This window comes from Pogona vitticeps, chromosome 5 (assembly GCF_051106095.1).
Source record: "Pogona vitticeps strain Pit_001003342236 chromosome 5, PviZW2.1, whole genome shotgun sequence".
Classification (NCBI taxonomy): Eukaryota; Metazoa; Chordata; class Lepidosauria; order Squamata; family Agamidae; genus Pogona; species Pogona vitticeps.
The window spans coordinates 30,353,170-30,641,527 of NC_135787.1; the positions used below are offsets into that span (position 1 = coordinate 30,353,170).

At 39.6% G+C, this 288,358-nt stretch overlaps 2 protein-coding genes, 1 long non-coding RNA gene and 1 pseudogene across 8 annotated transcripts; 1 reads left to right on the forward strand and 3 right to left on the reverse strand.

The window, feature by feature from the left end:
• The first annotated feature begins 37,791 nt into the window (after positions 1 to 37,791).
• Positions 37,792 to 81,646, forward strand: LOC144583208 (uncharacterized). The gene is made up of 2 exons (XR_013536875.1): positions 37,792 to 37,912; positions 73,754 to 81,646. It is a non-coding gene; the product is annotated as an uncharacterized LOC144583208 (long non-coding RNA).
• Positions 81,098 to 187,331, reverse strand: PRDM5 (PR/SET domain 5). 4 transcript variants are annotated; one of them, XM_020781540.3, is made up of 16 exons: positions 187,045 to 187,331; positions 186,043 to 186,126; positions 166,299 to 166,421; positions 154,603 to 154,795; positions 153,543 to 153,717; positions 149,644 to 149,736; positions 149,210 to 149,331; positions 148,183 to 148,262; positions 143,829 to 143,913; positions 135,908 to 136,002; positions 132,024 to 132,117; positions 129,635 to 129,795; positions 122,085 to 122,178; positions 104,374 to 104,459; positions 91,070 to 91,174; positions 81,098 to 82,656 (listed from the first exon to the last, which is right to left on the reverse strand). In XM_020781540.3, exons 1-16 carry the CDS (start codon positions 187,135 to 187,137, stop codon positions 82,492 to 82,494), a joined length of 1,848 nt encoding a protein of 615 aa, XP_020637199.2. In that variant the 5' UTR covers positions 187,138 to 187,331; the 3' UTR covers positions 81,098 to 82,491. The 4 variants fall into 4 exon arrangements, 3 of the variants coding, with proteins under 3 accessions (XP_020637199.2, XP_020637198.2, XP_072857809.2); XM_020781539.3 differs by lacking the exon at positions 135,908 to 136,002 and adding an exon at positions 142,210 to 142,367; XR_012087759.2 differs by lacking the exons at positions 104,374 to 104,459; positions 135,908 to 136,002 and adding an exon at positions 142,210 to 142,367 and having other exon boundaries at positions 82,519 to 82,656.
• A 30,222-nt stretch (positions 187,332 to 217,553) lies between these two features.
• NDNF (neuron derived neurotrophic factor) lies at positions 217,554 to 257,406 on the reverse strand. 3 transcript variants are annotated; one of them, XM_078376636.1, is made up of 5 exons: positions 257,277 to 257,393; positions 226,127 to 226,206; positions 222,087 to 222,281; positions 220,858 to 220,982; positions 217,554 to 219,600 (listed from the first exon to the last, which is right to left on the reverse strand). In XM_078376636.1, exons 3-5 carry the CDS (start codon positions 222,278 to 222,280, stop codon positions 218,207 to 218,209), a joined length of 1,713 nt encoding a protein of 570 aa, XP_078232762.1. In that variant the 5' UTR covers position 222,281; positions 226,127 to 226,206; positions 257,277 to 257,393; the 3' UTR covers positions 217,554 to 218,206. The 3 variants fall into 3 exon arrangements, with proteins under 3 accessions (XP_078232762.1, XP_020637113.3, XP_020637112.3); XM_020781454.3 differs by lacking the exon at positions 257,277 to 257,393 and adding an exon at positions 255,962 to 256,311; XM_020781453.3 differs by lacking the exon at positions 226,127 to 226,206 and having other exon boundaries at positions 257,277 to 257,406.
• LOC140707881 (U1 spliceosomal RNA) lies at positions 248,594 to 248,748 on the reverse strand (annotated as a pseudogene).
• Positions 257,407 to 288,358: the final 30,952 nt, after the last annotated feature.

Sequence of the window (288,358 nt, forward strand, 5' to 3'; positions counted from 1 at the left end):
AATGATTCCCTTGAGTAGAGTGCAACCCATCTGCAACTGGAATTTCAACTAATTCCTGAAATCAAGAATCACATGCTCACTGTGCCTCCTTGTCCCATCTACAACCCGCACTCATCTGTACCTATTTAGATCTCACAGAGCTTCTCCATATTGAGGTGTAATGAAGAAACAGAGCCAAGTACGTCAAGCATACTGGTGCCATCTTGTTCCAGATCCCCTAGTGACAGTGCCCAGAGACGTCATAAAGATATTAAATAGCACTGGAGACAAGACAGTACCTTGGCACATCCCATAGCAAAACTGCCACGGTGCTGACATTAAATTATACCCTTGACCAGAGCTTTAAAATAGTACTTTCTGGTTACTGGCCATGTTGCCTGGAAGATTCTAGGAGTTGTATCACCCCCAAAGACTGCATTTCCCTCTATGAGCCTGCCCGGGCATTAAGATCATCAGGGGAGGTCTTTCTCTTGATCTCATCACATTCATAGCCAGGTTTGGTGAGGATACAGGGAAGGCCTTTCTCCATCACTGCTACCAGACTCTGGAACTCCCTGCTACAGGAGGCTAGACTGACCTCATCTTTGTTGTCCTTTTGCATGCAGGGGAAATGCCTTTCTCTTCAGGTAGGCTTTTCCTTAGTAACTGGCTGTCTGAGAGGGGATTTTGAACCGATTGCTGTGCTCTGTTGCTTTTAAATGTGTTTTTAGTATTGATTTTATGTACAGATGTTAATATAATACTTGTTTAATTCTTTTAAAATATTTGTATACTTACTGTATTTAGCTTTTAAATATTGTATTTTAAAGAATAAACAATAATAGTAAATAAAGTTAATTTTGCAAGCAGTATCTATGACATACTGTTCTATTCTCTGGAGCTTGACCTATGCCTAGGAACATGACCACCGTGAGATAGTCCTTCCAAACTCAAGTGCACATTGACACAGGAGTATACATAGTGACTGGTATCAAAAGCAAGAATGCCCAGATGTGGCACAAAGATTTTCTAATGCCAAAAAATGTTAAACGCACATGTATATGCTTTCATCAACCAGATCTGATTTCTGAGATTTTTAAAAATGTGATATAAAATGTGCATATTTTAATAGCAGCCACAGGGTCCTTCAGATGTAGGTCCCTGGGTGACTGTCCTTTGCCAGCGATTCCTTGAAGTGCATTTCTATTTGAGTTGAAAACTTGATACAAACGAGTTGCAGATTTACTGGCCTGCAGGAATAGCGGTACTCTGAAATGCCAAAAGGATGTCGTTGTTCCTGACATACTTTAAAAGCCCATCTGATATTGGGTGTCATCAAAATATTACTCTCAGCTGAAACTATTTTGGAATTGGGCAAGAGATGGTGAGGTTTTAAAAAATGGAGCAAGTTTATTAAAATATTTCAGCCTTTCTAGAACACAGCAAAAAAAATGACAGCAGATAAGTCTTCAAAGAGATAGATTATTGCTCCTAGCTGCTGGGTGTCTGTGGCTTGCTGTTCAGGGAGGAATCCTGGAAACTTTTGTGATTGCTCTAAGTGTAACTATCTGATGACCCTGGCCATGATAGTGAAATCGGAGCATTTTGATTTTGACTCATTTTAGACTTCTTTCAAAGAGAATACGTAGCCTGCCTGAAATGCAGTTGTGCTACATAATTCTTCCATTCGTAGAATCATAGACTAATGAAGTTGGGTCTATAAGGCCACCAAGTCCAACCCCCCCCCCCTGCTTAATACAGGAATACAATTAAAGGATATCTGCCAGGTGGTTGTCTAAATTTCTCTTGAATGCCTCCATATACATAGTCTTGGGGCACTCACCGCCTCTCAAGGTAATTGGTTCCATTGCTGTACTGTTCTAACAGTTAAGAAGTTTTTCCTAATATTCAACTGAAATCTGGTCCCTATAACTTGAGCTCATTGTTGCATATCCTGTGCTCTGAGATGATTGACAATCGATTCTGTCCCCCTTACCCCATATTTCAAACATTTAAAAAGTGTTGCCATATATCTCCTCAGTCTTCCTTGTTGCACCATCCTATCAGAAGATGAGCAATTCCATCTGTAGGAGCAAATGGGACTCCAAATATTAGGAATTGTTACAGATATTTGGGACCATCAAATTCTGATTCAAGTACTATCTGAATACAACATTATTTGGTGACTTCTGTCTATTTTCGAATCCAAATACACATCCCTATTACTTAGGATTGTAGCCATAGGTGATATAAATATTTTGCATTTTCATTTAAGTTTACATATATTAATAACATCAATAACATTCTTTGAGGTGGAAAACTGAACAAAATAAAGCAAGAGGCTTTCTACCTTCACAACAGTTTTTTTTAAAAATCCCTCAGCCTGTCTGAAGTGTGGTATAATTATTGGTGTGTTGGATGAGGAGATTTAGTTCCAAGTCCACAAGCAAGAAGAATAATTTTGCAATTCCTTGCCCTCACCTACAAAACTTACCTGCATGCCTGTTTCTGATGTAGAATTGCCAGAATCTTCCACGTGTAGAATTGCCAGAATCTTCATCCTCATCCTCATCACTGGCCTTCAACTGCCTTCCACTTAATCACTTGTATTGGTCTAAATACCAGACATAGAATTAATAGCTAGTACAGTATCCCAGTTCAGCATTTTCATGCAAGGAACTCTAACTGAAGAAGCTATCATGGCACCCTGACAAAATTGGTGATATGCCTGCTCATGAAAGACTAGCACCTTGACAGACTACCACAACAGCTTGTGCATTCAGACTTCCATGTGCACATACATACTGAATAGGATCCTGGCCAATATGCATGATATTTTAAATTATGTGCTATGGTTTGCTTGCTCTTTCCATGGACAACTGCTAGCAGCAAAGAAACCTGGCAGTCATTTGCTATAGGCTATTTCCTTCCATCATCTTCCAAAAGGGATTTGCACCCATATACATAGGAAGTGTAGTAATACATTGTCAAGCTAACATGATGAGGTGATAATGTGCCATTTCCTCAACAATCAGGGTAGGGGGAAGCAGAAATTTGGGGGAACAAAGAAAGAAGTATAACAACTGAAAGAGCAGACGAAGCAGTGAAAGTTGAAGAAATCAATACTCTTGTCTTCCACCTCACACTCTTCAGGTGACCTAGTTTTAGAGAGGCTTTTGGCTTAGCATCCATCTCTGCCTTGAGAATGCACTGTCCTTTTTTAAATATCTTGGATCAAATTACTCCTTTTCTCAAAAGATAAATCACCTTTCAGCTTTAGGCAAGCTCATTAATCTATTTGACATATAAGTCGGCATGGATTTGATCCTTATGTGTTTATTAGGATTGTTCAATATATATGTATTCCTAGCCAAAGAAAGTGAAACACTATAATGTCTTAAGTCAGGGTGTTTCAGGTAGAGATGTGCATGGCAAAAATGTTTGTTTTTCTTTCATTTCAAGTTCTTGGGAGGCACCCCTTTCATTTTCATGTTTGTTTGTGCACTGGTTGTTCCATTTTATACAAAAGGGACTCTCTCTTTTGGGTCATTTCATTTCATTTTTCCCCATTTGTGATATCAGGCACTCGTGCGCGCACACACACATGCGCGCACGCACTCACACAAAAGAACTCATCAACTACTAAAACCAACCAGAGGCAAGCCAATACACTAAATGCAGAGCAAATTAACCACATACAATTAAAAAGAAAAACCAAAACAGTCAGACAGGTAAAACACCTCTCCTCACACACAAGGAAAAAAGTAGCAAAATAAAAAACAGACACAGGGCCCCATCTCCCAAAAACCATAATCCAAAGAAATGGGAGGGTGAAATCCCTCTCAAATCAAGAGGAAAGTTAAAGGATCCAAGCTAGAGGCACAAAGGCCGGAACCCAGACAAACAAGAAGCACAATCCAAGAGGGAGGGTTCCAGGACCTCATACACCCACAAAGAATGACTGAAACAAAGAAAAAACACTTTTCAATGGATTCCAAGTCCTTTTACAAATTCAGATTTTCTGCTTTCCCTAACAGTCTGACTGGCTGCTGACAGCAGCTTCTGCAGTGCTATAGGATGAAATATCTGAAAGGTGAGTCAGGGCAACTAGAATTCTTTCTTATTAGGTGGAAATTTGGTAACTGGAGTCTACTATCGCCCGCCCAATCAAACAGAGGAAGTGGATGAAACTTTTGAAAAACAAACTACAGGGTTTTCAAAGAGACATAACATAGTAGTGATGGGAGATTTCAATTATCCAGATATATGTTGGGAGGCAAATTCTGCCAAGTATGGCCCTTCCAAGAAATTCCTGGCCTATGTGGCTAATAATTTCCCCCTACAAAAATTGGAGAAAGAAACTAGAGGATTTGCTATCCTTGACTTGATTCTGACCAACAAAGATGACTTGGTGAGGGAAGCAGCAGTAAGTGGAACTCTAGGCGAGAGTGACCATGTCCTTCTAGAATTCTTGATTTCAAAGGAAATGAAAGCAGAGTGTAGCCACACAGGCCTGCTGGATTTTAAAAGAAACAATTTTAATAATCTCAGAACAAGGATAAGTAAGGTCCTATGGCAGGAGATCCTAACAAGAAAAGGAGTCCAAGAAGGTTGGGAGCGTCTTAAAAAATAAATTTTAAAGGCACCACTGCTAACAATTCCAACAAGAAAACAGCCCGGGGGGGTGGGGGAGGCAGCAAAAAAGGCCAGTGTGGCTTCACAAAAAGTTCAGGGAGGACCTAAAAATAAAAAAAGAGAAGTACAGGAAATGGAAAGAATGCCAGGACACCAAGGAAGAGTACAAAAGCTTAGAATGAGCTGAAGTTAGCTAGGGACACTAAAAGTAATAAAAAAGCATTCTTCGGGTATGTGAGTAGAAAAAGACAAGCAAAAGACATAGTGGCACAGCTCTGCAATGGAGATGGAAAAGTGATAACAGAGGACAAAGAAAAGGCACAGGTGCTCAATTCCTATTTTAGTTCAGTCTTTTGAACTAAAAAAGAAGGGGTTTTTTTTAGTTTAAAAAGACTATGAACTTCCAAACAAATTGAAAGTGCAAGTGGTGAGGACAGGATTGCAGCTGGAGATTGCTAAACAAATAGTCAAGGAATACCTTGAACGAGTTCAAATCTCCAGGGCCCGATGAAGTGCATCCGAGAGTACTGAAGGAACTGGCTGAAGAACTCTCAGAACTCTCTCTATCCATTATTTCTTGAAATCATGGGAAACGGGGAAGGTGCCAGAGGATTGGAGGGGGGCTAACGTTGTCCCTATCTTCAAAAAGGGCAAAAAAGAGGAACATGGGAACTACAGACCAGTCAGTCTGATGCCAATCCCAGGCAAACTTCTGGAACAGATCATAAAGTGGTCATTGTGCAAACACCTAGAAAATAAGGCACTAATAACTAGAAGCCAACATGGATTTGTCAAGAACAAATCCTGCCAAACTAATTTGATCTCACATTTTGATCAAGTCATCTTCCAGAGAGACAGAGAGAATGCTGTAGACGTAGTATATCTTGACTTCAGCAAAGCTTTTGACAAAATGCCCATGATCTCCTGATTAGCAAGCTAACTAGGTGTGGGCTGGATAGATCAAGTGAGGTGGATGCACAATTGGCTACACAATCATACTCGGAGGGTGATGATTAATGGGTCCTTCTCTACTAGGAGGACGTAACAAGTGGAGTACCCCAAGGCTCAGTCCTGGGCCTGGTGCTCTTCAATATCTTTATGAATGATCTGGATGAGGGAATGTAGCGAATGCTTGTCAGATTTGCAGATGATACCAAATTGGGTGGAATAGCTAATACCCTAGAAGACAGAAACAAAATTTAAAATGACCTTGATAGGATGGAGCACCGGGCCAAAACCAACAGACTGAAATTCAACAGGGATAAGTGCAAAGTACTGCACCTCAGAAACAGAAACCGATTGCACAGTTACAAGATAGGGGATACCTGTCTCAGCAAAACTGTGAGCAAGAAGGATCTTGGAATTGTCGTATATCACAAGCTAAATATGAGTTAACGGTGTGATGTGGCTACAAAAAAGGCTAATGCTATTTTAGGGTGCATACATTTTTTGTGAAGTATAGAAATATACTTTCCAAATCCTGCAAGGTGCTAGTCCCCCTCTATTCAGCATTGGTTATGCCTGACCTCAAGTATTGTGTCCAGTTCTGGACACCACGCTTCAAGAAGGAGACTAACAAATTGGAAGAAGTTCAGAGGAGGGGCAACAAAGATGATCAGGGTGCTGGAAACCAAGCCTTATGAGGAAAGACTGAAAGAACTGGGCATGTTTAGCCTTGAGAAAAGAAGGCTGAGGGGTGATATGATAGCACTTTTCATACAGTGGAGGGGCAAGATCTGTTCTTGATCATCCCAGAGTGCAGGACACGCAACAATGGGCTCAAGTTAAAGGAAACCAGATTTCGGTTGAATATCAGGGAATACCTCCTAACTGTTAGAGCAGTACAACAGTGGAGCCAGTTATCTCGGGAGTCGGTGAGTGCTCCAATATTGGGGGCATTCAAGAAAAACTTAGATAATCACCTGGCAGATATGCTATGATTATATTCCTGCATTGAGCGGGGGATTAGACTTCATGGCCTTGTAGGCCCCTTCCAACTTCACTTTTCTATGATTCTATGAAACATTTTGCTATTCATCCAAGTACCTTCTTCAGTCTGAGGAGAGTTGGTAGGAGACCCCTGAAATATCCTCCACGTTGATTTCATTTCCACCTGGTCACCCACCGAGAAGATAGGTGGTTTGAGAGCGGGGTCAGGGAGGCCATACATGTGCATATAGAAAACCACTCACTCAACAGGGACGGAGGCCTTAGATACAATCTGTCTCCTATTTATCATGCTGCCCTTTCATCCATCCCCAGAAAGATCAGGACCACACCCTCCAGAAAAACTACAGTTAATGACTCTTAAAGACCCATGACAATGGGTGGAGACGGACTACTCACACACACCGTCCTTTGTCCATTTAAGAAATCTAAGTGAAACCAACTTGGAGGATATATCAGGGATCTCCTACCAACTCTCCTCAGACTGAAGAAGCTACTTGGATGAGTTGCGAAACATTTCAACCTAATAAGGAAGAAGTCCAGTTGTCATGACTCAACTTCCAGATAACTTCACCTGGGTGACTGAGAATCTTCATAGATATAGGGTGAAATGTTTCTTAGAATCATAGAATAATAGAAAAGTGAAGTTGAAAGGGGCCTGCAATGCCATTGAGTTCAACCCCCTGCTCAGTGCAAGAATACAATCAAAGCATATCTGCCAGGTGATTAAGTTTTTTTTAATGCCTCCAGTGTTGGAGCACTCACCAACTCTTACGCAATTTGACAGACACATAATGAAAGGAAGGTTAAATGAAAAAGGGAATCACACATAAAATGAAATTTTCAGGAACCATATTTTCATATTATTAACCGTATTAATAAGAATAATTCAGATTCAGAGTCTCTCGGTAATTGATGAAAGAATATGAAAATTAAATACGTTTGTATCTTTTGTTAAAACACAAAAATCCCATTGCTAAGTGACACAACTTTTCTGGTTTTATTATAACATTATAACAACAATACCAGCTGCTCAGTATTTCATGAAAGGAATACTGTTGTGCTCTCATTGCTATAAAAAGGAATGCAATATAGCATTTGTAGTTATAACACATTGGATGGATGAAAATCTGTTGTCTACTGCAGTAACTTATGCTACAGTGGGCCAACTGACTCAGTGGGGACTTGGTGAGTCAGTGTTTCTGTACATTTCATTGATTCAAATGGGCTTACTCTAGTTGCAACATACTTTAGCATACTAAGTCACTAGAATAGGCCCATTTGAATCAATAGAACTTATGAAAGAGCTGACTCAATGGGTTTAATACAATTTACTGTAATAGGCAACATGAACCCAATCAATGTATCCAGGATCTGCTAGCAATAAGCCTGACAGAAAACACCAGACTTATTTCCAAATCTGAATGCATAGATCTGTTAACATAACCACACGCATGCATGCAGCTATTTTACTTTTTTGTTACTGTGAATTTGACATGCATTTTAAGCATTTATGACGTGCGAGGTTTTCCAGCGGTGAGGCAGGCCTGCTGAGAACAATTTAATGGCCTTCCCTAACTTGGGCTCACCTGGTGGCAAGGCTGCCATCTTAAACTTCCTACTGTGGCTCAAAGTACCCAACATAGAATTGATCAAGAGTACTACACGAAACCTCTATGTGCTGAGAATGATCTAACCATGCAGGAACATTCATGAAGATTTGTTTTGCCTGGGTTAATAATGCAGAAAAGAGTGGAGTGGTGTGGGGAAGAAGCTGTGCAATCTGTAACTTCTGCCTCCCAAAAGAGTTCACGCTGTTCGTAGTGCAAGGCACATATTTCAGAAGGGCTGAAAAAGACATCTGCATCTCATGCAGCAGTTTGCACCTTAACTGAAGTAACATCAGTATTGAAATAATCTTAGATTGCCTGACACCTGCATCCTATTAGAAGTGACATATGGAACCACCTTCAACATGCTGAATTTAGTTCTGTGTCAACAGCTGAAAAGTAATAGGAGGAAAAGTAGTATATTCCTTGCTTCCCTGAGGGTATCTGCAGATTATTGTAACTGCAGTAATAGGAAGAACAGATTGATTGTTTCTGAGTTCCCGTGGGGATTTCTGTAAGGTGTTTTGGATCACCTGCTATTATTGTACAGTACAGATGAGACTTAGAATGTCCCATCAGGGATGAGAGAAGGTAGCACCTACAGGACAAATGTGGTCCTATAAATACATGGGCCACTCCTCCTCCTCCCTATGCATCTCTATTTTTGAAATAGAGGTATGCTGCTAATTTACAAATGTTAATCAGATAGGAAAACATATAACTGGTCTTCCTGCATGGACAACATAATGAATTTGATCTCCACTGCACCAGTTCTCCCATTATGTTTCTTTAAGGCATAACTGGACCACTACACATTTAGACCATCTGTGCAGTCCATTGCATGGTCCCAAATGGCTGCTAGGACTCGTGTCCCTCCTGCCAATTTTCCCACCCAATATTGATGTCACCATTGTATAAGGGACACATAATGCAAAAAGGGCCATACTAAGGCAATATATTCATCGATGGGCTGGTGGGAATGTGGTTGGATTAGAAAGACAGCACATGAGAATGGTTCTTCCTGGTTGTTGTCTTCCACAGCTAGGTGCCTGCCCAAAAGGCAAAAGCCCACACTCCATAGGTCATACTATTCAGGGTTTTCTTCCCTTGTCCACACATAATTTAGTGGACTGCAACTGATAAAGCTGCATTGATTCATTGATTAGTTAGTTAGTTTGTTTGTCTGTCTGTCTGTGTGTTTGTTTCGTGTCATTTATAGGCCACCTTTATCCCCATGAAGGGACTCATTTTTTTAAATGTCTCTTTTGCTTCGTTTCCTTTGTAGTGGAATATTTATAACTAATTGTTTCTAATATCTGCGCTGGTTATCTGATGATTCACTACAGTCTAAGCTTGAGTGTTTGTGGAAAGTTTATAGTAACTTTTCCCTGCAGTGGTTGAGATTAGGTGATTGCAGGTTATAGTTAATTTACTATAGTATATAATGTTCTGCATTCTAGCGAGGATTTTCTTAAGTGTTGTTATCTACCCAAAGTAATCAGAATAGGCATAGTTGACATATATTTTTTTAAAAAAAAAAACCTTAAAACCAGTAAATAAATATTTACTGAAGTAAATAAATATATCACCAGCACTTCCAATTTACAAGAAATGTCTGAGTTGATAAAAATCAAAATACAGATATTTTTTAACATTTTCAACAAGTAGAGCAGATTTTTTAAAAAAAATTATCTCCATCACTATCTTTTTACTAAGCTATTTTTGATGAAAAGTAACATTTATTCCAATTTTGTATATGATATCCACAAAATATTTCACATATTTCCAGACATCTGGCCTTTGTGACTCTGGTTTGAGACAGGTATGGACTGCTAATAATAAGAATAATAAAAACCCGAACAGACAGCCTAGTAAGACAAAAAGATGTTATTTTGATTTATAAACCATAAAGGACACTAAGCAGACAGTGTGTGCTTGCTTCCATTTCATTCTCCATTTCCTTGAGATACTTGAGAGAAAGGTCAGCCCTAACCCTCCATGGTAACAGGCTAATATAAACATGTATAAACCAGCCCATTAAATCATTGACCATGAGCCTTGTAGACACTCTTTTTCAGATAAATGCCTGGCAATTTTGTTACAACTGGAGACATTGGCTTCATGGGTCAGTATCCTATTGAACTTCCAATGACTGGAACATCTTGCCACTGTAGCAAAGGGGTGATAATATTGCTCAAGCAAGCACTGTCATTGTCCAAGCAGTGGTTTCCACAAGGAAAAAACAAAAACAAAACAAAACTGGTTCTATTTGTACAAGAGCAACACTGGCACACACTTTGATTTTTAGAGAAATGGGTCTTTTCTACTGAAACAGCCCCGTCTACATTGGCTTGGGCATGTTGTGAGAATGGCTGATGGTGGGATTCCAAAAGATCTCCTGTATGGAGAATTAGTGCAGGGAAATTGCCCCAGAGGGAGACCACAGCTGCGATACAAGGATATCTGCAAGCGGAATCTGAAGGCCTTAGGAATGAACCTCAACAAATGGGAAGCTCTGACATGTGAGCGTTCAGCCTGGAGGCAGGCGTTGCATCATGGCCTCTCCCAATTTGAAGAGACCCTTGTCCAGCAGGCTGAGGCAAAAAAAGCAATCACAAAAGCAGCAAAATCAGGGAGCTGGACAGGGGACAGATTGTATTTGTCTTCAGTGTGGAAGGGATTGTCACTCTTGAATTGGCCTTCTCAGCCACACTAGATGCTGTTCCAAGTCCTCCATACAGAGCATGTTACCATAGTCTCTTGAGACTGAAGGACGCCTAGTCTAGTCTAGGGGCTTTTCTACTCAGCATAAACCTAGCAGCATAGTGGCTTCAAAGATTAGATATTAACAAGTGTTTGTGGAATGCTACACAAGGAAATGCATGTAAGACTCTGTTTCTTAGGTAAAGACAGGTCATGGCAAACAAAATGGGGGTGGAAAATGAGAGCATATGCCCTTGTTCAAGTTTTTGTAACAGGTCAGAGTTTTGTAGATTAATACCAAGGAAATAGTTCATGATAACAGAATAGTTACTAATAACTATTGTTATAATTATGAAATAAAAATTGCAACTTCTGGTTATTACAAGATGAAGAAAGGCGGTGCGGACCACTGACGCCACCTGAGTTTCCATGGTGAGCGTTGGGTCCAGATGGATTCCCAAGCTGCGAACTTCACTCTTTGCGGTAAGAGTCACACACACACACACTCAAATGAGAGAGAGTTTCCCAGACCGCTGATGATGGGGCCACCCATCCTCAGGACCTCCATCTTGTCCGGGTTCAGCCTCAGCCCATTTTCTGCATCCACTGCAGTACAGACTCCAAACATTGCTGAAGGGACAGAACGGCATCCACTGCAGTTGGTGAAAAGGAGATGTAGAGCGGAGTGTCATCCCTTCCCATTCAGTTGGCCTCTTCCCAGACATGGACTTTTGTGACAGGAGCAGGCTTATCTCTCCCTACCCCCATGTTGGCATGGTGAGTCCCTCTGCTCCCAGGTATAGGCCCACCATTTCATAGACACAAAAATGTTTTCTAAAACTCTCTGTGCTTATGTCGTGTATGTATTTCTGCCAGACAGCCAGATGGGCTGGGGAACCACCTTATAATGACAGAAGGGCACTGTCAGTTCTGCCGTGAGCAATACTCCAATTCATCCATGGAATATTATGTTTCTGTATTCAGGATTCAAACACAAGTGAATGTCCCAATATTGCTGCACAATATCATGTTGGCGTTGCCAGCAGGAAAAAGGATGCTAAGCTTTATGTAACAAAGGGCAACCTGAATGTTGACAAAACCAGTTACAGCAGTCAACATGGTCTACCGAATACCCTCTTGTGCTCACTACTATCTACAAAGTGACACAAAGCAAGAGAAAATTCCAGGAGCTGGCTCTTTTCCCCCCATCAGTTAACCACTTCTCACCCAAACACAAAACAATTATCAGGGCTGCTTTTCAACAAGTGTATCAATGTTATATGTTCTATTTGGAAAATTATAGAATTCACTTATAGAACATTAAATTTCTAAATCATAATTTGAAAATCATAATTGCACTCCCATACAGAAATAATTTAGCATAGCGTTTGAATGTTAGGTGAAATTATGCATATGTATAATGCAATTATGCAGATATCTACTACTTTTAGGGGCAGTAGCAAAAGTAGCTGAGGGTGCAACTTCAAACAGAAATGGGCCCTCAGCAGCTGTCTGATGTCCATTATTTAGAGCTTAAGGACCTATGACAAATAACAGTTCACAGGCTTCTGTCTGGTGAGTTTAGTGCCTTCAACAGCAGGCCTCAGCTTTTTGTATTATACCACAAATAACAGATTTATTTTAAAATAAGTGATGATGATTCTAACCAATTATAAAAGGATGGTTTTTTTCTCTGAAGGAAAATTGGTACTTAACCAAGAAGACAGAAAATCAGGTGTCTTTGCTGTTGTTAGGTTGTGTTATACAGTACAGTAATGGGGTACAACAAATCTAAAATATGTTGCCTAGGTCAGGTATATTTTTACCATTAACAAACAATAAAATTTAACTCCTCATTTATACATTTTGGAAGATATATATATGGGTTAAGGTCAAAGTTGTTTAAAACAACATTAAAATCCAGTATTGATCTATGTCTCTCTTCAATCATCTTAACAACATCATACATCAAAATCATCATTTAATAGCATCCCCAGATGTCTTCTAATGTATTTTTGAACTTGGACATTCTGCCAGAAAGGGAGAGAACTATGATCATTTTGCATGGAGATAATCAAACTTAACAATTGCATTATTGGGAAGATAGAATACAAAAATGAAAATAAGTAAATACAGATACATGAATACATCTACCCACTTTGACAGCTTTACAGATTAACTGTAAACTAATCATGTGAAGCATGATAAATTCTAGTTACTTAGACTATGATCTACAAATGTCTTAAAATTACTTTTTTCACTTCAATCGCTCTTAAACTTAAGTGAAAACATGCAGCTTTAATCCACATCTACTATTTGGGGGGAAAAATCCAAACTAAGCTCGTATTGGGTAAGTTCTTTGGAAATCCAATGTATTTATCACACAAGAATTCCACTGTATTGATGGCTAGGTTACTGCAGACCCAGTGAGATAACTCTGGATGCCTTCCCACCACCACCACCTGCCCCCAGAAGGACACATACGCATTATTAACTTTCAAATTTTTATTTGGAAAAATGAATTTCAGAATGGATATTAAAAAGCCACTGTTTGTGTTGGCTGAAGCAGAATAGAATTGGCACAACATAAGGAGCAGATCCCTACACTGGATGATCTGCCTGCGATCCGATACCTCCCATCTCAGCACGTTGCTTGCTAACCATGGGAATTGGTAACCAAAATGGGTAGGAATCCTGTCTCAGTTTGAATCCATTAGGGTGGAGAGAAACCCCTGGCTCCAACTGTGGGGAACGGTGGCAGTCCTCCTGTGCTTGGCACACTGCAATCAGTTCCCCATCCTGTTATATCTATGCAGAGATGATCTATTGCCTGAAATAGGGCCAAATGCCCATCTCCCTAATCAAATATCTGCTCCTATACATCAAATCACTACCAAACATGCCCTGTTACCCCACCTGCTTTTCACCAAACTGTTGCCCTGCAACCACTTCAAGCTATTGCCCTGCAACCATTCTCCTAACATTCTGCTACCACACCTTAAGAAAGATGCACCCTCTCATCCCAAAATTTGAGTGAGCCATTTCCCAATGATTACCCCCTGGTTGCCACCCTTCTTCATAATGCAGACAGCCACCTGGACCACCTTCTGCCATGCCAAATCTACTTTCCCACGGTTCACTGCCTGGACCACCAAACCCACCTCTCCAACAGGTCAGACTGTATCAATGTGGGGTTGGGCAACCACAGCCAAAGCAGCACCAGGTCCTCCTCCATAGATAACATCAAATCAAGGTCTTTTATGTGCTGGAAGATCGTTCTTGCCTAGCTGAATGACCTGGAGATTCCCAGAGGCTAGCCCAGAGTTTCCCTTATATCCCAGCTAGGCAGATCAGATTGAAAAGTTTGTCAGTCGGGCCCACCTGACCATCTCAGTTCTGCTTGGCGGAGTCATGATTTGGTGGGAAATGGTATGGGGCATTTTTTGTTACTTTCATTGACTGAGACTAAATCAATCAATCAGTCAGTCAGTCAGTCAGTCAGTCAGTCAGTCAGTCAGTCAGTCAGTCAGTCAATAGCAAAAAGAAATTGATTTGCTAGGACAACAGATTTTGACAAATGACTGAAACTGGCAGATAAATGGCTGAAAATCTGTGAGAAGATCACAGGGTGGGGAACTGATAGGGGTGTGGCCAGCTTGAGATGACAGTTCCCCAGAGTTGCAGCCCAGGGTCTCTCCCCATCCTATTAGATTCGTGCTTCAGGAGGTTCCAACTCCCTTTGGTTACCAACTTCTCTGTGCATTCTGCAACAATGTCAGATTCTTTGGAACTAAAATTTTCTATCCTAATATATGAAGGCTGCAATGTAAAATCCTATGAATAGAGTGTGTAGGCATCCTTCAGTCTCGAGAGACTATGGTATCGTGCTCTGTATGGAGGCCTTGGAACAGTGTCTCGTGTGGCTGAGAAGGCCAATTCGAGAGTGACAATCTCTTCCACATTGAAGACAAACACAATCTGTCCCCTGTCCAGCTCCCTGGTTTTGTTTGTTTCGGGACTGCCTCTGTGCCTCGGTCTGCTGTACAAGTGTCTCTTCAAATTGGGAGAGGCCATGATGCACCGCCTGCCTCCAGGCTGAACGCTCAGACATCAAGGTTTCCCATCTGTTCAGATGGGAATAGAGAGTGAAATCTAATTTAATCCACTAGATAGGCTTTAGAGTAAACATTGCTTGGATATACATGCTTTTCTTGCACTCTGAAAAGGCTTATACAGTAATAATAATTGTTTCTTTAAATGCAAGGCCTGTAAGGTCTTCATTCATTCTTTTAAAAGAATTGTAAGGAGTGATAGTAAGCATTTTTTTTCATTTCTGAGTGATAGTTGAGCATACTGCTTGGGGAAACACAGTAGATTTGAAATATTTGAATGCATATTAGTAGAAAATATTTTCTTGCCCCTGTTAATTGCAACAGCCCTTCCTTTTAACAGCTTGAAGACAATTTCTAAGTATAAGCAGTTAAATCTTGGTTCCAGAATGATCACTTTTTCTGTCGGCTTGTCAGACCTCATGGTGAGATAATGGATTGACACCATTAATGTTCCTGCCTACAAATTCATGATAGAGTGTTCAAGGTTATCATGACTTGCTCTGGTGACTGGGAGATGACAGACAGTAATGTGCATTTGTACTGATGAGTGCATTGTTCTTACAAGGCAGTGACCAGTACTAAACAGCTGAATGTGAACCTCTTTCATCTTGATGTATAACAATGGTCTGATAGACAAATAGTGCCTCCAAGCAAATTTATTGGTAAATATAGGGAAAGGGAGGGGAATACTACTGGGCTGCTTTGACGGCAGCTTCAACACCAGTTGAAGAAGCAACATAGCTCCTTCTGTAACAATTTTAGACAGAAAAAAGGAGGAAGCCTTCTATCACCTAACACTACTTTCTGTCTTCCTGACACAGTATCTTCTGCAGTGTCATTTCTTGTTCAGCTTCCATCACTCCGTAAATCATATGGGGTTGGCCCATTGGACTGTCCCCTTCATGCTTAGATTTCATGTGGTACACAAATATTCCCTAGTAACAAGATTTAGACTACATATAATACTTACTGCACTGTGCGCAACTACTCATCGGCTTTTGGGAAACAAACTTATTACACATATTTGCAATTTACCTTTCACCACCGACAGCCTTCTTATGAACTCCCACAACTGTTTCCCTCTGTGGAAAGACAGAACTGTGTATGCTACACAACCTACCCTTGGTCATTAAAATAGCATGCTGTAGTGTGGGAAGGACAGTATCCATTACCAACGCTCATATCAACTGGCAGTCCAATCAGCTTCTACAGTTTTCTGTAGCCCAATCCACTCTCAGTTAAACTGAGGGGGATCAGAGAAGATAAAGGGTTTTTTTACATCTACTAGATCATTGCTAATGCAATGAATGACTTTGTTTAACTTTAACCGCCCCCCCCCAAAAAAAAACCACCGTCTGGCTATTCTTGTGTTGCTGATTGAGAAACTGCCCACAGCCACAGTTCAATTGGCAATACACAGACAGGCAAAGAAAATTTAGAAAATAAATAAACAAAGTGATTTATTGCTTCAACAATGATTTATCAGATATATTTTTGAATTACTTTCTCTGACCCTCCACAGATGATCAGGGGAAGTTTTCAATTTCCAGTAACCTGAAGCAGCTCTAAGCCTCCTCAGAATACTGGAAACTGACACTAGAAGATGATGCAAAGCTCTAGTTGAGTGTAGATTAGTCCACTCCAGGTGAGCAAAGTTGCTGGGAACAGATTAAACTGGAGCTCTTCAACCCATACCAGAATAGTAGATCACTCTGTCATGAGTTCAAAAAGGTGCTGGTTGGAACAAATTAGTCTGCTCTAGCAATCTTCATGTGTGGAATCCATCAACACTCCAAACAGTGAGATGAATGTCTGTGTGGATTTCCTCTTAGTAGACTTGCGTCACTATGTCTAACCCTAATCTCATAAAATCTGTATTTTGTAATATTTGATGTATTTGAATGAAATACTGCCTTAACATTTTAGTACTATCATGGAACCTTTAGAGATTGGGTCTGTTAGAAGGGAAATAGTTTTTAAAAATATCATACAAAAAATATTACTGTAAAAGACAACTTTTTGAAACACACTAGAATTTCTGTGTCTGATGTGCCTGTCTGCCTGCCTGCCTTGGTGTGCAGCACTCATTCTGTTTTACCATGATTATGAGAACAGCCTGGGTGTAATTTAAGCAGATCTTTTAAGCAAACAGAGACCATTCTAACTTGGTTAGGAACCTTCATTAACAAGATGTTGACCTCCCAACCTCACCAGTATTGTACAACAACAGTATCCTTGAAGAGAAAGAAAGCTTCACCTCTTTAACTTGGTTTTTTTTTTTAATATAACAGTCATGGACTCTTTGGATTTTGCACCTCAGATGACTTTAAAATGTACAGGTGGGGATTATGCACAGTTTTACTGGCTGAAAATAGTGCTACTGCTTACTGAAGACCTGTAGGTGAACGTGAAAGGACAATACAGATCAAAAGCTCTATCTTCTGTACTGTACTTTGTCTAGAAGTTATATTAAAATTTAATATCAGGACTTTTAGTATGTATTAGATAAAAAGAAACACAGATAATGCCTATGGAGATTTCTTAACTTGCAACAATTTGCCTCCAAATGATAAACCTTCTGAGTAGCAGTGCAACATAATTTTCGCCCACAACTTCTGTATTGGCTCATTTGTGCATGTTCAGTCCAATTATTTGAAAATCTTTATACAAAAATGCTGTGAGATTTTAAAAAATGGTCATTTTCACTAATTCTTCCAAATTTTTAGAACATTCATGTTAGTACTTACATAACTGCAAAATATTTTATGTAAATTGGCCAATGTTATGATTTGGTCCATAAACAAGGGAGGACTACAGAACATGTCCCCAGTTCTAAATTCTAGTAAACAACTTCAAGAGCCCTTTCCATATTTTACACATGTTTAGGATAGCAGACAAATTTAAAAAGAACGCTATGCCAAATCAGATCAAAGGCCTGTCTGGACCAGCTTATAGCTCCTTTTATGACCAAAGGGATGCCCACAGTCTATGCGTTAAGTGAACATTTCCTGTTTGCAGGGAGATGGACACTAAACTTGGGCACGTGGACATCTCCTGATTGCAGTCAGGAGCTTTTGTCAAATATTTGAAAAACAGTTCTGCAAAAGTACTTTTTAGAGGAAATGAACAAACATCATATGAAAAGAATTAGTTATATAATATTTGTTTGGGTAAAGTTTTTTGGGCTGCTCATATTTCATCTAGTATTTATTGCTAATCAATAAAATATCTTTCTTTTCTTTTGCATTAAGAGACTATATAGAAACGTGGGTGGTTGTTTGTGTGAGGAAACAAATTGAGAAATGTTAAAGAAATGCATCTTGTTCAGAGAGTCCAAAGGTGTGACTACAACTGTAGTTTACCCCACAGTTTGTGTCAGAGTTGGCATGGTTAAATGTGGTGTATTTTTTTGTCAACTACATGATGTATAGCTAAGCATGACTAAGCTCAGCCCTTTTTTTGTGTCATTTGCTTTTTAATCAGCCATGAGGGGCTAGTGTTTTTGTTTATTTGTTTTTATGAATTCAGCTGGCATAATTCTTTTTGTTTGTTTGTTTTTGTTTCTGGCATGTGTGATTGTCTACATTGTCCAAAGGCGCAGTGACAGATGTGTTCTACAGTGATATTGATGATGGGACATCATTAAAAATAACTGGCAAGTGACAGCATTGAATTATAACAGCATATGAAACTGCAGTGGTTACTTGACATAGTGCTAAATTTTACAGGCATAATAAAAATATTTGGAGGAGAGACAAAGGGTGCTCACTTGAGAGGAATGTTCCTAATTACTGGTACACCCTTCAGTGGAACATACAGCATTAGTAAGTGTGAACATCCCCTTCAATTGGGCATCTTTTATCTCTCCTCCAAAGAATTTTTTTATTATGAATGTCAGATTTAGCACCGTGTTGGATAACCGCTGCAATTATACCAGTTCAGAGCTATGTCGCTTGCCTTTTAAAAAAAAAGAGGCAGTGAAAAGGACATTATTAATTATAGAGTATGGTGGGAGACCTGTGATTCTGGTGAGAGTTGTAGTAATTTGAGGTACAGTGTAGACTCTTGCCCCCAGAATTGCCTGGAATCATTTAACATTTGGTGTGAATGACAATAATGATTTTAGCTGCCATAGGAAATACTGAATGAATCCAAACAAAGTTAGGACACCCTACTTGTCTAGTCACATCCTAAATGAACCATCCAATTCTACACTAAAAATATCTCCATTCTATATTAGATAGAGAAAGTTTTTCATCCATCTTAAAATTACAGAAAAACAAAGAGAGGGAAATAAGCAATATGGAACCCAGTTTGATGAAAGAGTCCTGAAAGTTGTGCTGACTTATTTTCCTATCAGTCCATCTGTGACTAAGCAACAACTATGTTATAAGAACTGCAGATGGTAAATTCATGAACACAGCTGGCCACCTCTGGTGTTCAGGTGTTCGCTCTACATCATTGGGTCAAGCAGCAAAACTTAGATGTTTAAAAGATGGGGAGGGAATACATAACGGCTGTTTGTTACCAAGTGACACAAAGATTAGATAAATGTCAGTAACCTTTGCTGTTTCTAGTTTCTTGTTTCCTAACTACAGCTGGTGCCAACATTTCCCCCAAAAATCATTACAAACAGTCAATAATATTTATTTAGATTTAGATGAGCCAACATGGTGCTTATCACAAGTTTTTCTTTGCTTCACATCCCTCAGAAATGCAATTTTTGTTTTTGCTGACCTAGGGATTTCTACTGCCATTAAGACACATAATACTTTGCATGAGGGGAATCTAGCTAAATAGGCCCAGAATTTGACTAATCAATCTGACTAATTAGATAATAAATAATAAAGCAATATCTGACAAAAATTCTATGATGGCAAAAAAAGGGAAGCAAAATGTGCACAACATACACAGGAATTGCTACCACTCCTCTCATCTTGTGTGGCCTTACCTACAGGACACAGGAAGAGTTTTTCCAGGTTCTTTGCTTCTCCTGGAGCTTGTGAAATGCTCAGCCCCAGTCCATGAGTTTGAACAGTAAGAAGGCTGATGGGTCATGAAGTGCACACGCCACTCCCTGCCTTGCTCCGAATGCTACAATAGACCCGAGTATATGCCCTCACTGGCTGTCTCTACAGTGCCCTGCCCTCACTTCTCATTTTTGATGCACCTAAGCGTCATACATTGGGCACAAAATAAATTACAAACCACCACACACACACACACCCCACACAAACCAGACCGGTTCATGTTTCATTTTGTGGGCAGTTCAGGGCTTTTTATTCCTTTCATTTAGAGATGGGCACAAATCGAATGAACTGCAAACTGGTTCATTTTTTAAAAAAATCAGCAGGTTTGTGGTTTGTTAACAGTGACAAACCACATGCCATCAAGAACCACCATTGTGCTGGTCCGTGCCCATCTCTTGTGAATAGCTTCATGTTGACCCACTAAGTGCCAGCTGGGAGTGGGTGGATATGGGTGTTCAGGTTTTAAAGCCACTTCATGCACACCAAAAGCAAAATTTCCTCTTCTCTAGCACCACTGGAGCCTCAGGAAAGCATAGTCCTGAGGTTTCAGCAGGTGCCTAGAGATGTAGTGACTCTAACTCTATACAAATTTCCTGTACTTGATGGCAGTGTTGATTAACACATATTTCCCTATCTAATAAACCAAAGTATTTCTTTAAGAATCCCATGCACTTCAGATTTCAAATCAGAGTCAGCCAAACTTACCAAATATGTTACTAGGCAGGGCAGAGGTGAAATTAATGCTAAACCCCCTAATCACATCATAAAGTCATGTAAGTGGAATTTATAAAGAGTTTTGACAATGCTTATGAACACTTAAGCAAAATTAAGACCCAGCACCAGACTCTTGGACTGAAGTAATATGGCAAAGTGGTACAAAATTAAAACATACATTATTAGATTACTGAATTTGTCATCTGTGCTCAAATATAGATATAATATCAGTCCCTAGAAGGATAGTAAATATGTCTTAAGTTTTAAAATGATCATTTATGGGCAAGTAACATGCTTTTTATATTTAATATAGTCAGATCTTTGAAAAGTTTCTTTTTCTTTTCTATTCTTTCTTTCTTTTTTGAACTACAAATCTCAGACCCCCTATCCAGCATGCCTATGTACCAGTAGCCATGAGGACTAGATTTTTTGTTGTCCAAAGAAGTTACTTTCCCTGTCTGTGGGGAGAGTGAAAGGATAGTCAATTTTGGTTCATTTAAATCCCTGTGTAATGTGTGTCCTGTAGTTTCTTGGAAAACAGGGACTAACCAAGATGGAAATCAAAGAAGTTACCAGACTGATTTTTCCTGTAGCTGTTTCATGACATTAGGAAAGAACTAGCTTATTTTATCTAGTTACTTTCTGGAAAACTTTAAAAATGAATCATTTACATGATGAGTTAGCTTAATTTTTTAAAAAGTCTAGTATGGCATCACCACAGTCATCACAACCTAACATGGTCATCTCAATACACTGAGAGCATTTCAGCAATTTAAAAAAATCAACACTGAAAGGGCATGTTCCTTAGAGACCTAGCTAACAAGCCTACATGTTTTACAGGAAGGCAACATAACTCCTCCATTGAGTGACACTGAAGCTGAAGTATTTTCTTCAATTTAAACTAAATTGGAACTGAGACTGTATAAAAGAATATGCGGTTGTATTGCTAATAAAAGCTATATTCTTGGCAGCTGGGCCTCAAATTTGGCTCATGTTCTCCTTTCACCAGCATTGCCCATGTGCTTCCAACTCCTGCCAAAAATCACAAGTCTTTTCTTCAAAGAGAACCACCCAGTGAGTCAGAGGGGGCCTAAAGCTTCCATTTATTTGTAGTGCAGAAGCTAAAGCTCATAGCTGTACAGCCTTCTCAGTCTATGAAACTAACACTGCATACCAAAGAGGAGTCCTTTCCATCCTCATCATCACAGCTGGTTTATGTCCTAAACTGAATACATATATATTTCACATGTTTAAAAAGAGGAAGATGATTCCCCCCACAGTGGTAATAGTCAGAGGTAATGCAAAGGAGTGAATGAAATATTATTGTGATTTTCTGCACTTTTAACTTCAAAGGTCAATAGCTTGGTTTTTTGTTCTGCTGGCCAGCAGTGGCCTGTGTTGTCATACATAACCAGCCATTAATGTTTGACAAAACATATCTGTGTATTCTTTTCTGAATGTACAGCTGTGTATGAATTGTTTCAGCAATGCACAGATACATGCTCCATTTTTCCATATACTTGAGAGTCAGCAGATTGTGTGTAATGAAAGGAGAGAAAATTGTTAGGAAATTGTTACATTTTTATAATGGCATTCTGTCTTAAAGACAGAGAGGGGTGTTGTTGTTAGTATTGTTGTTGTTGTTTAGTTGTTAAGTCGTGTCTGATTCTTCGTGACCCCATGGACCAGAGCACGACAGGCCCTCCTGTCTTCCACTGCCTCCCGGAGTTGGGTCAAATTAATGCTGGTTGCTTCGATGACACTGTCCAACCATCTCATCCTCTGTTGTGCCCTTCTCCTCTTACCTTCACTCTTTCCCAACATCAGGGTCTTTTCCAGGGAGTCTTCTCTTCTCATGAGTTGACCAAAGTATTGGATCCTCAGCTTCAGGATCTGTCCTTCCAGTGAACACTCAAGGTTGATTTCCTTCAGAACAGATAGGTTTGATCTCCTTGCAGTCCAGGGGGCTCTCAATAGTCTCCTCCAACACCACAACTCAAAAGCATCAATTCTTCCACGGTCAGCCTTTTTTATGGTCCAGTTCTCACTTCCATACATCACTACTGGAAAAACCATAGGTTTGACTATGTGGACCTTTGTCGGCAAGGTGATGTCTCTGCTTTTTAAGATGCCGTCTAGATTTGTCATTGCTTTCCTCCCAAGAAGCAGGCGTCTTTTAATTTCATGGCTGCTGGTACCGTCTGCAGTGATCATGGAGCCCAAGAAAGTAAAATCTGTCACTGCCTCCATATCTTCCCCTTCTATTTGCCAGGAGGTGATGGGACCAGTGGCCATGATCTTAGTTTTTTTGATGTTGAGTTTCAGACCATTTTTTGCACTCTCCTCTTTCACCCTCATTAAGAGGTTTTTTAATTCCTCCTCACTTTCTGCCATCAGAGTGGTAAAGGTAAAGGTAAAGGTTCCCCTTGACAATTTTTGTCCAGTCGTGTTCGACTCTAGGGGACGGTGCTCATCCCCGTTTCCAACCCATAGAGCCAGCGTTTGGTCCGAAGACAATCTTCTGTGGTCACATGGCCAGTGCGACTTAGACACGGAACACTGTTACCTTCCCACCGAGGTGGTCCCTATTTATCTACTTGCATTTGCATGCTTTCGAACCGCTAGGTTGGCAGGAGCTGGGACAAGCGATGGGCACTCACTCCGTCGCGTGGATTCGATCTTACGACTGCTTGGTCTTCTGACCTGCAGCACAGGCTTCTGCGGTTTAGCCCACAGCGCCACCACGTCACTCAGGTTGGTAAAATGAGTACCCAGCTTGCTGGGGGGGCAATGTGTAGCCTGTATAATTAAAATTGTAAACCGCCCGGAGAGTGCTTGTAGCGCTATGGGGCGGTATATAAGTCCAAAAATAAATAAATAAAATAAATATTTGAAGTTGTTGATATTTCTTACGCCAATCTTAATTCCAGTTTGGGATTCATCCAGTCCAGTCTTTTGTATGACAGAGAGGGGTACTTGAGAGCTTTTCCTTCTCCTGCACCCATATAGTGGGGACACCTTTTGCTATCCTTTCTCATGTTGCAAAATGTCTTGGGCCAGCTCTACCATTCATGCGCATTTTGATGACACATTCTATGACTGTAATTTCCACCTTCTGACTTAATCCATTGGCCATTGATCTGGTGTTTTGCTGCTGTTGTTATGTATTTTTAAAATGCCTTCTATTGGTTTTAGATTAGCTGAAACCATTTTCATTGGGTGTCTGTTTTACTCTAATCACTGAATACTGTTTTAGTCTTTCATTTACTCTATTCTTCAGCTTGATAGTTTTTTAAACTTTTATTATAAACCTTCTTAGGTTCCCACAAGACAGAAAGGCAGGATACAAATAAATAAATAAGCAAATACCCATGTTTTGAAGGTTTGCCACAAAATCATGATTCTGCCATTCAAGCTTCTTCCCATACAAGCCACAGTACATTCCTGCCTGATCAACAAAGTAGCAAGTAAAATAATTTGCTACCCAGGAAGATAATTTGCTACCTTAATCCATGCTGCACATTTTAAAGATGTAGCTTGGTGGCAGAGTAAGTTCTTTAAATCCAGAAGATCTCAAATTCAGGCCTAGGCACGTCCAGTTAAAGGGTTCAGGTAGCAATCAGACAGATCATTTCTGAAGAACCATTTTCAGGTTAGAATAGACAAGCTTGTAATGTTCTATGTATAGATGTTCAGTTACCATCCTATACATGCTTCCTTTGGAGTAAGTCCAACTGGAAACTTGCTTCTGAATAGGCATGGATAGACCTGTGCTGCATATGAATGGAGTTCCTTCAATTCTGGCTGAATTATTCAAACAGCATATATTTTATTCAACACATTAGGATGGAGTGCAACTAGTTCTCCAGGGATGGGAGGTAAGCCATGAATAGTAAGAAATTAATGCCACCTCTCAAAGTGTTTGCCTGGGCAAAGTGGAACCCTAGGGAGCCTCAGAAAACGAAATGAAGGGGATAAGAAGCTTTCAGTTCATTTAAATTAAATTTTACTGGTGCCAGATTATGACATCATTAGCTTTCACTGGTGTAAATTTACACCAACAGGATTTTGGCCAAGGTTTCAACTAACAACCAATTATAGTTGTACATTCAAAAAACCAACAAATTGTAGGATGCATACTTGGCACTAAATGTAGCTCAAGTGACTAGTTTAAATCAACCAATGTACACCTGAGCAGATGGAAACAAGTGGTGCTACATTTACATCAGGAAAATAAAACCTCTGAATTTCTCAAAATGAGCTACAGTATTTTAGGTGTAATCTATACCCTGTGCCCTTCATTATGTAAAATTTTTATATACAGTGCCCTTTACAATGCAAGTATGTGTGTGTTACATTACCATTTGCTCAACAGTAATGTCAACATTGCATCAAGTATCAAATGTCGACCAAGTGTCACATTTGGTCAAGTTGGAGAGAACAATATGTTTCTTTTCAGTATCCCAGGAGAAATGTAAAAGGAATAGCAATCTGATCCAAGAAAAGTCAACCAATCAACCTTGTTTCTTTTCAAAGCACAGTGAAACTTCATCAGCTCTCCACATTTGTTAGTCATAGGTAGAGCTGGCAGTCCAAAAACCGACTGAGTGTAACATAACATATTTGTCCGCAGTCCACAAGAAGTATCCAGACGAATCTTCTGGTTCATCCTCTTGCCTTAAATCTATTTATATAAAATATTTATATCATTCCCTTTCTCCTCAAGAGGACCCAAAATGGCTTATAATATTAAAAAGAAATAGCATTAAAAGCTTAAAAAAGGAGATTGTTGCTGCTTTGTTGTTATGTGCCATCAAGTTGCCTCCAACTTATGGCAGCCCTATGAACATGTGATCTCCAAAATGTCCTTTTATCAATAGTCCTGCTCAGTTCTTGCAAAATCAAGCTTGTAGCTCCTTTATGGAGTCAATCCATAAAGGATGCATACTTGGCACTAAATGTAGCTCAAGTGACTAGTTTAAATCCTGCTGCCTTCAATGCTTTCCAGCATTTGTCTTTTCCAGAGAATCCTGTCTTCTCATGATGTACCCAAAATAGGACAACCTCAATTTCATCATTTTTACCTCCAGATATAGTTCAGTCTTGATTGGCTCTAGGGATACTTGTTTGTCTTTCTGGCAGTCCAGGATATTTGCAAAGCTCTCCTCCAACACCATATTTCGAACAAATCATTTTTTTCCTCCCACATTTATTCAATGTCCAACTCTCACAGCCGTACATAGTGATCAAGAGTACAATAGTTCAGATAAGCTTGGTATTGGTCTCCAGTGACACATCCTTATACTTGATCTTTTCTAATTCCTTTTTTGCTGCCTTTCTGAGTCTCAGTCTTCTTCTGATTTCTTGGCTGTAGTCTCCATTTCGATTGATGATTGAACAAAGGTGTACAAAATCTTTAGCAATTTCAATTCATAGTCATCATTCAAGTTGTGTAGTTCTTCTGCAGTCAAGATGTTGGTCTTCTTAATGTTCAACGGCAGTCCTGCTTTGGCACAATCTTCTTTTGCCTTCACTAAAAACTGTTTCAAGTCATTGTTGCTTCCTGCAAGCAAGATGGTGTCATCTGCATTTCTTAAATTATTGATGTTTTTTCCCATGAATTTTCATTCATCTTTCACTTGGATCTTGTGAGTGATCATGGAACAAAAGAATGCTAATTGCCTTAGAGAGAGAACAAAGGAGTTGACATCGAATGTCCGAGCCAGCGGAGCCTACTGGCAATGCCCTGATGGCTCTTTTTACTGACTTAGCATGATTCCATAGTATGTTATGAGAGAAACAGATAGGATACTAGTTACCTAATCGTAACTAGGATTGACTAAAATAGCCTTTTAATCTTATGCTCTATCTCTAAGCGAAAGGGCAGAATAAGGGGCTACCCCGCCTGCTGGCAGTTGCCACATCCTGCCAGGAGTCTTTCCACATCACTGGAACAAAATGCAGCTACAACCTTTAAGCAGATGTTTCTCACAGGATCTAGTCCACCTTATTAAAAGCATTCAAAGACTAAAATAGTTCTAAAAACAGAACAAAAATACAACAGCTCTATTAACAGGACACTGTATGATCCCTGTAACCAATCCAGGTTAACAATCGGGCTGTGGCATTTTGGATCTTCTGAAGTTTCCAAACACTTTCCAAAGGCAGCTCCATGTACAGCATGTTAACAGTAATCCAAATAGGATGTATCATCATGTTTCTGATATATATTAATATTTACAAAAGTGTTCCTACTGTTTCCACTCCCCCTGAGAAAGTATATTAAGGAAGGATATGGGACAGCTTCTCTAAATAGTTCATTCACTGCTGAGCTCATCTGGTTAAGATTTTTTCTGAAAGTTTAACTAAATCTAACTTCCTGTCAGCTCCATGTACCATCTTGTCCCATCATCTTATTTTCACGAGATGTTTTTTCTTCTTCTTTGAAATCAACTGCACATTTGAAAATGATTAAAAAACCTATTCTTAATCTAAATTGCTCTAAATTAATGACAGTCTTTCATTGTATTATCTTGTTTGCACTTGACAAATGGGAATGGGCTACTGAGGTGTGATATTATTTAAGGATGGGATTTTTGGAATTAATGAACTCACAGTCCTATAATTCGGCAGGAATTCTCCAGAACAAATTACAGGACTGAGAGCCCTCAAAAGTGCCCCATTGCACCATGAGACTTACAAACGTTCACAGAGGAATGAATTCCAACTGAGGTTGCTTCCATACACTCTATTTTGAGGCAGTCTCTGATGGAACTCATTCTGCCATGCACCTTTGCTAGTTGCAGAGAATCCTTTTGATTTTCATTATGCCTCAGGGCACATTCCTAACGGTTTCAAGAAGCAGCACAGGAACAGCATGAAGATAAGAAGGCTGCTCTGTTTCCTGTCAGGTGGAGACCAATAATTTGATCTGGGAATTCATGAATTCCAAAAATTGCATCCTTAGTAATATATAATGAGACACTCTGAGTCATGTTTCACATGTGTAGAAGTGGTCTCTGAAGATGTCTGTTTCTCAGTACATGCTATTCCTCATCTCCATATCTTGCATTTAACATATTTTGTTTTGTGATTGGGTATTGCAATATAATCACAGACTTAATTTGCAAAGACTTAATTTACAAGAGGTACAAATCTCTGAAGAAATTATATTTTGGGAAGAAAATAGGCTAAACATAGGGGATCCACAAACATCTAATATGAACCTATGTAATCTTGAACTAAAGCAAAATCAAGAGCAGTTACAGAAAATATTCAGTGTCAAGCCATGTCAGCTTTTTGTCACAGTAAACACTGAGATGTCTAGTACCTTCCAAAAGATTTTTTTTAAAAAAACCATTCTCTGGAAACATCATGAAATCAGTTTAAAAGAACTTGATCTTCAATCAAAACTCAATAAATAATGTCATACTTATTTATTTATGCTATTGTTATTTTCTAGGAGAAAATCTTGAAGGGGTTGTATTTATTTTATTCTTAGCAAAACAGCAACAATGATGGGATCTTAACCTTTCAGTCACATTAGTATTCTTCCTTTGGAGTCAAACATTGTATGCTTTATCTGTAACATGATTATGTTAAGGCTAAATGAAACTTCTAGAGAAATAATACAAACTGGTGCATTGTACTGGAGATCCTGAATATTAAAAGTACTATTGAAATTATGCACAGGGGCTGGTAAAGGATGAAACTGGGCTGAAATGTCAGGCCAATGTCATCTTTTTCTTTTAAGGAATATATTTACAAAACTTTCACATCCATGGCAGCTAACTCAGGCTTCAGTATGATACAGAAAACGGAGGACAAGCTGCTTATTATTAGCTGTTTAACTGTCAGTTTTCTAACCTATGTTAAAACTCCATTCTCAGTTACTTAGAATACGAAATAACTCAGACTGGATTTTCTTCTGGCTGACACATCATAGGCCTATAGTATTATTCTACATGAGGATAAGGACAGCAGGAACACTTGGATGCTAGTATTTTAATCAACTGCCTTTCTTCTATATTCTGTCCTATTAACATTACCATTTGCCTGTTGCTTCACTTTCAGCATGGAGAGCATTAAACATTAAAAACAATTCAGAATTACAAAACATTTGGTGTTTCTATTTTAAAATTGCCCAGTATAGGTATTTTAAGTATGCTTTTAAGTATTGTGAACAAATATTTTGTAACTCTGATTTGATTTGCTTCTAATTTTTTTTTATTTCAAAAGCCCCTGGAGAAGGAATCTGTGCTCTGATACACACTGGGTTTAATAAAATATCACAAGCACTGGGGGTTGGTCTCTTCTTGGTTTCAGTTCCTTTTTCGACCCTAAGTAATACCAGATGCTTGTGCAAATACTCTCAAGGATCAAATGGAATATCCAGTCAGTGATTTTAAATGGAGATATGTGAGTATCCATGTGTTGTAGAATGACATGTGCCAGGAATTTCCAAAGGAGTGGCCATATTTGCTGCAGCAAAATCAACCATGCAATCATGTGGTTCCATAAAGACTAGAAAATGTATTCTAACTTCAGTTTTTAAAGACTACCAAATATGGGATTGCTGAAAATAAATGATTCTGTAACAAGTTTTTTGTTTACCCATTCTTTCTGCATCACAATCTGTTTTCATGAGCTGTTAGCCACATTGGCCCATAGTTTCTTCACTCACTTAAAAATGTTACGAAAATGAGGAAAATTTTCATCAAGGCAGACTGCAACCCTTTCCCAGGAAGTCTTGCCTCTAGTGTGAGACTGAGATACTGGGCACTTTCCCCCACCACATGTTGTGTTTTTCACATTTTGTTCAAAATGCCTCCAAGGTAAACAACTGCCTTTTCTATTTGTGAAGCTAAGCACAACATGTAGAGCTATAAATACAAAAGGACAGAGCTGATTGATCATAAAGATGCTTTTCTGCCTCAAACAGAACAACAGTATTTGGATGCCTGTAGTTAACTACCACATCCACCCCAAGTCCTGGTGGATGATAACCAAACCAGCCAATATATATACAGTATTAAACAATATAAAGAATGAAAATCTGCCATCAGATCAGATCAGATTGAGGAAAGCTATTTTTAAAATTACAATTCCCAGAATACTGCAACCAGCATGAGGGAATTGTGAGATACAGCATATTACTTTTTTCCCTTTCCCCCTTCTTCTCTTCTCTTCTCTTCTCTTCTCTTCTCTTCTCTTCTCTTCTCTTCTCTTCTCTTCTCTTCTCTTCTCTTCTCTTCTCTTCTCTTCTCTTCTCTTCTCTTCTCTTTCCTTGTCTTTTTGGCTACTGATCTTAGCCTTAATTTGGGCCAAAAAGTTAAGCTTGGCACAGTTTTTCATAGATGGCTGGACATTAGAAAGAACAGATAATTTATTTTCCTTGCCTTGATTTGCATGTATTCCTTTTGGCAAGGCAAACATATTTATTATAAGCTAAATGAAGAGACCAAGAGGCAGCCCTCTGACATTGCAGTACATCCAACTAGATATTCATAACACTCAGAAATGATTTCAATATTCCTGCCAACAGTCATGTAATGCAACTGATGCATACGAAACCCAGCATTCCCTCAGATTTGGAGGAGGTAGTCTATTATTTCTAGTTATGAAAAATAATGCTTTCATTATATTCCCTGTTACCAAATACCAAAGCAGTTGAGGCTTGAGTGGTGAAACTCAGTCACAAAAATAAGATCAGTGAAGTTGAACACTACACATCTTTCATTTATTTGAGAAATTGGATTTGGCTTGCAGTATGGAACTTAATTCCGGACTACTTTCTACAAACTTGGTCAGCACTTTCCTGGAATAAACCATCCATGGATTAGAGGTCATACATCATAGATAGTAATTCTTTTTTTAAGAACCCTAGGGGTCAAAATTTACTGGTAAGCACACACTAATCCTAGGAGCATAGAAATGTTCTCCTTCTGCAGAGTAATTGTAATTGTTCAAGTTACTTTCATATTTAGAAGTGCTGTGGCCTTACTTATATGTGTTTTACACCACTGGCCAGTGTCTCATACCATTCTGATATATTTTTAAGAACAATAACTAAAAGTAACTATTTGAATATCTTTGATTAAGAGCAAATAAAATTGACTTTTGAAGATATATGGCGGCAAATGTTTGAGACTTTGGAACGGTAATGGTAACTCATTACTTTAAAATAGACTTTCTATGCTACTCGTGTAAGAATTTCTTCCCAGGTTCCAGTGCTGATCGTCTTAGCTTAAGCTAATTTAATAGGCTGAAACTCAGTCCAACCAAGAGCTATCTTTAGGTGAGATTTATTCCTTCAGTAGAGTGGATTGAAATGTTTGTTAAGGTGATGCATTTGTCCAAGTAGGTCTTAATAGTTCAATGAGATTAATACTTATAGCTATTGTGTGTCTAATGGCAATTTAATTAGTTAAATGGACATGGCACCTTCTCACTAGCAAAAGGGAGAAAGGATCCAGCTGTGCATTATTTACTTTAGTGGTGGATTAAAAAATTGTTTAGTTCATTTATAGATAACAACTAGGTATCCAAATTTTTGTAAATCTCACCATACATTTTATGAAAAGTACATGATAACTGAACATTTGAATATAGAAGAAACTGACGTTGAGAAACGTTGAAGAGCAGATGTGTCTGATAACTGACTGGAATCCATATAAATTCAACCATGTTTTGAATGCTGAATTAGGGTTCTCATCTATTCTATTGTGACACAGGTTGAAACTACACACTTCAGAAATTCTGGGTGGAATCTGAAGAGATTTCTATCTCTGCACATGGCAGTAAGCCCAACTGTGCTTTAAATCAGTGGTCCCCAACCTTGGGCCTCCAGATGTTCTTGGACTACAACTCCCAGAAACCTTCAGCACCCCCTCTGCCCTATACCATCTTAGGCCATTGGCCGGTCTAGCCCAATATCATTAGTCCTGAGCAGCAGTGGCTTGTTAGGACTTCAAGAAGGAGAGTTTCCAGCCCCATCAAGAAATCCCTAGTATATCCTGGTGAATCTCCTATTTGGGTACTAATTAGGCCCGATTCTGCTTAGCTTCTAAAATCAGACAAAATTGGATGCATTCTGGGTGAAATATTTCCATTCCTGTATTCCGTGTTCTTTTATCTGGCACTATTTGTTTTCTCCTTCTGCCACACAGCCTCCATTTATCTCAATGGGAATGACACAGCCATTAAGTTCTGAAGGTTGCACACCATATTATTAAAAGGTACTAATACCGAATGCCACACATACAGTGCATTGAAAGATTTATGGCTTGTTGACTTTTTATTTTATTATGAAAAGGTCATTTTTTCCAAAGAGCACTGGAAGGGTTTTATACTATGTATAAAATGAGTTTATTGCCATTTTGCTAAGACTGTGCTACCCTATTAATTAGCATAGGTCACAATGAACTATGGTGGGAACACAACTACAAAACCTTTCACATCAACCACTTGTATAATATCCATTTCTCCAGTGTTGGTTTTAAGCAGCAGATTTCCATACACTAACTCCTTTATTTTTCCTCCCTTCCAGTATTTTATAGTATTGAGAATGAAATTCCATACACCATTTTACCAGTTACTTCTTCCAGAATCAGTGGCATAATCCACCTGTTTCAAGTAAGCAGCTAATGTCAACGACGGGTCTAACACCATATGTCAAACTGGTGAAGGATTTACAAGTTTGCTCCTTCATTAAAATGAGGCTTGTTAGATAATATCATAATTTCTCAACGGAAATGGTTATATAACTAGCCAAATTTATAACACAGAGCATATTGTGTTAATGAAAATCACACACACACACACACTCAAAGATGGTCATCGCTGGATAATTATTTCCTATCTTGCTTGCAAAAGCTTTGGGTCCTGTGTGCTCTGATTGTGCCTGGCACACTGGAGTTTTGTTACCGTCGTTTCAAAGCAAAGTGGCAAAGATGAGTTTCCTTTAGATTCAAGCTTTGCAAGTTCATACAAGTATCCAAATCCTGTGTCTCCAAATGTACATTAGGAAGGACTTCAGAATGCCCACAGAAATTGGGGAGCAGCCATAGCACTACCATCTATAATAATGGACTGTCACTAGACCCTCTAGGATGGCCTAGACATCCTGGCTGGGCAGCAATGCTGTTCTTGCTTCAAGGACAACTCCAGTAGCTCTGCTTTTGCCAGTGATGAGCTCCAACCCCACACCACCGGTTACCGTGAAACCTCCCTGCATTGGCCAACTAGAATGGAAGCCCTGGTGTAGTTTTAAAATGGTGCCAATGTGCCCTTCTAAAAACTGCACCAGGGCTTGTCTTATGTGGAACAACCAATTCAAAACCAACACAATTCAAAGTGCTGGTTTCAACCTATAAAGCCCTGAATGACTTGGTTCCAAGCTATCTCAAGAACCACATCTCCTTGTATGAAACTCCTCAGATGTTAAGATCATCAGGTGAGGCCACCACCTTCACAGGTGTGCTTGGTGGGGACAAGGGAGAGGGCCTTCTCTGCCTCTGCTCCCAGACTCTGGAACTCCCTCCAACAAGAGGCTAGGCTGGTCCCCATCTTTGCTGTCCTTCCGCAAGCAGGCAAAGACCATTCTCTTCAAGCAAGCTTTCCCTTAGCAACAGGCTGAGATGTTTTTCTTTTAAAATGTATTGTTGTGCCTTGTTGATTTGAATGTGTTTTTGGTATAGATTTTGTTTACCAATTTATTATGGCATTTGTTTGATCCTTTAAAAATATTTGTATACTTACTGTTTTTAGCTTTCAAATATTGTCTTTTGGGTCCTCTTTGAGGAGAAAGGTGGGGTTAAAATATTTTACATAGATAAAATAAATACAAAATGAAGTAACTTCAAAGCAACTTGAGTAATTTCTGTAAGTGTAATTGCAGTCACTGCAAGCTTCAGTTTGGGGCTATGATACACCACTGCATGCAAAGATTTTTGCATCGTATATTTTTTTCTGAATTCAGAGAAGCAATGAGAAGGAAATGGATTCCTATGCTGTATTAGACACTGGATTTGATGCAATTCCATGGAATTAAACATCTTCCCTGAATGTAAAAGCAATCTCCCATATTTTGGTGTCTCCTGTATTTCTAATAAGAATTATGTAGTAAACAGCTGTGCAGGCGATATTCTTAAGTTTATCCTTTTGGGCTGACCACACATTATGGGCTTTTTGATAGAGAGGTCCCAAGCCCTCCCTTAAACTCAAGAACCACACAAAGTGACTCAGTTCTTCTCTTAATAGAGAATGTACTGTAGGCTATTTGAAATCTAAAGGGTTCCTATGTATCCATGAATGGCTTTATGACCCTAACCGTGTAGCCTGCCGTCTCCTATATAACATGAGCAATTTCTTTTAGGAGTCCCGGGCTCTCTGTGAATTTTCTCAGTGGATTGGCATGAAGCTATTTAACCCAGATGTTTCTGTAATTTGTGTGCATTAGGAGATTCATGGTGCCTTGGCCAAGTGTTAACATTGTGAGCTTTAATGTAAAACATGTTAGGACTGGAGACTGGTTAGAAAATCTTATATTAACTACATGTCCAGACAGATTTCTGTAGGACCTGCATTTATATTGCAACCCTGCTCATGTTGTATAACTATGTGCTATTGAATGCTTTTGGACACTCAAAGTATGCTATACAGAAGGTGGAACAATGGGAAACGGCTCCTTGAACATCAAAACTGGCCTTCAGTTGGATGACCTTGTAAAGCAGTGCCAGCAAGCTACAGGTGGATGCCACATGAGTAGGTGAAAAATGTGCTTGTGAAAAGTTTGCTGACAATTTTGTGTGCATAATATAGTTCTTTAAGCAGTGGGGCTAATCTGGGCATCTGTTATGTATTTTACCGTTTTAATGGTAGTTTTAAGGATATTCAAGCAGGTGCGATATCTTACATTTTAAAGTTCTAATAAAAGTAAAAGATAGGTTAAGCACCACAAGACCAAGATGTTTTTCAAAGCATTTACTTTAACTTTTGAAACATAACAACATCAATAAATTTTCTTTTGCTAGTTTCTCCCTCTTTTTTTCTGCCAATTGTCTTTCTTTCTCAAGTGTATTGACAATACATGGGCCAACCTTTTTGTCGACAATGCTGGTAACAATGAGAAATTTATTTTGGTGTCATTTACTAAAACTTCATATTTTCACCTTTTACTGAATATTACAATTTATTATTTGGAATGTCAAATATATTTTCCATTTCTATAAAGAATATTCCACATGCCTTTGTACCCTTTCTATATTTTCATATTTTTATGCCTTACATCTCGTCTATGCAATTATTCAAACCAGTAAACTATGCTATGTTATAAATTTTGTAAACAGCCTTTATCTTTCTAAAATATGTTATCTCCTCTTAACAAATCCACATTCTTTGAGTATGTTGATAATTTATACAAAAGCACCATATATCTCCTTCTTTATGCTATAATTCCCATTAAAAATGTTTTTGATGAGGAAAAGAAAGTCCAATATCAAGGTCTCAACATATCAGAAAGCAAAAATTGCTGACCTCCATGTGACATCTCATATCCACTGCAAGAAGATGAAAAGTACATTTTAACCATCTTTTAATTTGTGCAAAATGTTTCTATGCAAAACCTTGTGTCTTGTCCCTTAGATACATACAGACGATTGGCTGATGGATCAAAAAGATGCAAACAACCCATCCAATGCTGATTGAATTTTTTAAAAAGATACAACCACCCATTCAATGCTTCTTAAAAGTACTTGCTACAAAGCAGCAGATATAGTTTTGTGCAATTGCACCTTGAGAAATATTTATGGAAGTATGAAAACTTTGTCAACAAAGGTAAAAAAGATCTTCCTATCTCATGAGTGAGGAAAATATTTGGTGATTTCTTGTTTTCACATACAGGAATGTGATCATCAAGAATTTCTATCCCCATATACTACACAGAGAGCCTGCTAAATGGAATACTGTAGTCTAATTCAATGTAACATTTTCAGGGAGCTAGAGGAGCTGCTAGAGGGAAGAGATAATGAGGAAATCAGCTTCCACTACCCAGTTCTTATGTATTTGAATCTGGATCATATCCAGTATTTTATTGAGGACCGAGAAAACTATTTTGCTGACTCCCAAGTTAGCAAATGCTCCTGGAATACCATCAACATAGTCAATAAAAATGGGTATGCATGTGTTTATTTTAACCACTGAATATTTTTCTGGCAACTCATATCCACCTCACAAAAAGTAGCATGTTCTTCTGTAATTTCATTGCAGAGTTTCATAATTTCTCCACATTTGGACTGACATTTCTGAATATCAGGATAAGATTTAGGTGAGCGACCGGAGGAGATTGTTTTGCACAAAATTTAAAGTCTTGGCAGGTAGCAAACATTTCCCACAATGTGATGTCTTAACGTGAAACCCACACATTATTCATTCATAATTTAAAACACTTCATGCCTTTCTAGATACAGTCCTCAGTAACTGTTAGCCAAAAGCCAATGACATTTTTAACTGGCGTAAATCCTATTTGTCTTTCTAAAGTTACTCAGTACCAAAAGAAAATGCCTGTTTCTCAACACACCACCAAATTGGCTCCAAATTTTCCATCTCAGATTACATCTTCCTTTGTTTCATACATTTTTTCCTTGTTCGATTGGGCAGCAGTAACATTAAGCAAAGATCAAATTTCTAATTAGATTTTGGTGCTGTAAAGAGGACCATCCTCACGCTTTTTGCCACTTGAGGTAGAACAACAAATGCCACCTTCATTCTGACCTAAGTGCAAAGTAACCAAAGATAGCTGAGGAAGGAAACCCAACAAGCATCTTTTTCCTCTTACCTGCAGTAAAAATACAACAATAAACTAGATGACTAACACTTTGCTGTCTTTTCATGCAACCCCAAGTCTCCTGCATTTACCAACAATGCTCGACCTAGTAGGAAGCTGCCTGATACTTAATCAGACTTTTAGTCCATCTAACACAGTACAAAAGCAAAGTGTGCTGCTAAAATACCGCCCCATAGTGCTTCAGGCACTCTCTGGGCAGTTTACAAGTTAATTATGCAGGTTACACATTGCTCCCCCCCAGCGAGCTGGGTACCGACCTCGGAAGGATAGAAGGCCGAGTCAACCTTGAGCTGGCTACCTGGGATTGAACCCCAGGTCGTGAGCACAGTTTTGGCTGCTGTACAGCGGTTTAACCACTGCGCCACGAGGCTCTCAGTACAGTATTGTGATTTCACAGTGGCCGCTCAGGTTCTCAGGAAGGTTTCTTTTCTACCTTTTTGTAGAGCCCTGGTCTTCCCTGGTGGCCTCCCATCCAACTAGTAATCAAACCTTAACCTGGTCAGATTCTGAAGTCAGATGCGACTGGATGTATCATGGGATGGCGTAGCCATGACCATCTGTGCAAGCATAACAGGTAAAATCCAGAGACAAAACAAAACAAAAACAAACCCCAAAAAAGGCAAAAAGAGAAAAATATGTGGCACCAAAGAAGTAGACATAATCCACGAAAGCTCACATTAAAATATAATAGTTAGTCTTTTAGGTGTCACATTTTTTGTTTTTATTATATATTTTATTTACATAATATGACACCCTTCTCCCTGCACCCTCGGACTATTAAAACTGTACAGTTATCACAGATTTTTAAATGCCATAATGATTTATGCATAAAGAAGCTTCTGCTCTTCATCACCTACTACTTGTCCTCCTTAAATGCGTTATAACAGGGACGAAACCTGGGACTATCAAGGCCCTGTTTCCCACTGCTGCATTAATGCAAATCTCTTGGACACTTTGAATGGCAAGGCCTTCCATTCAGTTATAAATATGACCATACTACACTTAGTAAAATGCTATACGAGACAGGCTCCTTCTCCACATGTCAGGTTCCCTTTCCCAACAGGTTTCAGTTCTGGATCCCAACAGGTTTCAGTTCTGGATCCCAAGCCTGTCTAGTTCCTTCACTTATGATACACTGAAGTCACCTGCGTATAATAGAAGTAAGGAGGCTCCTCTAACACAAGAATGCCCTAAGTCACTGGTTCTTAACCTTTGTTACTCGGATGCTTTTGAACTGCAACTCCCAGAAACCCCAGCCAGCACAGTTGGTGGTGAAGGCTTCTGGGAGTTGCAGTCCAAAACTCCTGAGTAACCCAAGGTTAAGAACCAGTGCCCTAAGTAATAATATGGTCTCAAGTGTTACCTTCTCAATGGCTGTATTTTCTAAAATCCCAACCTTGCAGCTGGCCATTAATTGTCTGTGCAGTTACTCCATAAAGATACATTATGGGTTTCAAGCGTCAAAGTAGACCTTTATTCTGTTGTATGTCTTTCTGTACTTCTTCAAGGGGCGTTCTTTTTCTCCTACTACAAGAGAAAGGAAACAACATGTCTCCAGCAGGAGCTACAGTAGATTCGGATCCCAGACAGTGTGGTCAATGGTAATGGAAACAGAAGAGACCAAAGTTTCCTAAACTTGCCCTACAAGCCTGACCTATGAATAGCTGGAATGATGGGGGCATGCTTGTGTTACATGCTATCTCTTTAAGGCAATCCCAGAATGCATCTGTGTGAGTAGTTCATGTGAATAAACCAGAGGATCAGTGTCACCTTTACAACTGATGAGTGGTTGTGATTGCATTCTGTGCTAAATACACCAGTAACTAGGGACAGTTCTTCAGTTACTTTCCATTTATCATGCCCTCCACCACCACGTTCCTTGTCTTCTGCTTCATGCTTTCCTAGTGTGTAACAGTAAAGAGCTTATCTTTCAGAAGAAGTCCAGCAGGTACTGCTTTTCTTAAATGTATTACAGATGAAGCCTAAAGGAGAATGCTCTTGCTGAAGATTGTTACCAGTTGGTAGTCTAGGACAAAACTTGACCTTCTGCAGCAATGAGAAGTTCTACCCATAAAGTTCTCTGTGTCCTCCACAGTAATTCCTTACTGAGGAAAGGAATAAATGCTGACTGAACCTATGAAGGACCTTCACATTTGTAATGGTCCTGGAGGTAGAGGGACACGTTTTAGCAATTGATTTTTATGAATCATGATACTGAAAACATTAGCATGCTATAGGACAGCTGAATTGGTAGGTACGAGACAGAGAGCTGGACTCAGGTGAATATTACATAAATTATAAATAAAGGGATGCTTGAAATATATTTCCATTAATCACGGCCATGTCCTGACTGTTTTTGAAAAAGATTTGGTCCAGATTGAACATGGGTATTGCTATTGATTCACCATATTAAATTAACAATGTGAAAAATGGCCTAAAACAAACAAACAACAGAAAAATAAGGCAAGGCTCGCAAAAGCTGATGGCAATTTTGTCCTCTAAACTTTTCTATCATTTCTAAAATAACCTCCTTTTTTTCTACCTTTGAGAAGCAATTCAGCCTGGCACTTCTGAGTATTTCTACTGCCACCAGCCATTTTTTTACAGAAAGGCCAAGATTATTTTTTGATGGATTAGCTGTAATATTAAATTATCACTGGAATAAGTACAGTTTACAAAACCACTATTCCACTGTGGATCCATGACAGAGTTTTTACAATTACTGCTTTCAATTCCACTTGGGAGCTAAGATTATGATATACTACTGATTAGAAATGGGAATAAATGTCTGAATGCCAGCATCTGACCAATTTATTTTTCCCAGATGCACTTGCTGACAGAGCAAATGTAATAAAGTAACTTGTTTTTCTTTAACAAATCTATAATTTGTTTTCAGAAAGGTCTGAATGTGAAATATGATGCTCTGCATTAAATATGAACCGATGTGTGAAATACCTGAAAGTTCTCCTGCTCTCTGTTCTACTCTTTCCTCTACAGAAGTAAGTGAATTCTGGAAGAATCTATTAGAAAAGGTTCTTCTATGCTCATGAGACATATAAGAAGCATCTTACTTGGCCACAAAAAAAATCCAGCCTTCTCTTTCCCCAGCAGCCAGCCACAGATTTCTGGGACATCCACAAGGGTCATTGTTGTTGAGCAACTAATTTTTGAAGACGTTTAAAGATGCTTTTAAAAGACTGCTTTATATCTTGTTTTTCCTGATGTTATTCCAGTTGTTCATGGAACTATACCAAGAAAACACCACCTGCAAGCTTCACTCACCAAAATGCATAAATAAATGATGTAAAAACATATTTACTTGCAGAAAATAGCTCAATTCTCCTTATGTTACAGTGCACTCCCCTTCCTTTTGGGGGTACTTTCCCAAACGGAGGCTGCCCCAGAGTGTGAGAGTGAAAGCAGGAGGCAGAGAGAAGAAAGAATAAGGAATAGGCAAGGAAAAATCAGCAGAAGTTCACATAGTTGTGGAAACAATACAAACACAAGAACACGTGGTGCCTTTAATCACCCATTAAGAATACAAAACAAAACAAAAAAGCAGAAAACAAAACAACAACAAACTTTTGATGATAAAACAATTTCTTCAAGGCTATGCATGAAGTTCTTGTTGATAGTTCAAGTAGAATAGGCAAGAAGATCTTGGGGTCAAGATATTGATAGAACTTGAACTTTTGACAAGCAATTCAGCCTGCCACTTGTGAATACTTCTGCCACCAGCCATTTTTTTTATAGAGAGGCCAAGATTATTTTTGATGAATTAGCTGTAATATTAAATGATCACTGGAATAAGTACAGTTTACAAAATCACTATTCCACTGTGGGTCCATGACAGAGTTTTTACAATTATTGTGTTTGGTTCCACTCGGGAGGTAAGATTATGATATACAACTGATTAGAAGTGGGAATGTCTTAATGCCAGCATGGATGCAGCTGAATGCATGGTGTGCCCAGTAGCAAAGTGCCCTTTCAAATGTAGAGATGGGACAAACCTTGGTTTGGAGGTTCATGCCAGTTTGCGCCCATGGTGCCTCAGGTGCTGCGTGTTCCCTTCCCCAGCTAGATCCCCTATTCACGAGCTGGCATGCACTCCTCTCCTCCTCTTCTTTGGTTGTTTGACCAGTCTTCAGCAGGCGCATGGGCATCCCTGCCTTGCCTCCTTGGCGATTTGTCCATTCAGACAAGGAGGCAGGACAGGCAAACCCATGCTCCTACCAAGGATTGGTTGAGCAGTTGAAGAAGAAGAAGAAGAAGATAGGAGCATCCTCCAGCTTGTACGTAGGTAATTGGCCACTGAGGTGGTGCCACACCTACAAACTGGCATGGAACTCCGAATCGAGGTTCGTGCCCATCTCTAATTCCATTGATATCTATGAAACTGACTTTTTCAGAGGTTTGCCCACTAGTACTTCACTTATTTAATGTCATTTCATTATTTTCCTCTCATGAACATGCATGCCATTGTGCCACCTTGTCGCATTATTAAAACTCATCTTTTCATTTTATGAAGAGACGCTCACCTTTCTGAATGGCTATCTGGTTTCTAAAATGGTGATAACAACAGTTGAAGTTGCAGTGCTGTGCTTGTAAAACAGGTAGCTTTCCTTTACTTTGGATCCTCTACTGGCACACAGTACTTCAGATGAGAATTTCTTAGATTTTTTTTAAAAATAGGAAAAACAGAGAAGATAAAGTAAACCATCTTCAGAAATTCTGTCCTCAAATTTGATAAACTATCCCTGCTGGGGATAATTTACCTTTGTAAATTACTAGTGTTCAGCATCTGTCTCTATAAAGCTGTGTGTTGTGTTTACGGTAGATTGAATTTTCAAATGCTAATGGTATAAAGCAAATCCTATTTCAATAACTAAAACACTGGGTGCCTGTGGGTATGCTGAGGAATATAGACAAGAGGCCAAATGATCAAATCAACGATGCATAATCTCCATGTAGCACTTCTTAAAATGAATATTCAGGATTGTTCTATTTAAACAAAGCCAGCCTCTGTTGTAGGTGGAGCAATGAGATGTGTGCCACTTTCAGAAAATGACAACAAGGCCCTTGTTTGTATATGTGGTCTGCATTAGCCTAAGGCGCTTTCATTTCTTTATAGCTTATTATTTTTTCAACCTCAATGGCAATTTCCAATAAACTTGCTAAACTGATTGCCCACATATTCCTGCAATGCATGGCAAAAGTGCAAACAATGGTTTATTAATGCTAGTTGCAATGTAATTCCATTAGCTTTTTCCGAGCCCTGGAAGTTTATTGTGAAAGGTTTACTGAGCTTGAAAATGTCACAATCATTTCATGACCTTTAAAGGTAACTCCTTTTCGATAAGGTAACCTAGTTATGGGTTACTGAAATATGTTGTGTCAGGACAAACTCAGGCTTCCATGTCTGACCTATGTGGTGTATAAGCCATGAAAATGCTACAGCATCCACTTTTTGTTACACCATCGTATTTCATAAACTAAAGCTAAAATCCTATTCACTGTTATGTGGGAACAATTTTAGACCTGATTGAGTGCTTCTCAGCTTGCAGTAAAGATGCTTATCTTTGCATAGGAAGGAGTAAGGGGAGGGAGACTCCCTGGGTTTCCATGACTACCCTTTACCCACTCTGACCTGTGGTGATCTTTTTTCAGCAGAGACTAACACACTTAAGTTGCTGGTGTCACTTCCTTCCTTTGACCCTTCCCTAAAGAGGAGACATCTTGGCATTGTTTTCAGGACACATGTGGCACCCAGAATCTCCACCTTAGAGTGACTGCCATCTTTCCCCTCTTAATATGTTACTCTGATAAATACTAGCTGTCTTGTTTTCATAGAATAGGAAGACTGAATTTGATTTCTTTCCAAGGACAGTGTGTGATCTGCTCATCACTCTGGTTTTCAGTGGGCTGAATCCACTAGTTAACTCAGCTGCTCCTCACTGTGCTCACAAGTAAGATCAACTGAATACAGGAGATCTATTGGTGTGAAAATGAGAGATTGTTTCCTAGGTTGGGTACTCCAGGTTTTGGAATCCTGGCTAATGGAGGCTGAGCTAGATCCATCTCCACTGATATTCTACCAGCCATCATGTACATTATGATTTATCCATCCTCTTTGCTTCTAAACTGATGAGTTGTTGAAGCATGTTTTAATCTAATGGGTGCTATTTTATACTTTTTACTGATCTGTTTTCATTTTTCATCTATTTTTTTATTGGATCAGTTTTAATGTTTTACATTTTGGTTTCTTTTACAGTGGTGCCTTTGGTATGTGAAAACATCGCTGTACGGATCAAAAAAAGCCATTGGAATGCATTAAACATCATTTAATGCGTTCCAAATCGGCAGAAAACTCACCGTACAGCGATGTTTTCCAGTCCGGCAGCCATTTCCGGATCAGCTGTTCGGCGGGTCCAAAATGGCTGCCGGAACACCCAAAATGGCCGCGCGCAGCGTTTTTGCGCCCTCCCCTTGCTTACCAAGGGCACGAAAACGCTGCCTGTGGCCATTTCGGGTGTTCCGGTGGCCATTTTGGACCCGCCGAACAGCTGATTCGCGGGTCGCAAGGCGAAGGTCGGTAAGCGAAGTGCTTACCGATCTTCACTATGCGAATTTTGCCCATTGGGGCCGATGCAATGCCTTCGCATTAGCGATCCCGGAAAAGGGATCGCTATGCGAATTCATTGCTGTACGGGACACTCGTTAAGTGAGGCACCACTGTATTTGTATTTGTTAGTCCACATGGAGAACTAATGTTAGTAAAAAGACAAGTAATGAATTTAACAAATATATAACTACTGTACTTAATATTTGGAGCCAATGGAGATTACAATCACCACACACACAAAAAAGGTGAACAAAGAATCATTCAAGGGCCAGGTGCCTACAAATCCTACAATTAATCTATCCACTGAGTGACCTGTCACTCATTCTGTCACTGAATGGGCTGAATGGGATATTCATATAATTCTAACAAGTCATGGAGAATGTTGCTGAATATTTAGTAATTTGTTTATTTCATATTACATTTCATTGCCTGAAACTCAGTAGTAAATTGCAACTAAACAAGGTCCACTGAATTAGTAGGGATTGGGTGAAGCAACACCTATGTAATTCGTGAAGGCTTTCGTGGCCGGGATCTAATGGCTGTTGTGGGTTTTTCGGGCTCTTTGGCTGTGATCATTGCACAAAAAAGGCCAGCTAACGGCAACCATCGATCACAGTGACAGATAATCTCTCCCCCCCCTTCATCACAACAAAAACATGCTGATCATCCTGAAAAAAGACAAAAGCTGTTCCCACAGCTATAAATACTCAACTATCCAACAAACAGCAAAAGAGCATGGACAGAGTTCCTACTCCAGTCCTCTGAAGATGCCGGCCACAGAGACTAGCGAAACATCAGGAAGAACAACCTTCAGAACACAGCCAAGGAGCCCGAAAAACCCACAATAGCCAACACCTATGTAAGTTCCATTGACTAAAATGCCCTATTCTAGTTGTAACCTACTCCTAGAGAAGGTTCATCTCACTTCCTAAAGGCAACAGCCCAGATACTGCTGCTCCCCTCCCCACCTCCTCTGACTCAAACAGCCACTCGCCAGGCCCACCTTGATTGCTTTTCGCACCTCCTTGGCTAATCTCCCAGTCACAAGCAAGAACACAGACTCCACCCCTTTTCCTGAGTGGGAGATCAGCCAAGAGGGTGGAGCAGAAAAGCCTGAGCTGTTTCTGAGACTCGAAAATCAGTTGAGGAGATGGGTTAGTAAGCTGGGCTCAGTGAGTTATTTGAGTCAGAAAAGGCAGGAGAGGAGAGCAGCTGCACCTGTGGTGCTGCCTTTACAAACTGGGATGAACCAGAACAAACCGGTTCATGTCCATCTCTACTTACTACTGGTTTTCAGCCATTGTGTTTTAAACCGTGTTTAGTATATTGTTTAAATTGATTGTGAGCCTCCTTGAATCCATTTTTGGAAGCAAGGCAGCAGATAAAAAGGAAGGAAGGCAGACAGACAGATGGAATACTACTTGCCGTACTGCCAGAATGAAATCCTTTAAAATCCACCATATACCGAGTTTTAGGTCAGTTGGAGTTGGAGGTAAGCAAGAAAGAGTGGCCTTTCTCTTTATATTCCCTCCCTCCTAAAACTGCTAAGATCAAACTTCCTGCCTCTTTCTTTATTCCTTATTCGTGTATTACATGAGTCTTCCTCATAAAGGACTTGTACTCCCCAAGCATATGCCTTCACATCCATAAACTATTAAAGTAGATTGAAGTTCTTGGCATGGATTTCTCCAGACAGACATTCTTTAAATAATTGATGGCTGTAATGTTATTACCCCATAGATCTTTGTCTAGGGACCCTCATGTTGCAACAATAAAGGATGCTGCACAAGTTGCAAACCGACAAAGCTCAGGTAACTTTTGCACATTGTCTTTTATTAATGAACTCTATTTGTTGGATTCTCCTGTGGCAAATATCTTTCCAATATGATCTTTTCTATGTTGTTTGTCAGTAAGAACTATGTGAATGTAAACAATCTCAGCCAACTTCCTAGATGTTACTTTTTTTCAGTAGGTTGTTAACATCGTAGAGCTCAATAAAAAATTTAATATATCTTAAATGCATTACAGGAATAGCATGATCATGAAGCTGTCAAATTACAGACAAATTCATACGGAGGCTATCCAAATTGTGCCCCAGCTGTACATAATATAATGAAAAATGTAATAAAATATATTTTTGAGAGAAGAAGTGGCTCTAAAATTTTAAATGAAGTGAAAAAGAATTACAAATCAAAAAGTAATTAGCTGCCTTGAACTTTACCAAAAAAATGTGACAGTTTATTGTGTTACACATTACTTTTTCATTATCAATTTTTGGGTTAGGAACCCCTTAGGATTGATAAGAGAATGGCATAAACATTGAATAATCCCATGAATAATGCTTATAAATGCCCTCTAATTTTTTTTAACTTTAAAATTAATGGAAAATGCTGCTCATGAAATCAATAATCCCCAATGCCCTCTTTATGTTACTTTTGAAATATAAAGACATCATGCCCATGTTGCCATATCCAACTGGTTACCAATGAGTAACATTATTTGTTATTAGTTACTTCCAGCCTCTTCAAAGGTATGCTTCCTTGGAGAGAACAGAAGGTTCTTTATTTCTTTTGTGGAGGAACTAAAGGGATTGGGGGGGGGGGAATTGCAAGCGATTCTAGTATGCATACTCACGTTAGAAGAATCTTGCATTGACAGAATCTTGCACTGTTATGTTAACAATATTAGTTCACAGAGAATGACATTACTTTTGGAAGCTCAGACCACTGAACTTTGTGGATGACTTTAAAAAGAAAACCCTCTCACTCAGTTCCGCAACTTGAGGTTCAAATATGTGGATGATTTTATAAGCTTACTTTTCAAGATTGTTGTACTATGATAACCACCCAGAGTAGACCAACTGCCCAAAGTAGACCTTTGGTCTAGATGGGCGAGATAGAAATCCAATCAATCAATCAATCAATCAATCAATCAATCAATCAATCAATCAATCAATCAATCAATCAATCAATCAATCAATCAATCAATCAATCAAATAAAGCATTTAAATTGCTTTGATAATTTAGAAGATAAACTATCTAAAGTTGAAGTGTTGATATTTAGTAGAGTTCACCAATACATTACTGCTTTAACTATCCTGAATTCTACCCCATCCCTTAAATGTATATCCATGTCTCATAATATGGAGCTTAAACAATACAGTACTCCATTTACAGCGAGGGAAATGTTCAGTATTATCTTCCAACCTTTAATTTATTTATTTTATTTGCAAGATTTTTTAGCCACACCATTACCAGTGGTCTTTAATGCGACTAAGGGCAATCCTGGCATTCTAGAAAAACAACAAACTAATTCCACATGGCCTTAAAAATCTTAATTAAAGCACTGCTGAAGAAATTGTATAATTAACATCAATATATTATGGTGATTTTTAAAAACAAAATTATATATAAATCTCAAGAAGGCATTAACATGCAAACATCATAAAATACCTTTTTTGAAACTGATTTTGAACAACCTTTTTGACCCTATTGCACTCATTCTTGATCTATTTTAATCAAGAATATTTTAAAAATACAGTATATTATCCCAGCTGACTAAAAGAGTATCATCACTCTAGAATCTCCCATTTCAATAATTGTTGCCTATTAGGAGAATGATCATGTGGTATTAGGGGACAGCAATGAGATCATTACAAGCCTTCTCCTACAAATGAAAATACCTTTAAAAATGTATGGTTATATTTCTAGGTTTTTGTCAAATCCCAGAAGACTTCAAAAGCAGAACTTCAGAAGAACCGTGTGAAGTACAGGGATTCTTTTACTACTTAATCTAATATTTGTGAAAATTTCAGTAATGCTGTAAATGGACAATAGTTCCCTCCAGTAAGTATCAAAAGAGAGATCCATAAGCCAAAAATAAAATAAATAAATAAAAGGTAGTCCAGCTGGACATTTCGACCTAGTTAGACTGTAAACCCAGGTGGATGATTGTCACCTTCCACTCCTGATTCCTGCATCTGATTCTTGTTCAGGATGCACCAGGGAGTTTAAGAGCTTGAAAAAGTTATTCATTGAATTCAGCTTCAAGAAACCACCAACTAGTATGGGCAAAGTAATCACATTGGCTGGAAGATTCTGGGAATAGTAGCTAAAAAAAAAAAAAGTAAACTTACTATGCAATTGCAGAAGCACAGAAAGTAATACAGCTTTTCCTATCCAAAAAGCAAAACCCAGTAGTGGTTCCCAATCCTAGGCAACCCAGGTATTCTTGACAGCAATTCCCAGAACTCTTTGTTCCTAACTGTGCTGGCTGGGGTTCCTGGGAGTTGTAGTCCAAGAACGCTTGGGTTAACCAAGGTTTGGAACCACTGCAGTAGAAGATTTTGAGAATTTCAGTCCAAAAAGTTTTGTTTCCTCATTATTTCATTCGTTGACCCAGGGTTAGGGGTTAGAACAGATGCAGTTTAGTTTTAATTGCTTGTTAATTGGAGGACTCATATCAAACCTTCAGATTGTCTCTTACACGGTCTCCAAATCTTCAAACTCACAACTACAGTTCTAATAGAAGTGGGATTTCAAGAAGATTATCACATCTGTATGTGAAAAAGAGAACGTTGTCATCCTCTTTAGTCTGAGGTTCTACTCACCTGCTGACCGGATAGCTCACAGAGTTAGGTAGAGGTTGGGAGTTCAGTTCCCTACTGTGCATTCCAAAAGACCCAGCTGTTGTGACCTTGAGCACACCATACAGTCCCAGGATGACCCCAGTAGAAGGGAATGGTAAACCACTTCTGAGTACTCTCTATATAGGAATGCCTGAAAATGATTGCCAGAAGTCAGAACTGATCTGACTACATACAATTATTATTATTTCTATCCCTCCCCAGTCATTAAATTCCAAAAAAGGGGGAAAAGCTCCTTAGCAGTCACTGAACACTGCCATCTAAACCTAGTGATAGTTTCATGCTAATGGCATAAACAGAGATGTTTCAACTTATTGACTTCACAGCAGTAACAGCCACTTTTGACTAGAAACACAGAAGCCCAACGTCAAAGCCATGCAAAAAGGTTTGAGCTTATGTATCTGGAAGAAGAGTGTGCCTTGTCAATGAGAAAATGAGATATAAAAATACGATATAACATAAAAAGTCTATCTAAACAGTAACACTAGTCTTTTTATTTACTTTATTGTGGGAAACCTCCGCTTAAAGGTTGTAACTGCATTCTGTTCCAGTGACATGAATACATTCCTGGCAGGATGCAGCAGCTGCCAGCAGGCAGGGTAACCCCTTATTCTGCCCTTTCGCTTAGAGGTAGAGCATAAGATCAAAGGGTTATTTTACCCAATCCTAGTTACGATTAGGTAACTAGTATCCTATCTGTCTGTCTCATAACATACTATCTAATCATGCTAAGTAAACAAAAGAGCTCTCAGGGCGTTGCCGGTAGGCTCTGCTGGCTCGGACATCCGCTGTTGCCTTCCTTGGTTCCGTGATCACCCAAACCTTATAGCTTTGTGAAGTGGCTAGTTGGTGACTGCAAAGACATATAAATACTGTGTGGTGACATCAGGCTGAGCTTTCCTTAGCAGCTCCACGGTTGGACTGTCCATGGGTGATCTTGGGCTTTATTTTGGAGGATTGAGCTGTCATTCCCCTTTTCCTTTGACACCCACCATTCCATTTACTGTATTGATTTCAATTTCCCCTTTCCTCAGTTCAAAATGCTTACCGTGTTTCCACCCGAATAAGACAGGGTCTTATATTAATTTTTGCTCCAAAAAACAAACAAACAAACAAAAAACGCATTAGGGCTTATTTTCAGGGGATGTTTTATTTTTTTCAAGTACAAGAATCTATGTTGATTCAAATACAGTCATGTCATCTTATGGTTGCTGCACGATGGTGGAGGTGGGGGTTTCACTTAAATAGGGCTTATTTTGGGGGTAGGGCTTATATTACAAGCATCCTGAAAAATCATACTAGGGCTTATTTTCAGGTTGGGTCTTATTTTTAGGGAAACAGGGTATCTGCTTAACTGTTTGGATGTTAATGGGATGCAGAGGAAGGATCTTTTGTGGTGGTGCTGTGCCAAAGCTGAATGTCTTCCTCTGCCTTGGAATTGCTACAAATCACACATACATTCCTGATTTGCTCTGGTTTTGCCCCTTTGCTCAAAGCCATTGCACATGTCTAATTTACTGTGTGTTGTTCCCAAACATCTATACATCAGATGCTGTGGCTCTTGCAGTGCAATAACATGCACCGTTGCATGTGCAGCTCAGAGGTATGACTGCTGAATTCAATAGAACTTGTTCCCAGGAAACTGGGACCAAGATTGAAGCTGCAATAAGCCATTGGGGAACCTGAATTGGACTGGAAATGCAATTTGCGCTTGCTTACCTAGGAGGAAGCACTACAGCATAGGACTTTAATGTTTGTAAAAGTTACTTTTCTGGCCTACAGCCCTCAGATTTACCCCAACTAGCATGGCTACTATGCACATACATACACCCAAGTTGTTCATGTATGTATTTATAGCCTTTTCAGGTGTGAAATACTTTGCACCTATAAATGTCAGCTATCACAGAGGGGGAAAAGGAAAACACATATTACATAAAGATGGCCAAAGAATGGCATAAATACTATTTACGCCAACTGTTTCTGGTTAATGGAAATCCACACTTTATATACAATCTTTTTAAATGTTTGGTACTTCAGTTTTACTCGAACCAGGGGAAGGATAATTGATGCCTCATGCTCTTTTATTGTCTCCCACATGGCAAAATCAAGCTATTCAGTGGATCATTGAAGTGTGCTCAGGCATCGGGCCAGATCCTCAGGAAGCAAGGTCATATGTGATGAACACGCAGCGTTTGAAATAGGAAGAGAGTGTATCAGGTCTTTGAAAGGGGCTTTCATTCCAGCACCATTAGATTAAATCCAGAAACTGGATTTTTAGAGTGAGAGAGAAAGAGGAGAAAGGATTAGCTGAACCTTCAAAATACATACAAATCTCTCCAACTTTGCAAATAACTCAAATGAGATTTATGAATATGCATCAGTAGATAACATGATTACAGGCTGGTATCATTTCAAAGAGCTTCACAGTCTTGTAGAAACCAAAGATTATCATGAGCACCAGCTCAGCTATTTGATTCCTTCCCTGTGGTGCACCAATACCATTAGATATGTCAGATTCCAGTGAGCACGATAGAAAGAAACCATATCTTTTGCACCTTAACTACAACTACTTTGCTCTATCATTTTCTGGTCAGTAAATCCTATCTATTAGGATATTAATCAGATTTTTACGAACATGTGCTTTACAAACACAGCGTTGAAAGAAAGTTTTAAGAAGGGAGGCATGCAAGAGCCTAAGCGCAGAGAATGGTGTTTCCGTGTTTCTTGGAATACCTCTGCACCAGACTGAAAATCTGAAACCATTTATTAGACTCTGACATGTGTGTGTTAAAGTAAACAATACAAGACACATTGGTCCCTAAGTAAGAAGATCCACTTAAAGCCAATAAATGCAGAGAATAAATTTCCTAAAACTGCAGTATTGCTTTTTGTATTGTTCTTGAAAATTTTTTAACATTTAGTCCAAGAGTGGCAATGTATCAGTTCAAATGTCTGTCTACCCACCTATCTGTGGCACATGTGTGGCTAATTTCTTCAATATCACTTGGGGTCATGGATGCACTGAAGATTTCCAGCAAAATAATGTGATGAATCCCATTTTTACAGGTCCTAATACTGTCTTTCTAGCTAGATTGAGACTCCCAGATAGTCCAATGAGAATTCTGTCCTATATTCACTATCCAGCTTACCTGGACAGAAGGCCAACATTGAATTTAGTACATTAAGGGCTCACCAAACCATAGCACTTCCATCTTCAATGTCAATTGGGGCTCCTTCATGTCAAATGAATGCAGGTCTTACCATGGATTCTGTTCACACTTCTTCCTAAAACCCTTCTTTTTCTTCTCATATTTTCACTTCACTTCTCTTTGAAATCAGTACAGTACCTTCTTAAGAAGTGGACAAGAGGTTTTTCAAAAAAAAACTTTAAAAACTTTATTTTGTATGTACCTAGTGATTTTTCCTTTTAAAGGAGATTAGTGATAATGTTAAAAGGAGGAATGTGCTTCAGGTTAGGAAATTATTCAGAACCTAAGCAGAGGTATTTCTTATTGGTTTATTTATTAGTGGATTAGTGCTAAATCATATTGCAGTCAAATGTTCAGTGTAGTTGCACCCTTAGTCTCTCCATCTCTCACTCTTTCTCTGAGCCAATTTTTTTTTGCTGTCCCTCTGAAAAAGCCTCTCTCTCTGGCTACTGATAATATATTAATGATTTTTATGTTATTGGCATTTCTGTTTTCCCGTCATTGTAGCTGACGGGTTCTTCTCCATTTTTGCTAAAGCTGTAGCAAATATTCAGAGCACATCTTGAATCTACTCAGTTTTCATTGTTGAAAAGCACTAAGCACATGGACACAGGATATTTATACAGGTGCAGGTTTTACAAATGGGTGGCTTCCTTACGCAGAAGGAAATCATTAGGCTGCAGACTCAAAAAGAGGCCAATCCACCAACTAACTCCTGCAAACATATGTGTTTTTTTCTTTTAAGATGACAAGCAAAGTGAGGAGGAAGACAGTGAGAAATTTATTTGTTGGACTATGGTTCTGAGTTTGTGGAAACTGTAATCTCAAATGGTAACTTCCCTAAAATCTGGTCACAATACTAAAGAAAAAAGGGACACATTTAATCCCCACTGATTTTTGTAGGGGATCATGCTTAGCTATCTCCCACTGAAATAAGTAGGTCTACTTTGCTGAACCATGCTCAGTACTTTTAGGGTTGGTTAAAAAAATTGTAACAAATTAGATTTTTTTTTTCTCTTTCTCTCTCTGTGGAAATTAAAATAGCTTTGGACCTCATACCAGTAGTAGCAGCAGCAGAAGCAGCAACATTAACAAAACATTTTTGTAAACTATTTCTAAATAAAAAGCAGTCATTATTTTCTGTCTCATTATGTCTTCTTTTGCATAACAGATAAACATGTCAAGAATACTGCCTAGACTCTATTAGTTGCATCAGTCTAAGTGCAATAAGGTAAACTGAACTGTTAATTTGCTGCAAGTTAATGAGCTGTTTCTCTTATTCCTCACCACTTTTTTGAGCTTATAGCTGGCATTTTTTTTTCAGCATTGTTTCTCCCCCCTCCCCCCTCCTGCTCTGTGTGTCTGTGCTCAAGATGGCATGAGTATCAAATGTGCGATCCGATACTCAACCCACTGGGGCAGGAAGCTACTAACTAAGGGCTATTACTTCCCCCTTCAACAAATATGTATGTTGAATAAACAGTAGAGATGGAGGTATTCGTATACGAATATGAATATCCCCACACAGGTGGCGTTAATGAGGGTCCAGCCCCATGGGGCCGGACGGTCCACTCACTGATCCACCACGGACGCGGATGGCACAGTTTTACAAATGGTGCTGCAGCGCACGATCCGTTTGCCACTCTTCAACCTTGCAAAGAGTTTGTCCTCCTGCCTCCTGCCAGGAGTATTGAGCGGATCGTGCGCTGCAGCGCCATTCATAGAATTGCACCATCCGCTTCCGTGGTGGATTGATGAACGGACCATCCAGCCTGTTAACGCCACACGTGCGGGGATATTCGTATACGAATACCCCCATCTCTAGTAAACAGTAAATTGTATTTCTCCTGGTGAAGTTGGGAATAGGAGAGGAAGGAAGGAAATAAAGAAGGAAGGAACTAATAGGAGATTAGCTGGAGGTTGAGCAATGGTTTTGAGTACGGTATTTTATCCCATCACATCCCAGGTCACTGCTCTTTTTTCCCTTCATCTTCATGTTTTTCCCTATTTGGAAAAATGCAAACATTTTTAGATATTTGGGTACAAACTGTATTGGAAGGGTTACAGATTGGCTTGAAGTGAATCACTTGTGATTTGTAAAACATGTAGCCTGGAATGAATCAAAGTGGATAGTATTTGCACACCTCTGCGTAAGGGCCTTTTGTTTTCATTCAGGCATCAAGGTTACAGTGGTTGCAATGGTTGAGAACAAAACCCTTAAAAATATGTGTCAAGATAGTATGATACATAAGATTACATCTACACAATTTGAACGCTGAATGGTGGATCCAGATCGCAGATATGTATATTTGAAATGGTGGTGTATACAAATAAATTATCATTGTCATGTACCATCAAATTGCAAGCAAGTTATAGTGACTCTAATAGGGCTTTTCAAGGTAAGCGAGATATTTACAAAGTGGTTTTACCAGTTCCACGCCCCCAGCGAGTTTCCATGCCTGAGCTGGGATTCGAACCCAGGTCTCCTTAATCCATCACTCTATCCAAAGATGGGGGTAGGTTGGCCCAATTTTCACTGTCCTTCCACAAGCAGACAAAGACCTTTCTCTGCAGGCAAGCTTTCCCTGCATGACTGGCTGCCTGAGTGGGGTCTTTTAATGGATTGTTGTACCTTATGGCTTTGAATGTGTTTTGGTGTTGCTTATGTTTTTCGTATGGTATTTTGTTTTATACTTTTTAGTATTTGTATACTCACTGTTGTTAGCTTTTATATTGTCTTTTAATGATGTAAGCCACCTTGGGTCCTTTTTAAGGAGAAAGGCGGGGCAAAAATATTTTATACATACATACATACATACATACATACATACATACATACATACATACATACATACATACATACATACATACATACATACATACATACATACATACATACATACATACCCCAACCCTAACACAGGGCCACAGCTATAGATTTTATAATTCAACTCTGTAATTCTGCTAGTACAAATGGCATTGTACTTATGTAGATTTATTGCTACGCTTGGGGGAATATAATTCATCTTTCAGTTCTGCAGCCAGTTGCACAATCAATATGCACAAGTAGTTGTACAACTGGCTCTCTGCCTAGGGAGTGGTTTCTTCCTTTGACATTGTGTTAGCCCTAGGCCACTCTGTGTGTTCAGTAGGATTTTTTTTTTCCTGTCAAAGCTTCTGGGGGCTTCTCATAGCTTTGGGATACAGAATCTTTAAACTTTCAGATATGTAGTTTGATCACCATGTTTGTTTTCATGATTTATTTCTGTTTTCTAGTTTTGTCTTTTTTCCTAATGAATCTGGGGTGCTGGAACTATGAATTAAGCAGTGCAAGGGAATTGGAAAGCAAAAAGCAAGGCATCGTGCAAATGGGTTTGTAAGCAATCTGAAATGGTTAAGCCCATTTAAATTCAATTCCATGATGTGATTAGCAGCTGCTTACAGTCAGTCATCCAGTTATATCCATCCTTTCTGGTGGTATTGTCATGCATGGTAAATGCCATGAAAAATACACTGCACTCATCCTAGATATGTAAAACTATTAAAGGAAACTGGTTCTTACATCGTTTAGTGTATGCACAAAACTTGCTTAGACACTTTATTTAATTTTCAGAAATCAACGTGATAACATTAATGATATTACCTTTAAGCACATTTTTTTATTTTTGAAAAAAGAAACATGGGACCACTGCTGATGAGCAATATTGGTATGGAAAAACGCCCCAAACATGTGCAGCATATAGATATAAAAGCATGGACGTTACAAAATCCCCTCCAGGAAGCTTGTGGAGCCAACATATCAAGGATTTCTTTTGAAGCCAAGAATGTTCAATAATACCTTTTGTTTGGGGCTTCCAGCTCCAAATAGCTGAGATTTAACTAAAGAAGAAGATGATCCAAGCTAAAGAACCCTTGTCTTATTGGGAATGTACTGGTGCCTGTTGTTTTGTCTGTTATCACTTAAGAAAAGGTTGGATGGAAGCGCTGTGTTAGACATTAAATATGGGACTGGTAGAACTACTAAACAGATGTAATTTATTTCCCTTTTTGCACCTTATTAGATATGATGTCCAGCAGAATCTTCTTTAAGGGTCAGACTTAGACAACATCATAACTTGTGTTACTAGAAAAGGTGCTCCATTAAGTGATGAAGGACATACGTTGACAATAGCACATGATTTTCCTAACCATTTAGAGGGGTTGGTTTTGTGATTGATCACTGAAATATAAACATAGATTTATTTTGCAAGGCTGGTTGCTCAGTCACATATATCTGAAGAAATCACATTATGGGAGTTAAAATGGGTTAATCACATGAAATGCACATTTCTTTCAGAGCAGAAGGAGTTATCTAGCCCCACTCTGTTCTTCCACATTTCCGTCATTTTCTACATATTGAGGGTGGTATCTGAAGGGACGTGGTGGCGCTGTGGGCTAAACCGCAGAAGCCTGTGCTGCAGGGTCAGAAGATCCGGCAGTCGTAAGATCGAATCCACGCAACGGAATGAGCACCCGTCGCTTGTCCCAGCTCCTGCCAACCTAGCGGTTCGAAAGCATGCAAATGTGAGTAGATAAATAGGGACCACCTCGGTGGGAAGGTAAACAGCGTTCCGTGTCTAAATCACACTGGCCATGTGACCACGGAAAGATTGTCTTCGGACAAAAACGCTGGCTCTATGGCTTGAAGAGCGGGATGAGCGCCGCCCCCTAGAGTCGGACACGACTGGACAAAAAATTGTCAAGGGGAACCTTTACCTTTACCTTTATCTGAAGAGAGGGGCCTTTGTCTGAGAAGGATGTCCGTCTGATCCATAACACTACATTCTGGATTGCACGGAGTGTTGAGATTTTGATATGAAAATGTATTAAATATTAATGTTGTATAGTTAAATGTGAAGATGCTGATTTTACCTGAGTCACTGTACTGATTGTATTCAGGTGTGTGTATCAAGGATTAAGACTTAATATTGTACAGCTGTGTACATGATGAAACTTTGTGTAACAAATGAAGTAATATATTTTCTGATTGGTCACAGAACTGTACATAAGTCATGTGTAAAATGAACGTCTTTATCTGCTGTAAGTCAGATCACTTTTTCCTATGCTGTGTGTTGCTTCATGTCATGATATGCTGCAGGAATGTCTGTTCTCTATGTGTATATGTAAATAGACTGTTGGTTTTACTCTCTCATTGTCATAGTGTCATAAGTATCTTTTCTAACCAATATCTCCTTATTCTGCTGATGTTATGAGAACACACATTATAATCAAAATTCTCAACACGGGGAGCCAAACAGACTGTAGATATGTGTATTCTGTATTTATGTACTCTGCTTTTTGTTATACCCGCTTACTTGGGGGAGGCAGTAAGGACAAAAAAAGTTCAGTCAGGAGATATGTTTCTTATTCTAATTTCATTTTATAATGTTATCACATAGCAAGACCTAATTGAGTACATGGCAAAATTAAGAAATCTATTTAAAATAGATGAAATGTATCATGCCATTTCATTTTGCAGTGTCTTCACACAATCAAATCCGAATGGTTGAAAGATAATATAATAGGACTGCTTTTTAGAAATACCATCCATATTATAGCTTGTTGTATCCTGATTATATGTTGGCCTTATGGGAGACCCCGAAGGAATTGCAGGTAGGGCTAGGAAAGAACATGGTCTGAAATGTTGGCAAGACCATTGAGCATACTGTACAAGATGGTCCAATAGTCTGATCAAGTTCATATGTGTCTGTATTCCATCTTGCTCTCCTCTATTTTCTATGTGAATGTTGAAGAAAGAAGTGTATTTGGCTACTACATTGCTGTTCTTTTGCTTTTCTCTTTATTTAATGATAGGACATTTTCTAAACACTTTGTGCACCCCAAACCATGTATGTATCCAAGTGTCTTCAGGAGCCTGCCCTGCCTGTTTGGGAGTTGGAGGATTAGGTACATGTGCTCTGCATTTCTTTGAACTTTGTCTTAATAAAGGATGGGCTGCTAAACAGAAGCTAGTATTCCAGGAAAAAAATAATCAAAAAGGTGGGTAAGGGATTTGCCAAAAGTATGTGGAACCAGGTGGCAGCCTTCTGTTGCAACAGAAAATTACTTTTGATAATGGCCAGGACTTGAATTGTTTTGATACACTTTGTTCAATGCATTCATTCTGATTTGCCTTATTCATTTCCTGTGGCCAAAGTTCCTTCAAATTCAATTATTGTTGCCTCACTCTGATAGATCCCAGCATGAAGCAGCTCTGCTATTGTATGTTGTTCCTAAAAGACACAAAAGCATATAGATTTTAACTAGAGTTTAATCTTGGACCTCAATGGGTAGGATAACACATCCACATTTAATCAATTGATAAACTTTGCCCAATAAAATGAATGTTTTTTCATTTTAAGACATTATGTTTTATTGTAAGTAAACATTTCTAGTACTTGAAATAGCATTGGACTGTGATAAATCCGCAATCCTTCAAAAAGCAGGACTTTGTTAGTAAACTTACAGCAAGTCAGACTGTTGATTTATCTAGGTCAGTACTGTCTACATTATCAATGCTGCCATGTAATTAGTAGGTGTAACCCCTATGAAATATTGGTTCAGCCCAAAGGGGTGGGACTAAGAAAGAGTAGTGCTGTGAGTGAGATTTGAATCAGAAAGAGCAGGAGAACTGAACAAGCTAGAGCTTGTATTGCTACTTAAATTGCAAAGCCCCTTTCCAATTTTTAATTCATTTTTCATTGGGTCAGGGAAGATAGTAGGAAAGGGGGCTTGAAACAAGGTATTTTAATTTAAGGTTTTGAAGATTCTATACGTGGGGCAGATTCTTCTATGCGCTGGACACCCAGTCCAGTTGAGGAAGACATCAGGACTTTGTATCTGAATTTAAATTCAAAGGGACACTTGAACTTTGCAATTCTGCAAGCAGCTTCTGTATCGCCTAGGACTTGAGTGCACAAATTGTATTATTTTATTGTTGTTGTCATTGCTCATGTTGTCTGTTATACAACTGTGAGTAAGGATTCATTTTGTTAAATTGTTTTTGCAAGGTTCATAAAGAGATATCTAAATAAGCATACAGCTCCATAGAACTTAAAAGTATTACATAGGCACTGATAGCTTTATTCTCCATCAATCTGCCTAAGCTCCTTCTCAAGCCACACAAGCCAGTGGCCATCACTGTGTCTCCTGGTAGCAAATCCCATGGTTTAACCTCCACTTTCTTTATACGTCCTGTAAGGTCTCCTACAATTTAGCTTCATTGCAGAATTCTGGGTTCCATCATTATGAGGCAGGGAGAAAAAAAGTCTCCTACCCATATTTTCCACACCAAACATACTTATTTTTATGATTGCCTCTCTTGTCCACTCCCCAGCTATTTAGAAACCAAACTCCTCTCAAGCATGTGCTGAATAGTAATGCACATACTTCAGTTTATTGTACTTATATGTTGTCAGTCACCCTAACCTTTTTCAAAATACATGTTCTGATTTATGGAATTTTGTCACTTGGAAGACCAGCAAATTAATGGATGATGGTGTGAGAGAGAGAGAGAGGGATGAGGGAGGGAATGATTGTCATCACCAATAAAAAATAACAATAATTGCCATTATCAACAACAATGACAACAACAAACAACATGTAAATAGTTGAAACTTGGAAAAAATGGTGACTTTTGGACTATAGTCTTCAAGTCACTGGTTGCCACTCCTAGAAGCTGCTCCCAACCTTGGCCTGATCACTGCATACAAGCTATCCAGTGCTCTGCAATAAGTAGTTCATTGGTTTGTATGACAAGAAAGCAAGTGGTATGAGCCAAGGAGACATAGTTAATTTAGCAAGAAGCTTTTCACTGACACCACACTCTTAATACAGTATAGCTGGGAATCAATTAAGCAAGGCTAACACTGCCACGAATAACTCTTCCCTAGGTGCAATAGTTCCAGATTGCATCTCAAGAGGCATATCAATTATTGTCACTTGTTTGTCAGCAGTCTCACATGATAAATTGGTGAGACCTACATTTCTGTACGCCTTGCATCACACAAGGCCCTGTTTCTCCCATCTGTTTTTATTGGGGCTACAGATCAGACTGTTCCACTTCATGTACCTTGACAGGGGGCTATATTAATGTCTCACAATGAGCTCCAGTTAGAACAACACTAAGCCCCTTCCGGCGACCTAAATGTGATGAAAATGAAGATGTAAAAAAAAAAAAAGAAAAAAGAAAAGAAAAAGGAGCAGCTGAAAGAATGATTTAGTGGAAGTGCAATATGAGACACATGGGGAGGTTGGTGAAGTGAACTAAGCTGCAATTACAGAAGACTTGTTACTTTAATGACTCATCTTCTGAGAAGTCTACCATGCTGTCACACACAGTAAACACGTTGCCTCCTCAGTGGACTAGGCTGCAAAATGAGACCGAGGAACCATGGGGATTGTCCAGGACTTTTACCTCTTTTAAGGCATTTTGACATCCATGGAATACTTATCACAATTAAGTTTAAGCAGCAGACGAATGTGTAAAATGAACAACATATTCATTTCTCATTATTTTATGCTAACACTGCCGACCAGGTACAGACATTCAGTAATCAGCTTGAAACTGCATACCACCTTGTCTCCCACACTGTTTTTGATCCAGCTGTTGATATTCCTGACCAAATTCCTTTGCTCGGTTTAACAGAAGAGGAAATGAATATACTCCATCTTCTAGTTGGTTTCATAGAATTACAGAATCATTGAGTTGGAAGGGGCCTAGAAAGCCACTGAGCCCAACCTCCCTTTCAAAGAAGGAATCCAAGTCAAGGTAGATCTGACAGATGGTTGTCTAATTTTCTCTTGAATGCCTCCAGCTTCCTTTTGCCTTCATTCAACTTGCAATCCTAAACACACTTTACTGGGAATAAGCACCACTAAGCACTGTTGGAGTTCACTCTCCTAACAATTCCATACATGAAGTAGTAGAGTTGTGCTCCACAATGTGGCCCATGACTATAACAGGGAGGATTAACGGGTCCCTTTTCTATCAGGCATCTCTGAACTGGAAAGACTAAGGGAGATCTAGGCCAAAATCCTGTTAGATACACCTGCTGTCCTAATGCAAAATTGTTACAAGTATACAAATCAGCACTGGCATTTGCTGTTGTGGGCAGTGCAGCCCAGCAAGTGGTTGTGCTCTTGGTTGCACAAGTGCTTTTGTACTTACTTGCACAACAGCTTGGGCAACCCCTTGTCCAAATGACTGTGCAATGATTTTATTCAGAGCAACTACCCTAGTGAGGATTAATATTCCAGCAATATTACACTGGATTTAGACTGCGGTGAAATGGCCATTCTCCTATCTCCAACCCCACTTTGATTGGCTGGAGTGGATTTTTGTATTCCTAGAAGAGTCAGGAAATGCTACAAACAGTGGATGTTTGGAATTCTCCCAGGAGGGTAGCAATAGACAAGGAATAATACGCAGTTTGACTGTGTACCTTACACCAACGATCGCCAACCTTTTTGGGACTGCAGACTGGCTGAGCCTCTGAGGAAGGCGGGGCACCCCCTGTGTGAGCTCTCTCGGGCACATGCGCGAAGCAGTGGGGCAGTGTGCGCTCGCCAGTGCTTGCACGAGCACTCCCCCACACCTTTGCCCATGTGCAGGAGTGCCTGCATGCCCACGCAGGTGCTCGGGTGCATTTGTGAAGGGGTAGGGGAGCGCTCACGCTGGCGCTGGCACACACGTGTGTGCAAAGCGGCTGTGGGGAGGGGAGTGTGTGCAGGGGCGGAGGCGGGAAGTCTGTCCCCGCAGTCCAGTCTGGCTGAGGCCACGGACTAGCACTGGGCCACGGACCTGGGTTGATGACCTCTGCCTTACACCATGCAGGGCTGACACTCTGACTCAGATAGAAAGGTGTGAAACACATGAATATAATAAAGACAGGTGTCAACAAAAGATTGAAGGAACAACTGGATTCATATTCAGGGGTCACCAAATGATAGATCAATATTTATCCTGGCATTATAAGGATGAACTTCTGGGGAATACTTCAGGGAACCAAAGTTACCACAGTAATGGAATTTTCACTTTCTAACTAGGGAAATGAAGAGGAATATGATTTATATCTACAAAGGAGCTGAGCAGAAGAACACAAAAGAGAACTAAACTATTCTATTTATCCCATAGAAAACGCACTGTGAAATATTAAATAGTTTAGTGAGGAGGGGGAGAAAAAAGCACTGGAGCTATCTATATGCGGATACTGTATATTCGTCTGGCTTTTTGAGCGGAGTTTGAGCTCTGCTTATCAATTTAGCCACAAAATCAATAGCAGCTGTGGATTCACCTACAGCAAATCGGAAAAGGAGACCATACAAATCAGTGGAGGCCATCTGTGATCCATTTTGTTTGGCTTCAGGAAAGAAAGAAAACGGTTTATCTTTTTTTGGTTCTGTTTTTTCTCAAAAATGGTATCAACATGAGATACTGGGTAGAAAAAGAGCAGCGAAGGCCAGTTGTACTATCTAGTAGAAAACCCAGCTTTGCTTTTGGCAATGAGCAATGTCTGTTACTGCCGCCACCTGGAGCGAGTGCAAGAGCCGTCAAGAGTCCTGACTGGCCGTGTTCCGAAATTGGTTGGGAAGCCATTCCTGACGCTAGTCAACTCTGCTTTTGCTTAAAGTTTTTGAAGAAATGGGGCAGGAGAGATGAATGGCAGTCTTAATAATAGCCCTCATCCTGATAATCACTTAATAAGTCAGTGAATAAATATTGCAGGCCTTGGCCTTGAGTTTCATGAGAAGGACTACCAAATCACTGACAGTATGGAATGATTCAGCCGCTGGAGGGTCCTTGGACCTAGAACAGCGAAGCTGGCCTTGACTTCCACCCGGGATATCGCGAGACTGATTAGTCTCATGTAATTCCTAGGTGGGAGAAGAAAGCCAGGGTAGTTAAAGAGGCTTTCCTCTCTGGAACACCCTCTTCTTTTCGGGCACCCACCTGCCCTCCCTATTTCTAGTGTGAGTTATTCTGGTCGCCGTTATGGGGCCGGATAGGAATTTTGGCCTTCATCCTGATTGGCCTGTGGATGGGGGAGTTTTTGCCTATCCCAGACTAGAAGAGGTTTGTGGCAAGTTGGTGGAATAAACTTCGGTCACAATGGCAGGTAGTGAGGAAAAAACAGGTATTTACGGTGGGTCCTGCTGCAATTTCAAGTAAGCCAACAGTACATCTGACCACCTGGCACTGCGGATCGTGCGATTACAGTGCCTGTGGCAGGAAGATGCACTGGGCCACTTCCAGACTAACAACCCTCGAATAAAGGGGGATTGAGGTCTGGGGATGTTTGTTAGTGGCCGGCCAGGTTCCTGCTATCCTTAAGGTCGCTGGAGCCTGGGGCCGGGGACTCGCCCTTTCATTGATCTACGTAGGAGTATTTAGATACGTCATTTAACTGTTTCCGCACTACAGCAGGCCCCCCTCCTTCTGAATGACAAATTTTGAATATGAATGCATATTAATAAAGTGTGGCCCATATTTAACCCATATCACTGTCTCGTGTTTTATTCCGGGGTTGGGAGGGTAATGGGAATATGTTATTGGCCTTGTATTCTAAATACAAATGCTACGTGTCTGTACCCTTTCAAAAGATCCTGGCTAGTCGTGTTGCCAAAATGCAGAGTGGAAGGGGACCTGTGCAGCAGACGTCTTTTCACTTGCCTGTTCTTGCACTGTTTGAGAGACTGGTCAAACAACTGTAACACAGTGAGGAGCTTGCCAGAGCAGACAGAAGAATGTGTATGTGGTTTCCCTTCAACTCTGTATTTAGGCAACATTTTCTTTTCTGAAATTTTAAACTATCAAATAATATTCATCATAGGCATCCTTCAGTCTCGAGAGACTATGGTAACATGCTCTGAATCGAGGAGTGTCCTCTCCAGAGCATGAAGCCCGGGTAAGGTAATATGGAGGATAGGCTGTTACCCAAGCAGCAAATCCCCCCTCTGCACGTTGCTGAAATGGTCCAATGGAAAGGCAAGAGCCAATACGACTGGTTCCAGCAACGTCGCAGGAGTTGGCAGAACGACACGAGCTGCCTTCGGGACTCCAGCTCCGGATTTTGCCTCAAGGTTAACTCCTGAAGCCTTTTCCATCGGTGGATATAGCCACAAGGCAGTGGAGGTTTGAAATCGGAGTTTTCCTTCTCCGAGATGGGCTGCCTTCCAATATTATTCAATATAAATACACAGCAACATTCACACTTCAGAAGTGTGTGCTTGATCCCAAAGCACAAATTGTACTCTGAAGTCCCAGTATGAAAGTCAGTATTTTGCATGCAGACATCCGCTTGCTTCTAACTTTCCTCTTTTTCTTCTTTTTTCACAAAGTTGACATCCTTTCTTTCTTTAGCACTTTTTTCGGTCCCACCACTCTTTCCAACCTCAGAGTCCACCTGCAGTGCACATTTTGAAACAGGTCCATTGGCCAGGACTCCATAAAACATGGTATCTCCTGCTCTATAAATATGAAAATGCAAGAACATACACCTCGCTGTCTTCCATTCTACCTCTGAAGAGATTGTTGGTGGGAACCAGGGAAGAGTAGTCCTATTCAGTTCTTTAGGAGTTATGTGGAGTCTAGAACCAGATCAGCTTTCTGGTTCAAATGGAGAGAGGAGTCAGAGAGATCAGCATCCCTCTGTTCAGATATGAGTTTACATGTTCAGCACATCTTGGGGGTGGATGCAATGGAATTAGCCTGCTCGCCTCAATGCATGTGGACTCCGCATATTTCCTAAATTATTGAATATATATATTTCTATATATTCTATGAGTTATGTACTATGGGCCCCTCTTGCTTTCAAAGTCAACTGATCACTTTAAATACCATAAAACCTTATACCTGACTTTGGCATAATGTATATTGGTATATATGTAACAACTTCTTATGTTCTTATATGTCTAGATCAGCAGATAGTCTGCCAGGGCTAAATGTAAGGGATGCTTGGGAGAGTTACCTTTTTTGACTACAACTCCCAGAAGCTCTGCTGATGCTGATTGGAGAATATTGGGAGTAACTGCTCAAGGAAGTAGGTTTTCAAAGTTATTCTTCCTCTCACAATAGTGTCTTATGTCAACTGAAAGTACTACCCATCATATCTACAATATTGATCATTGGTAGACTAAAAATTGAATTTTAGTTGTTATAAGCCGCCCAGAGACCTTTGGGTAGAGTGGGCGGCATATAAGTTAAGCAAGCAAGCAAGCAAACAAACAAACAGTGGCTTGCATGTATCATACCTAACAAGGGTAAATCAATTTCCAAACTTGCAATTTTTTACACCATAACAAATCATTTAAAATAAATAAAAGTTTCAAATTCCCTGTTTCCCAAGCAAAGAAGCTTCCAAAAGTGAGGCTCAAAAGAGACATATCCAGCTTCTTGCAAAAAATGCTACTGTGAGAGTTGTAAGTAATTGAAATACACAGAAATCTGGCAATCGTGTTAACATGCAGTAAAGAGACATGCATTGCTTATGCTGCTACAGAACCTGCCTCAACTTTCTCTCCGTTCCTGTTTGAACAGCTGTTTAAACTGGAACCAATATTGTGAAAGCACACAGCCTCCTTCCTCAGAGAAGCAAGCCTTCTTTGTGAAATGTTCACAGAAACTGTGTCCCCCAGTTTAACTACCTAGTCAAATATTTCTACTGTTTAGTGTGTAATATTGATATTTATTTTTATCTTGTTTGTTAGTCACATTTAGATTAGATCTTTTTTTACCAATGAGTTTAAGGAGATGTCTTCCTCTCCAATTTATTTTCCCAAAAATCCTGTGAGATAGATTAAGGTTTATTGAAAATCATTGGTTCAAAACCACCCAGTAAATTTTATGGCTTGGTGGGGATTAGAAGGTGGATCTTCTAACCCAAATCCAACAGTATGGTGAGAATATCTGAAAGAACTGGACACTGTTGTTTTCAAAGTTCTTTATATGGGGGCTCCCCCCCACATTTTCTGAGTGAAATCAGGAGTTGGAAGGGGATTATAATCCTTGATTACTGATGAATGGATATAAGAAATTTTGTTACCTGCAGTAGAACAGTTTGCTGCCTCACAGCAAAGTAAAGAAAAAGTCTGTTCTTGGATCATGTGTGTACTTTATGTGTTAGGTACTGGCTGAAGAGCCAGAATTTGGGAGTCCGATTCCTTACTGTGCCTTCCATGAGAAAATCCACCCTGTGTGGCAACCTGCAGAGTCCTAGAGTGGTCCCAGAAGAAGGGAACAGGAAGCCACTTCTGACATCTCCATATCTAGAAACCCCTGGGAAGAGACACCATAAGTCAGAGTCAACTTGGCCGTGCATAATTGTCTTCACACTATTGCTTTCATAGAATCATAGAATAAGGGAGTTGGAAGGGGATTATAAAACCATCAAGTCCAACCATCTCACAGATGGTTGTCCAATTTTCTACTGAGTGCCTCCAACATTGGAGTACTCAGATGGTATGGCTTTCTTTTGTGCAGCAAATGTCTTAACATCATTTGTTGTTTGTTGTTGTTGTTGTTGTATCTTGCTTCTCAAACTCTCTTCCCAGGGCTTTTATAACTGACACTCCCTCTTCTACCTTTGTGGTATACAACATGGACTATTTTATACCCTTGGCCACTTTACTGTTTACTGCTGTAGTATTTCATCTTTTTTAAAAAAAAATGCTAAACTTAGCTGCTTTTATGCTGTTATGTATTGCTTTTGATTTTAGACTACTAATTGTTCAATTCTTTTAGAATTTCATCTTAGCCTCTGTAAAAGTAGTATTGAAAAGAAAAGGAAGAATTTTTAAAAATGGATACATAACATTTCACATTACTGATGATCCCACTAACAGTGCTAGTTTGATGCAAAAGGAACAATTTAAAAGGGGGAATTTGACTTCTATCAAATTATTCTCTCACATACCTTGCATACACATAAATGATTCCATTTTGGTACTAGATAGTTTGTACAAGAGGCTGACATTCATTTATTTAAATCTTTTACCTCACCTTTCACTTTAAAAAGGACTCAAAGTAGCTTACATCATTAAAAAACACTTACAAGCTAAAAACACTTAAAAGCTAAAAACAGGAAGTATACTAATATTAAAAAGAATCAAACAAATACCACACTAACAATGGGAAAAAATCAACATAAAAACATTCAAATTGGATGAGAGATGAGAACATGATGTTGACCATTTTGGTTAAACATGTATTCTCATAACATTAGCAGAGTAAGGAGCTATTATTTTACATAGACACTATGACACAGAGAGTAAAATATCAACTTAGTCTATTGTCATATATACAGAGAGAATAGACATTCATCTGGCAGCATAACATGACATGATACAACACATAGCATAGGAAAAAAGTGATCTGACTTACAGCAGATAAAATGTCCCCTTTACACATGACTTATGTACAGTTCTGGGACCAATCAGAAAATACATTACTTCATTTTCCAGTTACATGAAGTTTCATCATGTACCACAGCTGTACAACATTAAGTCTCAGACCTTGGTAACTACACCTGAACACAATCAGTAGAATGACTCAGGTAAAATCAGCCATTTTACTTTCAACTATACAACATTTATATTTAAAATATATTCACATCAAAATCTCAACACATTAATGGGTTAAAATTATGGGAAAGAAAATATAAGATATAATTTTAGAATTTAAAGACAGAAAAAAATGATAATTGTGTAGGCTTAGTAAGAAACATGTCGACAAACATAATAATGATATACTGTATACTGTTCTCTATCACATTATGTATTTTTATTTACCCAATAGCCTGATCCAAATCCCCTTCCCTATGATTGGAAATCAATTTAAAACATAGACACACATTCAAAGCAACAAGGCATAAAAATCACTCTCAGACAATCAATTACTACGGGAAAGCCTGCCAGAAGAAGTCTTTTTCTGCTTGCAGAATGACAACAAAGATGGGGCCAGCTGCCCCCCTGTGGGAGAGAGTTCCAGAGTCTGAGTACAGTGACAGAGAAGGGACTCCCCCATGTCCGCATCAGACACACTTGGGAAGCTGATGGGACCAAGAGAAAGGTCTCCTTTGATTATCTTAATAACTGGGTAGACAAATAACAGAAGATGCAGTCCTTGAGACAGCTTTGACCTAAGCTGTTTAGGGCTTTATAGGTTAAAACCATCCATGGTTTTAACCTATAACATGTTTTAACATGCCGTGCATGTGCATTGAACCAAAAACTACCCTGAACACACCTGATCATGTCTGATTTCAGCAGCTCAGTGGAGTCAAGGCTGGGTGGTTCTAGGATCGGAGGTCACCAGACAGTACCAGAGAATTCTAGGTATAGCTAAGAAAGGATTCTGCCAGAAACTCTTGTTGGCCACTGCCAGACAGTGTTGTTAATACTGGGCTAGGTGGACCAATGGTCTGACTTGGATCTTTTTAAGGAGAAAGGTAAGGTAAAATATTTGAAAGAAAGAAAGAAAGAAAGAAAGAAAGAAAGAAAGAAAGAAAGAAAGAAAGAAAGAAAGAAAGAAAGAAAGAAAGAAAGAAAGAAAGAAAGAAAGAAAGAAAGAAAGAAAGAAAGAAAGAAAGAAAGAAAGATGTTCCCCCTATGTAGGCATGTTTACAACCATGATTATGGTTTGACCATACTGGCTGTTGCTGCATTCTGGTAGAGATTTGAATTATCACAGTGGCACATTTTTGTAAGACTTCCCTCATATGGTATATTGTTGAGAGGCAATTCTTCCTCTATGAAACTGCATCTTTGGTTTTGCATTTGATGATTCTGCAGCAGCATGCAAACCAACCTCCAGAGAGACAAATGTTTGCAAAACAGTAAATGTTCCGTGTCCCATTGGGATTTGGGGGGGGGGGGGGAGAATCCACAGATGCTCTCTTTCACTTTAGGCACATCTAGCTTTCTGCTTAGCTTCTATCTCTGAGCTGAAATCTCTTGTGTGGCCTCGGTAATTCACACTCTATAAATCTCTTTGAACACACATATACATCAAAACAGTTCACTCACTTGTCCCTTCAATTGGCAAACATTAAATGCCTCCAGATTTTTGCTTTGCCTTTGCATTCCCCCATCCTGCTTGCTTGCTGATCATCGCTTAGCTAATCTCATGCCATACCCAGATCATGAGACCCAGGAATGCATTCTCACCTCTTTCAGATAGAATACTCAAGGGAGAGGGAGAAACAGGGCATCTGGCCCCCCTCTCTATCTCTGCCATTCTGGGTAACTGTTTCTTCCTGGCTTCTTTTGTCACTGGAGGGTGATGAGAGAGTGCATGTCAAACAAAGCCTCTGATCTCACTGCTTGGAAACCTGAGAAGCAACCAAGGGTTAACCATCACCTCAATTGCCTGAAAGATGGATGTCACATGAGCAGAACTAACAAGACACAGGGAAAGTGACACTTAATGTGTCAGTTAACACTCAGTTCTGCATTAACTGCTGAGTTGTTAAGGGGGGAGAGAGAGAAAAGAAAGAACTGTGTCTTCGTTTTGCTTCTTTTGCATACAAAATCGTATGATTTTCCTCTCAATAAATAAATTCTCACATTTGAAGGTGACCTTCACACTTCCTGGTAGAAAATAGGGTAAAACTGTGATGATGATGATGGTGGTGGTGGTGGTGGTGACGACGACGACGACAACAACAACAACAACAACAACAACAACAACAACCTTAGAACTACTGAGGTGGAAGGAACCCTATGGATCATCTAGTCCAGCCCTTATTAGGGAGGCACAGTGGGGAATCGAACTCCCAATAACAAGGTTTTTTTCAGAGGAAGCCTGGCAAGGCACAACATTTTCATTTCCCAGTATTGTTTACAACATCGAATGAGACAGACTCTTGGAGGAGGGCTCAGAAAACCAGGGTTCAGAACTGTGCTTGGCCATGGAACCTCACAGAGGAATGGCATTGGAAAACTGCTCCTTAAATATCTTCCATACCATGGACAGTCAAAAGTAACTTGATGGCACAAAACAAGTATTGTTTAATGCAAGGGTGGCAACTATTGGACTGTGCCAGTCATCTGCCCTATGATTGCACCTCCTAATCAGCCTGCTTGGCTTTACCAAAGGTGAGGGACGATGGGAGTGGTACTCTAAATCTGGAGGGCCACATATTGTCATTCATAATGAAACAGATCATCAACAAAGTATAACTAATTAAACAGAGCAACAGTTCAAACAAAAAGAACTTAAAACTTAATGAAATTAGAGGATCATCCTGACAGGGCCCGGCCACCTCCAGCACACCTATCTAGGGGTTCAGCTTAAGCCAAAATGTTTATATACTACCCTCTGAGTATCTTCAAGGCTTCAAATGTATAATGAAGCAAAATCTCTCATTCAGTTGGTCAAAATGTAGTATTCCCTTCTGGGATGTACTGAAGTGGTGCCAACCCTGTGGTAGACCTTTAAAAGGCATGGCAATGCTTCAGGATGTCAACATGGTCTGAAGTACCCACTATTCAAGTGCTGTCTATGCAGATAGGAGGTTAGCTATGCAGTGATTGGTGAATGCATTCCCTGATGCCCATATTGCTTCTTTACACTTCTACATATGAATGGCTTTCAAAAAAGGTGCCAATGCTGCCTCTATTTTTCAAACAGCACAGGAATATTTGTAGATGGGACCTTGGCCAGAACCTGTTACATTACCATCTTATGTCCTTGGGTTATCTACATAATATCCATTTGGTAAACTCTGCCTAGAGATGGCTGCTTAAAAAAAAACGCATGCAAACGGATTCAGATTTGCTAACCTTGGGCCAAATCAAGAAAAGACTTCTGGGGCCATCAAATTTAGACCAGTCCTCTAGAAGAGCAAGGAGTTTGGAAGAGAGTCAAGAAGAGATAGATAGAATAAACTCTGGAGTGCAATGAAACAATATAACTTGCAATGAAACAATATAACCTGTGAGTAACATCCTCAATCCGGCAATTTCCCTGACTTTAACATCAACTCTAACAACCCCTGGAAATATATTAACAACATCAAGAATAGCAAGTCCAGCAAAACTAAAAAAGACAGGGTTCCGAGGCAGTGGAGGATGGACGTAGTTAGATGGGGGGGGGGAATGTTTTTTTGTTATTTTTTGTTAAATTAAAATTTATTATGTTTGTATTGGGTTTATAATTTTGTATTGCTATGTATTTTTTGTATTTGTTAAGTGGTGATATTTAGTGTTTGCTTTCTCATTATTATTATTATTATTTTATTTCTTCTCTCTTTTCTTTTCGTCTGGCATGGAGTGGGAGGCCTGCTTGCCCAGCGAGGGGCCTTTTAACATCCCGGTGGTTATGGGTAGAGGGCGATATGGCGTTGACGCAGTCCCTGCTCGTGTTAGTAGAACAGTGAACAGATGTCTGAAGGCTGTTCACTGTTCTGAGGCTGCAGCCAACCCCCAGTATCGAGGCAGCCAGTTCAGCCAGCCTTCCACTCTAACCCTGGTGCTGTTGAATGCCAGGTCTGTATCGAATAAGCCCCAGGTGATTCATGACCTTATCCTGGAGGAGAATGCAGACCTGGCATGCATAACCGAGACGTGGCTCAATGGGGAGGGTGGTCCCCCCCTGGCTCTCATCTGCCCGCCCGGTTATGATGTCCAGCACCAGGGTAGACTGGAAGGACGGGGAGGGGGAGTAGCCATTGTCTATAAATCCAACTTGGAGGTTACCAGGCGCTCCTCGGTGGTAAGGCCGGGTCTAGAGGCACTCCACGTGTCGATAGGGGCCAGGGATGGAATTGGGATTTTGCTGGGCTACCGTGCTCCCTGCAGCCCAGCCACTTCCCTTCTGGAGCTGGATGACTTTGTCTCCGCGGCATTGTTGGGATCCCCGAGGCTTCTGGTCTTGGGTGACTTCAACGTGCATGCGGAGGCAGAGGTTACTGGGCCAGCTCTTGAGTTCTTGGAAACCATGGCTTCCTTGAACATGTCCCAACATGTCAACGGCCCCACCCACGTGGGTGGCCACACGCTAGACCTGGTTTTTTCCTCCAATTGGGGCGAGAGTGGTCTGATGGTGACGGACCTTGTGTCTATCCCCTTGTCATGGTCAGATCACCACCTGATAAAATCTAACCTCACAGTGGCTCTCTCCCCCCGCAGGGAGCAGGGGCCTATTTCCATGGTCCGCCCTCGAAGACTACTGGATCCGATCGGTTTCCAGGAGGCCATGAGAGGGATTACGGCTGACCTGGCTAGCGCTCCTGTTGACGTCCTGGTGGACAGCTGGTCCACCGCTGCCACCCGGGCAGTCGACACGATCGCGCCCAAATGCCCTCTCCGGCGCAGAACTCGTCCGGCGCCCTGGTTCAACCTGGAGCTCCGGGCGATGAAGCGAATTAGGAGAAGGCTAGAGCGTAGATGGAGGAAGAACCCGACGGACAAAAACTGGATAGCTGTCAAGGTCGCAACTAACCTTTACCTGAATAAGGTGAAGGCTGCATGTAGATCATTCTTCGCTAACCGGATAAGCGAAGCGTCCAACCAGCAGGCGGAGCTTTTCCGTATAGTGCGCGACCTATCCGGAGTTGGTCCGGGTGATGGGCCTCCCCCTAGTTTTTCACCTGACCAATTTGCGGCATTTTTTAAATCTAAAGTGGAGGCCATCCGCCGGGAGCTCTCTCCTTTTTTAAATGCAGTGAATCGAGCTGAGATGTCCAGCGCTCCGTCTTGCCCGGTTATTCTCGACTCTTTCCAGCCAGTAACGCCTGACTCTGTGGCCAGGGTGCTTGACCGCTGTCGGGCCACCACCTCCTCCTTGGACCCTTGCCCGGCCTGGCTAATCAAAGCAGCCAGGCCGAAAACAACTGAATGGGCCACAGCAATAATAAATGGGTCTTTCCTGGAGGGCAGGTTCCCGCCTGCTCTCAAGGAGACACTCATTAGGCCCATACAAAAGAAACCTAGTTTGGCGGCGGACGAAATTGGCAACTATAGGCCCGTCGCCAATATTTCTTTCATGAGCAAAGTGGTGGAGAGGGTGGTGGCAGACCAGCTTCAGGCACTCCTGGATGAAACAGATGGCCTGGATCCATTCCAGTCGGGCTTCAGGCCGCGTCACGGTACAGAGACGGCATTGGTCGCCCTGTATGATGACCTGCTGAGGGAGGCCGACAGGGGCAAAACGTCTCTGCTGGTCCTCCTCGATATTTCGGCGGCCTTTGATACCGTCGACCACGGTATCCTCCTGGGGAGGCTCTCCGAGTTGGGAATCGGTGGCCTGGCGTTAGCCTGGCTCCGTTCCTTCTTGGAGGACCGCCCCCAGAGAGTTCAGCTTGGGGAGAGTGTCTCGGCCCCGTGGAACTCCAACTGTGGGGTTCCACAGGGGTCGATTATCTCCCCAATGCTATTTAACATCTATATGAGGCCGCTAGCGGGGGTCATCAGGGGGTGTGGAGCGCTGTATCATCAGTATGCTGATGACACCCAGCTCTACATCTCCTTTTTACCAACTGCAGGTGATGCCGTCCTGTCCCTTCAGCGCTGCCTGGGGACTGTACTGGAATGGATGCAGGAAAATGGCCTGCGGCTGAACCCGGACAAGACGGAAGTCCTGAGGGTGGGCCCCCCCGTGGTTGGTGGCTTGGTTGGCTCTCTCTCGTTTGGGGGGGCCACCCTGGCTCCGGTGAGTGGGGTCCGCAGCTTGGGCATACATTTGGACCCGACGCTCACCATGGAAACACAGGTGGCGTCGGTTGTCCGCTCCGCCTTTTTCCACCTTTGGCGGATTGCCCGGCTGCGGCCCTATCTCGACTCGGGGGCGCTCACCACCTTAGTACACGCGCTCGTAATCTCAAGATTAGATCACTGCAACGCGCTCTACGTGGGGCTACCTTTGAGGCTGATACGGAAACTCCAGATGGTGCAGAATGCAGCAGCCAGACTCCTTACCGGAGGGAGAAAATTCCATCACATTTCTCCTATCCTGGCTAGACTGCATTGGCTGCCCATTCGTTTCCGTATTGACTTCAAAGTTTTAATGCTCACTTATAAGGCCCTAAACGGTTTGGGACCTCGATACTTGGCGGAACGCCTTCACCCACCAAGTTCTACCCGGACCACCCGCGCGACCCAGGAGGTGAGGCTGAGGAGCCTGACGCCGAGGGAGGCCCGGAGGGAGAAGACACGAAACCGGGCCTTCTCGGCGGTGGCTCCTCGCCTTTGGAACAATCTCCCTCCTGAGATTCGCGCTGCCCCTACGCTGGGTACATTCAAAACTCAACTAAAAACATGGCTCTATGTCAAGGCCTTCCCTCCTGCCAGCACCTAATCTAACTTAATTTATTTTTCTCTTCTTTATTTATTTATTATTTGCGATTATTTATGATTTTTGTCATTTTCTGTTAATTGATTTTTAATTTATTTTATTATAATTGTATATATGTTCCTGTTAGCCGCTCAGAGTGGTATAGATTTACCAGATGAGCGGGATATAAATCAAATAAATAAATAAATAAAATAAATACTGTTGACACAAGAGCACCCGGTAATTCGCCATGAAATGTGGCAAACCTTTATGAGCACTCTAAACAAACAAACCAGAATCTAATTGGGATAGTGCAACATACAGTAAATCCAGAAATCTGTAACTGGTGAGCACATTCACTCTGTCTGTCTTTGGTGTCCTCTGAAACAGCTAGATCAGTGGTTCTTAACGTGGGCGATAATGCCCCCCAGGGGGCGATTTCATTTTTCAGGGGGGCGGTAGAACGAAAAGGGGCGGCGTGGGAGCGCTGGAGCAGAAGGGGGCGGTAGGGGGGCGCTGGAGCAAGCCAAACCTGTGAAGATGGCTGCAGCCTTTTTACAGTGTGCATGAATATATATTTTCCTCCAATTTTATTTTAGTTTCAGACTTTTTGTCTTGAAATTTTTAGTTCCTGCATTTGTTTTTATGCCCTTTTTATATTTCTTTTTGTGTCTTAAAATTCACTTGCAACTAAATCATTAAATGTTACTTTTTGGGGGGCATTTCATTTTCTTGGAATTTAATTTTGTTTTCAGGGGTCATTGGATTTAAGTGTCTTAAACAAACAAACAAACAAACAAATAAATAAATAAATAAGATATCATCACCGCGGGGAGGGGGGCGATGATAACTTCCTCAATGGCTCAAGGGGGCGTTTCTTTCAAAAAGGTTAAGAACCACTGAGCTAGATCATGCACACAGTTGCATCCCTAAGCATGTGACAGACAAACAGTAAACTTGGAAAAATGAATGCATAATTTCCCATATATATGTGATATTTCACAACAGGATTCTCACATACAACCAAAGGACATTCACTATAAATTAGAACTGGACTAAAATATCCACCACGTCCCTAGAAAGGGATGTGGTGGCACTGCGGGCTAAACCGCAGAAGCCTTTGTGTGCTGCAGGGTCAGAAGACCAGCAGTCGTAAGATCGAATCCACACGATGGAGTGAGCTCCCGTCGCTTTGTCCCAGCTCCTTGCCAGCCTAGCAGTTCGAAAGCATGTAAATGCAAGTAGATAAATAGGTACCACCACAGTGGGAAGGTAAACAGCATTCCGCGTATAGCCACGCTGGCCACGTGGCAACGGAAACTGTCTTCGAACAAACGCTGGCTCTACGGCTTGGAAACAGGGATGAGCACCGCCCCCTAGAGTCGAACACGACTGACTAAAATGTCAAGGGGAACCTTTACCTTTACCTAAAATATCTAGTCTATCTATTCTCGTTGTGACTAGGTGATAGAAGCAACACAAACAGTAGTAAAGTCAGTTCCAATTCACATTGACCCTTTCCTGAGTTTTCTACATTTAAAGTACACAGAAGTGGTTTCCCATTTCCTTCTTCTGAGGGTATTGTGGGACCATGCAATTTGCCCATGGCTGTAGGGGCTGGCTCTTCTCATGAGAGACAAACCAGTAAATTGAACTCCCAACCATTGGCTCTGCAGTCAGGTGCTCAACTCATTGAGCTCAGGGTAAAAATGCTCCTTTAATTAGTTGGAGGCTGAATTTTAAGGAGTTGCATCTTCAAATACAAAGCAGCAGTGTGCATTTTTCTTTTTCTTTTAAAGCAATGAAATGCTGTGCTGTTATTTCAAGTGACAGCTAATACACTCAAGCTAGGTCCTGGGATACCATGACTCTAGGAATGATGGTACATCATCACAAAAGCATCATTCCCTGGGGCTCTCATTGGCCAGTTTTTTGAGTGTACAGATTTGTCTGATTTGCATGTGAGCTTTATTTTAGAGATATGCACTGATCAACAGATTCTGTTTTGGAGCCTACATAATTCAGTGCACTGGAAAATGCTTCAGCTTGAACTGATTTGGAATCAATTGGCTTTGACTTGGGATAGGTTCCAAATCGAGCTGAGATTCAAAGAGTCATGAAAACAAACAACTTTCTTTTTTGTCGGCTATATTTGTTCCTTACCAGTGGATATTTCCTTCAGAATTTCTGACAAACAGGAGAACGTTAGCAGTTCTACAAAGTTTGAGTTTTCTATTTAATTTTCATATCAAAAGTGGTTTATCCGCTCAAAGAAACGGAAGATCCTTCAGAGAGGTGGGCGTGAGATCAAGGCTATCAGGTTTTAAATGAATAGCTACAGAAATGTTTATGCAATAGCAGGCCTTATGAAGGTTACCCAGAAACATGAGTTGTTTGCCCACCCAGTCCTTGTAGACCATTCTGAAAATGAAAAGTGTAGAAATTATCCAAAGTAACAGACCAGTAAAAAATCAGAAGGATCGGTACAGAGATTCTGATAGATGGGAAACATTTCGGGGAGTGAGTGGGTGTGGTTTCCATCCCCCACATACTTTTGCAGAAGCATGTATGAAAATGACAACATCAAGATGATGTTCCTAGACATAAAATCTATAGTTTTTAGATAAGAAAGATGACATGATTTCTTTCAAAAATCAAGGTACTTTTGTTTTAACAGAACAGAATGACTGAAATTCGAGGTACTAAATAATTTTATTTTATTTTTACTCTAATTTTATTTTTTAGCTATAACATAAACATAAACTACACAAACCAAAATACAATTTAACGGTGCTCCCCACCACCATAGACGGGGCCTCTTGGTGTAATCTTCCTCCATCTATCATCTTCATCTTCATCTTCATCTTCATCTTCATCTTCATCTTCTTCTTCTTCTTCTTCTTCTATTGTCCTCTTCTCCAGAACTGCATTGATTCTTGATTTGGAGCTTTCCCTTTTCCTCTTGTTAACACATATTCCAAAAATCTGCCCCATATTTCATAAAAATTATTCTTTTTCAACTCTCCTTTATTAACCTTTAAATTAAAAGTTTATAGCTATATTCCATATTTCTTTATACCATTCACCGATTTGAAATTCAGATTTTGATTTCCATTGCCTAGCTATTATCAGTCTAGCCGCTGTTAATAAATTGGTTATCAATTCTTTAGTCATTTTATTATATTCCACATTCTGAAATATTGATAACAAAGCAATCTCAAAATTAAATTCTATATCTTTTTCACATATGTTGTTTAATTCTTTAAAAAATTGTTTCCAAAATCTTTGTACTTAATAATTTTATTTCAATATCTTTGAGATCAGGCAATTTAGCTCATCCTTATATTGTTTTTACTTTGGCTTTTTTTCACCCCAGATTATTTTTAATGGCATTCCTTGTTTGACTTTATTCCTCCATGTATATTTCCCAAAAGGCAGTCTTATCATGAGAGACTTAACAAGCTCTGTTGCTTATTTCTTTTCTGGATGAAGTTTCCAGAAGGAAAAGGCAAGCAAAATTATAGCATCTTTTGGCAAAGGGGAGTTGAATGATGAACGGACCATTATTCTACCTGGAGCAGAAATGCAACCATGTAAACATTTCTCTGTCCTGATGGCCCCCATCTTGTGACAGATCACCCAGCAGGTGGCATAACTGAGATTACAACCAGAGCGAGACCAGGCAGGCAAAGGAAAACCTGCTGGAGCTGGGTAAATGGATCCATAACTGTCTTCCAAAACGTGCATAACTCAACAGGATGCTGATCACAGTGACAAATAAGGTAATGAAGTAGTGCAGTGGTGATAATTAATAAAACTCCTATCACCCACATCCTAGAAGAATTTGTGAGCCACCTTTGGAACTCACAAAGTTACACTTGGAGAATGATGCCATCGAATTGCTGGAGAGCTCAGTGGTTTAGGTCTCTGGCTGCAGAACCAGAGAGTAGGGAGTTCAATTCCCCACTGTGTCTCCTTGATAGGGGCTGGACTCAATGATCCACAGGGTCCCTTCCAGCTCTGCAGTTCAGAGGTTGTTGTTGTTAAAACAAACAAATACATTCAAGTAACTATTTTCTTTTTCTTAACTTGGAGAACTAAAGGCAGATTCACTGTCTAAATTCTGTACAACACAAATGCTCAGTGGGAGAGCCTATGAAGTCAAACATAATACTTTGATCATGATTAAAAGGAAAATGATGCACTGCAGGAAAAAAAATCTGAAATGATTTGGGGAGAAAGGATTTGAACAGAGTTTGAAACTACCACCTACACACTCCACTTGAACCCTAAAAATAAAATGTAAAGCATTTTCTGCTTGCAAGAGTAAATGGCAACTTAATGGAAAGCAGCTACATGTTTTTGTAACTCAGTTTCTCTCTCCCCAGGCAAAATGTAAACTGTGCTCAGGGATTAGAAATGGACCTATCAGTCACTCAAATCATTCCCTGTCCTCTTCTTCACACTGGGCAATTTTACAGGACAAGAAATATGTCTTTTTTAAATTTCTTGTCTTCTTGAAGGTGATATCCAGTATGAAGCTTCATCCAGACTTTGGTTCAGGTAGCTTTGTAGCAAGGCCTGCTTCCTCTTGGAAAGTGCTAACCCTTATCCAAAAAGTACAAATTCACATGGAAATTTATCTGGATCTAATGCACATCACTATTGGTATGTGTGCATATTGGATGAGACAGTATTCTATTAGTGACTTTTTTTAAAAAAATAAACAACAGTTGGATATGCTTTCTTGTAGGGGCCATTTTATAGAGTACAATATAGACTATTTCTCTTTGATTTATACATAAATGGTCAGAATGACTTTGGTCACTGCAAAGCTGTTAGGCTTCTGTCTAACTCTATGGTTTTACATTGAGCAAAGCTGATTAGACTGTTTGTCACACAGTAATGTGCTTGAGTGAATTATAACCACTAAACAGAAGTGACATGATTCAATAAAGTCAGTTACTATAAGCCTTTTAAACTAGAAATCCCATGTGTGCCTGTCAGCGCAACTGACAGCTGAAAGTTCATTTATGAATATCTGAGAGAAGATTTGACAGAACAATGGTTCTCAAATTACACCTCTACAGAAGCAGCAGCTTGTAAAGTATCTCTGAACCTCCTTATTCCACTTACAGAAACGATTCAAACTTATTGAGTGAGTGCATACTAATGGTAGTTACCTTGATAATACACTTTGCTGCTCACAGTGGAGAGTAACAAATAGTACCCTTGTGCATGGATCTTTAATTTGATGAGGATGAGATAGAATTCTTCTGAAGACACATTGCCTCAAATGCCACATAGTAATGGCTGTATAAGGTAGTGCTGGCTATAGAACTTCATCACACTATGAATTAGGAATTGCGCAAAAATCTCTATATAACTCCTGTTGTTGCTGTTGCTGCACAAGCCACTAGAAGCATGTGCATGGTGCATGTTCTGTGCAAGTCCCCTTCCCTGTTGTTTGCAACATCATTCCCTGACCTCTCCAAATAGACCTAGGAAAGATTTGAGATTGCTAGTCAGCAGCAATGTACTGGTTGACCAATACTTTGGCACTCAATTCAGAGAAGAGGGAGGTATTTGGGGCTAGGTGTTCAGATTAGTAATGTGTCACCTGCATAATTAACTTGTAAACCGCCCAGAGACTGCTTGAAGTGCTACAGGGTGGTATATAAGCAGCACGCTTTGCTTAATGCCACCCTGGGTTCCATTCCCATTGAAGAACAAAATAGCACTCTAGTTTGGCTAACTGGCTCACCTTTGTGCTGAAGGCAGAGGATGCCTGTGTGGTAAGAAATGCCTTCTACTAGCTTAGGCTGCTGTGTTACCTGAAATATGAACAGCTCTAAATGACCTACGCTGTGCCAAAGTTCCGATAAGACCACTGTAGGAAGCAGCTTCCTAAAGCCCTTCAGGACTCATTCATTACTATATAGCAGGAATAACCACTTCTCACAGGTCCTTTAATTGTTGCTTGGCTTACCATTGTTTAATAATGATAGTTTTAAAATCTAAAACATGATTTTTTTGTGAGAAATCCGGGATAGAAATGCCCGATAAAACAGTAAAAGTGTGCTGAGTAATATTTAATATATATATTTTAACAAAGTCCTCATTCTTATTTGTCTTGCTACTGTTTAATTTTTGCTTAGCTCTCCTATTGCCTGAAATATTTTCCCGTAACAGTCAAGAGGAGAACCCAGTATCCACTTATACAGAAGAAACACTGTGTGTGAAACTAGTCTTTCTCTTGGTGCATTTGAGGATGAATTCATTCTGCAGACTAAACATTGTAACTGACTCCTTTTCCATGGAGCTTATGATTAGAACAGGAAGCAAAACACAAAAGGGATTGTGTGTGAGAGAAAGAGATACACACCAGGATTTGTGTTCAGAACACATACCAGGTTTACCAGATCTGCAGTATTGCAGATTAGAGTCTGATGAAATTTGTTAAGAAGTGACTTAAATACAGATTTCTGAAAAAGAGTTCCAGACCTAAGAGCCACTCTGGAATAATGGCAGATGAGTGCATTGTGGGAGAAGAGACAAAAGGGGGAATGTATGTTAGAACAAGTGAAGGAAGTCCACATTGCACCTAATTAAGACTGAGTTGTAGACCATGCTTGAACTTTACATTCAGGATTACTATCTGGATAGGCCTTACATATGTAATAAGAGCGAAGGTTTGCGAAAAGCCAATCAGAAGCTGTATTCGGGTAGAACAAAGCATTATAAAATGTGAGTTATGGATCTAGGCCAGGGATAAGTAACTTTAGCCTCTATCTCCTTACCCAAAATCCCATCACAGCCAACAGTGAGGGATTATGGGAGCTTTAGTCCAAAAGAAAAATCTGGAGGGCCATTATTGCCCATCTATGCCAATAGTTGGTAGGGCAGAATTAATGTTTTTAGGTTTCAGGGTGTTGGGTACAGTCTCAGGGAATTACTATGCTTCTTTAATTCTCCAAGCAGGGAGATAAGCCTCAGGACAAACAGCACTAGAAGACGAGAATGTTAATGCCACAGGTTACTGGTTCAGTGAAGCTTTGTACACTTTTGCCCCAAATGGCATGATGGCCCATGTACCTGCATTCACCAGCTCTCTCCCCACTCCCTCCTCTTCAGTCCTGATTTTTTGGCAGGCTGACATTGGACCCACTTTTACAATACTTGACTAGCTGAAAAACATTCACTTGCAAACATGTGTGTCCTAAAACAACCTTGTACCCTTCAAAGATGGCATGCTACTGCTTTCTTTACTTCCTTTTAGCCATGCCTTGACTTCAGTTATTTAAGCATAAAATTTAGAGACAATCCATAAATAACAGGGAAACCGCTTGCTGAAAAAGTCGTGCTGTAAGCAAATTATTCTTAACTCAGTCTTGATCTTTATAAAAAAAATATGAATATGAATGACAGATTTGTTTCAAATTGTGCAACACTCTGATATGAATAAAGAAAGATTGCCCAGTCTCTTTCTCAACTGTGCAAAACCGCACTAGGGGGAAGAAGTTCTTCGAAGCAACTTAATTACATGTTCGTTGCCTTAACAGGATGTTGGATACCATTCTAAGATTTGGTTTCCTCTTCCCTTGGCATTAGCACATATTACATTAGTGCTAACATACCATTTCAACACAAATCACTCAGTGTTTATTTCTAGTTTGCCTTGCACTATGGCAATCCAATGTAATACCAACCATGCTGAAGCCACTACCACCAAGCGGGGTTTGAAAAACATTTTTTTATTTCAGTAATTGAAATAACTGTAAACCAGAATAAACTTTGCTGGAATAATTAGGCTGGTGAACAGAATAGAAGTCAGTTCACTGGTAGATGAAAACCGAGCCAATATTATAATGTACATCGTAAGAAACTGTTGCACGACATCCATCTGCCATCTGCAAACAGATGCTACAGTACAGTCTATATAGTATTGTATGCTGAGGTCCTGGATCTCAGTTTGTGCAACTACAAAGTCAATTAAGGTCACTGAGAAACCTGGCTACTATACCCAGGATATAAAACGTCAAGCTTGAAAGTGAAAAGTTCTGGAGTTAAAGGCACTAACTTTATGGGGTTATTTTGGATGGGAAAATGCCACACACCTAGATACCACCAAAGGGGGTGAGGGACATGGGTCCCTCCAAACATTGTTGGACTGCAACTCCCAACATCCCTAACCAGTAGCAAGTGATGGAGGATAATGGGAGCAGCCCAGTAGCATCTTTGTTGTTGTTTAGTTGTTAAGTCGTGTCCGTCTCTTTGTGACCCCATGGACAAGAGCACGCCAGACCCTCCTGTCTTCTACTGCCTCCCGGAGTTTGGTCAAATTCATGTTGGTAGCTTGAATTTGACCAAAATCCAGGAGCAGCAGCTAGAGGGCTTTATATTGCCGACAAATATATTCCTACAATAATCGGATGTTTACTCACATCCAGAAATGGTATTTACATTGTTTCCAGGATAAATAGTGGACTTCTAAGGAGTCATACTTGGAAGTAGCTCCCAGTGAGCTCCATGGTACTTAAACCTCAGTGAAAACAAAACAGGTGGTCTTTCAATAAACACCATGTAGCAATGTATTCACTTTTGCTTTACTAAGGTAGAGGGGAGAATCCTCATCAAAAACAATGGATGAGGTAGGGGAGAGATATGTACTTATTCCCCAGAATGACTGGAGTCTGAAGTTTCTCTGGAATAAGTGACTGGAACAGGGTGTCTGTTGGATTCCTACTGAAATATATAGGTGCATGTTACATGTGATGACAGATTCTGAAAATGATTTATCCACGTAAAATGATCTCTTACCTTCCAGAAAGGTTAGTTTCTTGAACTATAACTCCCACAATCTCCCAGCCAGCATGTAGTCCAAAAATTGCACTGTTTCCAGCCTCTGGAATATTCATTCCTTACTTACTTGTTTCTGTTCTAACCTTGTGCAACTTAGAACACTTTTTTTTAAAAAAATTGAACTTAAATGCAAAGGCAACAATGAAATAAAAGCAATTATGTGAACAAATTCAAGTTCTCTCTCCCCTCCCCCCCCCCCAGTCTTGTGTTCACTCATCAGGTGATAATTCTGAAGAGAACACTGGACACCCTCTCTCATGGAAGCCCAAATCAGCTGTCTGTTTCTCCATGGACATTTTCCATGTGTACTTTGAGGTAGTCATTTCTTGTGAACTTTTTGTGGCACAGCTGGCATTCAGCCATGGGGCGGTTGGGGTTGTGAGTCAACTTGTGCCGGATCAGCATTTTCTTCAGGCTGAACGACAAGTCGCAAACCTAAATCACAGATAAAAGGCCAAAACAAGCAAACAATCAACGTATTGAAAGAATATTTTTTTAAAAAAAGTCATAGATATTTCAACAGTCAACATTATACATAATTTCAGATAAGCCAGAACACAACTTCCCAATTTTTTGATGGAAAATGATTGAGCTGGCACCACACCGGGGAAAGCAGCCTCCTCAAGAGTATTACCAGGTTCCCCAAGAGTATTAGACATGGAGAGAGGGAGAGAAAGGAGAGCAGAGTGGTTCAGTTTCACAGGATTACATACTGTAGCGTTCACTCTGCTCATTAATATTCAGGATGAAATTTGCATGCACCAATAGGAGTCGGGGGTGATGTTAAGTGGGGGAAAAGAAAAGGAGAAAGAGAGGGAGAGTAAGAGTAGGCGGATGAGAGTGGAGAAAGAAGGTTTTGTTTAGTTGAGAGTTAACGATATTGACGACTTTTATCATTTGTAACAATAAACAATTTCTACTTGGTTCTTAAATAATACGTTGCCTGGATCTCGGTCATTGACCAAATTGATGTAATCAACTGGTGGCAGCTGAACGACACGTAGCGTGCACCTTTGCTTGGTGAAATGACCAAAGGCCATGTGGGAACGTGACACATAGTATGGCACAAAGGGTAATTTTGTATGTGTATATGACAGTAACTTATGTCATCTTATCTGTGAAGCTTCTCAGTCATCCAGGTGAGGTTATCTGGAAGTTGAGTCATGGCAACTGGACTTCTTTTTTATTAGGTTCAAATGTTTCACTACTCATCCAAGTAGCTCCTTCAGTCCAAGGAGAGTTGGTAGGAGACCCCTGATATATCCTCCACCTTGGTTTCACTTCCCCCTGGTCTGAATGGACAAAGGACTGGGGGGGGGGAGTGAGTGAAAATCCCACTTCTGCAATCCTTCCCCACTCATTCTCAAGGGTTGTTAACAGTGGTCTTTCTGGTGGGTGTGTTCCTAATCTTTCTGGGGATGGATAAAAGGGCAGCATGATAAATAGGATACAGATTGTGCCTAACGCCTCTACCCTTGTTGAGTGAGGGATTTTCTATATGCACATGGATGGCCTCCCTGACCCCTCTCTCAAACCACCCATCTTCTCGGTCCAAAATGAGTACGTCTTAGTCATCAGAGTGTCCCTTATCCTTCAAATGAAGGAACATTGCTGTTGTGGTCCTGGGCTGTTGCCCCTTCTGTGCTGGGCCATTCTCCTGTTTAGTGTCTTTTTGGTTTCTCTAATGTAGAGCTCCAAACACTCCTCTTTGCATTGGACCATATATATTGTATTGCTCCTGTTGTGTTTTGGTGTCTGGTCTTTTAGGTGGACAAGTCTCTGTCTTATTGTGTTTGTGGGTTTGAAAAGCATAGGTACGTGGTGTTTACCAAAAATCCTTTTGAGCTTTTCAGACACAGCTGCTATGTAAGGAATGACCAGGTTCTTCTGTAGGCTGTGGGTCTCAGACTGTTCCATTGTCCTGCTGGGTCAGGACATTGACTTGTTAAAGGCCCATTTTAGATATGTCATCTTATTTACATGACTACCTAATATCTTGCCTACTAAGGCCCTCAGCCAAATCAGCCACACTAGTCTCTGTTGCTCAAGGGTGCCTACTAGCATAAAGAATAATTAAGGTACCTTCACAGCTTGAAGATGATTAGCTGGGCTTCACAAGCCAATGGAGCCACACTAGATTATACAAAACCTTATCATCAACAAAGTCTTCCTTAGTCTGAGCAGCAAGTAGTAAACACAATAGTCAAAATCCTGTTGCTTAACATAAGCCAAATTGTAACCCCCAGTCCTTTCCTCCCTGATAAAACAAGCATAATTCTCAGGACATTTGTGTGTGTGTACCAAGATGATGTATGTATGTGCCTCCAGGAATTGTGACAGACCAGTTTGTTTACCAGGGAGGAACAGGCTGAAAGTTATGATCTGGCTGGTGTGAAGCAACAGGGTTTCAGCCAATAGGTCAAGCTAGATATTAAAAAGAATATGTATTCATTATCATTAATTTGTCCCCACACAGTATGATATTTTCTCAGAGCTACCTCCTTTAGCAATAGTTCTTACAAATTAAGTCCATTTTTATCTTCCAATAACCAATCACAAAATAAAGATATGCAAGACATGTAGGTGAGGAAAATCATGTTAGGCATCCTTCGCAAAGATGGGATGGTGCAAAAATGCAAAACCAAACCAGACCATGATAAACATTTCTTCTAGATTAGACCAGTGTTTATTGCCTCACTTTCCTAATCCAGTATCTGAGGACTAATACATCCATGACATCATGTTCCTCTTCCCCATTTTGGACTTGAGAGCTAACATGTATTTCCTACCTCAATGCTTAACAGATGGATATTTTATGGGTTATTAACAATGTCACCTTTTCTTTTTGTCAAAAGATTGTAGTCAAAAAATATTTTTAGAGAGTGAAGGAAGAAGAACAGTTAAGCTTAAAATCCTACACTTTGGTTTAGAAGCGTAAGAATTTGGCACACTTGTACACTGACCCATGCTAACAATGTTTTGATATAGATTCCAACAAGCAGTCTCTCCTTTTGGAGGCAGAAGGCAGACAAACACATAGTTCTGCCTTTCTGTCCATGATCAAGGTGAATTCTTCCCATATGTGACAAATAACAGTGAATGTAATTTTTAGCAAGGTCTGTGTTGCAAGAGAATCAAGCAGAAAACAAACAAAAACAGTGGCAGACGTGCAGAAAACATTATTTTGGGTTGTTTTGTTGACATAGTTCTTGTCGGGTACAAACAATTCATATAAATCTTATTCAGACCAAGCCCTGCTATGCTGCAAATTGAAATGACCAGTAAAAGGCAGACAACACAAGTCCAAGGGATCACATACAACTTTGTCCTCTACGAGGTGTCATGGTACCATCTCAATACTTTGTTTGGACAACAGACACGGTCAAGTCTACTGTTATTAACAATGGCAATGATGGCTGAAATACATACAGAATAAACTAAAAAGGAACCAGATGGAGGTGCACCCTAAACTGAACTTTGGACTACTGTTCCATCTCAAAACTTCTGGAAGAATAGGCTCTATAAGATGTCAAAGATCTGCATCTAGCCCAGTGCTTTTTGGGGAATAAGACATTGAAGTATGGTGACACCTTTACCAGTGAGTTTTAGCACCCCAGCCTTAGCTGAAAGAAACTGCTTTCAGGAATAACTTAACCTGAGGAACAAGAGTGACATTGTGCACGTCACACAGTGAAATCATATCATAAATAGAAGAAATACCTATATTCCAGCTGAAGTTTATCCATGGATTAAGGGTTTAAGTTTTAAAAAATGACACTGTATGAAAGGCATGAGAGGCATGAAGCTTTATGAACAGTGTTTCCCCTGTAGGTGTTCAGCTGCATTATTATGAGATTATTATGAGATCTCTCCTTGCAGGTCTACTGAGTAACAACAGACTTTATATAGTCTGTATTTAGAAACAGAGGGACACAGGCATAGTGATGCTAGTGAAGTCTGGATCAGTGTCACTTATTACAGCTGGCCAAGTGGAGACTGTGATAATGGGGGTGCTGAAAGAATGCCCCCACTTTCATGTGGCATATTGGAAATCATGCCCCTTCTACCTTGCCTGTGTGCTTAACATAATCAAATGCAACTCAGTAGACCAGTGGCCCCTGCTAATTAAGCAAGAGATCCTTAATTGGTAAACAGGAGATTGCCACTTTTGCACATTTAAATGGCAAATATAAAAGAACTCCTTTAGTAGAAACATGAAACTGTACATGTAATGAGTGGTGAGGTCACAAATATATTAAGCTCAGAAGATACACATGACAACATTTGCACAAATGCAGATGTATGAATATCTCAACTGTATCATTTATCTTACTGGAAATAAATTGTGAGAGTATCATCCTCAGCAGATGGGCTGTGTCAAATTCTGCTACCAGTAAGTAGCTTTTAATGAATCTCGATCATACAGTGATGACAGTTTAACAATGGCACATTATTTTTGCAAAATGAGAAGAATAAACTGCTTACAGATGCACACTTAATACCCTTCTTCACTGAGCGGTAAATTCCTCTTGATAAGCTATAACTGTAACATTTCAAAAGCCTACAAATAAATAAAAACTGCATTGCCAAGGTTAAAACAAAACAAAGAAAACAGCACAAAGGATTTGTAAAGAAATAACTGAATATATGGAGAAAAACTGTGAGGGATTGTCTCAAACAGGAAAGGTGAATCATCAAAATGCAACTTTTTGGTGTCATTCTAAAAATTAAAGTTTGAAAGATTTTGTTTTGAATTGTGTTGCATTCTAGACTATTGTTAAAAGCTAAAAGAAAAAGCTTTCAAATATGCTATCCAGGTATTGAACACAGTTAATTTCAAGCTAAATGTATTTAAGTGTTTAGTAAAGTTAATATAAATGCCTACTGCTAGTGAAAATATTAAAAAGTAATATCTATTTATTTAAAATATTTTCAACCCACCTTTCTCCTTCAAAAGGATACAAAGCATCTTACAATGATTAAAAGGCAGTTTTTAAGATTAGTAGTAATGAGCATACATTATGAAAAAGAGCACCAAAACACATTCAATGCAGTAAGCCTAAGGTACAACAACTAAAAACCCCACTTGGCAGCCATTCGCTAAGGGAGTATAGCTCATGACTTGGCATACAAAGGGTGAAAATATATGCTAAGAGTCCAAGTTCACATTATTATGGTACACGTTCAATTTTAGGAAGACCATGTGTCTGAATCCTTCTCTTGCCTGGGGAAAACTAACCTGTCTCTTCTCCATGATGTTCCATCTCTCCATAGACAAAATGGAAACGTTAGAAGGGATATACTTATAAACTGAAAAGTAGTTTATTTATAACTGTTGCTGCTGATCTCTGTGGTGATGTCACCAAAACCAGCATCCTTAGAGCTCTCAGTCCTCATACAATATCATGATATTTCAGCTTGAGGATCACTGCTATCAGATTTGATAGCTTCTGTGCCTGACAAGACATTCCTGGCAGCCACTGTCAGATTGAAATTTTTTTCCCCTGTATGGCAGCGATATATTGTCATGGCTCTAAGGCAGTTTACATCCTACAACAGCTGGTGTGAGTAGAAAGCTCATCATGGGGATGCCATTTCCAGTGGGCAGCATAATGCCTTGCAGAGCTCTCAATATGGAAGGGAAGCTGCTACAAGTCTACAGAGCATCTCAATGTTTATTGCAGTTAAATTGCAGTCTATGCAAGAAGGGTAATATACGAATTAAATCATTTCTATCAGGCACAAAACTGTGCTCAGCTCCATTTGCCTCTCATATTCCACCTCAGCTTCTAATGTTTCCTTGCTACTGCCATGATGCAGCAGCCTCTTACGGTTGGGCAATGGCTCTAACTGCGATTTGTCAGGCATCTGCTAATGTAGACAGAACAGCAAGCCAGAGGTCCTGTTTTGGCAGCACCTTTCAACCAATGGCTTGCAAATCTGCTATCCAATGAGACATAATGGACATGTTAGAGTATCGCAACAAGCCAGTAGGACTTCCATCAAGAGCTTGTTTCATATGATGCCAGAACCTCCCAGAAACTCACAGAACTGAAGCAAAATAATAGTTCTGCAATTATTCCTCTGACTTGAAAGAGGAAAGACAAGCCAGAGTACTATGTCCTGCCAAGGTTTTGACATCTCTCCCAACAAACTAGGAATGGGAAGATCATGGTTTGTCTATCTGCTTATCTTTTTGCTGTTTACTGAGTTGTGATGCCTATCTTTTCAAAGGTTTTTTTTACAAGTTCTTCCTGTACAAAATGGAAGCTGTCCCAGTGCTTTTAGGGAAATCTAGTTCTTTGTGGGAGGTATAGTTCTTTAAGGGTACCCTATACAGAGCCTAATGAGAAGCAGAAAATAGGGCCTATTCTAGGTGACTGAAATGCAGGGATGTGTAGTGATCTGTACAGTGATCTGTATTTGCGGGCAGGATCTCTCAAAATTCTGCCTGGGGAATTCTTGGAGAATTCTGGGATTTGGAGTCGAAAGGAAAGGAAAGGAAACACATGCCTAGTATCTACAGGTGTGAGATCTCCTGTGTGACGCCCACATAGAAGCTCACATATATGTCACTGACTTTAAAGAAATGGTCATATGTCCAGAAAAAAGAGACATCATCATTAAATTTAAGAACTTAATGTAATTTTAATACAGAGAACAGGTCTTTAACTTGGAGGAAGGAAAGAATCACCAGAAAAGTAAACCCATAATATGTGTTTCAATGCCAACTATCTAATTAAAGTAAGCATTTTTAGTAGATACTTTAGTAAAGACATAAGAGCAGTTATCTGCTTTGCATCACTTGCATAACTGAAAGAAAACAAACAAAGATGCAGTCTGTATAGTATATCCACAAAGCATTTCCATATCCTTGGCGTGTGGGGAGTCGGCACATGTAATTATGGCCACTAACACAAAGAAAAATTACTATGGAGAAAGGGCACAGACACCGCAAAGAGTATGAACACCGAAGCCTGTAATCCTAGTTATTTAAAAGGCAGGAAAGGATAAAGTGAGAAACTTATTATTGTTTTTTATATATGTTTATTTTTAATTAAATTCAATAGCAGCTCATAGCATATGCATGCACACACTCATGCACACAAATAGAATACCAGCTACAGTAGGTGGCTGTTTTCATTTGGACTGTGGCATGGGAAGAAAGGATTAATCAACATTCTCACAAATCAGATCTAATGTAGAAGCTTTCCATACAGGTACAAACATTTTAAAAATCAGATTCATGAAATATATTTCATGTGCCATTTCTGAATCCTGTCTGGCTGATGGATTCCAGAACCAAATAAATAACCTCTGCAAGCCTTGGATTTGAGTTGCACTGCTGTGGAAATAATGGGCAGTGGCTGATTCAAGAAAAAAAAACAGCTGCAAATGGCTGTCGGGAAGTGGGGGTGGGGTTGATTCCATATTGCAAATGAGCCATTACAAATCTTTTAGCTGCAGGTAACATGTGTAGCTAGCACAACAGGCTCTTACGGTTAGCAGGAAGTCTAGGAGCATTCTGAATATCCAAGCTATGTGCCATAATGCATTTGTCAGTGCCATACTGATCTTGCACAAGAACAATTTCTGACATTTGTGTATGTCTTAAAAGATATCTGTGAGCTGGAACTTAACTTATGGCCAGTGTGTTTGGATCCCATGATCTGACTATAGCTGAAAGAATTACAGTGGGGTCTTGACTTGAGAACTTAATCCGTATTGGAAGGCGGTTCTCAAGTCAAAAAGTTCTCAGGTCAAATCTGCATTTCCCATAGGAATGCATTGAAAACCATTTGATCCATATCTGCTCTTTTCCGTCCATAGAAACTAATGGGAAGCTGCTATTCCGCCTTCGACCACTAGAGGGGGATATTTTGTTTCTTTTTTTCTTAGGTCAAGAAAGGTTCAGGGAAGGCAGGGAAAATACAGTCCAGGCAGTACAGTACCAGGCAGTCTGAAGACTGTCTCCCAATCTACTCTCTAAACGCTGGGAGGAGTGAGGAAGCAGACAGGCACCCTTTTCACTGGCCAACTGTTAACTGAAAGTTCACATTTTGCACTTTCCCTGCCTCCCACGTGGTTTTTTTTCAGTTCTTAACTCAAATCTAAGTATGTAAGTCAAGTCAATATTTTCCTATGAGAGTGGTTCTTAAGTCAAAATGTTCTTAACTCGAGCCGTTCTTAAGTCAAGACCCCACTGTATACTTCAAAGTTAGAAATATACAAGTCAGAAATACTCAGTGTCCATCCATCAGTAGTCAAAGCATCTTACAGCTTTAGATACATAAGGCCTATTTTGCTGATGTCAACTTTAAGAAAACTTTTTCTGCGCATATTTGATCAATTTATATTAATATAGATGACTTGTCCCTTATTATATGCTGCTTATTTCCTTTTGTCCTCCTTTCTTGTCTTCTTTCTTTGTTTTCTCGCTTGCCTATTTATTAGTCCATAAAACACATTTATAATTTTAATACTACTACTGCTACTACTACTATTACTAACAGCAATAGTAAGTTTTTTAATCTTTAAGGGGCGACCAGACTTTTAATAATTTCTGTTCCAACAGACTAAACATGGCTACTGAAACTATTTTGAATCCTTAAGGTTTAGTAAATTTTGGGCCTATTTTAGAATGACTAAACGCCTGCCATGCAGCATCCTCTGTGCAACGGAAATGATGTCAGCAGCAGCAAACAGCCACTGACTAAAGGCTTACTTTTCCAGTTCTGGGGTGCACATGATTCACAGACAATGCTAAAAAAGGAGCCTGTCCCCCAAAAGAGACCTATTCCCAAGTAATTAGTTTGAATTAGACAGATTAAAAGGAAGCACAACTCACATCACACTGGAATGGTTTCTCGCCTGTGTGGGTCCTCATGTGCTCATCCAGACCACGTTTTTGACTGAAGGCCTTGTTGCACTCAGAACACTGGTAAGGCTTTTCCTTTAAGACAGTAATGAGAGAGGGCATGAAAGGGAGTCAACAGAGAGGACAAGCTCTCTAAACGGGATGATGCAACCTTGATATCAGCTCTAAGAGACAGATGGCAATGTAAAGAACATCAACGTAAGCCTTTGAAAATGCAATGAAACCTGGTGGAAAAACTTTCCCTGGATACCTTCCACATTAACACAGAGAAATGTTATGAGCAGCTTGAGAACTTGATGTCTCTGATTTACAGCTTATTACAGAAGCAAGTTGGCTGAAGCCGTTTTTAATCTTGTTAGCCATAATACTGGAAACCACAGATGCAAGGATTTCCAGAAACACATCATGGAATGAAAACATCTGTGTAGGCACCATGGAAGCCAACTTCAGAAGCCTCCACCTCAACAGTATTTTAGACTATGTGCGAGTTCTTTGCCTTAACAGACAATGTCAGACTGGAATATGAGAAGACCTATATAAATACCGTATCACTTATTCAAGCCTTAGACAACATTAAGAGTTAACTTTAAACCCACCAAACACATGACAAAATAACTACATAAGATATTGTCAACGTAGTCTCAACATAGCCCTGGTGATGGAACTCTTTTGCATAGGTTCTCCTATCAAGGAAATGTTTATCCATTTCTGTGGCTTTTTGATATTTATTTTATTTTGGGTAACCAACTGAAAAAGATTTCTTAGCAAACAAGACATTTTAAAAGGAATCTTGTGGGTCCTGTCTTTGAGCATTTACGTCAACAAGAACTCTTCCCTGACTAAAGACTAAGCAAATACTCCACAGCCTGGCCCCTGTAATTTTTACAGAAATATATGTCTCAGCCATATGAAAAACAGGCTTTGCTAACACACCCTTAATTTGTTTTGTGTTGTAGTTAATGCAAACCACATTTTGTGTAAGCCCTCTGAAAACCCACTTTATTATGAGTATGTGCTGCTCAGTGGATAGTTCAAAATAAAGTACAGCAAGCAGTTCCATGTAGAGAAATGTGGATATTATAAACAACAATCACAGCTATATGAGTGCTGATCATCCCTCAGGCGTATTTCATTTATAACTTTTTTCTGCTGTAGTCTGAAAATACGGTTCACTCTGTCTCTAGATGTTGAAGGTGACTCACAGTGGACATCTGAAAGAATAAATCCTCAGCTAAAACACTCTGAGAAGAAATGGTCCCACTCTTGAGAAACATTGATCTGAGTTGAGACCAATGAAAAACAGCAGTTTCATTTTATTGCAGTCCAACTGCATTGTACTTTATCCTGTCAACGATGCTGATTCCATTTGCCATAAGGGATAACTTCACTCTCAGTGGAGCAGACAGACGGTGCTGGTGCAGAGCAGAGATGAGGTTGGACTGGATTCCTGAAACTAAAGCCTCTGCATATCTTTTTTTGATATATCTTTTGGCAGTAAAAGACTAAGCCATTCAACTCACCTTATCAGGCAAAATCCAAAACTCAACTTCATATGTGTTATACTAAACATTATGCAGATTAACTGCACTGGAATGCATGTGAAGTAAGAACAACAGAGTGGGGACTCCTGCCTTTAATGGTAATTTTGGGTTGTATTTTTAAATACAACCTCAGATTAAGCAGACACATGCACACCAGGTACTGTACATATAAGGCATACTCTGAATCATTCTGTTAAGAACTTCACTTTGGCCTTCTCAATGTTGTTCCAATGCTGAAGAATTTCTTTCTAAGGTAGGCTAGAATGGTTGCATCTCTTTGTTCTTCCACCAGCAGGCAAATACCTTTTTATTTCACCATTAATCAATTACAGTGGTGCCTCGTGGGACGATTAATCCGCAAGACGATTGGTTTTTGCGATCGCTGTTGGGCTTCGCAAGACGATGTTTTCTATGGACAATTTTTGCAAGACGACGATTTTTCCCCATTGGAACGCATTAAATAGATTTCAATGCATTCCAATAGGGAACCGCGTTTTGCAAGACGATGTTTTTGCAAGACAGCATTTTTTTGCGGAACGAATTAACATTGTCTGGCAAGGCACCACTGTATTGTTCCAACTCTCTCTCTCTCTTTCTTTGTATCAGTATATTGCACAATTCATAATCATGGATGTAAATGAAATACACGCAAAATAAAATAAAATAAAAAATTAAAATGCCAAGACAGCCAGACAATTTTAACAGAAGCAGACAGAGCCTGAGATGTATGTAGAAACATCTCCTCAACTTTGGCTGTTGTCCTGGGTGTCAGCATCCACAAAGTGGGTGGGTTCAGTAGTGTTGTGAAAATAAAGGATTTAATGGCTTTCCCACTCTTTGGGGAGGCTCTTTCTATGTCCCTAATGGCTTTGCTCCAAAAGCCACCTCTGACAACTAATTAGCTGTTCAGGGCAGGGCTTTTAATGGAACAACCCTCCTGTGTTCCTCCTCAAATTGATCGGTTTTAAAATTACAGTGGTGCCTCACTTAACGATATTAATTGGTTCCATCAAAAAAATCGTTATGTGAAAACATCGTTAAGTGAAACACCATTTCCCATAGGAATGCATTGAAAACCGGTTAATCCGTTCCAATTGGAACAGATTAATGCTTGCAATCATTAGCCCACCTCCTGAAACCTATGCAAACTTAATTTGTTGTTGTTCTGAGTCGTTGTTAATTTTTGGTGATTTTTTTTCTCTCTCATTGAAATGCATTGGACCATCTGTCCAATGCTTTTCAATGAGAGAGAGAAAAAAATCACCAAAAATTAACAACGACTCAGAACAACACCAAATTAAGTTTGCATAGGTTTCAGGAGGTGGGCTAACGATTGCAAGCATTTAAAACAGGCTTCAAACAGTTTAAGACACTTTTACAGGAGCGAAAAGGGAGATCGGAAAGAGCTTTAAAAGGGAAACGGAGATCAAAGAGCCCTTTCCAATCTCCCTTTTCGGTCCTGTAAAAGTGTCTTAAACTGTTTAAAGCCTGTTTTAAATGCTTGCAATCGTTAGCCCACCTCCTGAAACCTATGCAAACTTAATTTGGTGTTGTTCTGAGTCGTTAATTTTTGGTGATTTTTTGTTTTTCCCTCATTGAACTCTATTGAACTGTCCGTCCAATGCATTTCAATGAGAGAGAAAACATAAAATCACCAAAAATTAACGACGACTCAGAACAACACCAAATTAAGTTTGCATAGGGTTCAGGAGGTGGGCTAACGATTGCAAGCATTTAAAACATGTTCCAAACATTGTAAGACACTTAAAAATGAGCGAAAATGGAAGAGCTTCAAAAGCACTGAAGCCGGCTTCAGTGCTTTTGAAGTCCTTTCCGATGTCCGTTTTCACTCATTTCTAAGTGTCTTACAATGTTTGGAACCTGTTTTAAATGCTTGCAATCATTAGCCCACCTCCTGAACCCTATGCAACCTTAATGTGGTGTTGTTCTGAGTCGTCGTTAATTTTTGGTGATTTTTTTATTCTCCATCGAAAGCCTTTGAACGGACCATTCAAAGGCTTTCAATGGAGAATTTAAAAAATCACCAAAAATTAACAACGACTCAGAACAACACCAAATTAAGTTTGCATAGGCTTCAGGAGGTGGGCTAACGATTGCAAGCATTTAAAACAGGTTTCTAACAGTTTAAGACACTTTTACAGGAGCGAAAAAGGGACATCGTTAAGTGAAATTCCCCCATAGAGAACATCGTTAAACGATGGGGGAAATTCCTCAAAGAAACCCATCGCTGTGTGAATTCATCGTTGTATGAAGCAATCGTTGTGCGAGGCACCACTGTATTTTTTAAACTTAACATACTTTGATATTCTAGTTTCTTTAATTGGACTTTAACACAGCAAGCTTTTACCTGTACTTTTAAAAATCTATTTTATCTGTATTGTTTTTAATCCTGCTGTGAGTCTTTCCCAGTTTCAGGTGAAAGGTGAGCTATACATCAAATAAATAAATGCCTTTTTATATCAATCTGATAGTCCTACAGATGTCAATAGCAGTTGGATAGAATGGTGTCATTTATGACTTACGTTTAATATGGCTAACTCACACATGCATGTTCATGGCTCAAATGACTATGACAGGAAGTGATCAAGTAAGGTGAGATACAAGGCAAGCAAAGAGGAGATAGAGAAGCTTGAAGTTTTAATATACACTCAGGATATATGTTTTCAGTGTGTTAGTTTCCATAAATGAGGAAGGTTGTAGAACTGACTTTATTGTATATGCTGTGATTTATTATTATCATATTTTATATTTACTAAGCTACTTAGCGACAGGGACAACTATCCCTACCTTTGACCCATTTTTATGTTTCTGCCATCAATAAATGCAAACAGATGTCATTCTTTTACCCTGGTGAATGGAAGTTGTTGCTTCTATAGTCTGATAGATGCTCCATAAACAGTTGGAATTTACAGTCCTAGCAGCCGTTCAGTGCTTGTGAAATAAGTTTTTTTATTACTTTCCGGATAACTTTCTGTTTGTTGATAGTTAAGCCAGTCCTCTCCCTCCTACTTCTATGCTTTTAAATCTTTTCATCTTTGTTTTAATATCTTCAGTGTCCCCATTGTCCTTTCTAATGGCACTGATTCCCTGACTCCAATTGTTATTGTAGTTTTTATCTCTGTTTTGTACAGATTTACTATTGTGGAGAATGTGCCAGCAACATCTTTTCCCACATTGTCAATATTCTCTCTTGAAGTATCAGTTACTTGAAGCAGAAACTAAGAGGGTTGCTTGCATTACTTACAGTCCTTGCTTTTGTTTTGTGGAATGATTTCTTAAAGAGCGGCCAGGCTGGAAGAAATAAAAATTATTCCTCTGTGCTTATTCTGAGCCAATACTTCCATATAGGCATGCAATTCCATCCACTCAAAGAGTCCTGCCAGCTCATATGCATATGTTTCTTTGCAAATGTCCACATGTCAAAATCCTCTGCAAACAGAAAATGAAGGCCTGATTTTCATAACCACTGGGTAAGGAGGTAGACTCTCTAGGGTAGCTCTTTGTACATAATCAAAACAGAGCTCATGTATCACCAGCAAGGAAGACAAAAAAGGGCATTATTTTGCATCAAACTGTGTATGCTAATTTATAAAGATAGGCATGTACTGACAAACTGGTGGTTTGTGCAGTTTAGTTCTTCAGCCAAACAGGTGTTTGGTGCTTCCCAGCTCTGCCTCCTCCACTGCATCTGAGTGAATGCTTGCTGGAGGAGGCGAGGAAGCACCGGACATGTGCCTGGCCGAGAAACGAACTGGAACAAACCACCGGTTTGTGCCCATTTCCACTGATTTATATGTGCACATGCAAAAACGGAAGAATATTTTAATGATCTGAACAGAATTACCATGCATCCATTTGAATGGTGCAGGTGGTGATCACATATCCTGTGTGCTGGCTGAGTCTGCTGTCCAGATGCTCACTTCAAGGTCCCTGAAGAGCAACTTCAGGGTATGTGATCTCTTTCCTTATGGTTCTTCAGATCAGACTTGGGCTGGAAACCCCTTCAAATACAGTAGATGGTGGTTTTGAAAGGAAGTCTCAGCCCTCCAAATGGATGTCTGTCCTCTCTAAAATATGGCATGTGGCAACGGTAAAGATAAAAAATTAAAATACATCAAGATAGATAATTGGGATGTTAACTGAGAATTCCTGTTACAGCTTTTTACTCGGCACAGGAGATTTGTGTGTGTGTGTGTGTGTGTGTGTGTGTGTGTGTGTGTGTGTGTGTGTGTGTGTGTGAGAGAGAGAGAGAGAGAGAGAGAGAGAGAGAGAGAGAGAGGGAGAGGGAGAGGGAGAGGGAGAGGGAGGGAGAGATTACCTCCTAATCTACTTTGCAAGAAATAGGCCTCAACATCTCAGGAAAATAAAAATGATTTCACACAAGAGTACCTTCAAATAAGAACTTTTAAGGGTGATTATGTTCGAAAGCATGTAAATGCAAGTAGATAAATAGGTACCATCTCGGTGGGAAGGTAAACAGTGTTCTGTGTATAGCCACGCTGGCCATGTGACAACGGAAACTGTCTTTGGACAAACGCTGGCTCTACGGCTTGGAAACGGGGATGAGCACTGCCACCTAGAGTCGAACATGACTGACTAAAATGTCAAGGGGAATCTTTACCTTTACCTATATTGTCAACCATAGGGGAGGGCTAGATTGTGTGGCCCTTGCTCACTTGGTTGTTCTTTCAGGAAGTAGTATGGATGAGATCATTTAACACTGTGGTTCCTATCCTTGGGTCCTGAGATGTTCTCAGACTACAGCTCCTGGAAATCCTTGCTAGCAGAACTAGTGGTAAAGGCTTCTGGGAGTTTAATCCAAGAACATCTGAGGTACCCAAGGTTGAAAACTGCTAATCTAACACATTCCCACGCCATCCCCATTTGTACATAAAGATGTCTATGAGCTGCCAGGTTAGCATGATAGCTGGCAGTATCACATAGATATGTGTTTCAAAGTGACAAATCCTACATGAAATTTAGGAATTATGTTAATACTTTTAAAGAAAAGAAAGCTAAAGAAACCAAAGAGGAGAAAGCTAAAATATGTGTCCCCCCTCCAATACAGTTTCTTATTTATGGACTGATTCGTTTTTATGTCATCTGTCTTCCAATGAAGGGACTTGAGGCATTACACAAATTATTTTTAAGAGACAACTAAAGACATGGCTATACGTTCAGGCCTTCCCTCCTGTCAATACTTAGTTTCTTTTTCTTTTCTCATTTTTTGTTTAATTACTGCATGTGTCACAGTTTGTCTGTTAAACTTTTATGGTTTATTGTATTTTTTTTATTGTAAGTCGCCCAGAGTGGTCGACCAGACCAGATGGGCGGGATATAAATCAAATAAATCAAATAAATCAAATAAATCAAATAAATCAAATCAAATCAATCAATCAATCAATCAATCAATCAATACAAGTATAGATACAACTAAAAACATAGTAAAACATATTTGGGAAAAAAACAAAGAGCGAATAATATTAAAATACTGTTCCTGTAAGTAATTGGTGCCCTTTGCTTAGTTTTAAAATCAGATATAATATTTGTAAATGAACATTAACATTGGAATATAACTGTATACTGTATAGACAAAAGAGTCATTTCCAAAATTTAGTGTAATCCTAACTCTAACATGTATTGTCTGTAGGGGATTTAGAACAAGCAGAAGCCTCTCCTGTTCTCCAAAACTTCCACACAGGGGCAGAAATCTCATAATTCTGATAAATCTCCGTGCTCGAGGATCTCAGATAAAGAGGAATTTGAGAGATGAATTGCTCCGCTGGCTAAGGTCTGTCAGCAGGAAAACCAAAAATGGGTGTAGAGGGGATACAGTGAGGGAGCCGGGTTATCCCAGATCCAAACCTCCTCCAGCATAGGCAGACAATTTTATGCCAGCAAAAAGCAAGGGTAGGGCTAAGATATTTCCAGTATCATGAGGCTGGGAGGATATTAGATTCAGCTCAACTTCAGCTAGCTTCTTCTCTCTGTGAAAGAAGGTAGTGAGTGGGGCTGAAGGTGGTGGCGGGTTGATTACGAGCCAAAAATGGGTGAGGGCATCTCCTTCTACCTTTCCTTTCACTTCTTTCTTGCCATGTAGGTTACTGGACAAGAGCCACTCTGCTGTTGCAGATCTGATCTGATAAACTTCCAAGAGACTTTGGAAATTAAATTGAGGCTAATTCCTGTCTCACCACAATACAGTGCTGTTCAGTTATGAATGAATCACAATATGGCTTAAATGGCAACTTTCAAAAGGCGGGGAGGATGAACAACCTGTTTCTATAGACTTCACATGCTTTTCCTTTAAGTTTTAAAATAATATTATTCAGGATTAAAGATAGCAACCATAAATGAAGCGCAGTCAGTCAAATGTCAAGATGCTGTCAGATTCTATTATTCTCTAAGATGGAAATGATCACAACATTCTTAGGGAACCAAGAACTTTGTTTAGCGGTATACCAGATGCTTAATATATTGAAGGACAGAAGTTCATTTCAAAAGATCTCAGATTCCAACACGAAGAAATATCTTTGTTTTGGAGTTCAGTGCCACCGGTATGCAGATGACACCCAGCTATTTTTTCTGTTCAACTGCTCTTGTTCTAAACTTGTATCCGGCATCAGTAATGAACTGGATGAAGGTAAACAGATTGAAAATTAACAGATTGAAAATCAATCCTGGCAAGATGGACATACCTCTAGTCAGTCAAAAGGCTGATCAGGGAACAGGGATACCCAGGTCTCCGCCATGACTAGGAGTGCTTTTACACGGGGAATGTTAGTGCACCAGCTGCACTTGTTTCCTGAGACATCTGATTTGGCTACAGTAACATGTGCCTTAGTTACATTCCATTTGGATACCTGCAACGTACAGTGGGGTCTTGACTTGAGAACTTAATCCGTATTGGAAGGCGGTTCTCAAGTCAAAAAGTTCTCAAGTCAAATCTGCATTTCCCATAGGAATGCATTGAAAACCATTTGATCCGTATCTGCTCTTTTCCGTCCATAGAAACTAATGGGAAGCTGCTATTCCGCCTTCGACCACTAGAGGGGGATATTTTGTTTCTTTTTTTCTTAGGTCAAGAAAGGTTCAGGGAAGGCAGGGAAAATACAGTCCAGGCAGTACCAGGCAGTCTGAAGACTCCCAATCCACTCTCTAAACACTGGGAGGAGTGAGGAAGCAGGCAGGCACCCTTTTCACTGGCCAACAGTTAACTGAAAATTCACATTTTGCACTTTCTCTGCCTCCCACGTGGGTTTTTTTCAGTTCTTAACTCAAATCTAAGTACTTAAGTCAAGTCAATATTTTCCTATGAGAGTGGTTCTTAAGTCAAAATGTTCTTAACTCAAGCCGTTCTTAAGTCAAGACCCCACTGTATGTGTAAGGTGATGCTTGAAGAATGATTGGAAACTTCAGATGGTGGAAAATGCTATGATCGGACTGTTGAACCGGTTACAAGGTGTACACAGTACAACTTCCCTGTTAAAGCAGCTTCACAGGCTGCCATCCCATTTCCAAGCCCAATTCAGAGCCCTAGTTATGATCTACAAAACCATATACAGTTTGGGTCCAGAGTACCTGACAAATTCTGTCTCCTCATACATAATGCTCTTCAGCCTTAAGATCTCCCTTATCACACTTTGTATAAATAAAGTATAAAAATAATTACAAGGGTGGTATAAGAATTGTAACTCTGAAAATGTGAGTTGTGAGTTTAAAAATGTACAGAACATTTACCTCATAAGTACATTTGATATGGACCCAAGAGAGAGCCTTTCAGTAGCTGCTTCCAGGTTGTGGAATGCCCTCCTTCAGGAGGCTACGTTAGCTTCCTCCCTCCTGTCCTTTGGGAACATGTAAAAACCTTTCTTTTAAGACAGTCTTTTAATATCAAATTTTAACATGAGCTAGATGCCCTTTGGTCACTCTTTTATTTATTTTTTTCTCTTTTGAACGCTAACATGAAAAGCAATGACAATCTACAATCCACAGGTGTATAGCTCCAGCATGTTTTAAGATGCTTAGCGTTAGGGATTGTGGCGTTCACCCTTGTGGCCCCTGCTTATTGTGCCCTCACGAAGGCTCACATCCTTTTCTCTACTTGCTGCCACCACTTTGTCGCATCCACCCAGTGTCCTTTGTTTATTTTCCCTTAAACACCCTTAAACACCCTCTGGATGTGTTTCCTCACTTCATGCTGACACCAGGTAGTATTCCCTCAATGCTAAATAGAGAGATCTTAGACATGTGCTGCCAATAGAACAGATTTATTGATATTACAGATGTTATGCCAATCACAGGAGAAAATCACAAATGTTTACGAGTGTTCTTTAAATATCATTTGCTTTCACGTTGGTTTGGATGTTTATTTATTAACTGTTACAATTTTCTTTTCTATTATCTCCAGCATTCCAACTTTTCAATCTCTGTCCTAACTTTCTCAATTCAGTCTCCTAACTCTCTCTCTTCAATTCCCTATCTCAAAACCTCTTTTCTCCAACTCTTTTCCCCAACTGCTTAACTAACTGTCTCTGTCCTTTTGGTTCCGCCCCTCTTGTCCTCTCATAGGCTCCTACCCGTGAGTTCATTATGATGGACAGGCATGATGTGGGGGTTCCGCCACAGGGATATATACTACTTTTGGAAAAAAGGAATTGTAACATGGTTACTTGTGTTTTTGCTGAATGATTATGGGGTGAGTTAAAAAGCCTTGAGGCCTTAATAAGATAGAACAGCACCCCACAGGTATCTTGTGTTAACACTGGCATTTATGCCTCACTATGGCAAGTTCTTAAAGAAATGGGAGTGCCTGACCAGCTTATCTATCTCCTGAGAAATCTATACTGTACATGGAACAGGAAGCAACAGTTAGAACTGGATATGGAACAATGGATTGATTCAAATTTGAGAAAGGAGTATGACAAGGCTGTATATTGTCTCCTTGCTTATTTAACTTCTGTGCAGAATACATCAGGCGAAAGGCTGAAGCTGAGGCTCCAATACTTTGGCCATCTCATGAGAAGAGAAGACTCCCTGGAAAAGACCCTGATGTTGGGAAAGTGTGAAGGCAAGAAGAGAAGGGGACGACAGAGGACGAGATGGATGGACAGTGTCATCAAAGCTACCAACATGAATTTGACCAAACTCTGGGAGACAGTGGAAGACAGGAGGGCCTGGCGTGCTTTGGTCCATGGGGTTACGGAGAGTCAGACACAACTAAACAACAACAACAACAAATTAGAATAAGTCAGGAAGGTGAAGGAGATAATGTTTTCCCTTAGAAATGAATCTTCCTTGCCTTTCTTGCTGCAAAGTTTGCCAGCACAATCATGAAAGTCTTGCGGCTGCAGCACTATTAATTTGACAATGAGGAAGACCAGAGGCGAAAAGGGAAAGGACAGAAAACAAAAACAGGCTGCATGAACTGGCTTTTAAAGGAGGAATCAAAGACAACTGTGACCAGGGCCCTTTTAACGTCCTTTACTCACTCCCTTCCTGTTGTTTGCCTTAGGAAACTGACTAGAACTTTCTTCTGGTAGATAGAAATGGGAGAGAAATAAAATTAAAGCTGCTTGCCCAACTCTGCATATTGTCATTGGTGCCCTTCTGTCCTGCCTGCACCATTCAATCTCTGAGCTGGCTTTCTCATTTGTGTTCCCCATTCACAAGGATGGGTTTTCATGGAAAACCAAAAATGTACAGCTACCATACACAATGAAGAGCCACGTCGGAATATCTGCAAAAGGGCACACGGTGGGTTGGCACTGATGTTTGTGCCCTTTGTCCAGGCACAGAGTGAGTCAAAGGAGCTATGTGTATCCCTACTCAGAATCACAGGGTTCAATTGTGTACATTGCAGTATTTAAGCAAATCATAGTTAAATAATAATATTTTTAAACCTTGAAATATACTAGTTAACCATGCAGGCTTCATGGTTGAGTTCATTATCCAACGAGGAGCACACTGCTGAAGGACCCATCTACAATTTATTGATATCTACAGCAAGCAACTGTCCAAAGCCAGCACGTACACTATAACAGTGGTCCTCAACCTTGGGCCTCCAGATGTTCTTGGACTTCAACTCCCAGAAATCTTGGCCAGCAGAGGTGGTGGTGAAGGCTTCTGGGAGTTGTTGTCCAAGAACACCTGGAGGCCCAAGGTTGGTGACCACTGCCCTGTAAGTAGAGTGCACTTCCTCCTTTGAAGGAAACCACAAAGCATTTGAATAAGTGTCAGCCCGGGCCTTTAAAATGAACTAAGAAAACAATCAATGCAACCACCTACAATACTACAAGAGCAAGCTCTATTCCTCTTTGTCTTATCCTTTGTTGCCTGTTTGAAACAAATGTGTTTTTATACCACTGACGTCCCAACACCAACACCCATTATTTTGAAATGAACGATCCACAATTTGGTGAGAGGTTACATAAAATGTCAGTCATGTATAAACAAGAACGTCTTTTAAATTTCAGAACTCCAGTGTGTAAACAATATGACAGGACTCAACCTGGAAAGTTCAAAGAGACTTCTGTTTCTGCTTTGTATATTTTTAATCACACTTAACGCAGCTGCAAGGATTTCCAATAACATGTTTGTCACAAGTAATGAACTATGTGACATTCCATCTCTGTATCTGACAATCAGTCACAATGTCTCAAACATGTTTAAACCATAATGCCACACATGGCTTGGGTTAAGTGACTGTGGAACTATCCTGTTTTGTGTTTCAGTAATATAGATATTTGGATTAAAGCATGAAGCTTTGTCATGCAACAAGTGTATGGCCACACTACTCTAAAACCAACATTTTAACCACAACATTTGGTAAGCTACGACAGTTAGAAACTAACAATCTGATCATTTGGGCAGGCTGGTGCAAAAATTTCTAGGCTGCCTTCTGTACAGGGGGAAAGTACTCTGAATTGCTTGGTAGATTAAGTAGCTTTAACCACAGAGGTGAAAGGTTAATATATACTACTGCTGTATTGATACCTGGGTCCTCTCACTCATTCTTGCACTTGTCTTTGAAAAACAAAAATGGTTCAATTATTCCGCATGGTATCAACTCTCATCCTACACCATTTCCTCACGTAGCTGTCATAAAAGTGGTAAACTTGTTTCTCACTTGGACTACCTCAGACTGCAAGTAGGCAGGCCTCAAATGTCAGACCAATCCTCCATATAAAACCAACGAACACAGGAAATAAGGAATAGGGGAGAAGCCTGCAGTAGACTCCACTCTCCTGCCACCAATAAAGGTGTTAAGAGCACCACAACTATCCTCAAAAGTAAAATGCCTTCCTTATTCAATATGGAGTTCCAAATTAAACATATACTTCTGCATGATGACCACAGCTGGCATGTTTACTTGCACATACAGTAGTTATTGCTATTGTTTATTTTATTCATCTGAAGGATTCCAAGCAAAATTACCCAAGGATACTGCATTTACTGTATATTTAAAATAATAAACCCAATTTAGTAGTGTTGCAAAGATCTGTTTTAATGTAAATTATGAACACTGTAGTTCTATTCAGTTATTCTAAGAAGTATGACTTATAATTGGAACAGATTTATTAATACATATTTTACTCAGACGCTTCATTCTTGAACTTGTTTTTAATATTGGGGAAAATAGTTTCTATTACTTGTTTTAGGTTGTCGAAGAAACATTTGCATCACTAGATGAAGTAACAGGTCCACACTTACCCTTGTGTGGGTGCGAATGTGCATTTTCAATCCATCATTCTTGCTGAAAGCTTTGTCACAGTAAGGACACTGGTAAGGCCGTTCACCTAAAAATTAGAAAAGCATCAGGGTACCTCATACATCCTCATTTTCCCACTGAACTCAATGTGGCACCCAGAGGATTTCCAAATGTTGTCCCAATCAGGTAATGATCAGACCCACAATTCCTTAGTTTCAACACGGTTTTTAAAACGCATGCCTTCAAACCCATTACCTGGGTCTGAAAAAAATATGGGCTAAAGAAGAGAAAATAATGGTAAGAAGTTTACAGGAGCGTAGCATGTGCATGGGTTAAAGAGACACATTTCTGAAATCAAGTGTTAATATTCACTTCATACAATAAAGGGTGTGGTCCCAACAACCTGCTGATTTCATGGGAAAGATCTGCAAAATAGGCACGAGTCACACAGTCATATTTGTGCATGCACCCCTCTTGTGTACAAATGTGCCATAGGGTAGATATTCTCATGGTACTGTCTGCATATGTGATGTAGAGATCTGACACATCTAAATTTAAGCCAACCACACACATAAGAAATAAAAGAACAGGAAGATCTGCATCATACAGCACAGGATCAAAAGAACAGATGCTTCACGTTTTTCTAACAAGATATTACTATGATGATCCATCCCATGCTCCTGGTGACAACAGTACTGGCTAGGGTGATTTTTATTATGGTCAGTTTATGGTCCCTTTTATGAGGCATCATTAACTGTTCTCAAAGTACAGTATGTTTTCCTGACCTCACAGCTGTTCATCATTAGAGCCATCTGGGTGTCACCATCCAATTTAATTACCTCAATCCATTCTATTCATGTGTCCCATTTAACTAAAAGCAGATCAACTAAATTTTGCCGCTGTGGGTCCTGCTGTGTAACTTCTAGTAGACGTCTTTATTAGGTTGCAGCCTATGGTAACCCTCCACCCAAATCAAAGCTGGTATCACTTAAAGCAACACAATACAAAACTCACCACTCTATATTCATGTCAGATGGACAGTACAGTCTCTGGGAACTTTTGTTCTATTTTGAAAAAAAACAAGGTCAAGGGACTTGCACAAGGCTGCTGATAGGACTAATGCTGAAAAGGCCCATGTCCACTTGTAACTCAGACAACTACAACTAAAACAGCTTACTTCATTCCCCCCTCATTTTCTTCCCATTATTCTTTCATTTCCCTTCCCTCAAATTTTGGGTTGTATAGTACCTGTAGGTATTGTGTGTGTATCAACTCTTATCTGATATATGTGAGATTTTATATGCTGTCCAAAACCAACCAACCAACTAACCAAACTTGGGAAACCAGTTCTTCAAGTGTTACAAAATTCAAAGCATGACAGAGGTCCTAATCATACAGGACTTCATTGGCCTATCCCAGTCTGAAGTCAAATTGTGTTGCATTTTCTCTGCACTAGCATTCCCAGTCAATATGGAGAGATTGATCATGGAAGAGGCAGAGCTGAAGCGTGTCTCCCTCTCTCCTTACTCAGAACTCTGCAGTCCAAAGAGACCTACAAATTACAAATGCCATGCATAACCCATCTAGGATGCTAAAAGTGAAATTGGTTTTCTCCACCCTTGAAAATCAAAGCTTAGAAAAGCCAATTTTGGGGGAGCTCCACCTTCAGAATCCCCTTAGTCAACATGGCCACCTTCCAGAAAACATATAGGCTCAAGGCCCTACACCATATGGATTTAATCTGGAAGACAGCAATTACATGTCTATCTGCCCTTTGCTCTTTTCATCTTAAAAAGAAAACAAAACATTTTTGCACATGCTACCCTGATTATTCTACAGGATTACTCCATCCTTTGGACATCTAATCTACCACCATTTTTTCATGTTATTTTATTTTTCGTTTATTTTATGGTATTTTTGTTTTGCACCTTTATATTTTATGGATGTTGTTGAGGTATTTTTTGTGATTATGTTATTGTTATTGTTTAGTTGTTGCAAACCATCCAGAGTGGCCTTGGCTGCCACTCTTCCTTCCATCCATCCATCCATCCATCCATCCATCCATCCATCCATCCATCCATCCATCCATCCATCCATCCATCCATCCATCCATCCATCCATCCATCCATCCATCCATCCATCAATCAACCAACCCTTTGCTTTCTTAAAATCTCGCCTTCATTCGTAGGATTTATTTGAAATTCCAAATTTGTTACTGAGATGGGGAAAAGCTTACCAGTTTTAAATTTATCTTTGTTATATCACTCACTTATTTTTCCTACACAATTAATTAGTATTGAAAAATACCTTTCTAGGATCTAATCTATTTGTTTGCAGAATATGGAAGCAACATGTTACAAATAACACATAGAGCAGTACGGCAATGGGACCAATTACCTCAGCAGGTGATGAGTGCTTCAACACTGGAGGCATTAAAGATAAATTTAGACAACCACCTGACAGATATCATTTGATTTGGATTCCTGCATTGAGCAGGATAATGAGTAATAATAATGAGTAATAGTAATAATTATTACTATAATATTGAGTATTATAGGGATAACAAGTAACAAGCAACAAATTACTTTTAAAAAAAGTAATCAGAACATGTTGGTTTTGCAATGATATTTTCAAGCTCTGCTTGTTTGCAGTGGTGTTGACTTCAAGCACACACACACACACACACAGGGCCTTTATTAAGCCAGCTATACTTCTGATGCTATTGGGAATAAAGCCACATGAAGAAACAAAGGCGGGAAAGGAAATGCTGGCATAGTTTCCTCCCATTCCAATCATCCTGCCTTAGCTCATTAACTCTCAGTAAAGATCTGGATAAATATTTTTTAACAAGGACTGCAAGCTGTCCCAAGTGCTCTGATTTACAAATTTCACATCTGTTTGAAATGTGACACTATCTTTCATGACCCCCAATGTCACTAATTCATGCTGTCATCCTTTGGACACTGCAGGAGCTGTTGGGGCTCAACCATTTAATTAATCCAGTTGACATTTTTATGTTTTGAGGCCTTTGCCTTTCAAGGGGAAAGTTTGGAAAGGTTTGCAAGCAGATGAGTGCTGACAGGTTGGCACAGAGACCCCTCCCTTCATTCTTTGTTTACAGTGAAGAGCTTCGTTTTAAAGGACAAGCTTAGGGCAGATGTGAAAGCTGTTCACAGTGTCCTTCATAAATTAATCTTAATATTTATAGCTCTTAAATGATATGGCTTTGATCTTAGGTTGCTCCTTTATTGATCTAAGTGGGGGAAAATATGCCCTCTCTGTTTACAGTTCCCTGTACCAAGGCCCAAGCATTATTTCATTGTGCCTTGCACAAACGATTCAACATACCTCTCTCACTCTATATAAACTCATCCTATCCATACAATCTCAGAAGCCATGCAATTTATTTTAATTCTGAAATTACTTATATATTATTAATTTCTATAAAAAATAGAGATGCGCCTATGCTATATTTATGAATAATAACATCTAATTTCACAGAAACAATGAAATACATTTCTGTAAACATCCTCAAGCAGGATTTAAAGTTTTTATATATTATGTTTTTTGCCTGGGTCAGTCATTTCATGAAAAACAATCACTCTTGGAAATAGCAAGGCTTTGGGGCTGTAGAGGGTGTCTACACAGAGATTAGCCCCCAGTTGGAATGAGGAACTTGAGTTTGTGCCTCTTCTCTAGCAGGATCATTATTGGCACACACTCCATAAGTCCTACATATAATCAACACCTGGATTTGTCTCCATGACCTGAAAATATCTGCAGTGTCATTAGCAGTTTTGTGGGGTTGGGAAGACCCACAAGATCTTCATTACATATTGGCCAACAATCCTGTTCTTAGTATCGAAAACGGCACAAAATTAGGCCAGCTGAATCAATGGGGATTTATTAAGTCAGCTCCTCCGGATGTTGGACCTATGCTAAACTAAATCGCATTTATAGTAGGCCCATTTGAAACAGGGGAGGTGACTCACCAAATCTCCATTGATTCAATGGGTCTTCACTAGTATGATTTACTACACTAAGCAACATGATTTTCACCATTGTTAAACTCTAGGTATGTAGTAATTATGATGGCTGTATAGGTCATTAAAGTGTATTCAGTAATATGTACTACTGATATTCCACCTCTCTAAACAAGAAAAGTATTGGCTTACATAGTTGTATATAATGTATAAATGATTTTAACATGTCCAGCAGAATGGTCTCTGAATGATGTTATATAATAAACAATGCACTGTCGTTATTTGCTTCTTTTGAATAAACCCTATGGAGGACCACAGACTGATCTGTCCAAATTGCATCCGGCAGTTTGTAAAGCACGATAAATCATTAAAAAAAACATCCTGAGACTTTATGCCTCTCCTTTATATTTGGCTCTGCTGGATGTTCCCAGTTCCTTTTGGTGTTAGTAATAGGCATTGCATGTGGACCAGGTGCTCTGGACTTTGGGTAGCCTTCCCCCAATGGGTGTATGTGTTTCATCCTGTACCATATCCCACAGAATTACCAACGATAATCACCTGGAACAAATTACCTAGCGCACAGGATGCAGTGGGAAAGGCTCACTCAATGAAGGTAAATTTCATTAATGAAGTAATTGTCAGAAGATGTCTGGAGGAGGCAACTCTGCCATCTGATAACATAATGTTATGCTTGGTATGGCATGCCATACATCATCCATCTGTCATGTTCTAATTATTTTGTTATTTGGCTTATGATTTTATCAACAGAAAATGTGAGCTGCTATCGTTTTCTGAGTTTGGACCATAGGTTCCTCAGCTTTTAATGCATAAACGCAATGTTGCTGCAGTATAGTAACAATTATTGCACACAGGTCTGTCTGGGTGCAGGTGGGTATAGAGGGAAGGCCTACCATGTATATTGCTTGCATTTCTTTTCAAATAATATCTCTATATGTTGTATAAAGTCCTATTACTACTTTCTTATTGAAATTGGAACTTTCTAGCTCATGGCTTCAAGTGAAGCATTTTAATGAATCTGGCAGGATTAGACTACATATATAGTCATCTCATTCTTGCTAAAACTGCAGAAGACTATGTGGCCACTGCAACTTCTGTAGCTTTTGGATGTGGCTACATTAGTAATGGAGAGTGAACTCCTCTGGGCTGCTTTGAAATGTTCTGGCTTAAAATGTGAACTAGATTCCGAAAAGGTCCCAAATATAATGAGGTGGTGCGATGCATAATACTGGGCACTTGGCAATCAGGTTTAGAGATTCAAGAAATAGTTGGCTTCAGCTATTAATTTCAGCTGCTGGAAAAATAATTAGTAGAGTTGAGGGTATTCAAATGCAAATATCCCCACACAGCTGGAGTCATGAAGAGTCCAGCCTCTGGGGCAGGACCATCCACTTACGTGTCTGGCGGCAACATTCATCCTTCCAATCACTCCCGACTGGAACCGCCTCTCTCTTCTCACACGCTAGCCACTTGGCAGCTGTGCAGGGAAACTCATCCTCCCTCCCTCTGCCTGGAGTGGCTAGTGAGCAGGAAGAGAGCGTACACTTATAGGAAGGAAATGTAATTCCGTCTTTATGGGTGAATTATAATATTGTCTTAAACATTAGTTGAATTTAAAAAAATAAAATGCCCTGAACCTAAATCTTTCTTCCTCCAGAATTACTATTCCCTATAAATGTACCATCAACAGTAAGCAACATAGAAACAGGTCAATGGCTAAGTGGAAAGAATCTGTGCAGGTTTGTAAATCCCAGACTTGAATTCCCAGATACTGTTGGACTCTGACATCTGGGAATTCAAGTTTGGGAACCACCGATTGAACAAATGCAATTACATGAGAAGAAAGAGCAACTAGACTTTTCTTTCATCTGTTCAAGATTTCAGACTTTTACCTTTACCAGACATTTACTGATAGGTCTGTTTTGAGGCAATCAAGTTTTCAGAATCACACCATGATATGAAAAAGGAAGTTACTGAAGACCAAGTATATAACATATGAAGGATATCAGATAAAGTTTAAAAAAATCAAAATGTAAGTCCGTACAGATCAATCCTTGGGGTGTTTCCCCCCACATTAATAACAATGCCTTATAAGTACCAGTCTTAATAAATAAACCTGAGCATAATAAGGCCCATGAATGGTACCTAGCCAGCTATCACTTTTCTGTATACAATATATGCAGTGTATACACTAGCTTTTTGCAGAGGAGATATCACACACTGGTTAATAAAACCCTTAAGCACTTGTGCAGTCATCAGCCAGAAGAACCCTACTGGTGGTTTACCTGTACATGAGTTAAATTGTGTAACTCATCACTGACTGAGTAACTCACTACTTGCTAACTAACAACTCTGTAGCAAGTATACACTTATTAATGTAACCAGTGCCTCATTAGTTACCAGTAGTGTACTGCAGTGAGTTATACACCTGAACTTACACATGTAAATCACTAACAGGATGTAATGGTGTAGCCCTGAACTGACATTCAAACTATAAGTCTGTCATGTAGTTATGCGATAAATTAGTTTCCATGTGCTTTTTGTACAGATTTTCTATATGGGACTAAGCTTGGCCAGATGATCTTTGTTTTATTACTTCAACATATATTGTCACCGAAGACTAAAATAAAAACATTAACATTTCATTATGATATTTCTTAATCAGACTACATCCTCAATCAGATTAAGGGGAGAAGAGAAACTTCAGCAATGTAACGCTACCAGAACACAGCTACCAAATCACAACTACAACGGATCTGCAAAATCAAGATAATTCTCCTGGGCAGGAGGTCATGGAAGGTGAGGGAAAGAGGGCCATCTGGATCCTACATTCAACACCCCCTGCCAGGTGATCAATAGAGCAGGCCAGAAAGGAAGCTGTAAGAGAACTTTTCTAAGCTGAGATAGTGTGAGGTGACGACAGGAGGCAATAACAAGTATGAATGGGCAAAAAGGTTAAAGTAAAAGAGAAAGCATGTGAAGTTTAGAAGATACTTAAAACGTTCTCCCTTTGGAGGATAGAAAATGTATCTGTTTACACATTTAACCAACTGAAGAAAGTCAACTGAACCAATTAAGCTTTGGTGGCAAACATTCACATGATTCGTTTGCCTGATCGCACAGCAAATATTTAAATTCTGTTTTTAAAGGAAAAGGGTTGGGAGACACAAGTTTATCTTCTTTCAGCAAAAGAACAGCATAATTCTCACTGGAAAGTAAAAAAAGAAACCAGTAGCAATCTAAATATTATATGTTTACAACCCATTTGCTAGTTCTTTCTGAAAATGTATAATATGATATGACTAGGGAAGGAAAAACATTTGATTAAATTCAGCTGCCTGAATGCAGCTAGCCATTTTGCACCTCCCGAGACTTATTATTTGACAAAATGAACCTCGTCTCAAATGTCTGCACATTTTTGAGGATTGTAAGGCAGGGGGAAAAAAGACTGAGTGTGCACAAAACAATGTACACACTATAAAATGAGGGAGGAGACAAATTCATTTTAAAAATGCATGCATCAGGAAAAATGGATAAAGAAACTTGCACATTAATAAAAATGCATATAAATTTCCAAGTGGGAATAAGAGAAAGAAATCTTACAACCTAATAGAAGTGAAAGGTGGGACAAGAATACAGGTAGAATTCTAAAAAAAAAACAAAAAACAAAACAACCCCACACTGAAGTAGAGACTGAGACTTTTTCACATCTGTGGGTTTGACCCAGTGATCCAAACAATGTTGGCAATGCAAACCATTATGAGTATGTTGGAATTGAAAGGAAGGGTAATACTTTTTGCAAAATCATTTGAATCAATTCCAGCTTATTACTGAGCAGGAAAGATATTGCTGCATAACGAATCTGGCTTCAGGAGTGTGGGTATTAGAGTTTTCATGGATTTGCGGCATTACTGGCATTTACATGTCTTTAAAAGAAACATCAAAAGGTAGTGTAATATTCAAATTTTAAATTACAACAAACAAGCACTGCAAGTTAAAGTGTCATGCAATCCTGCTTCCATTAAAATCAATGCATCATTTGTTTACTAAATCAGAAAAAGGACCACATACTTAGCATGTCTTTAGAGCAGTGGATAATTTTAGGACTCCCACATTTAATAGGGCTAAGTTAAGCCATTTGGCACTCTAAACCTAAATACATTTCTTTTAAAATAGGTCACATAAAGAGTCCCCACTTAACCAAAGACCCAAATGCTATCCAAATACTTAATTACGATGAGAGCATTGTTATATGTACTTAAGCCTATTAACTTCAATGAACTTAAATGTGTTTACTTCTGTGTTGGATTGTGGCTTCTCTGTTTTTAATGGGACAGAACTGGTGCTTCTGTTGCTATCCTCCAAAAACAGTAAAATGTCTGAACTCTATGAACTCACTGCTGGTTCTTTTTACAGCTCCTCACAATCACCAACCTATTAAGTGTTGTAATTCATTTGATCTAAAGAAGTCACTAGCAATCAAGACAACCATCCTTCAGAGAGAAAAAAAACCTCTCTCTCTCTCACCCACCACTAGCAAACCGACAGAAGGCTGACAGCTGCCTGAGACTTTACAGGTACTTTTGAAGATTTAACTGTCTTGGGGAGATAAAATAGACAATGATGTACAATCCAAAAAGCTTAGGAATGCACCGCTCTTTAACTTCGTGGCTTATTAACACAGAAATATTTTTATAGACAACAGGTACTTTTAGAAGAAAAAAAGAGGACCCCAATTTGACTTGTTATAAAATGATGTCAAGGCAAAATCAGGGAAATGTAGCAATGCACAAAGGAGAGATTAAAAAAGAAGAATCAGGATCCTGTTGAACCACTGGTGCACTGGAGACAGAACAAGCAATTCTACTTTTAAAGTCCATGTGCACGAGGATATCCAGTACCTCCTTGTCCAAGATTAAATTGCATTTTTTTGTATCAGGAATTCCCTGCTTGCATCCAATTCTGCATATCCAAGCAGGAATTCCTATGTTACTGATTGGAGGAGCTATAACAGCATCTTAACCAGGGAAATATGTCAACATGCATCTATACCTTATCTCCTCAAGACACACTTGTTCTTTTAAAATCAAAATAATTTAAAAACAAATTCAGCCATGACCGGATTTAGCATCAGTTTACATTACAATAGAAAGGCATGTATGTTCTTTACCACTGTGCAGCAGGCTCCTCAAAACAGGTAAAGCTCAACATACACTTGCCATCTGTGATAGTAGAGTTTTGTCCCCTGGTTTGCGGAAAAGTGCTGTAGCTATCACCTTAATTCTAGGCAGCACTTGTTCAACTTGCTGCAAGTTGATATGTAAATCAACCTCCTGATTATGAGTCATTCACACCCAAAGGGAACTTCTTTCAGTTCCTTCACCTTTAGTGGTAAACTTTGTTTATACAGGACTCAAGTGCAGAATCTAATCAATTATTTCACAGAGCTTAGATTACATTCCTTGGTGTCACTAATAACTACCTTTATTTTAAGACAAATAGACTTATCTATGGGGACAGCTTCTGGTTTCTGTCTCTCTGTTGCTACACTGTTTTAGAACTCTCTGACAGGAATTGATTCTACTGACCTTATACATCATTCTCTTTTAATTGTGTTACTGCTTTTCCTGAAAATATGGCTAGTAGATTCTGTTGAGTTTCATAAATTAAGAAAGAGAAATAAAAATAATCCTAAACATTACCTCAGAATGATATCTGCTCCTTTTTCAAAACAATATTCTTATCATAATAACATCTGAAATTGCATGCGGAAAATGTGAAATCCATGCCTCTTAACACACTACTGCGCTGTGACTATTTTGAAAAATTGATATGAAATCCTTTGTCTGTGGAAGATTGATTAGTTCTTGGACTTCTCGAACTCCTCTCCTTTATTTTAAGCTTCTTACATTTCTGACTACCCGATTAGTATGTATGGTCACACATGTCAGTGCACACATGTCACAATTTTTCTCCCTGGGACATTGTTCTGCCTCTCAGGGATCTAAAATCAATAGAATGTAAATCTTCATTTATTTCATTGCTGCAGGAGAGAACAGAGTATGTCACAGTTTTTCTCCTCATTGAGCAAAACTCCTGAGTCTACTGTATGGCGTGGAAATGTGGACTCCAGCATAGCCATTTGCAAGGAAACAGAGGCACCTGAACTGTAGATTTATTGCAGGATGCTAAGAATTTCTTAGACCGGGAGTGGTATCCAACAAAGGGTGATCAAGGAAGATGTACTAAAGTAATTAAATAAAGATGAATCACTGAACAGATAAAATCCAGGGAAAAAAATCAATAGTGCCAGGAAAAACAAAAAGTATAGAAAACACCCATTTTGCTGTGAAAACACCCATTTTGCGAAGATCACCCATAGGGAAGCCATTTTGTGAAGCTGCCAATCAGCTGTAAAAATTGTCATCTTCCGAAAAAACAGTCTGTGAAGCACGGACCAAATCATCGTCCAGTAAAATCCCCCATAGGAAAAACTGTTTTGTGAATTGCTATAGCGATCGCAAATAGGTAGGTAGGTAGGTAGGTAGGTAGGTAGGTAGGTAGGTAGGTAGGTAGGTAGGTAGGTAGGTAGGTAGATAGATAGATAGATAGATAGATAGATAGATAGATAGATAGATAGATAGATAGATAGATAGATAGATAGATAGATAGATAGATAGATAGATAGATAGATAGATAGATAGATAGATAGATCGATCGATCGATCGATCGATCGATCGATCGATCGATCGATAGATAGATAGATAGATTCAAGACACAAAGAACTGTCTTGGTTCATGAGGAAGGAACCAAAATGACAGTGGTAGAGTAGATAAAATGCATTCCTCAGGGCTAACTAAAATTACATGCTAAACAGCGCAACAAAAATCAACTTGAATTTCAGTATTGCAGAATATTTGATAGGCCTGTTACTCAACTAAGATTGAAAGAATGCCTTCTCAGCATTGCTAGCCACAAAAACAAGGATTTCAGCCACACTCCTTTGCAAATTATCCCAGATCATCCAAGGTTCACTTTGCTTCTCTATGAAACTGTGATATATACCAATCTGAGATAGTGAATCTGCTACTGTTGACTCAATCATTTATCGGTGTGGTGAGTCAAGAGTCCTCAGTTCTTTCTGGGTTGACCTCCTCAATTCACCTTCAGGATGTTCCCCTAAACTGGGGCAACAAATCTAAGATCCGAGGGTCTTCGGGAAGCAATCTTCATATAACATATGTATCCTGTAGAGAAGTGTGCATTAGAAATAATAGAATCCTAAATGTAGCTTCCCTTAATGAAATTCATTTTAAGCATAAAGATTCAGAAACATATGAATTTTTAAACTTTAATGAGTTAAATCTCATTAAACTGGCTTCACCTCCACTTCCATAATCCAAGACAAAGGATTTTCCCTGACCCTCCACTGTCATGCATGCCCTTACAGTAGTACCTTGGTTTACGAAATTAATGCATTCTCCGGAACGTTACGTAATGTGGAAACTTCATAAACCAAAACGTGGATTGCCATAGGAAACTTTCTTCGCAAAAAAAAAAAAAGTAAACTGAGGAATTGTTTTCAATGGATTTCGGTTCGCAAACCAAAAATTACATTAACTGAGGGGGTTCATAAACTGAGGTACACCTGTATATCACAATGCCTATCTGCCTAATGCTGCAAAAGGCACAAGTTGAAGCCTCATGGAAATGTTTTGCTCCTTCAGGTCTCCAGACAGAGAAGCAAACCCAATGGCTAGTGAGGCTAGAGGAGGAGGAGATCTTTATATGTGAGGTGGCTTTAAAGCCTGGGACGCATACCTCCACCACCTAGCTGGTGCCGGGGATTACTAGCTCAGCAGGAAGGTGTTTGCATGCATGTTGAACTTGCATAGAGTTGGCACACCAAAGAGCCAGGAGCAAAAGACAAAGATGGTGGACACACATGCTTCTCTCCTTCATGTCATCTGAAGCAAAGCAGGTGACATGAAAGAATGGAGTGACAGACAGTGATGTGACTCATGAACCTCCTTGTTCCAAAAGCCTTGGAAGTGTCAAAGATAGGTCTAGAAAGAAAAATGAAGAAGAAAATGTCCCTGTAGTCTGCTGGTGAGTCTTCCACAAGCCTAGTTATTTTGGTTTTATCCAAATTCTGGGCCTATTTAGCCAGATTTTATTCAAGCCCGTTTCCACAATCATGTGACCATAAACAAGTCTAGCTCCCCTCCCAACCTTTGTCAACCCTGCCTCTGTGACATCAGAAGGGCTCACCCCCAGTCTCAGGTTCTGGCCTGAAATTCCAAAGAATTGGGTGCTGCTGACATGTTAACCCTATATAGTGGGGTCTTGACTTGAGAACTTAATCTGTATTGGAAGGCGGTTCTCAAGTCAAAAAGTCTGTAGGTCAAGTCTCCATTGACCTACAGTGCATTGAAAACCGATTAATCCCGTAACAGGCTGTTTTTGTTCCATTTTGGTTTTTTTCTGGTCTGTAAGTCAATTCTCAGGCTGCAAGTCAAACCTAAATTTTGCGGCCAGAGAAGTCTGTAACTCAAAAAGTCTGTAAGTCAAGCCGTCTGCAAGTCAAGGGTCCACTGTACACTATCAGTGATCTTTATTATTTCAATGCATCCACCATTTCACTGTCTACACGTCCCTTGATTCCTCAGAAAGCTCTATTCCTTCTTCCCTGGTGCCTCACAGGCTTTGAATGGCCTGTTATATCACTAAAATTCTTCGCCAAAGCCTACCTTTTCCATAAAGGTTTGGCCCATTCCTAAGTTCCTGAGCCCTTCTGCAACTCACCCTCACAAGACAGTGATTTACTCTTAGATTTTGCTGGCCATGAGCAAAACAAGGCAGATCCAAAAACAAACCACAGCTGTTGTATATTAACACTAAATATTGGATGAAACACTAGGCAAATAATTAACCTTCTCATCCAGGGCTTCAGCATTCCAAACTGCACTTCACAAGAGGGTTTTTGAAAAGTACTTTATGAATCAGCAGAAGAATTTATGACACAGAATGAGGATTCCTTTGCTGAATTAACCTCAGCTTCCTCTGACCCATCAACCAACAGGATGCAACCATGGAAAAACATGCAATATTGACTCAGCTGACTCAGAAGAATTATCTCTGTCATTCCAGTGTTGGATCCCTACATGATGAAACTACATTTGCAACAGATTGAAAAGCATTCAAATAAGCAATTATCTACCTGGATTCTGAATAGCTACAATGTCAGGCACAGTATGAGAAAGACTATACCACATGAAAAGTTTCTAGTAGCTTTAGGTCCATCCATGGACAAAGAAGCTTTCCCTGAATCAGTCAAACCTGACTGAACCTGAATGTCTAGTCTTGTCTAAGCATCTCTATCACTAATGTAGCAGTCTCTGATTTACATTATCCCTGTCCATCTTATGTGGGTTGTAAATTCCTCAAAAGTAGCTGTATTACTTCCACGTCCTCTCTAGCTACCTTAAATAAGAGCTGTTAAAATCAAACAATAGTAGTTATAGTAATTATAATACAGAGCCAGTGAGCCAAAATGGGTAGAGTGATGGATTAGGACTCCTGGATTCAAATCCTTGCTTGGTCATGGAAACTCAATGTAGTGTGGCACTTGCAGAACCACTCTTTAAGTCTCTCACATACCTTGAAAACCCTCTTAGGGTTGCTGTAAGTCAGAGTTGACTTAATGTTACATAACAAGCTACAATTACAGTAACAAAATATTTTGAAAACAACTCATGTAAATTAGAGATTATATATATATACATATATATACTTTATACGGTGAAGTCAGAAAATGTAGTTGAAATAGAATTTATAACATAACACATTAGTGCTACTGTCAAGCAGGAAAATATTTCCCAGGGAACCAAAATTGTTAACAAATGAAGTTTAATAGATGCGGCAGGGGAGGAAGGTAGGAAAAATCAACAACATTGTTCTCTTGTTAAATTCGATCCAAGTGTGCATCAAGTGACAGATGCTGATGACAGCTTTTGAGTCTTCCTGCTTCATAAAGAGTTTTGCTGCCAGGATAATCTCGGAAAAACTAAAACAACATGGGAAGATAGAGAAGAAGATAGATGACAAACCTTGGCAGCATCTTAAAAAGCAGAGACATCACCTTGCCAACAAAGGTCCGCATGGTCAAAGCTATGATTTTTCCATTAGCGATGTATGGCAGTGAAAGCTGGACCATAAAGAAGGCTGACCGCTGAAGAATTGATGCTTTTGAACTGTGGTGCTGGAGGAGACTCTTGAGAGTCCCCTAGACTGCAAAGAGAACAAACCTATCCATTTTGAAGGAAATCAACCCTGAGTGCTCACTGGAAGGACAGATCCTGAAGCTGAGGCTCCAGTACTTTGGCCATCTCATGAGAAGAGAAGACTCCTTGGAAAAGACCTTGATGTTGGAAAAGTGTAAAGGCAAGAGGAGAAGGGGACGACAGAGGATGAGATGGTTGGACAGTGTCATCGAAGCAACCAACATGAATTTGACTCAACTCCGGGAGGCGGTGGAGGATAGGAGGGCCTGGCGTGCTCTGGTCCATGGGGTCACGGAGAGTCAGACACAACTGAACGACTAAACGACGACAACAACGAAGTCTTATAAGACCAGAACACAGTGGTAAATGATCATATTTCTCTGTGGGCATGCCAGGAAGTTTTGCCTGTCCCCTTCAAATCTAATATCTGTCCTAGCTGCTCCAGACCCTCATCTGGTTGACCATTAGTGGGTGAGAATTGTGTGAATAGTAATAAGAATCTGTATCCACTTATGTCATTGCACTAGCACAACACCAGTTGCACTAGTGGATGTGTACTTTCAGATTTAGTACAGGTTTTTTGAGTTGAGGAGTCATCCAGTCACTTGTACAATGCTCTAATTCCGAGTAATTCTGCTAGTGTTATGTGGGATTTATGCCAATACTTAGTTCCTGTAATATAGTTTGCAGTGTTCAAAATGCTTCACATGTGCATAATATTTTCATGACAGTTTTCACAACAATCCTATAAGTACTACTATGCCTATAAAACATTAATTTATAGTATGTTTCCATGCAGGTATCAACTTCCCTCAGTTCCTCAAAAAAACATTTCTCCCAGCCACAAACAAGGCTTCTGTATCTTTCTTCTGAGCTCTACACGTCTAGTTTGAAACCATTTTATCCGTTTCTCAAAAAGGAGACTGTCTTTGCTACACAGTCTAAACTTTCATTGGAATAATCAGTATTCTGTCCTGCTTACAGTAGGGATTACAAACAGGCCCAAACAAGTAAACAGTTTTAATCTTAACAGGTGGCCGAGGGAGATGAAAGTGATTAAGACTTATCAAATACATTAGGAAGCCAAGTAATTAAGTGCACATGTTCTGTCATCTTCCTGCAAGCCAAATTTGTTTATGCAAAATTGAACAGAATGTCATTGGAAGCCTATTTGTTAACAAGCGGTTTGCATGTCAAACGCCAATCCTCACCCTTTTAAGTCAGAAACTAAACATCACTAAAACACTCAGCAACTTGCCATTTACTCAGATATGTAATCGGTGGTGAACACAATGCTTCAGGGCATGTACTCTGTTCTGGAAGTGGTTGTCTGCTAGATACATGAGTAGATCTGTAGAGAAGTACAGTTACTTCACGGCAGGTGACAGGAACATGCTCAGTCAGTATTGTGAGAACATGACAGCACTGCAGGATTGTGCAACCAAATCTATGAGGGAACTGGAGCTGGAAACTGTATCTGAACAAACCAAGCAAGAAACTACATGAAGTCAAGCACGATGTGCAGAATTTTTACATTAGGGGTAACCCCTCAACAGTCTTTCATCCTCCAGTCTACAGAAAGCATCATATTTATCTTTCCCACAAATACCCACTACCTTTATACATTGCATTTTTCATGAAAGATTGTTTTATTGGGGTAGGAAAAAAATAGCTTACCCTATATTGTTGGAAGTGCATAAAATAATGACCATTTCTTTTGCTAAAAGTAAACGAATCCCGCAGCCACTGCTTATATCAAATTACAACCAATGTAACCATGGTATACCACCCCCTATTACCATGCTATAGCCGCAAATCCTGTTTGTTTTTGCTATGCACGCTAGCAGTCTGTTTTATGCACACATACCCTTTTCCCACCATTTATGCAAGCAGTAACCCCCTCCAGCTGGTGCAACCACAAGGTTGAGATCGTGCATTACCCATTACATCCATGATTCCCAACAGGATTCTGCTCATAGTTTTTACTTTACACAAAACAGAACCACACTCCTCTGTGAAGGGGGAAAAATCATGTATGAAGCAACTATTGGGTGTTTCTTTGATTCTACAGCTGCCCGGTGTTTCCTTAAAGTAAACTATGTGGGTCTGACTACTCTTGAGAACCAGACTGCTTTCAATTGAGTTTATCAACCAAGCATCCTTTGAGGAGACCAGACTAACTCTCAAAACATACATATTGTTAGATTGCCATAGACATTCTAAATTTTTAAATTTCACTTGTGCCCAGTTACAATGACATATAGATTATTGTGAGTTTGGGCTGAACATTCCCACTCTTTTCTGAATATTCCCACTCTTTTCTGCAGCTTGAAAGAGGTAATTAGCTTAGCTATGGATGAGGTGATTGTATTGTAATCAACCACACTATCATCCCTATGCTTGGTGAAAATGAATTCCTCCATTAGGTCTTCCTTCTGCGAGTCATTGAAAATGTAGACACCAACTTGCAAAATCATTTGAGTAAACAACGTCCCTTGAATATTTTTAGCAGGATCTTCAAAATGCTTATCTTTCATTTGTAGGAATTCTGTCAATCTAAGATGTGTGGTTTGGAGAGATGACTCCCAGTACAATTATATTCACCCATTATAATTACATGCGCTTCGAGGAACTGGGTCTTCAGTTTGGGAGAGCTTCGTCCAAACATTATCATAACAATACTTGGAATTACAGAGTGGGATATATACATTTACCATGACATAAAATGAAGAATGTAGACATTACTATTGCCCATAGTTGTATAACAAAAAACATGCCAGAAAGGGAGGATGCTGATGCAATTTCCCTTCCACTCTACATTTAGGCAGCAGGATACTGAGACATGTTTTTATTATTAAACAGTTCATCTTAGAGTTTAAAATAAAAAGAAATACAGTGGTGCCCCGCATAGCGACGATAATCTGTTCCGAAAAAATCGTCGCTATCCGGATTCGTGGCTATGCGGAACAAAAAAGCCCATAGGAATTCATTAAAACACGTTTAATCCTTTCCTATGGGCAAAAAACTCACCGTTCTGCGGAAATCCTCCATATGGCCGCCATTTTCGCTGCCCGGTAAGCGAGGAAAGGGCGCGAAAACACAGCGGGCGGCCATTTTTTTTACCTGGTGGCCATTTTGGAACCGCCGATCAGCTGTTAGAAAAAACATCGCTATGCAAAAATCGGTAAGCGAAACAGCTTACCGATTGTCGCAACACAATGTTTTACCATTTAAAACATCGCAATGCGATCGCTTTTGTGATTGCAAAAAACACGTCGCTATGCGGATTCGTCGTTAAACTAATCGCTCGTTAAGTGAGGCACCACTGTAGTGCATTTTTAAAGGTTTAAAAAATATGAATAGTGAAAACAATTCACACACAAAAGTGAACAAATCATCACTTTTGCATGGAAGATATGGCAACTGTACCTGTATGACTTCGAATATGTACTCTCAGTGTTCCGTTGCTTGCAAACTTCTGTCCACAATACGGACAAATTTTCTCTTTTTCACCTGTATGAGTCTACAAGGAAAAATGGGATACAAGGAATTATTTGGATGCAAAATAAAATGACAATGCCCATATTTCTGTACATCTTTTTTTCACCATTTCATGCACAACATAGTGTAAAATAAACTTTTAGGAGCTTAGTAATGAGTACAATTTAAGACGGCACTACAGTATAAAATTCCTAAACTAATTTTGCGACTCACTGCAAAATAAACCAGGTTATCTAACATAACTACCAGCCAAATTAGATTTTTATTCATCAATGGTTTGACTCATAAAAATTGATTAATCTTTATTGGCTGTTAAAAATTCTTGGGGTGGATGAGACAGGTCTATGTTAGTCCCGTATTTGCACTGTTTCCTTATTGTGATTTTTCAGAATAATTAACACTAGTCTGATTTTTTAAATATGACCCTTCAGATTCATAAAATGCAACCATACCTTATATGTTATATTAGCAGTCAGTATTACTAAGTAGAACAGTGGACACAGTGCAGCCCATGGCATTCTTTCAGTCCCCAGAATCCCCAAGATTAATCGTATTTTTTTAAAAAAATGAGAAAGGGATATTCCTCCCCCCTTTAACCAAAGTGCCTCCAAGAGCAGTGGTTTTCACTTCAACTTGAGGGGGATCCCCCAAATCCCCACCTATCCATCAAAATAAACCAGCAATAATGTGACTGAAGTCACTGTTTTTTCTTTTCAATATGGCTAACTAATTTTCATTACAGACATGTTAACTGTTAGCAGTTTACTCAAAACGGAAGTTTTGCTAACAGCCAAGTAAGATGACAAGAGGAAAGGAACTAATGAAATTTCCCATTTCCCATAATTTCTACCACTGATTCCTGCACCACTAAAATAATGTCAATATTTCTTCAGTTGGCCAAAAGTCAAAGTTCATAATGAGAAAGAGACACTGTTGATTTAGTTTCTGTTTTCAAATGCAAGAGCACACAACTATAATGAAATAAAAGTTAAAACAAATACGAACCAGTCAATACTTCAATCTCAAGAATATAGCCTTTGTCAGAAGAGAGCATACAACTTGCACTGGCTTTAGAATGTGAAAGAAAGAGAGGTATTTTGAACACAGAGCTATCTACTTTGCACAGTCTGACCTTTTTAAAATCAGTAGCTGCCAACAGCTAAACAAAGGCAGGGAAAGTAGAATCTTAGTAAGTATAGCTTTTCACATTTTCATGGGCCTTCTGGGGCCTCGATTCCGAGAAACAATTGACAATATGCAGCAATTTTAAACTGATGCTGCTGAAACCAAAATTCTATAACCAGACACTGCATCAGTTTTTAGCTCTTTCTAATATGATATTCTGTAAGAAATGTAGGCTAAAATCTTACTGCATTTTTACACCAATGTAATAAAATTGGTATAAGCCTTGACAGATATTTCTTGCAAGTTAAGGAAGTTAGCAAAGCTAGAGTATATTTAAAGAAGTAAGTACAGCTGCACAAGTAGGATAGGGAACGTATACCCTTCCAAATGTTGTTAGCCTCCCACTCCTTTAAACCCAAAGCAACTTGGTCAATGATGATGAATCAATCCAGTAACAGGTGTAGACTCATGGGCTCCTTCACTTCAAGAGCAAAATTCCAGGACTTCCAGCTTGAAGCTGCGACAAGACAGCAGCAGGAGGACGGAGCTCCGTTCCCCTGGGCTGCATTCCGACCTGTTTAGGACCCCCCCCAGGGGCCGAAATGGGCACCCCAAAGAGGTGCTGAAATGGGGGAGAAGCCTGTTGATCACGGGAGGGACGGTGGTTACCTATGTTTGATCCAGGAAACTCCCCAATCAACCAGTGGCGGAAACAAGCAGCTGAATTAGCTTGCTTGCAAGTCGTTCGCAGCCGGCAAATTAAGAAATGATAAATCAGCCAATTTAACATTATTATTACCAATGGGTGAGATACAAAACCTTAACTATACTGCTTTATGATTACCCCTGGAGGGAATAATCCCTTTAACAGAATAAATGTCTCTTAGTCCCACCACTAAATAGAGCAGTGGTGAATCTGGAGAAGGAGAAAGAGATGCAAAGAGAATAAATTGGACATTAATTAATTACTTAATTATACTTCAAGGAAGGAAGTTTGGTAATAACTTTGGCGTTAAACTTAAGAAATTTTCCTCTTAAAATTAAAACATAGACAATTAACTTTGGAAAATTTAATACAAACATCGAGTGAATGGGGCTGTCAACTTACATCAGAGACTGGATTCAAAATTAACCCTAAAGGTGAGCAATTTACTAAAGAGGACTTATTGAAGCAATCATTGATGGCACTGGACTGACTGATCTAAGCTATTGGACATCTTTCACTTGAAATACAAGTACTTAGTATCTTGGGACCTAATGCTACAACAAGGGAAATTTTGGGATAAAACAAAATCTACCCTTCAAGCAATCTTAGAAATAATGAGATCCCATAACACAGGTAAAATCATTCAAGGAGCAACTAAAGAAGGACTATATTCAACAGGAGACAGGGAATAATGAACAAGGAAATGTGTGGGTGGTGGATGATGTAAGCCAACCAAAGGAATGGCTGGAGGAAATCAGAGAAGAAAATTCAGGAGATTTAATTCTAACCCTAGAGCCAAGGAGAATTTTAGCTGTGTTAAGGGAAGATATTGGGGGGGGGGGGGGGTGTGTGATCAGCAGAATTAATTAAAAATAGCCTGGAAGATAGAGCAAGTGCATAAAGATCTACTGGAGATAGATCAAGTGTATAAAATGTTTTCAGATGATACAAGAGATGGCAGAATGTTTAGAGAGACAGAAACAAGAATTGGGAAAAGACAAATAAGAGAAGGAGTTACTTAGAAAGCTGAAAAGGGGGGAAATATTAAGGTATTTTAATATTCTAGAAGTTAGGTATATACATTCTTTCAACGTTGAGATACTAAGGTATATTTATATCTCAAAGTTGAAAGAATGTATATACCTAACTTCTGGAATTGTAAAGGGGCATATCTTATATATTAAAAAAGGGAATTGAACTAAAATAAGGGGTCACTAATTTGGGTAAAGGCATAACACGGTGGTTTTTAAGGTAAATGGAAGCTAGATATAAGGATGGGGCAAAACAAATAGTAAATTAATATACATTAGATATGATATTGATATAGACATAACAGAAAATGTGGAGATAGAAATGGCTAAACAATTATATAAAGAAAATCTATATAAAATGCTTTAGATAACATCTATTACCCTGTTTCCCTGAAAATAAGACAGGGTTTTATATTAATTTTTGCTCCAAAAAACGCATTAGGGCTTAATTTCAGGGGATGTTTCATTTCTGTCATGTACAACCATCCACATTTATTCAAATGCAGTAATGTCATCTTCTTCTGGTTGCTGCACAATGGTGGAGGGTGGGGTTCCAGTTAACTAAACTAGGGCCTATTTTTGGAGTAGGACTTATATTATGAGCATCCTGAAAAATCATACTAGGGCTTATTTTTAAATTAGGGCTTATTTTAGGGGAAACAGGGTATGTGTTAGGAATCTACTCAGTTATTATTGGTATAAAATAAAAAGTTCATGGGTTAAATCACCTCAAAACTACATAGATTTGGAACCGGAATTACTTTTATTATGTATGTTATTAGAGGATTTTGAGAACATTGTATACTATGAGAGCAGTATTATGATAATAGCCAATATTGTATACTAAAATACACACATGAACGGTTTAAATGTTTAAAAAATTGTATAGATTTTGAAGAGACAGCTAAGAAGACATCAAGATGCAAAAAACCAAAACAAATTAAAAGCAACCCATGCAATACGATGTTTAACAAGCACGAATTGAATGTAGATAGATTTAAAAACTAATAAAATGTTTTTTTTAAAAAAAAGCAAAATCCCAAAAAAAGAAGTCTGGATGGTGTTCTTCTGCTAACTCAGCTTGATGCTGTACTAGGCAGTAATTCTCTGACAGATTTGCAAAAGAACTGCAGTAACATTACAGACATATTTATTACCTTCCTCTCATATCTCCCAGTAGCTATAAAGACTGGGAACACTAGAATACAGACTACTAGCCTGCAATAAATACTTATTGGGCAGGGGGAAGCTTACTCCTCTCCCAGGCTCCACTCATTCCAGTGTTCAGAAACCATCCCATACCACCAGTGCCCAAATCCTAAACCTTGGAACAGATCTCACACCCTGATCACACACTGTTCAATATTAAAATGCTTCAGGGTACCCAAACATATAACTCTGGCATGCATTCATATACCTGCCTACCAAATATGATCAAACACATCTAGCCAAATCAACATGCCATAGAACTTCCCATCCATTCAGTGCAGAGTAGGAGGCAGTGGGGAAACTGATGTTAGGCCATACGTTCCTGCCCAGCCCAAAGCACCTGGCAATATGCATACTGAGACACAGAGAATGTAGGAGGGAGAGTGGGAGACACAGTAGTAAAGAAGCAGTGGGGAGTGTTCAGCCATGCAAATATTGATGGACTCAAGCATGACGTCCTCTTTCAAGCACGCTGCTGAGAAACTCACTTTTCTGCACTGGAGGTAAAATAGTGAAAAAGCCTTGGAACCTAGAGTGGTCTTAGCTGGCTAGATAGGCAGGATATAAAATAAATAAATAAATAAATAAATAAAAATAAATAAATAAAAATGATCTTAGGTATACAAAACTATTCTTTCAGAATTGTGTTGACTCATGGATTGGAACCAAAAATTCCTGCTTAACAATTGGAATGGATACTAAGAACCTACTATGGAGTCAGAGCTTCAACACTCATCAGTGAGACCTTAACTTAATATGCTTAATGACACACTTCCTTAGGTTCTTTCTAAGTGGGATACCATTTAAGAATGCAGCAAACTCATACAACTTTTCATTTCCTGAGACCAGGGAATAAAGGCAAATTCTTGTAGATTAAGAGACATTTGTTTAGAAATATCATGCACTGGTTAATATTACTCCTCACAGATTTCATATTTACTATTTATTTATTTATTTTTACCCCACCCTTCTCCTTGAAAAAGACCTAAGGTGGCTTACAACACTGAAAGACAATATTTAAAGTTGGGAAAAAAATGAGTATACAATGATGGTTAACTTCATTAAATGAGAATATTTAAAACTAAGAACAATGAGTATAAAGAGGCATTCTACATATCGTTAAAATGCAATATTAAAGCTAAGAACAACAAATACACAAATATTTTTTAAATGCCACTCTGAGAAACAGAAAACACAAAACACAAGTATTGCTAAAAATTCAGTCAAAGCATAACAATTTATCTAAAAACCATACACAGGTAGGTAGCTAGGTACTGAGGGAAGGCTTGCCTGAAGAGATAAGTTTTTGCCTGCTTGCGGAAGGACATACAGCTGTACCTCACTTTACAAAAGCCTCGTTTTATATAATTTTTGGTTTACAAACTGAAATCCATAGAAAATAATGTCCCAGTTTAAGTTCTTTTTTTCCCCCTCCTCTGTATGAAATGGTTTCCCCCATGATGCATTGCACCTGGAGGTTTCTAGCACCCCTCCCATTCCTAGCGCAATCCGCATATCGGTTTACAAAATTTCCGCATGACATAACATCCCGGAGGATGCATTAATTTCATAAACTGAGATACGCCTGTATAGAAATAGACTAACATATTTGGAATGACCACAATTGCAGTACTTCCTAAACCAATCTGTTGACATTCTATAAGTACATAAGTGTATTTTTCTGTTAAGCAACTGAACAATACAATTGAACCTGAAATGAACCTGAAAGGTACAAAATATTTTTCAAAGAAATCAGGGTTGTTGGGTTATCAGTTCAATAGCTATCAGTATTTAAAAATAAAACAGGGCCATCACAATTATCTATGCAGATCTATACTGTCCTGCATGAGTCAGAAATATATTTTTAAAGCAGACATAGGAACTTCTCTTTTAAAAAAAATATAGATACAGTATATGATCTGTAAAATATTAAGAACAAGCTACACTTGAGTTCAGTGGAGATTCCTATTCAGGATGGGCACTGAAGAGCTTGATGACGCCCATGCTAAAAAAAGGTCTTGATGGTTATGCTACAGCTTGCCTATTTTTAATATTTTACTGGTCCAATATTACTCAGCCTTGGTTTTGGATTCTGTACAAGAACAACCCAGCTTTCTTCTTCTTTTTATTTGCACATAGTTGGAGAAATCTACAAGCTCATCAATGTATGGTGGGATCTTGTATTAAAGATGCAACGAAGGAATGAAGCCTGTAGTAACATGTGCTCGTAAATAAGCACGAGGGTAAAACAGGAAAAGCCAGGAGTCTCTCCTCCAGCTGTGAGGCTCTCCTGAAGTCTTTCAGTCAAGCTTCTGATCCTCTCTCATGTTTCGGGGGGAGGGGGGGCTGCAGTGTGAAAGCCGCACAGAAAATCTTGACATGGTCAGGTCAAGCAACAAGGAAAAAAAGGAGGCTGATCAGACTGCTGAGGTTCATTGTTTCAACATGAATTCATTCTGTCACAGGTAGACCTTAAGGAATTGGTACTTTCTGTGAACATGCAACCTGTCTGATGCTGTAAACTTGGGGAGGGCATCTTGAGGCAGAGGAACTTAGGTTGCAAAACAGCCTTCATGAACATATGCAACCCACGGGCCACATGTTTCCCACTCCTGTTGCAAGGGGATATATTACATTTATGTACTATATTTTTTAATCTACTCAATAACAAATGTTTTCTGGATGGGTTACAAAAATCTAAATGAATAAAATATGGAACAGTTTTATCTATTCTAGAGGGTCTGTCTACATCCTGGAACAGCCTTTGTAGGAGCTCAGGGGGAAACAGGGGCTGGGTGGATGCTGGATAGAAAAACTAGGTGGTCTGCTTTCTCTAAGTGAAAGAGTTTTCCAACTGCTTAAATTTACAGACAGACACTATAAATCTGAATGAATTGCTACACGGGTGATTCTTTTCATTCACTGGAATGAAAAACATCTTTCCAGCTACTCTTAATTTTAATATTCCAATATACTACCACTTTTCTGCTTTGTCTATCATGCTCTTCCTTTGAACAATCCACAAATGACCATAACTAATGCTAAAGGAATGCCATTATTATAAATGCAAATGAGGTATTGCATAAATTAAGCAAAAAATAACAACAACAGAATTATAGTAATCAGGATCTAAATCAAAACACCCAACAAGATTTGACCCACTAAATCAATGGAGGTACTATCCATCCACAGATCTCCGCCATTTTACGATCCAATGGGTTTTTCCCCAGCAATTGGATTTATGTCTTCACCCATAAAAATGACAAATTATACCTGGAAGCTTGTACAATCTTGTTCTTAAAAAAATATTGTCTAACTGTGGATTTTGGATTCTGCTTTCCCCAATGTATTTTCATTCTGATGGGGCAGAGTGGCCATCTTTTTGTTTGTTTTTGTTTTAAACTTACTTTTTTATGGCTCTTAAGCACAGAGGGTGTTACAAAGGCTTTGTCGCATAAGTCACATTTATATTTCTTGTGACCATCATGAACCACTTGTATGTGAACATTCAGTGTATCCTTCCTTTTGAATGTAGCATCACAGTGATCACATTTAAAGGTTCTTTCACCTAGGAGAAAAGAAGGAATAAAGATAAATAAAGATAACTTTCACCATAATATTAATTGGTATTCATAGACTTATGGCAGTTATCAGCACATTGAATGGCATCTTGATTGTCAGGCAGAATGCAGGCCTCACTTCCTACTTCAGAGTAAAAGACCAATTTGAAGTGCATTTGCCTAAATATCTGAGTACATTTGTCCAAACCCATGTGCTTACCAAATCATGTAGAAATGATAGGGAAAGATGTTTTTATTATATTGTGTTTGGCATGTATCAGACACATAATACATGCTCTTCAGTCCAAGATGGGGCCATTTTAGAGCATCTATTCTATTTGACTACAGAAGATGCTTCTGTATCCCTGCAAGCTGCTCATGTTAAGAGAAATCTGTGCAATCATAATATGGCTTGCTGTAATTTAAGAAGATAAAGCTAGCGTTTCCTATTATTATTACTTTCCTGGGGCAGCCAGATCATTCTGGAACCATTTACAAATATAATCACTCCCAAAACTAATTAAGTACAATTGTAAAGGCAACAAAACAAAAAATAGAAACAAAGGAAGACATACTAGTTTTACTGTACTTCATAATATTTTATAACTGTGTTCTACTGAGGCACTACCATTTTTTATTTAGATTCTTACAATGAAAGTGGGGCCATCAATCTTGGGAGTGAATAAATAATAAACTGCTGCCATTCTTCACTGCTGTGTTGAACCAGAGATGCTATTTGCTGTTTTACCAGATTTACTTACCATGAAAAAAACCAAGGTCAATTACTGAACAAGAAAACCATTCAATATTTGCAGAAACTATTTGCAAGCATTATTATCCCACACTAATACTGTACAGAATATTTTCTTCTTTTCTGTAATCTTTGTCTTTGAGGTTGAAAGGATTATCCATGAATCTAAAACCCTTCCTGGGTCAAAACAGAAGAGATATATGTGGCATCTCAACCTGGCTGTTTCACTCAAGGAGAACAATTACTGGATAACCATGAATATATTTTTAAGGGTGGATTTCAGAGAGGAGAGAAGGAATTTGCAGTTTGAAAGGAAGTCTAAGATTTTACCTATAATTTTTCACATCCATATTATCCGGTCTTTTTTTAACTGCTTTTCATAACTTGGGAATGAGAGGTTTAATACTGGGCTAGTTATCGTTCCTGCCCTATCAAATATCCCATTAGATAATACCACCCTCCTTTGTTTTATTTTAATTTTGCTAATTTTGACTTACTTCCCCCTTTTTCCCCACAGTAAAGGATTCAGGGCAGCTCACAACAAGATTAAAACTGATACAGATATTTTAAAAGAGGAAAAAAAAGAGGAAAAACAGGTACACATAAAATGAAAGTCCTAATGCTAAAACACAACTGAACAATACAGTGGAGCCTCAACTTACAAACGTCTTGACTAGCAACCAATTCGAGTTACGACCAGCTCTGGTTGCAAAATTTTGCTTTGACTTGCAACTGGTGCTTTGCAATACAACTGGAAAAAAGACTTCCTCCCTCTCTTTTTTTCCTGCCCCTTTTTTAACCTTAGAGGTCCTCTTAAGTTAAAAAAAGGTCTCCTCCTAGTGGACGGATTAACCGCTTTTGCATTAGTTCCTATGGGAACTAACGCTTTGAGATTAAACCAGCGCCTTGAGATACAACCAAAAAATCGCCAGAATGGATTAATCATGTTTAAGTGTATTCCTATGGGAAATGGTGCTTTGAGTTACGACCAACTTGAGTTACAACCATCATCCCGGAACGAATTAAGTTTGCAACTCAAGGCACCACTTAATAGTAATATTAAAACAAGGAGGGTTTTTTTTTTAGTCAAAAAGGCACTTTAAAAAAATACAGCACTAGGTGCTTCCTAAAAATGAAAGCATTTGTTGTTATTTCAAAAAAATGTTGATTTAGTAAATAAATGTTGTACTCTCTTTAATCAACAAGGTTATAATGCAGCCCACATTGTTGAACTGCCAATCAAGGTGAGAGTTTCAGATTTAACAATTCAAATGTCCTGCTTTAGCGAGTGCATGTGTTTGTGTGTATATGCATGTATATATGTTCACACACAGTGTAAATCTCCAACACTGACTTGATATAGATTAGGCATGTGACTTAATGCCAGTGAGTTTCCTTCAGTTCTGAGCTAAAAGTGCATTTGTTTTTGTAGGTTACAAGTCACAAAGCTGTGTGCACCTTTTGACCTTCCATATTAGCACTTACTGTTATGTATCAGAAGGTGTCTCTGAAGAGAGAAGGGGGTTCGGAACAGCGCTTTGCATTCCTCACATTGAAATGGCCTCTCTTCAGAATGGGTCTGTGGATGAAAGATGATTCTGTTTAGAAGGAAAGGCTCACAGAGATCAATCAGATGTCATTGCAGTAACTCTGGCTAACCTTGGTGACCGAATTAAGAAGAAATATTGCCTCACTTTGCTGAAGAAGCCAAAAAAAAAAAAAAAAAGACTTAATTCTGCATGCTCCAGTGAGGGAGAAGCTAGTAATTAGTTTGATTGGTGTTAAGCAGATGTATACTACATAGAGAAGTGGGCATATAAATACAGCTAAAAGCTTTGAAAACTACAACAACACTCTAGGTTTTGTTTGGTGTTTCACCAGATGCCACAACACAACAGCCTGCAAAATCTTACATGCAGAATGACAGGCTGACATTTTCTCAGTGAACTGCTGCCTAGGTATTCATCCAGTTACTTAGCTCCATCTTCTGAAAGTAAGAAATTGTTAGGATTCAGTTTCTCTCAACCCAAACCCTCTTTATTATTTTGAAACTGAAATTGGAAATTGCAGAATTTGGGGAAATAGTTTCTTGCTTGCTGCATTTGACGTGTATGACAGATGAAATAGACATATAAAACCATGTTTTAAACATATACACATGCTACATAAATGGTTTACTTGGACTGAGAACACAAATCAAGTTCTAGCCACTAAACTAAGGGCACCTTGTGGACCAAGGGAGGGGGTGCCTTGCCTGAAAATGTCATGGGGTGCGTTTCCTGTCTCAGTCACAATTTCTCACTGCATTAAACTGGTTGGAAGACAAACCATAACCTCCTCCTGGAAATGTTAATACAACGGAATGATCAGACTGTTGAAATATTCCTCGCCAATTCTTTTTTCAAGAGAAAAAAAGTTGCTTGTTTGAAGCCATTAGTATGGATCCAAAACAAAACACTATAACTGAATGTTTGTACACTTCTGGTGATAGGAAGAATGATAGAAACTGTTCCATCGCAGCTCACAGTACACAGGTCAACTCTATAATGAAAGGCCGCACTTAGGTTAAAAACGGAATGCTGTACAAATTCTCTGTTGCCAAATAAAGGAAGTAATTAAGATGCAGTTACATACAAATGACAAGACCATATTTCAATTATTCACATATAACCTAGGCATGCACCTGTAAAGCCTATCCTTGCATCCAAGTTCTATAGTCCCTTTTGCTACCAGCTACAGATAATTCTTCAACTTTTTCGAAATTCATGAATTTGGTACAAGAGCTTGTGACTTCTTTGGAATATATGCCTACTTTCATTTAGATTTGTTGCAGTATCAAATTGCTGCAATCAAATTGCTTCCAGCTTACAGTGACTCCATGAATTATCAACAAAGGTTTCGATCTTTGTTCTCAGCTCTTGCTAATTCAGGACTATGACTTCTTTTACTGAGTCAGTCTCCCTGTTTCCACTTTTCCAGCATTATCATCATTTCCAGTGAGATCTTGAGATATCCAAAACATTATAGTCTTAGTCTAAGCATTTTACCTTTTAGTGAGAGTTCACTTTGAGATGGAACCCACTTATCTGTCTTTCTAGCAGCCCTCTAAAGGTCTCTTCCAACACCACATTTCAAATGAACTGATTCTCCCTATAATCTTTCCCCACTGCCCATGTTTTGTTTACATATACAGTACTTAGGAATAATGGAGCATGGATGATGTTGACTTTGGTCTCTAGTAAAACATTCTTTACAGCTACCCTTCTAAGTCTCAGCTATCTTCTGACTTCTTGACAGCACTCTCCATGTGGACTGATGATAGAACCACAGTAAAGAACAGCTTTCAACTATTTTAATTACTTTATTCTCAGCATTAAAGTTATAATTATTTTTGTAGTCATCAGTTTTACCTTCTCCATGTTCATTTGTAACCTTGCTTTTATACTTTCTTGTTTTACTTTCATCAGTATTTTAAGTCACTGCTATTTTCTGTCATCTGCATATTGAAAATTATTGAAGTTTCTTCCACTGATTACTGATAATCTACTAATAACTTTCACTCCTTCTGTATCTGAATATAGTCTTGTTATATGGCATGTTCTGCATACAGATAGAGAAAGAAAATATACCTTTGTCTGACACTTTTGCCATCTAAAAACCATTCTGTTTTTGCATAATCAATTCTAATAGTAGCATCTTGTTCAGAATACAGGTAAAACATCAGAACAATGGAATGGAATGTATACATATTTCTGCACAATCCACAACTTTTCATGGTCTATCTTGTCAAAGGCTTGGCATAATCTATAAAGTACAAACTAAATACCCAATGTATATTTGCAATATTATCTCTGATGTCTCTTCCTTTTTTCAGTTCTGCTTGACTACTGGGCATTTCTTGCTTCGTATATAGTAAAAGTCTTTGTGGTAAAATTTTGGGCAATACACTTGTGTGAGAAATTAAGAGATTAGCCCTATAGCTACTGATATCTTTGGCATCTCATAACTTTGGGATTGGAATGTTTATTTAGAATATGCATATGTATTACACAAGCTGGCATTTCTAAACACTTCTTAAAGGTAGCTTCTATGACAATACCATCCATTAAAACTGGATTATATCAGTGTTAGAAGTCATTTCTTTGGATTAAAAGTCCCTGTGGCTTGCCAGCTGTGGAGTTCTGGGAGTTGTAGTCCACAAAGTAACCTTCCACATCTCTTGTCTGGACGTGAGAAACAGCTCAAAATACAGACTAGAACATAAAGTTAAACTGAGCACGTAAGTGAAACTCTAACTTTGCTTCTGGAGTTGAACAAGCCTCAGCTAAAATAATGCCCCAAAGCTAGATGGGCATAATACACCTCAGTGTTCTTGTTTAACACACTGAAAATATATTTAAAGAGAAAAATCTGATAGTTCACACTAGCAACTAGGTTGCTATCTAACAATGCAGAGGAGAAGTAAGGAACAATATTAGCCAACACATGGCTTACAGACAGAGTGTAGAAACCTATTCTCCTTTTTTATTTGGCATTTATCCAGTTTCTGTCAGTTTCCATTCTAAAAAATGGGAAAAACTGAGTATCCCCAAGTAAACAATGGTATTTACTCTTGGATATTTTAAATGAAGATTTATGGGAGAAGAAATTGGAACAAGAAATTGTTTCTTTTTCTTCTATTATATTACTGAAATCTCCGTAATGAGCTTATTAGCTCACTACTTTGAATCGAGGAAGATCACTGGCATATTATCCCTCTGTGTCTCTCTTTCTCTGTCTCTTTTCTTTTAGTCTGACAGATAATATTCTGTCACAGAAACTACAGGCAAACATTTGCTAAGAGCAATGAGGATATAAGCTAAAAATGTGTCTCATTAGATGCATTTTCTGTATCAAGATCTATTACATATTTTTATGTAACTTAACTGCTTTTCATAACAATTTCTATGAACTTTACAATGAAATCTGCTGATGGCATGACCACAACAGCTCATATATTGACTTTCACTCTATAGTATTATCTACTCAGAGGCTGTACTATAGTGTAACTCCTTATTCCCTGTTGAACATACACATGGAGTAACTACAGGGGGACAAATAGTTTCACGCATAATGAAACTTACTACTTGGGTGAAATGTACCTCCCCCTCAAGAAAGGCTAGTGTGCCATATTCTTAAAATGTACCTTGCTTACACAAAGCAAATGTGTGTGTTGTCATTTCATGACACTTCTTATGGTTTGCACAAGCTGGGATATTTTTAGGCAACACTCATGCCACCGGTTGGTGTCTTGGTATGCCTCTTAATAGCAGCTGTTACAAAAAAGCCAAATCATGCCTGGATAGAAAGAGACTGAACTACCTTCTCACCTCAACAGGTGGATCCTCCAGAACAGGGCTGAGACATTTGGATGATACTTTGCTGTGGGGAAGCTTGCACTGCTGCTGACTGTGTTGTACCTGTTCTGTGGATAAATAGAAGGCTTCAGTCTCTAGGGCTGTTAATCTGGCACCATGCATGAGTGAAAAAAAAAAAGATTCATTTCTTTTAAATTCCCCCCCCCACCCACCGAAAAGCACACTTGGGATTTGTTTAGGTGATAGGCTATTTTGGAACTAAATCTAATGGTAGGTCCCAACTACAGTAAACCTGCTGAATGAACATGACTTACTAAATCTGCGAATATCATTAATTTGGAAGGTTTACTTTAGTAGGGACTAGTAGGTATCTTTAGCCGCTGGTCTTACAACTCCTTAAATAGAGTTAACTTTGGATTATTTAATAGGATCAGGGCAGAACTGATCGGTGATCGAAATGAAGGAATGGGAAAGTATTTCTGGATTCATGAGTTTGTGACTTCCCACTTATGTCAACTTAATGAACTTTCAACACAACAATTCAGGAATTACTGGAGGTATTTAGGTGGACACAGTCAAGAATTCACTGCAAAAAAGTACACTTTGAATGCCAAAGTTTAATAGCCTTTGGGATTTTTTTATCTGCAGAAAGTATCATTGATTCAGTTGTTATCTCTCCAACAAATAATATTCTGATGGTTGTTGTGGGTTTTTCGGGCTGTTTTCCAGGACCATCAGATCCCGGCCATGAAAGCCTTAGAGAATAAAAATAATATTCTCTTTGCTGAACATGTAAACAAGCTCTTAGTCTTACTTATGGTAGTTACATCATCATTTCCCTAAGTGTTTAACTGCTCTTCACTGGCTCTTCTGTTTCTGAGCTGCTAGTATGAGGACTATCACCGCAGCTGCTTCTCTGCAGGAATTACCAAACCAATTTATATGCTACGTCATTCGCAGGCAGGCTGCTAATAAGCATTTAGAGGAATGTTTAAAAGCTTCTTATCCCATTCTTTTGCCAAAACATGTACAGCATTTCCACACTAGTAATGCACATCCTGGGCAGTTTCTGGTACTGGCATACAAGAGTTCTACAGGTTTCAGCCAATACATATGGTAAGAAGCTTTAACATTTCATGCCTGTCATGCAGGAGAAGAAGATAAATGCTTTTCATCAGCCTCTACATGCAAGTTGTAATGTTTAAACTGGCTCTCACCTCTTGGTCAAGTACAGGCAGAATTTTGTTTTCTGTGGTCACAGTGATTCAAAGACCAAGATACACTGGAAGTGTGCAGATAGGGTTTTCTGGACTACAAAAACACAAACATGCACACCTATGCTATACATTGATGGTTTATGCTGCAGTTTGAATACTGTTTCCTCCCAATGGAGGCATTTCCTCCATTGGTCTTTTACCCAATGCCCTTTTATAATCATAAAAAATTATACATAGGCATCAAGATAACATTCTCCAAATGCGCACAATCACCAATTCCTGTTTTTCATCAAACATTTTAAAATACACACTTTTAATACCAGTGGAATGAAATGACCACAAGATTATTTATCTGTCTGTCTGTATAAAATATATATTTTATGTTTATATAGATATATATGAAAACATCAAATCTGAAAGCATGTTTTGGTTGTCTGTGTTCATTTGAATTTTCAATCAAAACATCTCTGTTGCAACTAGCAAAGATGAAAAGAGACTCTAAACTAATGCCTTACTATTAGATTTGCTCACTGTATGTATTTTGGAACTATAAGCCTGCACTGTATTTTAGAATTTCAGTTCAGAATAAAACATTAAGGGGTGTCTTAGCAGTTCTTTGACAGGTTTCATCTAGATTGGAAGTAACTAATTACAGAATACTATTATTTGTAATTAATTCATTTTTTGTATACTGATAACTACATTATATTCTCATTGAAACTTAGCAATAAGTAAGGTCATGCCTTTTACGGTGTAACTGTATCCTTTAGTAAGCAATTAGTTTATTATTTTTGAGAAACCTGGAAGCAATACACTACTTTTTCAATGTTTATATTTATAACAATAACTAGCTAATCCATTGGAACTATCTTTTTAACTAACTGGTTCCTATTGAAATTTTATTCTGGAGTAAATGAAATTATGTAAATTGCAGTGGCAAATTACAGGTAATTAACAAGGTGTGAGTCATGTGCCTGGTCACATGACTAGCACAGGACCAGGACCTTATTAATTAGATGCCATTCACCACTATAACTTACATGATTTCACTTACTCCGGAGCAATGGCCTGATAGGATTCAAGCCATTTTGGTTTTCAGTGATTAGGAAACCTTTTTGCTGTATACTTTGGCTCCAATCTAACCCCATAACGTATGTTGTCTGCATGGCAATGTTTCTCTCAAGTCTCTTAATTGACTTTTTCTCTTTGACTAGAGAAGAACTGAACTTATATGCCCAAGCATGCATTGGAGGGGGAGCTGTTGCAGCAAGTGTGAGGAGTCAAACTATACCTTGCTGGGGGAGATCTCATGAGATTCCCTCCATTGCTGGTAGGTCCTTTAAAGGGGTCAGTCATGTGAGCACCAGTCTCTTGTCAGAAGAGAAGGCAATGCAACCTTCTCAACTTCCCTCTTTGGTTCTAGGGTGCCCAAAGCTGAAAGAATTAGGCATGCTTAGCCTTGAGAAAAGAAGATAAACGGGTGACATGATAACACTTTTCAAATACTTGAAAGGCTGTCATACAGAGGAGGGGCAGGATCTGTTCTCAATCATCCTAGAGTGCAGGACAAGCAACAATGGGCTTAAGTTACAGGAAGTCAGATTTCAATTGAACATCAGGAAAAACTTCCTAACTGTTAGAGCAGTACAATAGCGGAACCAATTACCTCAAAAGGTGATAAGTGCTCCAACACAGGAGGCATTCAAGAGAAACTTAGATAAGTTTCTGGCAGATATCCTTTAATTTGTATTCCTGAATTAAGCAGGGGGGTTGGACATGGTGGCCTTATAGACCCAACTTTATTAGTCTATAATTCTATGAACAGAAGAATTGTGTACCACAACTGCATTTCAGGCAGGTTACGCATTCAAATAATGACTATGGGCCACCTAATACATTAAGTTAATTTGTCCACGGAGCACCAACCTTTCTTTTCCCTCATTTGCTTGGGGTTCAGCTTTGTAAACTCAAATAAATATTGCTCATTTTCTCCAACTTTTTGTCTCATTTCCCTCCCTCTCCTCTGCAAATGTGTGATCTAATATTAATTATGCAAAAGGTGCAGAAACTATCATTCAACTGCACTCAATGAGTCCAGTACTATGGTGGAGAAAACCTTCTCCCTATTCATTTCCCCAACGCCCTGCAGAATTATGTACACCTCTACCGTGCATTGTGTTCACTCTCTTTTTAACTTTTTTTTAAAAAAAAACCTATAGGAGAAAAGCTCCAGGCCCTTCATCATTTGAGTTATTTCCTTCTGCGACTTTTCCAGCAACACAGTAACTATTTTGAGATGCAGTGGCCAGGCTCATGGACTAATGGGGCTACTTCTATAGCACATTGCACCTGCTTTTGCCCTAAGTTATAAATATAAATAACCACATTCCCTTTATTTCATTTTAATATAATCTGCAGGTATTTTTATGTTGGATGTAGAGAAGGTCATGAACCATCAAACTGTCGGTTTGTGCTGGTTCTTTTTTTTTTGGGTGAACAGATGTTCAGAGCTTCCCAGTTCCACCTCTTCTAACCAGCACCCATTCAGATGCAGCACCTGGAAGAGGCGGGGCAGGGAAGCCAGGGCACTGCCTTTCACTGGGCACCCACTAGAGAAGGCGGGACGGGGAAGCACCGAACACCTGTCTGGTCGAAAAACGAACCAGCACAAGCTGCCATAAAATCTCTAGTTGAACGCTAGGAACCAGGCACTAGGCATGAAGACATCCTTGTTTCAGAATTGTTAACTTTAAATGTGAAATCCTTACGCGTCTTAACCTTTCAGTTCTGTGCGTAAAGTTAAGAGGTCTATAAAACATGTAGAAAATGAGTGAATTACAGCTAATTTTTACATGCCATCAAGTTTCTGGACTTTCAGAGTACAGTGCTATCATGTTTCCCCACTCTTATCTCTGAAACTATAAAAATTTAAAACAGAAGAAAGCTGATATTGTCTGTCTTCTGTTAAGAGACATTGTAGCTCATTTAGGGTCGCAGATGCCAATTTTTACATACTCTTAAAAAAGAAAAGAAAAGTGGAACAACAGGTAGTGTAGGCAGGAACTATTCACTTTTTAAGGGTTTAAGCTTCACATTAACCATTCCAGGTCTCAAGGCTATCCAAATACACCTGAAAGCATCCAAGCCTGGCAAAATATTAAATCAAAGCTAAGCAGAACACAGCTGTTGGAGGCACTATGGCTTCAGAATTCTATTCTGCGTCCTGACCTGCCCCACAGCATACAGTTGCAGAAGTGATTATACAAAACATCCAGGTTGGATCAGTCCACATAACTGACAGAAGTTGAACTAGACCTATAGTGTTGTGTGTCTTAGAAAGTGAGCAATGATTTCTTGGTAAATTACTAGCCAGGATGAAGTGCCCATCTTGGGATTGCTGACTGGTGGGATTCTTGCCAAGAACAGATTACTAGACAGATCTTGGTAGAATCTGGCAAGCCAATTTTGAAACAACAGTTCACTTAACAAAGAAAAGAGGTATCTGTTAAAAGATACCTAGTATGCATATTATTTTGTAAACTGAAGACATATCAGTGGAGCACAAGGATTCTAAATGTGGGGTGTTCAGGAAGTAATTCACACAAACTGTATTCAATCTCTCCTTGACCTACTTTGTCCAATATCATCACCATACTACAAACCTAAGTTCTAAAATCTGTGACAGAAATCCATCCCAGTCTATATGAGAGATTCCAGAACTTAGTCCTGTTCCCTCACCTGCACTGATATGGCTGCACTTCCACAAAAGAACTTCAATCCTCTCAAAGTAATGGATAATCCTAGAACTTCAGAGATGGAAGGAAGCCTATAGATCATCAAGTCCAGCCATTCTTAAGGAGGTATGGTGGGGAATCAAACTCCCAACATCTGGTTCTGCAACCATATACCCTAAACTAGTGACCTATCCAGCTGTTCTTACTTTGATCATCTTCGGGGCATGTTGTATTTTGGATCCTGAATAAAAAATATGTAGGTGATTTTAAATGAATGTTGTTCATTAAATCATAGGAACTATAGAAGTGAGTTATTTCCTTTCCTTCATCTCCTTTGGCTCAAAGACTGCTTAGAGACTCTTTCAGTCCTACTCATCTAATGCAGCCACTTTGTATAGTATTTACAACAACAAAGATTTTACACACAAAAGCTACGATCCCAATGTGAACGCAAGCTAGTCTGTCCTTCAACAGGCTCATGCATCCTGTCTGGGTTAGAACGGTCACCGTTGTTTCACCCTGCAAGAAGCATGCTGCTTATTATTATTACTTTCATATGATTTATGGCTAAAAATACAAAAGATGGTGCAAAGATCCAGTGCCAAATTCCCAGATGGCATATAACGTGAGCCAAACTGTGAAAAATACAGAGTTATTGGTATATCTGTTTCATCAAAGTGTTGGGTCAGGGGCAGTGGAGAAGGGGAGGGAATGAGCAAGGGATTCCAAAGACTAAGCAGGAAGCCAGCCGGATAATTTTTTTACACTCTCGCAGTTCTAAAGCAGCAGCAGTCAAGGGTGCAGCCGTGCCATTGAATATGTAACCCAGGGTCAGAAGTAATGACAGGCATTATCGAAATTAGAGCAGGCAGATTGGAGCTTAAATCACACAGCCAGGAGCCTCTTAGTGGAGACTGAATGTGTGGTTCCTCTGTATTTTAAAGGCAGAGTTTCTGTCGATGGCTGCAGTGGTGTTTCACTGAAATGCAAGAGAAATTGTAATGTTTCTCCTGGTAGCCACAAAGAGAACATATTGACTACAACATCAGTATCAGTTTCCAACTTTTTTTTAAAAAGTTAAATATTCCTACAGGAATAAAATCAATGTAACTAGTTTGGGCTAAGTAAAAGAAACACCAAACAATAACCAGGAATTTGTTTATTATCTTGAAATACAGGTTACCTCCACAGAATGTTAGCTAATATATTTTGAAAGATTTGAAGCTCTTGTTTCTAAGCATGCCAAAGCGTACTGATCCATCATCAAAATGAGCAACAGCTGCAGTACTGACAGAGCTGTAAACAATAACAGCAGACTGGTGTTTGTTTGTTTTCTTAACTTTTTTGGTGCTTTTTTGTTTACCTTCTTGTGATTCTTGTAAACATTTCTGTGGGCAAATCCCTTTCCACAAAGCTTGCATTTATAGGGCTTATCTTCACTGTGTATTATTTTGTGTGCAGTCACTTGATCAAGCCGTTTGAAGGACTTATTGCAAACCTCGCAGGTGTAGGGGCGTTTTTCTGCAGAAAATGAGTGGGGGGACATTTAATCTCCTGTTTATACAGGGGTAGAAGATGAAAGGCAGAGACAGCCATCTCCTCAGAGAGATTTCTGCAATGAAGTCAACCCAATTAAGATTAAACCAATTAGAAAGACATCTAATGCCCTTTACTTTACACAGTTAAGTCGCTTCATAAAATATAAGCTATGGAGCATCTCGAGAAATTGGCACGTTCTTTGCAACAATCACGGCAAAAACGAAACTCTGATTAATTAGCTTAAATCAAAAGAGAACAACTTCAAAGAGGCAAAGCCTGTTGCCAGACTACAAAACTGAAAAGACGGCATGACAGTTTAACTGTTTTAAAACACAACTAGCAATATATATAGCATATCTGTTTCATTAAAACCCAGTTGGTATGTATACAGTTACGTGGTTCAGTTGCTAGTTAAAGCCAGCAGTACAGTATTCTAATCCATAATATCAACAGCCAGCTAAATGCCTCTGAGAAGTAAATTTTATGTTTGTTTTTCAAAAATGCACTCGGAAAATGCCATGATATGGAAATAGCAAGCAATTAGCTGTGTTTGCAATGTTGAAAACCGGTTTGAAAGCATCCGGAGAAGGGAACAAATGTGCCTCCCCATGAAAGCCACAGATATTACAGAGTTTAAAAAAGTGGAATAGGTGGCAGAGTCTGATTAGGCAATGCAGTAATTCTTGCAGCTTCAGGAAGGAGGTCCTTCTGCCAGTTCCATCAAGAGCCAAGTAAAATGCTAATGCTGCTACTGCCTCAAGTGGGGGGGGGGGTCTGCTTTAGCCTGTGGAAACCCCTTCCAGACATCTAGAAGCAAGAGCAAAAGGAAAGGCCTGCCACTTTATCTTTCTCCTGCCACCATCAGTCCTTGAATATCGCTACCTCTACAAGTCATCCCTGCATCACTTAGATTACTTTCTACCATGCAATGCCCCCATCAAGATTTTACAAGCAAACAGCTGGATCAAGTTTCAAGACACAAGACCATAATGGAAGGAAACAGCAGGGGCATATCAGGAGAGGGAGGGATAACAGAAAGGAATACATAACAGAATGTGTTAGTATTATATATGCAGGCTGAAACCCACAAAACAATTAAACTAGTACTTTGAGTTAAATGATTCAAGGGAGATACCAGCACCAAGCACACTTAACTGGAAGAAAGTGTTGCAACAAATTGTTTAAGACTCCAGACCCTATCTTATTCAAGTTAGTATTGCTATTATCTTAAACCTAAGCCAACCGGTTTAAGTAGATTGTAGAAATAATTACACAACGGCTTTGTAAAACTCTACTCCTTTTTTGTTTTTTGCTCTGTTAATTGTTCCCAAACTCTATACAAAGAGCATGTGTAATATGCTTGCTAACGCAAATACAAACCCAAACAGTTCAAGGTAATATATTGAATACTGATTTCATTGTGAATGGGATTTTTCTTTTTACCTGAATGAGTTATCATATGGCGTTTTAGCTGGTTGGCTGAAATAAATTTCTTGTCACATTCTTGACACTCAAAGATCTCATGAACCTGCAATATGAATATTTAATATAATTTAGTGTATGTCTTACACAAGATCACATATCTTAAACTATAAAAGAACATCTCAAACAGAAAGCAGGCTGTAATAACTTCTTTGCTCAGAATTACACAAATACAGATAGATATACTTTTTTCTTTAATGATCTCTTGCTTAACAACCACATGCTCCCAAAATTAAAGTTAATTCTAGTGAGCACAGATTACAACAGAGCCCCCAACGTCGTCGTCATTTAGTCGTGTCCGACTCTTTGTGACCCCATGGACCAGAGCACGCCAGGCCCTCCTATCTTCCACTGCCTCCCGGAGTTGTTTGGTCCCCAAACCGTAACCTAATTACTTATACTTACTGTATTGATAGTAATACTATATTCTGGAATATATAGTGACTTTTATAAAAGCATTCCCTCGAAATAAAAGTTATGGAAATGTTTCCATTGAAATAATATCAGCTACATAATTTTTGCTCTAAAAGAGCAGAGGCATAAGGTATAGATAAAAATATATGCTGTGTATATAAAGCTTGAAAAGAAAGCAGCACTGATTTCGTGCGATGGAAAAATTATTGCTTACCTATAACTTGGGTCCTTTGTGTAGTTATCTGTGCACTCACTTATATATGGATGCAGTGACTGAACGGGTCCTCATTTTAGAACTATCTAAAGGTACACTAGCACTCTGGCAGGGGCCTTCTTCAGTCTCAGCATACATGGTTCAAAGATAACAGCTCCCATTTTCTCAGCCCATGTCTGTGGGCATACACACAACCTTACATCAGGAAGCATCAAGTGGCAGAGGTGATCACTCATGACTGGCAATCAGGATGAGTGGAGCTGATGACCTGTTCATGAAACTTACCTAAGGAACAATGGGGCTACCCATGATCTGCTGTAACAGAGGTGGCACACTTGGCTGGTGGAAGTGGAGAAAGGCAAAATGGATGAGAGCAATCAGAAATATGATTTCTAATTCTCTCTCCGATGTGGATCTGGCTGTATCCATCTCCTTAACTACCTGCAGTTGAGGAAGAGGCACTGGGCCACTGAAGAAACAGTGAGGCCAATTACTGGCTCATTTTCTCTAGAATAAGAGATGCCAGTGATTTAACACATTACTGTTAAATGAGCAGGAGGAGATGATATTAAGACAGTATTGACAAAGCAACCTGCTTCTCCTTTTTTGCAGTAAGAGGAGACCACTGATTGCTCTGCAGCTGGTGCCCTGTGGGACTGGCCATTAGCACAAGGCCAGGAAGGGAGCTAGTGTTAAAAAAACCTCCCAAGTGAAACTGAAGGGAAGGAAAAGACAACAAGAAGTTGCCTGAGCTTCAGCCAGCCTTCTGGTTGGTCCGGACAGAGAGAAACTATTAACTATGCATCCCAGGAAGCTGTAAACCTTAATGCTCTTTCACTGAGGGCCAACCTATATGCTATAGATAGTCCATCATCAGAACAGGGAATTTCTTGCATGCTGAAAATGTCTGATTGTCTTAGCAGGAGCTTTTCCATACATCCTGAGGTTTGTAAAGTAGCTTATTTTTGTTTTGTAACTGGTCATCAGAAAATAGGCTCAGACTTCATTTTAATCTATGACTGCTCAGTCAGAAAGGCCCACCTGAATCACATTTCTGGAACAGATTTCCATTTCTAATAGAAGCTACAGTGTGCAGTTTGTCCCTGAGCCTGCATTCTGCACCTTTCAACTACAGAGAGACACTCAGTCCCAATATATGAGACCATTTTTTTTTTTGCCTCCCCCCAATAGTGTATCATTGGCCTGGCAAAGTACTCAAAGAGAGAGAAAGAAAACTTTTTTTCTTTTTCTTTTTTGGTCTAGCCAGTTCAATATAAACAAGTGAAGTTTGCCTGCAAATACCACTGTCAAAAGGGGGCCATATTCTTGGAGCGTGTGTCCTGAAGGTGAAAATAAGGCAGTGATCATGATACTAGCCAAGCTAGACATTTCCAATCAGTGGTTCAGAGAAGTCAGAGAACCTCTATGTGTGACTGCACATAGACTACAAAGAGGAAACAATAGGGAATGCTATTGTTATATTCCCAGCCTAGATATTCATATCTATCTGTTGTTATGACACTACTACTGAGTCATTACCCAAGTCTGTTTGGCAAAAACTGAGTGGAATATCATTGAAATCTTCATCCTTGATGCTGCCACTGATTTACTTGTGTTAGGGACTGGACTATCATTCATATATCTACCCTGGTAACCAGTTTTGGTGGGGAACTTTACTGTTAACAGCACAATGACTACATAGGAGTAGGTAGATACTCCTGCATCTCCTGTGCCTTACTTCCTTCAATAACTGTCTATCATCTCTTTTCTCTTCCCATCTCCATAATGGAACTGGGCAGAGAATGGAGAAATGTACCTACAGCAACAGACAATGGAGAAATAGGACAAATGTGTGATGTGGGGGGCATGTTAACAATCTTTTTTGAGTGTTTAAATTAAGAAACAGTTTTGGGGATACCGCTCAGATTCGGTACTTCCTTACAGCTACATATTTGCAGTCCATAAATCTGTCTCATTGTTTTTTCTTTCTTTCTTAGAACTCAGTTAATACTATAAGCCCCTAAAGAGATTCACTAATCCAAGCAATATGTTCTGACCTTGCAAACTTTTAAGACAGTTCTAAATAGCAGGCTAGTCCCAGGCTTTATGCAGGATTTACACATATATGTCTGTGAGACAGATTTTTCATTCTTTAGCGCTACCCTCTAAAAACTGTGTCACAGTTGGTTTTCTTCTTTGCCTTTAAATGAAGATCTTCATTAAGCTGATTAGATACAAAATGTAAAGACATTATTTCATTGGGTGCTCTGGACATGGGTAAATGTTTCCAGTGAAAGGAAACAAATCCTCATGAGTCTAAATTTATGAGACATTCTCAACTGATGGCTTGTAATAATATTACAAAAAGGGTTAGTCAGTGGTAGGGTACATGACAACACACAGAACGTCCTAGATCAAATCCTTGACATCTCCACTTGAAAGAATCTTGGGCAGCAGGACAGGAGTAACTATGCCAGAACTTGGTAAAGTTACTGTCTGAACCTCTAGGAAAGCCTGAAGCTGGGGTTTCTTGGAGTTGTACTAGAAAAGGTCTGAAAGGAAAATTAGACTGTGAAGACTACTCTTTCTACTAGCCTTGTATAGTATTAATGTGTTAGATCAGAAGGTTTTTTTCCTCCTTCCAGTGAATGCAGAAGAACCCATGATCTAACATAATGCAGCTTCATGCATCATATGTCTGAGGCTGCTTAGTAAGATTCATAGCTTTGCAGCAACTGGATTTTTCAAACTCAAGCTCAATGTTCAAAGAGGATCTGTCCAAACATTAGGAAAAGTGAACTAGCTGCCTTGGGCAGCTACCAATGTAATGAAAAGGCATTATTATTATTATTATTATTATTATTATTATTATTATTATTATTATTATTATTATTATTATTATTATTATTATTATTATCATCATCATCATCATCATCATCATCATCATCATCATCATCATCATCATCATCATCATCATCATCATCATCATCATCATCATCATTATTAATTTCTCTGTCATGCAGGAAAAAAGAAGTATGCATGGAATTTTCTGTCTCAGGTGAGACAGATTTCCGGAATCATAGCTCCAATATCCTAGAAAACTTTCTCTCTCTAAATCACTGGCACATAGATAATCTATCTGCATAATCAGTTAAAGTAAGCAGTAAATATTTTTGGCCCTCAAAACCTGAAGATTAATCAAGTAAAGATACACTTTTAAAAAATCACACAGAATACAGTGCTTTGACTCTTGGACTAGATGTCAAGCACACAAACCATATGAAATACTATTTATAGAAAATTTCATGTGGTTTGGCTACCTCTCAGAACTACACGTGCAGTACTGAAGCACAATGGATTGAAAATATATTCATGATCTGATGCAATATACTTGAAAAACAGAAATACAGTACAATAGAAACAATGGCTGAGAACACGGAAATTTAATAGAAATAAACTACTGGCTGCAGGGAAAGGAACAAAATACTACATTTTTTCCACTTCAGTTTTGATTCACTGTGGTTATTAAAATAAATATTTAAGATCCAAGGAAACTACTGCCTTTGTCAGCATGAAAAAGTCTGCCCAATAAGTTGCTTTTCAGCAGCTCTCTGGTGACTATACTCTGTTGCTTTTTACCTTAGCAAAGGCATCACCTGCTGGGGGTCAGCCTTCATTTTTACTGACCTTTCGATGCTCTTGAAGATTTGTTGCTGAAGAACACCTCTTATTGCACAGGGAGCACACCAGCCTTTTCCTTGAGTTTCCTAAAACAGAAACAGAACATACCACCAACAGCTTTAATAAAGAAGTACAAAGGGAAAGGCCAAATGTTTTCCACTGCCTGTGTCATTTTTCACAGGCCATTTGATGGATACAAAGATTTTACACTTTTATCCCATCTCTAATGTATTATGTTTCAGGACAGCTCTCTGTGGTTGCCGATGCAGCCTGCGCTTTTACTAACTTATCTCTATGATACCAGCTTGACACAACCATCTATTATGAACTTTCAGGACTCTAATTTCTCTGCACTATCAACAAGACACCAGTGCATACCCAAGGAAGTGTATTCTGATCCACAGAACCAGTTGATCATATGATTTTTTAAAGAATGGTTTAATAAAAGTATCACCTACTCCTGCGTTATATTGTATAAAGACCACATGGCTCTCTTCGATTTTGTCAACCTAAGAATGTTTCTGCTGTTTCAAAAAAAAAAAAACCAAACAAACAAACAAACAAACCTATACATCCAGTACAGTGTAGCAAGAGCTCCTGCCCCTTGATGACAAACATGAGACCTATGAACACATGTAGGCATCTCCTGGACAATGACAGGACCCTGTCAGCTGATCTTTCCACTCTAGTTTTTAAGTGGTCATATGTACAAGTTTCATACATTACTGGAAGGTCAATGTCTACTATTACAAAGGCTGAAAATGCATATGGTTACATTGTGAACCACTGTTAACTCAGGGTTCACTGCATTTTGCCAGTTGTGAAACAAAGGAATTAGCTGCCAGTCCTCTTTAGATTACAGACTCTGCTGGATGTCACCTGATCCTTCTGGGATATTCTGACTGGATTATGGGAGCTTGGGTCCAATATATTTGGGGGGTCAGACAACGACCACACTGAGAAGTGTTGGTCAAAGGAAATGTTGATACCGGAAGTGGCCATTAATCAACTGCTGTTTAAAGATTTTACTGACCAGTGTGAACATTTTCCTTGTGCTTCTTCAAGGCATCCTTACTCTTGAACCTCTTCCCACAGCTGTCAGCCTTACATATGAATCTGGCATCCCCTCGGCATGCTTCTTTGTGCTGCTCGTAGCTGATGTCGGAGAGTTGGAGAAAGGACAAGAAATAATACATTGAGGAAGAGCTACTGGACAACCCCCTCCCTCAAAAAAAATTCAAACAATTAAAAAGCAGCAGGCATTTTGAGTGCACTAATACATTTAATACAGGCTGTGTAATAGACTTCTAGGGTTGCTTCATGCATGACTTACTGCAGGTAGGAGGAAAGTATTTCCCATCTTGCCCAGTTAAGATTCTCAAAACAGCTAGGAAAGTTGAAAGCAAGCAAGCATGCAAAGGGACTTCGCAGCAGGATGAAAGGAGTCTGGTAATTAGGACACGGAACCTCAATTCTGAGCCGAAAGGTGTGTTGCAAACAGAACACTGAAAACTTCTCAAACGATCCCCCATGTTGAGATTCTCTGTGCACTGAAGAACACTTCAGAAAAAATGAAAGAAAATATAAGTCAAATATTACAGGATCTATTCAATGTAAGAATTGATTTGGCCTCTGAATATTTTCAGTTATTCAAAATATTTATTCAGAAGTAAGTATCAAGCCACTAAATCCCAGAAAAGTACTTATATACCAATGTTTGCCATTGAAACCTTTGAGAATGGCTGCTGTCATCCCCCCCCCCCCGGGAAATACTGCTTATTTAAGTAGTCTGAATTTTTGAAATACATATTACATCTTAGACTGCAATGAATGAACAAAAAATTAGTAGTTTCATGGAAAGTAATACTATTTGACATAGGATCTCCCTTATTTTCTACCATGGATTCTGTACACATAATTTCATTTTCTTTCATTTCTTTAAGGCACTTTGATTCTGTTTCAAACAGATTCTGAAGTCTGCTTACAAAATTTTCAAATAAAATACAATGGTGCAAAGCACAAGCGTTTCAGATTTTCAATGCCTTGAAGAAAAATATTCTTCTCTAGATGTAAGTATACAAACACATTATTTGTATGTTTGTGTGTGTGTAAATCATTTATACCTTCTCTCTTCCAAAGAGACTCCAGATTGACTTGTTATGAGCCTGTTTCCATTACACATGACCATTATAAAATTTTTCTAACATGATACTACAGTGGACCCTCTATTTATGGAATCAATCCGTATTGGAACGGTGGCTGCAGGTCGAAAAGTCTGTAGGTCGAGGCTCCATTGACCTGCAATGGTCATGTGTAATGGAAACAGGCTGCTCACAGTCTCTAAAAAGGCCTTAGGAGAAGAATGGCAGAAGGAAAAACTAAGATGAACACCCTAATAGTCACAGGTTCACAATGCATTGATGTGATGTTCAACAAACCTGCTGCGCCACCAAAAACGTTCAGTGACAATAGTCACCATGGCACAATGGATGCAGATAGAAACTGGGCTTTCAATATGTATGTTCTCATAGGTCAGTGATGACGAATCTATGGCACACGTGCCACAGCTGGCACACAGAGATCTCTCCATGGGCACGCAAGCCATAAATCGCCGGATCGTTACCCCTCCACACACACACATGCAGGTAAACCTCAGGATCGTAAGCCACCTATCCCTGCTACCTTCCTTGGTTGCGGGCACTTGTAAATCAGGTACTTGTAAATCAGTTCTTTTGAGGATCGTAGATAAAGCTGCTTCATTGTTCACTGCTGTAGAAGAGCCCAGGGCAGTTAATCCAGCTTGTGAATTGCTACTTCTGCCGGATGTGACTGCAGGCAGGAGGGAAGGCTCCAGTTAAGGTGGGAAGGAAGGCGCAAGAGAGGGACGGGTGGATTCATCAAGTTTGTTTAAATGTAATGAGAGGAAACAGGGTCATGGTGAGCTGAAGCAACTGATTGTAGAAAATTTAGGAAGGGGTGGAAGGAACGCGCGCACGCGCAAGACTGACTTTCATAAAACCATGAAAAAAGCACCTTCCAAAGTGTGTGTGTGTGAATGAATGAGAGGCTGACTCTTTCATAAAACCATGAAAAAGCAATCTTCCGAAGTGTGTGTGTGTGTGTGTGTGTGTGTGTGTGTGTGTGTGTGTGTGTGTGTGTGTGTGTGTGTGTGTGTGTGTGTGTGTGTGTGTGTGTGTGTGTGTGTGTGTGTGTGAGAGAGAGAGAGAGAGAGAGAGAGAGAGAGAGAGAGAGAGACTCTTTCATAAAACCACAAAAAAGAAACCTTCCAAAGTTTGCTTTGACTGCAACACCAAACAAAAGGTCTTACAAACAAAAGACTGTGGCTTTCTTTATTGAATCAATCCATCTCATGTGCAGTCTTCCTCTTTTCCTTCTGTATTGTACTTTCCCTACATTGCTGCCTTTTTCAGTGAGCTTTTTTTCTCATGATGCCACTGTAGTACGATACTTTGTTTGGTTATTTTAGCTTCTAGTGAGAGTCCACACTTAATTTGCTTTACTTATCTTTCTGATAAGTCATGATATCTGTAAAATTCTTTTCCAACACTATATTTCAAATAAGTGAAACGTGTGTATACACTTTATGTAGTGTATAAAATGTAGGTAAACACTTTAAAAGTTTGCACTCCTACATATAGCTGCTTTTCAGAGGGTGGCTTACTTTGGAGGGAGCAAGTCCAGGATTTCAGTGTACTTAATAAGCTTTATAAATAGGGTGCATTTAATTAGATGTTGAGCTGGATAAACACACTGGTAAATCAGCTACCATGTTCTCTAGACTCACAAGGAGAGTATGGCTTAACAAGAAGCTGACGGCATATACCGAGATCCAGGTCTATAGAGCCTGTGTCCTGAGCACACTCCTGTACTACAGTGAGTCCTGGACCCTTTGTGCACGGCAGGAGAGGAAGCTGAACACGTTCCATATGCATTGTCTCCGATGCATTTTTGGTATCACCTGCCAGGACAAAGTTCCTAATAGAGTAGTCCTGGAACAAGCTGGAATTTTTAGCATGTATACATTACTGAAACAGCGACGCCTACATTTGCTTGGGCATGTCGTGAGAATGGCTGATGGTTGGATTCCAAAAGATCTCCTGTATGGAGAATTAGTGCAGGGAAAGCGCCCCAGAGGGAGACCACAGCTACGATACAAGGACATCTGCAAATGGGATCTGAAGGCCTTAGGAATGGACCTCAACAGATGGGAAACCTTGGCATCTGAATGTTCAGCCTGGAGGCAGGCGGTGCATCATGGCCTCTCCCATTTTGAAGAGACACTTTTCCAGCAGGCCAAGGCAAAGAGGCTGTCCCGAAACCAGCAAAACCAGGGAGCTGGACAGGGAACAGATTGTATTTGTCTTCAGTATGAAAGGGATTGTTACTCTCGAATTCACCCTCTCAGCCACACTAGATGCTGTTCCAAGACTTCTATTCAGAGCACGCAACCATAGTCTCTCGAGACTGAAGGATGCCTACACATACACAGCAGTAATTTTGCATTATGCTGTTGGCAACATCATGAAAAAAGAGCTGGTGAAACTGTTGTCTTTGCCTCGAAGAACATAAGAGAGAGACATTAACAATGCTGTGATGGAGGCTTTTATGTCACAAGACATAAGAGCAGAAAAGGTAGTTTCAGTTACTAGTGACGGGGCACCTTGCATGGTGGGGGTTACATCTGGTTTCATACAGTTCTTTGGTAAAGAAGTAAAACATCCAGTCATTCAGTTTCATTGTATTATACATCAAGCAGCTCTTTGTGCCAGGGAAAGCAGCAAAAAATTAGACGGTATCCTCAGAGATGTTGCAAAAATGGTGAATCACATCATGGCTCATGCCATAGAGCCAGCGTTTTGTCCGTAGACAGTTTCCATGGTCACGTAGCCAGCGCATCTACACATGGAACACCATTACATGTTCTCATACCCACCTCCCAAACATCCTCTGACTTTTTAGCATTTCACGTATCATACTTGCTCTTTGATAAAAAAACATAATTATGTTACACTTATCTTTCAGCAAGTTTTGGCATGTCTGCATCAATTTTTTTAAAATGTGAGAGACATTTTACACCAACTGCATTTAAAGTTTTGTACAGAATTCATCCTTAAGTAAAAGAACTATAAAGTAATGGACTGAATTTAGAACTGCTGGATAGCTCTGTGGTTTAAGTATCTGGATGTGGAGCCAGAGTTTGGGAGTTCAGTTCTCCACTGTGTCTCCTTGATGGAGGGACTGGACTCAGTGACCCATAGGGTCCCATCAAATTCTACGACAATAATTGTTAAAATAATTCAATTACTTCACACAGTTATTAATTGGGTATAATGTGACAGACTTACTGCCTCTGCAAAGCTTGCTTAACAGGGAATTTCTTCCCGCAATTTCTGCATTTGAATTCCTTTTCTTCACTGGGTTTTTGGTGTAACGTCTGAAGGTGTTCAGCTAAGATTTCCTGACTGGCAAAACTGGACTCACAATTGGGACAGGCATGGTCCTTTTTACAGCTGAGAGAGTCTGTACAGCATAGAAGCAGAGGAAAAGAAATCAGATTATATTCAAAGAGAATTTTTCTGTGATATAGGCTCCAAGACATTTTCAAAGAAAGAGATCTATATTACCACAGAAATACATTTGATAAACTCAGCCAATATCGGTCAATACAGAAGAGTCCAATTATGTTAATTTGTCTTTCTCTTGATAGTTTTGTCTAAAAGAGTGAACATTGTCATTTGTAAAAGGAGAATTTAATTCACAATCTCCACCCTTTCTAAAGTCCAAAGCATTTTTGTTAACTTGAAAATAAAGCATTGTGACATAAGGATTCTGAAAAGTGCAACTGAAGTATTTTGTCAATTAGATCCAGATTTAATTATATTTAGAGCTGACCCACTGAAATTAATGCAAGTTTCAATGGATCTACTTTTTTTTTTTACCAAATCTGAATGCAGTCCAACAGATTGAGACTGCTTTAGTAAGTAAAGATAACCATCAAGGCAAAATATTCACCCACTGTTGAAATCATTTAGTTCTATAGGCTTTTTCATTGGAACTCACTGGCTATGTACAGAAAGTCTCCCTTATATTACATAAATTAAAATGAAAATATGTTTAAATTCATGGTTTGCCATCATGGAGCCTGCAGGCCACACATGGCCTCCAAAAATTCTTTGTTCTCCCCTCCCCTGACCAAACTTTAAAAATGTAAGCTATATGTTTTTTATTAATTTACATGTTACTATTATTTACAAACAAAAAAATGTAAATGACTTTTTTTAAAATAAAGCACAGCCCACAGTGGAAAATGAGGGGGAAAGCGGACCAACAAATCTGCTAAGATCATTCATTAATTTTGAACAAACTTACATGAATTCTTTCCATTTGATTTCATGTCATCCATACCTTTTTCATTACTTTGTTGCACCTCCTTATGGCTACTATTATTGTTGTTATTGCTTTCATCTTCTTCTTGGTTAATAATTAGTTCTTCCTCCTCTTCTTCTACTTCTTCCATGTCACTGTCAAGGTAGCCAATCAATAGTTCTGTGTCTGTTTCAATATCCTCAACAGCTAGATAGAAAATGTTCTCTCCTTCCTGTTAAGAGAAAATAAGAGGTTGGACACACCAGGGATTATGTAAATTTTGCTTGACAGTGCTTATTTTAAAAATAACATATTGTTCAAATTCTTCAGAAGGTTGACGCTATCTGCGCATTGCAGCAAAAGCGTCAAAGAACTTTGTGACACCTTAAAGAATCCACAAAAGCTTATTTTACAATAAAGTGTCAGTTGTTAAAGTTGCTGTACAGCTCTTTGTTGTTTCTATATCCCTTAAAAGCAGCTGACTGACCAGGTTGTCTTTCTATGGATGAACTCTAGGTGTTTTTGAAATAATTTAAAGATATTAACATTATAATGTGTATTCTTTTCTACCTCTTGACCTTTACTGGAATTCATATGACTGTTGCTCCTAAGAGCCAGTTTTCAGACAAATGAGTCAACGTTTAGGTCCTTTTAAGAGAAAGGTGGGATAAAATATTTTAAATAAATTATTAATAAATAAACATTCACACAGCAAAATAGACCAGGAAAAAGACAAGGAAAGAGACATTTCAAAACTTTTACAGACGCTTAATGTAAGCTTTTGCCATCCGGCCATTGCCCACTTCTGTTCGTGCTCTCCAGAGTGAGAACAGTTGCTGCTCGCTCGCTTGCTGGTGCTCTTGCAGTTTTGCTTTTGCGGCAGCAAAGCAAAGACATATTTTTCTTTTTCATCATCATTCATCAGTCATCATCAACTTTACTGGGAATTTGGGGAGGGATTTCAGGTAGCTTAGGCTACTTCTTTAGAAGGGCTTAATTTCATTTCAAATTCAAATCAATCAAACCTTTTTTTTCCTGGAGGCTTGTGTGTGTGTGTGTGTGTGTGTGTGTGTGTTGTGTGTGATCCATCATTCCTTTTCCTTCCAAAACTTATTTGGGGGGGGGGTGTCTCTGATAGAGACTTAGCTGGCAGGGCTTTTCTTTTTGGACTTTTTTGGCTTCTCTGCCACAGCGGGTCGGGAGGGGGAAAATTTTCCTAATTACATTATACTGAGGGGGACTCTGTTTAGGCAGGCAGTTCACATTTTAATAAAAGAATTAGACCACCATCATTCTAAAAATAAATTTTATATGCACTCTCTAACCCTCTATTAGTTTCCTTCCTCAATCTCCATTGCTTTATTGTTTAGTTGGATTGTTAGGCAGGAAGTAGAAAATGAAAGGATTTCTTCAGGCACAATCCAAGGGGAAGAAGGCTGTGAAGCTACGCAGGTTAGGTAGCAGCACAGGGCATTGGGGGCACAACGCTTGTGTGGGGCGATGGGAACATCAGGCCACGAGGCGCAGGGTGGTTTGCCCAAACCACAGGGAAGGACTTCACCTGGGAAAGGCTCTGTTCACCACCAACGTTACTGGAGCTCTGTGTTGACCTTGGCACTTGCCTCAGAGGAAAAATAGCCAGCTGAGGAGGATTCAGCAGAGATAATTGTGTGGGAATATCTGGCCGAGCCCCCTCAGCCCCACCAGTCAGATCCCCTCCATTACTGTGCTAGGAAACTAGTCATATGGCCGGAGTTGCCCAATGTGGCCATGGGCCTCCTTTCCATCCCCCCCCACCAGCGTCCAGAGTGAGCACATGTTTTCCCATCTCAGAGACATACTCCAACCATGCCGCTCATGTTTGGATCCCGTTCATCAAGGTGAACCTTCCCCTTGTTGGGGTTCCCCTCACTGAACCCAGAGGTAGGGTTCCAATGACAGTCTCTCCCTTAACACACCACCTGTCTGCCTGCGCCCGCCTGCCCACCCTCCAGTCCTCATGAAAAAAAAGACCTGCCTACTTGCCTGCCAGCCTGTAAACCTGCCCCTCAGTCAGAAGACCAGCTGCCAATTTCAGTCACCTCCTTGGGCCAAGTTTCAACCAAGTCATACCTGCCTGCCTTCCTGCTGGATCAAGTCAGACCAGCAGGCTGAGAACTGTTGAACTCCTGCCTGCCTGCCGGATCAAGTTAGACCAGCAGGACGAGAACTGGTGAACTCCTGCCTGCCTGCCGGATCAAGTCAGACCAGCAGGCCGAGATTTGTTGAACTCCTGCTTGCCTGCCTGCTGGATCAAGTCAGACCAGCAGGCTGAGAACTGTTGAACTCCTGCCTGCCTGCTGGGTGATGTAGTCCCGGTGGGTTAAGTTTATTCCATCTTCTGCCTGCCTGCCTGCCTGCTGGGTTATGTAGTCCTGGCAGGCTGTTTGTTCCACCTTTTGCCTCCCTGACTGGGAAGAGAGAACTCCTGCCTGGCACGAGTTAAACCAGATCAGTTCTGCAATCTGAAGCCAGGCGATATGGTGATGGGGTGACATGCAAACAGCCTTTGGTTGGGGCAGACCCAGGGCGGCCCTCTTGGCATCCAAGCCTAAACCCTCTCTTGGCACATCCAGATCCTGTCCCGGTACCCCCGAACGTGACAAGAGGGCCAGACAACCTCTTGGCGCACCCAGAGCTTGTCCCAGCACCTCCAAACATGACAAAAGGAGCAGACAACCCTCTTGCCGCACCCAGAGCTTGTCCCGGTATCCCCGAATGCGACTAGAATGCCAGCCAAACCTCTCTTGGCACACGCAAACCCTGTCCCAATCCCCAAACATGGCAAGAGGGCCAGCCAGGCCTCTTGGCAGTTGGAACACCCAAAGCTGTTCCTGGCATCCCAAACATGCCAAGAGGGCCAGCCTGTCTCAGCACCCCAAAACCTCCAAGGGCTATCTTTATCATATCCGGGAGGTCTCAACACCCAAGTTGCAACCCCCCCAGCTTTCTAGTTCTAAACTAGCATCTTTGTTTGTTTGAAGGTTGTCAAGCAAGTCTAGTTAGACATTGGTGGTGACAGGTGAGTCTCCTAGACCAGGCTCTGCCCCACCCAAAGCCTGTATAGGCGTCATCCCATCACCCCATTGCCCGGCTTCAAATGGCAGAGCTCATCTGGCTTTCAACCCATGCCAAGGGGCCGGCCTGTCTCAGCCCCCCCCCACTTCCGAAGGCTATCTTTATCATATCCAGGTGGTCTCAGCAGCCAAGTTGCAAGCAATCCCCTGCTTTCCAGTTCTAAATGAGTATCTTTGTCGCCCCATCGTCCAGCTTCAGATTGCAGAGCTGATCTGTTTCCGACAGCCCTGCGGCCCCATGGATTAAGTGCTTTTAGTAGCACTGCCCTTGTTCATCTGATGGTGCTGTTGGAAGTTGCAAGCAACCTCAGTTGCTTCCTGGGGGCGAAAACCTTTCCTTTGCAGGCAAATCTGTTGTTGCTGAAGAAGACCAGAGTCTGCTCTGCTGCCTTTTGCCTCAGTGCCACGATGGGGCATGACACGGTACTTTGCTGCTGCCAACGTCCTCTGTGCCCGACGGAACCAAAAAGCTTGCTGCTAAATACCTCCTTGCCTCCAGTCCTCCTGAGGGCAAACTCTACTTCGTTGGCAAATGTAATGTTGTGCTCAGCTAAAGACAAACTGGATGCCTCATGCATGCCTCTGCCAAAGGGACTTCTCATTCTGCTGGGGCTAAATATAACTCCCTCAATGTCATGGGCTTCTATGCCATGTGGTAAGCTCTCCTGGGGGGACCCAATTTGTGGGTGAATAACTTGGAGTTCTGATATCCAATCTTCACCAAGGTTGGCAGGCATGTTGGGGAAAGACATAGGAAGCGCTGTTTTGATTCTGGAGTCTCTAAGTACCTGGGGTGAGCTTTCCTGGGGGATCCTCTTTGTGACTATATAACTCAGTGGTCCGTGATCCAATGTTCTCCAATCATTCAGGAGTTGTAGAAGTGTGTCTGAGGAAGCATCCGTGCAAATTTAATGTCTCTAGGTCATTGGGGGCCAGTGTTAATAAGCATTTAAAGTGCAGATGAATGGATGGATCGATTCATCAAAGAATATTGATTTGTTAACCTTGATGAATAACGGATCAAAACAAATCACCATTTTTTTTATTCATCCCCATCTCTAGTTTGTGCATATCAAATGTTTTTAATTAAGAAAGAGGAGGAGATTAACACTTCTGGGTAGCCATTAAAGTTCCACAGTCTTTAAAGAGCTATATGGACCCCACATAATTTACAGGTTCCCTTACATCCACACCCTCCATAAAAATACCTACATTTATCAAATCAAACTCTGTATCACTTGCTACTTTTCTATGCTGTCTATTTATCTGCCTCTAACAGCAAGGTCTTCACCACTATAGCCTGGAAGTTGCTGAATGAACCAAAGCAAAGCAAGTTGTGTTGCTTATGTACTGCCCCATAGCACCTTAAGGCACTCTCTGGGTGGTTTACAATTTAATTATGCAGGCTACACATCCTCCAGCCCCAAAGTGTCTTCTCATGATCTACATTCAATCCCAGCAGGTTCAGGTAGCTGGCTCAAGGTTGACTTCAACTTCCATCCGAATGCCCAGTTTGCTGGGGTGAGGGGGGGCGGCAATGTGCAGCCTGCATAATTAAATTGTAAACCACCCAGAGAGTGCTCTAGCACTATCAGGAGGTATATACATCAAAACAACAACAACATTTTGTTAACCTAATTCTGATGTACAGCATAGGATACTGATTGAAAATCTTCCCAAACGTGCCTTGCAATATATATACACAAGTAACTTCCATCTGTCCCTACTTTCTTTATGGCTTACTTCCTCTTCTTCCCTGCCCCAATTCCTCCCTGTCTTTTAGCCTGAGAGATAGAACAGTTGTACCAGATTTATTGCAGTGTTGACTGATTCTCAAATACTAATCTTCCATTGTTACATTTGTTAAGTATGGCTTTAAACCACTCTGCTGCATCACAGTAAATACCTCTTTTCCCATTAACCTTTGCCATTTCATTATTCCAGATTGCTGAGCTTGTCCAGACCACCAGAATGTCTGGTGGTTAATGAACAGAGTGTTTGAATGTAAAAGGCTGGCTGTGATTCTGTTTATAAAGAGTTTTGACATTAACAACCAAGGGGCCTTCTCCATACAGTAGTCACCAAGCATATAGTGTTTCAAGAAGGAGAAGGAGGAGGGGGAATAAATGCTTTTTTAAAAAAGGTAGATTATTCAAAACACAAATTTCTCAATGGGATTGAGCACTGTGGCTTTTAGAAATTCTCTGATCATTTGATTGACTGGAGCAAAGAGTGAAGGTTTATTGTTTCTGTCATATGGAAGAAAAGCAGCAAAGAAAGGGCAATGACTTCACGGCTGCATGTCATATAAGGCCTTACAAGTACTCAGTCAATTTGGTAGTATCACAATAATTTTGATTAACCATTACCTTTCCTTGGGAGGACTTCCAAAGAATAGCAAGGAGAGAGAAGAGGGCCTTCTTAAATGAACAGTGCAAAGATATAGAGGAAAATACAGTGCTGCTTCACTTTACGATTGCTTCGTTTAACGACGAAATTGCATTACGATGAACTTTTCACGATCGCTTTTGCGATTGCAAAACGATGTTTCCTATGGGGGAATTTCACTTTGCGATGATCAGTTCCCTGCTTCGGGAACCGATTCTTCGCAAAACGACTATTTTCCAACAGCTGTCGGCGGTTTCAAAATGGCCACCAGGTAAATAAAATGGCTCCCCGCTGTGTTTAGGGACGGATTCCTCGCAAGACAGGCAGCAAAAATGGCCACCCTATGGAGGATCTTCACTGGACGGTGAGTTTTAAGTCCATCAGAATACATTATACAGGTTTTAATGCTTCTCTATGGGCTTTTTAATTTCGCTTTACGATGTTTTCGTTCTACAGCGATTTCGCTGGAACGAATTAACATCGTAATGCAAGGCACCACTGTAATAGAAAGGGAAAAACCAGAGATCTGTTCAAGAAAATTGGAGATATTAAAGGAACATCTTATGCAAAGATGGACATGATAAAGGATAAAAATGGTAGGGACTTCACAGAAGCAGAAGACATGAAGAGGTGGCAAGAAAACTCAGAGGAATTATACCAGAAAGATGTGGCTATCCTGGACAACCCAGACAGTGTGGTTGCTGACCTTGAGCAAGACATCATGAAGAGTGAAGTCAAGTGGGCCTTAGAAAGCTCAACATCAAAAAGAAATTAAGATCATGGCCACTGGTCCCATCACACCCTGGCAAACAGAAGGAGAAGATATGGAGGAAGTGACAGAGTTTACTTTCTTGGGCTCCATGATCACTGCAGATGGCGACAGCAGCCATGAAATTAAAAGACGCCTGCTTCTTGGGAGGAAAGCCATGACAAACCTAGACAGCATCTTAAAAAGCAGAGACATCACCTTGTCAACAAAGGTCTGCATAGTCAAAGCTATGGTTTTTCCAGTAACAACGTATGGAAGTGAGAGCTGGACCATAAAGAAGGCTGACCGCCAAAGAATTGATGCTTTTTAGTTGTGGTGCTGGAGGAGACTCTTGAGAGTCCCCTGGACTGCAAGGAGAGCGAACCTATCCATTCAGAAAGAAATCAACCCTGAGTGCTCACTGGAAGGACAGATCCTGAAGCTGAGGCTTCAATACTTTGGCCATCTCATGAGAAGAGAAGACTCCTTGGAAAAGACCCTGATGTTGGGAAAGTGTGAGGGCAAGAGGAGAAGGGAACGACAAAGGACAAGATGGCTGGACAGTGTCATCAAAATTGCCAACATGGATTTGACCCAACTCCTGGAGCCAATGGAAGACAGGAGGGCCTGGCGTGCTCTGGTCCGTGGGGTCATGGAGAGTCGGACACAACTAAACGACTAAACAACAACAAATTCCTTAGGAGTCATTCCTAAAGGTTATCTTGCATGCATCAAAAAGAAAAGTGAGATGACACACTGGCAACTTTCCTTTAACTGACAGCATTTTTTTTAATTTGCAGAAATACATATTTATGGCTTAGCTTGAGTTTTGGATGTCTAAAGTTATTTGGGACGTTTAGTTTGCAGTCCTATGAATGTCTCCAGAAGCAAGCTCCATTGAATACAATGACACTTTATTTTTTGAATAGAATATACGTAGACGTGCATAAGATTTCTCTATTAAAAGCCTATCCTGCATATCACACATACAGTGTTGCCTCGACTTACAAACATCCCAACTTACGACCATTTCGAGTTATGACCAGCTCCAGCCACAAAATTTTGCTTCTACTTGCGACCGGAGCTTCGAGTTGCGACTGGAAAAAAAGGTGGGGAAAAAGCAGGGAATTCTAATTACTAACTGTTGGTCGGTGAAGAGGCTGCTTCTTTGTAGCTCCTTTGCCCCAACGGTTAGAGAGCGTGCGTTGGAGGAGGCTTTGGACTGCCTGATGCTACTTTCTGCAGGGTTTTGCAGGGTGGGTTTGGGCTGTGGGGGGTTATGTTTCTGAGTTGTGATTTTATGTGTGTGTGTGTGTTTTGGTGTGTTTGTTTTTTCGGCCCCAATGCATTCTGATGTGGCTTACTGAGCTGTTGTTGTTTTTTGTGATTTTTTTCCCCAGCCGCAGCGCGTTCCAATGGGGCTTGCATATTTTTTTGGTGATTTTTTTTCCCAGCCCCAGCACATTCCGATGAGACTTGCATTTTGTTGTTGTTGTTGTTGTTGTTGTTGTTGTTGTTGTTGTTGTTGTTGTTTGGTGATTTTTTTTCCAGCCCCAGCGCATTCCGATGGGGCTTGCATTGTGTTTATTGGGTTTTGGTGATTTTTTCCCCAGCCCCAGCATGTTCCGATGGGGCTTGCTCTGTTGTGTTTTTTTGGGGTGTGTGATTTTTTTCAGCCCCAATGCTTTGCGATGGGGCTTGCTGTGTTGTGTGTGGGTTTTTGATGATTTTTTTTTCAGCCCCAGTGTGTTCTGATGGGGCTTACATTGTTTCTTTGTTTTGGGGTGATTTTTTTCCAGCGCCAGCACATTCCGATGGGGCTGGCCTTGGTTTTTGTTGTGTTCTTTTGTGATTTTTCCCCCAGCCAGAACGGTTTAAGGGGGTTTCAATGCATTCCTATGAGAATTTGTGCTTCGACATTTGACCATTTCGAGTTACAATCATCATTCTGGAATGGATTAAGTTCGTACGTCGAGGCACCACTGTACTTTGCCATTAAATTTGATTTAATATATTTATAACATGTACAGTAATTTGGAGACACATATGAAATTCAACTTGCTTTTGCCTTAAATGATCTTTGTGGATCCCAATCTGTAGACATGCTCAAGTTGTTTTCCATTAGTTTGAGAGGGAGTACTTTAATCTCTTCTGTTCAAATATGTACATACATAAATCTCCTGCACGCGTGGGCATGCGCACACGCGCACAAACACAAGAGTGCCTTATAATAAGGCTCTTCCCAAGCATTATTATTGTGGGTGGCCATACTTAGGGAGACTTGGAAGACCGTTAGCAGAAATCAAGCCTTCTCAGTTGTAGCCCCATCCTTGTGGAATAGGCTTTCTCTGGAGAACTGTCAAGCCCCTTCCTTCAGTGATTTCATTCAAAAGGATTCCCAAGACAGATCTTTATAAGGAAGCATAATAACATCCTTCCCTGAGGTGCAAGGGACCTGGCTTCATTTATCCTTACCACCATCTTTAGTATTTTTAGTGTTTTAGTGGTAGTTTTAGGTTTTATTCTTTAAATTTTAAGTTGTGTTTGTAGTTATGGTTTGTTTCGGTATTGGGGGGAGAAGCTAGGTTTAATGTGGTGTAAACCACTCAGAGTAGTGCATGTCACTAAGCTGGGCATTACGGAAGTGTATTTGTTAAATGAATGAATGAATGAGTTTAGAATCACAATAAATTAAGCTATTAGTACTAAAATACAATTAAACAAAAATAATTTTTAAAAAGCTATTAATGTAAAGCAATCAAAGCAGATTAAGAACATGATAAAAACATGTTGCATCCTTTACTATAAATTCCAAGGCATTCACAGATGAAAAGTCAATTTTAAAAAATAAGGCTTTCACCATGGATTGTAAAGGGGAGCGCAACTTAGCTTTGCGTGGGAGGGAATTCTATAGATTGGGAACAGTCACTGAAAGTGCCCTCTCTGAAATCCTCGCCAAACATGCATCCAATTATGATGGGACTGAAAGAAGGCTTGCCCACAAAGATCTTGGGGAAACGATCTGTGAGGAAATACAGTTCTTCAGGTATCGTGGACCAAAGCTATGAAGGGCTTTACAGGACCAGTTCTTTGAACTGAACCCAGAAAAGACTGGCAGCCAGTGAAGTTGTTGTAACAATGGCATTACTGTATATGATCCCTGTAAACAGCTCCAGTCAGCAGTCTCATTGCAGCATATTGATCCAGCTAACAATTCCGAATCATCTTCAAAGGCAGCTGCATGTAGGGCATGCTAGAGTAGTTGGGTAGGTTTGTATCTATGGGCAGGAATCACCAGAATTCTGTTTGGGGAATTTTTAGAGGAAACACATACACACACTTCCCTATGTACTTTCAAAACAAATCTGTGAAGAAGCTTAAACTGGGAAAGACTGACCCAAGCTCACTACTTCAAATGAGTGCTGTGGATAAATGGAATTTGAATGTGGATCTTTCTACACCTTTGTCTCAATGCCTCACTGAGCCTCACAGGTTTAATAAACTTCATTAACAATTGAGGAGGAAGCTAAACATGCCAACAGAGCTCTGGACCACAGGCATTGCTTTACTTCAAAATTCATATGTCACCTTTTCACAATAGGTCCTCCCTAAATGGCTCTTTTTTTTTTCCTTTAAAACTGAGTGAAATTAGTAATCATTAAACTTTCTGGAAAAGACTTAATTGCATCTTATAGCTTTAACCTGTCCTGACTGGATGCCTGCATTAAATGCTTTTTATATGGCTATTTATTTTAGGTGAACAGCTGCTAGTATTTTGTTTGGCTAAATCCAATTGGTAAAGGTAAAGGTTCCCCTTGACCTTTTTAGGTCATGTCCGACTCTAGGGGGCGGTGCTCATCCCATTTTCAAGCCATAGAGCCAGCGCTTGTCCGAAGACAGTTTCCGTTGTCACGTGGCCAGCGTGACTAGGGAACGCCATTTTACCTTCCACCGAGATGGTCCCTATTTATCTACTCGCATTTACATGCTTTCATACTGCTAGGTTGGCGAGGAGCTGGGACAAAGCGACGGGAGCTCACTCCGTTGCGTGGATTCGATCTTATGACTGCTGGTCTTCTGACCCTGCAGCATAGGCTTCTGCGGTTTAGCCCGCAGCGCCACCACGTCCCAATCCAATTGGTAGTACAAACTAAAGAACTGACTGAAATTCTGTTCCTTGGCACAGTAAATCACACTGAGTAGACTCACTGAATCACTGGGGATCTGCTGTATCAATTCCTACATAAGTTCCATTGCTTCACCTGGGACTATTCTAGGTATGACTTACTTCACTGAAGTAAGTTGCACCTAGGGTAGTTCTATTTGAATCAATGGAATTCATGGAGGATTTGATTAACCAAATCTCTACTGATTCAGTAGGTCTACACTAGTGCAGCTTACTGTGCTAAGCAACATAATTTCAGCCACTGGAAACCTACTGCTACTACAGGCTAGTAATCCTAACACCTATTTACATCATTGTAGCTGAATTAGTGTAAAGTCCATTCATAAACTATAAGATAAGAAGTCTGTATCAGCTTGTGCTGATAAAGGTTGAACTCTTGACACTCAAGAGAAAATGTCTATAGTGGCTTCTTAACCTGGGGCAATTCACTATTCCTGACATAACTTATAGGATTTTGGTCAATGGGAGTATTGAGTTAACAAGTCCTACCTATTCTATGAGGCTGATAAGGGTGTTCCATTTGATTGTCTTTAGACTCCAATTTCCAGAATTCTCCAAGAATTTCCTAGGCCAAAAATCTGTAAGTTCCATCCTGCAAACCCATATCTGAGGACACCTACATTACACTCACTTGGACAAAGCCTCCTTAAGAAAACCTTAAGAACATGGCCAAACAGCCCGAAAAACCTACAACAACCTCCTTTTAGCACTTCCTGCTGCCGCGTCTCCTGGGAAGAAAATGACACACTACTTCTAAGTGGTTCTTCATAAGATGCATAAAGGACAATGAGACGTCCACTCCCAGGAAGTACTGCAGCATAAAATGAAGGCCTAGAAGGAAACCTTGTCCTTCTCTGGGTGACTGAAATGAAGGTGTCTCCTGTTATGTCTTTTTACACACAATGTTCCCAAAGCTGCACAGAGGAAAAAACAATTATCAATGAGATGTGTTCAACTTATATGGGTTTTATAAAATCTAGGGGGGGAAATGAGACAAATAGCAACTTTATTTAAAGAGGAAGCACAGAACCTTTGCTCTCCAGATGTTCTGGGATACAATTCCCACAATCTCTTGACACCGACTCTGGTGGCTGGAGCTTTTGGGAACTGAAGTCTAAAACACCTGGAGGATCAAAGGTTCCTCACCTCTGCTCTAAGTCTTAAACTATGCCCACAGGCCTTTATTCACTTACTTGAGATCAGGGCCATTGAAACTGATGAGACTTCCCAGCAAAACACACTGAGTAGATGGATAAAACTGAATTGTAAGGATAATACAAACTTTCAGCAAATTTACCTGGATAGCAGCCAAGTTTTTCTGGTCCTGAGATGGTGCTTCATGTACAAAACGCAGCCAATTAGAATGCCTTGGATTGCTGGCATCCAGGATATAAAGCACTTCACCTTTATTGCCACGCACCTGAAATGGAAAGAACAGACTGAGTAAAATGAAAACTCTGCAGAACAGAAAATGATGGGGAGAGGGGTGACATGCATGTAGGGCACATCTCGTAGGTTCTCTCTCCTATCCTTTCCTGTTCAACAGGAAAAAAATAATTGTCTCTTGTCCAGGGTCATATTTTGTTTGTTTTTTATATCTATGCACCTCAATTATTTACTGGTCATTCTTTATAATTAACCCTCTTCCAATTCCCATTCTACTCCCTCATCTCCAATCGTCCTTTGCACAGAATGCTGCCAAACATTTATTTTAATTAAAATATTTTTGCTCTGCTTTTCTCCTTAAGAAGGACCCAAGGCAGCTTACATCATTAAAAGACAATATTTAAAAGCTACAAACAGTAAGTATACAAACAAAGCGAAAGGTCTTTGCCTGATTGTTGAAGGACAGCAAAGATGTGACCTCCCTCGCCTCCCGTGGGAGGGGGTTCCAAAGTCTGGGAGCAGCAAGAGAGAATGCTCTCCACCATGTCTCCACCAAACGTGTGTGAAACAGTGGTGGGACTGACAGAAAGACTTCTAATGATCTTAATACCCGTGCAGGCTCATAAAGGTCTTTGAGATGGCCAGCAACATTTCACAGCACCCAAAATTGAAGGCTTCCTTACAACACACGTCTCACGTTGCATTTCACAATCCATTTTTCTCCACATGTGCAATTCTAGCTGCTCTCTCTGCCTAATATTTTTAGTTTTACCTTTGTTCTTTCCCTCCCACATTGTCATGTGTCTGATTCTTTTCCTACTAAATTTATTGGCCTGCTCCAGTTTGACTCCTTTCTTTCTTGTTTCAAATAATCTCAGACAACTGCATTACCTATATTCCTCCTTTTGTTTCTGCACTATCATGGTATTTAAAGAGAAATACAGCTGCCTTTAACACTAGTTACTATTTTTATTAAATTATTTGTGAATCCAATCATTCCCTAAAGGGTATGTATGAGTGGTCTTTTCTAGAGTGCCTGAATGTCTTTTTCTTCACAAAAATTGCCTTGAAAGACCCTCATGCATTTGTCATATTTAATGCCTGCAAAACTAATAGCATTCTTGAGATTCCATTCTTAGATCCGTGCTTCTGAAGGAGGAAGTACCACCGAATTCAGTGGAGCTTTTGAACAGACATGCAAAATATTGTGCTGTATAAAAACTGCAGCGGTTCTTCACTGGGAAACTGGGTAACCACAGGCTTACAGAGTAAGTTACAGCTGACACAAAGAATGATTCTGCTGTAATACATCATGGAAAGACTGTCCCTACCATCCAAGCTTGGGCTAGAATACAAAACTAAAAATAAAACAGATCAGATTTTTCCAACCAAATAACCTCTAGTTCTTCAAGAATACAATCTCTAGTTCTGTTAGACTACACCTTTCATAATCCTCAGCCAGGTATCAATGGCCATACTGTCTGAGGATGATGGGGGCCACCCAGTTAGGGAAGAGTGGTGTGGATGGTTTCCAAACCTTAATGCTTGCCTATATGATGTTATCTTCTCTTGCAGAATTAGGCAACCTGTGATCCTTTGGATTATGTTGGATTCCAGTTCCAATCAGCCTCAGCTAGCACGGGTCAGATATGATGGGAGTTAGAGGCCAGCAACATCTGAAGGGCCATGAGCCCTATCCCTGGTCTATAATACTGGCATTTGGGGAGTAGCAAAAACAATAATGGAATAACTCTTGCACTGAGTTGTGGAGGTCAATAAACTGAGGACCAAAGACTGACGGCTGGATGCACAACAGAATACTGTATGGTGCAAGGCTATACAAGCCAATGTACCAATGCTGGGAGTTTGCCAATATTCAAATACAAGTTTGGGAAAGGAAAACACATTTCATTAGCACTTTCAACTCCTCTTCATTTGCCTTTCAAAATCTGCCTCTGTACTGTTCCTCACAGCATGTGGCTATAGCATTTTCCCAACTGTGGGAAGAAAATATAAGCTTTTTTTCCTTTCATATAAGCAAAACAAAAACAGAGCCTCTCCCTAGGTCTCTAAAGAGGGAAGGTCATGCTTTGGTAATATTAATCATCTTTGAATGTGCACTTCTAAGCCCTTGAGAATTAGAAGAACAAACTATATGCCGCTAAATTGAAAGCAACTTCAGTTGACTGTAGTTCAGACACTATAACGTAATTCTTTAGGATGAGTTTTCACATTACACAGGAGCAGAGTGCAATGGGAACAGTTTAGGGGAAAACAATTACTCCATTAACATCTCTGGTCAGATGTAAGTCTCACTTCAGTGGAGTTCACCCCCACATATCTGGGTAAAGGATCACAGCTTAATCCCACATTCTTTAATTTCAGAAGAGTCTCTTCCAACTATTCCCACTAGTGGGAGAAAGGCAGGATATGAATCCAGTAAATAAACAAATAGCTGCTGTTAGGTGGATCTGTGAAGAACCCAGTTCCCTGATGTCTGCAGCAGTGCAATGTAAGCTAATTTAGAAAGATATGCTGGCACTGGTGAGAATGTAGTAGTACAGGCTCTAATCTGGAGAGGAATCCATTCTGGGCTCCTCCCCATCCCTGTATGCTCAACCAGCATCGCTATTTTAACACTATGATGGTGGTGCTGATTCAGGGAGGGTAGGGGAAGAAATCTGACACTGGCAGGAGACTTGGGGACCACACAACCAATGCTGGGGAGGCCCACATGCAGGGACTAGCAGGTTGGACATCCCTGGATTTCCCTATAGAGCAGTGTTTTCTAACTTCTTACAAGTTTTGACTATTTTATAATACCCAAGTAACCTGTGACCCTCTTGCAACATTGTAAGGCATGTACAAGGGTAAATAAAACATGCTAAAAACAGAGTTTTCAACATTTAATTCTAACCTAATATTTGTGTCTAGTTTCTTGTCTGCAACTGAGCCACACAGAAAACTAGTTAGGCAAGAATTTATTATCAATCCAGGCTCCACTCATCCTAGTGATAAAAAGCGTATCAAGGATGGCCCTGCGGGGTGCTTTGGGTGCAAAGGTAGGGGAACGGAGCATTTCACAGTAGGGGAGAATGCAAGGAGCAAGGAAAGAGGAGAAGCGGGCAAAGAAGCAGAATGGCAGACCTGGGATTTCAAGCATGAGAACCAGGGACTCCCAAGTGTGTTGGTAGCAAAACAGACAGCAACTGGTTTGAACCCCCTGGCCTCTAAACAATATACAAATAGCTCCCCAAACATGCCTCAAGCTGCCTGTGAGATGCACCTTCTTCATCTCATTAAAGAACACATAGTCCATCCCTTGTCCATACTTTCTAGAACAGTGTTGGCATTTCCAATAGGAGCTCCACGGATGCCTCCTCCTCCTCCTTTGCTTGAGGCACTTGGTGTTCTGTGCTCCTACTGAGCAGCTGCTATGTCCGAAACTCCACTCCTAGCCTCCTCCTTGCCCAAACACCCAAAGCATCCAGATGGTAACATAATATTTCCAATAACTACCTCCGCATGTTGTCATTCTCGGAAAACAGTTGCAGTGATGGAGCTTGGTTACTGCCCCACAGAAAACACTTTGCAACCCCCTTGAGATTGTGACCCTGTGAGAAGCTCTGCTGCAGAGCAACAGACTGAGTGTCAAGGTGCTGTTTCTGTTTGACAAGCTGGCTGTATTTGACTTCCAGTTTGAGGTTCCTTGAATAACTATCTACCTCACCAGCACTGTGGTCCGGGGGAAACACTTTGAAACAAATACTTTGGACTCTCGTTCTTCAATCAGCCTAGCTGTATTTTTGACCTCTGGTTGCCTGCCCTCAGCCAGGGACAAGCTATCAAGGCAATTTGTGCTCATTTTATTTAATATATTTTTGATCTGTCTTTAATCCAAGGAGCTCAAAGTAGTACATATTATCCTTTCCATTCTCAACTGTATTCTTCCCACAGTCTTGTGACAGAAGCTAGGCTGAGGGATATTGCTTAAGATAGGGTCAACCCATAAACTGCATAATGGAGGGAGCATGAACATTTCACCCTATGCTCCCCAATTCTAACTTTATCCCCCAATACTGCCTTTCTTAAAATGAATCTCTTCAGACATTTTGGCCTACACCTAATTAGCACAGCTATCAGTCAGTATGGTGGTCAAGACAACTAGAAAGGCCCAAGATAGATAGGAAATAATATAATAACCAATACATCACACTGGTTCTTTCCAACTAGTTATCTTTCGGAAGGGTCCCCTTCTTTGATAAACACAGGTAGGAAAGAAAAATAAAGCTTAAGAAAAGGCACCTCAATATGATGTGAAAAGTCTTAAGAAAATCACTTTTGACACAATCCTTATCTTTAAAAAGCAAAACAACTCAAACTTGTTGAGCAAACTGAATACGAGACTCTCCAATTTTTCACTCTTTTTCCAGAAAGAGATTTGTTATCTAAAAGACAGACACATGAATGGAACTTACATTTGAAAATAACAGGATTTGTATGCTTGTGAGGAAAAAACCCAAAATCTGTTCTTTCCAAAAGTTTTATTTCATATATTTGAAATGATGACTTTGTTTGGGACAAATGAGCAAGGCCAATGTTAATTCTAGCATGAATATGGATGAAATTAAAGCTGGTGTTTCAAAACCAGCTGACATTTGTACAATTGCACAGGTTTATGCTACATTTTTAGCATGAAAGGGATGAAAGCCTGAAGGGACTGCTGCAGTACACAAAACTGCACTTTATACTAAACAGACAAGTAACGCAATCATGAAAATTAGAACCTTATTTTGGAAAATGTAAAGACTGCAACCCTGTAAGACTTCAATAGAAACTAGGAAGCTGATTTACCTGCCTCAGGCTGCAATCTTGTATTGCCTATATGGGACTGAGCCCCATAGAACTCAAGGGGACTTACATTTGAGTAAGCCCATAAATGACTGTGCTTTCACAATTAAATAATGTAATCATAGCATGTCATGTTGACATGTTGCAAAAATGAGGAAATTAACACTCCATTGTAAAAGTCAGTTATTCCCTTCTTCTTCTGCTGCTGCTGCTGCTACTACTCGTACAACTAATACAGAGACACCACTGTAATACTAATACTAATACTGCTACAACCACCACTATCAGAGGTTGGACACCATCATAGACATTCTGGGTCTGAATATGGCAGCTTTAAATGATGTTGTGTTGTAGCCCAAGCTCTTCAGACAATGTTCTTCTCTTTTCTGCATGTCTTTTCTTATTGATTTTCCTGTGAATTATCAGCTGTAACAATCGGTTATTACACGTTTCTCATTATACGACCAAAGTATTCTAGCCTTCTGCTTCTAATGTGTTTATGACGTCTTTGACGGTATTTCTTCATTTGTCTGTTACTGGTCATGCTTTTCATTCAAGAAATTCTTACCATTTTGAAATAACTTCTATTTCTCACAGGCTTCTATCAAAGCTGTGATTTCATGCCTTATAAGCAGAAATGAGAATTCATGGCACCATCCAGTGGACATTCATAAAGCCAAGTTTTAGAAGACTTTATTGCATGTTATATTTATTCATGGAACATATGTAGTAGTTAAGTGTTCTGCCACTTGGGCAACCTTGTGCCTGTCGTACACTCCCAGAGTGCTACCAGAACGAGAGACTGACAGCGTTGGAGGGGTGTGTGTGTGGCACTGCTTCCTTCTCTCTCTTTATGTTTCTTTTGTTTCAACCGATATACTGCTTCATAGTGCTAGAGTACTCTCTAGGCAGTTTACAACATATTTATTTAAAATATATTTACTCCACTTTTGTCTTAAGGACTTCCAGTGAAGGTCTTGAATAGCAATATTATAAAATCACTATCACGTGAGGAAAATTATAAAAACCTTGAAATACTAGATGCAGATGACATGCTCCACACAAAAGTTAAAGAACTGGTAGAAAGGGAATATATCAAAAGACTGGAAAATCTTAAAATCAAAATCAAAATTCAGCCATTGTATCTGTATATCAATTAGACATCCTTTCAAAGCTTGTGTCAATATAAATAAATTAGGATGTGGAAATTTTATACAGACCTGTGGCCTCTTTTTGGAGATAAGAACAGTGGTCACCCTAATCGGACCTCAGCTTCAAACTCATCCTGGAGAAGTTTCAACTAGTTCACCTCACAAATATGGACAGTGATCTCAGAAAATGTAAACCAATGGATGCCCAAAGCTTGGAAATTCAAGTCTAAGAAATGACCATCCAGCATGGGAGGGTACAGAGGTTATATTCCTTCTCTGTAGATGGAAACACATCAAATTGGGTAAAGAGACACAATGGCTGGTAGGGACAGAGGGAAATGATAAATACTATTAATTGACATATGTCCCAGTCTGACTTGGACTTGCTGGTTCACACTCCTAAACTTGTGAGGAAGACATATTGAATTTTTCCAGAAATATTAGACATTGGAGTGTTTTTTGTTGTTGTTGTACTAGCTAAAACATGGATGTGAATTGAATTCAACTACTCTGCAGTACCAGTGAGAGAAAAATGTCATCCCAGCATTGATAATAAACAGATTGCTTCCTTTGCCACTCTCAGTAAACACATTGCTTGCAATTTTAGAGACCATTTGGCAGATTGTTATTAAATAAGAACAGCAAGAAATGACATTCCCATACAAACACAGAAGAGAAAAAAAAATACATATTCCGTGACTAGCCTCTTAATTTAATTTTGAAACAAGAACACAAAAGCCCTCGTATTGGTTGTTCTTAGCAGCTAAATGTTAGTCTTGCATTGATCTTGAAACTGCTGGGCTAGAGTGATGTCTTTCATATTAACTGGGTTTGGTCTAATTAAGTGCTTTAAAGATCATTTTTTCAGAGCTTACACTTCTGCTTATAAGAAAATGCTTAAATGAAAAGAGCTGGCTGGATAGCTCAGTGAGTTAGGTATAAGTTCAATTCCTCACTGTTCCTCCAGGGAGATGATCCAGCCTGTGTGGCTCTGGGCAAGCTGCACAATGCCCCTGGAAGAAGAGAATGATAAATCCATAAGTCAGAATTGACTTGATGGCACATGATGATAATGATATGAAAACAAATTATTTTAATGGCTAATGACATGCAACTCTTTCTCTACTACAACACCTCTGCAGTGGAGGCCATCCAGACACTTGAGCAACACCTAGCTTTGGTACTGGAATGGACTAAGGCAAACAGGCTCAAACTGAACCCAGACAAGATGGAGAGTTTGTTCCGGGTGGCCCCTCTGAAAGGTTAGAGGGGGTTGACCCTGCACTGGATGGCACTAAGCTCCCATTCTGTGAAGGAGAAAAAGCCAGTGTGCCATCCTCCGCAGAGCAAAGGACAGAGGAAAGCCATGGCTGCATGGAGGGCATATTAGTGGAGACAGATCAAGAGAGAGAGGAATGGAAAGGGTCCCTGGAAGTGTGCCTGGCTGACGAGAAGGGGGAGGAGCTAGATTTAATTATATAGGAGGAGGATATAAAGGAGGAAAAAGGATCATGGAGTTTTAGAACTGTAACGGGCGAGCAACCTGAAAGAAAGGATCAGGCAGTGCAAACGGAGCTGGGCTTTGGACATGAGGGTTATACCAAGCTCATGAAGGATTTCCCAAACCTACAGATTGGGGGAGATTTATTGCCTGACCCGAAGGACTTACGCAGGAAAGGAGAAGATTTAGAGCCACTATAATGGACTGTGGTAGTGTACCCTCGCAACCAGCATGAGGGGAGGAGGGTGATCCGTCCCAGTCCCTCTTTACTCCAGCCACACCCATGCTGTGGGACAGTCTGTGTCGTGAGGAGCACCCCACTGAGGCCCATGACCGATCGGGAGCGGTTTGGACCGGCCCTTCGTGAGAAGTGACATCAAGATGCCAGATGTTAAGGTGCAAAGTTACCACCTTTTGCCTGAGTTGAGTTTGATGGATCCTTTTGAACCTGTTGAATTGAACTTGTTTAGCAATAAACAGAGTTGTGTTAGAACAACTGAGCAGCCTCCGACTCTCCTTCCCGTGCCAACACAGGGGTCGCTCTCAGCAGAAAACGAACCTCATCACACATTTATTGACCAAGTTTGTAATCTGGGTGCTCTTCTTGACTTGGCTCTTTCTTGGAACTCCCAGGTCGCAACAATGTCCAGATTGACTTTTAACCAGCTTAGACTCATGGCCCAACTCTGCTCATACCTAGACGAGGGTTGCCTGAGGATGCTGGTGCAGGCACTAGTGATCTCCTGGATCAACTACTGAAATTACCTCTATCTGGGGCTACCCTTAAGTCTGAACCAGAGAGTACAGCAAGTCCAGAATGCAGCGGCCAGATTGGTAGCTGATGCAAGCAAATTTGATCATATCACTCCAGTCTTGGCCTCTCCTCTCTGCCACCAGGTTTCCTTTCATATACTTAGTTGTAGAAACTTTTCAATTGTTATGCTTAATTTGCCATAAAAATTGGCATATGGAAGAGAAATGTATGCTAATTACATTTGCTCAGTCATGGTTTGCTAACCTGTTATTCAGCATTTGCTAACACATACAAGGGGATAAGTATTGCGCCTTACCCAGAAAAAAATTGAGCTAGGAAGCTGTAACTGCCACACTATTCTACATATTCCCCCAGGAAGTCAATGCACTTGCGACATCTGTCCTGCAGCTTCTTAAGACCCTGCAAATAAAAGTCTTCCAACTGCTGGTGTAACCACTCATTTGCAGCATTAGTTGCCTCCAGAACAGCCCAAATCGTTGTCCCTTTAGGTGTTTTTTGAGTTTGGGGAACAGATGGTAGTCAGGAGCCAGGTCGGGAGAACAGGGTGGATGGGGCATCACTTGAAAGCCTAAGGAGGTCTATTTTGCCATTGTTTCGCCTGCAGTGTGTGACGAGGCGTTGTCATGCAACAGGATGACACCTTTGGAGAGCTTTCCTCGTTGTTTTTCCATGATGTTTTGCCTCAACTTTGTCAATAAAGCACAGTAATATTTTGCATTGAGGGTTGAACCCTGTTGGAGGTAGTCCACCAGTAGAACTCCCTTCTTATCCCAAAAACTGTTGCCATTTGCTTCTGCACCGACTTTTGCATTGGAACTTCTTTGGCCTGGGGGAACCACTGTGCTTCCATTCCTTAGACTGTTCCTTTGTCTCAGGATCATAACAGTAGATCCATGTTTCATCACCAGTTACCAATTTGCCCAGGAAATCTGACTCATTTCTTGCAAAATGTTCCAAAACAGTCACTGATGACTCCACACATTTCCTCTTATACTCGGTTGTCAAAAGTTTGGGGATCCACTTTGCTGCCAGCAAGTTGTTGTGGATAATGGCACCAACTCTCTTATGTGATATTCTCAGATATATAGTAATATTTCTGGCTGACATTTGGCAGTCCTCCATGATCATGTCATGGATGGCTTTCACATTTGCAGGCACAGAGTCAGAAACCCTCTGGGTTTCTCACTTTCAACACCGAAATGGCCAGTTTAAAAACTGACAACCCAGTGTTTAACTGTTGCATATGAAGGGCCATTGTCACCCATAGTTTGTGACATTTCATCATGGATCTGCTTTGCACCTTTCCCTTGGAGAAACAGGAATTTGATTATGGTCCTATGCTCTTCCACATTGAACTTTTCTGGAGGTGTCGCCATGTTCACTTTGGACTGGAAAATTAAAGTTAACTTAAAATTATAGGTACAGTGGTGCCTCGCATTACGAGCGCTCCATTTTACGACGAAATCGCTTTACGTTGAAGGTTTTGCAATCGCAAAAGCGATTGCAAAATGATGTTTCCTATGGGGGAATTTCGCTTTGCGATGATCGGTTCCCTGCTTCGGGAACCAATTCTTGCAAAGCGATGATTTTCAGCCAGCTCATCGGCGGTTTCAAAATGGCTGCCGGGTAAAAAACATGGCTTCCCGCTCTTTTCTGGGACGGATTCCTCGCTACACAGGCAGCGAAAATGGCCACGCTATGGAGGATCTTCGCTGGACGGTAAGTTTCAAGCCCCTAGGAATGCATTAATCGGGTTTTAGTGCGTTTCTATGGGCTTTTTAATTTCGCATTACGATGTTTTCGTTCTACTGCGATTTCGCTGGAATGAATTAACATCATAATGCGAGGCACCTCTGTAGCTGATTTTTGCACCATTGAATACAAACCAATTGGCCAATACAGTACACCCTACAATTTATAGCTGCCTATCACATGTTTTTTCTGGGTAAGGCTCAATACTTATCAGCACCCCCTCGTAACATCAGAGTTAGCTACAGAAGACCCACTGACACAAGTTGCACACACCATCACTATTTTTGAAGAATTTGATCATCATGAATAAAAAAATGACATGACTACAGATTGGATTAATATGTCTTAACATAAACAATACAGTACTCTTCCCAGAAATCGCAAATCTATCTGCTTAAATACCAGTAAAAAAAACTCAAAACAGTCTGCTCTCTTAGTGCGTATGAGGGTCAAAAACTAATTCAAATCTTCATCTAAGGCAAAGCCCTTAGCTTTGATCTTTGCTATGCAGGTGCCATAGAAATGTGTTCAAAAGTCTTTGCAAACCACATGAGAGTCAAAAGCCAGGATCAGCATTTCCTCCTCTAAGCAATGCAGGTGAAGACCACTATTCCTCAGAAGAAGAAAAATTACACTTTAGAATACTGTACCACTAAATAAATGGACTCATTTACACTGGCATTTGTTCAGGAAAGTAAATGAGGTTCACTGAATCAGCTATTTAAAACACCAGTTGGGAACAGGAAAAAGAGTACCTGTGTCAAAGTTCACCATGGTAAGCATGATTAAACATGGTACCTGTCATAGGAAAACATGCATAGAAACCCGTAAGGTTGAAGACCAGAGTTCAAAAGCAAAGTCTGGTAAAGAATGCTTGAACTTGAAAATGGATTATTTTAAGTGCAGCTGCCCTTAGAGGTGAAAAGACACCATGAATTGGTAAAATGTAAAAAATAAAATGTAGCACCCATCAAAAATGGCAATTATATTAGGAAAAGAAGTCCTATAAATCCTTGCGTACTAAAGGAACAAGTTATAAACTGCAGAACTGCTGAACAGTTTTGTTGATAATGGAAGAATGAAACTTTAAGTTATGCATTTCAAATAGTATTTGTAGTCCTCTTACGGCCTTCAAAACTGCATTTGTTTTAAATGTTGAAGTAAACAGATATATTTGAACTGTGGGAAAAGCTATGTAAAACATTTGCCAAAGATTGCTTTGTAATATCCCAACCTTTCCTCATAAACTCTATGAGCTTTACCCAAGATTTACTCTTCAGGTGTTATAACCACAATCAGTATACAGTATTAGTAGATAATCAGTGTGTGAGAAAAATAAAGAGCAAAGGCAAAGCTGCTTTTTTAGAAAATCAGTAATGTTATGAATAGGTCTCATAAAAACTATTTTTCTAGCAGTTATATAGCACACTTGCAGATTTACAGTTTATAAGTGGGTGGGGAAGTACTCCACATGCAAGAGAAATATCTCTTTTCAATGGTCTATAATTTGCACTACTGCTACTGGTAGTAGTAATCAATTGTGTAAGCATCCATTTCAAAAATTAAGTGGGAAGCTTATAACGCATCAAGAGATACAGCACAAATGTAAAGCATTATTTCACATTTTAATTATAGTCCAATTAACACCATATTAAAAACATGTAACAGCTTCATTCTCCTTAACAGTATCTCACTGCATGCCAAAGACCTTCTCATTTAGGCAGTTTTTGTTCTATGCATTTTATCCAATGTTGGGTTGCAACTTTTGTGCATTTTCATTATATAACTTTGTGAAAGAAATGTTCTCAGCCACTCCAAGTTGTGCATAAACTCCAAACTGGCAAAATAAGCATTTTTACTCTACCTTCTTTTTTTTAACAAAAGTATCACTGCTGGTCTGCTCTTTCAATGAAACTCAGGTTCCAAACCACATGCCAAATGTGGAAAATCTTATGCTGGTTCCATAAAAAATATCATGCTCAAGTTAGTGAATTTTCCTAGGAATCCAGCACTATAGGATTTAGTGGTTTCCAACACCTTTCCCTGCATGCTTGCTATTCATGGATAGTACTGTCAAGGGAGGAGTCTTGAGCCAGGATTAGTTAAATGTACAATTAGTTAAATGTCACGTATTCTCTATAATAATCGGTATTTATCCTCATCATACTCCTGCTTCAAAATGCTAGAAGTACTGATCTGATGACTTTTAGTTAAATGTACATTTAATACATACACATTTAAGTCCTTGACAGACTAAAGATTAAACCATAGGAAAGAGGAGAAGAAACATCTCATTTCCAATGGGAGGACACTGATAGGCCAGATGGAAATGTTCTGTGCAACAGATTAGGTCTTTGGGCCAGAGACAGCTTCAGCTCTTTCTCTATTAATTTTGAGAATGTTGAGAAAGATAATGTTGCATGCTTTATTCATATGAATATGTCAGAAATAGCCCCAAATGCTGACAGGGAGCTATCCATAAGCCAAGCATACCCTGAGACACTATAGATATTTTTTGTCACATATTCTCTATAACAATGAGTATTTATCGTATTCATACCCTACCTACAGCTTCCTTCACAATGCTACAAGAATATGGGTGATGATCTGATGACTTTTCCATTGTGTTTTTCAGTATTATTAAAATTGGTTGTACAAGCTCCATGTCTATTCTTCAAATACTAAGAGGAAGAACACCCAGGGATTTTCCATGTCCTTCACTAAATATTTGATTTATAACACTATTTGAAGAGAGGCACTAATTAACCAATATGATTTCTAGACAACCAATCCATTTCCCCTGATATGTGAAAATGATCATTTCCACCGCTTACCTCAACTATCAAAGTCTCCCTCTAGATTTGACTTTCTAAATAAGTGACAAAGTCTTGAGAAAAGATGAAATTGGAGTTGGTTGGCTTTCTAGCTTGTCATTGTTGCTTGGGTGCAATATTCACCTGACTTAAATTATTCCAAGAACACAATGTATTCTTTGTGGATACAATTACATGTTAAAACCCAGATGATCTTCCAACCTCATCAGGTCTGAAGTACCAACACCAATACTTTCTAGTGTCCTTTAGGCCAGAAAGTAGAGTGCTAGTATTTGATTGTATACTCGTGTTCCTATTTTATTGTAATAAAATGCTTTAGGCTGCAGTCGTAAGGACAAAGAGCTGAAAGACAGAGCATTATGATGCTGGAGACTCCAATGTTTCTAAAGCCCCACCAGATTCATGCTCTGTCTAGCTTCCTGTTCAGAAATAAAGCTCCTAGCTTCTGTTCCAGGACAGGAACAGAAAGCTTTGGTGTATCTAGGCCTAGATAAGCCTCAAAGCCTTTTCTCCCTGGTAAGCCAAATTTTCGAGTCTGTAAGATGTGTGTAAGTCAGACAAAACTCCAAGAATGGAGAATTATGAGATATGTAGTCTCATCCCTAGTACCTAGGACAGCTGCTGTCTTACTCACGAACTGGGAATTCTCCCTGATTAAATACTTATTCTAACCCACAAAGTATGTGTAGCTTCTCTACGTACTAGCATGATTTCAGGATTAGCTACTGTTTATAATTAGGGAACTATAGCTAACTATGACATATTATATAGGATGTCAAACAGTGATGCCTGAGAAAGTTAGCAAAGTTATTCTGCAACCCTGAAGTGTGATTTAGGGTTTTATGAACATGGTCATAAAATTACAGTAGTGCCCAGATACGCTCTCAAGCAAACCTTGTTAGTGACTTGGCCTATTGTGAGATGTTGGCTTCACCATTTCTGGAAGGTTATATGCTGCAGCTTCCAAAAACCATGGAATCTTTAGATGAACCTGGACAGCTGTTTTTTTTTTTACTTTTATATATTCCTGGCACCAATCTTGCAACTCAAGGCCACTTCACAGCTTGATTTATAACGCACTACAACAGTCGTATTCAGATCACCATCTCTGAACATAAACCACTTGGGTTGAAACATTCAGGAAGTCATAAAATTTGGTATGCAAGAATCTGTGAAGCCTCCAAAAAAAGGTCAGGCTGTGGTGACAGGGAAGTTAAGAAATAATTCAAAAAGCCTTACAAAAGGTTTTCTGTATAAATACTATTGATGCACACACCTTGATAGTTTCTACCAAAATGATATTAAACACTTTACACAAATTAAAAACGGGTGTGTTTCAAACAATTTGAAAAAAAATCATTCTTAAGAAATATTCTTTCTGTACCAAAAATGTATTTAAATAGAGATATCAATGGTATTGTTAAAGGAAGCTTACAAAAACATCAGAATACTATATCAGACTGAATAATCTGACACATATCATTTCACTTATCAGTTCCCAATCATTTGCAAACGGAGGCTTTAAAAAAGTTTATGAGATCAGCCTCTTCTCTTGCCTTAAAATTCCACAATAGTTTCACCCACAACATGCGCCAATCTGAAAGATACAGAGTAAGGACATTTTTACAGAGACAATGATTTGTACAATTTATTCTGCTTCTATACTCACAAGGACAAACCAATAATCTCTTGGACACTCATACTGAACCCTCAATAGCTGAAAGATTGTGCGCTCTCTGAGCTTTTGAGAGTTCACGAAAAAGCACTGTCTGCACTTTTAAGCCTTACTTAAAACATTCTTTAAGAAAACTCAAAGAAATGAACTTTTCATGACACTAAATCCTAAACCAGCTTCTGAAACTGAATGGAGCCTTCCTGCATTTGATGAACTGCAGCAACATGTAACTATGTATTTATTCATATTTTTGCACTTTTCTTTCTTTGTTTTGCAAAACACCTGATAATGCATCTAACATAAAATCACAACACTTAAAAACATTAACTAAACCATTAAAGCTGTCTAACATTTGGTCAAGGACAAAGAAATCAGCTGGAAAATAACATGTCAGCTCCTGTGATATCACAACCCCCAGTAACCCTCTCTTTAGTTTATATGGGATATGATCCCACTGACTCATACTATTTGTCAATGTGCCACTGGAAAGAAACCAGACAATCTAGAAACGAAAATAGGCTACATCACAGTTCATGTACTCTGTGTGAATTAGGCATCCAGTCTAAATTAGATCAATGCAAGTATTTTTTCTGATGAAGACTAGCTAATAGAATTCTAGCTATTTCAGATGAAAGATGTCTGGTCAGCCACCATAACCACACTGTTTTCTTTTAAGTCTATCTTATTTTATTTATATACCATCTTTCTCCCCACAGGGAGACTTAAGGTGGCTCATAATGAATTAAAACAACACAATAACTGTAGTTAAAGCATCATAAGAAACTATACTAAAGCAATTAAACACATAAGAATATTAGAATCACCATTAAACAATTTTAAAAACATTTAAAAACATTAAAAATCTCTAAATTCATTTTTTTCAAAAAAGCAAAAAAGCAAAGTGTGCTGCTTATATACCTCCCCATAGCACTTCAAGGACACCTTCATGTCCTGTGGTACTCCAAGGTTCAGTACCACAGGACATGAAGGATGCAAACATCATCACATTGTATAAGAACAAAGGAGACAGGGCGACTGCAATAACTACCGTGGCATCTCTCTTCTCAGCATTGTAGGGAAGCTACTTGCCCCTGTCATGCTGAAGAGACTACAGGTGCCTGCAGACAGAGTCTATCCAGAATCACAGTGTGGATTTTGAGCTAATAGATCCACCATTGGCATGGTATTCTCTCTCTGACAATTGCAGGAGAAATGTAGGGAACAACAACAGCCATTCTTTGTGGCCTTCATAGATCTCACAAAGGCCTTTGATCTGGTTAGCAGGAATGGCCTTTTTAAAATACTTCCCAAGATTGGATGTCCACCTTAACTCCTTAACATCATCAAGTCCTTTCATGAGGGAATGAAGGGCACTGTAGTTTTTGATGACTCAACATCAGATCCCTTTGATAGCCAAAGCAGAGTGAAACAGGGCTGTGTCCTCGCGCCAACCCTTTTTGGGATCTTTTTTGCTGTCATGCTGAAGCATGCCTTTGGAACTGCAACAGAAGGTGTCTATCTCTGGACTAGATCAGATGGAAAGCTCTTTAATCTCTCTAGATTGAGAGCGAGGACCAAAGTCCAACTGAAATGCATACAGGACTTCCTCTTCGCCAATGATGCAGCCGTTGTTGCCCACTCTGCTGAAGACCTCCAACAACTCATGAATCATTTTAGCAAGGCCTGTGAAGACTATGGACTAACAATCAGCCTGAAGAAAACACAAGTCATGGGCCAGGGTATGGACTCACCTCCCTCTATTACCATCTCCACACAAGAATTGGAAGTTGTTCATGACTTTGGGTACCTTGGCTCAACGATCTCTGATACTTTCTCCCTAGATGTCAATCTGGATAAACGCATTGGCAAAGCAGCTACAGTACCATGTTCTCTAGACTCACAAAGAGAATATGGCTCATTAAGAAGCTGATGCCATATACCAAGATCCAGGTCTATAGAGCCTGTGTACTGAGCACACTGCTGCAATGAGTCCTGGACCCTTTGTGCATCGTAATAGAGGAAGCTGAACACATTCCATATGTGTTATCTCCGACGCATTTTTGGTATCACCTGGCAGGACAAAGTTCCAAATAAAGTAGTCCTAGATCGTGCTGGAATTTTTAGCATGTATACATTACTGAAACAGCAACATCTACGTTGGCTTGGGCATGTTGTGAGAATGGCTGATGGTCGGATTCCAAAAGATCTCCTGTATGGAGACTTAGTGCAGGGAAATTGCTCCAAGGGAGACCACAGCTGCAATAAAAGGATATCTGCAAAGAGGATCTGAAGGCCTTAGGAATGGACCTCAACAGATGGAAAACCCTGACATTGGAGCGTTCAGCCTGGAGGCAGGCAGTGCATCACAGCCTCTCCCAATTTGAAGAGACCCTTGTCCAGCAGGCCGAGGCAAAGAGACAGTCACAAAAGCAGCAAAATCAGGGACAGGGGACAGATTGGATTTGTCTTCAGTGTGGAAGGGATTGTCATTCTCGAATTTGCCTTCTCAGCCACACTAGACACTGTTCCAAGTCCTCCATACACAGCATGTTACCATAGTCTTTTGAGACTGAAGGATGCCGAATCTAATCACCATACACATTGCCCCCACCCCAAGCAAGCTGGGTAGTCATTCTACTGACCTCAGAAGGATAGAATGCTGAATCAACCTCCAGCTAGCTACCTGGGACTGAACCCTGGGTTGCAAGCACAGTTTTGGCTGCAGTACAGCAGTTTAACTACTGTGCCACGAGGCATAATTGCAGCATTTCTAAAAATCCTGATTATTTAAAAGTCTGCCATCATCTTTCCTGAAGATGGAAGGACAAGAGGGAAGAACCAACCTTGCTTTTTGAGGGAGTGCATTTAACAGTACTACAGTTGTACCCCGCTTGACGATTACTCCGCTTGATGCTCAAATCGCTTAACGATGCCGTTTTTGCGATCGCTATAGCGATCTTAAAACGATAATTCAATGGGTTTTTTCGTTTGATGATGATCGGTTCCATGCTTCGGGACTGTTTTTTCACTGGACGATGATTGAAAACAGCTGATCGGTGGGTCGCAGAATCGCTCCCCGCTGTTTTCAGGACCGATTCTTTGCTTTACAGGCATAGCAAAATGGCTGCCCTATGAAGGATCTTCACAAAACGAGCAGGTATTTCCCCCATTGGAATGCACTGAACCGGTTTTCAATGCATTTCAATGGTTTTTTTTTTCCACTTGACGACGATTTCACTTAACAGCGATTTAAACGGAACAGATTATCGTCGTCAAACGAGGCACCACTATACCTTGATTCCCACACAGAATGATATTGGTGGCAGTACAAGCAAGCAAACTGACTGTTTTTGCACCATTCCATCCCTCCCTTCCAGCTAATTCAGATAAGGATAGGTTTAATCCCTATTACAGATGTACATTTTCCAGCATGCTTTAGTCTTTTGTCCTCAAATTGCAGTTAAAGGTAAAGGTAAAGGATCCCTTTGACAATTGTTCAGTCATGTCCAACTCTAGGGGGCGGTGCTCATTCCCATTTCCAAGCCATGGAGCCAGTGTTTGTCCATGGACAGTTTCCGTGGTCACGTGGCCAGCGTGACTAGACATGGAACACTGCTACCTTCCCACCGTAGTGCTACCTATTTATCTACTCATATTTTTACATTGTTTCAAACTGATAGGTTGGCAGGAGCTGGGACAAGTGACAGGAGCTCACTCCATCACATGGATTCGAACTGCTGATCTTTCAGCCTTGCAGCCCAGAGGCTTTGTGGTTTAACCCACAGCGCCACCACATCCCCAAACTGGAGTTGCCCAATGACAAAATAGTAGTTATTTGCAATAAGAACCAAAAGGAGCAAATTACTTCACTTTCTTATTCATAACTCTAACGCTGAGCCTCAAAAGTCCTGCTGAGAAGGTGATGGGCAGTAACAAATCATGGTCAGCTTAATAAAATCGGAAGGCCATTACAAAATTTTATCTAGCCAAGAAAATTTCTCAGATAAAACAGCAATGGGTAATCTCTGAATATGTAGCTCAGTCACACCAGCTAAAATCCTAGTGCCCAGCATAGTAGGTCACATTGGAATGTGACCTACATTCCAGTCACACTGTATCAGTGAAGATTTGGTGAGTTACCTGTTCCATATGTTCCACTGATTTAAATGGGCAGTGCTCTAGTTGAGATTTATGTTAATATAGGATGTTCCAACAAGAGCAGGCCTATCTGAATATGTGAAACTTAAGAGGGGAGTTGACTCACCAAATCCTAACTGATTCAATATGCCTACTCTAGTGGGACTTATTACACTAAGCAATGAGATTTCAGTCAATGTACTACTGTATTCATAGTAAAGCCACATTAGCTTGGGGGAGGGTCAACTTTTTTGTTCCCCCCCATAGAAGTTGACAGTAGTGTAGAAGAAACCGCCATGTATGAATATAAAACATACTAAATGCAACTAGATTGGGATGGGATGGACAACTACAGGGTATCCGGGGAGGGGGAGGAGGTACCTGTTTTACACCCACAGGGGATCCATGACTACCCTGCAAGCCAAAACCACTTCTTTCTTCAAAAGCAAGGAGACTAGACAGTCGCTTCCAGATTTAGAAACAGATGTTTTCGGACCTTAGGAGATGCAGAAGAGGAGTTAAAATAAAGAATTGCACCCACTGGGTGCTTTTAAGTACATAGTTCTCTGGGGGAGGGTTATTTTTCCAAAAGAGGCTTTGCAGGCAGGGAAGTTCAGGGTAAGCCCAGAAGCCCCCTCCCCAGCTGCTCATAGCCCCACAGACACACTTTGCCCAGCCCTAAATTAGGTCCTGCCCTATCCTTTGTAACATCTAGACTAGAAGGTGGATGAAGCACAACTCCTCTTATATTACCGAACATCAGTCACCTCTAGCTAACACAATCACTTGTGAGTAATGCTGGGTAATAGTAGTTACGCAACACATGGATAGTAGTAGTTACACAACACTGCCCAACCAAAACAAAACAAAAAGAGAGAGATTATATGTGTCAAACAGCAGAATGTGGGTCTTCTTGCAATACAATGTTCTGGAGAATGACCTACAGGCAATGCAGGAAGACTAGACCTGAAACTCTTACCTCCCACATCAGCCTGCAGTCTGTGCTCTCATCCACCTCCTGAGGCATTCGCTTCTCTCCTGCAAACGGTCCAAATTTTTCACCCTGAATAATGCAAAAGGAACACTTCACATCTTTCCTTCTGATAGAGTTTGTTGCTACTTTACCTTTGCACACCACCATTACTGTGACACTACAACAGCCCCTACCAACCTGATGCCTTCTAGACGGGTCAAACAGTGCGCAACAGCAAATGCCTATGCTAACATCTTAACTTGCTGCAATTTGCTGTTCAGACAGATGCTGATTATATTAAGATGCCATGAAAGCATAAAAAGATTCCAGCCCTTACATGCCAAAGTTCTGGCTCATATAAGAAACACGCCTCTCTGCCGTAGATTTGCAGGATTCTTTCCGAGTTGCCAGTTTTCTTCAGACAGTTGGATCTCTGCTATGGTCTACCAAAAGTTTGGTCCTTAAGTAATAATAATTAGCATAAACGAATACATCATCAAACAATGGCTGTGTTTTCCATAATTAGCACAGAGGCTGCGCTGTGGTTCTCGTTGATGAGACTGTGGCATTCCTCATAGTTAAGGTTATTAGGATTATGACTGGCAGAGCACAAAGCTCTTAACGTCAGGGCTGTCATCCTTTTTTTCCACAACACGCCGCCCGGCTCACTACGAAAGAGAGGGAAGTGGGAAGCGAAGTGACAAAAAGGGGGGTTGCTCTTAAACCTTGGGAGGGGGAGAGTGAGAGGGAGGGAGGGAGGGAGAGCGCGCCAGAGAGAGCCTTCCTGTAATACGTGGCAGGCGCGCTCCAGAAAATCCAGCAAGTGGGAAGCTAAAACGGAGCAGCAAGGGAAGCTGAGGAAGGAGGCAGGAGACGAAATTAATAAAACCCAAGCTTGCAAGTCCCGACTCGCTTGCACCGCTCTGCGCCCCCAATTCTCTCGAAAGAGAAAGGGAGGGAAAGACGCCCGTCGCCCGCCTCAACCCGGCCTCAGAGAGGCTCACCCACCTTTTTCACTCTCCGGGCGGTAAAGAGTCCCATCCCGTCTTGAATTTGAGATGACTTCAGGGCAAACCTGTCCGGCACGTACATGCCCAACATTGCTGCCCTCAATGGGACCAAGGGGGAAGGGAGGGCTTTGGCTCGCCCCTCTCTTCTTCCTCTTCTTTCACGAGCTTGAACTGGGGGCAGACTCGAAAGGCATGTTCGTGGCCGAAAGCCAAAGCGAGGGGTCGGCAGGGAGAAAAAAAGATGAACCCTGGCTGCTAGACTCTACCCCCGCCCCACCCCACACACACACCCCCACCGGGCCCGGACACACCGTCCCGCCCGCCTCCTGGAAAGAGAAGGTGGAGCTTTCTTTTCCCTTCTCCTCCCAGCCCCCCTCGCCGGAGTCGCCGCTGGGCAGGGGCTTGTGCTGCGCTCCGATTGGCCGGAAGTTTTTGAGGGAGCCAGGGAGGGGGGAAAAAAGCAAAGATTCCATCTCGCGGGGAAAAAAATAAATCCGCTCTCTGAGGAAGCAGCGAAGGATTCCGGGACTGCTGATCCAAAGGGGAGTCTGGCCAGAGAAGCCCCCGGAGTTCTTTTTCACTACTGAGGGAGGGGAGAAGGACACCTCTTCACAACAGCACCTCAGACTGTTAAGGTGGAGGTGGAAAGAAGCCCAGCTTGGGAAGGGTCCCTGTTACGTGGCTGACGGGGATTCTGGGAACTGTAGTCCAAAAGAGAGAGAACTTTCCCTAGTTCTGAATGAGCACGGAAGGTTTTCGTCCAAGGAGTGAGTGAGACACTGTGGTCAGTGTGACTGACCAAGAAAGTGGAGTCCTGAATTCAAACCCAGGCTCCTCAACCACAAAGTTGTCAGAATGACATTGGACCTGAAGCTGTTTATCAGCATACTCTACTACCTCATTTGGGTCATTGTGAGGATTTAGAAGGAAGAGCTGTGCTGCGCTGCCTTGTGATCCTCAACGGAAATGGACAAGACGAACAGGAATAAGCATAAGCCATGCTCAACACAATGGCTGAAATCCTGCTGCACAGTTATGCAGGTGGCATAACTTTGGGGAGTGAATTGCCATAAATTGAGAAATCTCCATAGACATAGAAGTCAACAACATATATTGGATTGTTAGTGTTGCAACAAATACTTTGAGGAAGGCACCACAAAAGTTGTAGAATCATAAAATTATAGAGTTGGAAATTACTCCAAGGGTCATCCAGTCCAAGGAAACCCAAGGTTAAAGAGTCCCTGACAATGCCATCCAGCATTTCTTTAAAAATATCCATCCCAGTGTCAAACAGCCTTTATAGTCAGGACTGTCTTCCTATGGTTCAATTAGAACTTTAAAAAAATCTACTGGTTCAGATTCTACTATGAAGCAATAGAAATGTCACCTCTCAGTCCTGCCCTGGCTAGAAAGACACACCTTCCTCAACTAACCCATAAGGCTTGGGCTTGATTTCTAGACTTTGGTTGCCTTCAGCATGACATAGAATCATGGAGTTGGAAGGGCCCAGAAGGCCGTTGAGTCCAAACCCCCCCCCCTCAATGCAGGAATCCAAATCAAAGTACATCTGACAGATGACTGTCTAACTTTCTCTTGAATGCCTCCAGTGTAGGAGTTCTCACCACCTCCCAAGGTCATTAGTTCCATTGTCTTACTGCTCTAACAGTTAGGTGTTTCCTGATATTTACCTAAAATTTAACCTCCTGTAACTGGAGCCCATTATTACATGTCTTGCATTCTGGGATGATCAAAAACAGATCTTGCCCCTTTACTGTACAACAATCTTTCAAGTATTTGAAAAGTCCTGTCCTTTCTCCCCTCAGTCTTTTTTCTCAAGGTTAAACATGCCCAGTTCTTTTAGTCTTTCCTCATAAGACTTGGTTTATTTATTTATTTATTTATTTATTTATTTATTTATTTATTTATTTATTTATTTATTTATTTATTTATTTATTTTATATCCCACCTATCTAGTCAATAGACCACTCTAGGCGGCTCACAACAGGGGTACAACAATGACTAAAAACGAATTTACAAAGAAGAAAACTTTCAACCATAAAATTATAAACTAAGAAAAAGAAAAAAGGAAAATCAGGATTAGCTAAGGGGGGGTGGGGGGGGAAGGCCTGCCGAAACATCATTGTCTTTTTAAAAATACCCAGCGAGGGGGCCGCGCGAATGTCCGGGGGAAGGTTGTTCCAGAGGCGAGGAGCCACCGCCGAGAAGGCCTGATTTCTTGTCTTCTCCTTCCGGGCCTCCCTCGGCGTTAGGCTCCTCAACCTCACCTCCTGGCTCACGCGAGTGACACGGGTAGAACTTGGTGGTAGAATGCGTTCCGCCAAATATCGAGGCCCTAAACCATTTAGGGCTTTGTACGTGAGCATCAACACCTTGGTTTCTAATCTCCTGATCATCCTTGTCGCCCTTCTCTGAACTTCCAGTTTGTTGGCATCCTTCTTAAAGTGCAATGTCCAGAACATGGTATCCTTTTGGAATGAGGCCATATATTCTTCTGAGCGCATGAGGTATGAATTGTCATAGAGAGCAGGCTACTGTTATGGACACATATCTTTGTAGAGTCAGGGGCTTGTAAGCCAGGAAGGCACTAGTGGCAGCTTCACTGAATTCTGCCCATTTCAGAGGTGCCATCAAGAGAATACAGCCATTGCTTTGTCTCCTCTTATTTCTCTCCCTCTTAGCACAACAGAGCAGACTGGACCTATAATGCTGCTTGGAGAGAACATCTGGTGTACTCAAACTCTGAGTGGTGGATTGGGCCAACCCAGCCCAACATGTGTTACTTACACTTGGTGTGAATGACCAGCAAAGCAACCTTTGCTTGTCTCCCACAAGTTAAAAAAGATGTTTAGGCTCTGCTCTCACTACCTCACCAACCTGCTGTGCTGTGCTGTCCAGATGGAGATGAGTATGACAGGGAGTGCTGTGTATTTGCACTTCCTCTCCAGAAAGTGTGGTGGGTCCAGCCCTCACTGCAGAGCCCCATGGGCAGGTGGAGGCTGATGACTTTAATTTCATTAAAGGTGAAATGGTTTTAATCTGAACTTCATGGATGCTATCCATGGTGCTGAGACCCAGCCCTTATTCCCCTATCACCAACCCTGCAAAATTAGAGTCACCGGCCTCCACAAGCAGGGAAATAGGAGCACCCACTGTCAAGCTGACACTAGGTTTGACACCAAATGAACCTGAACATACATATCCACTGTCATCTCATTTTGAAAGCTAAGTAGGATTAAGCCTGGTGTGTACTTGGATGGGAGATGCCTATGGAATCCTAGGGGCTGAATTGAGATGGAGCTGTGGATCAGGAGCTGAGCATGTACTTTGCTTGTAAAGGGCACCCGTTTTAGCCCATAGCATCTTCAGGTGGGCCTGGAAAAGATTGCTTTTGAAAATCCTGACAGTTTGTGCTAATCAGAGTTGGTAGTACCAATTATCTACCTCAGTATAAGACAGATTCCTATGCTTCTGTTTTTACTTGCACCAGGTGGCCTTAAAGGTCAGTGAATCCCAACTTTTGTTCCTCTATATTTTTGTGACTTCATAGTCCAGAATTCCTAACTGTTGACCATGTTGACTGGTGCTTCCTGGAGCTGCAGTCCAAAATAGCTACAGCAATGGTTCTCAACCTTGAGTCACCAGATGTTCTTAGACTACAACTTGCAGAAATTTTGGCCAGGTTGGGAATCACTGATCTAGAGGAAGAAAATATGTTCTAGGTATTGCTTTACTTAAGTACCCATCAGCATTAAGCAGCAGAGTTCACTGTGAGGAATAATGAGAATTGTAGTCCAAGAGTGCCTGTCATGGCAACATGTTCCACATCTCTGCTTTATATCATTTTGAATATTTATGTGTTATTTTGGCCAGTTCCCTAAGAATCCTAGTTGGTTATAAAAGTATGGGATATCATTTCAAAAAGAACAATCATAGCAAGGTGAACTTGTTTATTGTTCCTTTATTGCTAGCATGTTGAGGCTTTAAACTTCCATTTTCCAGAAGGCATTACTTATAATCTCAAGGTTCTATAGCTTCGGAAAATAGGAGATGACGACCTGCAGAAAGCCCTCTTGCAAATACTCCTCTACATAGTAAAACTAAATACATCATTAAAGACAAAGTGCCCCCAGTTGGAACATTACACTTTGAATAATGCTATACCTAATCCCAGTTTGAATGCAAAGCTGTAAATCACTTTTTGGTTATTTTGCTAATATTGTGCATTGTACACTAGCAGTTTTTGGAATGACAGGTGGACCTGAAAGTGAACTCATTCCACTAAACAGATTAATTTAAGATGGGAATTCAATCCAGAGTGCATGTATTATTGCTTTAATGTATACATAGTTTATCAAAGTGCAGATTGGAGTTGGCCAAGGATTGTTCTTTTCCCTGCAGAGAGATGTATTTGTTTAAATCTCATTATAAAGCTGAAAGAAAAACAATGCATTTGGGGAAGGCAAGAGAGTAGGAAAAGCAGGCTGGGGAATGGGAGGATTAGAAAACTTGAAGTATTCAAAATTCTGTATATACATATATATAGTTGTGTCATTTTTAAAAAATTGTGTCTTTTTTTATTACTAGGACACTCTGGGCTTTTTCTTCTTGGCTTGTGCTTTCCTCAAAATACCCTCCTTGATGTTACTATCTTTTCAAGAAAATGAGTGTTTATTCATACAATTACAATTATTTTCCTTTTTGTTGTCATTTTGAGAAAACCAGAGAGGAAGTTAAAATCATTGGTAATCAAGGGTTTAAAGTTCCTTGTAAGACCTTGCCAAGTTAAAGGTTTTAAAAAGGGGAACATAACTTGGTCTCAATATGAAAATACTTCCAGGGTTAACAAAACATATAGAAATGTATATCTTCTCCCTTGTATAAATTTTTGTGTCTGTCTGTCTGTCCATCTGTCTTGAGGCACAGGAATTAATTGTGCATCAATTTGCCATTAAAATACTGATACAGTACATTTCTTCCAACTAATTCCATAGATTATTTCTGTCCAGCCTTAGAGTGAACCAATTTGATCTTTATCAGTTTATTGTAATGATATCTCATATCATAAACCTACATCTGTGTGCTCAGAAGGAAGTTCCTTAAGTGACTGTTGGACTGCAGAGTTGATAATCCAAATCAAGGATGGGAATTTTTGGTACCATCATATGTCTTCAACTCCCAGAAACTACAGTGATCATAAAGAGTGGGACAGGCTTATAGGGGTTGTGGTATAAAACTCCTACAGCAGCAACATTCTCTACCCTCTTAGAGAAATCTGAAGATTTTGACAAGCAAAAGCATGCCAAGTTCAGAACTAAAAGCTCTCCATCATGCCACCAAAGTGGCATGGAATGAACACAGGCCAAAAATGAAACAAGTGCACTTTTCACTAACAGCTTAGCAAACTTGCCTTTTTGACCTAAAACCAGAATTCCCCAGCCAGTATGACCATGCGAGTTACTTCCAGGTTCTGTACCAGACTTTTAGCATTCTATGTGCCTCTCCGTCCTTCTGTGTTACACTACATCTTTCTGAACAAACAATATTTGCTTTGGCCAGGAGGAGTAGACACAATATATCCTTTTCCAATTCATTTTTTTAAAGATAAGGTAAAAGGGATCTCATTAGTATACCGGTCATCCCTTATAACCAACATTTCTGAAAGGATTTAATTTTAGAAGGGAGTTCTTGATAGCTCTTGATAATTGGCCCTTTGAATATGAAAGCAATCCTCATATGTTGAGGAGTATTGCTCCTCTTTCCAAATGAGAAAAATTATATCTCAGATCATTTTAGAAGATACTACACCATTTAAAGAAAAACATTTAAAGAAATAGTCTGGCATTAGTTATATAGAATATCTGATAAGGGATTGAAAGACGAAAAAGCAAAATAACCTGTGCAGTTGCAAGTCTAAAATATAGCATTAGCATACTGTAGGCAAAAGTTACCTGAAATTTCTAGTTGTAATTTAAAGCAAAATTTAAAATAAATTTAACCATGGTTTCCTTAGGTAAAACCAAACAGCAGAATTGAATAGTGGTCTATGAAAACATCATTAAAAAGGAAAAATTTCTAATCTTTTCAGAATTTGTTGTTCTTGAAGGCTTTCAGGATCTGATGGTTGTTGTGGGTTTTTGAGCTATTTGGCTGTGTTCTGGAGGTATTTCTTCCAAATGTTTCACCAGTCTCTGCGGCCAGCATCTTCAGAGGACAAGAGACAGAGTTCTAATTCCTGTCCTCTGAAGATGCCGGCCACAGAGACTGACGAAACTTTCAGAAGAAATACCTCCAAAACATGGCCAAACAGCCTGAAAAACCTACAATAACCATCTTTTCAGAATTCTTCATCATAAAAGTTTCCTTTAATAGCTCCAATTTTCTTGAAAACGTCTCTGGTTTTTCCCTTTCTATTATTCTCCTCTGCAGGTATATCACTGGAAATTCACTGGAGGGACAGATACTGAAGCTGAGGCTCCAATATTGTGGCCATCCCATGAGAAGAGTAGACTCCCTGGAAAATACCCTTACGTTGGGAAAGTGTGAGAGCAAGAGGAGAAGGGGACAACAGAGGACGAGATGGTTGGACAGTGTCACTGAAACTACCAACATGAATTTGACCCAACTCTAGGAGGCAGTGGAAGGCAGGAGGGCCTGGCGTGCTCTGGTCCATGGGGTCACGAAGGGTCGGACACGACTTAACAACTAAACAACAAGTATATGAGCCTCGTGGCACAGTGGTTAAAACGCTGTACTGCAGCTAAAACTGTGCTCACGAGCTGGGGTTCAAATCCCAGGTAGCTGGCTCAAGGTTGACTCAGCCTTCCATCCTTCCGAGGTCGGTAAAATGAGTACCCAGCTTGCTGGGGGGGGGGGCAATGTGTAGCCTGTATAATTAAATTGTAATCCGCCCGGAGAGTGCTTGTAGCGCTATGGGGTGGTATATAAGTCCAATAAATAAATAAATAAATAAATAAATAAATAAATAAATAAATAAATAAATAAATAAATAAATAAATAAATCTTTGCACTGTTCATTTAAGAAGGCCCTCTTGTATCTCTTTGTTATTCTTTGGAAGTCTGCATTCAATTTTCTATAACTTCCCTATCTCCCTTTAATTTTGCTTCCCTTCTCTTCTCTGCTATTTGTAAGGCTTCGTTGGACAGCCACTTTGCTTTCTTGTATTTCCTTTTCTTTGGGATGTTTTTTTGTTGCTGCCTCCTGTACAATGTTACGAGCCTCTATCCCTAGTGGTGTTTCCTCCTTTCTTCACTTTAAGCTTAAGTTTTGCTATGAGAAGCTGATGATCGGAGCCACAATCAGCTCAAGGTCTTGTTTTTGTTGACTGTGTAGAGCTTCTCCATCTTTGGCTGCAGAGAACATAATCAATCTGATTTTGGTATTGCCCATGTGGTGATGTCCATGTGTAGAGTCGCCTCTTGTGTTGTTGGAAAAGAGTGTTTGTGATGACCAGGTGTTCTCTTGACAAAACTCTATTAGCATTTGCCATACTTCATTTTAAATTCTAAGGCCAAACTTCCCTGTTGTTCCTTTTATCTCTTGACTCCTTACTTTAGCATTCAAGTCCCCTAGAATGAGAAGAACATGTTTCTTTGGTTTCAGTTCTAGAAAGTGTTGTAAATCTTCATAGAATTGGTCGATTTCAGCCTCTTCAGCATTGGTGGTTGGTACATAAACTTGGATTACTGTGATGTTGAAAGGTCTGCCTTGGAATCATATGGAAATCATTCTATAATTTTTGAGATCATATCCCATTACAGCTTTTCCCCCTCTTTTGTTGACTATGAGGGCTACTCCATTTGTTCTACGTGATTCTTGTCCACAATAGTAGATATGATAATCATCTGAATTAAATTCGCCCTTTCCCGTCCATTTTAGTTCACTGACGCCCAGGATGTCAATATTTATTCTTGCCATCTCCTGTTTGACCACATCCAGCTTACTAAGGTTCATAGATCTTACATTCCAGGTTCCTATGCAATATTTTTCTTTGCAGCGTCAGACTTTCCTTTCACTTCCAGCTGCGTCCACAGCTGAGCGTCCTTTCGGCTTTGGCCCAACCACTTCATTAGCTCTGAAGCTATCTTTCCTTGTCCTCTGCTCTTCCTCAGTAGCATGTTGGATGCCTGCCGACCTGTGGGGCTCATTTCCACTGTCATATTTTATAGCCTTTTGTTTCTATCCATTGAGTTTTCTTGGCAAAGATACTGGAGTGGCTTGCCAGTTCCTCCTCCAGGTGGATCGCGTTTAGTCAGAACTCTCCACTATGACCTGTCTGTCTTGGGTGTCCCTGCACGGCATAGCCCATGGCTTCTCTGAATTACTCAACCCCCTTCACCATGACAAGGCAGCAATCCATGAATGGGGGAAAATCCAATACCTCTGGAATATTCTTGCTTGCTGCTGCTACTACTACTACTACTATTGTATTTCAAAAGCATGTGGTATTGCCCACAATGATCTGGAAATGATCCATCAAGATCCTCCTAGCTATATTGCATGCCACAAAGTTAGCACTCTGCATCTATTTATGAAACCATTTCATTCCTCTTTTTTTTTTTTTTTTTTTTTTTTGCATGTGACAGTAGAGCTCAGGATAGCTGGAAATAGCTGGAAACAGGAGATCAGAACAGATTGTTCAGGTCATTGGGTTGAGAAAGACCCAGGCTACTTCAAATTTTTAAGAGTTCAGTATATTTTAAAAAACTGAAGGAATGGCAACAAAAATAGGTTACAAAAGTCTATGTTTGAGATGCTCCATGAATGTGAGTCTCAGGCCAAATGGCCATCTGTCCACTGCACCCCATGATGGGCTCTGAAGCAGATGTACTGCTGGTTTTGAACTTCAAGTCCTTTACAACAAATCAAAGGCATGGCCTTCTTGGCTGAACATTTAAGCAGCCCTTTTGCCCTTTCAGCCTTCACCCAAGAGAGATGGTATGTTGTTAATTCCACATGCACGCACCAAGATCTATCATTTTATTTGCTTCATCTACAGTTCTGATGGTTTTTGAACATATGTTACTCATCCTTTAATATACTTTGACTTGTTTTATGTAACTTCCAAAAGTGTTGGCATTTGCTATATGAAAGTAACTGTTTTGGCACCAATTAATGTTTCCTTTTAAGTTGTCGCTTTAAAAATAGTATTCCCCTGGCAAAAATAAATAATTCATTTACTTTCTTAGTGAGAACAAACTGTTAAATATGTTTTTGTTTACTTCAAAGGAATTATGAACCATAGATTTTTTTGACTGTTTTCAGTTCATAGAAGCATAGGAGAACCTCGGAATTGGAAGGCCATCAAGTCTAGCCTCCTGCTCAGTGCAGGAATCCAAATCAAAGTACATCTGACAGATGATTATCTAATTTATTCTTGAATGACTCCAGTGTTAGAGCACTCATCACCTCCCAAGGTAATTGGTTCCATTGTTATACAGTTAGGACATTTTTCATGATATTCAACCAAAATCTGGCTTGTAACCCATTATTACATGTCCTGCATTCTGGAATGATTGAGAACAGATCCTACCCCCTCTGTATGACCATCTTTCAATTATTTGATAAATATTATCATATCTACCCTCAGTGTTCTTTTGTCAAGGCACAACAATTCCAAGATTTTTGTTGCTTGTAGTATTACTGAGTCAAGTATCCCACGTCTTGTAACTGTGAATTTGATTTTTCCCATCTCTCAGTGTAGAAGTTTGCACTTATCCCCGTTAAACGTCATTTTCTTGTTTCAGCCTACTGCTCAAGCCTATCAGGACATTTTTGAATTTTGTTCCTGACTTCCAGGGTATAGGCTATTCCACCCAATATTGTGTCATCTGCAGGTTTGATAAGCATTCCATCCACCTCTGAATCCAGCTTATTAATAAAAGTGTTGAAGAGCATTGGGTCCAGGATTGATCCTTGTGGTACACCACTTGTTACCTTTTCCCAGTTTGAGAAGGAGCCATTGACAAGCATTCTCTGACTACAGTTCTGTAACCAACTGTGTATCCACCTGACAGTAGTTCTATCCAGCCCACACCTAGTTAGCTTGCTAATCAGAGTATCTTGGAGCACTTTGTCAAAGTTTTGCTGAAGTCAAGATATATTACATTTATAGCATTCCCAGCATCTGCCAGGGAGGTTAACCAAACAAAAAATGAGATAAGATTTCTCAGTTGCACACGTTCTTACTATGAATGAATGAATGAATGAATGAATGAATGAATGAATGAATGAATGAATGAATGAATGAATGAATGAATGAATGAATGAATGTCAATTTACTGTATATCATCTACTGTAATGGCACACTGGGGACATTCTAGGTAGCAAGTGTAGCATGTATAAAGTGATAGACTATGACTTCAGAGACTTTGCTTCTGCTTGGCTATGGAAATTCACAATAGGAATAGCTTTCTTTTAATATCTCATTTATCTTGAAAATCCTATTAGGGTCACTATAAGTTGGATGTGGCTTGATGGTACATGGCTTCCTACACCAACAAAATCTGATGCAATTACAAACAGGTCTTTTCATGTCTTGGAATACAGAAATATAACTTGATTCCATGTTCTGAGAACAAACTTCATTGCTCTGTGGTTTATAATCTATGTTGCATCATCATAATAGATTGCTAAAATAATATTTGTGCACACCTACCAGAATTCCCCAGCAAACAATGGCCATGCTCGGTGAGGTATTCTGGTTAAATCCAGATCAGATTAAAATGGCTGGTGGAAAAATGAGTTACATTGCCATTTGCTGCAGCCAATACTCTACAGTGATTTAGTTGGTCAGAAACTACAGGAGTATTCTTTCTTCCCCAGATAGAAATCAATTCGGAATAAAATTAATTATTTGTGTAGAAGAGCTTGACAAGAATTGCTGTTTCTCAGTGTTTGAGTATAGCAGAAGACTTTCAAAACTGAAGCTGGTGAAATGAAACATACCTTTAGGGAAAACAAGTTCAAGGGGACATTATGAGCTCAGTTCTGGAACTGAAAACAAATTCCTGGGCTGACTTTAAAATTGGAGACACCTCATTCTTTCCTTCTAAGTATGTGTATCCACCCCATGAATTACAATTTTGCGCTTGGCTTTGGTGGCAGACATCACGGTTCTCATAAAAACAGCAGTATGGACACCACAATCCTAACATTTGCCTATTACTGGCTTAGGCTACATTTCAGTAGGGCGTGGGAACTTCAGGTTTAAGTCAAAGGGGTAGTTATAGGTACAGCTTGCAATTCTCTCACAAAATGACAGAAAAAATGCTGTAAGATCCAAATGTGAGACACACCTAGTAACACTACCTCTTAAGGCAGTGTTTGGCCTCAGGACAGACTGTGCATTGCTGCACTGGAAAACCCTGTGGAGCCTTCTTTTTTGAGGGGAAATGTTATTGTGCCAAATTCAACTGTCTGCTAGAGTTGTTAATATTTCATTTCTCCTATTAGCATGAGTGTTGCATACAGGTGTGTGCCGTGAATTAAACATTTTAGCTAAAAGAAGAGTTGGCCTCCTTGCAATTGTTAATAGCTCATGCAAACATATGGTGTATAGCTTGAGCAAAACACTCTGGATGCCGTGTTTAAAATCTACCCCAAAGTGAAAGCTTGCTTTGGAAACTTCCATGGCAACTATATGAGGTTTGTTGAGACTTTTATGGAAATCACTATCCATACGCTGATTCAGGGAAACCCAACATTTAACCTGGCCAGTGCCAGAGGCAGTGAAGCTAAACCTATCAGCCAAGTGATCTATTTAAACCATTACTAGCTTTTCATTCTTACTGACAGATGGCAAATTCCCTAGGTAGCTTGAAATTCTGGTGAAGATAGGGGACAGAGAACTTCTAGACACCTGGAAAGTTTTGCTTTGGCTGAAAGGTTGTCTTGCTGTTGATATGGTGCCGAGCTGTTATGCCAAATGCAAAACAGAATAGATTACATGAAAAGATGTTTGAAAAATGGCACTGCTCACATGCTTCAGATTCCAGAAGCCACAAGTCGTTTCATCAGATTAGTCTCTGCAATAATAAAGAACACACCCACCCCTTCACACACATAAACTCTTGTGAGATTTAATAAGGTTGTAGACAGATGGTTGTGGCCTCTTTGAAAAGGGAGCCGTTGGCTTATTTCATGTGTCGTTTCTGACATAAATGTTCCTTTTCAAAACTTTAATGAAAAGTTAACGCAGAGTTTCAAAAAATTAAAAAGTTTAAGGAAAGTTGTCATTAAAGCAGTTGCAACAGTGACTTCTGGAAAGTGTGGGAGCATGTGTAATCTGTGCACTATTAAAACCTACCCATGCGCTATCCAAGAATCTAGCAGCAGTGTTTGCAAGAGTAAAATCAAACATGATTCAGGGGAAAGGGTTATTTCCTGGTCTTACAGTGTTTTCCCTGGGCAAATTAATCTCCTTTCCAGGGCAAGGGATAACTGTGTTTGCATGTTATCACATGGCCATTTAGCCCACTGTTTGGTTCACTGCAATGGCGGACTGGTTCACTCCTTTTTTCTAGTGATCACACAACGTAATCACTGGTGTAAACCAACCCATCCCCAGAGCGTTCCTTGCTGTACATTTCTGAGCTTTTATCAGGGTCTTCTGCTTTTTGGTACAAGTAGGATGCCTCCATTTTGATTCATTTCCAGCGTTTGTGATGACTGGTAATGAACCAAAGCAAGCTTGAGGCCTTCAAGTTCCTTCCCCTGTCTAGTTCCAGTATCATTAAGTGGCTCAAAAGGACAGTCTCTTCAGGACATTAGCAAATGAAACACTTCTGCTGCTCAACAAAGAGGTGGAGGATGTGATATAATTTTTAGACTGTAAGAAGCTCGATCACTTATAATTGTTTTTAAAAAGGACACTTTCTCCTTGAAGCAGGAGGAGAGAGGAGGAGCAACAAGAGTTTTCTTTTCTTTTTTTGAGATTTGCTGTATAGGTCAGATTGAGAGCCTGTCCACAGCCAAATCCACTGCCGAGAACCACTCTACAGTCCAGTGATCAATCAAACTTCCATTTTTAAGGTTCTTTTAGAATGAAATGACTCTTGCAACTTGACAGGACAACTCTTCTAATCATGGGATTGGCATCTTGTCTGGTTTGGCTGTAAGGTAAGACATTTGGAATAATAAAAACACAACAGCAATGTCACATTCTTTGACTAATTGGTCTCATGTCATCCCACCTGCCATCTAATTTTCAACTTTAAATTCTTTTAGGTCTCCTCTGTTGATAGTGGAAAGGAGATGGGGACCCACTGTTTCTTAACCGTTCATTTCTGTGTGGTGTATAACCCCCTCTGCCCCCTGTATTTATAAGGAGATGATTCTACGTAAACCACCCAAAGTGGCCTTTGACGACAAATGGGTGGTATATAAATCAATCAATGAATCAAACAAACATATATTGCATAAGTACAATCTATTGGTTTATAAGACCCAGACGGGCCCTGCTGTACTGCACAGAGAAAAAATAGGAAAGTGTTAGGATTATCTATTCCTCTTCCTTCATTCTGTACCCAAAGTACTTATTTTTTGCACACCCAGCATGTTCATTTCTAGAATGCCTATAAATATATCTTGATAAAATGTTTCTGTACTTTGTCAACAGCCTTGGCAGTTTTGTGTATCTTGCTTTCTTTTCACTTCAACTTGCCTTTCACCTGAATTTCTATCACCAGGTTACGCTCTGTCATGTCCTGATGTGAGGATGAAGTTCCATCTCATGGTCCCTATCATCTGTGTTATGAGTTCCCTGCAAGAGGCTTATATATGTATAATGACTGACTGTTGAAGTGATTGGAGTTCTATTCTCTGCCTACACTGCAAAACAAAAGAAAAAAATAGGAGAGATGCTTAGTCCTTTGAAGTTTCTAGTTGACTTATGGCAGAGATGGGCAACATCTAGAGGTTCCAGGGTCACACATACATCTGGACCTTGGAGTGGTACACACACACACACACACACACACACACACACAGAGAGAGAGAGAGAGAGAGAGAGAGAGAGAGAACCTGTTAGATTAAAAACATGGGATGTCACTTCATCAGATTAACTTCTGCACTAAAAAAGAACACACCTACTCCTTCACGTACATGAACTGTTGTTAGATTTAACAAGGTTGTAGATAAATGGTTGTGGCTTCTTTAAAAAGGGAGCTGCTGGCTTATTTAATGTGTAGTTTTTATAGTTTTGACATAGATGTTTCACAAAATTAATGAGAATGCTGAGGGAAAATTGCCATCAAAGAAGCTACTTCTTTTCAACAAGAACATAGTGAGGATAATATACTCTGGTGGCAGCAAAAAAGTGGAAAAGTACAAGTTGTGTCCAAAAGTGAACTTGTGTGAGAGGCAAAACATGTGTACACTCAATATGTGTGCGCACACTTTTACTAATAGTTTTGCAGACCATAAATTAGATACATTCATTTTTTAAAAAAAATCAGATACTGTGAATATTTTTTCCATGGCCAGGTACAACAAGTGGAACAAGTGGCCTTTTAACACATGATATTCCTTCTTTCCCCAGTATCTGGGCACAATGATGGTTTATATTAAACCATCTGATTTTGTTAACAATCTTTAGATATACTTTTGTGACAGAAATATTGTCATGCTCACCCTTCCATATCCCCTTTAAAGTTGCATCAAGTGCTGCACAGAAGTACAAAGACAAAAGAAATAACTCGGGATTAAGACAAATTAAACTTGATTGTGTGTAGGAGGCGTTGTCCTTCTCTCCAAAATGTCTCTTACTTTTTTATAAATAAAACTCTTGAACATCCAGGCTTAGGAATCCAAACTAGAATGCATAATTTGATGTGTGATTAAATAATAGCTACTTAATTAATTAATTACTTAATTAAATAATAGCTACTTAAAAGAAGGAAGACTATATGCTTAAGACTAGAAACAACATCTCCCCAGAGTCATTACATTGCTATTCAGAAAAACTGGGAACAGGTGGCATTTTGTATATATTTGATAGTTTGCTCAGTTGCCCAGTGCACATTTTTGGAAAGCAGAGCAAATGTGAAATCCAGTTTGAATAACACACCCTCTGACCTATTGCAAGGATATGTAATTAATATTTGTCTCAGACAAATGTATAGTAGCTGTGTTTGATACTAATAGATATAAACTAGATATGGGGTATTCATACATGAATATCCCCGCACAGGTGGCATTAACGAGGGTCCAGCCTCAGACGTGGATGGCATGACTCTACCAATTGATCCGCAGTGTGCTATCCACTCGCCACTCTTCAACCTTGCAGTGAGGCTTGTCCTTCTGCCTCCTGCCATGAGTGGCCAGCAGGTAGCGTGCTGCGGATCAATTGGTAGAATCGTGCCGTCCACGTCCATGGCGGATTGGTGAGTGGACAGTCCAGCCCCATGGGACTGGACTCTCATTAACGCCACCTGTGCGGGGATATTCATATTCATATACGAATACCCCCATCTCTAATATAAACCTTTTTCCATATTAACATTTTTGTGACAGAGAAAAAGGATCATTCCAAACAAAAACACAGATAGTAAAACAACATGTTGGTGATAGGGTTGCTCATTGTTGATTGCTCATACCTATGGTAGTATATTGCACAAAGGATATCATTTTGGGTGGCATTTTTAATATGTACAAAGATAGATATATGTTCTTGTTCTCCCCATCCATTTTCTTTCAATTGATACAGAGTAGACCTTTGGTCTAGATGGGTGGGATAGAAATCCGATAGATAGATAGATAGATAGATAGATAGATAGATAGATAGATAGATAGATAGATAGATAGACAGACAGACAGACAGACAGACAGACAGACAGACAGACAGACAGACAGACAGACAGACAGACAGACAGACAGACAGAGGGAAAGAAGTTTGTAATCATTTAGTTCAATGCTAAACACTGATCAGAATAACAGAACATCATAGCATATGTAATAAGCAAATAAAGTAAAAAAATAATCTTTATTGCAGTCACTGGCTGAAGTCCTATTGTGTAACTTTATGCTACACAACAAGGATGATGTCATTAGTTATGACCAGGCCCTGGCCATTTGGGGACAGTAAAAAGCTTCCTAGAGCCCTCCCCACCCAGGTTTTGGGAATCTCTAGCAATCCTCCTCTTTTGGGGGCAGCCTTCCGGAGTCACAGAACAGGAGGGAGAATAATTATAAACTGGAAAATCACCACCCACCAGGACTGATTACAGTGATTTCCCAGCTTCAAATCATCCCCTCTGCACTCCATGGCTCCTGAAGTCTGTCCCACAATGAAGGGTGTCCCTAGAGATGTCTAAATCTTGGAGGAGGTTGAAGAAGCTTTTTATTGCCCTGACATCATCCTTATTGCACAGTGCAGCTCTGCCAACAGGATTTCAACCTCATGTTTAGATTCTCTTTGTAAACTTGAAAGTAAATATTCAATGCTGGTGAGCTGGGGAATTGAGGATATTTATTTTCATTAATCTATAAAGTTTCTCCGTGTATTTCCACAGTAGGTTCTATTCGTCCTCTAATACAGTAATTTAGCACTGTCGCACTGATAAATGGATACTGAGTAGTACCAAAGTTGTTTGTATTTATGTGATATCTTGCATTACACACTTCCTGTATTAGCTTTTTTTAACAGTTGCAAATTCTAGCTGTAATATATCCAGAACAGGGTTAGGAAATATGTGGTTGTCTAGGTTTTTGAACCACAGTTCCCACAACCCTAACCACTCCGTGTTGGATGGGGCTTCTTGGAGTTACAGTCCAAACTATTTAGAAAGCCAAGGTTTCTGTGCCTTGTTTCCCACATTCCTTTTTTCTGCATCATGGTTTGAAGGTATCTTATGTGTGAACAAGATGTTTGGTGATCACTTCCCTCTGGCTGTGAGCCAAAAGCTGGGAGTTTGATTCTGCACTGGGCCTCCTTGACAGGGGCTGGACTCAATGATCCATAGAGTCCCTTTCAGCACTGCATTTCTAAAATTATTATTAAGAACTGTTGGATAGCTCAGTGGTTAGGTATCTGGCTGCACAACCAGAGGTAGGGAGTTTGATTCTCCACTGTACTTCCTTGACATCTCTCAAGGATCCACAGGTCCCTTCCAGCTCCACAATTCTGGAATGATGAAGATGTTTAGAAGATTGCAATGATGCTTTGTGATTTTATACCCATTATTTTATTGCGCTTGGTTACACTGCTCTTATTCTAGTCCATCCTATGACTCTTATTTGTCCTAAATCTGTCTAAGCATTATTAATTCCAATTTGTTTCCCCAAAGTAACTTTCTTTGTTGTTGCTTGAATGAATGCTGGACACCAAAGAGATGTCAATGTAGGTTATTTGTGCTAACTCAGGATAAGAGGCAGCCCTAAGCATGACAGTAGACAGTTGACGCAACATGAAATGTGGATTTACAGTCTGGGTTCAAAACATTTTATTATTTCAAGCAAAGCAGGGATTTGCATCAAGGGTTTGAGTGATGCTTAGTGTTTATAAACCACTTATAAACCACTTTAAAGACAGCTTTGTGGGGTAGGTTGAACTATTTCCAAGTTGTACCACTTGCTGAGTGGAATAGACGTTTGCTTTTGTCCTGAGCTATTAAATGTCCTGTAAAATCTCTGTTGAAGCCTAGAAAAAAAGAGTACTGGGGAAAAAAAAGACAGACTAATTCTGCAGAAATGCAGTCTATAACTGGAATTTTAAAAACCTAGCCAAAAATGTCTGGTAGTAATGTTCACAAGGAAGAAGAGAGAACAAAACAACAGCTTAAGGGAACAAGTAAACAGAAGCTAAACACTTTCAAAATAAACTTTATTTTATCAAAACACATTAAGTCTGCATGCACACAACATATTTTCCCCCTGTGCAAGAGCTAATAAATTTTTGTTTAATGTTCATGCATTGCAGTGAATGTAAACCAGCTCCAAGCTCAATATAGGATGTTTATGTAACTGCAGCACCTATCAATATCTACTCTTGCTGCTGCTATGTTGTTGTAGTAGTAGTAGTATGCCATCAATGTGCACAGTACTGCACATTGTCAGTGGGCCTTGCCTCCAAAAGGAAGAATGTGGGAGGTGGCGGCTGCAAAAATAGGGAAATACTGGCCAGACTCTATGAGTGTTTGTGTAAGGCTTGTGTAACTTACTGTGGCTAATTGCAGCTAATTGATGAGGTGCTGGAGTTTGTCCAGGTTATGTGCCCAGTCATGTGCCAGTTGTGTAAGTGAGATATAACCTGGTGCCTTATCAATTGCATAGCTACAGTTAGAAACAGCAAGCTGTGTAAAACTTGAACAGAGACCAGTAGGATTGTAGTCACTGTGCATTTATTTCTAGTCTAAACTGTTTTAGACTTGGATGATTAATATTTAAATATTTGGTACATTGTTGATAATATATTATCACTTTATCTAGGGGATAATGCAAATCTACACTATAAATCTTCAATAAACTACTTGTTAAAGTCTGCCAGAATAGTTATTGTTAAATTATAGAGGATCTTCAAGGGGTTTTAGCTACATTTTTAATAGTGAAATGTGGGAGATAGCATTACTGGAAAAATTAACACACTAACCTTGGGCAGGAAAAGATATAAAACCTTCAAATGTATTCGCTGAGGAGTGGGAACTTTTTATAAATGTCATGAGTAGAAAATATAATTATTGGTCCCTTGGATTCTTCAAAAAAAAAAAAAGGACCTTGTGAGTCAAGTTGAAATGTCAATATATTAATAGCATATTTTGATGTTATTACTTCCTTTCCCTTCGTGGGACAGGGAGGGGAGAGGGAATAAATAATAAATTACTATTGTATTATATGTCTCAACATCTAAAAACTAAAGGAAAAATTTAAAACATTGAATATTTGAGTGGTAAGTCTGAAGTAGGAGTAAGGCAAAATGAAAAAAGTTCCAAAGTTATACTTCATGGTAACAATTCAAACATTTCAGAATAACCTGTGAAATATATAACTGCCCGCATAATGTAGCATGTAATGCAAAAATCTAGGCAAAGCCATTCTTCACTTAACCCATTCAAATCTTGTTTCCAGTCATAGCAGCTCTACAGTAGTACTTCAGTTCTATCCCTAATTATACTGTATGTCTCTCTGAATGAGTGAGACCTACCTGCTTATCTATTTTGATTGATTGATTGATTGATTGATTGATTGATTGATTGATTGATTGATTGATTGATTGATTGATTGATTGATTGATTGATTGAATATTCTGTAGAGTAGTTCACATGAACACATTAAAAGAGGAAGGGCAGTTCCATGGTATATTCTCTTTCTTCATATGTAGAACAATGGTTTGAAGATGAGGGTGACCTTCATGCATGAAGCATCATGGTTCCTCATCACATGCAGAGCCCCCATGTGTAGTAGGGGGCTCTGCATGTGATGAGGTGCTGGCGTTTATCCAGGTTATGTGCCCAGTCATGCGCCAGTTGTGCAGAGAAAAATGCAGAGAGAAAAAACAGCATGTAGAGAAAAAAAATCCTTTTCAGATGGTTTTTCTCTACATGCAGAGCAGTTACAAAGGATGGGATTGCTACATTGCTCCCTGTATATTTATTATGGGCTCTTCCAGACTAGCATTTGTTCTGCTTTAAGCTATGGACTCTGCATGTATTATTTTATTATTTTCTTTTATCTCTAGATGACATTTTACTTATACTGATGACAGTCAGGTCCTTTTCTGTGACTTTCTGATTCTTTTTCCACTCAGCATGACATATGTATGGGTACTAATGGAGGGTTATTTGTTCTGTTCTATCACTATATGCCAGTAGCTCCCAACCTTGGGTAATCCAGGAGTTTTTGGACTGCAATGCCCGGTAGCCTTTACCCACTAGCTGTGCTGGCCAGGGTTTCTGGGAGTGTCAGTCCAAGAATACCCATATCACCCAAGGATGGGAACCACTTCTACATGCTATTCTAATGAGGTTAAAAACATTGGTTCCTTCTTGGCCTGTTCTGGATCATGCTGGTACCATTTTGCTGCAGATTCGAACAGATCAAATCTGGAATTTGTTGCTAGATGTGTTAGGATGTGTAGGGCCATAACTGCTTCTCCACACATGACAGAGACACTATAAAGACATTTTGCTGGCAACCATAAAAGCCAGCAAACAACAACACTAAATCAGGCAGCCATTCATTAATGACAATTCATTTTCTAAAAAGAAAGAACTATAAACATATACAACATCTAATGTTCTACCCCAGATTCCACTGTCTCAGCTGCTGTTAGTTTTCTGCTCCTTCAAAAAGAAAATTTTGGATATTCCATAATCCCTTTGGGATTTCAGACTTCATTTTATACTCATAACCACATTTATTTTAAACAGGGGTATCGGAATTATAGTCAGATTACTAGAATGGCATGCAAACCGCAAGGGGATTTCTCATTCCCTTGCCCTATTTCAATATTAACCAGCCTCGAAACAATATATTAAGCAATAGCAAACATCATGAAATTAAATAAGACATAAAAGAATTTAATCCCTCAGAGGTACTTCTGTCTTTCCCAACTTTCCATAGTGGTCAATGAAGCTTCTGTAAACAGTGGCACCCTAAGGTTTATTAAATATTTTCTTTGCAAGCCCCAGGAATTTCTCTGTGCATTTGAACTGGGACCTACATGAATGCTTCCTCTGTAAATTTAGAAAGAGGAGGAAACAGGGAGGACAAATGATATTCAGATTATGGGTTTAAGCAGAAAAAGCAATTAATTTATAGTTAAAAATAATTGCAATAGGACTTGGAAAATATAACTTTCACAGAAATTGCACCCAATTTCTTAAGAAAAGATGGTGTGCCTATGCGTAGAACTAGCAGTCATAAAGCCCTCTCATAAAGAGGGCTATGCTTCACCTTTGGCCAGACTGGAGCCTGACATCAGGAAGGCTATGGGTTTTTCAGTACTGGTACAGACATGCTTGACTGTGGACCAGCAAATAACTCTCCCTCCCTCCCTTGTTGTACCTAACAAACTATACAGAATATAGTCCCAAGGAACATTTGGATATGAAGACGATTGGACAAGAGTTCCCATAATCCCTTTCCATTGGCCGTGCTGGGTTGGACTGATGGATTGAACTGATGGAAAGTGTATGCTAAGACATTTGGTGGCAGAAAGCTTCCTTTCCCCCCATTAAAGAGCATATGATACAAATGTGACATTGAATCAAAGCCTTGGTCCATCTCGCCCAGTATTGTCCACACTGACTGAAAGCAGCTGTCCAGGATTTCAGGCAATATTCTTTCCCAATTGTTCCTAGATATGGTGACAGTTGGGCGTGCGATGTTCTGCTTGTAAAACACATGCTCTACCACTGAGCCCCAGCCCTATTGACAAATTAATCCTGTGCCGTTGTTTAGTCATTTAGTCGTGTCTGACTCTTCATGACCCCATGGACCAGAGCACGCCAGGCCCTCCTATCTTCCACTCCCTCCCGGAGTTATGTATCTGGGTTGTCCAGGATATCCAAATCTTTCTGATATACTTCTTGCCACCTCTTCTTGATGTCTTCTGCCTCTGTTAGGTCCATCCCATTTTTGTCCTTTATCATGTCCATCTTTGCACAAAATGTTCCTCTAATATCTCCAATTTTCCTGAACAGATCTCTGTTTTTTTCCTTTTCTGTTGTTTTCCTCTATTCCTTTGCATTGTTCATTTAAGAAGGCCCTCTTGTCTCTCCTTGCTATTCTTTGGTAGTCTGCATTCAATTTTCTGTAACTTTCCCTATCTCCCTTACATTTTGTTTCCCTTTTCTTCTCTGCTATTTCTAAGGCCTCGTTGAACAGCCACTTTGCTTTTTTGCATTTCCTTTTCTTTGGGATGGTTTTTGTTGCTGCCTCCTGTACTATGTTACGAGCCTCTATCCAAAGTTCTTCAGGCACTCTGTCCACCAAATCTAGTTCCTTAAATCTGTTCTTCACTTCCAATGTGTATTCATAAGGGATTTGGTTTAGATTATACCTGACTAGCCCAGTGGTTTTTCTTACTTTCTTCAGTTTAGGCTTGAATTTTGCTATGAGAAGCTGATTATTTTTGCTGACTGTATAGAGCTTCTCCATCTTTGGTTGCAGAGAATATAATCAATCTGATTTCGATATTGCCCATCTGGTGATTTCCATGTATAGAGTCGCCTCTTGTGTTGTTGGAAAAGAGTGTTTGTGATGACCAGCTTGTTCTCTTGACAAAACTCTATTAGCCTTTGCCCTGCTTCATTGAGAGCTGGACCATAAAGAAAGCAGACCGCCGAAGAATTGATGCCTTTGAATTGTGGTGCTGGAGGAGGCTCTTGAGAATCCCCTGGACTGCAAGGAGAACAAACCTATCAGTTCTAAAGGAAATCAACCCTGAGTGCTCACTGGAAGGACAGATCCTGAAGCTGAGGCTCCAGTACTTTGGCCATCTAATGAGAAGAAAAGACTCCCTGGAAAAGCCCCTGATGTTGGGAAAGTGTGATGGCAAGAGGAGAAGGGGACGACCGAGGATGAGATGGCTGGACAGTGTCTGCGAAGCAACCAACATGAACCTGACACAACTCCGGAAGGCAGTAGAAGACAGGAGGGCCTGGCGTGCTCTGGTCCATGGGGTCACGAAGAGTCGGACACGACTAAATGACTAAACACACAACACACTGCTTCATTTTGAACTCCAAGGCCAAACTTCCCTATTGTTCCTTTTATCTCTTGACTCCCTACCTTAGCATTCCAATACCCTAGAATGAGAAGAACATTTTTGTTTGGTGTCAGTTCTAGAAGGTGTTGTAAATCTTCATAAAATTGTTCAATTTCTGTCTCCTCAGCAATGGTGGTTGGTGCATAAACTTGGATTATTGTGATGTTGAAAGGTCTGCCTTGGATTCGTATTGACATCATTCTATCATTTTTGAGATTATATCCCATTACAGCTTTTCCCACTCTTTTGTTGACTATGAGGGCTACTCCATTACTCCTACAGCATTCTTGCCCACAATAGTAGATATGATAATCACCTTAGTTGAATTCGCCCATTCCTGTCCATTTTAGTTCACTGATTCCCAGGATGTCGATGTTTATTCTTGCCATCTCCTGTTTGACCACCTCCAGCTTCCCAAGGTAAATCTGCTTAGAACTTGGTTGTGCTGTTTTCAATTCTCTAATTAGATAAAGGCAAGCATTTGCCTAGGTACAATTCTGAGGTGAATATGTAGTAGTTGAAGGAAACACTGCCTAAGTATGAGGCTTCAGATATGTTTCAGAAATGGTCCTTGATATGATACATATGTTTGTCTTCCCTAAGCACAAGCAGCATATGGTATTAGGGGACTTCACTGGAAAATTCAGACCATAAATTACCACTGCCCCCAGTTTCAAAAAATGGAAAATGCTGGGTATGAGAAGAAAAGGGGAGGGGGTATATTTCTATTATTGGTAATTTTAGCTTTCAGTCAAGAGACCATTAACCAGGTTCCTCCTCATCATCCTTTTATTTACTGAGCTTCAGGAGAGAAGAATGTAAAAAGAACATACCAGAAACTGATTTCTCTGCTTGTGTACAGTTTTCACAGTATGTGTTATGAAGCTGACCTTTTGTGCAGCTGACTATGGGTGCAACTAGTTGGCTGAACTATCCCAACCTGGATTTGTCTTCTTTATGCTAAACAGGGGCACTTTGAGGTGCAGAATGTCATTTGGGACAATCCTTGCATCCACATGCAAGGATTGACCACACCACACCTCAGGTGACGCTGCTTGGCATGATCAAGATCTTCTTTTTTCCCTTTGAAAGGAAATTCTTTAAAATGAAAGATTTCTCAAAGTCATTAAATGGCTGTCTGCAGTCCCTTTGATGGAGCTGCTTAACAATCTTAAGAAATCTGAGTTTTCCATTCCACTCACTTTTGGAGGGGAAGGAAGATGAAGCTTTCCATTTCTTTTCAATTGTTACTAACTGACACCAGACATTAGCGATGCTTGAAAGGACTTTAAAAACCTTTCAAGTCATTGCTGACTTATAATTCCAAAGAAATGCAAAACTTCCTTTCCATTCTTGTCTGCAGTGAGTGGAAAGGAAGCTTTCTATATCTCAAGAGCACTAAGCATCTTCACCAAGGGAATAACCAGCTACCTGCTTTGGTTGAACACCAGTGATCATATACACTAGAACCAAACCAAAACAGAATTACTGTATACTTCCTGCGATAAGAAGCAATAGCTCCTGACAGGGATCCAGAAAGGTGTGGGTAGACATTGATCAGACGCAGGCTGGCTCACGATAGCACATGCATCATGTGGTCACTGGAAAAAGGAGTGAATCAACCCGTCCCAAACCAAAACACAGGACAAACACCTACCTAATTTCACCCTATGCCTATGTAACTGTGTTGTGCCACCAAACTGCTCAGTTCTGGCTGTCTTATGAATGAATCTTTGTTGTTCAGCCAGCTTCTGGTGCATCAGGCACCTGGAGTTCTATCATATCCTTGCTTCTTAAGAAAGCCCCACTCTCCACAGGTCCTCCAGCAATTTCTCCCTGGATGTCCAATACAGTAATCTTCCTCTCAAAGTAGTGTAGATCAGAGACATCTCATGGAGAGTTAACAAGTTTTTTTTTTTCAGGCAAATGGTCATAACTTTCTGACACTCCCCCCCCCCCAATAATTATTAGCAGCTTCACTCCTCAGAGATGGAATCCTGTGTTCACAAATTTGGCTAACTCTGAAAAAGATGGAAATAGTTATAGGTGTGTATTGATCCTCCCCCTCCCCCTCCCACTTTAGGTATGGCAGTCAGAAAGTTATGAGGTTATAAAAACCCATGTGTGAAGCTTTTTTTAAAAAACTTAAGTTTTCTTCTCTGTGTGCATCAAAGTCAAAGATAGTGCAAAACTAATTAAGATGTACAAGGAGATGAGCATGAAGTTTTGAAAATATCTCTGTATTTTTAAAAGACTGATTGATGTGAAGGACTATGTAGTGTGTGTGTGTTTACATATGTGTATGTGGCACACATGCACATGGATGCTCACACACACATATACACACAGTGTTCCAGTTTGTACAGTATGTATTGCTGCAAAACTCTCTCTGGCATAAACTGCCTAGGAAAAAATGTGTTTATGCATTATCAAGTTAATTTTTAGAATAGGGTTCTCAGAACATGGAAGATGTTTAAGGGGTAGCTACTCCCCAGTGACTTTCCATTGCAGAGCAGGGATTTGAACCCAAGTATCCCACCAACCTAGCGGTTCGAAAGCATGCAAATGCAAGTAGATAAATAGGGACCACCTCAGTGGGAAGGTAACAGCGTTATGTGTCTAAGTCGCCCTGGCCATGTGACCACAGAAGATTGTCTTCGGACAAAACGCTGGCTCTATGGCTTGGAAACGGAGATGAGCACCGCCCCCTAGAGTCGAACACGACTGGACAAAAATTGTCAAGGGGAACCTTTACCTATCCTGAGTTCCAGCCCAATACTCTACTGCACTATTCTGGCTTTGCAGCATAATATGAGCATTTATCTGATATTTGGCAAGCTTCATTCCTTTCATAAAAGATGCTACACATACAGATGTCATCTGCTCTAAAATCAAAATTTTAGAAGTTATACTTATGTGTTGATACTTTCATTCCAGTTAGAGAGGAAGTCATCTAAAGATTTGGAAAACAAGGCAAAACCAGACAAATCTCTGCCTCAGTTCACTACATCATTAAGCAGTCCTCTATCCAAATTCCTAGGAGAACGTGCGCGTTTCCTCCTGTGCACAGCTATGGTACATACAGGATTGCAGTCTAAATGTGAACCCAGAAGAGAAATGGTGTTGAACAACACTTTTTAATGACCAACCATCTGCTAGGCATCATTCTAACACAACGGATAGTTTCATCAGAGCCACGTGTTAATAATACATTGTCATTTGTCCAACTTTCACACTACCTCATTGCTAAATAACTATAGATATGAGTAAAATAAGCCAGCCCATAGTGTTAGGGAACCATCTACAAATGTAAGAAACTCTGCCAAGTGATATTGAAGGAAAAGCATTACCAGACTTGAGAGGATTGTCCATCACATATGTACTAGATCCAGTGTGAATATTTACCAGGTGTCTAAAACAACCTATTGCTTTATGGTAGATGACTGATGCTGTTTATGAATTGCGACAAAGTATACAATTGCAATTTTATTTCATGTATTATCAAACCAATCTCATAGATGGCAGTAGAACTGTATAATTAATCATTTTGTTTTATAAGCACAGGTTTTGCGACCATAAGGATTTAGAGATATATTTATTACATTCTCTAGTTGTTAATATATGCATGGGAACAACACCATATTTCCAGGATGTAAAACAGTTTTTTCACTCTTTCTTGTTTAAGATTTTAAAAAGAAACACAATGCCTTTCTGTTGGACCTTTTTTTTTTAATGAAATCATGTTAGTATTTAGTGTGAATCCATCAACAAGGCTGGAAATATTCCCTGCTGATAATAATCTTTGAACTGCACAACTGGAAGGGACCTTATGTATCATCAAGTTCATCCCATGTCAAGGAGGCAGTAGGAAATGGAACTCCCAAACTCTGGCTCTGCAGCCATACACCTAAACCATTGAGCTATCATATCCCTGTGGTTTTCCTTTGAACCACTTGGTATCAAAGGAGTTTAATTGGGCCGCAAACTATTACAGCTTTTTTAAAAAAAGTTATTTGCTCCCCCTACTTATTACAGTGCTTAAAAAGTAATTCCTTGTCATTATTCTCGTGGTGCAGTGGTTAAACTGCTGTAGTGCAGCCAAAACTGTGCTCACGACCTGGGGTTCAATCCCAGGTAGCCGGCTCAAGGTTGACTCAGCCTTCTATACTTCCGAGGTCCGTAAAATGAGGGGGGGGGGGAATGTGTAGCCTGCATAATTAAGTTGTAAACTGCCCAGAGAGTGCTTGAAGCACTATGGGGCGGTATATAAGCAGCACACTTTGCTTTTTTTTCTTTATTCTTCCAGTGTTAAAAAAAGTAGGTAGTTATACTGCTTGTTCCACTGCTTTTAAGATAAAAACTTAAAACACACAGAAGAACAAGCTTTGCTGAGGGAAAATCAGCATGGCTTCTGTAAGGGTAAGTTTTGCCTCACAAACCTTTTAGAATTCTTTGAAAAGGGCAACAAGCATGTGGATGCAGGAGAACCAGTGGATATTGTCTGTCTGGATTTTCAGACGGGGTTTAACACGGTCCCAAAGGCTGCTGAGAAAACCCCACAGTCAGGGGGTAAGGGCAGGCCCTCCTATGGACTGAGAACTGGCTGAGAACCAGGAGACAGAGAGTAGGTGTCAATGGGCAATTTTCACAATGGGGAGAGGTGAAAAGCGGTATGCCCCAGGGATCTGTCTGGGGACCAGTGCTTTTCAACCTGTTCATAAATGACCTGGAGACAGGGATAAGCAGGGAGGTGGCCAAGTTTGCAGATGACACAAAACTTTTCTGGATGGTGAAGACCAGAAGGGATTGTGAAGAGCTCCAGAAGGATTTCTCCAAACTGGGGAATGAGCGGCAAAATGGCAAATGTAATGCACATGGGGGCAATAAAATCAAAACTTTATTTATCAGCTAATGGGTTCTGAGCTGTCTGTGATGGATTAGGAAAGAGATTTTAGTGTGCTGGTGGACAGTTCGATGAACGTGTCAACCCAGTGTGCAGCGGCAGTGAAGAAGGCCAGTTCCATGTTAGGTGATTGAAAATAAAATACCCAACATTATAATGCCATTGTACAAAACTATGGTAAGGCTGCACCTGGAATATTGCGTACAGATCTGGTTGCCACACCTCAAAAAGACATAGTGGAAATGGAAAAGGTGCAGAAGAGAGCAACTAAAATGATGACTGGGCTGGGGCACCTCCCTTATGAGGAAAGGCTACAGCGTTTGGGGCTCTTTAGTCTAGAGAAAACGCACCTGAGGGCGGGGGAACATGACTGAGACATATAAAATTCTGCAGGGAATGGATAACATGGATAGAGGGAAGCTCTTTTTCCTCTCACACAATATCAAAACCAGGGGACATCCACTCAAAGTCCATCGCAGGTTACAAGCCATGATGGGGATGTATAATCTCCAGGCTTAAAAGGAAGGTACCTCAAAATGCCAGATGAAGTGGACTGGTATCACAAGACAGGTATCTAGTTGTCCTGTGTGCTCCCAGAGGCAGCTGGTGGGGCCACTGTGAGATAGAGGACTAAATGGGCCCTTAGCCTGATCCAGCAGGGTGGATGTCTAAAATGGCTTAAAAAGTTCTTTGAGTATAACTTCCAACTTCTGTAAAATACACCTGCATAGTGGGCTCCAGCAACAAGCACGGACATGTGAGGTGGTGATGCCACTGGAAAGGCACTGTTGCTGGAGGGCAAGGTAGTGAGATGGACAACACAAATTTCTTTAACCTATCTTGTGGCTCTTAGTACATGTTGTAATTGTGAATGTCATAATTTGATTAAATGTTAAAAATCAAACCTAACACTGGCCATATGACTTCCTTGCGTGTTCCAGGTCTAAGAACTGAAGGCAATCTGCTCCATATCAGTATGAAGTTAAGGACAGACTTGAAGTGCAGCTCAGCTTATATGCTAAGTCAAACTATACTACCCAATTAAATTATAGAACTCTAAACCCCTCAATAGATGATTGTTGGGTAGTACTATTAAAACTTGCAATGATTTCTTTTTCATTTCGAGAAGTGTCTTATTATTATACGCTTGATGAAATCAATATGTCACATCCTGTCTCTAAAGTACATGTTCAGACACTGAACTCATTTCCAGAGATTGGACTGGATCCTGTTCAGATACTGAATATATTCTCAAAGATGAAGTTTATGGGTGAGACTTTGGCACTTCGAAAACTAATGGGAATCTTACCACTGACTTCAAGGGACTGAAATTCCATTTACATGATTCTGCATTTACACCAGATGTCACACATGATAACCACAACAGCCAGCAATAATGTTTAGTGATGTGATAAAGTGAAAAGCTTGCTACTTTGGCACTGGGGATAGATTCTGAAAACCAAGATATTTCTCCCTTCCAATAATTCCTCACTTTTGGGATCTGAATCCAGTGAAACTTAAGTTATGGCTAGATCAGTATAGGGATAAAAACATTCCTTAATGACCACATATGTTGAGCTGTACAGTTTTAGATGGCTGAAATCTGAAACTATATTGACTAATCAAGTTAATTGCTTGATTTAGTGATATTTAACTCAGATTGAGTGATATTTAAACTATTTTTTTCTGAGACGTACACATATATCTGTGTATACAAAGTCCTTTGCATGGTATATATCTTTTCCCTTGAACTAAACTATAAAGTTTTAATGTATGCTTAATACTAGTTTTATTTTATTTTATTCATGACTAGAATCCTACCCCCAATTCCAAGGGAAACTGCCTGAAATGGTCAGTTGTGCAAAACATTTAGGGGACATGGGGAGACAGAATAAAAACCAGGCATGCAAGGTAGGTCCAAGATCCTGGAAACAGGTATGTCCTGCATTCTTGGATCTTGCTCACACTGCTATAATAATTATGTGCAATGAAGGCAATTCCAACTTATGGCAACCCTTCCCAGGGTTTTCTGGATATAAAATGCTTATCCATGGTTCATCAATCCCTCTTACTGGCACCCTGGGACCATTCAGTTTACCCAGGCTGTTGATAACAAAGGGCATGCTCTGGGCAAGACTTTTTAAAATCAGTGAGTGCTACATAAGGATGAGCTTAATTCTTCTCCTGAAATCAATGGGACTTAAAAATGCTTCACTTTGATCTTTTATGTCCAAAGTGTATTATGAAATGGAAGTAGAATATCTATAAGCAATGAGCCTAATAGAAACTGAACACATATACACAGTCAAAAACATGAGGGATTGTATCCACAAAGTTTGTAGCTAAATCAATTTAAATAATTGTACCCTGGGTAATTTCCCATTCATCATAGCTCAAAATTGCACTACCTCAATATGAAAATAGTCAGAATACCACAATTTCAAATTAAGGAAAAAATACTTTGATATCTGAAACATTTTAAAAATTGATTGAAAGCCATTTAGTTAGAATTCACTGAAATTTGCTTTGCTTTGACTAATTTAGAATGGCAATATGCAGTAGTTACAATTCATCTGTATTTGGAACACATAAAACAGAATAAATTTCATTCAGAAATACCTAAATTGTAAGCAAATTGACTTCTATAATGTAGAAAATAAACAGTATTAAAATGTGTGTTTGCCTTTTTGTTATTTGTGTATTGCTATCCTTCAGAGCTTAAGTAATTAGGTACAGTCAAAAATATAATTACAAGCACATAAACCTAACTAGAATCAGTGGAAAATAAGAGTGTAACTATATAGGCGTTTATCCTCCTCACAGAAAACAGTTATTAATTGAACCATTAAGAATGAAAAGGAAGTTATAATCTAATACTTTAATTTTATGTACAAGGATATAATGTCTGACAACTTTGTACATGAAATACATATAGTATTTAAACATTTAAAAATTAAACAGATAGGAATTTACATTATGAATAAAAATGACTTTTGGGTAGTCCAGTTAATACTTATTTTAGATCTGTGTTTAACAGAGAAAGATTTTTAATAGTTTACAATCATGGGAACATAGACATTTCAAAGAAGACTTTATAAAATAATTTATATAACTCTATAGTCTACGAAAAGAGATAGAGGTTGTGTGGGAGTTTTGTTTGTGCCTGTGCATAAGAATAACAAGGTAACTGAATGACTTGTTTCAGCCTTTGAAGTAATAAAATAATTTAGAAGCACTTCATGCAATATGGAAGCAAAAATAGGGAAGTTCCTTCAATATTTCCTGCTACCTTGGTTATCTACTGAGCGTCAGACGTGGACCACCACAATGCAACTGTCAGATACCAACAAAGAGCACCAGTCTCAGTCCCTTCAATTATTTTTGTAAACATAAATATAGATGTTATTGTTAATATCCTCTCTACATAGTACCGATACAGTTCACAATGCCTCTGCTGTATAAGTAGTCAGTTCATATACTTAATGTTCCATTAAGTTTTATATGAGAGGCCACTAGCAGAATTTCCTTGTTTTCACCAATTTGCTTTGATACTTGACAGAGTGTCCTCCATGTCCAATGACATAAACATCCAGAAGATAAGATTTGTTGGGCTGTAGGCCTTTAATTGTCTCTGTGGTAACTGCTTTTTGAAGATTTTGACTATGGAAATATTTACAGAGGACTTTTTCTGATTTCTTCCTCAACTCTGGCCCCAGACACTGATTTTGTTCTCTTTTCTTTTGCTCCTCATTATAATTGTCATCTACCTCTTTTCTGTAGATGCAAAATTTGTTCCTTTCCTGTGTACCAAGCCATGCCACTGTAACTGAAGAACAAGTGCGCAGCTTATCAAAAGCTTTAATTCTTGTGTCTTCAGGAAGAGATGGAAATGACTGCTTATTAGGCCTTGTGGTAGCCAGAATCTTCAACATGGAAGCACCCTTCTTACTTCCTTTCAGTCGAATGAGATATTTAGCTTTTGGCTTTCCTCTAAGTTGGAACTGACGGACACCTTCTACATTCTGAGACAAGAGAAGTTTTCCATCTCTTCTTACTTGGATCTGTACAGCATCAAGGCATGAATGAACAAAAAATGTAACCTTCTGATGTGATGAAACAGGGGCAAATCTCAAAAATTTAGAGCTTTTTCTCTTGATAAAGACATCAGTTACTTTTCCATCTTTCAGATCAACTGTCTTCTGCTTGGCCTCTTCTTTGGTTCTAGCAAAAGTGCCAACATAGGCAGTGCTCATATTTGTGTTCACATTTACAGCAAATATGTCAAAATAATACTGTGTATCAGGTTTCAGTTCAGACACTGTAAAAATGTTCTTGTTCCCAATGCATATCTTTTCCAGGTCAACTTTTGGCTTTGAATAACTCTGCCGCCCAAACTTTGGTGATGATTTTAAGAAACTGCGCTCTTTCCCAGAGTTACTAATGGAAGGAAATCCAAAATGGGCAAAATCAAAAGGGCTGAAGTCCAAGCCAGGTTTGGGAGCCCTCATAAAGGCATCATCCGCACTTTGTTTAGCTTCCACAGCACAGAGGCTTTTGAAATTGTGTTCTTTATTAACGACCACACAATACTGTATTGGTTGTTTTAATAATGAAGCTGTAGGGCTTGGTTTCCATGCCAGGGTGACAGTTGTGCGGCCAAGGGATGTGACATCAACTCTTGGATCATAAGGCAGTTCAGGATATGGTTGATCTGACTCTGGAGTGGTTGTGGCATATACTTTGAAGTGTGTATCTTTCTCCGTCGACAGGAGTTCTAGCTGGTACAAGCCAGAAGATGAGCTAGAGGACACATAATACTCAACATCATTTCCTCTGTAGGAGAACAACTCTGTGCTTTCTTCACTGATAATCTGTTGTTTCTGTTGTTCAAGTGGTTCTGGCTCACCTGGAAGACACATGAGAAGATTTTCAGAAAAAGGTGCATGTCAGAGAGGAAACACATCGTTAACAACACATTGCATTTTCAAGATACCCATTTCATGTGCCTCACATGCCAACTCCACTCTAATAGGCCTGCTTATAGTATGCTAATATAAAGGAAAATAAGATTGCCATTGTAACACACACAACTCTGATGGTGACAGTTGGAAAGGTTAGTGCATTGGTGTGCATCTGCTAGTGAAAAGTAACACCACAGTGAAGGGAGTTCTTCCATAATAGGGGGTTTGTTACACCCAGTCAGGAGACAGAAACTGCAAGCATTACAAAACAACACACAATTCTGATGGCTAGGAAAAGACCATTTTGAATCTGATGCATTCAAAGCTACTTCATTTCCCAGACAGTTTAATCTAGGCTCATGAGCAATGCAACTCATAGAATTGGTAATTCTTATACTCCATTGCTATTAGATAAGAAAAAAAAAAACGCATGGCTCCACCAGTCTGTGCAAAAACTATTCCTGTTCCTCCTGCCTTGACCAGTGCAAGTCAGAAGAGATACAGATGATGTAGCAGATCTGTCTCATTGTTGCCTACTGCCCTCATTCAAGGTTGCTTTGCCTAGTCATGTATTTCGTTATCATAGAAAATTGAATTAAGGGCATCTGAGACTATAATTTCTTTTATCAAGCTTTGTATGCTGGATTCACATTCAGTCTTCCCTTAAAACCTTCAATATTGTCATCAGTACCTCTTAATAAATGTCATAAATAATAGATATAAATTGTAAGGATTCTGAGGTGGGACCTCCTCCATTTCCTATTTAGTAAAGGAAAAACAAAAAGCACGGGGGAAATGACATGCTTACTGTCACATATAGTTTGGCACAAAGATACACAGAGCTAAGCAACTGGTGGAAAAAGGCAGCCTGGAGCTTCTGTTTCTCCTATGCCTGCCTACAATCTCCTTCACCTTTTGCTGCTTGCAAAGGTTCAGAATTTTCAGCCATCAGTCTTATTTTTTCTCAGGGGTTAGTAATTTTACCATAGAAGCCAGGCTGTAATTTATCATATACTGTTCTTTAAATCAGGATCTGCCAAGAAACCTTTGAATCAGCTGGAAAATGTTGCTTTGCTGGAGTATAACTGTGTAGTCCTTCCCCAAAAAATGTTTCCAAATTGCCATTTAAGGCACTATCACTACTACTGATTCATATCTGTTACACCGCAGAATGTTATCTTGGTTTTTTTTCTTTTCTTTACCTGAGCCTTCTCCACTGGATTCTTCCAGGAGCTCCTGCAAACTCAGTTTCCATTCCAAAGGAGCATCACAAGGAGTTACTGTAACTGCTAAGGGTGTATTGTCTTCCTCAACAACAACAAAAAACCTGCAGAAACATTAATGAACACATGATAGTATACGTTAAAAACAACCAACATATATTTAATTCAAAGCTTTGTCTGAGGTCAATCAAATGACAGGTGCTGTTTGTTACACTGTTTATTTACTACTTCTGTTTATGCACAATCTATACAGGTCTACCCAGAAGCAAATCCTAAGTAGGTGTAGGATTACAGCCTCTATGTGAAATATCTGATCATAGATAAATTGTGTCAAGAAGGAAGAGCCTGATACAGAATACAGATAAAAAATGAGGCCACCGCTTTATTACTAAGGCATAAAATTTAGTAATGCCAGTATAAACTGTGCAAGTTAAAGGAGAGAATCTGCATACTCATATTTTTAATGTTGCCAAGCTGCCCTGGGTTTTTTGGGGCCATTAGGCCTAGCCACCTGACCCTCAAGTGCCACAATCTGCAAACATCTGGTCAAAGTAGCTGAGGTGCACCTTTCCCCAAGATGCCCACACTTGCAGGATAGTCCCTTCCTCTGGTCAGTCCTTCTCAGGCTTTTTAAAATGTCTTCTCTCTTCCCCATCACTTTTGGGCCCAGTCTTATCTCCCTCCCTTCACATCCACTTGCTATGAAAAAGTCAGCATACAGATATAATTACAAGCTATGGTGGATGGAAAGTTTTAGAAAATATGTAAATAAGCTATATGAATTCAAGACTGCAGATGTGCCCTCCAGGGAAGGTGAAAAATATGTCACAATGGCATGGGGTGGGGAAATTCTTTCTAGTCCCTTTGATACCTTAGAAATTAGAAAAAGAGAGAAAAGGGAAGTCATGCCCATCTCAAGCATGTAAAACAAATTCCTTCATTTCTCAAAATTTGCAAAAGCACAACAAAATCAGATCTTTGAGGTACAAAATAATTACTTCTTTGTAAAAACCTAAACATCAGAAACTTCAGGTGGGTTGTTTGTATCTTTTTTTATCAATCAGACCATCCTTTTTATGCTTGTTCTCTATGTGCGTATGTCTGTGTGTCTGTGCCTGTATATTTCACAGAGGGAAAATATTCCAGTCTGTAGACTCCTACAACTCTGCTTGCCACTTTTGTCCCAGAAGTTTAGTAAATCCAAATACCTTTTAGGTGTTTCCCTGAAGAGATAGCTACTGACTTCAGCTCCATCTGGGAGTACTGATGAGTCATGGAAGAAGGTTTTGTCATGAATCTGCATCTGAAAAAGTTCTTCATCTCTTGTAGGCAATTTCTGTGTCCAAGAGTTAAATGGTAGGAAGAGGAGCAGGTAGGATGTGAAACAATGCATCAGGAGCATCCTAGAGAAATAGAAATTAGGTACATTATAAATTGTTAGAAAATACTATTACCACAAAAGCAATTTATGATTTAGAGCCTAGATCCAGAGAAAAGCTGGTAGAGACAGGTTACTGTGTTCTGTGACGAAATATAATAACTGCAGGACAATGGACATTCCTGTAATATAATTTCGATTTTAAAAATGTACCTCCGTTTCAACTATATCTCTTCCTACAAAAAACAAAACTCTTATTTTTGTTCCCGAAGTCAGATTTGTATAAGGAGAACATTAGAGAAAGCCTTTGGAATTATTTCACATATATCCCTGACACAGAATCTTGAGATAGCAAACATGGAAGGTAGAATAATTCTTTTTCACTCTCTGCCATGCTCCATTGCCATTCTAATAGCTAAATATGTTTTCAGCAACACTTATGCAGCAAAAACCTAAATATGGTCTACTAGAAGTGAGAAGCACAGGATTCAACAGGACTTGCTCCCTGGTAAGTATACATAAAATTGCTGCCTTAGAGATCTTTTCATAGAAATCTTGATAGTTATGACCTTTAAAAGCTGTAAATTGCTTGGGTCTAGATGTCCTTCTAGAAAGTCCTTCCTTTCTTTATAGCATTATTTATCCACTCATTTATTTGGAGACAGCTCTGTTTAGTGCCTATCATTATGTGATGTGAGTTTTGTGGATATGTGTAGAACAGGGCCTTTTAATGGTGTTTCCATTTCATTCCTCTTCCTAAAGGGAAAATGTGCTATCTGAACAGGAGGAATCTGTCATTTTCCATGTGGCTAATGAAAAAAGGTAGACCACATAGCAACGGGCAAGTCAGCAGATCATCCCTTAAACTCAGACTCTTGAAGCATCTTCCTATTTTAAAAAAATATTTTCAGAAGTCCATTTCTTTTTCAGCCACTCTGAGTAGAAACAGACAGTGTAGATAACCTGACATTAGTGCTGAAGGCATATTGGTGTTGTAGAGACACATTTCAGGCAAATTTTTGTATTTGAGGATTCAGATTTCAAAAGAATCTGGTTTTTGAGGCCTAAACACCAATAAGAAAACAAAGCAAGACCATTTGTAAACTTTGAGAGTTGCTCCGTAATTAAAGAATTTCCTTTTTTAATGACTGATTATCCAAGCTTTCTGTTTCTGCCTTTTCAGTGATCTGTTTCATCTTTTGGAAGCCACAGATCCTTAAACAAACCAGTAACAAAGTAAAACAAGAATTGCTAAGAATTTCTGGCATCAATAGGATGACCATAACAGAACTAAGACAAAAGAGTAAGATCAAGAAATCATAAAACTCAATTAGTAAAAACATGGAACATGGCCTTGTAATACATGACATGAATTTGAGGGTTAAACTTGGAAAACATATCAGTAACACTAGTTAGGAGCTAATAATGACACATAAGAGTACATAACAAAGGAAAGACAAGAATGAAATAGCATTGTTCCCGTACTGCAGGTAGTGAGAGAGTGAAACTGGTTTGGTTAAAGCTATGTATTAATAGCAGAGGCTACATTTGAACAAAAATACAAGTAGGTAATTTGTACAAAAAGAATAGAGGTAAAAATACTTGATAATCTGATCTACCAAACTAATCAGAAATCTGTTTCTGATTGTTGTTCCGTTTTTCAGGTGCAGTCAGTCAGTACAGTGGTGCCTCGCTTAACGAGTGCCCCGTTTAACGAAAAAATCGCATAGCGATGGCTTTGTTGCCATCGCTTTTGCGATCGCACAACGATCTTGCCTATGGGGAAAAATCGCTTTGCGATTTTTCCCCATAGGCACCATTTTCCCCCAGCTGAGCGGCGGGAGCTTTGAAGCCCCGCTGCTCAGCTGGTGGAAAATGTTGGCAGTGGGCTGCGGCCTCGGAAGGACCCCGAAGCCACCGTCCCCTGCCGACAATTCCCTTCCGAGCTCCGGGGACAGGCTGGGGGGTGGACCGGGAAGCTTGAAGCCTCTCCGCGCCGCCTACCCCGGCCATTCCCGGACTTCCGGAAGTCCGGGAACAGCCTGGGTAAGCAGCGCGGGAAGGCTTCAAGCTTCCCGATTCACCCCCCAGCCTGTCCCTGCCGCTTAAAGCCTCCTTGCGCCGCCTACCCAGCCCGTTCTCAGACACCTAGGTGTCCGAGAACAGCCTGGGTAGGCGGCGCGGGGAGGCTACCGGCATTGGAGAACAGGCTGGGGGGTGAACCGGGGAGCTTGAAGCCTCTCCGCGCCGCCTACCCCGGCCGTTCCCGGACTTCTGGAAGTCCGGGAACGGCCTGGGTAAGCAGCGCTGGGAGGCTTCAAGCTTCCCGATTCACCCCCCAGCCTGTCCCCGCCGCTTAAAGCCTCCCCCGCCGCCTACCCAGCCCGTTCTCGGACACCTAGGTGTCTGAGAACGGGCTGGGTAGGCGGCGCGGAGAGGCTTCAAGCTCCCCGATCCACCCCCCAGCCTGTCTCCGCCGCTTAAAGGGTAACCGCAGCGGCTACCCCAGCCATGGCCGGACTCTAGGGAGTCCAGCCATGGCTGAGGTAGCCGCCATGGGTCAGATCCAAGCCGCGGGGGGGAGGGAAAAAACCGGATAATCCGTTCCAGTTGGAACGGATTAACCGGTTTTCAATGCATTCCTATGGGTAATGGTGCTTCCCATAACGATGTTTTCACATAACGTTTTTTTTTCTGGAACCAATTAACATCGTTATGCGAGGCACCACTGTATTTTGTCTCTGAGTTAATCAGAACAATAATTGCTGATTCTCTCGTGATCTGAATTTTTCTGATCATGTTGTCCCTTAAGTGAACCAGTATGAGATCTTGGTGTATATTCTGAGTTATGATTTCCAATGTAATGCAACTTTCTCCCTGCTAAAACAAATCACTCCTTATGATAGGATTATCCAGATTAAGCTTCACTAAAAAAAAAATTAACCCGATGATCCACTTTAAAGACTCTTGTAGACAGATTTTTGGTTTGCATTAATAACTCGAATGAAAGTAGATAGGATCTTGTCTTAATTTACTGTAGCTAATTATCAGATTATTCCTCCAGCTAAAATCAACACATGTCCTATATAACATTCAGCCCTTATTGCTTATTCAGGCATGACACATAAGACATCATTTGGAATTTTGCCTGAAGAAGTAAGCAAGCACTATAAAGCACCATAGGGTTTTATTCATTTTCCAATATTGCACATGCAAGGGGACATTAAAGCTAAGTTATTTTCATATAGGGAGAGGATGATAACCCCATGTATGTTTTCTTTGGTAGAAAATGGCAATGCTAGGATCATTTGCTTTTCTTATCTGCTGGTGTTTTTAAGTTCTATGATTTTTGCCAAATATCAAAATAAAACTTTGCTTAATATACAAGCTGTTGAAAAATATTCCTCAGCGCTTTTATGGCTTTAAGTGAGTGAGTGACTCCCTAACTGCTTGTCTAATTAGCAAAGGGCAAACTTGCCTATCTCAGCTTCATTCTGGCTGGCAGGGGAAATGGAGGTGACAAAGAAAATCAGAAGGTAAAGAAGAGGAAGGAAACAGAAGGGAATACAGGAGTTAGAGCTGTTTTTCAAATTTAGTCCAAGCCGGACAAGGCAAATGGCTGACTCTGTTTTTAATGCAGCCACACATCACAAGCAGGATTGAGTCTCTATTATGAGCTAGGTGTCTATGAACTCTTGTAACTATGAAAATCATCTAATGTGTTCATGAGGAGGGAAGCTGCTTGGGAGCAGCTTCTGGAGTATCCCTTTGTAGGCCTGTCACACATGTAATGCACCACATTTAGTGGGGTTTCTAGAATGTACAGAATAGTTATGATACTGAAATTGGAGGAATACAGTAGTGATGTACCTTACAAGGGGAGTCTTCTTTTCTCCTCCTTTTCTTCCCCCATGTAACAAGACAAAAAGTCCATGTCCCGTAAGTAAAAGCTTTACGCAAAGGTAAAGAAAACATTGCGAATGCCAGAAAATGAAAGGACATGCAGGACAGAAAGGACATAGAGGGGCAAGATTTTTTTAAAACAAATCAGAAATACCTTAATCCATTTCAAAGTGGGTATAAAATACTATATATATTACAGTGACAATTGTAGTTGCACATTCCTAGGTTGAGTGGCAAAAATAGATTTAGCCTGCCTGAAAAAAAAATAGTTAAGGTTATCAACCATGAGCCACAGAGCTTTTCTTTTTATGTTGCTGTTATGTCCATAGCCCAAAGCACCAGTTAATCACAACTATAGTTTTCAGTTAAAGAAGCCAGAATTAGAAACTATAGTTTGAAGTTGGCTTGTTCCCCAACCACAAGTTGACTCAAGGCTGTGTTCAACCACAGACTGTCTATATACAATTTTGAGGACTAGAATGAGAAGTAGGTGGTGATGTGGGCTAAGGAGGAGGTAGAAGGGCAGCAGGAGGAAACAGAAAACCCAGTGGGGATGAGAGTGGGGTTAGAAAGGCCAAGAGAAAGTTGCTTTTCCTTTATGAGAGCTATTTTGCCATTTTTTATTCCTCAGACCATGGCAGTTGAACCACAATCAGCAGTGGTGGCTATTGCCTATAATTCCTTATCATATTAGGCACTGTGGCAGCTTTAAAGAAATCTTTTTTCACTAAACCCTCTGTCCTATCTAATAAAAGCAATATCCCAATCCGTTCTTCGGGCTGATTGCCTGCAAGCCATAAAACACAGATAATGGTTGTCTCATTTTCTTACACACACACACACACACACACACACACACACACACACACACACACACACACACACACACACACACACACACACACACACACACACACACACACACACACACACACACACACACACACACACACACACCCCTAATATATACTGTATATGAATCACATTGCTATCCATTTTAAAAGTGGATGATGCTTCACATTTATTTACAATGAACGGATGCGAATCTTTCTCTTCCTAGAAGGATTTTTTCTGTATAGTGGTGCCTCGCTTTACAATTGCCCCGCAATCTTTTTGCGATCGCAATTGCGATTACAAAGCTATGGTCTGAATGGGGGAATTTCGCTTTGCGATGATTGGTTCCCTGCTACGGGAACTGATTCTTCGCGAAACGATGTTTTTTGAACAGCTGATCGGCGGTTTCAAAATGGGCACCGGGTGATTAAAATGGCTCCCTGCTGTGTTTAGGGACTGATTCCTCACTATACAGGCAGCGACAATGGCCGCCATATGGAGGGTCTTCGCTGGACAGTGAGTTTTTACCCCATTGGAACGCATTGAACAGGTTTCAATGGGGTTTTTATTTTCGCTTTACGATGTTTTTGCTTAACGGCGATTTTCCTGGAACTGATTATCGTTGTTAAGCGAGGCACCACTATATAGTGGTTTTCACAACAGAAGTAGATAGTTTACGAGACTGCCATTAGAGACTGAAGATTTGTCTCTTTTTTTCACCCATGACTTTAAAAGATAGAATAAAAGTTTAAAGTGAAATAGCAAACACGGGTGTTATTTTTAAGATTATGAAAGTGTCCTCTACTACGACTTTCTTTTTTGTTCCTCTATTTCTCTCCTGCCCCCCAGAAGGCTCTCAATTTTCTAGTCTGTATTTGAGCATGAATGTAATGTCTGGTCATGTTCTATGATTCTGGACTATAAGTTTTGAACAACTGGAATTGTAAGAAGTATGAGTAGGAAACAAACTTATGTTCTTTATCTGGCCACATGGATATTGTGCATTTCCTATTGATACTGTGAAGGAAGGAAGGAATTTCTCACTGTAGCCTGTCCAATTTAAAAGAAAGCATTATAAGAACATATTGCTATAGAAGCAGAAGTGTTGCTGAATTTGTACTTAAAAATCTTGACATGAAAACTCTACAAAATGTGCCAACAAGACTGTAACAAAAATGGAGACAGGAACATAACAACCATTCACAGAGAATACTGTCCAGAGTATTGCTTGCAACATTTTTATTTTGCAAAATAAATATGAAACTGCAGAGACTGCTGCTGGGTGCCCTTTTGGGGCTGAAGTATCAACTTGAACTTATGCATCTTCTTCAGCAAGTCAAAAAGACAGCATACATATTAAGCTGTAATAGATAGGACAACCATCTCATATCAAAAAGCAATGAGTTTCTCTTATTATATCAAGCCAGAGAACAACACAAAGCAGAAAACTGACTAGCAGCACCATCTGAATCCAAATGATTTTGATGAGTTTTAAAAGGAAAGCTTGGGAGGCAGAAAGTTGCTCAGTGCAGATCACTAATAATGAAAACACAATTCTAGAGCTTTAAACATGAAATACTGAGAACAATATGCTAGAACTTTAAATGTGAAATACTGGCCACAAAACATGCTCATTTAGATACCAATAAGTGCACACGGAGAAAGCCAGAGAGTTCCAGAAAAACATCTACTTCTGCTTTATTGACTATGCAAAAGCCTTTGACTGTGTGGACCACAGCAAAGTATGGCAAGTTCTTAAAGAAATGGGAGTGCCTGACCACCTTATCTATCTCCTGAGAAATATATATGTGTGACAGGAAACAACAGTTAGAACTGGATATGGAACAACTGATTGGTTCAAAATATGAAAGGAGTACGACAAGGCTGTATATTGTCTCCCTGCTTATTTAACTTATATGCAGAATACATCATGCGAAAGGCCGGACTGGAGGAATCCTAAACCGGAATTAAGATTGCCAGAAGAAATATCAACAACCTCCAATATGCAGATGATACCACTCTGATGGCAGAAAGTAAGGAGGACTTAAAGAACCTCTTAATGAGGGTGAAAGAGGAGAGCACAAAAATGGGCTGAAGCTGAACATCAAAAAAAAAATAAGATCATAGCCACTGGTCCCATCACCTCCTGGCAAATAGAAGAGGAAGATATGGAGGCAGTGACAAAGTTTACCTTCTTGGGCTCCATGATCTCTGCATATGGTGATAGCAGCCACGAAATTATAAGACGCCTGCTTCTTGGGAGGAAAGTGATGACAAATCTAGACAGCATCTTAAAAAGCAGAGACCTCACCTTGCCGACAAAGGTCCACATAATCAAAGCTATGGTTTTCCAGTAGCGATGTATGGAAGTGAGAGCTGGACCATAAAGAAGGCTGACCACCAAAGAACAGATGCTTTTGGATTGTGGTGCTGGAAGAGATTCTTGAGAGTCCCCTGGACTGCAAGGAGAACAAAACCTATCCATTTTGAAAGAAATCAACCCCGAGTGCTCACTGGAAGGACAGATCCTGAAGCTGAGGCTCCAATACTTTGGCCATCTCATGAGAAGAGAAGATTCCCTGGAAAAGACCCTGATGTTGAAAAAGTGTGAGGGCAAGAGGAGAAGGCGTGCTCTGGTCCATGGGGTCACAAAGAGTCGGACATGACTAAAACGACTAAACAACAACAACAAAGTGCAGAGACACAGGGGCAATGATTTATTTTTCTTTTTTGGCATTTTCACAAAATATTAACCCATCATTTTAAAAAGTTGAATTCGTGGCATTTAAAAATTAAAAAACAGCCCTTCATGCATGACCTCAAAATCATAGGGCATAAGTATTCTGACTGATATTCTAATTTGACTCCATTTCCTATTCAGGATTTATTTTTAAATGCTTTAAAATACCAATACTTTCATCATCTCTTTTATTCCCTTCCAAGATAGCATGAGAAGCATTCACCAATTGATGTCCTGCGAACAAAACCTAAGAAAATTTTCACTTTACTTTCTGTCTGTAGGTCCTTGAGTTTGTAGGTCCTTGAGACCTGTAAAACAGCTACTACTTCCAGAAAAGTCTGGATTTACATGAAGTAAATGCATCTGGAATAAATAAAACTAGAAGTTTAACTACAGAGAGTTGAAAGTACATGATTGTAATTTAGTGGGGATAATTTCAAAGAACAGTCTGCCACAGGCATTTATGTGTTGCATTTCTTTAACTGTACTTGGAAATGCTTTTGTAGCCTTCAATTTCTATTTTTAAATCAGAAGACATACAGATTTGCATAAGGTACTCCGTTCCATATCTGATAATAAACTTACAGGAGACAGTTTAACTGTGTATTTGGGAAATCAAAGGGAACCATCTAGATCTGGTAACTTCTTGCTAAAACTGAAGTTTAGGGACTGCATATTATTTCATTAAACAATCTCTGGCTTGAGAATCTTAAACTAAGCAGTAGAAACTGCCTTAATAGGCACATCTTATAAAATCATTGTCTTGATAATAGTGTTTTTACAGAATGGGATTATTATATTTTCTTTTTTTCTACACATGTGTTTGGGGCACAGGAAAGAAAATAATCCTGCTCCTTTTTTAAATCATTCACATAACTTCATAACTTTAATATCTGCTCCCCCAGATATTAAAACATAACATAAGCTTTTAAAAATTAGTTTTAGGAGAAAGCTAAATTCACTAATTTGTTATACAGTGTGAAAAGTAGATACCATGGCACCCAGTCTCAATATCTGTATGATATAAGCAGTAGGTATAGCCTCCAAAATATATGTAGGATGGGCTTCAAGTTTGATGCTGACTTTTAGTGTCAAACCATGAAAACCCATTTAAATGAACCATTTTCTGGCTTTTCCCCACTGACATTCAATATCAATGATGCACTTTGGGTACCAATTTCAATGGTATCAGTTGGAAGATCCCACAGGGTACAAAAAAAGAAAATGACCAAGGAGGTCATATCCTTGGTCATGGTGTCCAATCCTGATGTATAGTAAGTGTGTAGTGTATAGAAAGTGTATATTACCGCCCAGTTGTATAAACCAAGGATATTTTGGCGAAGTTCCCACTATGAAACTGTTTATATGATCTGGTTAATTGGTACCTCTCTGCAAATGTGAAAATACTCATCATTTTGGAATATGCTATTTGATAGCCGGTGCCACTGTTAAAGACAACCTGAGGCTAGAAATCTGGGGTAATTTTCTCCAGAATAATCCCATGCTCAGGGCAATGAAGAGTATCAATGGAGTGTCCAGTTTCTTCAAAACATTTTCAAAATGCAGACTTGCCTGATTGGCATGACAAATTGTACAAATGGGGAAAATATATTTCTGTACTTCATAGTTAAAAAAAGAATGGTTCATTTAATATCAATGGATCCTTTTATTATTTTAAAGCATGTTGAAATGCTTCATAGATTTTAAAGGTTTTCTCTAGCAATTTAGCTCAGAATATGTTCTCCCATTTGTTGAGCAGATTATTATGACTAAGGAAATCACTTCATAACAAAAAAAAAGTCTTGAAAAGTAACAAAATATCTTAATGATTAGGTTTATTTTTCTAGTCTATCCATAAGTGGTACCAAGGGAGCTTGTGCTACTAAGATTTGTCAAAACCATTTATGGGAGCGAGGTTAGCTATACTGTACCAGCCAAGGGTCAAGTAAAACACCATCGAACTCTCTTGAAATGGTAGCTTACAAAGTAAAAAACTCTTTTTACCTCAAATGTGCCCTGTAATTATCATTTTACTATTATGTGGAGCAACCTATCTATTTTCTAGCAAAATGTTCCAGGTGCAATAAAAGTTTTAAAAAAAACTAGATATAAGAGCAACAGGTCCTTGGTTTCAAATCTGTATCTAGCATAAATATGTAAAATTGGTATTTCTGTGTTACAGTGAATGATCTTGTCTCTGCAGCAAAAGGGCTACATGACTGAGCAGTGCTAAATTATCACCCACCCCTTGAAACTACTCTCCCAAAAAATAATGATTCCAAGCTTTGCTATTCCTCCCAGCATAATTAATTTGGATATTGCACTCCATTGAAAGAAACGTGCAGAGCACAAGTCAGATGTTCTAGGGAAGTCAGATGTGGGTGGAGGAAGGGGTCCAGTGTCTCTCAGCCACAGGCTCCTTTGCTATTAAAACTGTACTTAAGACCACCCTTAGATGTCTGTGACACAGCATTTCTTTCATGTAAAGAAGCACTCAAAAGAGTTCGGAATTTAAATGTGAACAAGAAGCACTGTGTGGCCAAAACTAAACTTGCTAGTCTTATATATCTTGATTAACAGCCTCTTATCTTAATTCAACTGATCTGTTTACACAATCAGTTTTGTAAACACACTGACTTGTTTAGTCACTTCAAGAGGTTAATCAAAGCCTGAAACAAGATTAAAATAAATGGGAAAATGAGACTGGGTAAGCAGCTGCAAAGGCTGCTTCTTATAAATTCTGGAATGAACACAAGCATGGGACTCAGGCATCATCTTGACTGGACTGAGCAGAGCAGAGAGTGGTAGGATCCAGTTCCTGCTTCGAATCCAACAGTAACTGTTATTACGACCCACTGGGACTCGCTTTGAAACCAGTGTTTTTTCCTGGAGTTTTCTTTGGGAGCAAATAACTTTACAATTAATTGCAGATATGTGTATTTATTGTTTCCATTAATATTCTGATCTGACCTTTTTGATGTGCAAAGAAATGTGAAGGAATACAATTGGAAAAAATACATCTGTCCAGAAAAGTACACTAGACTTTTGCAAGAAATACCTGTGATACTAGATTCCTGCCAGCACCTACTCAGGAGGAGTATACAGATATCATACTTTGACTAAACTAATTCAAACAAATGGAATTAAAAATTAGTTGCAAGTAATTTAAAGCCCATAAAATTCAACAATATAACAACTGGATACAACAAATACATTTTTTAAAAAACTGGAAATTTATATAGAATTTCATTCTAATGTAACCTTTCAACAGATATTCCTCTTAGAACTTAAAATGTGTTAGCATTAGTCATATATCGTCCGTATTCATATTCAAGTGGCGACAGAAAAAGGACAAAATTCTGTACTGTCAGTTCAGTGAACAAGAGAACGTAACCTGTTATGTTACTGAAATATATCCATAACTGATTTCTGTGTTCCACAAGTATTCCATTTCTTTGTAAAAAATAAGAGAAGGCAGCACATCTTCTCAGACATCATTTGACTGAATTTCAGGAAAAAATACAAATAATTGTAGAATTATATAGTAAGTGGTTAACAAATGTACACTTGTTAGCCAGTTCATTTCCAAACGTAATTCCAAATGGTAGTTTTCATCTATGAAGACTTGAATGATTTAGGAACCAGATATTTAAGAAATTGTTCATAAGTCCATTTGTCTACTGTGATTGTAACTAGAGATTCTTGTTCCAATTCCACTACTGTTGGATCTGCTAGGATGGATAACAAGACTTTTTGGTGGCAGGTCTCTATTTGCATTTCAATATGCTGTCAACATCTCTTGGTCTACCATGTTTTTGGCTTGTTTTCCTCTTTCTCTGATTTTATTATCTTGCTATTGTTCAATTCTTCATTTGGTTAACTAGTTTTATGATTGCATGTTTCTTTAACTGATCCTAATCTTTATGTAACCTTTCCATAGATATTCCTCTTAGAATAAAATTGTGTAAGCATTAGTCATCTGTCCTCCTTAATGAGGAATTGAAAAGTAGGATATAATAATTTTCACTAATAAAGAAAATCTTTCCTAAGTGGATCTTTACCTTGATAATAGTGACCTAAGCTTCTGCATTCTTTTGCATTCCTTTTATTATACATAGGAACAACGTGTGTCTATTGTTGCTTTTATTGTTCTGCTTGCTACTGCTTTAGTTAGTATCACTACATTTTGATAGCATTTCTACGTGCTCATTATTGTGAGCTAGAAATCCTGAAAAATTTGGAAAAACTTATTGTTTGACAGCAAGACAGTGTTACTTGGATCACTTAAAATATCACAGGGTGTTAGCTATATTTATCCAGGCCAAAGGATTCAGTGAGCTGAGAAAAATGTTTATACTCTACTTTTTAGCACTTCCTTGTTGATTCCTCACCACCAACTCTTCAAGTGTTGATTGTGTGAACTTATATGTGCAGCAAGGGAAAGCTTTCTAAAATCCAATCACCATAACTCTTTGGAGATCTTCATAATCTTTACACCACACCCAGCATGAGTCTCAGGGACCAACTACAGAGCAGGAAAAAAGCAAATAGGTCTGCTCTGAAGCTGCATGTGCCAAATCTGGTTTCCCCAGGTTAACTGGCTTCAGCAAAAAACATGAGTCAGCAGAGAAAGGGAAGGAAACTGGCTCTCAACCTTGTTTGCAGCTTGTTAAATTAGCTCTAAGGGACATGGTGGTGCTGTGGCCTAAACCGCAGAAGCCTGTGCTGCAGGGTCAGAAGCCCAGCAGTCATAAGATTGAATCCACGCAATGGAGTGAGCTCCCGTCGCTTGTCCCAGCTCCTCACCAACCTAGCAGTTCGAAAGCATGTAAATGTGAGTAGATAAATAGGTACCATCTCGGTGGGAAGATAAAACGGCATTCCCTAGTCATGCTGGCCACGTGACAACAGAAACTGTCTTTGGATAAGCACTGGCTCTACGGCTTGAAAATGAGATGAGCACTTCCCCCTAGAGTTGGACACGACTGGACTAAAAATGCCAAGGGGAGCCTTTACCTTTACCTAAGTTAGTTCCGATCTTCCAGAGTTGCAGGAGGTGCAGTTACAGTAGAGCTATCTTAACTAGCTGAACACAAGACTAATTGATAACTTCCTCCTCTTTCTCTGCCAATTCCTCACTCTTTTTCCTTTGGTCACCTAGCTACTCTATTGACAGGGAAGTAAGTCTTTAAAAGGGAAAAAAATGAAAGAAAGGGAAGAGAAAAACAAACAGACCCAGGTATCAGGTTTGGGGAAGAGAGGATTCAAATGGCAGCCAGTTTCTCCACTGCTGTGCCTCTCTCACTGTTGCTGTAGCCAGGTAGAATGGCTTCAGACATGACAGGTACCAACCCCTCCACACTGACTGAGGGGATCACAGTATTGGAACTGATGCAAATGCATTTGCTGTCATAAAGTAGAAGCCGCAATGATGGAGGGGGAAACTGTGGTTTTCAGTGGGAGAGAATGGACTTCAAGGTGATTTGCATTGATTTGTAGTTCATGTAGTTCAAGGAAAATGAGGCAAATCTGAGTATCCCAATCCTGGAACATTTCCTGTATTAGTCAATGCAGTAATCGCCTTTGCCAGGCTGAGAAAATATTCTTTAACCTCTTTCACTTTTGTCAACTGAAAGGTCCTTTCCAGAACTGAAAATAATAGATTAGGAAAGTTCAGAACCAATCCACAATGTTGGCTAAGAATCTGTCATGGTCAGGTTATCCAGCAGCCATGGTACTGATTTATAATACTGTATTAAACTCTGTATTGTAAAACTCTTTGTGTGTTTCCACATGAAACAGCTCATCAGTCAAGGTACAATTTCAGTTGCTCTGTGCTTTTTACACTTTAGACCCAATCTAGCTGTTTGTTTTCCAAAGGTTTTGGTGTTGGTTTTGGTGTTTTAAAAATTCTAGTTATGTACTAAGAACTGTCTTCAAAATTGCTTTTGACCAAGGGATAATTTATGCACTAAATTAACAAAGCAAACAAACAAACACCAACAAAGCTTGTCATGGTCATTTATAAATGCCACAAGAGTTAACCAAAAGACAAATTATCAAAGCATTTACATTTGTGTGGCTGCTTTTTCAGTGTTTATTTGTCCATGGTAGGGGAAAGGTTAGCCTTTTAACTAGCTACTTTGAAAAAGAAAGACAGAGGGCATATAAACAGGCACGTAGGTCAGAGTGCCTCAGATGAGTGACCATGACAACAATCTGGAAAACTTCAGGCCCTCTGTGTTAACTGTGCCACCTCATATTTGAGATTTAAAGGTGACTTTTAAAGAGAAGTAAAAGAAAACAATGTATCTGCAGTGGTGGGGGGCAGTAATTAGTTCAAAGTTCAGAATCTTATTACTTTTGGAGCTGCTGGGGGATTTGGAGGACATATGTCGAGACTAGGAGGTGGGAAGTCTGCCTTCAGTTACTTTCCTGTTTTGCATTATTATTTCCAGATTAAGTGGGGGGTGTTGGAATGTATCTCAAGGGAATCCCAACTCTCAAAAGTAGGAGATATGCTGAGGATGCTACTGCCTACATCATGAGGTTTAACAAAGGTGTATCAGCTACCCTTAGATGGACATTACTCATTACTAAACAGAAAACATTGCAAGTTTGGGTGGTGTATAAACAAGATGATAAAGACAAGTAATATTTTATTACTGACTGCAGTTTTCTCCAGAGACGTGAAGCATTAGATGGCATGATTTCAGCTTTTAGATATTGTGCAATACATTAAACAACTGATACCTTGCCAAGAATTTTTTTTAATCAAATAACATGCCATTTTCCAAATTTACTGCAGAAATGTAGTTAGAAAGGAATATGGGCAGAACTGGTATGGTGTAACTACTGATCCCCAAGAATTTATTTTTTACTTAAGAGCACAATCCTTACTAGCCAACATGCCTGAGGATCATCTGCAGTAGCATTAAGTCAGGTTAAACTGTGTAGAAGCTAAGGGGTGTAGCAAATTACTTAAGACTACCCTTACCTTGCCCTAATTATCCATCAGCATAGCAGTTCTGTCCTCGACTAACTTCCACTGGCAGATCTTAGCCGGGAGAGCAATTCTGCTGGCAGATGCCTCTGCCCCCAGTTCTCTACAATCAGCCAGGACAAAAAGGTTCTAATAACACAAAGGCATTTCTGTCACTTTAAGAAGATCTGCCAACAGAAGAGGTTTTTGGCTATTTGTAGCAGAGCAGTAACTAGGTTATTTTCTACCCGAGGAAATAAAATAAAATTCTATTCCCTATAATTTCATAGTAGTTATTTTGGTAGGAGGACAAATCTCTAAATAATGAGAAGCAATAATAATAATAACACAGTGTTTATTTTAATAATAACTTCTGCATACTTAGTCAACTAATGCCTATGATACTTCTTAGTTTCCAATCATTCAAAAGTATCACATTGCTCATATACTCTCTTTAAAATGTTTTAAATACAGGCATGAATGGATTTATCAGCCTTAGTCACATGCCTCTACTGTTAGTGGTATTTGATAAAGATACCATTCTGCATTAGTACATGTTGCATTGCTTTCGCTGCACATTTACTGTTTAGCACCAATTGCTTGGCACGCAGGTCATATTGTTCTCTTTGGTTCAATTAGAATCTCTAAGGCTTATCCAGTTGTTTCCTATCCAAATAAATTCCCCATACAGTTCTGCATAGGAGATGCTCTTGCTCACACTTGAGTTCTACACATAAGCAAGAAGCCTGAGAAGGAACAGGGTTACAGACTTGTTACTTTCCATATGTAGAAAGTATCAAAGGAGAAGAGAGGGGCTAACCACTTTTCTCTAGGCAGGTAGGGAATGATGAACATGTCTATCTTGATGTGCCTTTTTCTTAATGGGATGGTGTGCTTTGTATATAATACCTGTATATATATATTATGGCTAAGATCTGCCAGTGGAAGAGTTAGTCGAGGACAGAACTGTATATTACTGCCCATTTATAAAGATGGGGAGAAATTTGTTTGATTCATGTTTAATAAAAATCTTACTTGCTTTTGGAAATCTTGAAATGGCATGCAAACAGAGACTTCAAACGTTCAAAACCTACAGTTCTCCAACTTTGCAGTGCAGTTAAGTTTTTTTTAAAAAAAAAAAAGGCATGAAAATCATGTAAATTAGCCAAAAGTACCAATGTACATATATTTAATTCACGGCCATTTTCCTTTAGAAGCAATGGCTTTAATCAAGAATGAGAAAGTGCACATAACTGGAAAATAATGTGCATGTCTGCAGTAATGCCTCCTAAATTTCACAATAAAAACCATGCAGCACTCATTTTTAAGAATTGTTCTCAGTGCTTTGAGATAATACAACTTCTATTTTGCTGGCTATCTTTCCTTGGTTTCATATGTTGTAGAATTTTTATTAGAGATGGAGGTATTCGTATTCATATATCCCCACACAGGTGGAAATAACAAAGGTCTGGCCCCATGAAGCTGGATTGTCCACTCACATTTTCTCGGCTACTGCCGGCTCCATGGTGCCTTCCTATTGCTCCGTTGTCTGCAATCGTTGACCTAGTCCTGGCAGGAGGTGGGATGACAAGCCTCTCCGCTAGGTCGGAGAGTGACTAATCCATTGTGGAAAACAGCACAACAGGAAGCCACCACGGAGCCGGCTACAGCGGTGAAATCGTGAGTGGACAGTCGTTATTTCTACCTGTGTAGGAATATTCGTATACCAATACCCCCATCTCTAGTTTTTATTATTTGTTCCTGGCCTAACCTTTGCTTTATGTGCTGTCATTAATTTCTTCCTTTGAATGCATCATAAACCACCTAGAAAACATTCGACATTGGGCATTTTGTGCCCACTTCTAGAGGTGCAATATAAAAAACCCACAAATTCCTTATTCATTTACGATCCTTTTATCAGTACCTTTTATTCTTTCTCAGTTGAATCGAAAACTGCATGGTGAAAATGATGGAAAACTGGAGCAATTTCTGTCTCTCTGTATAAATTCTCTGTTTTCCACCAGTGATAACCTAGTATGTTTGGTATGAGTTAATGCTTCAGGTATTCATTATCAGTTATAGCTCCACCTATTGACAACTAAAAAGCCTCACAAAAATTGCACTCTAACAAGCAGATGGGAAATGTATGGCCCTCTAGCTGTCATCCTTTTCCAGATTTTTCTAAGTACTAAGAACTCAGAAGTGGTTTACCATTCTCTTTTAAGGGCACATTGGGACTGGGAGCTTGCTCAAGACCACAGCTGAGCCAAAATTAGGAAAAAGAAAACCCATCTCTACAGATGAGGAGACATTTTATTTCAATTCATATTTTTAATAACAAAATTTACCCAAATTTGCAACACGTAAATCTCAGAAAAGCAAAACTGATAGATTTGCCCATACTTACATGAAATTATTTGTCAAACTAATTTGGAATTTAGTCTTTTTTATTGATATTTTTGAGAGGAAATTTCTTTCTGTGAGGCAAACAAGGATATATGCTCATTGATGTTTTCAGTTAGCATTCTAAATATCTTTGGCTATCTTAACCAATATTAGAGCAGATAAATTGCATTAGATGATTCTCAATTTCAATATACAGTCATACCTCAGTTTACGAATGCCTTGGTTAATGTAATTTTCAGTTTATGAAGGAAAATCCATTGAAAATAATGCCTCGGTTTACAAAAAAAAAAAAATCGCACTACAAAGAAAGTTTCCCCAGGATGCATTGTGCCTGGAGGTTTATAGTGCTGCCCCCGTTCCTATGGCAAATCGCATTTCGGTTTACAAATCTGTCACATTACGTAACATCCTGGAGAACGCATTAAATTCGTAAACCAAGGTAAGCCTGTAGGTGGATTTTGGCAGTTTGATTGTAAATAGACCACTGTAATATACATCTGAGCTAAGTAAGAAACAAGAATGTTTCAACTTTGTGACAGCATAGCTATTTTGTAAAATGATGCCATAACAATTATAAACCTCTATAATGACCTGGTACCCTGTTGTTTTGTTTAATTGATGTGAAGAACTTAACTGTTACAGTTTGTGGGAAGAGGGGAAATCTCTCAGTATCACACCACTTCTTCATCTATCCCTTCAAATATAAAACATTCAGCTAGGAAACCAATCACTTTCTCTTTAAATCAAACACAAATGTAAATCAAATACAGTTGCTGAAGGTACATACCTGTCCACAATGATAGGATAAGGTAAGACAAATGGAGCTACTGTGAATGTCATCATTATACTGTAATCTAAAAGTGCCTTTGGGGAGAAAGTGCTCCTAAATATTTCCAAAAGCTCCAATATTTTAAAATTCCACATAGTTCAGAACACTGTGGCTGTTATTTTTATTTTATAGCACAAGAGCAGTGGCCATGCTTTGTGTTGCTAGCAAATGTCAAAGACATAGCTTATACAGCACAAAGAGCAGAGGATTCATTTGTGCGTATGGCAGGAGCAGGTCAGTGGCACAGAGGGAAGCGAACCAGATTTTTGTGTCTTTAGGTACTGATTCCACAAGCCTACAGACAAGCAAAGGAGAAATTGTATCCAGTTTTACCACAAATGATCAAGATGAAAATAACAGTAAAATTATGTAGATGACTATTATTTAGAAAGGTATTCATCGTTAGTAGGACTAGCAAAATTTGACTGAGAGAAAGTGGTATACTGTATATAGGTTTTGATATATCATTTAAGGGCCATCAATTTTTATGCTTTTTAGACAAGAATCAATTGTGCTCGGTCTTATATGAGTAACAGATTAATAGATTCTGCTATCTGTAATGTAATACTGTATTATACATTACAACTTTAATTAGGCTAAATAGATATTATAACCAAACTCACAAACTCCCTTAAGTATTAAATACTGTCAATTAGTTGACTGTACTCAGAATCCATGTGGGACACAGATAATGATAATGAAGGTTGGGTTTGTAAATGTCATTTACAAGTTTTAGATAAGTATAGCACAACAGTATACAATACTGTTGGTTTTTATCTCCAGCAAGCTGGGCATAATCTACTAATTTTATTTATTTATTTATTTATTTATTTGATTTATACCCCGCCCATCTGACCTAAAAGGCCGCTCTAGGCGGCTAAATGTTCCCACTGTCTGTACACTTCTTCTCTGGAGAAAAAAGGGCTCCACAACTTCGTTAGTACTAAAAGAAAGAAGAAAAGAAAAGAGGGACCAGTAAAGTTGAGGAGAGAATGTGCAGTTCACAATTGCAATGTAAATAAGAGGGCAACTCTTGTGAAGTCTATTTCTACTTGGATTGTCAGATCTCCACATCAAAAATTATTATGTCCCATTTCCAAGTGAATTTACAGATTACTTTTAAACACAAACATGCATATAAATGTGTGCACTTCCAGATGTATACATTGCATGCACTGTAGCAACATGCATGTTTTCCTCTATAAAATGTTGCTTTTTGTGTATTTCCAAATCTGTACATGTGCATTCTGGTGCAGCTCCTTCTGAATTTGCTCTTTCTGAGCATTTGGATGTGGAAGGTGTAGACTTGTGATCATGATTACAATATAACTTGTAGTTTGTCCAAAGAGGTCCAGATAACTTAAATGCAGAAAAATTCAGACCCCAATGAAATTGTCACCCATTCCTAATGGGTGCCATTTGATATGTATTCATTTGTGACCAATATATACAATCCACTTTTCATACAATAATGGAACTGGTTATATTTTCCAGACAATTAGTTTTCCAGTTTCATTAGTCTGTGGAACGCCATTGGTATTTTCCCACAAAAACCATGTAACCAGTATCTGTCCAAAAATGTGCACATCCAAAAATATTTTTCTATTTGGAAGCAACATGAACTAAGATGTCATTCTTAATTGTCAAACAGAGCTCTCTCTACTTTTCTTGGTCATGACCACAGCTACACTTACTCACAGCACTGCCTTTCCCGTACAAACACACACTTCATGCATTTTTTTTCTAGAGTCATCCATCTAAAATGTAAAACCAGGCAAAAATCCCCTCTCCCCATTCCTCTGTGATTTTAAATAGATCAGAAGAAAGCACAAGTGTTCAGATCCATAAGGAAATCAGTGATGAGTCAAGATGGAAGGGCAACACATTAGAGAAAGTTAAGATATTAATGATTAAGCCCTTGAAAAATGTGCTCAACTCTCAGGTGAAACTAGGAGACAGACTGGGTACCCATTGGTAAGCTATTAGGAAAGAAAAATTGTAAAGGTATTATATAAACAATGAAGGGAGACATCAGTTCTGAAGGCATTCATAATGAATACCCATATCCATGTAGTCGAAGAAAATCCTTTGGCAAGCCACCAAGAGAGAGAAAGAAAGAAAACCAGGAGGAAGGAAAAATGGAGAGATTCAGATTGTGCTAGATTTACACAGATCCTATTGAAGTAAATTAGATACGTATTAAGTGAAGCCTAATTTGTCTCAATTGGTCTCTGTTCAACCTCTGTTCAACTAATAGGCAGAGCAACCCTGTATGGGACTGATAGGGTGTGATGTAACCTAAGAGATCTGTGGGTTCACATTAGTGAAGGTGGGAGAATGGATGCATATTTTTTATCAATAAAAAAAATCCTGGTTGTAATAGGGAAAAATTAATTACATCAACTCCATGGCTAGCATATGTAACAGGCCCAAATCCATCTGGGAAAATGCAGTTGTTTTGTCCTCATCCCAGCAATGGAACATCCCACTTCAGTGTTTTCCACTTGCTACCACTGGTTGGGCAGTTGCAAGTGGAAGCCCTTCTACCTGAGTGCTATGTGGTCCTATGCTGTCACTCGTCTTTATTAACAGAGGACCACCTCTATTTCTAATCTTTTCCAGACATCAATGGGGGCAGGGGTAATTGTTCATTTAGTTTGGATCTTTTCCAAGTATTTAAAATTTTTGCCATAATAATAATAATTCTGAAATTAATACATCAGCCCTTTAAGCAACAGATTACAGGCTTCCTTCCCTTTGATTTTCTGCCCTATGGCTTCACCCTCTTGACCCCGCCACAGTTGCATGTTATTATCATTCTTGAGTTTTGATTTCCTCCCTTGGGTTGTTCATCAAATACTTCTCCTTGTAGTGATATTCCACTAAAGTTCTGTAAAATAGTAAACTATCTCCTCATGTTCCATATTGTTTTCAAGAATCCTTTCACTTAACTTGATTCTTGCCTAGTAAAAAAATACTGAGAATTAAAAATTCATGGGATGGGTCTAGCCATGCACACAAGTCATTTCTCAAAGTCAAGTCACTCCCTTGCAATCAGAAACAAAAAATTAGTTGTTGGAGGTGAATTAAAAAGTGCCCTCTTCACTGTGTCAAGACAATAGTACAGCTTTAAAACATCACTTGCTGATTGTTCTCCAAATGGAAAAAGGGTAATAGCCCCCTTAGCAATTTTCTGCTAGAAATCTTTCTATACTGGCTACTTTTTTCCCTCCCATAATTTTGGGATAAACAGCAAACAGTAAACTAAAATATTCAACAACAAACCAGCATCCCTGCAACTGTTCTTTTAAAAAAAAAACTCTCAGAAATAAAAACAGCCAGGTTAAGTATGCTTGTGTAAACATGTAAGTGATAGATTAGGCCAGTGGCTCACAACCTTGGGCAATCCAAGTATTCTTGGACTGCAACTCCCAGGAAACCCCAGAAAGTACAATTTGTGGTGAACCCCTAAACTCTGACTCTGCAGTCAGATACCTAACTCACTGAGCTACCCAGCCAGTATAGGCTTTTTAAAACCATTGTTATTTCAGAAACTACACACTGGATCTAAGTATTATGGATGTGCTCCTTACTCTTCTCAAAATACAAGCATGAACAATGCACTTTGTGATCTTCTTGTAGGTGATGGATAACTCAATTTATGGTACAGTTTGAGTCAAAGCATTAAGATTTGACCTTATTTCAATCCCTTACAAAATCAGTGTGATTTCTAAAAGCCTAAGTACAAAAAATCCACCTTAAATATATCCAGCTATTTACATGGGGTATTTGCTTTCAAAATAATGTAATCATAGTTGTAAGTAACAATGTTGGCACCCAGAGAAAGAAGCACTATTTCTCATCCACTCTGCCCTGAGACGTGAGTGTAGGACCCCCATGAAAAAAGAGGAGGAGAATGTATATCCATCCAAAAGCTAAAAGAACGTCTATGCTTTAAAAAAAAAAGTAAATAGGATTAGGAGGTATTGCCATTTATTTTCCTGACTTTCACTAGTAGAGTCATGTCTATATTTTGGTGCCCTCTAAATTTTGGTGCCTTAGGGTAAAGCCTCAGTTGCTCCACCAGGCTTACAGCCTTGAACTTTCCAGGCAAAAAACCATCTTGCCATGTACTTTGGGGACATGCTGTCGAAGTACACCTGGGTTACAACCCAAGGTTGGAAGCCACTGGGTTAGGCAGTTTAGCCTTTATTCAAAAAGGAGCCCAAAAAACCTTAAATCATATGACAAAAGGTGCTTCCAAATGGATGGATCTATCTCTGCCAATCAAAAGACTATGCATAGCTATTTTATCTTTCTCCATCTAATGGATTTTGTGTAGTTCGAAAATAAAGACAGAAGAACCTGCAGGAAAGCATAGGAGAGTTACAAATGGAAGATTACAATGGACCTCTCTAAAATTCTGTGAACAGGGCAGGATAAGTGCTCAGTAAATGCTTTGTGCAGAAACACCCCAAGCATTTGTTTGTTTATTCGCTTGTTTATTTGTTCATTCATTTTCTGAATTTATGTTCTGCTGTGTGGTTTCATTACCTTATTCTCTTTCACTAAACTCTTGATAAGAATAAAAAACATTTGGCTTTTTAGAAAAGGTACTGTAAAGGATACTGAAATGCAGAGTTTTAAGGAGCTTTAGATACCAGTACCACAGCATATTATACATGCAAATGAAAAGCATTAGTTTCCATATAATATACCATTCACTATAGAACTTTATCATTTTAAAAAATCAAGTAATAAAGATAATCCTGAAGAACCAGACTTGAACTAATTTACTATAAGAGAGAACAAGTGAAAATACATGTTTCTTTTTTTATTTCAGTCCAAATTGCCCATGCAGGTTGTTGTCCATGTTATGAACACGGAATAAAATACAACAGACAACACGAACAACACAAATAACAAAAATACGTGTTTTTCAAAAAGCAGCCCAAACTATTATCATGAAATTAAATGTTTTCTGTTCACCAACTACATTAAGTCATGCTGCTGCTGTTAGCTACAATATAAAAGGCTGCAACAGCTACAGAGAAAAAATAATAATGGGATGCTAAATATAAATTTGTAAATACATTAATTAATTGATTGATCTACCTCTTTTTTTAAAAAAAGCTGAGGAATGGCATGATAATACCTAGTTAGTAAATTAGAGTCAGCTTTCACCAAGATTTAAGATTTAAATAAAATACTGAAAATACCTTCTTAAAGGGGTGATACAATTTTTTTTAGGCTTTTAAAACTAACGTGTTAATAGCTTTAAATGAATTCAGTCAAACAAGGTATGCTTTCCCTCTTAGAAGTTGTTCTGTAACAGAAGCTAGAACCCAGATGTTCTGTGGTTAAAACTATCAATTTGTTATGGGGAAACCCGACAAAAATGAAACATGCCACTAGCACGCCTTCATCTAAACTGAAGTAAGATTATTTTTTTAAAAAACTGGCAGACAAAACTGAAAAATTTGTCTTCATTATCACAATGAAGTGTATGCTTTTACAAAACAAATTTCTTATCATATGTTTTCCAGAACATATTAGGCACATTTTTTAAAACGAGGGAGTAGCAAACAAACTTGTGCTTCAAGTATGTTTTATAAGTAATGGTCCAACATCTTTCCCTTCTAAAGATGCATCTACCTGACAGGGATTGTGGCCATTAATTTTTGTGATTTACTTTGCTAAATTATCCCATTGTCTCAGTGGAACAAGTGGGAAGGAACAAGCAGCCACAAAACATTATATCCTGTATCCTTTATCTTGTCCGTAGCCACCATCTTGATTTTTAGATCTGTTGTTTTCTTATAGAGATATATCTTTTATATTTTTGGTTTGGGTAGGATTTGGCCTTTCTCTGCATGTTTACTACTGGAAACCACCCAGAGTAGTGACAAGGCTACTAGATGGTGTGGTATAAAAATGTAATGTAATTAATAAAACATGATAATTTTTCAAATAAAGGCAGGTACAATTTCTGCATGTTACTCTAAATATGATACAGGACAAATGACAAACTAAAATGGATGGGGGCACATTATCATATATTTCAAGAAAATAAAGTATGCTTGGGCTTGGGCAAGACTGAGAACAGAGACGCGATACAGGTCTTTAATGGTTTTGCAGATTACCATTTCTCATCTTCAGACACACTGACAATATAGAGATCAGGTGCAGTAACCTGAAGTAACCTAACAATATTGTCTCTAGTTCTAATCTGTCTCTTTTTAAAGAAAAATAGTGCAAAACATAATATTCTATTGTACTACAATTATTTTTCAATGCCAAATTACCAACCTCAAATGATATGTATGCACTAGAGATAATGTTGCTGGTATGTGCCACCACATCACTTCTCCCTTATGCTCACCCTAGGATTTTCAAGGTAGGTAAAATGTTCAAAGAGTGGTTTACCATTGCTATCCCAGTAGATTTGAACTGAGATCTCCTGCATCCTAGTGCTATAACACTCTGCCATCTGTACCTCATTGACTTTCAGTACTGCTAGTAGAGCATACTTGAAATGACAAATAATCACTGCATTCTCCTGGCCATTTTTCTTCACAGAACTACACTAAACAATCTCTAGGTACCACAAGAAGAACCATTACATGCACACCAGTGTGTTCATTGGCAGGCTTTATTAATAATAATAATAATAATTTACCATCAAGTCAATTCTGACATACAGCAACCTTTTAAGGAGTTTTTCCAGATAGAGAGTACTCAGAAATGAATTACCAATCCCTTTTGAGGAGGGCATCCTGTGATTGTGCAGCTTGCCCAAGGCCACACAGGCTAGCTCTCCTGGGATGCACAGTGGGGAATTGAATCCCTAAACTCTGACTATGCAGTCAGATACCTAACTCACTGAGCTACCCAGCCAGTATAGGCTTTTTAAAACCATTGTTATTTCAGAAACTACACACTGGATCTAAGTATTATGGATGTGCTCCTTACTCTTCTCAAAATACAAGCATGAACAATGCACTTTGTGATCTTCATGTAGGTGATGGATAACTCAATTTATGGTACAGTTTGAGTCGAAGCATTAAGATTTGACCTTATTTCAACCCCTTACAAAATCAGTGTGATTTCTAAAAGCCTAAGTACAAAATTTCCACCTTAAATATATCCAGCTATTTACATGGGGTATTTGCTTTCAAAATAATGTAATCATAGTTGTAAGTAACAATGCTGGCAACCAGAGAAAGAAGCACTATTTCCCATCCACTCTGCCCTGAGACGTGAGTGTAGGACCCTCATGAAAAAAGAGGAGGAGAATGTGTATCCATCCAAAAGGTTAAAGAACGTCTACGCTTTAAAAAAAAGAAAAGTAAATAGGATTAGGAGGTATTGCCATTTATTTTCCTGACACTCACTAGTAGAGTCATGTCTATATTTTGGTGCCCTCTAAATTTTGGTGCCTTAGGGTAAAGCTTCAGTTGCTCCACCAGACTTACAGCCTTGAACTTTCCAGTCAAAAAACCATCTTGCCATGTACTTTTGGGCTTTAAGTTTTAGACTTCACGTTCTTCACACTGGTACAATCCTGATAAAGTGATGTTTAATCCATGAAAACTCGTTTATTGTGTGATTTTTTTTTAGTGGTCTATAAAAGTATTACCTATTTTCGCATTTGGATTTTAGCCTCAAATTTAGTTATCAGTAAGTTTAACTTTAGTTCTGCTTACTATATTAATATTTACATGGTTAGACTGACTACTTCACAAACTATAATATTATGACAACTGTTACTGCCTTGGCAAACAAATATTTTGGGACAAATGCCAAAATCCCACAAGCAGCATGGATACTCTTAATGCAACCTGTGGGATTCTGGGAGCTATGGTCCAAAAGGGTAACTTTCCCAATTTCAAATGATTAGGCTTAGAACTTATATGTTAAGATAGCATATAGGGAAAAAGTTATTAAAAGAACTGCTCAGAGTGGGCTATATTGAATGCATATGCAAATATTTAATCCTTCAAAATCACACATTTCTCATTACGAAAAAATTGGAACTTGGCACCTTGATTATGTCACGCTTGTTTGTTTTTCCATTCTTTGTCCTCAGTTATTTAAACAACAACAACTCCTGCAGGAGTTGTGCACTTTCAAACTCATGATGAGGTTCAAATGCCTACATTAGATAGATTGTAGGTAGATCTGTCCATAATCATTTCTGAGATGATCATGAAATAGGAACATGTATCTTGTCACCATGGGAAACATTCATTTGGCTTGACACAAAGAAAATGGCAAGAGAAAGCACATGTGGGCATGTTCTAGATCTTTCTGTGTATTTCAGTGGCATAATTTACTGTATTTTTTGCTCCATAAGACACACTTCCCCCCAAATAGAGGGGGAGAAAGTATGTGCATCTTATGGAGTAAATACAGTAAAAAAAAGAGTTCAGCCACCACCACCCAGAAGCCTCCCACTGCCATGCTGGGAGGCCTCTGAACTGGCACCAGAGACTGCTTGTTGTTTGGACCTCACCATTCTGCACTGCTGGCTTTCCAGGGTCTGCTTCCTGCAGCCTGCCTGGAAAACCAGCAAGGCCAATAGCAGTAGGGAATGAAAATAGGCAAGGACCAAAGGGGAAAAAAGAGTGATTCTAGAAAAACCAGGAGAAACCACAAACACAGTTCCCCACTTAGGCAGTTGATTTTCCCACATTTGGGGAAATCATAGGGGTCAGCACATCCAAAGTGCAATAGATGAGCCTTACCCTGGGAAAACCACTTTTACAATAATGGTATCTCCCCTGCCAGGTATGAGTTGGAATGGCCCCTGAAAATTCTTCCCCTTTCTGTGCCCTATCCCCCAAAGGCATGGCTGCAACTCCTGATCAGAGCAGGGCTGCACAGCCCCAGTCCTGAAAGAGGCCAAGAGACCTACTCAGTATTTTGGGGTGCCCCACAGGACCCCCATCAGGGACTGGAATGTTCCTCCCACAATCCTCCAGTGCACAGATATTAGCATACCTAATACTATATGCGGGGAAGGCAGGGAAAGCGGGGAAATTCAAACTTTCAGTTAGTGAAGAAGCTGCTTGTCTGCCTCCTTGCTAGACCAAGCAGTTAAGAGAGCTGGGAGAGAGAGTCCTGGGATTGCCTGGTATTGTCATTTTAAAATGTAAAATTTCGTTTAAAAGCTGCTTGTTTTGGGTTAAACCATACTTGGGTGAAAAGGTGCTCCGTTTGAGTTGAAACCTGCTTGCCTGGGAATCGTTTCAGACCAGCGCCAATCAGCTGTTAGGTGGGGAGAGGGGAGGGGGCAGGAGCAGAGAAGAGCACAAAATGGCTGCCGGCTGCCTGCTGGTTTTTAACTGTTTGGGGCTCTTTTTTGACTGTTCTGGGGTCTACCAAGGCACTGTGAAGAGCAAGGCTCAGTCTACAGTACCTGGTAATTGACTTTCTTTTAAGTTTTTAAAACTTTCTGACCTTTTTTCCCCATAAGAATGCATTAATTAATTTTCAATGCATTCTTATGAGAAATTTGGATTTGACTTGCAAACTTTTGGGATGTGGTGGCGCTGCGGGCTAAACCGCAGAAGCCTGTGCTGCAGGGCCAGAAGACCAAGCAGTCGTAAGATCGAATCCACGCGATGGAGTGAGCTCCCGCCGCTTGTCCCAGCTCCCGCCAACCTAGCGGTTCGAAAGCATGCAAATGCGAGTAGATAAATAGGGACCACTTGGGTGGGAAGGTAACAGCGTTCCGTGTCTAAGTCGCACTGGCCATGTGACCACGGAAAGATTGTCTTCGGACAAACGCTGGCTCTATGGCTTGGAAACGGGGATGAGCACCGCCCCCTAGAGTCGAACACGACTGGACAAAAATTGTCAAGGGGAACCTTTACCTTTACCTGCAAACTTTTCAACTACTTCTGGGCATCTAATAGAGAATGTATTTCCAAAGGGTGTTGCAGCAAGGAAACTAACTGTGCCTCGTGACTTCTAACTGGATTACAGTACCTGCTTCCTGATTTCAGCTATTATAGTTTGTATTCAGTTTGTTTGGCTCATCAAGAACATTGTTCATGGCTTTGTGTGGCCTAACCAGTTGTGCTTTGCATGCTACAAACATTCAATTATGTCAGAAAATGGAGATTTGGTCTTATGCTGAGCATGTGCTACTGCTGGTGAATGGGATCAGGTTAAGCTTTGTGTTGCTGTTCTTTTCCATAACCCAAAGTAAATAAGGAAAACCAGCTGTTAAATAGTTTAATTCCACTATTTATCCTCCACACAACTAAAAGGGACCTCTCAATGCAGTGCCAAATCAGACAAACCATTTCTAACTTAACATAGGCTTGAGCTGTAGCTGGGCAGAGTTGCACAACAATCTCATCTGTCATTGAGACATTTCTATAAGCATGGGGAGGAGGTGGATGAAAGGAAATGTAAAATATAGGTAGCGTTGTATAGGTCCTATCACTGGCTGATAATGGTCTATATGTACTTGAATTAAATTTATGGTACACAAATTTATGGTACATAAACTAGAGTACACAAAGCTTTAAGTCTCTCCATTTGTTAATGACAGTGGTAATGGTTCTTAATGCCACTGTTGACTGCTGTTCACTTTACATGGTTCAAATGTTATTCTGTTTATTAAATATTTTATTACACTATTTGGTTCAGAATATATTTTCCCTATTTTCCTCCTCTAAAAATTATGTGCATCTTAAGGTCCGGTGCGTCTTATGGAGCAAAAAATATGGTAATTCTTCAGTCTGCCATGTTTTCTATCAGGTGAATACGATACCACTTCTATGGAAAGTGGGCCATTGAAATGAATAGAACTTGTCAATCACAGCTAAATTAACCCCTATTGAATAAAACATATCTCTTCTAAGTAGAATTGGCACTGCCTTTAGCCCACAAGAAGCCACCTTATACCTAGTCATAGTCATTCACTTAATTCAACATCATTTGCAATGATTGAAAGTAGACCTTGATGCTTTCAGACACGACTCTTTGAAACAAGTCTGGTCATGCCAGGGATGGAATCCGGGACTTCTCCATGCAAAATGTGTGATCTTAACACCAAACCACAGATTACAGTATGATACAAATTTAACTAACATATACATAAAGCATCATACCTTAATCTGTGAAAGGCCCACTGTAATCTTTCGGGTTTTCTTCGATTGCAATGCCCATAGCCAGGTTGGGAGTACGTGGGAGTTACCATACAGCAATATCTGATAGGGCAATTTGCTCACTGCAGCTTTAAATAGTGCAAATCAGGTTCACATACAGCCTTTGTTAAATAAAAGGTTAAGATTAATATGGTATATAGAATAACAAATAAGTCCAGACTAGAGGTCTGCAAAGCATGAGGTTCTTAAAAGATCTGTTTGTTGCTAGTTGGGGTAACTGCATTTTCAAAAAGTATTTTCATGTTTATAAAGCATGTATTTGGAAGAAGCTGTAATGAAAGGACTCAAAGATTCCTGCATGTATAAGTATCAGTGATCTGATGTGCATGTGAATGAAAGGCATAGCAGATGAACTTTGAAAACATTCTGAAATTCATCTTTGGCTAGTAGGGAATATTTATACGGAAAGCAATTATCTGTGTTTAGAACCGGTAGGATGTAACTGTTTCATATTTAACAATAGAGAGGTTCAGGTTGTATTGAAGAAAGTATTTCATTCACCTTCATTCAGAACCAAGTTCCTGTAACATGGCACCTAGTTAGTGCTATGAAATTCTGCTTTCTGCTGCTGTGATTTTAAAAACATGCAGTCATTTACTTGCCATCAAACATCTGTCTAAGATCCATGTGACAAAGTCAAATGGTCAGATTAGAAAAATATGTTTGATTGTGTTGCATGCTCTGTGAAGTATTTCTTCACCCCAAATGATGAGAGCACTGCACGCATATGTTCTTCAGGGAAACCTGACATATTTATATATGCCGCCAAAAGTTTTCTCATATATATTTTGGACTTTGTTCAAGGCGAAAAAAAGTCATTTATAATGTCAAAATGTTACAACTAAGGGAGAAAATGGTAGACTTCATTCTTGTAAATGCAACAGAACATATCGAAACAAGAATCTGTAAACACTATTTTCTCTTTCCAGGCTTCTATTGATTCTGAAATGAGAACACAAAGCAGGAAAGAGTAGCTAGCCAGTGCCAATATTCAAGATTCATATCTTCTCCACAGTCACATTTGTTTTAATCTTTGAGATTTTTTTAAAAGAAAAAAGAAAGAAAGAAAATTTGTCTGTTTCTAGTGCATGGACCAGCCTTCACATAAACATGCATATTTTACTTGTCATTTCTCTTGAAAGGGACTAGATAGGATATGTTGCTCCTGGCATATAATCTGTAATCGTCCATCTTTTTACTCTTTCCTATACTATTCACTGCATTCCTCTTACCTAAACATATTGGCTCAAAATTATGTTTCCTGATATTAAAAAATGGCTTGTGACTGATCATTGCTATACATTTGCTAATATATGTGCAACAAGGTTTATCTCGGTAACTCTAGAAGTTGATAATGTAACTACAAACTCTGGTGTGCGCTCAGTTTGTGATGTTAATTTAGAAATTATGCCTATGGAAATGAGAGACAAGTTGAATAGACAAAGAAAATTATTTACAATGTTTCATCCATAGAATCTGCATAAACAAAAATGGCATGAGAAGAAGCTGAATCTAGGATTCCTGATAGATCCAAGTTCATGTAAACATTTTTGAGAAACTAGTGTGTTAGCATTGAGTGACATGCTCAGATACTTCTACATCAACCTTCTCCAGATATTTTCAACTGTTATACCCACCAGCTGCAGTCACCAATATCAGCTGTGCTAGCCAAAGAAGATGGGTGTCATTACACAAACCATCTACAGGACATCAGGCACCTATATAACACCCATTTCAAAATGTAAAATATTGTCCTAAATGTACTCACAGCCACGCTAAGAATCACCACATATAGGTTATACTTTATAGTTTCACCACTGTTATTCAGTGTATCATTATAATGTATAATTACATAGCCATATGTCAAGTCTAGCCTATGGCAGCCATCCCAGGTCTTTCTAGATATAAAATACTCAGAAGTGGTTTACCAGTTCTGCCTTTTGGTTGCTCTCTGTGACCATGCAAGTTGCCCAATGCTGCAGAGGTGGAAAGCGATATAACCCCATCAGTCCTATATGCTCAGCTGGCCCATCTTCCTAAGAGGCACAATGTGGATTCAAGCTCCCCAGCCCCTGACTTCACAGCCAGGCACTCCAGCACATTGAGCAACATAAAACATACTACTAAAGAGAATGTATTTTTAATATAAGGTAAAAACTAGATAACACTTCAATCCTGGCATGTTTTCTCAGAAATAAGTCTGTTGTGTTGAGAATAAGCCCTGTTGAGCAGAGCAGCAAGTACACCATTGCGTCAATTCCGTTATCCCAGATAAAAGGCATATGGAAAACATACCTATATCAGATACAAATTGGACACTACCAGTTTCTGATACAAAATTTGTAGCGAAGGCTCTGCACCAAGTTAAATCAGTGAAAATATGAAACAACTTGACTGAATTTGAAAGCAATGCAAAGTTGGATACAAGAAGTAGCAAATCAGACTCCTGAAGAAGATATCCCAGTTGGGATTTGGTCTCAACCCTTTTATCTGGTACAGACCTACATATAAATGAGTTCTGCACTAAATGAAAAGCATTCTACGTTTGGATTCTGTCCTTTTTCACAGAGCAGTCAGCATTCCAGCAGAGCACAATAAACAAGTCATATGAGATCTGTGATTTTGCACAATCATTTGCAATGACCTTTCTCACTGTAAACATATAGTTTACTGGAAATTGCTGCATGCAGATACATACTTTACTTTTTTAAAAAAAATGTATAGGGAGAAAGATACAGCAGAATTATCTAGTCCCTAGACTCAATAGTTAACCACTAGCAGCTTTCCCAAAGTGACCTATCATGGTTGTTTCAAAGACAGAACTCTCTCTGTGGCATTGGCGAGGATATTGCATTTATCTATAACAACAAGCTAACCCGCTTGAGATAGGCATGATACTTTCCCACAAGAGTGTTAAATAGGCCCAGAACAAATAAACGTGCGGTGAGGACTTTTTAAAGAGCAGGGATAACGTTCAATTATATACTCTTTAAGAGATTTTTTTTTAAAAAGAAAGAAAGCTGTATATCTGCAAATGATTAAGAGATACTCTACAGTCACAACTTGAACTCTTTTGAAATAAATGTGTAACACAAGCCACACATATTTCATATTCAGCCATTGTAGTAACATTTTCCTAGCTTCTTCACTTTAATCAATATGAATTAAAATAGGGCAATTGGGAGAGTCTGGAATAATTCTCTGAATTTCCCAAAAGGTGCAGTAGTGAAAACATTTTTAAAAATCTGTAACAGCCCGTTTCTTTCAACAGGATGTTTTGTTTAAAAGAAATTATTTCTTTTAAAGACTTTATAGAGTGATTTTCTATAGCACTATAATGAAACAACATTAGTTATAAGCATATTCTTTTCTTTTCTTCATTTAAATTTCTCTTTTTTCTCCTCCCTCCTCAGTATAGACTGGCCCTTATATAAAAATGTATCAGCTGTTACATGCACAGACACAAAATAAAGCTGAACTTAGTTCTGACACCAAATGATTGTTGAGATTGGAAAAATAAACGAAAACAATGAAAAGGCTATTTAAATCTGAGCAAATATTCTGACAACATTAAAAATGTTTTAAACTTCAACATAAAGGAGCTTGCTTGGATTTTTCTTTGGTCAGATTGTGGTACCGATGACGTGTGTAGAGGCAACAGCTTGAGTTCCTTATTCTGCGAGGGGTTAGACTACAGCAGAACTTTGGAGGTTCCCACAACTAGCAGCAGTAGGAATGGGAGAAAAGAAGCTGTATAAAAGAATAGGCTGCCTCCTGTCATCTTCCCTACTTCTTTCTTTTCCTTCTCTCTTACTTTTCTTGAAAAATTCTGAATAATTGTTATATTTTAAATACTGTAATAGGTTCCAGGCTAGCAAGTAGCATATTTAATGTTATCTCTTAGGAGTAATGGGAATATCCCCTATTGTGAGATAAACAGAGGAGAGCAGAAAGAAAGAGAGGGAGAGGAGATTGAGAACTAGCCAGATGTCAACACTCCTTCAAAGAGAAGCTTTTGGAGACCTCCTTGTGAGTGCTTAAATTTTTCTACTGATACCGATCTGCTAGCCAGTGCAGTGGCATCTAGCAACCAGCCACATAGTATGGCAAGAAACAGGACGAAATGTGAGAGCATGCCTTTGGAGTCACAAGGAGAAAAAAAGTCTGTGAAGCTGTGGCGGAAGACTGTCTGTATCCCACAACCCAGAAGAAGCTGCACCCAAGTTGATTCCTGTCTTTCTCCACCAATGGCACTAAAAACATACCAGTAAAGAAATAATACGAGGTACAAAGTGAGAGACATTTAAGATTAAGACCAAAAGCAGAGTTGCCTTATTAAGAGGTTCATGTGAGGGGGGGGGAAGAAATATATTTGTCATCATTTGATAATTTTAGGGTGCTGGTGCTCTGCTGTTGATGGAAGCATCAAAGGCAAAATTCCCATTGATTTTCATGGGCCAGGGTTACTTTAGGCACCCACAGCCAAGTTCATCATAGGTGTGTGGCGGGGGGGGGGAGAGAGTAAGAACAAACAACATACTCCACCAAATTTTGCTCTTTCATCACAGCCTATAAAACCACACCTTTTTGCACCATGTTAGTTAATGCACAATAAGGAACACTCTCATGATTTAGTAGCATAAATTGCAGTAATTCTCAGTATAGTCTTAAGCATGTGCTGAAACAGGAAAGAGGTGGCGATTAAATCTGAAAGCTAGACTTAAAAGGTCTAGTGGATAAAGTGGCAGACTAGAACTCAGGAGGTTCAAATCCCTGCTCAGTTATGGAAACTCATGGGAGTGGTGATGGAACTGGTAAAATCACTTACCTTAAAAGCCTTACTAGGGTGACTATAAATCAGTCCAGAGTTAGTGGCATATATCACAAGAGGTCATCAATCCACTTTAACCGATCTCACTACTAAAGCTGACTGGAACCCAACAGGACTGAACCCATCAACCTATTGCTACTCAGAGCCCCTCCTCACTCCCAGTCCAATATTTCCTGCACTTCCATTGGTAGAGATGATCCACCTGGATGCCTTTCTTTCGGAGCCAAGTGCGGGACAGCTGGAATATACCACCAATGCAAAGCAGCAAGATTGCACACAGATGGAGCTGCAGAAGGAGGAAGACACTGACTGCGTGTCCCATAATTTCTTGCAAACCAGGACCACCCATTCTCAAGCTCCAGAGGAGTTGGAGACATACAACGTATACACGGGGGGGGGGGGGCGGGCAGGCGGGGGCGGGGGGGACAAATCCAGATTGTGTTAAAATTTAACAGTCCCTGCTAAGCACCGGATCGTTGGAATAGCGTCTATCGGGGAAGCTTCTCCCTTACTAACAGACCTTTTCCCAGCATCATTCAATTCACGATCAAATCGGAACCTTTTCCATGGACAGTAAAAGATCTGAAGCCCAAACTAACTTGTCCCAATGGAGGTCTGCGGGGAAATATCTGGGGAAGGATGTGGGACTGCAAGGGGGAGCGCTTCCGCGCAGCTTCCTTACCAAAGATACCCGTGTGCGTACCTTGGGATAGCTCCGGGACGCTTTCAGATGCAATCCCTGATGCCGGATTTTGGGAGAGAAGCCCAGGCCGGCTCTCAGGAAAGAAGGGAAGCCTCCCCCACCCGGCACAGCAGCGCTGGCTTACCACATTTGGAAAGAACTGAACTGTACATTATCGTCGCTTAAAGTATGCGTTGTGGCGGCGGCCCTCCGTAAGAGCATTAAGTCCGGAGTCTACCATTACTTAGTCTCCCTGCCGGCGCTGCCAAGGGCGGTCCCGGCCTATCCCCCCCCCCCCCAGCTTACTCCCTTCCGCCACAAATTTCCCCGCCAACTCCTTGTTGCCCACCGTGGCTCAAAGTTGTTCGGCTCCCGCGCGTGGGCTTGTAGCTGCTGGTGGCTGCCGTGTGAGCGCCCCAGCCTGGCAAGAAAGAGAGAAAGTCCAGAGACTGAGGACGCGGTTGCCCCTCTCAGTCTTTTGCCCGCGCGGAACCCGGACGCACAGCAGCTCCTTTCTTCTACAAGCCGTGCTTTAAACACACACACACACACACACACACACACACACACACGACTAACCCCCCCCTTTTTTTCTCTCTCTCTCTCTCCTGCTGCGCGCTTCCCGCTTACCTGAACGTCGACTGGCCCGCGCGCCGACTTTGCCTCAAGTTCCTCACGCGTGTCCAAGAGGAAGGCGCGGGCGGCGCGGGAAGGACGTGGAGCGAGAGCGAGCGACGAGACGGGCTCTCAGAGGAGGACTGAGCCTACTGGAGGCTCCCGGGTCTCCGGTTAAAAGGGTGAACACCTTCCCCCTCGAAGTCACAGCCCCTGGAGACGCTGCGCGCAGCAACCTTGGCACCCCCCACGCGGATCTGTGACAGATGCCTCCACCCCTCAACACACGCACGCTGGCTTTTAGCGGGGAGAAGAAGGGCAAGCAAAGTCCGAGCAGGTCTGATCCATTCTTCGCCGGGCCTTTCTTCTCAAGAAGCGAGGAAACTTCACCAAAAGCCGAGAAGAGAAACTTAAAAGTGGCTACGACCGGCCAAAGGGTGGCGGAGGGGCTTTGCTACCAGAGTCCTTTCGCTGCTCCTACAATTTCGCCAAGCAGCGGAGTTTTCCTCTCTTTTCTTTGAGATAAATAGGTATTTATTTTATTCAACTCAAAAGGAAGCGCCAGGCACTAACTGAGGAGATACGGTCTGCGCGCTGAGGCTCGCTCGCTGGTGCTGCCTGCCTGCCTGCCCGGCTGGCCCAGAGTTGAAGAGTGCGTAGTTCGCGCTGAATGTCACTTGAGTGAAGTCTGGAAGAGCCGCTCCCCCCCCCCCAAGTATTACAACGCGCGCGCACACACGCACACACACACGCCCGCTTACTTTCCCTCCCTGGCCCTGCTGCCGCCTCTCCCGCTGTCGCCGCCGCCACACGCACGGCCTCTCGCGCACACTGAGGGCGCCGGGCCACCGAGCACCAACCAGCCAGGCAAAAAGCCTATCAGAGCCACCGCCTCCTGTCAATTGTCCCGAAGGGAGAGGAGAGGAGAGCGGCGGCGGCGGCGGCGGCGGCGGCGGCGGCCCACCCCTCGCGCGCTCCTGGGCGGGCTTGTCGGCGAAGGAGGACAGGCAGAATCTGTTCCTCAGGGTAGAATTCGTTATGTACCTCACGAAAAAAAAATTTTTTAAAGAGAAAAAACGCTCCGTAAGGCCAGGGCTTAAACCTGATGCAATGATAGGGCTTGACCTTGAAGCAACTGGACTCACAAGCAGGTGTCTCTTCGGTATAAGAAAACACAAACGTTCTCCTCATAACGGGGGCCATAAGGGGTCAGGACAGGAGAAGACAAGAGCCGACGTGGCTGCCCCACGACTGAAAATAGGCTATTGATCCATTCAGCGTATAAAAGAGTCATAATCAGGCTTTTAAAAAAAAAACACTGAAAGAAACACCGATCTATGCACATTTCTGAACAAAACAGCATTTTGTCCTGAGCAAGCCTCCCTAGAACAGACATTGAGCTACACAGAATTTGGCAGCTTCTTATGAATGAGTACAGGTGAAAAAAGCAATGTCGAAGCCAGGTAACCTCTTTTTCAGTGGCAAGGCTCCCTGAGAAGTTTCAACATGGCTAGACTCAGAACTGTTAAGAAAAAAAAATTAGTTCCCTTCTTTCCTGCAGTTTAAAGCTATACCAGAGATTCTATAATAGGCAGGTTGATGGTATATTTGGTGGCTGAAAGCTGTAGTTCAAAGTTACACTGGGGATTCTGTGCTATAATAAGGATTATATACATTACTTGCGAAGGAACTAGACAATTGTAGGGAATTGAGACCAAAGCCCAGATCAGCCATGATATGGTATTCTTAATTGCTACGTATGCATGGATATGAAAGCTGGACAATGAAGACAAGCCAACAAGAAAAAAATGATTCATTTGAAATGTAGTTTTGGAAGGGAACTTCACAGATACCATAAACTGCAGGAAACACACACACACAAAGGGTTTTAGAGAACATCACGCCTATATTCCCATTACAAGCTAAAATAACTGAAACAAGTCTGCCGTACTTTGAACATACCATGAGAAGTAATGACTTGGTGGAAAAGAAAAGAGTGCTGGAAAAGTATGAAAATAGTAGGAAAAGAGGAAGACAAAGTATGAGATGGACTGACTCAATACAGGAACCATGACCTTTAGTTTCTGAGACTGGCAGAGGAGCTCCTGGAGGTGATTAATTCATAGGGTCACCAAAAGTCAGAAGCACCTAGATGGGCACTTAACAAGGATTCTAAGACTTCATCCATCCACAAAACTCATAGCCTGTGAAGAACTCAATTGTTTTCCCACCCCATAATCCTGGTATGCTCATTGTGAACTAATTCTGTAGCTGTTACTTTGGAAGCTACCAACACTTTTGGAAAGCGGAATGAAATACCAAAAACTCAAAATTAATATCTGGCTTTCATAGCAATTATGTTTTCAACCACAAATGGAGGAAGGGGCGCCTGGAGATTACAATAGTTTTGTGAGTTGGTCGTCAGATTGTCAGTCTGATATGGTGTCGCTGAAGCAAACTTCTTACTCCCAGGTTCCTAATTTATTAAAGTAATTTTGTTTTCTTCAAAATAGACAGCTGACATTACTGTTACAGACCTTACATTTCACTAGATCCTGGGAAAGGTTTACTTTGACACATTTTTGAGAATACAAGGAAGTGTTTTCCTATTCTGCAAGATGCCTTCATCACACTAAAATGGGACAAAGGGCAAAATTCAAGAGATGAAACAGCCTTGTTACCTTGTTCTGTTTCTCTCCCGGCTATTGTGAGGATTCACTTGTCTTGTTATAAACCTGCCTTGATGTTAAGATTTCCAAAAAAAGAGGCCTTCATAAGAATATCAACAGTTGCAGAGGCCCACCTAAGAGGTCCATGGAAGAGGACTTTCTTCAGTGTGGCTTGCAGACTGTGGAATTTACTCCCTTCACAGCTGCAATCATTTTTCACCCTCACTCCTTTTAAGAGGGGTGTAAACCACATCTTTTAAAACTGGCATATAATGTTTAATCTGCTATGTTCTTTTTAACAGTGCACCTTATAATTTAGTAATTAATTACATGCTGTCAAGTTGATTCAGATTTATGGTGGCCGTTTTCAGGGTTTTCCAGGTAGAGAGTGCTCAGAAGTGATTTACTTTTCTCTGGGACTGCACAGCTTGCTTCAGGCCACACAGGTTGGCTTTCTCCTCCGATAGGCAATGGGAAGTTGGGTACTCTCAAGTACCCAGCTCACTAAGACATCTAGCTATCTTAACTGGATACTTAATGGTTTTTACAGCTTAACCTGATTCTAATGATTTTATTGTCAAATTTGATTTTACTTGTACTGTATTTCTTGTTTTGTGAGGATTGCAAGCCACCTTGAGCACTACTTTATAGTGGAAAGAAAGAGCATAAATGTAGTAAATAAATGACATGCTGAAAGGGAATAGTGAAGGCAAAGGTGGAGTGTGTATATAGTGTCACAGTTCCTATTACCCAGAATGTCTGCTGGGTTTAACCACGCAAGCCTTGGCTCCACGTATTCTAACCATTATAGAATGTTGCATATATAAACCTATTCAGCCTGATATAATCTGTTAATGATTACTGGACATACCGTGTTTCCTCCTCCCCCAAAATAAGACAGGGTCTTATATTAATTTTTGCTTCAAAAAACACATTAGGGCTTATTTTCAGTGGAAAGCCAAATTACTTTAACGAAGGTTTTATTAGGTGCACTAACGATTCCAAGCATTTTAAACATTTTAAAAACATTTTAGAATATTTTTAAAATAGTGAAAACAGGGCTGTCAAAAAAACTGTTAAGCGAAACAAGGGACCTAAAACTGTCATCGTTAAGTGAAGCAAGGTCCCAAACATCATTATGCGAAAATCCCCCATAGGAAACATCGTTAGGTGAGGCGGCAAAATTTCCAGAAAAGGCCATCGTTATGCGAATTCATCGTTGAGCGAAGCACTCGTTAAGCGAGGCATCACTGTATCTCCAAAATGTCCTGTCCTCTATTGCCCTGCTTGGCTGTTGCAGACTCAAGCCTGTGGCTTCCTTTAGGGAGTCAGCCCATCCCATTCTTCTTTTCTTGTTGCCTTCAAACTTACCCAGCATTATTTTCATTTCCAGAGAATCCTGCCTTCTCAAGATGTGTCTGAAGTAAGGCAGCCTCAGGTTCAACATTTTTGCCTCCAGAGGTAGTTCAGGATTGATTTGATCTGTGACTCACTTGTTTGTTTTTCTCTCAATCCAGGATATTTTTCAAAAGTCTCCTCCGGCACCAGATTTCAAATGAATCAAATATAAGTACAAATATAAGTTCAAATTATTGCTTTTAAAAGATAACTCTCCAAACTTTCTGCCTGGTTTTGAATGATCACTTTACAAGTGAGTTGCTGTTGGTGGAAGCGAAGATTATGAACGGCACACATACCCAATTTCTACTTATAATAACCATGTGAGTTAGGCTAGATAAAGATGCTAGCAGGTCCAAAATCTCCCAGTGATCTTACTGGTAAATCAAGAATGTGAACTTGCCAACCTCTGTACTGCCCTTTGCCAGCTGACTATTCTATGGCTGGCAGCCACAGCTTGCAAAAGTTACTTTTTTAAAAACTCAGTTACAAATATTCCACAATGTATTGACCAAAATTTTAATTGGAGGCTCTAGTTTTTTTAAACTGTATTTCAACTTTGCAGTAAGTTATCTTGTAAATCTTTCACTGTCTAAAGGCTAGACCACATGTGATGCAGATCAGATCCATGATAAGATTTATTTTATTTTATTTTATGAAGCTTCTAGACCACCCAACTTGGTGAACTACTACTCAGGGTGGTTTGCATAATTAAGCAAAACATACAAACTGAAATAATAAAACAATGCATGGATAATAGCACAAACAAACAAAAACAGGAAGGTGACCAAGGATTGCCACCTGGTGGCTTAGATGAACCAAATTATATAAAGTATAACATAATAATAAAATGTCCAGCAATATAATAAAATAATCAATAACTACAATAAAATACCTAAGATGTTGCCTCCTTAAATTATTCATTTTTTACTGATCTTCTAAAGATTTCCTATTGTTTGTTTTTAATTTTAACTGTAAAGTGGCTAGGAGTAAGGAATTAGGTCAAGACTGTCGTTCTGGAAAATATGTTAATCTCTTTACTTATGCATTAAGTCTCTCCCCGATACCATTTTGCAAATTATCCTACTGGTGGATAAAAATATGTAACTGTTCCATCACTGGGCACAGCAGAATCTTGGCAAAGGATGATTTCAACCAGGATGGGAGGGATGGAGCAGCACTCTGAAATTTGCTGCCTGAGGCGAAGAAGATGACACTCCACCCATGCAATGTAAAAAATCTGACTACAGTGACATTCAGAGATCATTCAAGATTGATTTGATCTAAGACACACTTGTTTGTCTTTCTAGCAAACCAGGATATAGTCAAAGTTCTCCTCTGGCACTACATTTCAAGTGTGTCTCGCTTTCTTTACTGTCCAGCCTTCACACCTGTACATTGTGATCAGGAATATAACAGTGTGGATGATGTTGACCTTGGTCTCCAGTGAGACATTCTTACACTTGATGGTCTTTTCTAATTCCTTTTTTGCTGCCCTTCAGAGTCTCAGTCTTCCAATTTCTTGGTTGTAATCTCCATTTACACTGATGATTGAACCAAGGTATGCAAAATCTCTGTACAGTGGTGCCCCACATAGCGACGATAATCCGTTCCGGAAAAATCATCACTATCCGGATTCGTCGCTATGCGAATAGAAAAAGCCCATAGAAATGCATTAACCCCCGTTTAATGCGTTCCTATGGGCTTAAAACTCACCTTTAAGCGAAAATCCTCCATACAGTCACCATTTTCGCTGCCCGGTATGCGAGGAATCGGTGCGAAAACACAGCGGGCGGTCATTTTTTTCCGGCAGCCATTTTGGAACTACCGATCAGCTGTTTTTAAAACATCGCTATGCAAAAATCGGTAAGCGAAACAGCTTACCGGTCGTCGCAAAGCGATTTTTTACCATTAAAAACATCGCAATGCGATCGCTTTTGGGATCGCAAAAAATCCATCGCTATGTGGATTCATCGTTAACCGAGGTGCTCGTTAAGCGAGGCACCACTGTATTTCAATTTCTTCATTATCAACATTAAACTTGACAACATTTCTGTAGCCATGGTTTTTGTCTTCTTAATATTTAACTGCTCTTCTGCTTTGGCACTTTCTTCGTTCACTTTCATCAGAATTTGTTTCAAGTCATTACTGCATTCTGTCAGTAAGATGGAGTCATCTGCATATATTAAATTAATAATGTTTCTTTCACCAATCTTCACATCTTCTTCAACTGAATCTAGTCTGGCTTTCCGTATGATATGGTTTGCATACAGACTGAACAGACAAGGGGATAAAATGCCCACTTGTCTGACACCCTTACCTATAAAAAACCATTCTGTCTCTCCACATTCTGTCCTAATGATAGCTTCTTGTATAGAGTATGTAAAGGGATCGCGTACACAGAGAGAGAAAGCCTCCACCTCCAAGTATTCAAAATAACGGATCTGAGCCAATAGTAAATTGATCTCGTAGAAATGTGAACAATTCGTTTAAACTACAAAAACTGTGATCATTCTTTGCAATGCTTTAAGAGACTACTTCCAAAACAACAACATGAAATTGGAGTCTTTATTAAAATGTTATTAAATACGTAATAAAATCTATTCCAACTAGAATCCATTTTTCAGTTCTGTTTTTGCCAACTGATTTATTCTTGCTTTTTTTCAAATAATTTTAGAAACTGAAAGAGATCTTACATTTTGTACCTTTAAAATGTTGATATAACCCTACTTGCTTCTGAAAAAAAGGTTAAAGGACATTATAGAATGCAGTGTGTATTTGTAAACAAAACCAAATTTTAAACATTATGTCTCCATGGATGCTTAAGAATCAGGCACATATATAAAGCCAGTGACCTTGTGGTCTCATTTTTCTCTGAGAGATGCCATGATTAAGTTTGCCAGATGGTCTGGCAATACTGTATAACCATAAATAGAAGAATAAGGGCAACAATTGTCACCGGGGGGGGAGGGGACAGGTAAAATACTGGGAATTAGTGATGGTGTAGTATCTTTGAACTCGCTTCTAACCACTATATCTCTCAGATTCTTAGTCCTTTTAAAGGATATCTGTAGTCCCTCCTCAAACCCCTCTAGATCTTCTAGAATGTACCAGTGCCTTTTTTATGCATTTGGTCAGTTGATTTGTTACATGGTCATATGTCAATATACAGTTTATATGGTTCGTAGGTGTTCTTACTTTTTTGTTTAGGAGATCGCTGTGGCTTGTCCTGATGGCCTTAGCGAAACCTCTCTATCTTGCTGATACATGATGTACCTAACAATTTGCTTCTCACATGGAAAAGAGAAAACTGCAGAGCAGAACCAGAATGGGAGTGGAAAAAGGAGAGTTGGCTGCCTTGTCTTCAGCTGAACTGTTGTTGAAAAATCACCCAATATGTGCATTGTGGTGGCATTCTACCATATCGGACAGGCAGCTAAGGATCCATTCCTCAAAAGTCAAGCATGAAATAAGTACTATAAATAAGCATTATAAGTTTATTCATCCCAGTCTAAATTCTCTTATATCTATAATCTTAGTCATCCCAATCTAGATTCTCTTTCTCCACAGATTGGTTGCTCCCTCATCTATTTCTCCATTTCTGTGTCTGTGGTTTAGGGAAAGATCCTTCATTCCTTTCCTCTTCTCATCCTTGAAACATCTGTGCGAATAGTCTGCTCACGCACTGAAGAACTCAGGCAGAGCAGCCTGAATCTCAAAACCCTCTCAGCCATACGCGTTTGTTTCTTTAGAGTCTATATTTCCTCATATTAGTTGTATACTGAATTGCTAGATCTTTGCTATTTCCCAATATAATCATTGTGTATAATTTAATTATTGTATGCTCAACAAAATTCCCCTTACAAATAGCTTGTTGAAATGTACTGAGAGTTTACACACAACAGATCAAGCATAGTATTAAACACCATGCAGAGTGATATTCTCCCTGTGTGCACCAGAAGTTGAAACAATATTCATGTGATCATGGTAAAAACTTTAAGGACATATATGTAGAATAAATTATCACTGCTTGAAACATTTGGATTGATACAGACTTGTGTTTGAGAGATTTATAATAGTTTAACTATTTTTCAGATACAGTAACAGACAAGCTCATAGACAACAAGACCTAACAGACTACTTCTAACAATGTTGAGACTACTGTCACCCATACCCTTCCTTTTTTCTAAGGGGAAAAAAACCTTGTTTTTAATAAAGACTCAGGGCTTGGGATTCGGACCCAAAGACTTGCCAATATACCTGTAAATTACACAATAACCTTCATGTATGCACATACATATACATACATGCTGGTTTGCACTTATATATTTTAACATACTGTAGCTCTAAGGGTGATATATTCAGCTTAATGTGTTTCAAGACACGCTATTGCCATAGTACAAAACTCCCTCATGCGTGTGTCTCTGAACATGTGTGAGTTCATACATGTGCTCTGAGAGTATACTTGGTAACACCTGGGAAAGCATGCCAACTCCCTGAGACTTTAGATGCCACATTGAGACCTTGTAAAATTTTCTCCTATGCACCCCAAGCTGTCCTTCTGCCTGGAGTTGTGGTGGAGGATGCCGTGCCATTGTCAATGCTGAAGAAACATTCAGCCATCAGTCCAGATGATTTTTTTTAATATGCATCTCTCTCTCTCTCTCTCTCTCTCTCTCTCTCTCTCTCTGTGTGTGTGTGTGTGTGTGTGTAAGCGCATGTATCATCTTATTCTTACCTCAGTCAAAAAAAATATCATGAATTTGCCATGGAAAGAGAACAGGTGTACTTTGGATTATACATCTCTCTAAACAATGAATATGAAATAGATTTTTTGAAACACGTAGCTTCTTGATACTATCAAGCCCATTTTACATTTAACCCTTCCAAAGGATGCCATTCCTTGTGTTATATAACAGCTCAAATGGCAGCACAAGTCAAGCTATTAGTGTCTTGGCTTTGATTATAATTTATTCATTTTATTTTATTCATGCTGTCATTTAAAATGATACAAAGAGTAAAAGTGCCAAGAGTTCCTAATAACAATATCCATTAAATAAAACAAAAACAGCAATCTGTTTTAGATTTTCTAGGAACATGTTATAGGCATAATTCATTAAAAATCCAATTCGTTGTAAAGTATTTGATTCAGCCAACTCTAATGAATTTTCCAGGTTTTTCCTGTGGACATATAGTATTAGCACACCTGCCACTATTTATCTCTTTCAAAATGCCCAGAGTCTTGCTTGGATTCTAAACACACATTTGCAAGGTCTAGTATGGGAAAAATCCAAAGACTGAAAATGCTTCAGTATGCCTCTTATGAAAGAACACCAGTTGTGTTCTGTTGCCACTGTGAAAAAAGCAAATCAAACAAACCACCAGATTTAGAGCAGCCTGAAACAATTTGAGAATACTAGCTAATTAGAAGGGTATAATCTTGGGAAGCCTTCCTTGTGAAACAGTGCTAATTGAAAATATCTACAAAAAACCATCTCATTAATCTCACACATACAATTTCTCCTAAAAACCCATTTTTGCAACAGTTTGGATTTTTTTAAAAAAGTCTTGAAATAAGCTGTTGGTTAGGCTTGTTTGAGATTAGGGATGGGAAAAATCAGTTTTGTCTTCTCCCATAGTTTAATTTTTTTGACATCTCAGATTCGTCCTATCCAAGTTACATAACATGCTGTATATTTTAAATGTTTAACAGTATGCACTGGGCAAATTCAATAGATATAGCTCTTTTCAGAATGATAAGAGAAATATGGTTCCTGCATATAATTGTTCAAGTTTAGGAGGCTGGCAGAAAAAAAAAGTAGAAATCCTAATTCAGTACCATAAATATTGTTATATGCAAAGTTATGGCAGTACTTAAGAATGAAGCCCTCTGCCTGGATGCGAAAATCTGCCAATTTTTGTTTTGACCTGCATTCATTTTTTGAATACAGTAATCTTCAGGTATTTTCTTTGAATTATTAAGGCACTCGGAAAAACAAAATTCTCAAGCATCCATTTAGGATTACTGCCTATTGGCAGATCTTTAACCTTTTGTGCATTGAACGGCTGAAATCCTGTTGCTTCGACTTGCACTACACTGCATAAGGCTGATTATGTCAATTTTTAGAAATTAAAAAATTCTGATACTCCCTCACCCCCCCTCAAAAGTTGATGATAACAGTTAGGAATTATTTAGCCATATGTTTACAAGTGATATAGTACATAGGCATCAATATACAAGAATGAGTAGAAATATAGAAAAGTTGGCAACTTTTCTAGCTCCCTTAAAGTTCTAGTTCTCACACTTAGAAAAAGAGCAAGGGAAGAAATCAAAAGCATCTGCAGCCAAGCTTAACATTTGTTCTGCTCAGAGATGAAATTAAATTAGCCTTTGTAGCAACTTGTAATTTTGTGCAGTACAAGATATGTTCCATTACATGAAATGCGGAGCCCTGCTGGTTGTCTTAACCATCACTGTATGATTTGGAAGGGACTGACATTCATTTGCTACTGTGGCACTTCTCGCATAATAGGATCTTCTATACTAAATATTTTGTTGATATTCAGGCAAAAGCTTGGAAAAATTCTTCTTTTTTTTCTTTTGAACTGTAACATCCAGAATCTCCCCACTTATATGGCCAAGGGCTTATGTGGGATAGGGGATTCTGGGAATTGCAGTCCTACAAAATTTGGCAATGTTTTTTTTTTTAATTTTTATTTTGGCTAAAATCCTCTAGGTGTGCAGCAGAAGTGCAGGGACTCACGGAGAAGAATTAGCTTTGGTCTCCTCAGAGTATACCACTCCCTTTTGTTTTATCAACTGGCACTTACAGTCTCCGTAAGTTACTCTGAGATATTGGTAAGTGAAAGAATTTTAAAAAGATTTCATTTACTCCCCACTGAATAGGCTTTTAAAAAGCATACTGTACAGAAATGATTGATTTGCAATAATGGGCCTTAACAGATTTACAGTCTGCTTCCAGCAGACTCCTGCAATCTACATTCACATAACTGCACTCTCACTGCACAACTGCATATCTACATACTAACTGCCAGCAGACTAAAAAGAGAAAGAGGTGTTGTCCTCTTCAGAGGCTGGAAAGGAAGAATTGGTTACAGCTAAATTGATTGACAGTCACTCCAGCCCAGAAAGATTCTTCCCAACCAAAACTACTGAAAGCAGCATAGGAGGTTAAAATAATCCCAACACAAAACTGGGTAAGAATGGGGCAAATGAAACTTTCATTATCAGGATTTGTATGTTACTGTGATGTAAAACACATAAACCCTAACAGAACAAGACACTGTTCCTTTACCGCTCATCCCGTTCACCAATCACTCACCTCACATGAGCTTTCCTAATCCTAAATTTATTTAGCTGATCTGCATTGCATTAAGGATGTGTTTATCTGTTTACATTATCTGATGCTCAGCACTAATGAATGTAACCAAAGTCTTAGGTTTTAGGTTTGTAGTAAATGTACCCTAGTAGTATTATTGTTATTGCTGCTGCTGTTGTCTTAATGGGAATGAAACCATCCCTTGCTTTGTGGAATTAGATTTCTTTAACCTTGATGAATTGTCATTGCACAGAAGTCCTACATGTAGGTGTTTGTCGCATTACTCTTGTAAAGTATATGTCACCAAAAAAATGTGCTAGCATTTATTTTACTGTGCCAAATCTGATTATAATGTTATAAAATTAGATCAAAGATGAAGGCTTTATTCTAAAAATCCCAAAACTGCATGTGCAGAATAATGAGAAACAGGGTTTCCTTCTTCAAACACAATTTCTCAAGCTCTAATTATAATGTGTTGTGAGGAGAAAAGAGGAGGGGAAGAGAAAAATTTGCATTATTGGGGGTTATTTAAACATAACTTGAAACTGCTTTCACAGCCAGACCTAAAGATCATTACTTAAAAGCAACTCCCATTTACTCAAGCAGGATATTTCCAAGTTGTATACATAGGATTGCAGTCTTACAAAAGAAGCCTGTGAATGTTTAAGTGAAGATGGATTGATTAAATTCAGTACAGCTGACTCTCAAGTAAGTGTGGGTAGTATAGTAGATTGTCAGTCTTCTGTTGATACTTTATTACCAAGTTGATCTAAGAGGAAACCAAAATGAAATTTGGTTTGCTCTACTTTTAAAAAGATAGCAAGAGAGAAGAAGGGGAAGAGAAGATGATTTATAGGAAGATGTAGAGAGAAACAGGATGCTCACTCACAGAAGGACAGAAAAAAAAAGCTATAATAATGTGGTTGAAAACAGCACACGCATATCTCATTGGCTCTGATTTGGCCTCAATAGGGTTAGCTTCTGAACCTGTGCAGAGTGTGTCCCCTTAAATGGAATCTCCTCCCCACTCCCCTGTAAAAGTTCTAAAAGCAAAAAGTCCTTTGAACTGACACAGACTGCCTTGCTTTCAGGATTTGACAGAGAACCATCAGGCAGATGATGCAGAATTATTTGGAAAGTCAGTTGCCCTGTATACATCTCATAGAATTATATTGCTCTCCTGCTGTTTATATTTGTGCTCCTCATGTGACACTCATCCACATACTTTGCTATTGAATGAAGTGAAGTTTAGTGGATATTGCTCCCAACTGGATACCTGAGAACACAATAATATATTGTAATCCACAACCTAGGATCAGAGCATAACAGAACAACAAAAACAAAAGGCCACCATTTCCTGCTTGATTTCCTAGCCAGCTTTCTCTGTCATTCTGTGATATGGGGATCTGTCACTTTCTGCTTGCCTCTGTCCCTCAGCCAAAAGGAAACATTTAGTATTTCAGTATAAAGTATTGTAGGGAATGGCAGCTGTTTGTCTAACACATTTGGAACATTCCAGTCTACAGCACCAGAAGTGAAATATGAAAACTGCAGTCTCTGAATGAATTCTCCCATTTTGGAACTTGGTTTAAACAAGGAACCTGAATGCCACATCTGGCTATGAATTCTGGAACTCTTGTGTTTTTTTCTGTCATGCTCAGCCTGATGAAGACTTGTTTGGAGTCAAAAGCTAGTGTGAAATTTTAGTGGTCTAATAAAGGTATCATCCACCTTGTCTTCAGATTACATACTAGGGCCACACAGCTTTTCTTTTTTTAATGAGTTCTCTGACTGAGAACCACTGCTCTGCATCATGTGTGAGCTAAAGGTAAACTGTAAGAATAGAGCTATATGGAATGGTAGCCAAGATGGCAAAAGGTCTGGAAACCAAGCCCTTTGAAGAACTGTTGAAGGAATTGAGTCATATATATTGTAGAAAGAGAATATTGAGAGTGCATGAGATAGCCATCTTAAAATATATGAAGGGCCACCACAAAGAAGATGGAGTAAGCTTATTTTCCACAGCTCCAGGAGATAGAATCTGAACTAAGGGTTCAAATTACAAGAAAATGAGATGTTACTCAAATATTTCGAGAAATGTGCTGGTCGTAAAAAGAATGGAATTAACTAGCTTGGACAGTACCAGATTCTTCTTGACTGGGCTTTAAAACAGATATTGGATGTATCTGTTGGAAACACTTTAGCTGCAGTGGTAGGGAGCTGGGCTAGTAGGTCTTTGGGACCTTTTCCAACCCTACGTTTCTATGATTCTTTGTTCAACCCTGTTGGGTCACTACACCAACACAGCAGGAATGACATTGCATGAAGTTAAAGAGTCTCTCCTTTGATTTCAAGTTATGTGCACAATGAGATGAAGTCACATGCTGCTTCAAATCAAAGACTCTTTAATTAGAAGAAAGCTATTGTTTCTTGTGATGTCATTCCTGTGGCTATGCAACAGGAGTTTTGCCTGTGATTCTTTGGTGCCGAAGGCAGCCTGCATGAAATACAGCTCTGCCTTCCAAAACCTTTCTAATGCTCTTTGCCCACCCATGCACCCAGCATTTGCTGTCTTAGGTAGCTCTAGTTCTATAGACTGCTTCTTAGATTTCACTGAAGCAGTTTCCTTCTAACAAACAATGTATATGATGCAAGTATCTAACAACTGCTTGTATTTTTCTATGCCTTTTCCTTGAGTTTCTGTTGTGATAGCTGTCCTTGCATTAAAGCTGGCAGGCTTAGTCTCAGTTTGTGGTTTGGCAGGAGGAAACTCAGGTCAATGAGTAGATTTCTTGCCTATGCTGTCTGCTGAGGTGTTTCTGCTACCAGTCAATGAGAATTCTAAGGAGTGCTTCAAATACATTTTGAAAACATTGTATAGACTTTGCAAAAACAGATCTAGAGAACTAGGAATATTGTTTTAATTTGTCTTGTTGACTATCTCCTTCATAGTGTAACTAACTAAGTAGTGTGACTAAGTTTTAATTATTACATTGGATTAATATTGACACATCAGGTATTCATACTATGGATGAATTTTGGATAGAAATAGAATCCAATGGAATAAAATAATTAAGTAATACTTAGGAACATTTAAAAGCTGGATGGGCTATTATAGAAGACTGAAAGTTTCTTTAAAAAAACAAAACATATGTCCATACCTGGAATGTAGCATTGGGATTGGGAACAATTAAAAATATTTCCTATAATCCTAAAAATGCATACTTAGTGTAACTTCCATTATTGTGTCCTAAAAAGGATTAATGAATTGTATGACCAATGAAAAATTTGTGGTAGCTCAACCTTAGGTATATTTATTTGAAAATAAGTCCCATTATTTTTTATGGGCTCCTTTCCGTCTAAAGAAAAAGAGTCTGGGATCAAAAGATTAAAAATTGTTTATATGTGAACTTTTTAATTTATTTATTTTATGTTGCATATTCATTCCAATCCAAGGCTCTAATGCATTTGTGTCAATTAGTGGTAGAAATTGCAAAGGTGGTAAACCACAAAGTAGCTTGTTATCTTATTATTTATAAGCAACAAAAGTGTATTCTAGCGGAAGCATGTGGATAAAAGACCAGTCCAAATATACATGATGCCCTGAGGGTGGAGCACTGGGAGTTAGCTTCACTGTATTATCAAAATGTGGCTTGTACAGGGTTGCAAAACCTAATGTATGCTATTTACATTTACTTAAAACAAAGGAGAATAAAATGGAAATTGAAAATGGTAAAGAAAACATAATTTATAGCTAATAAATAGAAGTTCATTTTTGTAGTTATTATTCAAACAAGAAAGAGTCTTGTTGTGCCCTATATGAGGCAAAATCCAAAGAAACCAAACTAAACCAAACCAAAACAGACAAAAACATTTGGCAACTTAAAGGCTAATTATTTACATTTTAACGTGAGCTTTTGTGGTCAAGTTGCACCTTGAAACCTAGGAAATTTCATTTGGCCTAGGCTTTCTAGCTACAGTCCATGAAAAATTATTTCAACAAGAAAACCCAAACCTATTAGTCTTTAAGTGCTGCAACACTCCTTGTCATTTTTGTTACAACAGACTTATGCTACGCCCATCAAAATATTTATCCAAGCAACTCCAGCATCCGTAGACTATACCTCTGCATTGCCTTACCTGTGAATAATTTCCACTGAATTCAGTGGTGGTTGATTTTCTGAGTGTAGGATTCCACTATGGCTGTTTACTCCATTCACTATCCCATTGCAGACATTACTCTGTATCCAGGTTCGCAACACTCATGCTTTCCTAAGGCCAACCCTGCATAGATAACAATGCTAGCAATAAGAGAGTCTATTGGTTGAGATTACTGGAGAGGGTTACCTAAATTATTCGTGCTCAACTAATCTACATACTACTTTGTGAGCTATTTTGCTGGACCTCTATTTCTCTTTACATAGTCAGTCTATGTAGGCAGAATTTCAAAGGTGGCAGGCATTTCTTTTGATGTTATGTGCTGAGGTACAATAATGTAGTGCTAGATGTTCTTTTACACAAAGTCTTTATGTGGTTCACTTATGTCAGTATCAATTAAATTCAGGTTTGATGCTTCATTTTGAACATTTAAGTATTTTTGCAAGGTAGAGTGTTACAAACTGATTTTGTATGGTGAGTAAAGTGTGCTGCTTATGTACAAACCCATAATGTATAAAACACTCTCTGGGTGATTTACAATTTAATTCTGCAGGTTATTGAGGGATGGAAGGCTGAGTGAACCTCAAGCTGGCTACTTGGGATTTAAGCTGATTTCAATTGGGGTTTTGGCTGCATTACTACAGTTTAACCACTGCACCATCAGGTTCCAATAGTCATATACACAGGAGAGCTGAGAAGCATTGCAGGGAAAATTGACACTTCGGTTGTTAGTAAATAATGTAATGTGTTTTAAATGTGTAGACTTTATTAGAGTTTATCCAAATTTCTTATACAATTGCAATTGGGGCCTCCTATTTGATTTATTTTAGAATATCCTTTTATGTGTTTACTATTTATGTTTGAATGTTTATCACTTATAAACTGCCTTGGATTTCTTTCAGACAGACAGGGTGTACAACTATTGATCGTACTCTCTTTATATTTTTATTCCAAAATAAACCCCATTGAATTTAAAATTTAATAAGACTGCAGCCTAAATGATTAATAGATAGTTGACATTGATAATATCTGTAAAAGAAAGGTTGACAAGGGAAAACAATGTTTTAACAATAATTCAGAGAACATGAATGCCTAGGTGAGGGTGTATTTAAGACTAATTATTTTTTTAAAATTGTGTTTTTTAATATTTGACTTTATATGTTGTATTAGCAATTACCATAACATTAAGGAGAATCGAAAAGTTTTCAGGGGACGACAGAGGACGAGATGGCTGGACAGTGTCATCAAAGCTACCATCATGAATTTGACCAATCTCTGGGAGGCAATGGAAGACAGGAGGGCCTGGCGTGCTTTGGTCCGTGGGGTTACGAAGAGTCAGACATGACTTAACAACTAAAGAATAACAAAAAAATTTTCAAGGAGCGTATTCAGTTGGAAATAAGCAAGCAAGCCAATTGGAGCTGTATTCAAGCTGTATTTTCCATAGTAAAAATATTTTTCATTCATGCCCTAATGTTCAACCCAACTGTGACACTGATAATAAACATATATCAATCTAACAGGGTACTGCCAGTTCTGTGGAAGATACTGACTTTTGCCTTCCAATTTCTGACCTATATATTGCTAGCCTGTAATTTTCTTTTGTCCCTTATCAGCTGATATGGAGCTAGAACTAACAAGGGTTGCACTTTGACAGCACCAGGAAGGGCAAAAGTTGCACACTCCTGCCCAAGATCGAATTTGGAAGTAATACGTTATCTAACTGTCAATGCCACCTGTAATACCGGTTAACGTGTTACTTTCTGTCACTATAAGGGTGCAACATTACATTAAAAAAACATAATTACTGATAAAGTATTTGCTAAAACTGATTCAATATTGGAAATATACTTTTTTTCCTGATTGGCAGTATTGGAAGCAATTTTTTCAAAGTCTTGGAGGGAGGGAATTGTTTCAAAACCTGCCTCCTGAGATCCTTTAAGTAGAGAGCCAGGAAATGGGACTATTGGAATACAAAGGCATTCCACATGGTCTGTCTAGAAAGTTCTCTTAATACTTTTAATTCTTAATTTTCTTACTACAGTACCTTTGTCATTTGTCAAAAGTGTGTCTTCTCTCCTGAAAAGCTTGTGTGAAAAGGTGCATTGTGCACCTGATTCTTGCTCCCTTCACCCCAAGTTTCTACATCTAATATGGCATCTGATGTCCATCATGCGATCTGGAACTGCAGGAGCATCACAGAGCATCAGAAGAATGATCTGAACTTCATTACAGTTTGGGAAGAAGGCTTAATTCATGTTGCTTCTTGATCTCCAGCAAGGGACGAAATTCTTGTTGCCCACATTTCCAGAGGAACAGTCTGCATAAACCGACCTTTGCGTTATACCAAAGCAAGCATATAATTGCTTTCTAGTTTGAAGGAGAGTCACAGTGTATCACCGGCTCACTGGAAACTGCAATTGGGCACAATAATTGTAACACTTCAAATTTAAAATGCTCTAGAGATGAAAAGCAGTTGCACTATTCTTCAAACACATACATAAGCACTTCACCTTCAAACTGACATTTTATCAGATCTTAGGAAAGTTACTTTTTAGACTAGAGCTCTCAGAATCTCCTGGTGGCCATGCTAACTTGTGGCTCCTGGGACCTTTAATCTAAAAAAGTAAAATTCTCCATCTCTACATTTTCTTAAGAATAGAAAAAAATAATCATTAATTGAGCAAAAGGCCCAGAAACGATATTGGGGTGGGGGTGGTGAAATGTTGAAAATTGGGAAGAAAATTATTAGCAATATGTGATAATGTGAACTGCACAACAAGCTAAAGTTAGCAAAAAAAGAGATACAAATGAAAAACAGAGAATCACAAGCACGATGGGTGACCAGCAAACTCCTTTGAAGCCCTTGCGTTTGTTGCTGAGTTTACCAGATGGCTGCACCCTTTAATATCTCTCTGAGGTGCTGACTTGCATTGCATCATTCTGTCAGGGAACTGATGTGACTGTTATTCTGATTTCTTTCTTTCTTTTTTTTTTTTGTTGTCGTTGCTTGTTTCTTTTTCTTTTTCTGCATATTTTCCCATGACAGTTTCACTTTTGTGTCAAAATGCAAGAAACACTGAGATTAGTGGTATAAAAATAAAAGATGCATAATCTTCTGACTCTTGTGTCCTGACAGGAAAAAAGAAAATGAAACCGTGCATATAAAGCTTATAGAAGTTTAGGGTGATTCCGTTTTAGGAAACGAATGCAGTAGAATATTTGTTGCTGATTTTTGCTCCTACGTTTTCAGTTTTGCTTTTTGCATTGGTAAACAGATGTTGGTTTAATAGACATATTGCAAAACACAAGACCTGTTCATTCATAATGTTTTTTGGCTGGTATTCAGATTTGCCTCAATTATACACTATGGTAATCAGATACTGTTCATTCGCAATATGCCACCCATGTTGATGATATGTATAGTGATTCCTTAGCTAATTATATAAAGTTTGAATACATTTCAAAGAAAGAACATTATATAACAAAGTATTTAATGTCAGGAGACCTGGAAAGATATATGGCAGCAGTGGTGTGTCAGCATCTGTGGAAAAAGCTGACAGGCAGGTTGAAAAGTCATTCAGCCCTAAACCTTGTTTTCTTTGCCACACTTGAAGGTTTTATTAGCTTTCTGTTAAGTCGCTGCAGGTCTCAGAGAGAGGTTTTGCTCTCCCTGCAAATTATACATTTTGCTTTCCACCGACTGAGCAAGTCCTCTGACTTTTGTCAGCTTTCGTAATTAAGGTGTGCTCAACTTTACATCTGTAATGCATAAGAAGGGGAGAGGAAACATTTAAGGAAAGAGAATGACCTCTGGAAACGTTTCCCAAAACATAAAGCTGTACAAAATAGAGATTAAAGGATCAAGAAAAGGTTGAAAGTGTCACTTAGAAAATGTGACAAAGTATTTACTTTTTTTTCTGATCGCAAAATTTAAGATAAGCCATGCTGGTTTTAGAAAATTGACATCACACTCAGAAATTGTGGTTTGGTTTAGTAGTACTGTTCCACGAGAAGGAAAAAAAGCCACTATGCCACATTTGAAAACAGATTAGTTTCAGCAGTTGATTTAAAATGTGTCCTTTAAAACAATATCTCCATCTAGTGGATTTATTACCTAAAAATCTGTAACATTAGTCCCTTTGTGTATTATCACATATGGATCTTCCTGATAATTTTTATTTGATCATTACATGTGAGAAGGAAAAACTAGGAAAGGGGCATTTGTAATTCCAACAATCATTCTGATCAATTTAGGTATAAGTTTGTACCACAAGCATAATTGAAGCAAGACTGATTTTAACCGTTATGTATGAAAGCAACTTGGGACGTGGTGGCGCTGTGTGCTAAACCGCAGAAGCCTGTGCTGCAGGATCAGAAGACCAAGCAGTCATAAGATCTAATCCACGTGACGGAGTGAGCGCCCATCGCTTGTCCCAGCTCCCGCCAACCTAGCGGCTCGAAAGCATGCAAATGCAAGTAGATAAATAGGGACCACCTCGGTGGGAAGGTAACAGCGTTCCGTGTCTAAGTCGCACTGGCCACGTGACCACGGAAGATTGTCTTCGGACAAACGCTGGCTCTGTGGCTTGGAAACGGGGATGAGCACCGCCCCCTAGAGTCGAACACGACTGGACAAAAATTGTCAAGGGGAACCTTTACCTTTACCTTTATGAAAGCAACTGCTGAATCTATCTCAACTCATCCACCCACCTGTATAACATCAGGACACCTAACTTTTACAGGAAAACTTTCACTACATCTAACACTTTTATACTTTGTGCTGATGAAGTGTAATACAGTACTATAGCAGATGTGATAATGCTTCTACCACTTCTGGTAGTATGTGGACAATAAAACAAGAAAGATGAATATGAGAACAAATTGATATCAAGAGCAATTAAATAATGCTGCCTGCCTATTGGGAAAGGTAATAACATTAAGACAAAAGTCATTGACTACAGAACTACATAACTAACATTGACAATGAAGAGACTGAAATAGAGATTTTTGTATATCTTGGTTCAGTCATCAATTAAATGGAGAATTCAATCAAGAAAGCAAAAGACTGAAACTCAGAAGAGCATCTATGAAGGAAGTAGGAAAGATTGTCAAGGGTAAGGATGTGTCACAGGAGATGGAGACCATAATCAACTATACTTTTGCACTTCTGATCCTCACCTCTGATCACCATGTACAGGTGTGATAGATAGTAAAGAAAGCTGACAGGCAAAAATTTTATTCATTTGAAGTGTGGTGCTGGAAGAGAGCTTTGTGGATATCCTGGACTGCTAGGTAGACAAACAAGTGGGTCTTGGTTCAAATCAAGCCTGTACTATCTCTGGAGGCAAACATGTTGAAACTGAAGCAGTCGTACTTTGGGCACATCATGAGAAGACGGGATTCTCTGGAAAAGACAATAGTGCTGAGAAAGGTGGTAAGCAGCAGGAAAAGGTAAAGACCAAATACAAGATGGATTGACTCTCTAAAGGAAGTGACAGGCTTGACATTGCAAGAGCTGAGCAGAACTGTTGAGGACAGGACATTTTGGAGATTGCTCATTCATAGGGTTTGTATAAGTTGGGAGGGACTTGATGGCATGTATCAAGAACAAATTTTAGTAGTATAGCAAAATGAGCTGTAACTATTTCTTCATCTCAAATGTGTTCCTATTGATGATTTATTTCTTAAATTAATGATAAGACTTCTGTTAACATGGGAATTACTACTGCAACTTCCATCTTGTGAATATTCAGCTACCCATGCCCCATACTTGGCTTTCAGTGGAATTATCATGCATGAATTAGCAATTAATGGGTCATTGTGTTCATATATAAGAGAAACATTTTATTGGTGTGTATAGGATGCAGCACCTTCTTAGAGCTGGCATCCCAAGTGTGGAATTTCCTGAGAGTTTTCTGACAAGTTTCCTCCTTTTTGATTTTAGATGGAACTTTCAGCATTTCGCCTCCAAAGGAAGTGCTTCATCCTTCATTTTGCTTGATTTTGCTTGATATCTTCTGCATCTCTACTGGCTCTTAACATGGATATGTTTTAGTGGTTTATTTCATTTTTGATTTTAGACTTTATTGTCATGATTTCTTTCAGTGTAAACTGCTTCTGGAAAAGTAACTTATCAAACAAGGTGTATAAATTATTCTTTCTTTGTTAATGCCAGAAGCACTACAGTACAATTAATAAATATATCAGATAATTTTCACCCAATAATAGGCAGCCTCAAGAACATTTGAGGCAGCTAGCATCAAGTCTTCCATGGTATATACATTACTGGCATATATGCTTTTCAAACTTTCCACAGGTACACACATATATGTACATGACTATAAATATATCCCACAGCTGGAAGAGTTGTCTGGACACTGGAGCATTGCAATTCATGTTCTAGTGCCATTTGTTTCACTAAGCAACAGAACATTGGGCACTGTGTTGTAGCAATGTGTGCATATTATGCTAACATACCACTATGTAATTTGCCTCCTCTACACTGAACAGCCCCCTCCCCACACAGATGTTTTTGTTTCTCAACTTCTTTTTATTTCTTCAGTAACTAAAGAACAGAAAATTGTGCCTGGGAACTCATCAGTCTCTGTCTACATCAGACCACTAGCACGTAATTTCCATAATTAGATTTACTACTTACAGTTAAGAGCACACCCATCCATCTAATATGCTTTATAAATGGAACACTTCCTTCAATGATGTCTTCTGCCATGTTAGTAGGTTACTCCAGTGTTGAGGCACAGCAGCCCAATGCTACATACAGTCTCTTCCTGTCTCTCTGTAAGAAATCAACATCAGCACAATCACTTTTTTTTAACATGGCTAGTAAATTAGAGATCTGAAGTATCAGAAAGCCGCTCCATAGTTTCAGTTCTTCAAAAGTTATTCTCATGTTCCAGTAAACAGCTATCATCAATAGAAGATGCTTTAACATGTACTATACCTGCCCACTTTCATCGCTTGAAGATTTCTTTATTTTTTAATTTCTTCACTTGTTCAGTTCATCTCCGTGTGTAAGATTACGGGTTCTTGGCTCAGCTTTAAGGAGGAAACACCTGTCAGTTGCCCATTGATAGAAGAGGGGAGTGCTACAGATGCTTAAAATGGAAATAACACAGTCAGCTAGCAAGTCATGCTGGGAAAGGGTTTTACTCATTAAATTCATTAAACTCATTAAATATTAATTCACTGTATCGCCATGGTGGTGTTACAAGCATCGCAACACATGACAACAATATTTGGTAGAAGCCGTTAGTTCTTGAGTCAACAGCGGAGATTTCTCAGTTTGAGATTTGATAAGTACATTTTTTTTATGGTTGTTCTGGGTTTTTCGGGCTCTTTGGCCGTGTTCTGAAGGTTGTTCTTCCTGACGTTTCGCCAGTCTCTGTGGCCGGCATCTTCAGAAGACAGCAACCTGTCCAGAGGTTGCTGTCCTCTGAAGATGCCGGCCACAGAGACTGGCGAAACGTCAGGAAGAACAACCTTCAGAACACGGCCAAAGAGCCCGAAAAACCCAGAACAACCATTAGATCCCGGCCGTAAAAGCCTTCGCGAATATACATTTTTTTAATTTGGCCAGATCTGAAGATATATTGTTTATAGTCAGTTTCTGCAATAATTACCACTCTGTTACTGCCATGTTCACAATAACAGAGTGGTGCAGCCTGCAGTTCACAGAATAAAACTATACATTCTTGATATGCCTATCTGGATGTGAGGATCTTCAACAGAGGCAGTGAGTCATTTCTGGCAACATTGTCCTCTTTATAGCAGAATCCTAGTTATGGAATACTTCCCCAGTGAAACTTGCCTAGGGTTTCCACCGATGTAGAGCTTACAAGAGTCACCTCCCCATATTGTAGCTTCCAACTGGCTTGGGAGTTTCTGTCCATAATCTTCTCAAAGCTCTGCTCTAATTTCATTTTGGCTTCAGGTTTTATTTTTCTGGGTGTTGAACTAAATTTAATGGAACCAATTCTTTTTCTGTTCTTGCTTCTACAAGAATGTTGTTGCTTCTGTATATTTGTTTTCTTTTCTTCTATTTAACAAATCGCCCTGGAAACTTACTTGAAAGGTGGGATATTTAAAAAACTAAAGTGTGATGAATAGGTGTTCATTTTATAGTGTGCGACTATTTACAAGGTTTCACATTAATTTAGCTGATGGCTTAGACTAAACAGATTAACATATTATTCTACAACAAACTGGGGGGAAAGGTGCATTCTGTCTCTACCAACTTCTCACAGTTTGTTTCATTCAGATTTATACAATTGCTGGTTAGACCTTTGGTAACAAAGAATTAAAAGGCAAGGTGTTGACACTGAGCAAAGAAAAGCATGTCAAGACTGCTAAATGCCTAGTGGTGCTCCTTTCCCTTTTACTAGTCTCTAACATATATTCATCTGTTTTCTTGAACTCTAATGATAATGAGTTAAACTTCACAAATGGAAGATGGGAAAACCACCATAATTAGTTGAGCCAAATTGTGGGAGGGAATGTTTGTTGATTCTAACATCCACAACACAGAAGCCTGTCTGTTTGGAGCATTCACTACAACTCCACGTCTCGGGTGCTGCTCCCACAAACACTGGTCACCTGCTGAGAGTTTGAATTGAATTAGGTTACATTATAATTGGATTTTCCTAAGGCACTGCATTAGCATTTTCCATGATCTCACCCTTATTAGCCAAATCACTAATCAGGAATAGCACAGTTACACTCTTTGCTAGTTAAATTATCTGCTGCTATATAGGCTGTTTAAGCCACAACCTTCTACCCACACAGAGAGAGGGAGGTCTTTCCCATCTAGTTCAAAGGAAAGTCCCGTTATTTTCCCATGGGCTGAAACTACAGCACAGGTTTAATTTTTGCAAGTTTATTTTAAAAACAGATACACTCTGGAAAATTATAAACTTGAAGGCTCCCACACATTCTGTTTTCCTGAACGGTAGGGTTAGGGTGAATTGTCTCCCTGAGAAGGAAACTTAAAAATAAAGATGTCAAGGGAACCAATTTAATTGGAAAGAAATCCCCAATGACTAACTGTATGCTATTGTGGTCCTGACACTTAACCTACCTAAACTTTAACATTATGAATTTAACACTACCATCTTTGCTGGCTAACTGGAACCCAAAAGAGTTTTTATGAATACAGAAATTGTGTTTAGTGTATTCACTGTGATTGTGTCTCCCAAAATTGCCCAACAGTTCACCTTTGGGGAAAACAAATTAGAAAGAACTTCTAACATAAAGTTAGACTGAGACCCACAGAAATTATTGCCTAACTGGAAGTATCCACTGGATATTTAACCGCTACAGAAAGTCTGAGCTCTTCTAAGTTCTAAGTTCTGACAGAATCCTGTAAGGACAGCTCCATTAAGAGAAAACTAGTTAATGCTATAAGCAGATTAAATCCTACAGCATCTCCCCAAACATCTGTCATGTCTTTCTTTCACATTTGAAAATCAATTAGATTTAGTTGCATTAGGCCTGTTCTCAAACTCAATGCCAGAGGCAAATTTGTAGAACATTATTAAAATCAGTAAATCAAACCCGTCGGCCACAATCCAGGGCGGTTATGAATGTGTAACTCTCATTTAAATCTGTGGGGGTTAGGCATGCCTGTTCTGAACTGTGACCCTAATCTTCAGCGCAAAATACTATAATAGTTTTAGTAATATACTTTTGAAATGTACAGTATATAACATTGGTATATAATTAAATTAGCACCCATTTTGCATTTCAAATTTCCCTCTGTATTAAAATCTGACACCTCACATACACACAAACAAGAGTCTGTTTAAGATGCTTTTTAATTTAGCTTGATTTATTGATTTTGTTTAACAAAATTTAAGATTTTAGTAATCCAGGATAAATTATTAGTGGAAATCTAGCTTTGTAAGCAGTTTTACTGATATGGCCAAAACCAAGTTTGCTAACTGGTTTGAGAGCTGCAAACACTGTGTATGTGTGTGTGATTTGTCTCACCTCCTTGTACCACCTTCTGAGCGTCCCCCAAAAACTTGGTCTGGACAGTTGAAAGCTCACAAAGCATGTTTTCCCCAGTCTGATATACTCCTGACATTTTACAATCAATATGAGCTGGATGTAAGCCAACATGCACAGTATTCTAGACCAGCGGTCCCCAACCTTTTTCAGTCCGTGGACTGTTTGGGGTGTGTGTGCTCCATGCACGGACTGGTTGGGGTGGTGCGGCACCCCCCGCTTACTGGTGGGTGTGTCATGCTTGCAGGTGGGTGCGTGGCCTTCATGCTAATGCTTCCCCCAGCACCCCTTCCCTATGGGGAAGCTGCCATGAGGCAGCCAGCCTGGGAACTGCCCCGACGCAGGGCTTTGATTCTTTGCTCGCTCACTCCCCACCCTCCCTCTCCAGGGAACAGCCGGCTAACAAGCAGCCATTCTCCTCCCCCACTGCCCTTGCCTGCCTGTGTCCTCCTTCATCTGCAAGAAGCTGGGACGTGTAGCTATTTGCGGGGGGGGAGCGGGAGAGATGGCAAGGGGCACTGGGGAAAGGGTTAGGATAAAGGTCACACACCCACCATCAAGCGCGACATGCCCCCCCCCCATGTGGGGGCGATCTGTGTCCGCAGCTGAGTTCCAGCTAACCCACGGACCAGCACCAAGCCACGGACCGGGGGTTGATTACCCCTGTTCTAGACCTCTCAAGTTACAGTGGTGCCTTGACTTAAGAACATTCCTACTTATGTAAATTTCGACTTACAAAAAGCTCCAGCCGCAAAATTTTGCTTTGACTTGTGGCCAGAGCTTCAAGTTACGGACAAAAAAAACACGGGGGAGGCGGGGAAAGCACAAAATTTGAACTTTCAGTTAACCGTTAGCCAGCAAAGAGGCTGCTTGTCTGCTACTTCACTCGTCCCAGTGGTTAGAGAGTGTATAGGGAGACTGCCTTCAGACTGCCTGGTACTGCCTAGTGTTGGCTAGTACTGTACAGTACTGCCTGGTACTGCCTGGTACTGTACTGTACGGACTGTATTTTGGGGCCTTTTTAATTTTTGATTTTTTGATTTTTTACTTTCTGTTTTAAAACAGAGAGACTGCCTGTTCTGGATGAGTACACTGTATTTTCTGTAATGTACAGGTGATTTTGCAGCTTCGTGGGGGGGTAGGGCTAGGTGCTCTGATGGGTCTTGCAGTGTGGACTAAAAATGTGGACTAAAAATGTGAAAAGTAGACTGTAATATTAAATTAAAAATAAATGTGAAAATTATACTGTAATTTGAAAATGTAAAATGTATTTATTTATTTTTGCATTCTGTGGCTCCTAGGGTTTGTGTTCTGTGGCCTCTCTTTTGTTTTAAAATGTGTGTGTTTAAAATGTGGCTCCAAAGTCTGTTTTAAAATCAGAAAATATTTTGTGAGGGGCTGTGGTGCTTGTAGATGCAGGCAGGCTTTAAAATGGAGTTTACTGTAGACTCAAGTCTCTCCCCCGCCCCATTGTCTTCTCTCTCTCTCTCCTCTCTTTTTGTGCTTAACAGCACAAACCTTTGTCTGAGGGGTCTGAATGCCCCAGTGATGACCTTCTTTCTTTCTTTCTTTCTTTCCTCTTTTCCCCACTGTTCCTTCCCTCCATTCCCCCTCCCTTCTTTCCTGCCCTTCTTTTCTCTCCACATCTTGAATTAGGAAGTTGGGTGAGCTAGCTTCTGGTGGCCTATTCAGCCTTGAAACTGCATCAGCTCAAGTGATCACACAAGTGCCTGAACCAATGCAAATGAATTCAATTGGAAACAAGTATTAGAAGCCCCAGCACCAGAGGAAGAAAAGTACAGATTATGTGTGTGCATGCACGCAACCTCAGGTTGATTCACACTTACTTGTATGTCATATAGCCAATGGAAAATAATATGAATCAGACCATCCCAGTCTCAGACCATTTCCTGCATTATTTGTTAAACTAGTTGCCCTCAAACACTGAGCTGCCTTTGTGGATTCACATTAGTCCTGCAATGTTTTGAAGCTTCTGCAATGGCTTCTTCAATCTCATGCTCTTATAAATTTCTATTCTCTGTATTTTTTAATACATAACATGTGTCTATCTTGAGAAATTTTCCCAACTACATGGCTCAACTTTTTGCACATGGACATTTTGTGTCTAATTCTTCAAAAAAACCAAACAAACCAGGAACAAATCTTAGAAGGTTCATTGCTCTTCCTCCATGCCCTACTGCTGCTTTTGAGTGCTCAAGCCTGAAAGTAAGGACAGAAATGTCCCTGTCTTCTAGGTCACCATGAACCAACTGTTTGAGGATGGAGCTTCATCAGAAAATGTCAGTGCATGAGTAGCTTGTTGGATTTTAATTTGCAGCCTTTCATGCTATCTATAATTTCTGTGACTGGGAGATACTTTTCTGGACTGGGGTGATTGTCTATCTGTTCAGCACTAAACAAACATTCTTTCCAAACTTTGAATCCAAAGAAACCCTCATCTCTCTGCTGAGTGTTTGTTTCCCTCTCTTTTGTCTGTTGGTGCAGTGGTATAGCATGGGTCACCAACATCTGAGGCAAGAGAAGTATTGCGTCCCCTATCCCAGACAGTCAGACTACTGCCCTTTTTTTGGGGGGGGGGGAGGACTACAACTCCCTTATTTATTATTAAAATATATATATATTTTATTTTGAAACTTTGTGCCCCTAAGAATTTTGCACCCGGGGCAACTGCCCCTGTGGGCCCCTCACTATACCATTTATTGTGTTGGTGGCAGTTGTTTTATTTGCTGTTCAGCAATCAGTTGTTTGAGAAGTATGTGTGCAATAAAAAAAGCAGAATACACAAGTCTGTAACTTCAAGTAACTTTCAAGTAAAGAAATGTTTCATATTCTCTCTCCTACAAATATCTCAGCATGAGCTATTGAGATTAAGTGCCAACTAATGAGAAAGGGATGAACTGTCTGAGAAACATGTAACTATTATCCTTCATGAGTCTCTTTATCTCAGCTGCGTAGCAAAAGGAAATTTACCAAAAAGTCAAAACGCTGCAACAGGTTATGGGGCCAGAGAAACAGACAAATAGCGAAGAAGTCTTTTTCAGGCTTCGTTGCTTTTCATAGTGTTTGTGATTTTGTCTTCTCCCTCACTGCCAGGGTTTTGTGTATATATATATATGTATATATGTATACATATATATATATGTAAAACCATTTCATAACTGGTTGAATAGAAAGAGTTGTGGTTTCTTTTTCCCCCCTGAGATTCCTAACCAAACTTGCTCAGAAAGAGTAAGAGGAAAAATGGACCTTGATCACAGCAAGACATTTTTGGAAACTTCCAGTTAACATCTCTGATTTTTTCTTAGTGGAAAGAGAGGCTGCAGTTTAACCTCAGACCTTTAAAGGTACATGGGGTACTACTGCCCACATGAAGGAAGCATTCAGATACTGTTAAAAATTTGTTCCTGTTGGTTTGTGGTTTTTTTTTTTTAAGAGTGCAGTTAGACACAAAATATTTATGTGGAGAAAAATTGGGCCATCTGACACCTGCAGTTCGAAAAATGGCTTAGCAGAATGGCAGGGCTCTCTTTGAAATCAAAAGCTGGGAGGAGCAATTGGTTAGTGCTGGACAGACAGACAACCACTCCAGGTCCAGAAAAGTTTTTTTCCAGTCACACAAGCCACAGACAGCATGTGAGGTTGGAAATAACATGCCAACAGATGGGTGGTATTTGTTAAATCAGATACAAAAGCTAGTTGAGCTTCTGGAGACATTAGGCTTCCAAATGGCCCACAGTATCACAACACCCATGCACACACATTTTTTGGGGGAAAACAAGGAGGAAAGTAAAGCTTTACCAAATAATAGTAAATAAAGAATAGCTGTAGGTAAGCTGTTGTACCTCACAACCACTTTAAATTCAAAACTCTGCAACATAGAAGATCTCAAGGAAATCATATGGCAGATATCCTTTGATTTGTATTCCTGCATGGAGCAGGGGGTTGGAATTCATGGCCTTATAGGCCCTTTCCAGCATCACAATTCTATGATATGAACAAGAGGAATGAGACATTTCTTGTCATGTTGGATTTCAGAGCCACTATCTCTAATGTTGATATGTGTTTTTTTAATGTATTCGCGAAGGCCTTCAAGGCTGGGATGTAATGGTTGTTGTGGGTTTTTCAGGCTCTTTGGCCGTGTTCTGAAGGTTGTTCTTCCTAGCGTTTCGCCAGTCTCTGTGGCCGGCATCTTCAGAGTGCTGTCCTGTGAAGATGCCGGCCACAGAGAGTGGTGAAACGTTAGGAAGAACAACCCTCAGAACACGGCCAAAGAGCCCGAAAAACCCACAACAACCATTGATATGTTTTTCCCCCTTTCTTTCTTGGTTTACTGTAGAATATAGTATTATAGAAAATGTAATTGCAGGAGCAACAACAATAGAAGTAAATATGATGTTAGTATGTATGTATGTACTTTTTCAGTCCTGGGGGAAAGACAAACATTGCGTGGGGGAATACTGCAAATAGAAGAGAAATTATAGGAGCAAATGAAAGACTCAGCCTTATTTTAGCTCGTAGCTGCTGTTATGTTTTCTCATCCTACAGTACTGTGTTTTATACAGCATGTGTTTATATAACATACATGCATGAGTGGGGAGGGGGAGAGTCTGGTAACTGTGGTGAGGTGGTTTTCTTCAAAATACGGATTGGTTGTCAGTATGGAAAGATTTTTATTTCTTTTGAAACTGTTTCTAACCACCCTTCTGCAGTCATCCTGCTCTGATTATATTTGGTAAACAGAGTCAAAATATACCCTGCGAGAAAGAGGACTAAACGTTTAAAGAAATACCGATTAAAAATGCAAGCACCATTATCTTCTTGATAATTGAAAAGCAGGGATTGGTCTGGGGTAAGTAATTTGGAGGGATAAAGACATGGTTAAGATGTTGGCCAGTAAGATACATTCTGTCTCTTAGTTTTCAGTTCCCATGGCGGGTGGTTTGAAGCTGGGGTTGGGATTAAAGTTTTGGGGGGAAAATATACCTTTTTGGACTTCATCACTCCTGGGCAGAATGTTAGCCATGCTAGCTGTGGAATGCTGGAAGTTGTAGTAAAAAACAAAAACCCACTTCCCAGGACTCTAGCAGGGTAAAGGGAACACACTTTTTAAAAAAAGTAAGACCACTTGTGGGGCTGCAGTTCATAATACTTTTACAAGTACTTTTATGTTACATTATCTTTCAGATGTATTAGGACAGGGGCCCCCCAACCCCAGTAATAGTCCCTGGCCTTGGCAGGACTGGGCTGCAGAAACATATCTCCTGCTCCCTGCACACACTCCCCCCTCACTCATGGCCCACCCACCCATGATCATGCCCCACCCACCAATGCATGTGCAAGTGCTCACCCACCCACCCACCCATGAGTGCAACCCACCCTCCCACAAGCATGGGGGTGCCCCACCCCTGCACACAAGCACCACCCCCCTCAACCGGTCCATGGTTCAGAAAAGTTGGGGACCACCGTATTAGGACACAGTTTTAGA

Excerpts from the sequence above, each read along its gene's own strand:
- PRDM5 (XM_020781539.3), bottom strand. The coding sequence starts at position 187,137 with ATGTTGGGCATGTACGTGCCGGACAGGTTTGCCCTGAAGTCATCTCAA. Across the intron at positions 154,796-166,298 it reads AAAACTTGGCTGCTATCCAG|GAAGGAGAGAACATTTTCTA; the intron begins GTAAATTTGCTG and ends TTCTCTTAACAG. Across the intron at positions 148,263-149,209 it reads CAAGGAAAATGTTCACACTG|GAAACTCAAGGAAAAGGCTG; the intron begins GTCAGTAAAATC and ends TTTCTGTTTTAG.
- NDNF (XM_020781453.3), bottom strand. The coding sequence starts at position 222,280 with ATGCTCCTGATGCATTGTTTCACATCCTACCTGCTCCTCTTCCTACCA. Across the intron at positions 220,983-222,086 it reads TTCAGGGAAACACCTAAAAG|GTTTTTTGTTGTTGTTGAGG; the intron begins GTATTTGGATTT and ends ATGTTTCTGCAG. Across the intron at positions 219,601-220,857 it reads ATCCAGTGGAGAAGGCTCAG|GTGAGCCAGAACCACTTGAA; the intron begins GTAAAGAAAAGA and ends TGTGTCTTCCAG.